Source organism: Ammospiza nelsoni, chromosome 7 (genome assembly GCF_027579445.1).
Source record: "Ammospiza nelsoni isolate bAmmNel1 chromosome 7, bAmmNel1.pri, whole genome shotgun sequence".
In the NCBI taxonomy this organism is placed as follows: domain Eukaryota; kingdom Metazoa; phylum Chordata; class Aves; order Passeriformes; family Passerellidae; genus Ammospiza; species Ammospiza nelsoni.
In genome coordinates, this window is record NC_080639.1 from 38,490,405 (window position 1) to 38,776,603 (window position 286,199).

The 286,199-nt window shown below is 44.4% G+C and overlaps 6 protein-coding genes across 35 annotated transcripts in view; 2 read left to right on the forward strand and 4 right to left on the reverse strand.

Moving 5' to 3' along the window:
- NMI (N-myc and STAT interactor) overlaps nt 1-6,806 on the reverse strand; it is a 9,804-nt gene extending 2,998 nt beyond the window's left edge. Inside the window, exons 1-10 of one of the 2 annotated variants that reach the window (XM_059476353.1) lie at nt 6,617-6,806; nt 6,399-6,520; nt 5,493-5,543; nt 4,090-4,167; nt 3,680-3,826; nt 2,555-2,650; nt 1,903-2,077; nt 1,341-1,447; nt 1,031-1,226; nt 298-404 (exon numbers count right to left, since the gene is read on the reverse strand). In XM_059476353.1, the coding sequence (XP_059332336.1) occupies nt 298-404; nt 1,031-1,226; nt 1,341-1,447; nt 1,903-2,077; nt 2,555-2,650; nt 3,680-3,826; nt 4,090-4,167; nt 5,493-5,537 (951 nt within the window). In that variant the 5' untranslated portion in view covers nt 5,538-5,543; nt 6,399-6,520; nt 6,617-6,806. Of the gene's footprint in view, nt 1-297; nt 405-1,030; nt 1,227-1,340; nt 1,448-1,902; nt 2,078-2,554; nt 2,654-3,679; nt 3,827-4,089; nt 4,168-5,492; nt 5,544-6,398; nt 6,521-6,616 lie in introns of both variants that reach the window. The other variant, XM_059476352.1, reaches the window with a different exon arrangement.
- Nucleotides 6,807-22,403: 15,597 nt separating this feature from the next.
- Nucleotides 22,404-40,540, forward strand: TNFAIP6 (TNF alpha induced protein 6). The gene is made up of 6 exons (XM_059476070.1): nt 22,404-22,545; nt 32,888-33,025; nt 34,268-34,429; nt 38,131-38,359; nt 39,330-39,370; nt 39,665-40,540. The coding sequence occupies exons 1-6, from the start codon at nt 22,449-22,451 to the stop codon at nt 39,817-39,819; spliced, it is 822 nt and encodes a 273-aa protein (XP_059332053.1). The 5' UTR covers nt 22,404-22,448; the 3' UTR covers nt 39,820-40,540.
- Nucleotides 40,541-42,898: 2,358 nt separating this feature from the next.
- On the forward strand, nt 42,899-80,749 carry RIF1 (replication timing regulatory factor 1). Its single transcript, XM_059476519.1, has 35 exons — nt 42,899-43,071; nt 44,216-44,294; nt 45,046-45,142; nt 47,429-47,559; nt 47,993-48,087; nt 50,150-50,339; nt 51,343-51,435; nt 51,519-51,657; nt 52,580-52,731; nt 53,871-53,988; nt 55,978-56,124; nt 57,818-57,928; nt 58,165-58,227; nt 60,799-60,899; nt 62,269-62,355; nt 63,863-63,936; nt 64,027-64,207; nt 66,668-66,775; nt 67,037-67,186; nt 68,535-68,634; nt 69,354-69,618; nt 70,975-71,017; nt 72,393-72,595; nt 72,765-72,864; nt 73,252-73,395; nt 73,686-73,828; nt 74,429-74,518; nt 74,596-74,650; nt 75,242-78,103; nt 78,474-78,605; nt 78,896-78,973; nt 79,068-79,183; nt 79,462-79,615; nt 79,900-80,008; nt 80,243-80,749. The coding sequence occupies exons 1-35, from the start codon at nt 42,899-42,901 to the stop codon at nt 80,518-80,520; spliced, it is 7,161 nt and encodes a 2,386-aa protein (XP_059332502.1). The 3' UTR covers nt 80,521-80,749.
- Nucleotides 80,750-83,516: 2,767 nt separating this feature from the next.
- Nucleotides 83,517-183,451, reverse strand: NEB (nebulin). Of its 25 annotated transcripts, XM_059476296.1 has the most exons (150): nt 183,394-183,451; nt 182,577-182,685; nt 182,023-182,088; nt 178,175-178,219; nt 176,817-177,029; nt 176,345-176,452; nt 176,104-176,208; nt 175,684-175,788; nt 175,481-175,585; nt 174,758-174,862; nt 173,610-173,714; nt 173,325-173,432; nt 172,818-172,934; nt 172,080-172,181; nt 171,890-171,997; nt 171,691-171,795; nt 171,210-171,308; nt 170,874-170,978; nt 170,213-170,320; nt 169,400-169,711; nt 168,713-168,919; nt 167,942-168,046; nt 167,711-167,818; nt 167,246-167,557; nt 166,662-166,868; nt 166,275-166,379; nt 165,573-165,680; nt 165,055-165,366; nt 164,656-164,862; nt 164,106-164,210; nt 163,193-163,300; nt 161,909-162,220; nt 161,511-161,714; nt 160,949-161,053; nt 160,500-160,607; nt 159,757-160,068; nt 159,237-159,440; nt 158,810-158,914; nt 158,610-158,717; nt 157,377-157,688; nt 156,839-157,042; nt 156,387-156,491; nt 156,187-156,294; nt 155,711-156,022; nt 154,848-155,051; nt 154,400-154,504; nt 154,200-154,307; nt 153,724-154,035; nt 153,039-153,242; nt 152,589-152,693; nt 152,389-152,496; nt 151,912-152,223; nt 151,441-151,644; nt 151,071-151,175; nt 150,286-150,393; nt 149,423-149,734; nt 148,804-149,007; nt 148,382-148,486; nt 147,813-147,920; nt 146,657-146,968; nt 146,038-146,241; nt 145,368-145,472; nt 144,793-144,900; nt 143,851-144,162; nt 143,201-143,404; nt 142,490-142,594; nt 142,205-142,312; nt 141,770-142,081; nt 140,952-141,155; nt 140,695-140,799; nt 140,086-140,193; nt 139,649-139,960; nt 138,577-138,780; nt 138,250-138,354; nt 137,678-137,782; nt 137,285-137,596; nt 136,876-136,980; nt 136,487-136,585; nt 136,210-136,311; nt 135,921-136,028; nt 134,769-135,080; nt 134,541-134,645; nt 134,354-134,458; nt 133,717-133,821; nt 132,761-132,868; nt 132,559-132,672; nt 131,517-131,714; nt 130,750-130,854; nt 130,215-130,319; nt 130,031-130,135; nt 129,469-129,576; nt 128,667-128,780; nt 128,027-128,224; nt 127,107-127,211; nt 126,719-126,823; nt 126,352-126,459; nt 125,971-126,078; nt 125,510-125,617; nt 124,856-124,960; nt 124,662-124,766; nt 124,397-124,495; nt 124,090-124,200; nt 123,830-123,934; nt 123,508-123,612; nt 123,136-123,240; nt 121,956-122,060; nt 121,568-121,672; nt 120,979-121,083; nt 120,664-120,768; nt 118,984-119,088; nt 116,678-116,782; nt 116,469-116,576; nt 115,800-115,904; nt 115,010-115,114; nt 114,785-114,889; nt 114,136-114,240; nt 113,937-114,047; nt 113,622-113,732; nt 113,081-113,182; nt 112,869-112,967; nt 110,357-110,467; nt 110,107-110,211; nt 109,168-109,272; nt 107,946-108,050; nt 107,051-107,161; nt 106,516-106,626; nt 105,351-105,464; nt 105,140-105,244; nt 104,632-104,736; nt 104,410-104,514; nt 103,543-103,635; nt 102,468-102,560; nt 101,040-101,132; nt 100,476-100,568; nt 99,346-99,438; nt 98,778-98,870; nt 97,265-97,357; nt 96,031-96,123; nt 94,666-94,758; nt 93,344-93,436; nt 92,412-92,504; nt 90,423-90,515; nt 89,866-89,958; nt 87,751-87,843; nt 87,343-87,450; nt 86,896-87,079; nt 86,280-86,372; nt 85,460-85,612; nt 84,994-85,103; nt 83,517-83,778 (listed from the first exon to the last, which is right to left on the reverse strand). In XM_059476296.1, exons 3-150 carry the CDS (start codon nt 182,053-182,055, stop codon nt 83,605-83,607), a joined length of 20,547 nt encoding a protein of 6,848 aa, XP_059332279.1. In that variant the 5' UTR covers nt 182,056-182,088; nt 182,577-182,685; nt 183,394-183,451; the 3' UTR covers nt 83,517-83,604. The 25 variants fall into 25 exon arrangements, with proteins under 25 accessions (XP_059332279.1, XP_059332256.1, XP_059332257.1 ...); XM_059476273.1 differs by lacking the exons at nt 93,344-93,436; nt 94,666-94,758; nt 96,031-96,123; ... (3 more) ...; nt 100,476-100,568; nt 118,984-119,088 and adding exons at nt 88,115-88,207; nt 88,648-88,740; nt 91,046-91,138; nt 112,284-112,382; nt 118,310-118,414; XM_059476274.1 differs by lacking the exons at nt 93,344-93,436; nt 96,031-96,123; nt 97,265-97,357; ... (2 more) ...; nt 100,476-100,568; nt 118,984-119,088 and adding exons at nt 88,115-88,207; nt 88,648-88,740; nt 112,284-112,382; nt 118,310-118,414 and having other exon boundaries at nt 183,394-183,450.
- A 12,638-nt stretch (nt 183,452-196,089) lies between these two features.
- Nucleotides 196,090-209,962, reverse strand: ARL5A (ADP ribosylation factor like GTPase 5A). The gene is made up of 6 exons (XM_059475643.1): nt 209,732-209,962; nt 207,926-207,986; nt 205,643-205,790; nt 204,549-204,632; nt 202,237-202,388; nt 196,090-201,581 (listed from the first exon to the last, which is right to left on the reverse strand). Exons 1-6 carry the CDS (start codon nt 209,775-209,777, stop codon nt 201,533-201,535), a joined length of 540 nt encoding a protein of 179 aa, XP_059331626.1. The 5' UTR covers nt 209,778-209,962; the 3' UTR covers nt 196,090-201,532.
- A 7,028-nt stretch (nt 209,963-216,990) lies between these two features.
- On the reverse strand, nt 216,991-263,877 carry CACNB4 (calcium voltage-gated channel auxiliary subunit beta 4). Of its 5 annotated transcripts, XR_009418764.1 has the most exons (15): nt 263,722-263,877; nt 239,924-240,043; nt 239,550-239,672; nt 235,546-235,676; nt 234,312-234,388; nt 233,483-233,502; nt 233,294-233,374; nt 231,841-231,899; nt 229,753-229,862; nt 228,731-228,882; nt 228,215-228,310; nt 222,830-223,015; nt 222,454-222,519; nt 221,748-221,800; nt 218,821-219,006 (listed from the first exon to the last, which is right to left on the reverse strand). XR_009418764.1 is itself a non-coding variant. In XM_059475640.1 (14 exons), exons 1-13 carry the CDS (start codon nt 263,764-263,766, stop codon nt 221,750-221,752), a joined length of 1,251 nt encoding a protein of 416 aa, XP_059331623.1. In that variant the 5' UTR covers nt 263,767-263,877; the 3' UTR covers nt 218,771-219,006; nt 221,748-221,749. The 5 variants fall into 5 exon arrangements, 3 of the variants coding, with proteins under 3 accessions (XP_059331622.1, XP_059331625.1, XP_059331623.1); XM_059475640.1 differs by lacking the exon at nt 222,454-222,519 and having other exon boundaries at nt 218,771-219,006; XR_009418763.1 differs by having other exon boundaries at nt 218,852-219,006; nt 221,748-222,519.
- Nucleotides 263,878-286,199: the final 22,322 nt, after the last annotated feature.

Below are 286,199 nucleotides of genomic sequence, written 5' to 3' on the forward strand. Positions count from 1 at the left end.
GAAATCAAGGAATGGATGAGCAAATGTTGCATTTGCTGGGACTCTGGGATCCTGGCAGAGCTTTGTGCTTTAGCTCCTTCCCAAACAGCCCAGCACAGCCATGGGGGAGTGCTGAGGTAATTCCATCAAGGAAACACAAGCACACCCTTTAAAAATAAATTGCAGCTTCACATGAACTCAACAGCCCATTTCACACCCACTGTGAAGTTGTGAAGTTCACACAAAGGGAGTGAAAATTCCGCCCCTCCTCCTATTTCCCACCTCTCTGTTCTATCAGCCTGGAGTAGATTCCTTTACCTGAAACTTCATCAAGTGGAAATCAAAATGTGGTGAGACAGAAATGATGAACCACCTTTCCTCTGCACAGAAAGGGTATTTAGTACATCCCACAAAGTTGTAGCTTGCTGTAAGAGAATTAAAAAAAAAAAAAAACAAAAACCAACAGTTAATTATTTAATATAATTTAACCACTATTTTATAAACATTTCAATGACCAAGCTCATCCAACTAATGTAGGATGGCACACCTGTAGATTCTTTATGGGCATTCTGCAAAAAGTTTATTTGGCACTTCCAAAACAAAAAGCAAAATCATGAAATGCCCACAAAGCTCCGAAATAAATCTGAAGCAGCTGCTCCAAGTGGATGTGGAATTGATCATGGAATTCCATCCAGCTGGGCAACAGGAATGCCTGTCCAACTGCACTGTCCTGCAGCAGAGCTAAAATCAAACTCATCTTCCTGATTTGCTGTTTGCAGAATGAGTGCCTGGCAAGGCAGAGGGAAAAAATCAGGTTTTTTTTGGGAAAAGTTGTGAAAGAAAGCTCATGAACTGTGAGCAGGTTGTGTTTGCTCCAAAAGGATGTGATGAAAAACTGCTTTATTTCCCCACATCTCTGGGGGATCCATCAGCTCCCTGTGGGAAGAGTTTGCAACACTCAGTGGTGACCCCAGAATGGAACCCAGGATGGATTTGATGGATTTGTACAAGAAAATATTGGATTTGGATAAGAAAATATTCCAGACTCTACCTCCAGGCTTGAGGAATGTGATGACACCCGTCCCAGACCCCCTGTTGTAGGTCACTTCTTCTACTTCTCCTCCTCCTTCTGCCTGCTCAGTTTTGTAGAAATGCAGCTCAAGTTTGTCTCTCATCCATTCTTCAGGAATGGGAAGCTCAGGTATGTCTGAAATGTTGATCTTCTTTCCAGAGACAGTGACGTGGAGCTAAAAACATCAAATTTTTGTGCAGTTTGTGACTGAAAACACTGAAAAGTAAAAAAAGACCCTAAAGTTTTTAAAGAGCTCAGATTTTGAGAGTTGCATATTTCAGCTGTTTACCTCAAACTGGAATCCCATGTCGAGTTCAAAAGGCTTCACTGTCACATTTGCTGTTCTGTTGTCCAGGTTCACACAGTGCTTGCTCATCTTTGTCAGCCTCTGGGCAACTGGGGGAAATCAGATATGGAAAGCTTTGTTTAATCATTATAAACCCCAAATTATTCCCCAGTCTCTTAAAAAATCTCCTTTTGCACCAGTAAAGCAGAAATAAATAATAATTAGGCAACCAGATCCCAAGCATCCATGCCTACTTCCATAAAACCTCTGCGGTTTTATGTAGTCCAAATAATATAATAACAAAATATTATACCGACTTTATTAATAACAAACAATGTTACTAAAATAATACAATAAATATAGCAAATATATTATTAATTATACATATAAAATAGATTTTGAGTGGGACTAGTAGAACTTAAGCTGATGAAAGATGCTTTTATTGTATAAAATATTATAAGATTTTTTTCCTGTTCCATTCAAAACACCCTTGGGGGAAAACCCCACCACTACCAGGTGAAATACATCAGAGACATAAATTTTATAATTAAAATACACATCCTACCTTCCTCATCTTCAAAAGTCAGCAGTGCCTGGTTCTGGCTGAGTCTGAAGGGGGTTTTTGTGGCCACCCCAAACACACAGTGGGTGTCCATATCCTCATCTGCCCCATCATCCTTCATCTCTTCCAGGTGAGTGAACTTCAATTGCATTTCTGCCACCTTCTTTTTAACCTCCAACTTTAGAATTGACACAAGAAAAAGAAAACTTGAATATTACCAATGCTATGAATATTTTTTGATTCCACTGCCTTCCATTGAATCAATGTCTGCTTGCTTCCATTCCTCTCACACTTCCAGTACCTCTTGGATTTATTTCCATATCCTCTCCCTGCTTCAAACTGGCTTGCCAGGAAAAATAAGAAACTTTCAGGTTTATTTCATATTGAAATTAGTAGAGGTTCAAATGCTGAACAAGTGGCCCCAGCAGCCTTTCAGAGGGACAGATTCAGTGGGGAGGCTCAGGTTTCCCACAGCAGCTGCCCCTGGGTCCCTGGAAGTGTCCCAGGCCAGGCCAGATGGGGCTTGGGGACACTGGGAGGTGTCCCTGAGGTTGGAATGGGATGGGATTTAAGGTCCCTTCCAACCCAAACCATTCTCTGAAAATAAAAATCTGCCCTCCTAAAAGACCAATTTCCAAATATTCCCCTCCTTTACCGGATTATCCTGGGAACTGTGTTCTTCCAGGTCTTCTTTGAGCTTTTCCATCTCCTTTTTCAGCTCAGTGTTTTCTTGCTTTAGCATCAAGAGTTCCTGCTACAGGCCAAAAAGATGAAATGCAGAGTTAAACACTTAAATAAAGACAGAAATATATTTCAGCAACATCTGGGCAGTTTCTGCTATGCTGCTGCTCTTCCTTCCTCATGTCCTCCTCCTTCCTCCTGTCTGCTCCATAATTCCTCCAGAACAAGGAATCCTGCTTGGACACAAAGCTCTGGGAGCAAATCCAGGATTTCCTGGACAGGGAATGTGAGAGGATGAGAAGGAAGCAGAGCAGATGTTGTCAGATGTTGTCACCTTCTTCCACCATCACAAGGTGGCTCCTGGGAAGTCACCAACCACTGCAGACACTTGGAGCACTTCCCATCAGCTGAAGGCCAAAGCCACATGGTCATCATGACCTTTCCTGGGTACAAATCCAAACTTTTGTGATTAAAGAACCAAAAATCAGCTTTCAGAAAATCTCCCCACAACCTGAGCGTGTTTAAGCTATTAATTATATTGTAATGGCTTAAAGCTGTAATTTCTCATGAGTGATCCACCAAAGCTCACTGGAAGCACCTCCTTGGCAGCCTGTGGGACCTTCTGCTGTTCCTGCCCATGGAATATTGAGGGAATGAACCAAGGGGTTCTGGAACCAGCAGTTCTAGAAGGAAAATCCCTCTTCAGACAGGCCCTGGCTCTTGCCCAGCTCACTGGCACCTAAGAAATGCTGATCCTTTGGGTGCTGTGACCTCTGACAGAGCAGGGAGCTGGCAAAGCAGTGCAATCACCCCACTGGGCTTCATCCCCTTCACCCAGACCTCAAACTCATCCACAGGGGAGAACCTTGGAAGAGCAAGGCTGCTTTTGGCAGCTTTCACCCCAAAACAGATTCAGTTTATTGCAGTCTCTTTGCCTGCTAGAGAAAAACCGAAGTGCAGCAAAAAACATGTGGAACATCCGACCAGCACAGCTGCACACTGGTAAAGCCAGTGAAACTGGTGAAACTGGGAATGTTCTCCCATTTTGCCAGCCCCAGCTCCCTCCCAGCCCTGCAAACACCTCCAGCCCCCTGCACACCTCACAGCTGGTGATCCTGTCCTTCCTCTGCTTCTCCTGCTCCTTTAGCTCTGCCAGCTGCTTCTCTGCTCTGCCACACTCTGCCTCTGCTGCTAGTTTGGAGTAAAGCAGGTCAGCTTTTACCTTCCCAGCATCTTCAAGTCTTATCTGGAGAGCAAAAGGAAGATTTTAAGTTTTATTTCTAGAGGAACAAACAAAACCTTGAGTAAGCCCTTTGTACTTATTAATTTTTAACACTTTGGGTAAATATTCAACTCACAAGAGTGCCATCAACACAAGCACAAAGCATGGAAGAGCAGAACAAATTAAAGGTGTTATAAATGTGGGGGGTTTGATCTGATTTCAGAAGGATGCACCAATTTTTGTATTTTAGCAAATTTCCATGACTCCATGTGCTTTACAGAACTTGCCTTCCATATCCTCAGCTCTTCCTTGAGTTTTTCAATCTCTTCCAGGGGTGTCCCAAGCGGATCAGTGGGTACCATACTCTGCAGAGAGAAGAGGAACACGTTGGTTTTCTCCTCTGTTGGCCAACAGCTGAGACACCCCAAACAATTCTAAAACAATCTTTAAAAAATTAAAAAGTTTAACCAAAAAAAATTTAAAACATCATTCACTTAGGTCAAATTGTTGAATTATTTTAATGGCTGGCCAGGAAAAAATCTGTGAAATTGTGAATTACTGGCCAGCCATTATTATTTGCTAATTATCTAACTGCTAAAATGCACAGGTGAATTTATTATTTAGCTAAATAATAAATCAAGTTTTCTCCATGTTCTTCCACACAGATCTAAGCCCCTCAAACCCATAAATGTTTAGCTCTGTGCTTTCTCAGCAGTGCCTCCAGGAGGAGGTGTCAATAAAAAAAAAAAAAAAAAGCGAAAATGGGATTTTGATCTTCCAAGCTCAGGGAGATTGGATAATAAAAGGTAGCATCAAGGAAGGTGATAAAAGAACCATTTCAGAATTGAAATTCAGGGCACAAGTTCACAGGGGCAGGGAAACTACAAAGCCCAAAGAGAGGGAAAATCTCTGTTCTGATTTATTTCTACGGCTGCAACATTCTGCAGGAAAAAAAAAATCCAAAAAGATCTGCTGAAATATTCTCTCCCTTTTTACTCAAGACTACATAAAGCTTGAATGGGAACCATGAAATTTAGAAATAGCAAAAGGTCTAAATTAGATAATCCATGGAAAAGATCTGAATTAGATGATCTTGTCAGTTCTCTTGATAATGCTGGGTATTTCCTAAAAATAATAAAACAGAAAGTATTTCTTCCAGTTTCAAATTAAGCAAGAGGGAAATATCCATCTGTGTCTTAGTTACAATGGGAAAAATATTCCTTCACTCCAGGGATTGAGTGCAGAGAATAAAAAGGATGCACGTGCCAACAGCTGGAAGATAATAAGAAAAATGATTTTTTACTAAAAAAATGGTTTCACACATCCTGAAAGAAGGAAAAAAAATACTCAAGAAAAAACAAGAAAGGCCAGGGAAAGTCCCATCCAAACCATTTGTGCACTGCTGGAGCTGAATCCCAGGAAAAGGGAAATTCCCCTAGAATCCTCCACAAAGGCAGATGAGCAAGAGAGGCAGGACAGAAAGTTCTGGGAAAATCTGTGATGCAGAACCTTGGGAATGGGATTCTCCCCATGGAAACAGGAGGTGGAGATGGGGAATGCCCCAAGTGTTAAAGGGTGGAAGAAGGTGAGACAAGCAGTAGCAGTGGGAGCACAAACCTTCAGAGTCAGTCAGAGATACGAAAGTCAAATACCGATTTCACTCCCAGGCAGCACATCAGGAAATACTTACAAAACCATTGTCTTGGAGAGATAATGGAGGGCTGGTAAAATCCATGGAAACCTGAGGGACCAGGAAAAAAAATTAAAACATTGTGCATATTTTTTATGCAACTGATATCAGGAATACCAGAAGCTGTGCTAAGCTGAAAAAATTTTTAAACATAAATGTATAATTCCATATGCAAAAGTGACAGATACTGCATATCTGAAGCCTCCTTTTTCACAAATATTTTCACAATAATTTTCACAGATATCAAAATGAATATTACATGTGTTGTGTTAGAAAGTAATGCTGGATTAATTCATGTAAGTAGTGTGTTAAATATAGTTTCAGGGTATAACAAAATGTTAAAATAGAAACTATGCGCTGTAGGATACTTTTTTCTAAAGAAAGGATTTGTAGTGAGATAGCAGCCACAGGACACCTGAATCTTTTAGAGAAAGAGAATTTATTGCTCCATTATCAGGAGAAAAACTTCCTGCCTCGCTCGGGCAGGATGATGCCTTTAGGATTCAGAGGAAGAAGCTGACACTGCCCAGACAGAATCCTGTGTTTGAATGGAATTTATGCATCATGGATGAGGCATATGAACATGCAACAGGTTATTGTTTTTAAGCGTTAATCCTTTGTTAACCTGTGTCCTTTTTCAGGCTTATGCTGCCCAGAAAAAGGTACCCGGCCATCCATAACTCTTTGTTTCTATTGTCTCATATTGTCCTAATTCAAATTGTCCAAATTAGTATTACTCTAACTGTATTACTGTTTTTATAACCATTTTACTACTATTAAACTTCTAAAATTTTAAAAACAAGCGACTGGCGTTTTTCACAGTTGGATACTCCACGGCCTGACCTTGAAATCCCAGCGGGAGCAGCCCAAATTCCCGATTCATCCCGGCAGTTCTGACCCTCTCACCTGGGAATCCTCGCCTTGATTCTGAGCCGCACCGCCCTGCCTTGAAACTGGGGTTTTGGAGCCCGGAATCCCTTTCTGGTTTGGACCGGGCAGCGACAATTCAGAGACTGCTGTACAGTTTTCTGTGGAGGAAAAAAAGGAAAGTGAAAGCAGAAATGAACAACAGTTGTTCTTTGGTTTATCTGCGACTCCTCCAAGGGACGTGAGGCCTCCCTCACCGCTCGGCTCCCGGCGGGCACGGCCGGGACGGGCTATGGGGCACGGCCGGGACGGGCTGGGGGGACGGGCTGGGGGCACGGCCGGGGCTGCTGCAGCTGCCGGCGGCTCCTCAGACACCTCCGGAGCCGGCTCGGGGCCGCCTTTCGCTTTCGCTTCCCGGCCCGGGGGAGGGAGGGGCTGGAGCCCGGCCGGCCCCCTCACACACCGGGGAGCCGCCGGGGTATCGGGGTGTGTCTGGCTCTGTCCGAGCGGGCTGAGGGAGGAGCCGCTCCTCAGCCGAGCCCTGATGAGGCTAACAGGCACAAATGTGGAGAAAACGGGGAAATCCCTGTTTTTTCCCCGGGAAGAGGCGGGGAAAGGGCGCTGGGGCAGCGCCCTGAGGGCGGGCGTGAGGGCGGTCATCGCCTGACGGCGGAGCCGCTGCTCGCCCGTCCCGGCTGCGAAATCAAATAACACAAACTTAGCGGACTCCGCTGAGTTTGTCTGTGTGTTTATTTATTTATTTACTCGTAATTCTCTGGGATTACGTGGTGTATTATAAGGAATATGGCTTATTTCGGTGGCAAAAAGCATCCGGGACAGAAAGAGCCCTTGCGCATGGAGATGCTGCATTCCAAGAAATTACCGTGTAGAATTCTGGATAACCGAGTGTCGGCTTGACACCGAAATGTGACCTCTAAAGAGGTTTCTGGGGAAAAACCTGGATTTCAGTGGCGTTGAGGAAGTGGTGTTCAGTCGTGTTGAGGAAGAGAAAGCCCTGAGTTCTCATCCAAGGGAGGGTAAAAGGCTGCAGAGGGACTGGGGACAAGGAATGGAGGGACAGGAGCCAGGGAATCCCAGAGGGCAGGGATGGATGGGACATTGGGAATTGGGAATTCCTGGCTGGGCTGGAATTCCCAGAATTTTGGCTGCCTCTGGATCCCTGGCAGTGTCCAAAGCCAGGCTGGATGGGGCTTGGAGCAGCCTGGGACAGTGGGAGGTGTCCCTGCCCATGGCAGGGATGGAATGGGATCTTTAAGTCCCCTCTAATCCAACCCATTCCATGATTCCACACAGATAACTAAAAGAAAGAGTCCATATCCTAGACTGAGAAGAAAAATGAAGTATATTACTTTCAGGTTTCCTTTCAAACTAAGCTGACGGATCTTTTAGTGTGTTCCCCTCAAAATTGCAAACAGACTTGTATTCATAGGCCGAAGGATTTTGTCTGCGTTGCAGCCAAACAGCGCTGACTGTTCACGAAATTAATCCTCAAAAATTCAAAATATGCCAAATAGTTGGGGCAAGTGTAAACGCTGACTTTGTCACTTTGCAGATGTGGACTCTGCTTTCGGAGGAAAAGCAGACGGAGCTGGATAACCACGGAGCTCTGTGGTGGAACTGCTTGGGCTCTGTGAGCACACTCGAGGAGGTCTGGCTGGAGCAGCCAGATTAAGGGCTTCTGAATTTTTGTTTTCACTGGCTCCACAAAGGGGATCTTGGATTGCCCCCTGCTTGGATAGTGATCACCTCTTGCCACCAGATTCACTGGGAGTTTTACCCACAGCATGATTGTTATGGCAACTTCAAAAGTCCTTATCTGTTTTTCCAGATAAGTGGATGAAACTCTGACCCTGCTTTTAAGATTTCTTATTATTGTTTTTGTTATTATTTTCTGCCTTGACAATGGCTAACAATGTTTACTATTGCTTTATAAACACAAAGCTGGTTACCAATGAGTAAAAGGGAGAGGTTTGCTGGAGTAGCCAGGGAGGAGGAGGTGTTTCTCTTATGACCTAAGCCCCGCAGATTTTCAGATTCAAATGTCACAGTGGTGGGCTGCTCTCCAGTGACCGTGCTCATGTTGGGATCTGAAGGAGCTTTATTCCCCTGAACTCCAGGGAACGAGCAGCGTCAGCCTGGTTACACGGCCAGCTTTGGGATTTGAGCTGAACAATGTGTTTGTGCTTGTTTGGTAAAGGAAATTTATTGGAGATGCTGACCTGGGCCAAGTTCCTGAACTGAAATGGGGTTGCCTTGGAGTTGAGATCTTAGTGCGTTTCTGGGTGTTGTGGATTTATGGTGTTAATCACATGTGAAGCAGAGTAGAGGGAAAAGTGTGGATTTCATAACTCTGAGGAGTTTTGCTAAAGGGGAAAATCGGGCAGTAAAATACAGCATGGAGTATAAGAAGCTTTACAACTCTCTGAGCTGCCTGCATTGATTCCAAACTTGCTCTTCAGGAGCCTGAAAAACTCTGGATGAGCCAAGGAAGCTGAACTGGAAACTTGAAAAGAAAATAATGATCAGGACTCATCTGCAGCAAGAAATACTCTGATTAACCTGGAGGAAGTTTCACAGCCATATGGTGCCTTTTGTTGGTACCAAAACTATTTCACCGTAGCTCAGTTAAGAATCTCATGGAGTTACCTTCAGAGGGAGAAAATTTGGGTTCTTCTACAGTTACAACAGATTCAAAGAGGAAATTAGATGCCTGGGGATTAGTGGTGTCTTCCCTGACATCTCCAGGATTTTCAGAGTCTGGAAAATGGGCCTTTTGTAGTTTGTGGTGCTTTTATATTTTATTAGACTTGGGAAAAAAGAAATAAATTTCCAGGTTCTTCTTTAAGGAGCTGCACGTTGTCACACAGGCAGGACAACAGTGGTGACTGCTGTACCACCTCCCATCCTCAGGAATCCCAACTAAATTACTGAGAAAAACCCCACAGACCTCAGGGAAGCAAAGAAATCTTTCTGTCCTTGGTGCTGTGCCAGTGTTGAGGAGCAGATTGGGGTCTTCCATTTATTGTGTTCTGAGGTGATAATTTAGGCTTCAGAAAGCAGCATGAAAATCCACCAGGGTGTGAGTTTGCTGAGGAACCAAAATCTGGAGTTATCACGCCTTGATGTCAACGAGACTCCAAAGCCACGTGGATCCCTCAAGAAGTTCCCAATCCTTCAACTCCCTGTTTGTCCTGAGTACTCATGCAGCCAGTCCAGGCTGGGAAATGAACCAGGCTCAAAGTTAACCCAGAACCAAGCTGGGTTTAGCTGATTCCTTTCTTCACTCCTGCTCATGACCTGGTGGTGTGCAGCAGGGTCAGCTCAGTGAGGGTGAAGGATCACTTAGTTCAGGGTGACAGGGCTTCAGTCTCCTCTGAGGAGGGACAGGTTCCAGATTGTGTTTTATGGGGCCAACATTGTAGGCAGCACAAACCCAAACCTTTTCTCAACCCTTTTTTTCCTAGCAAGGCAAAGGAGAAAAATAGACCTGACAAGGAACACCCTGAGTTTAGATGAATTTCTTCTGCCTCATAAATTGCAATTGCCTTCCCCACACGAGCAGGAGGATGAAATGAACACTCTTTACCAATCTCTGTGGTTCCCAGGAAGGGTTCCAGCAGGAGTTTGGGGAGTTCCAGCTTTTCTGGGCTGTGTGCTTCCAGGGAAGCAGCGCTGTGAGGCAAAGTGAATCCCAGCTCGGCTGCTGAAAGCAAACAGTGCAGGAGGAATCCTCTGAGATGCACGTTGGCACGCCTGAATCCCATTCCTGTTCTTTGGAAAATCACTGCATGTTAATGAAATAACGAATTAAACTCGCTGCAAATGGCACTGCTGGTGCTGCAGGGAGGATTAGTGGTTTATTGAGGCAGAATAAATTCCAAGTGCAGCCTGCTTTGTGCTGAGAAGATGGAAATGAGAGGGCAGGGAAAGCAGGAGAGCAGGTGTGGAGATGTGCCTGACAAAATTATCATTGTGTGGGACACAGGGAATGGCTTCCCACTGGCAGAGGGCAGGGATGGGTGGGATATTGGGAAGGAATTCTTCCCTGGGATGGAATTCCCAGATTTGCTGTGGCTGCCCCTGGATCCCTGGCAGTGCCCAAGGCCAGGCTGGACAGGGTTTGGAGCAGTCTGGGATAGTTGAAGGTGTCTTTGCCCCTGGTCTTCAATATCCCTTCCAACTCAAATCCCTCTGGAATTCCATGATCCTATTAAAAAAACCCACACCTTTTCTGTTTGTTGCCGAACTTTATAGTCAGCAGGATCTCTGAAAGATTATAACTCCGAATGAAAACTACCAAGATAATCTTTTTGGTAATATTTAAATAAGTGCCTCAGTCTCTAGAAATGATTTTTGAAAGCAGTTGTGACATTTCCATCCCCTTTTTATTCCCCCAAAAATTATTTTACACAATCCATTCTTCTTGAAAGAAACATTCAGAGTGTCAAGCAAAGGGAAAGTCCTAAATAGAAAGCCATGGTGCAGCTGAGATGAATTAAAAGTGAATATGTGCAAGTTAAAACATGGGAATTGCTCGTGTACATATTTCTAGGAAGGAGAGTAATCCCAGTGATCCAGAGCTTTGTCCTTGACACGTTCCTGGGAAAACTCTTTGAGTGGTGAGGAAAGGTCATTTCTGAGAAGCTGCTAATGGGAGCTGGGGGTGCTGGGGTGGGTTCATTGGCACCCCTGCTGTAGTTCAGCCCCTCCCCAGCCTGACAAACCTGGGATCTCAGGCTGACATTGCAGACTCATCTCCCACCTCACCGACCCTCACCGGGAGCACTGGCAGCGAGAGGCTCCCGAGCTCAGGGCAGGCAGCTCCTCCTCGCACCTTCCCCTTTTCCTCTTTTCTTCTTTCCTTTTTCTCTTTTCCTTTTCCCTTTTGATTTTTTCCATTTTTTCCCAAAATAACCCAGAGCTGAACTGTTTTGGATGCACTCATATTTCACTTTCTCCCCTTCACTCATGTACATAAAGCACCAACAGCTCTCAGCCCAGTTCATTTCCAAGTGTTACCAACTCCTAAAAACTGTTTCATTTTTACAAGACTTGTTTAAACTCTGGTTTTTTATGGCACTGATTCTGGCTGAAGATACTTTCCCGTGTCCAGCTCTTAAAGTGGCTCCTAATCCTTAATTTTCTGGTTTAGATCTGACAATTTTCACCTTAATTCAACATTAAGTATCTACTCTGATGTTATTCACAGCCTTTAAATTCTCTGAATGAATTTGTGTTTTTATTATTTCACCACAGGAAACTGATTAAGTTTTAGGGAGGAGAAAACTTTTTTAAAAGTTGTGTTAAAAGGAGTTATGGAAAGAAAGAAAATATATTGAAATATATTGAATTCCTCAGGAATTACCTTCCCCAGGATGAGTGTGCTGGCAGGAGAAATCCTGCATCAAAGCCTCGGATATTCCACAGGCAGGAAATTTTGGTAAATTTGTATCACCAGCTTTTGGGGAAAGATGATTCACTGTGTTCTCATCACCCTGCTCTAAATTTGGGAGATTGATTTATTTAATGGGATGCAGCTGCTGCTATCCAGGGAAGAGAGAGAATGAATGGAGTTCCTGGGGTGACACTGCCAGCTGGGGAGCTTTGGAAATCTGCTCCAGTTGGGCTGGGATTCCTGGAAAAAACCTGGATCTGGTCAGCAAACCCCTGGATATCAAACTCCACACGTGTTCCAGGATGGAAGCACGGACATGAAAAAAACTAGGAAAGCTGGAATAAAATAGAAGGAAGCAAAAATTAATCTGATTTTTATTCGGGTAGTCCATTGTAGCAATGATATCAAGGAAAGCTTTGATGGTCAGTTTTTCTGTGGCTGAATTTGAATATTTTGAGGTCATGGGGTCATGGAAGGACTTAGGTTGGAAGGGACCTTAAAGATCCTCTGGTTCCAAGATCCTGAATTCTGGCTGAATTTCCATCCTGCTTTTGGCCTGGATGCAAGCCCCAGTTTGTCACTTGAGCCAGCCACACTGGGTTTGTGACAGTGCAAAATTCGCCTAAAATTGTAAACTCATGAATATCCATCTTTAAATGCAGTAATTCATATCCCACTGGGGCACTTTGGTGCTGCTTAAAAACTCCTCACACTGAGAAAAGAAATCCTTTTCACTTATTTTGTGAGAGCTGCAAGAATTCTTGTTTTACCTTTTCATCTTCAAGTGGCAAGAAACATAATTTTCCATTTATTACCCCACTGATATTTTTTTTTCCACAGTGCCTGGAGTGGTGTTTAATAATATTTACTCCTGGGCCAGATAAATATCAGAGGAATATTAATCAATTCTATTGTAAATAATAGGGATTTTTTTTTCCATTCACAAATGAAGCCTCAGAATGACTGGGAATGTTTAAGAGCAATTAGCTGGGTTATTTTGATCCATTTTGGACACTTTGGATGTGGTGTTGATTTAAAGGTTCATGGATGTGTTTGTACAATGGAATTAATCTCACTGAAGGGGATTGGTTTGCCTTTGGAATTGTTATTTAGGAGTGAAGTGTTCTAATGGCTCTCAAGCTGGCAGATGAAGAGAAGCACAGGCAGAGCATGAAAAATAAAGGCAAATTAATGTTATAAAAATAAAATGTGATCAGTCACAGCCTGCCAAGTGTGTGAACAAAACAAAGGGGGATTTTCATAAATGTGTAAAGAGGAGCTTGAGGCCACAGTCATGTAAAAATGACTTTAATGGAGTGATGTTACCATGGGATAGGCTATTCAATTTTATTTCATACTCAGAAAGATAGGAGAGAAAATGGACTTTGAAAAAGAAGTAAAGAAGGGGAATTCCAACTCCATGAAAAACCCACGCAGCCAGGATAATCTGGGAAGGAGACAGTGGCTCACAGGCACAGGAAATAGAGAAATATCTGAAGCACAGGAGGATGAGGAGAGGAGAGTGTGAGTCACCCACAGCAGATAATTTACCCAGTAAATCATCAGGAAAGATGGGATTGCCCCCTTTGGAAGCCCAGACCTCCAGCAGGGCATTCCCTAGGGAAGATGCTACGTGGGACCACCTGGAGGAGAAACTCCAAGCATTGTTTCAGAAGAAAATTGAATAATCCATACATCACAAACCCATTTCCAGCTAAGCTGTGCAAGCAGCAATTTCCAGGATTGGGAAGCAACGTCAGGAGCATGAGTTGGCACGGCTGGGTGCTGCAATGGTGCAATTACGTGTGTGAGGCCGTGCAGAGACAGCAGCTGGCTCCTCCCAAAGCCACCGGGTGGGCGCCGTGCCCACGGCTATGGGAAACCCACAGCCCAGCCCTTCACGGACGTTGGGCAATGCTGACTGAGATCTCACACATCGCACTGAAAGATGGCTGTAGGAAACCCACAGCCCAGCCCTTCACACACTTTGGGCAATGCTGACTGACATCTGTCGCAGACATTTCTCCACAGAAATCCTTCCTTTCAGATTTCTGTGTCTTCTGGAAGGCAGAGGCCTCAGAAGAGAAGGTAAACAATTGTTATCAGCTGCTGTGGAATGCAACAGGATTCACCTTGATTGGCTCATTTTCTATGTTTATAATTAAGAGCCAATCATCAGTTCAAGCCAGGGGACTGAGTCCTTGGCCACAACTTTGTTGTGGGTTCTTTTCTATCTATTCTTAGCTTAGCTAGCTGCTCTGCAAACCTCTCTTTATATTCTATTTAGTATAACTATAATGTATTACATCATATATTAATAAATTCAGCCTTCTGATCAAGATACAAGATTCACCGTCTCTCTCTCACCAACTGCGACCCACGCAGGTCGCAGTAATAGACATCTCACACATCGCACTGAAAGAAATGAAATAAGAGTACCCCAAAAACGCTGATAAAGCCTTGAGTCATTAGACAGAAAGTTCATTTCCTCTGCAGCTGGAGCGCACAGCTGGAGGGAGGAGAGAAAATGCAGGGGCAGGGGGTGGGAAATGAGTGTGCGGACATGAAGGGACATCCCGGGCAATGCTGCTGAGAGCGGTCCCAGCGCGGCATCCCCACCTCCATCTCGCTGGCATTCAGGGGCAATTTGACCTGCAAACGCATCAATCACTGTGTGGGCTTGAGTTTTGTGGCGCTGGAGGTTCTGCCCTTGTGCAAGGACAGATTCCACTAGCACCATAGCAGTGTCCAGGTGATATCTGATAAGGTAGTATCTGGATTATCCCCGTGGAGGATCCCAGGATTCAGCCACAAACTTTGGAATACCACACAAAGTGGTATTCCACACAAACTTCCATCCTGGGGCTATAAATTCCTTTTTTAATCCATCTACCGGGAATATTGATCAGGAACATCAAGAATACAGAGCAGGGGACATTTGGATGATGGTTAAAAAGACCAGTTTTTCCAAAGTGTTGATAGACCTGTCTAAATTTTCTCAATTATCATTCCCAAAAATATCATTTTCTCAATTCCTCATTCCCAAACTCATGGCAATATTTTGCTTCTGAAAACTCCCGACCTGCCTATGCACAGCTTAGAGGATGAAAGTAATTATTAATATTCCTTTCTCAGAAGTAATTATTCCTTGCAGTTTATTTATGCCTTTGTTGGCACAAATAATTATCTCTACTATTTCACACATGGGAGGATTTCTTAGAATTCCTTATTTTTAAAGCTTGGGAGCTTACAGGAATATTGATTCCCCCAAACTCCTTGAATAGAGAGTATTTTTCCCAAAAATTGTCTCCACAAGCTTGAATGCTCACCAGTGCTTCAACTCCAACCTTCCTTTCAGCACTGTGAAAATAATTAATATAAAATGCTTTAAAAATTCCTGCAATGGAAATCCCAGATGTTTCACGTACGTCTGCCAGGCAGGAATATTTTTATTTGTGTATATATATATATAAAAACATATGTTATATAAATATAAATTACATTAGGCCTGCCAAATCCCATTGGGTGCTTTCATTTTGGATGCATTTTCCTGCTTAAGGCATCTCCTTCTCAAAGTCATTTTAAGTGAAAGAGGTGCTTTCAAAACCTGACTTATTCCTAAAGGACATTTCTCCAGCAGCAAATAAATATTTATAATATTAGATATTTATAGATAGATGATATATAAAGAAAGAAATAATATATAATACATTCTGTGAAAGGCCATAATTTTTAAACCTCTGATTCTTTGGTGTCTATTTAATACCCAAGGGACAAATCTCTCATCTCCTACCTGTGCTGCCAAAGGCCTAAGTTCTGTACATCTGACCCTCTGCATACATTAATTTTGCACTTGAACATTCATATTTTCATAAACCCCCCAAGCTGTTGCACTTGGCTTTGCCCTGGCTGGAGCTGTGAGTTGTTTTTAATTTTCAGAGTTTCTTGGCAATCCTTGGAGCCTGTTTGTCTTGGCACCCCCCTGCCCCATTACCTATTCCTCAGTACCACAGGCTCTGTTTACAGCATTTTGTCCTTTTAGACTGGATTTCTGCACTTTTAAAATGGAATCATAGCAGGGCATCCCTGAGCCATTTGTTAAACTTATATCTATTTTATATCAATCCAGTATATACATTTTAAATGTTGATAGGTTCATCTCTTTTCTTGAGAGCAACTGTCACTATAGGACTTCAAATATTTGCACTTGGCAAAATTTCAGGTTTTTTATGAGTGAATCCATTCTTCTCTGCTCACATCTGCTCTTAATAATCCCAAATGTTTGGGGTTTGTTCAGCTTTCACATGAAGGTTTTTGTTTGCTTTTTCCAAACCAAAGCACCACTACACACAATGCTCCATTCTTGTCTCTCATTGATGTTGCTGATAAAAATGGGAGCCGGTTTCATGGAGAATTCGGCTACAAGACAAAGGAGAGAAGGTTTAAAAATATTTAGTTCTAAGAGAAAAACCTCCCTGAAAGATTAACTTAACCCTGGGCCAGTAAATAGCAACATCATTGGCCAAGAAGTTCTCACGTTATCAAATTCTTCTGAGATTGCATCATCTGGAGCCTATAAGGGACAGAAAAAGTTGGGAAATATCATTAAAAATTCTCCTGTCTTTCCTTAAGTGCAACAAATGTGTGAAAAATTTGGAAATCTTGTGTCTAAAACAACAAGATATCCATAAATATCCATCAACAGGGCCCAGCCTTGCTTGGAGGTCTGTGCTCCCTTCTTGGTGAGGCCCTGCCAGAAGTGTTGGAATCTGAAATGCAGGGAATTCTCAGAACTTTGGGGTCTGTGAGCTAAAGTTCAGAATTAAACACAAAATTTGATCTGAAACTTTAGAAAAGGGCTTCTAAACTTAGGTGTTAGAAGTGAGAACGTGGATTTATGGTTTAAAACAAAACCACGTTAAGTTAAGAAGGAGAAAGTTTAGAGTTTAAGATACAGAAAAAATAAAAGTAGTTGTAAATGTAAAAAAGAAGTTTAGAATGCAGTACTGTAGGTTTGTGTGTTATAACATGATCAACTAAGAAAACTTACACTGTAGTATGAGTCTTTAGGATGAAATATTTAAACAATAAGTCAAAAACATAAATATCTTTCTTAGCAGTGGTTTACTGGTCAATGAATTTTCAAAAGGTCTTGTAACTAAGGGTCTTGTGACTTTCTGAGCTACGTGATAAAAATGTGAGTTGAACTTACTGTTCCTAGCTGTATAAAAGATTAAAAAATAAATTGCATCATCTAAAAAGTCAAAAGTGCTGTCTCTAACTTATTCAAAATTTCTTTTAAAATCGCCACCCAGAAGGAGGCAGGACACCTGGGAAAGGAGCAGGGACAGGAATGAGAATGACCCCAGAGTCTGGAAAATATGAGCTGCAGGAAGGATGGAAAGGGCAGCCCGGTGGTTTTTAAGGAGATCTAAAACAAGAGACAATTAAAGTTGCAACATAATTTTCCTGCCATGAAGAGGCACGAAAAAATGTGTTAAATTGCACAAGGAAAAAAGAAGAAATAAGCTGAGGCTGCAGCAGGACAGATTGAGTTAATACCAGATGTTGTGGGGAAGGAAGGTTTCAGTGTCCAGCAGCAATAATTCATTATTTTTTCTGCCATTGATATATATCATGATCACCAATAATGATCATTATTAATAATGATAATATCATTATGAATGAATTATGAATCGTTATTAATAATGATAATGATTAATAATCATCATCAGCCCTATCAATAATGCTGATTATTTCTGCCACTTGATTGGGATCTGAGGGTTCTGAAGTTCTCCATGGAGGTCCTGGAATAACCCTTGGACTTGAAACTCAGTTTATGGAAAAAAGTTTAAAATAAAATGAAATTGGTTTAAAATGGGATAAAGAGAGGTGGATGTGGCCTCGATGTTTAAAGAACAGCAAGTCCAAGTTCCTCCTCAAATATCCAGAGTAAACCAGGTGTTCTTCTTGTTTGGCTGTTCTAAAATTTATCCCAACTTCTGGTTTGAAATTATCTTCAGCTTTTCAGCCTAAATTTAACTGGGATGGGATGGGATAGGCTGGGATGGGATGGGATGGGAATGTTTGTGTTGTCTTTTTCTCTTTTTTGGTTCAATAGTTCTTCCTCCATTCCCAGGTTTCCCCCCAGATAAATTCAAATAGTAAATTCAATTCACAGCAGCTATTTTTTTTTTTAGCTTTCTCCCACTCCCTCTTTCCCTACACTTCCCTCCAAGTAATTTTTTCTGAATGAGATTACAGTTTTAAAAAAATAAATAAATAATTCCCCATGGAATGCTTTTCACTGCATTCCTTCAATTTAAATCCATCATTTTTGAGATTGTTCTTGGGATCATTCTCAAGGCCATAAACAATGTAATTGCAATATATTCTATACCACCAACAATAAGATATGAATACAAAACCTAAAAGCCAAACTTTGTCTATAAATATTCTCCCTGTGTATATAAACAGAAGAAGAAAGAAAAGTTTAGGTGCTCGATATTTAAATTAATGCAAAGACATTCATGACCCACATACATTTATTTTTTAAAAATTCTTTCTTCCTCAGTGGATGAAGGAATTAAACTTCATTCATTAAACTCCTGCGTGGCTTTTTTCTCTCTTTTATCACTGTGAGTGTCACACCAGTTTGGGAATCATCAAGGTGATTCCCAAAGGTGGTTTAGGGTGGTTTAGGATGGTTTAGGGTGGTTTAGGGTGGTTTAGGGTGGTTTAGGTTATTCCCAAAGGTGGTTTAGGGTGGTTTAGGGTGGTTTAAGGTGGTTTAGGTTATTCCCAAAGGTGGTTTAGGGTGGTTTAGGTGGTTTAGGGTGGTTTAGGTTATTCCCAAAGGTGGTTTAGGGTGGTTTAGGTTATTCCCAAAGGTGGTTTAGGGTGGTTTAGGATGGTTTAGGGTGGTTTAGGTGGTTTAGGCTGGTTTAGGTTATTCCCAAAGGTGGTTTAGGATGGTTTAGGGTGGTTTAGGTGGTTTAGGCTGGTTTAGGTTATCCCCAAAGGTGGTTTAGGGTGGTTTAGGATGGTTTAGGGTGGTTTGGGTGGTTTAGTTGGTTTAGGTGGTTTAGGCTGGTTTAGGTTATTCCCAAAGGTGCTTTAGGATGGTTTAGGGTGGTTTAGGATGGTTTAGGTGATTCCCAAATATGATTCAGGGTTTACTTTCAGTGCTGGTGAAACCCAGAGAAAAACTTCCCAACTATTTCTTAATGAGGAAAGAGTTAAGGAAAAAGTTAAGGAAAGAGTTAACAAATCCCACTGCAGTTTCTGTAAGATTTGTCTGGGATATATTTAAATGTGGGAAACTTGGAAGAGAGCTGAAGAATGTCAGCTGGATGCTGTGTCCAGCTGTGGAATGTCTTCCTGGTGGTGAGAGGCTCTGCTGGGGTTTGCAGGTAGAAAATTTCCTTTGCAGCTCCCTGGAGGTGCAGAGCTCCTCCAGAACTTTACACCAATATTTACACAAAAAATTTTGGAAAGCAAATCAAAACAAATTTGATCCCATACCTTCCTGAAACACCCTTGGGACCTCAAGAATTAGAGCTCCTGGGTTCTGTGAAAATGCATTTTTGTGTTAATTTTAAATAAATCAGTCTAAAGCTTGGGATGTTTCTCCCTATAACCCTGTGTATAAAAATCAAACCTTTTGGTACAATTCTACTCCTGGCAGATTTTCTAAATCCAGCAATGCCCCCCTGCAGCTGCCATCAGGAATGGTTTTAGTTTATAAAGATCAAGCCTGAGCCTGTAGTGGGTAAGGTTTTTTAACTAAAAGATTCTTTTTAGGTTAGGGATGTATGTGGCAATTTTGATAATCATTGTCTTAATCATGATACCTTTCAATGTGTGCAGAGATTATTTATTAAGGCCATTAAACAAGGGGATTTGGTGGAAAAGAGAATCCCCAAGGCTTTTCCCAGAGGGAATATCCATCAATCCAACCCCAGCACAGAGGTGTCCCTGCCCCAGCCCCTTCTGGCAGGGAATATTTTGTGTTCCCCCACAGCCCCAAAACCCTCACATTGACAACAGAAAAGGAGTCCTGGAAGTCCTTAAAGTCCCATTTTTGCATCCTGGGGGGAAATTCTTCCAGGCAAGGGTGGTCAGGGAGGTTTGCAGTGCCCATCCCTGGAGGTGTCCCAGGAATTCTGGAGGAACTCAGTGCTCTGGGCTGGGATCAAGGTGGGGATGGGCACAGCTGGGACTTTGGGACCTTGGAGCTGTTTTCCCACCTCATTTCTGGGATCCTAAACACCAAGGCTTTTCCCAGAGGGAATATTCATTAATCCAACCCCCAGCAGCAGAGGTGTCCCTGCCCCAGCCCCTTCTGGCAGGGAACATTTTGTGTTCCCCCACAGCTCCAAACCCTTCAGCAGAAAGGAGCCTGAAAATGAGCCCCACTTTTGCATTTTGGGGGAAAAATTCTTCCTGGCAAGGGTGCCCAGGCCAACAACAGAAAAGGAGTCCTGGAAGCCCTTAAAGTCCCATATTTGCATCTTGGGGGAAAATTCTTCCTGGCAAGGGTGCTCAGGCCTTGGCAGGAGCTGCCCAGGGAGGTTTGCAGGGCCCATCCCTGGAGGTGTCCCAGGAATTCTGGAGGTGGCACTCAGGACAAGGTGGGGATGGGCACAGCTGGGACTCTGACCTTGGAGGGTTTTCCCAACCTCAGAGATCCTGGGATTGTGTAGAGCAGAAAACAAGCACAGATAAAGCACCAGGCCTGGAAGTTCAGCATCCACCACGTGAGGGCTGGGGTGGTGAGGAACCTTGCTCAGTGGCACTACTCATTTGAGTGGGCACAGACACCTCCACCCTTCCCTTCCCTTCCCTTCCCTTCCCTTCCCTTCCCTTCCCTTCCCTTCCCTTCCCTTCCCTTCCCTTCCCTTCCCTTCCCTTCCCTTCCCTTCCCTTCCCTTCCCTTCCCTTCCCTTCCCTTCCCTTCCCTTCCCTTCCCTTCCCTTCCCTTCCCTTCCCTTCCCTTCCCTTCCCTTCCCTTCCCTTTCCATCCATCCCATCCTGCTGAGTGTTTGCCTGGTGACGAGCACAGCTCTGTGCACAGCCCCTGACTCAGGAGCTGTTATCACAAGTGCAGGGCAGACTTTTCCAGGGGCAGAGCTTTCCAAGGGCTGCTCATGAGCGTGGAGCCCAGAGCATTTTCCACTCCCGTCCCTCTCCCAGGCTGCAGGAGCAGCTGCGGGAGGCAGGGGCAGCCAGGAGGAAGGCAGGCAGCTGTCAGCCTGTGAATCAGCCCCGGCTCCCTGCTCTGGAGGGGAGCTCTGGGCTCCCACTGCAGAACAAAGAGCAGCTGCTTCTGACACTGGCAGCTTCACTATGGTGAGGGAGCGGGATCTGCAATTACAGATCCTGTGTAGGGAAACCGAACTCAAACAATCCGTGGAAAATATTCTCTCCTGCCTCCTTTCGTTGATCAGGTCGCTGTGAAAATAGACCCACTGAGAAAATGAGTCCTCTAGGAAAATAAACCCTAATTTTCTGTAAAAGGACAGCGAAACCCTTCCTGATGGCAGCTGCAGGGGGGGCATTGCTGGATTTAGAAAGGCTGCCAGGAGTAGAATTGTACCAAAAGGTTTGGTTCTTTTACACGGGGTGATAGGGGAGAAACATCCCAAACTTTAGACTGATTTATTTAAAATTAACACAAAAATGCATTTTCACAGAACCCAGGAGCTCTAATTCTTGGGGTTCCAAGGGTGTTTCAGGAAGGTATGGGATTAAATGAGGATGAGAGGGAGTGTGTGGAATCTCTTAAATGAGAGAATGTTGAAATGGAGATGAGGGGGAGTGTGTGGGATCCCTTGAAGGACAGAATGTTGAAATGAGGATGAGGGGGAGTGGGTGAATGTGTGTGATCCCCTGAAGGAGGGAATATTTCAGTGGGGATTAGAGGGATGTGTGGGATCCCTTGAAGGAGGGAATGTTTCAGTGGGGATTAGAGGGATGTGTGGGATCCCTTGAAGGAGGGAATGTTTCAGTGGGGATTAGAGGGATGTGTGGGATCCCTTGAAGGAGGGAATGTTTCAGTGGGGATTAGAGGGATGTGTGGGATCCCTTGAAGGAGGGAATGTTTCAGTGGGGATTAGAGGGATGTGTGGGATCCCCTGAAGGAGGGAATGTTTCAGTGGGGATTAGAGGGATGTGTGGGATCCCCTGAAGGAGGGAATGTTTCAGTGGGGATTAGAGGGATGTGTGGGATCTCCTGAAGGAGGGAATGTTGAAACAAGGACGAGGGGGAGCGTGTGGGATCCCGCGGCTGCTGTAACCGTGGGAGTGGAGCACTCCCAGCAGAACAGGCTGGCTCCTGCTTTCATTGCGCGGGATTTGAAGGCAGCGAGCGCTGGGGAAGGAGCAGAGCTCGGCTGGGGCCGTGTCTGTGTGTGCCGCAGCACTGAGGGACGGCATGGGACGGGACGGGACGGGACGGGAAGGATTCTTGGCCAGGCTGGGAAGGAGCAGAGCCAGCCGTGAGTCACCGCAGCCACCGCAGAGGTTGGGTAAGAAGCGCAGCAGCACAATTGGAGCAGCCCCGTGACCTCAGAGCCGAGCTGTGTATTTAAGATCTGGCTCGCAGATGTTGCGGGAGGCTGGGGCAGCGCAGAGCAGCCGGCACAGGCACAGAGGACACCGCCAGCCCCGGGATGCTCGCACTGCTGCTGCTCTCTGCCCTGCTCTGGCACCGGGCTGCAGCCTGGGGCCTCGGGAAGGATGGCGTGCTGCACAACTCCATCTGGCTGGGTAAGAAACCATCCCTTCATCGCCCATCCCGGGCTGCAGCATCGCTGTGTCTGCCCTGCAGGGCAGGGAGGATGGGTGCTGCACAACTCCATCTGGCTGGGTAAGGAACCATACCTTCACTGCCCAGCCTGGGCTGCAGCATCGCTGTGTCTGTCCTGCAGGGCAGACAGGGGAGGATGGGTGCTGCACAGCTCCATCTGGCTGGGTAAGGAACCATCCCTTCATCACCCATTCTGGGCTGCAGCATCGCTGTGTCTGCCCTGCAGGGCAGGAGGGGAGGATGGGTGCTGCACAGCTCCATCTGGCTGGGTAAGGAACCATCCCTTCACTGCCCATCCTGGCTGCAGCATCGCTGGGTCTGCCCTGCAGGGCAGGGATGAGCACCCAGCAGCACAGACCTCAGCTGGCCATTGCCACCAGTGTTCATCCGCACTGAAATTCATTGAAATCGCTTTATCTGAACAGCAGCTGTCACCTTCCACAAGCTTACTATGCGTACATTGTCACTGTACTGCAGGAAAAGTATTTATTTATTTATTTCGTCTGAATGCATTTTCCCGCAGGAAAATTATTTATTTATTTATTTATTTATTTATTTATTTATTTATTTATTTATTTATATATTTACTTATTTATTTATTTATTTATTTTGAAAGGTAATTATAGAACACATAACCTGAAAAGTTATTTATTTATTTATTTATTTATTTATTTATTTATTTATTTATTTATTTTGAAAGGTAGTTATAGAACACATAACCTGAATGTATGTTCTTGCAAGAAAAGTTATTTATTTCTTTTGAAAGGTAATTATAGAACATTTCATCTGAATGTATGTTCCTGCAGGAAAAGTTATTTATTTATTTATTTTAAAAAATAATTATTAAATATATAATCTGAATGCATTTTCCTGCAGGAAAAGTTATTTATTTATTTATTTATTTATTTATTTATTTTAAAAGGTAATTATAGAGCATTTCATCTGAATGTATGTTCCTGCAGGAAGAGTTATTTATTTATTTTAAAAAGTAATTATAAAATATATAATCTGAATGCATTTTCCTGAAGGAAAAGTTATTTATTTATTTATTTATTTATTTATTTATTTATTCTAAAAGGTAATTCTAAAACGTTTCATCTGAATGTATGTTTCTGCAGGAAAAGTTATTTATTTCTTTAAAAAGGTAATTACAGAGCATTTCATCTGAATGTAAGTTCCTGTAGAAAAAGTTTTTTATTTATTTTAAAAGGTAATTATAAAATATATAATCTGAATGCATTTTCCTGCAGGAAAAGTTATTTATTTATTTTAAAAGGTAATTATAGAGCATTTCATCTGAATGTATGTTCCTGCAGCAAAAGTTATTTATTTATTTAAAAAAGTAATTATAAAATATATAATCTGAATGTATTTTCCTGCAGGAAAAGTTATCTATTTATTTAAAAAGGTAATTATAGAACGTTTCATCTGAATGCATTTTCCTGCAGTGGGAGGTAAAGTGAAAACTGCATTCATTAAATAACAGTGGCTTTGTTCTGAGGGAAAAGGAGCCTGAAAAGAAACATTTGCCAAAGGAATGAATTGCTTTGTGCATGAACATACTTCCCATGCCCGGGTCCTGCATGTGAAGCTAAATGCTGTGGAAATATCAGTGAGAACATTTCCTGGCTCTCAGAAAGCGCAGAAACGGGGATGTTCGGGCTGTTCACGTCCTTTGGGGAAGGTTTCAAAAGGGAAGACAAAAATGCTGTGGGAAGGTTTGTGGTGCCTCCGGAGGGTCTCCAGAGCTCTGAGGGCTCTTTTACAGCTCACTGTAATTATCCACTGCAGCAGAGAGCTAACTCAGCCCGGAGCCTGCCAGGGATGCCACAATCAAGGCGCGCACCGAGCGCTGTTTTCCAGACAAATGCTTCCAAATCCCCCATCCCCACCGAGCGCTGTGGATTTCCCTGAGGATTCCCAGGAATCCCTGGAGCTCACAGCGCTCAGGTGTCTCATGAGCCACCACCACGTGGCTCCAGCCCCTCTCAGAGGAGCCTGCAAAGCACCAGGAGCACAAACAAGGCACAGAAAGGATCCTTTCCCATTTGGCTGCTGTCTCGGTTTGGAAAGACAGGTGCTTGCTAAGGAAGGCAGGAGCCTGCCCTGAAATGGAGAATGTAAACCCCCTCCCTCTGAACTGCTATAAATTTTAAATTTAGGGGTTCTCAGGCAAAAAATATGGGAGCAGGAAATAACAATAAGTTATATAAGTTTTATGTGTGTGTGTATATAAAAAACATATATGGTTATATAAGTTATATATCATATATATGTTATATAGAACTAATATAAGTTATTAAGGAATAACAAATAAGCTCTTTAATAGGGAAGAAAATAAAAGGTAAAGAAACAAATATATATATAAATTATATATATAAAAGTTATATATATATATATATGTGTATATATATATGTGTGTGTGTGTGTGTGTGTGTGTGTGTATATGTATATATGCATATATGCTAAGGGTTTGTGGAGGAAAAAGATAAAATGTAAATTTTCCTGAATTTTGGGTTTGGTTCTTTATCAGAAGAGCAGAAAAGCAAAGCTCAGATGTCGCTGTGCATCCCCAGCTTCTATTCCACTGATGCTCGAGCACAGTGAGGCTGAGGTTGGGGTGACTTCCTTTACTATTCAAGTTATTTTATTTTAAATGCAAAGAAGCATGAACTGGATGGCTGCAAATTTGCCAATTTTATCTTCATTTATATAGAGAGTCACTGAATTCCAGTGCTGATTGAATTAACTGCACTCTGAGGTTCATTTCATTTAGTAACCTAAACCAACATTGACAGAGTCAGAACAAAACCTGACACCCAGTGGGTCAGGGTGCTGGCAGCAGCCCCACGGGAACTGTGGCTGCAGAGCTCCTGCAGGGTCAGGGGTGGCTCTGCTGGAGCAGGGATCCTGGAGAAAGGTGCAGTGTCCCTCTGAAGATCCAGGGGCAGAGGCAGCTGCTGTTCCTCTGGGGAATCCAGTGCAGAAGCCGTGCTGGTGTTCCAGAATCTCCAGATTATATCCAGGCAGGAATGTTTGGCTCCTCCCCCTGGGCTCACATCTCCCAATGGGATGCTGCAGTTGTTATCAGCCATGCAGTGACATTCAATGGACTCTTATCAGCAGATGTCTCCCCAGAAGGAGGAGTGATTATAGAGGAGATAAGAAAATTGCTCTTTTAGTGGCTCCTCTTTCCCCCCAAAGCTCAGGCCCTGCCTGTTGTGCCTCACAATTCCTGAGGCTGCTCAGGTGGGGAGGCTCCAGGAAAGAGCAGCCTGGCAGCTCCAGGCTCCACCTCTGCTGGTCAGAGATTTGGGATAACAGCCATCATTTGAGCAGTTTCATGAACTGAAGGCAAATCTTAAAATGCTTTAAAATGGAGCAACTGTGTGCTAATTGGAATGCATCATAAAATTCTGTTTGGCTACACCCCCAAGCATTTAGCAGGAGAGTAAATAAAAATAATCCAGGGGGTAAAAAACCTGATGGCTTTTGCTAAGTAAACAAACCGAAATAGAAATTCACCGTCTTGTGTAAGTGCAGCAATAACGTTACTGAAATGAACCTCAGAGTGCAGTTAATTCAATCAGCAGTGGAATTCAGTGACTCTCTATATAAATGAAGATAAAATTGGCAAATTCACAGCCGTCCAGTTCATGCTTCTTTGCATTTAAAATAAAATAACTTGAATAGTAAAAGGAGTCACCCCAATCTCAGCCTCACTGTGCTCGAGCATCAGTGGAATAAAAGCTGGGGATGCACAGTGACATCTGAGCTTTGCTTTTCTCCTCTTCTGATAAAGAACCAAACCCAAAATTCAGGAAAATTTCCCTTTTACCTTTTTTTTTCCTCCATAAGCCCATAGCATTCCTATATATATATATATATATAATATAAAATATATAATATTCATATATATATAATATAAAATATATAATAATTTATATATATTATTTTATATATTTTATATATACACATAATTATATATTATATATTATCTATACATGAGTATATATTAATATATAATTATGTATATTTATATATCTAATATAAAATATATATAACATGATGTATATAATAGCCATTATAAATATACAAAGATATTAAAATATTTTAATATATATAATGCTTTTTTATTTATGTTTTTATAAATATATATATATATAAAATCATATAAAATCTTGAATTGCCATGACTCTGGAAATGCTCCTTTCACCTTTTCCTTTTACCTTTTTCCTTGTCCCAAAGCCCCTCTTGCTCCTCAGGCAGAGCTGCTGCCCCTGTCACCTCCTTGGGGATGTGCTCCTGGTGCCCCTGGAACTTTGGTGCTGCTCCTTTTTGCCACCAGCCCGTTGTGAGAGGGGTTCATTGCCCAGCCTTGCCCAGATTTGCTCCTGGGCTCATCCCAGTGCCAGTTCTCAGCTCTGTGGGATTTTCCAGGGCGGCTGCTGCCCTCTGTTCACAATTCCAATTCCTTTCCCACTCCCTGTCTCAGAGGGGTTTGGGAGCTGCACCAGCCCCGTTTGGTGAAGCTCTCTGAGCAGCAGAGGCCCCTGCCAGGAGTTCTGCGTGGCCACCCTCTGCTTAAAAGTGAAATATTCCTCTTTATTTAGCATTTAGCGTGGGTCTCATGCACATTTCAGGTCGTTTATTGGCCAAATTTCGTGCTGCCTGTGTTTGTGCAGCAGAGGCTGGCAGCACTTCACCCTTTCCTGCTGCTGTGGGTGAGCTGAGGGTCCCTGTCCTGGCAGGGTCCAGCTGTCCCTGGGCTCCTTGGAGGCTTTTGGCAAAGTGGAACCCATGGCCCTGTGGCACGTGCTTGTGCTTGCCAGAAAAATCAACATTTCCTGCAGGTTCATCCTCAGGGCCCACCTCCATGAACAGCAATTCCTGTCAGTGTGGGCATGGAGCACAGCCAGAGGCACAAACATGGGAATGCGGAGTTAACCCTGCTCTGACCCAGCTCCGTGGCTGATGCTGAGTTTATCTCCCTGCACAGTGGAATTAAGGAGGGAAGGGGGGAATATTGCCAGAGCAAGATCCCACCAATTAATTGGGATTTGCTGTCAGTGTCACTGACTGGGACACCCAGAGCTGGGGCAGGATGTGTGTGCTCTGTTTTCCCAAGGCTGTTTTGCCATTTTGCAGAGGAATAAAAGGGATGGAGGCTGGTTACTCCTCACAGGGTGGAGCTGCTGCTGCTGCTTTCAGCCTTGCAGACTCCTGAAGGACTGACCCTCCCCAGCAATGTGTCCATTGTTTGCTTATTTTCTGCCAGGGTCAGGATTAAATGTGTGAGATGGGATTTCTTGTTGGGACTCAGGTGTTTATCGGTTCTTATCTCTGTCACAGGCTCACAAACCCTGAGTTCTGCAGCACTTCACTCTGACACACTAAAAATGGAGCCCCATCTCCCTCTGCAAGGCCTTTTAAGGATAAACTGTCCAATTAAGAAATGACACCTCAATTATTTTCAATTGAACCCAATAACCAATCACTCATGTCCTGCAATGGGGACTTTTTATCCAATTACACAAAACCACCCAAACCCATGGAGGAGGAGGAGAACCAGCCTCCACCCCAAACCCTCCATCCTGCTCTATATACATTGCTATATTCTAAACCCTTAAACTTTGAGTTTCCCACCCTGTGCTATCACACACTTCTATCCAAACCCCACACCCACAATCCCAGTTCCATCATTCCATTCTGGAAGCTTCTCCACAGCCTCAGGTCAGTGCAGTGTTCTCCTGGGGGTCAGTGCCTGCCAGCACAGAAAGTCTGGATTTCCCAGCACAGAAATCTGAAATTCCTAGCACAGAAATCTGAAATTCCCAGCACAGAAAGTCTGAAATTCTCAGCAGCCAACAGCAATATTCTGGAAAACCTGAAAAAATTCCAGCAGTAAGTGTGGGGAGATACCTTTAGAGTGAAGATCTGAAAATAACACTGCCAGGTGAAAAAAAACCAACTAAAAATGGTGAGATCTCAGTGGCAGCCCTGAGAGCTCAGGGAATACAATCTGTGGTTTCCAATCCCCTTCCCTGGGCTCTGCAAGGATCAATAATGGACATTTCAGGCTTCCAGGCCACTGATTGATGTTTTCATGCCCAGAACTAAGAACAAACTCTTGCAAAATTTAAAACTTTAAAAAAGTTTAAAAAAAAATTGAAAACTTTCAGAAATTCTTCAGAACTTTTGTCCCCAGTCCTTGTCCCTCACACTGTGCTTTAAAATCTTCAATGTGTTGAATTCTCTAAGAAAATCAACACAATTTTCTGTGCCTCAGACATTTCCAGGACCAGGCCTCTTGCTGCCTTCTGCAGATCCTTCCCCAGTCTGATAAACACAGAAAACATGGGAAAAAAATCATCCCAACTCTTTAAATTGTCATCTGAGAAATGTGGGAAATGGATTTATAGAAAATTTAATTATGCTTATAGTGTATTGTAATCAAAAATTTGCTAGCTTGTAATTATAATAACGTGAGTTATAACATCTGTGTTGTCTCACCCTTCTCATGAGACTAAAAAGAGAATGAAAGTTTTTAAAATGCCTCTGAGTCAGAAAATGAGAAAAGGGCATAATCCAACAAGAAAGAGTAAAACCATAATTTATACATCGAGCAAACTATCAGCTTTTTGTCATCTGCACCTGTAAATACAAATTTACAATAAAAATAAAAATGAAAATATTTGCAGAGCCTGCAGGCAGGCCCAGCTCTGGGCTGGCTCCTGGGGGACTCAGGGATTCCCAACCCCACATTCCCAGCCCTGCACACACACCCTGAGCTGATTTATCTTGATTTCTCATGGGCTCAGCCATGACAGACTGCTGAGTGACTGAAAACTAATACTTCCCGTGAATAAATCAAAAGTTATGCTTCTGCTTTTCTGCTTTGCTTGCTGTTAGCCATGCAGATTTCCCAATTTACCAACCTAAACCAAATGTTTGGGTGACTTTGGCTAATGCTTCAGGTTTAGATACCAAATGTTTGTCCAACACAGCCCCCAAAAAACCATTTTCCACCTGTTTAAATGGAGTGCCAGTGGGTGTTTGGCCAATCCCAAAAGATAATTTAAAGCTGCAGCAGGCACATTTATGGGGTCATCCCAAATCATCTTTGGATTGTGGTGGAGGCATGGGAACAGTGGCTTCCTCACCTTCCCAAGGCATCTTCTGAGCCTCAAGCACTGGAGATCCTTGGCTCCATGTCCATGACCTGTTGTGTAAAATTGAATTATCCAGGCAAAGATCCATCTTTAGTTAAGGACGCTACTCCCTGTCACAGCATATTTAAAAATCAGGCCTCATGAATGAATTCCTATGAAAAAATTCTTAATTAAAAAGGAGTTTTAGTAGCAGAACATGCCACAATCCCCCAGCTGTGGGTTGTTAGGCTCCTTCAGGAAGGTTTTTCCATGGAGGAGCAGTTATCCCATGGCAGTGATATTCCCAGGGATGCTGCAGAGGGAGGCTCTCCCTCTCCTCAGACTGCTATCAGCAACATAATTTATTTTTTTGGGCACAAAACCCACCCTGGCAAACACCATTCTGTGTCTATTAAGGGCTCTCACCATTCCCAACCACAATTCAGAGGCTTTTTTAAAACCCTCCCCTAACCCAGCCAAAATCACCGACCCCAAGCGTGTCCCTAGAAAATACATTCTTTATTTTTATGCTGCAAATAACTGCTGTAAAAATCCTGCTTTCCTTATTTCCTCAGCCACATTGCAAACAGCCATTCCCCTCAGATTCTGCTAAATAGAAGTGAGACCTAAACAAAAAACCCCTCAGATGAGACATGCAGATTGCTGCTGAGACAGATTTCCATACATATGGCACCAGACAAGCTCAACATGCAAAGACTGTAAAACTTGCAGCAGCCCTGGCAGTTTCTAGGTTTCCTTGGAAAGCTGTTTTGTCTTGGGATTGCCGTGGCAAAGTAAAAAATAATGAAGAAATTGCTTTAATTTTCCGTGCAGCAGAAATGTCAGCCAGCAATTGTTCTGGTCCTGCCCTCTGTGACACACGCTCAGATATTTTTATTTGACATTTTCCCCCCTTTCATTCCTGCCTCTCCTCTCTCCAAGTAGCTGTGATTTCACTTCTCTGGAGATTCCAAACAAAGCTCTGATTCATCTTGCAGAGGCTCTGGGAGCTGCAGCCAGGAGGATGCTGTGAGAGGGATCCAGGAGGATTCCCCTGAGCACACAGGGCTGGGGTGCTGGCCCCAAACTGTCCCCAAACCTCTGCCCCTGCAGCATCCCAGGGGAGCTCTTGTTGACTTTCTGTTCTTCACAAACCCTCCATGCACTCACTGGCTCTGGCATAAACTTCTTCCACCCCAAATCCTGACTTTGGGCGTCACACATCCCTCTGGGGGTCACACACGTCCCTTGGGATGTCACACACATCCCTGTGGGGTCACCAGGTCTGAGCTTTCCTGATGCTCCCTGCGTGACACAGCTGAACATTTCCTCTTCACCTGTGCTATAGATACAGGAGAAATTAAAATATTGGCTTTAAAATATTAAAATACTGGCTTTTTGCAAATATTAAAATGGATTGTGTATGTGTAATGGTAAAGTAACTTTGTTCTAAAGATTTAGTTTTTATTTCTGTTGTTGATTAAGCTTACACATGGTAGTAAAGTTCTCAGAAGGTTGATATATTATATTATATTATATTATATTATATTATATTATATTATATTATATTATATTATATTATATTATATTATATTATATTATATTATATTATATTATATTATATTATATTATATTATATTATATTATATTATATTATATTATATTATATTATATTATATTATATTATATTATATTATATTATATTACTAGACTAAAACTACACTAAAGAGCAAGGATGCACCAGAAGGTTAGAAAAGAATAAATAATAAAAAAACCCGTGACTCCTCAGAGAGTCACTCACAGCTGGCCATGATTGGCCATTAAGTTAAAACAATTCACATGGAACCAATCAAACATTCACCTGTTGGTAAACAGTGTCCAAGCCACATTACAAAGCAGCAAAACACAGGAGCAGCAATCAGAGAATTATTGTTTTCATTCCTCTCTGAGGCTTCTCAGCTTCCCAGGAGAAAATCCTGGGCAAAGAAGATGTCTTGGTTTCAAAAGCCAGGTGTCTGCTAAGGAAGGCAGGAGCCTCCCCTGAAATGGAGAATGTAAACACCCCCTGTCCCCTTTTCCAACTTGCTATAAATTTTAAATTAAGGGGCTCTCAGGCAAAAAATACGGGAGCAGGGAATAACAGTTCTTTAATGGGGAAGAAAATAAAAAGATAAAATAAACAATGCAGTGAACCAAACCAACACTGACAGAGTCAGAACCCAACCTGACACCCTGTGGGTCAGGGTGCTGGCAGCAGCCCCATGGGAATTGTGGCTGCAGAGCTCCTGCAGGGTCAGGGGTGTTTCTGCTGGAGCAGGGATCCTGGAAAATCCCATGGGAATTGTGGCTGCAGAGCTCCTGCAGGGTCAGGGGTGGTTCTGCTGGAGCAGGGATCCTGGAGAATCCCATGGGAATTGTGGCTGCAGAGCTCCTGCAGTGTCAGGGGTGGCTCTGCTGGAGCAGGGATCCTGTAGAAAGGGTGTAATGTATATACATTATATATACTACATATTATATGATATATGATATATGATATATGATATTATATATTATATATTATATTGCATATATACTATAGTATGCTATATACACTATAGTATAGTACATAATATATACTATATGTAATATGTCGTATAGTATATTATATACTATATACTATACCATATTACATATTATATATTATATATATTATATATACTATAGTATATATAATATATATGCTCCCTCTGGAGATCCAGGGGCAGAGGCAGCTGCTGTTCCTCTGGGGAATCCAGTGCAGAAGCTGTGCTGGTGTTCCAGAATCTCCAGATTATATCCAGGCAGGAATGCTTGGCTGGTGTTCCAGAATCCCCAGATTATATCCAGGCAGGAATGCTTGGCTCCTCCCCCTGGGCTCACATCTCCCAATGGGATGCTGCCGTTCTTATCAGCCCTGCAGTGACATTCAATGGCTGTTATCAGCAGATGTCCCCCCAGAGGGAGGATTGGTTGTGGAAGAGATAAGGAAAATGCCCACTTGACAGAAGACAGCTGCCATACAGATGGCAATAGAATACAATTTGCTTGACCACCCAGTTCAGAGGATTTTTCAGGAACCATGATGGTGGCAGAGGTGAGAGCTGACGCTGTGTCCCCGTCCCTGTCCCCGCAGAGCGGGCGGCCGGCGTGTACCACCGCGAGGCGCGCTCCGGCAAGTACCGGCTGACGTTCGCCGAGGCCAAGGCCGTGTGCGAGTACGAGGGAGGACACCTGGCCACGCTGCAGCAGCTGGAGGCAGCCCGGAAAATAGGTCTGGAAAACACAGGGCTCCTCACAGGGCTCCTTCTGAGGGGGCTGGGTGGGTGTTGTCCTTTCTGTCCGGAGCTCTGGGGCTCTTTGGAAACTCCGTGGGTTTTTGATAAGGAGCAGGAGGAGTGCCAGGGTGTCCCCACGCTCCCAGCCAGGAATTCCCAGTTCCCAATGTCCCACCCATCCCTGCCCTCTGGCACTGGGAGCCATTCCCTGGCTCCTGTCCCTCCATCCCTTGTCCCCAGCCCCTCTCAGCTCTCCTGGAGCCCCTTCAGGCCCTGCCAGGGGCTCTGAGCTCTGCCTGGAGCCTTCCCTTCTCCAGGGAACATTCCCAGCTCTCCCAGCCTGGCTCCAGCCCTGGGAGCACCTCCCTGACCTCCTCTGGACTTGCTCCAACCACTTTTATTTCCATCAGGGTATTTTGTCTGCAAGGGAATGAGTTCTGTGCTTGAAGTGAAAAGTGAGAGCTCCCCTGCACTTCCAGCGGATTCCTAAGAAGTTCTTCATTCATTCAGAGCACTGGGAAAACAATGGAAAATATCCTCCACTCCAGACATTTTTTCACTCTGCTGTTGAGTCAGGAGCTGGCTCCCAGCAGCAGCACATGTGAAAAGGGCACTTTTGTTTCTTCTGAGGAGCTCTGAGCCCTGAGATGCCACAAATATGTTCCAGCTCCTCTCCATGAAAACATTGGATGGGTGTCTACAACATTGCATTCTTTGGCTATCGGTGCTGAGTTCTCAGCCACAAAATGCATTAAGGGGATCTTTTTGTTTGGCAAGAAATCCCCGAGGCATTTCAGGTATTTAAATTTAAATTGAAAGTGTTTTAAGCAAATGCTTGGGGATTTTAGCCGTCTGTAGTATTTTATTTATTTTTAGAACTTCATGCTGAGAACCCTTGAGATGGGATTGAGTAAATTTGTCTGACTTCAAAAGGGAAACAGAGAATACCCTTGGAAAACTCATCCAATGGCTAATTTGATTACAAGTGCTGGTGGAGCACTTAAACCTAACTGTGCAGTCCATCTGCATTTGATTTGGGGCTTCAGATGAGGAACCAGTAATCACATTGTGGAGAACACCGTTCAGTTTTACCCTCTGCATTTAAAATTATCCTCTCAAAGTCCCGTTCTCCCCTTTAGCTCAATTTCTATCAGGTCAATCACAGCCAAGCCATTGAGTGAGACTTGGTGCAATAAGAGCAGCCCAGTTCTGACCATTTTCTGCCTCCTTTGCTGCAGGTTTCCACGTGTGTGCTGCTGGCTGGATGGCCAAGGGCAGAGTTGGTTATCCCATAGTGAAAGCTGGAGCCAACTGTGGCTTTGGCAAGACTGGGATTGTTGATTATGGGATTCGCCTCAACAGGAGCGAGAGGTGGGACGCCTACTGCTACAACCCCAACGGTGAGGAGAACCACAGGGCTGTCCTGTCCTCTTCTGTCCTCTTTTGCATTTAGTCCAAAATTTATCTGAATAATCTGAGGGCTTTCTGCCCGTAATCTGAGGATTCTGCCCAAAACAGGGTAAATTTAGGGTAAAACCTTCTTTTTTTTTGGTCTGAGATGGAACAGCTCTGAAAGTGAATGCCCTGCCTGGGACTGGCATTCTTAGGAGGATTGAGCAACCACGGGGCTGTCCTTCTGTCCTCTTCTGTCTTTTTCTGTCCTCTTTTGCATTTAGCCGCAATTTATCTGTATAATCTGAGGGCTTTCTGCCCATAATCTGAGGTATTCTGCCTGCAACAGGGTAAATTTAGGGTTAAACCTTCTTTTTTTTGGTCTGAGATGTAACAGCTCTGAAAATGGATGCCCTGCCTGGGACTGGCATTCTTAGGAGGGCTGAGCAACCATGGGGCTGTCCTTTTGTCCTCTTCTGCCCTCTTTTCTCCTCCGTCCTCTTTTGCCTCTAGCCCAAAATTTATCTGAACAATCTAAGGGCTTTCTGCCCGTAATCTGAGGTATTCTTCCTGCAACAGGGTAAGTTTAGGGTTAAACCTTCTTTATTATGTCTGAGATGGAACAGCTCTGAAAATGAATGCCCTGTCTGGGACTGGCATTCTTAGGAGGATTGTCCTGGGGGGAACTGGGAGGAATTGCTAAGGAGGAATTGTTCCCTGGGAGGGTGGAAAGGAGGGCCTGGCACAGGGTGCCCCTGGATCCCTGGCAGTGCCCAGGCCAGGTTGGACACTGGGGCTTGGAGCAGCCTGGCACAGTGGGAGATGTCCCTGCCATGGCAGGGGTGGGATGGGATGAGTTTTAACGTCCCTTTCCATCCAAACCATCCTGTAACTCTGTGATTCTCTGAGAGAAACTCCCACCAGATCAGAGTTGCAGCAGGACCGACAAGAACCCACCAGAGCACTCCTGGTGTCCCTCCAGCCACCAGGGACAGGCAGAGGTGGCACAGGCAGGGCAGCAAAGCTCAGCCTGGCCCTGCTGCTCCCCATGGCAGGTTCTCAGGCCGGGCCATGACATCTGCACAGCTGTGCACATTTTGTTTGTGCTCCCAGGGCTGGGGCTTGTTTGTGTTCATCAAATAGCTCTGTGGGGTGGGGGCCCTGCCAGATGTTCCACACAGAGCTGCAGGGACGCTCCTGCCCTCGGAATTTTGGCGTGGGACCGTTCCTTTGTCCGCTCTGGGCCACGGGGAATTGCTGTCCAGTTTGGTCAGAGCTCCAAAGGAAAGCAGAGCTGCCAAAAGTGCAGAGCCACGAGCCTGCAGCCCTGCAGGGATCGGTGTGCAGGGGCTGTGGAGCTGGCTGGGCTGTCAGCAGGCAGGACACGAGCAGCTGAGGGGACAGGGACAAATCCCTGACAGAACTGAGCCTGTGCTCTGCTCCAGGAGGCCAAAGAGGGTAAGAGGAACTTGGGGAAGTGTTGGGGTGTTGGAAGTGTTCATCTCACCTAGCAGTGATCATGGAATCATGGAATGGGCTGGGTTGGAAGGACATTAAAGCCCATCCAGTGCCACCCCTGCTATGGCAGGGACACAGGGACACCTCCCACTGTCCCAGGCTGCTCCAGCCTGGCCTTGGGCACTGCCAGGGATCCAGGGGCAGCCCCAGCTGCTCTGGCAATCCCAGCCCAGCCAGGAATTCCCAGTTCCCAGTGTCCCACCCATCCCTGCCCTCTGGCAGTGGGAGCCATTCCCTGGCTCCTGTCCCTCCAGCCCTTGTCCCCAGTCCCTCTCAGCTCTCCTGGAGCCCCTTCAGGCCCTGCCAGGGGCTCTGAGCTCTGCCTGGAGCCTTCCCTTCTCCAGGGAACATTCCCAGCTCTCCCAGCCTGGCTCCAGAGGGGCTCCAGCCCTGCAGCAGCTCCTGGCTCCTCTGGACTCTCCAGCAGTTTCACGTCTTTCTTGTGTTGCAGCCCCTGAGCGCTCCAAGAGCTGAGCTGAGAAGTTCATGGACAATGTACAAACTCAGAGGGTTAATGGGAATAATCCATTTTATTGCTCCTAATTCCTGTGCCCTGAATGCCCTGACACAGCACCGCCCTCTCCCCAGCTCTAAACTGGGATAAATCCTAAATTCAGGCAGGAATTCCCAGTTGGGTCAGCCCCACTGCCAGGGAGCTGGCAAAGTCCAAATGGCCACTGGATCAAAGCAGGAGTGGTGTTATCGCAAATGGAATGAGGAGCAGCAGGAACAGCAGCAGTACAACAGCAGGGCTGTGATCACGAGCTGGTTTTTGTTTGAGATGCACTTGCAAGGGGTTTTTGAAGAAGAAAGGATGAACGTGAGTGTCAGTGTGACGTGCAAGTACAGCTGTAAAGCTGGAGAGAGCCAGAAATCCCAAATGCCTCTCACATAAAACACAGCTCTGGCCCCAAACCCACTGAAGGCAATGAAAGCTTTTCCTGTGAGTTCAGTGAGGTTTGGATCACGCCTCTTGCTTCCAAAATATCTCCTTCCAAAATCTGGGTGTCTATGTTTGAAAAGCCAGGTGTCAGCTAAGGAAGGCAGGAGCCTCCCCTGAAATGGGAATTTTAAACCCCCTCTCTCTGAATTATTGTAATTTTGAAATTAAGGGGGGCTCTCAGTCAATGATATGGGAATAGGAATAACAGCTCTTTACTAGGAAAATTAAAAATACAAATATAATAGTACAAATAAAGAAAACAAAACATTGTCAGAGTCAGAGCATGCCCTGGCCCCTGTGTGTCAGGGTGGTGTCCCAGCCCCACCCCATGGGGGCTCAGCCCTCCTGCAGTGCCAGCTGTGGCTCTGCTGCAGCAGGGATCCTGCACAAGGGGGGAGTTTTCCTCTGCAGCTCCAGGGCTGCTGGAGATGGGCCTGGGCTCCTCTGGGAGTGCAGGGAGCACAAAGCTGCTCCTCTGGGAGTGCAGGGCAGCACAAAGCTGCTCCTCTGGGAGTGCAGGGAGCACAAAGCTGCTCCTCTGGCAATGCAGGGGGCAGAGGCTGCTGTGCTGTCCCAAACCTCAGATTGTATCCAGGCAGGAATGCTTGGCTCCTCCCCTGGGCACAGCATCTCCCCATGGGATGATGGAATTGGATCAGCCATGCAGGGACACTCACTGGCCATGGACAGAAGATAATTAATAATTAATGGCCCATGAAGAGAAGAGATCTCCTGGAGGGAGGATTGGCTGTGGAACAGATAAAGAAAAACTGTCCCATGAACAGAAGAGAACTGCCCCACCTCTGACAGATGGTGATAGGATAAACCAAGTCATTAGTTATATTAAATAGCTCATTATATTTAATGGACAAAGCAATAGCTTATGGTGTTTTATTGGTACAAAATTAATGTCAATAATTAATTGGCAGGACTTTGTAACAAATTTTTAAGGCAAGAATGCTGCTCACTAAGGCTGCAAATGTCTCTTATGTGTGTGTTTTATCAGTTTCCATGCTAACAGCCTTGCTTTCTTCCTTGCTGTAGATAAATTAATATTTTATCAATTTCTTCTTCTGCTAATTCAGTTGTTTGGCCTGCAGAGCACTGCTAAGCCCATCCACAAGAATCTTTGTCACTCTGGATGTCCCTGTGTGATGTCCCTGCAGATCTCTAGCTCCAAGTGCCCAAAGATTCAAACCACAGCCAGAATTAAAACTCCAAATATCTCTGCTTTTACCTCCCCCTTAGGAAAAGAGTGTGGAGGAGTCTTCACAGATTCCAAACACATTTTCAAGTCGCCGGGCTACCCGAACGAGTACGAGAACAACCAGGTGTGCTACTGGCACATCCGGGTCAGGTACGGGCAGAGGATCCACCTGCAGTTCCTGGAGTTTGATGTGGAGGATGACATCGCCTGCCAGGGTGACTTCCTGGAGGTCTACGACAGCTACGATGATGTCAATGGATTTGTGGGCAGGTAAAGCCTATTTAATATGCAAATTAATGGTAGATTTGTCCCCCCTTCAGAAGAATGCTGTTTATTAAATATAAATTTTGACATTTATGTGATAAATGTAAAATATAGGATATAGAATATAGAATATAGAATATAGAATATAGAATATAGAATATAGAATATAGAATATAGAATATAGAATATAGAATGTATTATATATTGTCTATTATATATATAGTATGAAGTATATAGTATATATATAGTATATTATAATATATAGTATATTATAATATATAGTATATTATTATATATACTATATTATATATAGTATATACTATATGTACTATACATTCCAATATACAATTATTAATACTATATTAGTAGTATAATATAATTATTATTATATTATTACTATATTATTATTAATAATAATAAAATACAATAATATATTATAATATACTATATATTATAATCTATATTATATAGTATAATAAATATACTATATATAGTATTTCTATAATATATACTATATATTACAATATACAATAATTATTAATACTATATCTATAGCATATTATTATTACTATATTATTAGTAATTATACAATATATTATAGAATACTATACATTATATATAATACATAATACATAATACATAATATATAATATATAATATATAATATATATTATATAATGTATAATATATACTATATAATATATAGTATAATATATTTAATATATTATATATTATATTTAATATATTATATATTATATTGCATATATACTATAGTATACTATATTCACTATAGCATATTACATAACATATACTATATATAATACATAGTATAGTACATTATATAGTATATACTATAGCATATTACATACTATATATTATATAAATTATATATACTACAGTATATGATATACTATATACGATATATATACTATGGTATGTCACATGCTTCAATCATCAGCATTTCCTATTTTTCCAGGTTTTGTGGAGATGAGTTGCCAGATGACATCATTAGCACAGGTAAATTATTTGCACTCTTTGTGGGAACTGAAAAAAAACTTAAAACCCAAAATATATGTGACAAAAATTAAATACCCAAAATATATCTGGAAAAAAACCCTGAAATCAATTACATTTTTTAAAATGGTAAAAATTAAAATTAATTAATTAAATGAAGGAAATTAAAACTGCCCAAAAATATTTCTGAAAAAAAAACAAAATCGATGTGAAAACAATTTCAAAACCCCCAAAATGCATGTGAAACCCCCCATTTTTCTGCCCCTAAGCCCATGAAATTTGATTTTTCCTGCACAGGGAACGTGATGACGCTGAAGTTCCTGACGGACGGCTCGGTGACTGCAGGGGGGTTCCAGATCCGCTATTCCGCCCTGGACACGCCTGCCCCGGCCAAAAACGCCTCTGCCCAGGGCAAAAACACCTTCCAGGCTGGGAAATTTGGGATTATGTGAGCAGAACTCCAGGCACAGAAAGGGGCTCTGGACTGAACACTGAAAAAAAATCAGATTTTTTTCTGACTTTTTTTTCATCTCTTTCTGAGATTTTTTCATTTCTCTTTCTGAATTTTTCTCCTTGCCTTTTCTATGTTTTGTAATAAACTACACTAGGGAATAAATTATAAAATATACTTACATGGATAATAGAGAATTATTTTTAGAATACAAGTACTGTAAAAATCAAAGAATTCATTGCTACCAAAGACTTTAAATTTATTTTTTTCTATATAAACTGCTCCTTCTCCTCATTTCTTGCACCACTTGAACAAACTTTTTGTGTGTCTGTCCTGATTATTTTAAAACTTAACAGGCTCTTCTCTCCTTATTTCCCTTGATTTCCACCTATTTATATTTTAGACTGTTGCTTTTTTTCCTGTTCTCTACACATTATTATTTTTTTTTTAATTAACTGGTCTTCTTGAACTGGAAGGGCCTTCAGTGTAAGGTTATTTTTAAGACAAAAATTAATCTTGTGGATGGCCTGGCAGCCACCAGGTGAAGATTGGGAAGCAGCACAGAGAGCACAGGATCAGCTGCATCCACATTTCCATTTTCCTGTCAGATACATGGGTTCTGTCAGGGTTTCCTCATCCAGAGAATGAAGTCCTTTCAAAAGAATTAAAGGAATGACTTGGTAAAGAGAATAAAAGTGCTGAGAGGAAGCAGCAGGAGGAACTTCTCACCAAGCACGTTCAGAAGACCCCACCGAGGTGCTGGACCTTGTTTACATGGGTTTGAGACTGTTCTAGTTTAAATTACTGGATTTAAAATAATTTCAGACTGTTCTAGTTTAAATTACTGAATTTAAAATCCTTTCAGACTCTTCTAGTTGAATCTGTTGAACTTAAATCCTTTCAGACTGTTCTAGTTTAAATGACTGGATTTAAAATCCTTTCAGACTGTTCTATGAATTTAAAATCCTTTCAGACTGTTCTAGTTGAAATTGCTGAATTTAAAATCCTTTAAGACTGTTGAAATTGCTGATTTTAAATCCTTCCCCAAATGTTTTTACCTGAAGCAGCATTAAAGCTACCTCTGGTCTAATCCCACCAAGATTGCAGTCAGTTATTTTTGTTTCTTGCAAATGTAATTAATTGTGTTAATTTAAAGGAGTAAATAAGTTTTGTTTCTGAGTGTTTTCTTGACTCCAGCTCTGCTGAAATCTAATGCCCACTAAGAATTTTCCTGTGAATTCCATTTCCATTTCCAACAGCATTTGTATTCCTCATCACCTGAATTCAGGAATGGTTTTGTGTTGGAATGTGAAATGCAGGGAACTCTCAGAACTTTGGGCCTGGAAGCCAAAGTTCAGAATTAAACACAGGATTTGATCTGAGACCTCGGAAAAGGCTCCCAAACTCAGGTGCTAGAAGTGAGAATGTGGATTTATAGTTTAAAGCAGAGACACATTAAGGTAGGAAGAGGAAAGTTTAGAGTTTTTGAGTTTAGGATATAGAAAAAATAAAAGCAGTTCCAGAGGTGAACAAGGAGTTCAGGATGCAGCACTGTGGGTTTGTGTGCCATAACATGAGTGGGTAAGAAAGCTCACACACGAGTCCATAAGATGAAATATTTAAGGATTGGGTGAAAACCATAAATATCCTTGTTGGCAGTGCTTTATTGGTCAATAGATCCTTAGAAATTCCTGTAACTGAGGGTCTTGGGACCTTCTGAGCCCTGCAGTGAAGATGTGAGCCCAACTCACCCTGCCTGCCTATGTAGAATTAAAATAAACCACAACATTTAAAGCAACTCAGAGGTCCCATCTCTAACTCATTTGGAATTCCTTCACCAATCCCCGTAGTTTTGCACATGGAAGATCTTAGGCTAATCAGCCCCATTTTTGCTTTATTTCTTTTAATTTATTTAATTTCTGAGCTTCTATTGTCATTTCACTGGGGATATAATTTGGCTGTACTGAAGAACAACATTGCAGCTCCTCTCCTGGTTATTTCCAATACTTTATTCGCGCTCCACGAAACGAGTTTGGTATCACCCCATTTCTGGGATGCAACTATTTAAAATGTGCTTTTTAATCCTGCCACCTTGTGTTCACGGCGCCTGTTGTACAACAGCATTCCCATTTTCCAGGATCAGCCACAGTGCTCGTCCATAGGGAAGAGAATAAGGAAAAGCATCGGGAGAATGTCAATATTTTATTTATGACCTCGGCGTGGGGTTTTTGTTGTTGTCTCTTTAACTGGGAAGAGACAGGTCTTGGATGGATAGGGATGAGAACCAGGGAACATTTGGAATCCCCATGGGATAATTTTTGGGGAAGAAAGCCAGGCGAGCCAGTCCCGCTCGGCATGTCTGGTGGCACAGGGAAGCCCTGGAGGTGACAGAGCCCCAGCCATGGCCCGGCTCTGTCCCGGAGCTCCAGGGCTTTCCAATTTGGGGTTCGGGATTTCCCATTTCACCCCAGAGAACTCGGGGAATTCCGGCTTGTGCTCCCACGGAGCTGGACCTCATTTGCAGTCATTAATTAGGGATTTGACCTCACGTGCTTCATCCCGCGGGTCACCTCCGGCCTCGTGACCGGGGACGGGAGCCCGGGAACGGCCGGGGCGTGTTTAGGTGGGAAATTAGGGAAAGGCTCTCCCAGCACAGCGTGGGCTGGCCCTGACCGGGCTCTCCGCGGAACGCTCACGGCCCCGAGGCCGCCAGAGCTCCGGGAGCGTTTGGACAGCGCTCTCAGGGTGGATTATCGGGCAGGGCCGGGAGGCGGCCATGGATGATCGCCCTTTTCCGCCGCTATTCCCGGATCCCGGCACCCGCGGGCCGCGCCGCCCGCTCCGCCCTCAGCGCCGGGCCGGGCCCGCCCCCCGCGCGGCCTCGCCCTTCCCGCCGCGCCTCCTCCAATCAGCGACGAGGGGCGGGGCTGCCGCTGGGCGCGGGAACCTCCGGGCCGCGCTCCCATTGGCCGCAGCCCGCGCGCCGCCGGGCCCGCGCGCGCCGCCATCTTAGCGCGGGAGGCGCGCGGCGCTGAGGGGCGGCCGCGCCGGGGGGAGGCGGCGGTGGTGGCGGTGTCGCCATGAGCGCTCCCGGCCCCCATCCCGAGCCCGCCGCGCCCGGCCCCGAGCCCGAGCCCGAACCCGCCGCTCCCCAGCCCGCCGCCAGCTCCAGCCTCGGCCCGCTGCTCCGCACGCTGGAGGACCCCGGCGCGCCGCCGGGAGAGCTGACGGACGCGCACCTCACCATCGTCAGGTGGGCGCGGGGGACGCGCACGCTGCCCGAGGGGAGCGGGCGGCCCTGAGGGATCGGGGCGGGCGTGCGGAGCGGGAGAGCCGGGAGCGCCATCGGAGCGGGACCTGCCGGCGTGGCTGGGGCAGCGTGGCCGAGGGGAGACATGCGGGGCTGGGGGGAGGGAAAGGAGGAGCAGGAGGGAAGGGAGAGAGGGAGGAGTGACGGGTGGAAGAGGAGGAGGAAGGAGCGCATCTCAGCAGGATCTGCGCATTCCAGAGCCTCCCTGCCCCTTGGATTCCTGGGGGATCGTCAGAGGCGCATTAGGAAATAAAAACTTTATTGTAGCGATAAAGCTTTGCCGCTTTACGACTGTAAGGGTGAAGTTTTTAGTTGGCAGTTGCCGTGTTTTCATTGCATTTCTTTCTGGAAGTTGCATCTTGCCATGTGTTTGTGCCTTTACCCGCATGTGGCCGCTTCTACCATGTGCAAAGGCACGATCCCTTTCTCTCAGCGTTTCCCTTCGGTCCTGCGGTGAATTTAAAACTGTAGCTACTCACATAGCAGATTTGCAGGTTTCTAGAAATAACTGACAGCAAAAAACCCCTCCTAATGTAAATATTAAACATCAACAGGTTTCTCAGGCTGTCCCTGCATGACTGAACTCAGCACTGTTTGGGTTTTGCAGTGAGAAGCTGATGATTAACGTTGTATGGGATAATTGCAGCTTTTCTGCAAGAATGTTCCTCACATATGAGCAAAGTCATCCTTGCTGCTGGTCAGACCAGGATTTTCCTGCATTCTGGGACTGCTCGTGAGGAAGGTGCTTTTTCAGCTCCTGTATTTCTGGTTTTTCTAATGTGCAGCAAGTAATTTAAAGTTTGCGTGCTGACTTTTAATGTTTTTATAGGAGCTGACCAAAAAATGAAAGCCCTTAATGTTTTTATGAGTGTTTTTTAGGCAGAAAAGGAAGCATTACTCACTTTGTGCTATAACACAGAATTTTGCTGCTCGATCAGACCTTGTGCTGGCATTTCTGCTCTTTAGGGTCCTTCAGTGTTCTGTTGATTCCCTTCAAGAAAATGTGCTGCTGTGTGTCAGAAGATAAAGGTTGAGTCAGTTACAAAGTATTTAACCTGGAAATATTGTTTGTTTTCCCTCCTTGCAGTCGCTTGAGTGGTGAAGGAGGCAAAGCATTCACTGCAGACTTCAGGAAACACTTCCCTCAACTCTGCAAGGTGTTCAAGGTATGGTTTTTTTACACTCAGTTCTCTTCCACTTCAGTGAACAAAGATTTATTTTGGTGAGCAAGGTCAGTGGGCATTGAAAGACTCAAATTTCAGTTCATTTATAGAGTCACAATCATTAAGGTTGGCAAAAACCTCTGAGTCATGGAGTCCAACCTTTAATAGGAATGCAGAGCAGGAAAGGGTTTTTTTTTTTTTTGCAAAATAGATCATTCTTGTGATGAGGAATTACTGCATTAAAAACCAAAATGCTGGGTCTTGGATGTGGTCAGGCAGCATCCCACAGTCAAATCTAATCTTCCAGCCAGGAGAGACAGTGTGTCCTGAGTGCCTTAGAAACATTTCAGAGTTCGGAATATGCAGAAAATGTCAGGGTTTTTAAGCAGTAATGTAAAGGTTGTTCTTAGCCATTTTCACCTTCTGTTTCAGAAGCCTAAAACCAGTTGGAGAGTCAGGTGAGAGAGCATAACATACACAGCCAAAGTGGAAAACTTGGGATGTTTGGGATTTATTTCGTTAAAGGTGTTTTTATTACAGAAAGCAAAAATGCCTTCAGCACCTCAAGTTGCTTTACTGATTTGGTGTGTCCAGAATTCAGGAGGGTTTCCTGCCTGGGTGGGTTTTTCACCAAGTGTTTGCTTTTCCCAGCTTCCCAGCAGTGTTGGTATTCAGACAATAAACTCAGTATTTCTCAGTTACTTTTCTGACCTGACATTCTGTGGATTTGGGTTTTTTTATTGTTTTTTTCCAGGCACACATTTCCAGTCCAAACTTGGAGCTCAGTAATGCAGCATTGCAGGCCTTGGGCTTCTGCACTTTTAATTCAAACAACACAGCTGAATTATCTGGTGAGCAAACGAACTGTGACTATAAATATATCATCAGAGCTCTTTCTTTATGTTTTTCTTTGCATTTGTTTTCATTTTGACCAGGATTTGTCTGCAATGTGAGCAGTGTGATCAGTTCATTAATTACATCTTGTACACAAGCGTGGTGATGATTTTTCATGCTGTTACACCAATTCTGTTTTACAAACTTCTAGTTTCATTAAATGCTTTGGTAGCAATTAGTACAGTAATTAGTTGTGTGGAATTAGTGATCAAAAAAAGATATTCTTGTGGGAAAAGAGTGAAGAAGCTGTTTGTAGGATCTGGGAGTGCACAGTAGAGCTTTTCCAGCTTTTTTCTTGGAGGTTTCTTTGTTCCATCAAATCATGGAGTGGTTTGGGTTGGAAGAGACCCTTAAAGGTCATCTAGTCCAGCCCCAGCTATTTCAAATTAATCCAAAATCTTAGGATCTGCATTCCTAGAAAGTGCTAAATCCCTTCCACAAAAGGTTTTGCTTTTGAGAACTTGAGGTTTTGCCTCAAGGTAAAACCACAGGTTTTTGGTACCAGGGGAGAGGGCATTTCTCCTGTTTGAAATTGGGTTTTTTGGTTCTTCTCCATTTTTTTGCAGTGCCTTCTGCTTTCCTATTGTGCAGAATTCCCCCTGATTTCCTGTGAGAACAAGGCATTTCTGATAATGTCTGTGTGGTATCTTTCTTTGCTCTCATTTTTCTAGCCAGCTGATAAATAACAATTTTATTACAGAATGTCAGGCTCCAGAAGTCACAAAGCCCTGGAAACAATGGGGAGTTGGGAAGGGAGGGAGGACAAGCAGCTCCTGTACCTCTGAGTGTACTTTTGATCGGGGAGAGGAGTGAAAGTGTCCTTCCATTCCTCTCACTCTGGGGTCAGCCACCACAAAGTGCACATTTGCCAAAAATCTCACTTTTTACCCCTGAATTTTAAAGGAACACATTTCTCCATCTGTGTTCTTAGTTGGGTCTAAGTCCTGTATTAACTTTATTAATTTTTATGTAATGGGCTACAATTTATCACCTTCAGTAACAAAAAGCTCTTGTAGGCTCTAAAAACAATTTATGCCAAGTTATGACCAAAGTGCTGCTAAATTCACTTAAAATCCAAGAAGTTTTGAATAATTAAATATTCATCTTTAGCTCAGGTGTATTTAACTAAAACTAGCTTCTAATTCTATGGATTCTTATAACGGTAATACAGATACGCTGCATTATTAAATTTATTATTATTTTGTTTTTTCTATTTTTATATTATTTATATGAAATACTTTTATATATCTACGTGTACATTTTTAATATATTTTAATATACTTTTATATCTATATTTTATTATATTCTATATAGCTATATTGTATCAATGTAGATGTTATATATATGAATATACATTTAATATATTCTATGATATTCTATGATATTCTATGATATTCTATGATATTCTATGATATTCTATGATATTCTATGATATGATAGTATATTATAGTATATTATAGTATATTATAGTATATTATAGTATATTATAGTATATTATAGTATATTATAGTATATTATAGATGTATATAATATACAATATATTTATATAATGTATATTATATATAATATATACTATTATATTATATATCACATATAATATGATATAATGCTTATATAATATTATGTTATATATATAATATATATTATACATACACATATATTATACATATTATATAAAATATAATATATTGTTAATAAAATATAATAATTTTATTATAATTAATACATGATAGTATATTATAGTATATTATAGTATATTATAGTATATTATATATGTATATAATATACAATATATTTATATAATGTATATTATATATAATATATACTATTATATTATATATCACATATAATATGATATAATGCTTATATAATATTATGTTATATATTTAATATATATTATACACATATATTATACATATTATATAAAATATAATATATTGTTAATAAAATATAATAATTTTATTATAATTAATACTATGATAGAATATTATAATGTTTATATATTAGTATTGTAATAATATTTTAATATTAATAAACGATAGTTGTATATTGCTTTTTATATCATTAATGTTAATAACATTTCCAGCTTTCTGGCTGCTTTGGTGGGAGGGGAGCTGCTCCAAGGTGATGTTTAGGCAGTAAATCACTGGGGCTTGCAGCTGGATGGGTGCTGGGCACGTTGCAGTGAGCAGAGTGACCCGAACGCCTGGCACGGGCTGTGGGTTGTGTGTGCTCTGTCTCAGGCACGGACGTGCAGGGGCTGCTGGCAGCAGTGAACAGCGTGGCTCTGAAATGCTCCGACAAGAACACTCGCACTCGGGCACTTTGGGTCATCTCCAAGCAGGCGTTTCCTCCTGAAATTGTTAGGAAGGAGGTGAGTTTCACACTGTTCTTCTGGTGGCCTCGTTTCTCACAGAGAGGAGCCTTCAGAAATTGTTGAAAACATAAGTTTCTTCATTCCTCATTTTCTGTCCTTTCCCGGGGAGAGGAGGCAAATTATTTCTCACTCTCCGCTCAGTTGCTTTTGAATCCAAAGGTTATTTCCCATCAAATCTGACACCCGAGTATCAATTCTTGGAAAACCTGAGCCACAAATGACTGCTCTCCTTGAGGGGAAAGCTGCAATGTGAGCAGTACTATCAGAAAGCAATGAACTATCACAGGGCAGAAAATTATGAATATTCCAGTTTAAAATGATACCTGGCATAATCCAGACACAATCCTGGAAAATGAAATGTCCCAATTCCAGCTCCTCCTGGAATGATTTGTGTCCAGGTGCTCACTGTGCTGTTCTCTTGTTTCCTCAGGTGTCCAATATTCTCTCTACCCTGGAAACAATCCTGACTAAAGGAGAAGTTCAGTCTGTTGTGGTTGAGTATGAAGCACTTAATGTCATTATCCGGTGAGTGCTCTGCAATATTCCACTGTCAGCGTGCATTTTAGGGGGGAAGCTTTTTATACAAAACCCAGGTGGCACTAAATGTTCTAAAGGAAAAACTCCAAAGCTGCTTGAGTTGTTTATTGTGTTTAGGATTGTTTGTCTCCAGGGATGCCTGGTTTTCACTGGGCTGGAGGTGGTTGCTGGGTGCTGTGGGTGGCTTTGGGATGGGAATGGTGCTGATAACAGCAGGGCTGTTGGAGTTAGTGCTGAGCAGAGTTTGCTCTGAGTCAAGGACAAGGGGACACAGCTGATCCCAGGGGATATTCCATGCAATTGTGCCCAGGGTGAGCTGGGGAGCTGCTGGGCTGTGCACCACTTGTTTTGTGTATTATAATAATTAAAATATTGCCTTAATAATAACATCATCATGCTGAGGCAGAAATTGGACAATATTGCTTTCATTTTTAGTGGCTCTTTAGGAATTACTTCCCACCTCTCACCAGTGCTTCCCAAGTCATGTTCTTACTTTTTGTTTGCCTGCTTGAGAAATACAAATTCTCTGCCATTATTTGGGGGTTTATTTAAAAATATCTTATTTAGAAATATCCCCTTGGCAACACATTTTAGTGCAATGTTTCCCATCACACTGTTGAAATTCCTGTCTAATTCCAAAAGTGACTTTTTAGGACCATCACTGTGAGCATGTTGTTCTGGTCAGCAGGACTGAAATATTAAAAGTTGACCTTTATTTAGTGCTCATTTAATTTCTGTTTTAGTTTAGTAAATACATAGAGCTTCTATATTTACTCCTTTTTAAGTTTTCTCTTTAACTTTTGGCATCTGGTTTGAGCTGCAAATCCATTTTAAATAGTTCTTTTAAACAGTTCTTGTCCTCTGGCTTTAATAAAATGACTTGAAAGGCAGAACTTTTCTTTAGTGCAGCAAGTTCTCCTTAAACTGTAGAGATGGGGATTTGACTTTCCTGGGGAAAAGGGGACTTAAAAAAATCCTAGGATTTCTAGATTCAGGCTAACTTGAATATATTCCAGATATTCCCATTTTTGCACATTTTTTGGTGTGAGTGGGCTGGTGGAAATGTGGGAATCTGAGGATAAAATCGGAGCTCTGAGCAGCCAGTGTTGATGGAGTGTGTCCAGACCTGGTTTGGATTTGCCCAGAGTCTGCTGGAGTTGTTCCCAGCTGTGTGGGAGCTCTGGGGACCCCAGGGATGCTTCATGGCCACACCTGCCCTGGCCAGTGTGCATTCCTTCAGGGTAAAATGGACAGCACAGCTCTCAGTCAGGCTGCTGTGCTTCTGGAGAGGTTTGTCTGAAATTACACCTGAACTTTGCACTTTTACTGCAATCTCAAAATACAACTGGTTAAAAACGTTTGGGATGGTTTCCTAAAATCCTGGATTGAATTACGGTATTTATTGATTATTATCTTTGTATCAAAGATTGATACAAAGATAACTTGAGTGCCTGAGCTGCTGTTGGAGATCTGTAATCTCTAACTTTTTTTTGGGATTAAAAATTGATTTAAAATTTTTGGGATGGTTTCTTATAAATCCTGGATTGAATTAGAACATTTATTGATGATACACAGATAACTTGAGTGCCTGCTGTTGGAGATCTGTAATCTCTATTTTTTGGGATTAAAAATTGATTTAAGAAATTTGGGATGGTTTCCTATAAATCCTGGACTGAATTAGAGCATTTATTGATGATACACAGATAACTTGAGTGCCTGCTGTTGGAGATCTGTAATCTCTATTTTTTGGGATTCAAAATTGATTTAAGAAATTTGGGATGGTTTCCTATAAATCCTGGATTGAATTAGAACATTTATTGATGATACACAGATAACTTGAGTGCCTGAGCTGCTGTTGGAGATCTGTAATCCGTATTTTTTTCATCCCTATTTTTTTGGGATTAAAAATTGATTTAAAAAATTAGGGATGGTTTCCTATAAATCCTGGACTGAATTAGAGCGTTTCCTGATGATACACAGATAACCTGAGTTCCTGAGCTGCTGTTGGAGATCTGTAATCCCTATTTCTTTGGGGTTTTTTTTGATCCAGCTTAATGGAGCAAGCTCCAGCGCAGATGGGAGAAGAGGCTGTGAGGTGGGCCAAGCTGATCATCCCCCTGGTGGTGCACTCGTCTCACAAAGTGCAGCTCAGAGGTGCCACTGCCCTGGAGATGGGAATGCCCCTGCTCCTGCAGAGGCAGCAGGAGGTGGCAGCTGTCACCGAGCACCTGATGACCACGGTGAGTGACACTGCTTGGGGAGCATTAATTCCATTTTCTGTGCATTGACAGCAACTTCTTGATGCCAGTGGTTTTAATGGAAAAAATAGCAATGTAAATATTCACTGCCAAAAAGTGCCCAGCATCAAAGGGGATGGGAGGCAGAATTTGGAGAGGGAGGCAGGAAAGCAGAGCCTGCTCAGCATTTTCCATGTCCTTTGAGTCCCCTCCTGTGCAGCAGCAGCAGCCCCTGCGTGTCCTTGATGGAGCTTTTCATGTTCCCCTTCACTTCCAGGACTGGCCTCACTTGGCTCATTTGTTTTGCTTTATTTTCTGCTGAAAAACCCAAAACCCAGCCAAACAAGGGGGTGTTTGGTGTGAGGGCGTGTTTTGACTTCAGAGTTGGAGGAAACGCAAATATTTGAAGACATGAATTTTGCTTTGTTTGAATGAATTTGCCATTGTCAATAAGAGCCATGAATTTCAACTAAAAAGAGAATCAGGTGGTAGCAGATGCTGTGTGGTACAGAATGAAATCCTGATGTGGAAATATCAGAAATGCTGCTCCACTTCCTCTTGGCACCAAAAGCTGTGGATTGTGCTGAGCAAAACAAACTTGTGCTTAGTTTAGGTATATAAGTTATATATATATTTCATTGTAAAAAATGCATATTATAGATATAATTATATATAATTATATATTGTAATATATAATGATATATATAATATAAATAATATATATTATGATATAAGAGATATATTACATAATATATACAATATATATTATATATTATATATATTATATAATATATATAATATTAGATTGTATATTATATATATTATATATTACAATATAATATTTATATATAATATATATAATGTATTAATATATATAATATATATATATTTGCATAATCTCAAATCTTGTCTGTTGGTTGTGTCCCCAGACATTGGCATGAGTGTGTAGTTTTTAGAACATTTAAAATCCGTTTCTTGTAGAAATTCTGTTTCTTTCTGCCTGCAGAAATTAATTTCCGAACTTCAGAAATTGTTTTCTTCCAAAAACGAGACCTTCGTGTTAAAGCTGTGGCCCCTGTTTGTCAGATTGCTTGGAAAGGTGAGCAGAAAAGCAAGAAATCTTTAGGAGAGGAGTTTGGAGGAGCAGAAATCTCTTTTAACTGTGAATTTCCTCCTGCTCAGACCCTGCACCGCAGTGGCAGCTTCATCAACTCCCTGCTGCAGCTGGAGGAGCTGGGCTTCCGCAGCAGCTCCCCTGTGGTGAAGAAAATTGCCTTCATTGCATGGAAGAGCCTCATTGATAACTTTGCTCTAAATCCAGGTGGGTCGAAACAAAATATTTAGCCTGATTTGTTTTCATACAGGTCATACCTAGCTGGAAAAATCTGCATAACTTTAATGCATAACTGGAAGAAAATACGGCTGTTAGTGGTCAATGCATTATTTGTATATCACTGGATAGCCACGTAATCTTGCAGAAAAATTAATTGTGCAGAGCTAAAATTCAAGCTTTTGTTGGTTTTTCCCTTGTTCTCTTTTCTTTTTGAGGCAGGGTGATAGTTTGATCATTTGTTCTATCCTAGTTTTTGTGCTGGGAATGCTAGAAATAGAATAAAATTAGTAAATTGTGTTTTGTAGTGCTATAAATGATCCAAAGAGCAGGGAAATAGAGTTTAAAACATTCTGTGTATTCTATTTTGAATGGTGTGGTATAACTGGAGAAAGGCAACACTTCAGGATTCCAGAAAAAAATTTTAAAAAGTTTAAAAAAAGTTGTTCTAAAGGTGTAACCTGAATCTGGACAAGTTTTTATTCTACCTTCTGTTAAAATACAATATTTTTACCTTGATTGTGCTTCTCTGTGTTCTGAAGAAAAACTCAGTGTTTGATTTTGCCGTCCCTGGAGCAGATGGAACCTAACAGAGCAGGCAAGAGGGAGTTTCTTCTGTTTATCCCAGAATCCCAACATGGATGGTTGGGTCCAACCTCCCTTCTCAAGTGGGGCAGGTTGGAATGCAGAAAATTTAATTTCAGTCTTTGTATTGAAAAGAAATTCTTGATTTTTGCGGAGTTGTTTTAAGCAATAATTAGAGCAGTAAGAGAATTTGGAAGGTTGGTGTGGTTGAGTTTTGCAGATAACTGTTAATTGAATTTGAAACTATAAGATATTGGGAAAAAACCAATGGTTTAATCAGATTTTGCTGAGCTGTGCTTGTTTAAAATGCACCTTTTGGATCCCCCAGACATCCTGTGCAGTGCCAAGAGGCTGAAGCTGCTGATGCAGCCCCTGAGCTCCATCCATGTGAGGACAGAGGCTCTGGCCCTGACCAAGCTGGAGGTCTGGTGGTATTTGCTGATGAGGCTGGGGCCTCACCTGCCCTCCAACTTTGAGCAGGTAACTCAGGGGACAGGAATCCCTGTGCAGCAGAGTGTAAAATATTCCTGTTCCATCCCTGTCTGCTGTGCTACTGAAATCAAATCCCTCAGGGAACCGATTTGTGCTTGTGTGTGGTTACAGATTGTGTAAAAGGAATATTTGGGACTCACAGCCCCAGAATATTGGAGAGTCAGTGGGAATGCCCTGTGAGCATCTCTGAAAACTGCCCTGAGTGCAGCCATGGATTATAGATGTGTTAAATAAAGGCTCTCTGCTCCTTTCACCAAGGAAGTGTGGGCTTGGAAAAGGCTGCCACAGGAAAACTGGTGAAAGACCATAAATATTTGGGAAGATAAAAAGAAAAGTGATGGAGGTGTTGCATTTCTAGTCACACTCTGGAATGGACCTGTTTCTGTTCAACACCTGGATTCCATTAAATTAATCCTAATAAATTAGGCTTGTTAAAATATACTGCATCCACCAGGAATTTTTGTTTGATTAGACACTCTAATTCATTCTGAATACCCAGAAACTTTGATTTGGGAGCAGCAGCCGAGTCTGTGCAGCAGAATGTAAAATATTCCTGCTTCATCCCTTTCTGCTGTGCTACTGAAATCAAACTCCCTCAAGGAACCAATTTGTGCTTGTGTGTGGTTACAGATTGTGTAAAAGGGATATTTGGGACTCACAGCCCCAGAATATTGGAGAGTCAGTGGGAATGCCCTGTGAGCATCTTTGAAAACTGCCCTGAGTGCAGCCATGGATTATAGATGTGTTAAATAAAGGCTCTCTGCTCCTTTCACCAAGGAAGTGTGGGCTTGGAAAAGGCTGCCACAGGAAAACTGGTGAAAGACCATAAATATTTGGGAAGATAGAAATAATGCAGGTGTTGCATTTCTAGTCACACTGTAAGTGGAATGGACCTGTTTCTGTTCAACACCTGGATTCCATTAAATTCATCTTCAAGATTAAGGGAGGGAAGAGTATTTTCTTAGCATTATTAAAACACACTGCATCCACCAGGAATTTTTGTATGATTGGATACTCTAATTCATTCTGAATCCCCAGATTTGTGAGCAGCAGCCCAGTCTGTGCTGACTGAAATGAGTTTTTTGTGGCTTGCATGTGTTGTAGCTGTTGCTGGGGTCCCTTTGCAGGTTTGTGTCCCTCTAATCCAAAGCACCCTGAGTGTGGATCCTGCTGCTGCCTTCCCAGGGACGCCCTCACGGCCCAACAACCCCAGCCTGGGCTCAGCAACCCCTGGGCAGAAACCAGGTACTGAAACATCAACCTGTGGCAATTTCCAGCTCTATTTCATGTGCAGAGAATCATCTCTTCTGTTTGTCATTTTCTGCTGTTCCATTTATAATTCTCCAGAAGTTTCCTGCATGGTCACTGCATGGTTTATTTGGGCAAAGTGAGGTTGTTGCTGTCATTATTTAAAGTTTCAAAAGTTGTGCCCATCACAGTTGAGGGCTCGGCAACTCCTGGGCAGAAACCAGGTACTGAAACATCAACCTGTGAAAACTTCCAGCTCCATTTCACATGCAGAGAATCATCTCTTCTCTTTGTCATGTTCTACTTTTCCATTTCTAATTCTTTTTCTTCACCACATTTGAGTTTTCTGCATGGCCACTGCATGATTTATATGGGGAAAGTGAGGTTGTTGCAGTCACTATTCAAAGTTTTAAAAGTTGTGCCCATCACAGTTTGAGGACCAATGCCTGAATTTAATGCTTGAATTGTTTTCTCTCTTGCAAGGGAGCTCTGCTTTGAAATCTTATTTTTCATCTATATGTGCTATTTATATGTGCCCTTTTATTTCTGTAGCATTTTTAGTTTCTGCCTGAGTAGTAAAGAACCTTGGAATGGTTTGGGTTGGAAAGGACCTTAAAGCTCATCCAGGGACACCTCCCCCTATCCCAGGCCCTGGCCAGCCTGGCCTTGGGCACTCCAGGGATGGAGATCCCACCCTGCCAGCCAGGAATTCCCTCCCAAATCCCAAAATCCCACCAAACCCTGCCCAGGGATGATGATCCAGCAGGAATTTTTAATGCTTTAACCACATGTAAAACCACCTCTAGTTTGCATTATTAAGTATATTCTGGACTTTCCTTGGATAAAGGACATTATCCTAGAAAAGTCTAGAATATACTTAATAATACAAACTTTTTTATTGAAAATCAAAATACCACCTCTAAATATCGAGTGAGGAACTCCTGGTTTTCCTTCCCTTTCTGGAAGCCTGGCACCCATGGCTTGTGCCATTGTGTTCTGCTGTAATCAGGAGCCTCAGAGATCCTGCATTTGGGGAGTTTCCTGTTTTCCCCTTCTTAAAAAAGTTCATCTTAGTCCTGGGAGATCACAGCTGAGTTGGTCAAAGTATTCTGCCAAAACCTCTTAAATTTGTGTTCCAGGTGACAGAGTTGGCCAAAATATTTTGCCAAAACCTGTTAAATTTGCGTTCCAGGTGACAATTTCCAAAGGAAACTTTTTTTGAAGCAGCAGATTTATACAGGTGTTCAGTGGCTGTGCAGGCACAGCTTCCATGGAGATTTGTGTGGCCAAAATAAAATTTGGTGTCCTAGAACTGACAATTTTGGGGCATGTTGAAGTGAGGGGGAGAACGACCATCCTATAATGCATCGAACTCCGAATTTATTGATCGATCAGTCACTTTAAATAACAGTGTTAATTAACTTCATGCATATTCCAAAATCCAGGTTTACGATAGGCTAACAGAGAAAACTCTAACCACTCCTTTTGTTTTACAATACCGTTGATTGTTTACATAAAATAAAACCAGTGTTCCCACTGTGATATGAACAGTTCCCAAAACTTCCACATCTGTTCCCAGGGTGCCATCTTTTCCCAGAGAGGGTGTTTCGCTTGTTATGGGAAGACTGCCTGAGAACCTTATTGTTTATACAAGGATGCCTGAGAGAGACTAATTGTTTATAGAAGTCAGGCTGGGAACTGCTTTGGAACTGCTTCACAGCTACCTGTTACTTTTCTCTCAGTTGCATGGCTTCGTGGCCTTTTTCTTTAAGCCATGCTTGAACTAAACTCCCGACATGGGCAGATATTTAAAATCCTGGGGAAAATTCAGCTGTGATAGCAAACCCTGCTCGCCTGAGAAGGCTGGCCGTCAGAGGTGCCCTTCAGCCGGCAGCACTCCGTGATTTGCCCTTTCCCCGGGATTTCTGTGGTGTTCCCGTCCGTGTGCCCTCGCTCAGGTCCTTCCTTCGGTGTTTGTGATCCCAGGTACCCCCAGGACAGCCCTGGGCAGCCCAGCGGGGGCGCAGCTCTTCCCCTCCATCCAGCTCCTGGCCGTGGAGATGCTGCTCCACTTCCTCATGGGCCCGCGCGTGCTCGAGTTCGCCAAGCGCAACAAGCTCGGCCTCAGTTTAGGTAGGAGTTTTAGAGTTCTGTTTTATATATAGTATAAAATTTTATATACAATATAATATTTCAATATCAGAATATTTCAATAATTATAATAATATTGAATTACTTTAATTGTTAAATAATTCTAGTATTATTAAATGACTATATATTAATTAATTGATAAATATTATAATAGTCTAATAATTTTAATAATATCATATAATGTAATGATTATATATGATATGATATAATATATAATGTAGTATGATATAATATAATATTCTATAATATAATATTATATAAATTTTATATCATATAATATATTTTATATATCTTGTATAATATATATCATATATCTTATATATCATATATCATATAATTTTTAATATAATTTTATATATAACATAATGTAATGTATTATAATGTAATGTATTATAATGTAATGTATTATAATGTAATGTATTATAATGTAATGTATTATAATGTAATGTATTGTATTATAATGTAGTGTATTATAATGTAATGTATTATAATGTAATATGATATATGATATTATATAATATTATATAAATTTTATATAATATCACATATCTTTATCACATATCTTTATCACATATCTTTATCACATATCTTTATCACATATCTTTATCACATATCTTTATCACATATCTTTATCACATATCTTTATCACATATCTTTATCACATATCTTTATCACATATCTTTATCACATATCTTTATCACATATCTTTATCACATATCTTTATCACATATCTTTATCACATATCTTTATCACATATCTTTATCACATATCTTTATCACATATCTTTATCACATATCTTTATCACATATCTTTATCACATATCTTTATCACATATCTTTATCACATATCTTTATCACATATCTTTATCACATATCTTTATCACATATCTTTATCACATATCTTTATCACATATCTTTATCACATATCTTTATCACATATCTTTATCACATATCTAATATAGCATATCATATATATCATATATCATATATATCATATATCATATCATATATCATATCATATATCATATCATATATATCATATCATATATATCATATCATATATATCATATCATATATATCATATATATCATATCATATATATCATATCATATATATCATATCATATATATCATATCATATATATCATATATCTTATCATATATCTTATCATATATCTTATCATATATCTTATCATATATCTTATCATATATTGTATCATTGTAATATAATTTTATATATAATATATAATTTTATATATTATTTAATATAATACATAATTTTACATAATAATATATAATTTTATATATAATATGATGTTTATATATATAATATGATGTTTTTATATTTTTACGTATGATTTATAATTATATATATTTTTATATAGTTTAATAATTTTACATTTTTAAATATATACCTTATATTTTTATATATTTATATTTCTACTTATACAGTTTATATTTTTATATATATATTTTTAACTGTAAAAATATATTCGTGTCATCTCAAATCTTGTCTGTTAGACTGAAATGATTTAAACTCGTAACTGTTGTCAGTTTTAAGATATCCTTGTGTTGAAAATGCTGTAAATACACAAAGACTTGGTTATTTTTAAGGTTTCTTTTCCCAGCCAACTGCGGAGTAAGAGGTTTATGGAATGTGTTTTTTTGTTCTTGTAGAGCCTCTGCAGTACCCACTGATCAGTAGCCCTTCTTTTTTTTGCAAGCATGCCAGCACTCTGATAAATGCTGTTCAGGATGGCTTTGTGGCAATTGGCAAAGAAGTTCCTGGTGAGAATTCAGTGGGGAAATTTCAATATTTTCTGGGAAATCAAGTGGGCGAGGGGAACATGAGAAATCAACACTTTGTGTGATGTCCTGATGTTGTGAAAAGTAGAACTGCTCTGATTGCTTCGAAATTTGGGTTCTGTTCAACCCAAGCCTGTCCTTTAGCACCATTTGTGCTTCAGCTGGGCTTTGTGCAATGTTTTCATTTCAAACTGAAGGAAGGCACTGTTCCCTTGCAGACTGCGTGCTGAACGTTATCTGGAAGGACATCAATGGATACGTGAGAGCGGCGATTGAAGCAGGTAAAAAAGGTCCTGGGCTTCAGTTTGCATTGCTGCCACTCACAGCTGGTTTATTTTAAACCAGAAATTGCTCATTGTTCATTGCTGGGGTCCAGTCTGAATCAATAATTCTGTTCTAGTTTAAAGCAGTTTCAAAAGAAAAACAACTTCCCCTCAAGTCTTCAGTATTGAGGAATGGAGACAGAAATTGAAGTGTTTGACTCTTTTCTTCATTGAAATTCTGTTCCACAGTAAACTGTAGAGTTTACAGATGTATAAAAGTTGTTTCTCATTTTAAAAATAGGAAAAAGTTTGTATTATTAAGTATATTCTGGACTTTCCTTGGATAAAGAACATCATCCAAGAAATAAACATACTTAATAATGCAAACTTTTAATTGAAAATCAATCAGAACACGACGAATTCATCCATTCTTTGCATGAATACAAAATTCCACAACTTAAATGTACCAAAAATCAAATCCTTAATGAAACAAAGATGTTTCCATTTCCTAATTACACTTGAAGGTTTTTATTTAAAATTTGGAGTTTCATTTCTGTTATGAGCAGAACATACCTGAATCTCTGAAGGATTTGGTGAATTTTTACAGATTTACACAGAATTTTTTTGTTTTTGCACGGGAAGTTTGGTTGATGCTGAGAGTGATCATTCTGTTCTGATGGAAATGTTTTTTATTTCAGGAAATAAGAAATGTTTTTTATTCCAGGAAATTGCTCATTGTTCATTGCTGGGGTTCAGTCTGAATCAATAATTCTGTTCTATTTTAATGCAGTTTCAAAAGAAAAACAACTTCCCCTCAAGTCTTCAGTATTGAGGAATGGAGACAGAAATTGAAGTGTTTGACTCTTTTTTCTTCATTGAAATTCTGTTCCACAGTAAACTGTAGAGTTTACAGATGTATAAAAGTTGTTTCTCATTTTAAAAATAGGAAAAAGTTTGTATTATTAAGTATATTCTGGACTTTCCTTGGATAAAGAACATCATCCAAGAAATAAACATACTTAATAATGCAAACTTTTAATTGAAAATCAATCAGAACACGACGAATTCATCCATTCTTTGCATGAATACAAAATTCCACAACTTAAATGTACCAAAAATCAAATCCTTAATGAAACAAAGATGTTTCCATTTCCTAATTACACTTGAAGGTTTTTATTTAAAATTTGGAGTTTCATTTCTGTTATGAGCAGAACATACCTGAATCTCTGAAGGGTTTGGTGAATTTTTACAGATTTACACAGAATTTTTTTGTTTTTCCGCGGGAAGTTTGGTTGATGCTGAGAGTGATCATTCTGTTCTGACTGGAAATGTTTTTTATTTCAGGAAATAAATGTTTTTTATTTCAGGAAATTGTTCATTGCTCGGGTCCAGTCTGAATCAATAATTCTGTTCTAGTTTAAAGCAGTTTCAAAAGAAAAACAACTTCCCCTCAAGTCTTCAGTATTGAGGAATGGAGACAGAAATTGAAGTGTTTGACTCTTTTCTTCATTGAAATTCTGTTCCACAGTAGAGTTTACAGATGTATAACAGTTGTTTCTCATTTTAAAAATAGGAAAAAGTTTGTATTATTAAGTATATTCTGGACTTTCCTTGGATAAAGAACATCATCCAAGAAATAAACATACTTAATAATGCAAACTTTTAATTGAAAATCAATCAGAACACGACGAATTCATCCATTCTTTGCATGAATACAAAATTCCACAACTTTAATGTACCAAAAATCAAATCCTTAATGAAACAGAGATTTCCTAATTACACTTGAAGGTTTTTATTTAAAATTTGGAGTTTCATTTCTGTTATGAGCAGAACATACCTGAATCTCTGAAGGGTTTGGTGAATTTTTACAGATTTACACAGAATTTTTTTGTTTTTCCACGGGAAGTTTGGTTGATGCTGAGAGAGATCATTCTGTTCTGATAGAAATGTTTTTTATTTCAGGAAATAAGAAATGTTTTTTATTCCAGGAAATTGTTCATTGTTCATTGCTGGGGTTCAGTCTGAATCAATAATTCTGTTCTATTTTAATGCAGTTTCAAAAGAAAAACAACTTCCCCTCAAGTCTTCAGTATTGAGGAATGGAGACAGAAATTGAAGTGTTTGACTCTTTTCTTCATTGAAATTCTGTTCCACAGTAGAGTTTACAGATGTATAAAAGTTGTTTCTCATTTTAAAAATAGGAAAAAGTTTGTATTATTAAGTATATTCTGGATTTTCCTTGGATAAAGAACATCATCCAAGAAATAAACATACTTAATAATGCAAACTTTTAATTGAAAATCAATCAGAACACGACGAATTCATCCATTCTTTGCATGAATACAAAATTCCACAACTTTAATGTACCAAAAATCAAATCCTTAATGAAACAGAGATTTCCTAATTACACTTGAAGGTTTTTATTTAAAATTTGGAGTTTCATTTCTGTTATGAGCAGAACATACCTGAATCTCTGAAGGGTTTGGTGAATTTTTACAGATTTACACAGAATTTTTTTGTTTTTCCGCGGGCAGTTTGCTTGGTGCTCGGAGTGCTCATTGTGTTGTGACAGGAATGTTTGTATTTCAGGGAATAAGAAGGAGAAGGGGGGCTCAGAGGTGCTGCCCACGCTGCTGCAGGCGCTCCGGAGCATCGTGAGCAGCCGGGCGGTGCCCGCGCACAAGGCCCTGGTGAGTTCTGTGCCCAAGGCCGGGAACGCCCGGCGGGGGCTGGGGCTGGGGAATGGCGGCGGCTCCGCTTTCTGCTGCGCTTCGGCCAGTTGGGGTTTGGAATTTTATTGGGATTTTTTATGGATTTTTTGGTATTTTTTTATAAATTTTTGGGGGTTTTTTTGTAATTTTTCTATATTTTTTGTAAATTTTTTGTTATTTTTTTGGTATTTTTTTGTAAATTTTTGGATTTTTTTTTTGTAATTTTTTTGTATTTTTTGTAAATTTTTGGATATTTTTTTGTAAATTTTTTTCTAAATTTTTAGGGTTTTTTGTAAATTTTGGTATTTTTTGTAAATTTTTTGTATTTTTTTGTAAAATTTTTTTTATTTTATTTTTTTTGGTTTTTTTGTAAACTTTTTGGTATTTTTGTGTAAATTTTGGGGGGTTTTTTTTGTAAATTTTTTGGGGGTTTTTTTGTAAATTTTTTGGGGTTTTTTTGTAATTTTTTTGTATTTTTTGTAAATTTTTTGGTATTTTTTTGTAAATTTTTTTGGTTTTTTTGTAAATTTTTTGGTATTTTTTAAATTTTTGGGGGTTTTTTTGTAATTTTTTTTATATTTTTTGTAAATTTTTTGGTATTTTTTTGTAAACTTTTGGGGATTTTTTGTAAATTTTTTGGTAGTTTTTGGAAATTTTGGGGGTGGTTTTTTTGTAATTTTTTTTATATTTTTTGCAATTTTTTTGGTATTTGTAAACTTTTTGTTATTTTTGTAAATTTTGGGGGGGTTTTTTGTAAATTTTTGGGGGGGTTTTTTTGTATTTTTTTGGGGTTTTTTTTTGTATTTTTTGGTATTTTGAGTTTTTTTGTTTGGGGTTTTTTTTTGTAATTTTTTTCTATTTTTTGCTATTTTGTTTTTTTTTTTGTTTTGGGGTTTTTTTGTAATTTTGTATTTTTTGGTATTTTGAGTTTTTTTGTTTTGGGGCTTTTTTGTAATTTTTTTGTATTTTTTGGTATTTTGTTTTTTTTGTTTTGGGGTTTTTTTTGTAATTTTGTATTTTTTGGTTTTTTTTTTGGGGGGGGGTTATTTTGTAAATTTTGGGGTTTTGTTTGTTTTTTGGCTTTTTTGTAATTTTTGTATTTTGGGGGCTTTGCTGGGTTTATGTAGCATTTGGTTGGTTTTGTACTTTATCTATATTTGTATCTTTTTGCATTTTATCTGTATTTTTGTGGTTTTTTTGTATTTTTTTGTCTATTTTTTGTGTTTTTTATAATTTGGGGGGATTGTGGTTTTTGTATTTTATTTCTATTTACCATATTTTCCTTAAAACACTTCAGCCCTCAGCAAAAATACATTTCAATTTTATTTTTTAATTTCCTCCTGCCCAGTCTCTCATTGACATCACTGCCAGGGAGCTGCCCCCCAAAGCTCTGGGGTCCCCAGCGTACCAGGTCGCTGACATGGATCTTCTGCATGTGAGTTCATTCATTAGTTTAGTTCATTCATCCGTTCATTCATCCGTTCATTCATCCGTTCATTCATCCGTTCATTCATCCGTTCATTCATTCATTCGGGGACTTCATTGATGCTGCGAAGTTTTGGAAAATGAAATGATTTCGTGTTGCGCATGACTTTGTTTGAGGCCTCACTAATTGAAATGTGTCGTTAATGAAATTACTGCACAAGAAGGGCTGATATTGGCAACTTCTAATGACTGAATTTCTGGCTAATAATAATAATAATAGTAACAATAATAGTGAAATTCTGGGTAATAATAATTTTGAATTTCTGGGTAATATTAATAATAATAATAGTGAAAATCTGGGTAATAATAATTGGGAATTTCTGGCAAATAATAATAATAATAATAGTGAAATTCTGGGTAATAATAATTGGGAATTTCTGGCTAATATTAATAATAATATTAATAATAATAATATTAACAATAGTGAAATTCTGGGTAATAATAATTGGGAATTTCTGGCTAATAATAATAATAGTGAAATTCTGGGTAATAATAATTGGGAATTTCTGGCTAATATAAATAATAATAATAGTGAAATTCTGGGTAATAATAATTGTGAATTTCTGGCAAATAATAATAATAATAGTGAAATTCTGGGTAATAATAATTGGGAATTACTGGCTAATAAGAATAATAATAGTGAAATTCTGGGTAATAATTGTGAATTTCTGGCTAATATTAATAATAATAGTGAAATTCTGGGTAATAATAATTGTGAAATTCTGGTTAACAATAACAATTGTGAATTTCTGGTTGATAATAACAATTGTGAATTTCTGGCTAATAATAATAACAATAATAATTGTGACTTTCTGGCTAATAAGAATAACAATAATAATTGTGATTTTTCTGGCTGACAATAGTAACAATAATTGTGATTTTTCTGGCTAACAATAGTGACAATAATTGGGAATTTGTGGCTAACAATAGTGACAATAATTGGGAATTTCTGGCTAACAATAGTGGCAATAATTGTGACTTTCTGGCTAACAATAGTGACAATAATTGGGAATTTCTGGCTAACAGTAGTGACAATAATTGGGAATTTCTGGCTAACAATAGTAACAATAATTGGGAATTTCTGGCTAACAATAGTGACAATAATTGGGAATTTCTGGCTAACAATAGTGACAATAATTGGGAATTTCTGGCTAACAATAGTGACAATAATTGGGAATTTCTGGCTAATAATAGTGACAATAATTGGGAATTTCTGGCTAATAATAGTGACAATAATTGGGAATTTCTGGCTAATAATAGTGACAATAGTTGTGACTTTCTGGCTAACAATAGTAACAATAATTGGGGATTTGTGGCTAATAGTGACAGTGAATTTGTGGCTGATGACCCTGACTGTGCTCTGTGGCTCAGTGGGATGCAGCCCAGAGCTCCTGCTGGACGTGGGGCTGCCCCTCCATTCCCCAGTGCTGTTTAACCTCTCCCATCTCCGTTCCCAGGGCACCCCGGCTCTGTTCCTGATCCAGCTGCCCTTCCACGACAGCCTGCTGGAGTGCTGCGTGACAGACGAGAGGTACTGCAGCTCTGAGCCCCCCAGGAACTGCATTTCACCATTTCTGGTTCAGCTGGGAAACCCAGACTCTGACTGTGCCCTTTCCCCCAGGTTCTTTGGGATCCTGCAGGCCCTGGTGGGGTTTGCCCTGTCCGGGCCCACCTCTGCCCTGGCCTTCAGTGAGTCCGTGCTGGGCATCATCGAGCAGAGTGCGGGGCAGGTGGGCAACAAGGAGCACCTGTGCAGGATGTGGAGCATCGTGGTGAATCCTCTCACCGAGTGGATCAATCAGGTAATCCATTCATTGTGGTGAATCCTCTGAGAGGATCAATCAGGTAATTCATTGATTGTGGTGAATCCTCTCACTGAGTGATCAATCAGGTAATCCATTCATTGTGGTGAATCCTCTTACTGAGTGGATCAATCAGGTAATCCATTCATTCATTGTGAATCCTCTGAGTGGATCAATCAGGTAATCCATTCATTCATTGTGGTGAATCCTCTCACTGAGTGGATCAATCAGGTAATCCATTCATTGTGGTGAATCCTCTCACTGAGTGATCAATCAGGTAATCCATTCATTCATTGTGGTGAATCCTCTGAGTGGATCAATCAGGTAATCCATTCATTCATTGTGGTGAATCCTCTGAGTGGATCAATCAGGTAATCCATTCATTCATTGTGGTGAATCCTCTCACTGAGTGGATCAATCAGGTAATCCATTCATTGTGAATCCTCTCACTGAGTGATCAATCAGGTAACTCATTCATTCATTGTGGTGAATCCTCTCACTGAGTGGATCAATCAGGTAATCCATTCATTCATTGTGGTGAATCCTCTCACTGAGTGATCAATCAGGTAATCCATTCATTGTGGTGAATCCTCTGAGTGGATCAATCAGGTAATCCATTCATTGTGGTGAATCGTGATCAATCAGGTAATCCATTCATTGTGGTGAATCCTCTTACTGAGTGGATCAATCAGGTAATCCATTCATTGAATCATTGTGAATCCTCTGAGTGGATCAATCAGGTAATCCATTCATTCATTGTGGTGAATCCTCTGAGTGGATCAATCAGGTAATCCATTCATTCATTGTGGTGAATCCTCTGAGTGGATCAATCAGGTAATTCATTCATTCATCATGGTGAATCCTCTCACTGAGTGGATCAATCAGGTAATCCATTCATTGTGAATCCTCTGAGTGGATCAATCAGGTAATCCATTCATTCATTGTGGTGAATCCTCTCGCTGAGTGGATCAATCAGGTAATTCATTCATTGTGGTGAATCCTCTGAGTGGATCAATCAGGTAACTCATTCATTCATTGTGGTGAATCCTCTCGCTGAGTGGATCAATCAGGTAATCCATTCATTGTGGTGAATCCTCTCACTGAGTGATCAATCAGGTAATTCATTCATTGTGGTGAATCCTCTCACTGAGTGGATCAATCAGGTAACTCATTCATTCATCATGGTGAATCCTCTCACTGAGTGATCAATCAGGTAATCCATTCATTGTGGTGAATCCTCTCGCTGAGTGGATCAATCAGGTAATTCATTCATTCATTGTGGTGAATCCTCTCACTGAGTGATCAATCAGGTAATCCATTCATTGTGAATCCTCTGAGTGGATCAATCAGGTAATCCATTCATTGTGGTGAATCCTCTCACTGAGTGATCAATCAGGTAATCCATTCATTGTGAATCCTCTGAGTGATCAATCAGGTAATCCATTCATTCATTGTGGTGAATCCTCTCTGAGTGATCAATCAGGTAATTCATTCATTAACTCAGCAGTGAGTGAGTTCATTCATTAATTCAGCAGTGAATGAATTCATTCATTGATTCATTCATTGTGAATAAATCATTCCGCAGTGAATTCGGTTCTCTTCCCCACACCCACACCGCCACAGGAGAGCTTTAATGACCATTTATGTGACTTTTTAAAGGAATTTTGCTGAGCATTTGTCTGAATTTTTTAAGAAAATTTGCTGAGCATTTATCTGATTTCTAAAGGAATTTTGCTGAGCATTTATGTGACTTTTTAAAGGAATTTTGCTGAGCATTTATGTGAATTTTTAAAGGAATTCCATGTCTTGAAGTGATGCTGGAATTGCATAGCTTGGCATAATCCTGCTGGTGAAAACCATGGAAAGCTTCCCCCAGGAACTGTTAACTCTTTAATACCATGAACTGTTAACTCTTTAATAGCATGTATTCATGTATACCATGAATTAGTATTCATTAATTCATTCAGCATGAATAAATCAATTAGCAGTGAATTCAGTTCTCTTCCCCACACCCACACCCCCACGGGAGAGCTTTGCTGAGCATTTATCTGATTTTTTTTAAGGAATTTTGCTGAGCATTTATCTGAATTTTTTAAGGAAATTTGCTGAGCGTTTATCTGATTTTTTTAAGCAATTTTACTGAGCATTTATCTGATTTCTAAAGGAATTTTGCTGACTGGAGTTGGTAGAGAAATGGAAAAAGAGAGTAAAATGAGTATAAAGGTTAAATATTCAAATGTCCCAGTTTGAGATAAAATTTAAGTGGTGACTTCCCAAAGGGGTCTCATTGAAAAAAGCAGATTGTAGCAGCTCTTCCCCAGAAGATAATCTGGAGATAATGGTGTTTGGGAGATAGTCTCCTTGGAGAAGAGTGGAAAAAACTGTTTATTTAACAAGAAAAGTATTCATAAGTCTGAGGAAATGAATGATATTAAACCAAAAACTCTTTTCTTGTTGCAGAATAATGAGGTGAACCAGGGGGATGCCCTGGAGCACAACTTCAGTGCTGTGTACAGTGCTTTGTTGCTGCCAGTATCCCACATTTTCCCCACTCAGGGATTCCCACAGGTAACAGCAAATCAATCTAATTAATCAAATTAATTCAAAACAATGTTGGGTTTATCAAATCTGTGAACTCTCAGAGCTGACTTTGGGTTCAGTCAGCCGGGTTTGGGTTCAGTGTAACACCACGGATCTAAAACCCTAAACTTCCAACTTCCAACCCTAAACCTCCAGCTTAAAACCCCCGGTTTTGACAGCAGAACGAAACCCAAAGCAAGATTTTCTGTGCACAGGAATTGAGATTTCCCACGTTTCTCTCTGTCCAAGGCCACTCTGAAGTCCTTGCTGCGCTCCTGGTCCGAGCTGTACCGCGCCTTTGCTCGCTGCGCTGCCCTGGTGGCAACAGCAGAAGAAAACGTGTGCTGTGAGGAGCTGTGTGCCAAAATCGTGGCTGGGCTCGAAGGTGAAACTCCAGTAGTGAGTATAAAATGATCATTTAGCAGATCTCTTTTTCACTGAACCTAAAAACGTGTGTGTAAATCCTGATGTGGTGATTTCTGCAGTGTGGGGCGGCTTGGGGGAGATTGAAGCTTTAGGAATTCTTTTTGCTGGCAGGAGTTGGTAGAGAAATGAGGAAAGGGAGTGAAAATAAGTATAAAGGTTAAATATTCAAATAGTTAAGCAGATTTTAGATTTGTCTTCTAATTAATAATAATGGCTAATGAGTGTCGTGGTGGTGGTAAATGGAATTTGTCCAGGTGAAATGTATTTATAAGTACCACAAACCCAGGCACTACAGTTAGGAAGGAGAAAATGGAACCATCAGCCTTGTAGACTAAAATTTAAGGATTTTACTCCTAAAGCTGTGTAAAAAAGAAAGATTTTGAAAGAATCAGTGGTTTTGTTGCCTAAATTGTCTATTCCCAAATTCACACCACGTTTAGTTTGGGATCTAAAATCCCTCATGCATAAAGTTCACTTTGGAAAAAACACTGTGAAAAACACAACAAAATGGAATTAAAAAACCTGGAATTGAGAGGATTGCATCATTGCAACCTACCTTGGATGCTGCTGTATCCTGATAAATAAATGAATACCACTTTTAAAAATCAGTAATTACTAAACAAGACAAACAACTTAAAAGTTCAGTGGGAAGTTATATTGAGACTTCTTCTAGCTCACAATATCAGTGTTCCTTTTAAAGCAAGTTTGGCCTTATTTAGGAAAATTTGGATTAAGAGAGTGGGGAAAAAAGCAACTTTGCACATCTTTTTATGCACTAAAAATTATTTGTGATTTGTGGTTTGACTTAATTGTTGTGCCTGTAATGACTTTTCTGGCATCCAGGCTTTATCCTTGAGTACACAGTGAGCTTTGAACCTTAATTTTATTGATTGATCCTAAATGTGGATAAATGATTTAATTGATAAATGATAAATTAGAAAAATTGGTAAAATTGATAAATGGTTTTTAATTGATTTATCCTACATGTGATTCCTTCTCCCAGCTTCCTGCCACTGCTGGCTGCTTTAGACACTGTTTATCTTAATTATTAGAATTAATAAGCCCATCCTCACTGGAAATGTGTATTTAAAATGGAATTTTATCAGTTTCACTGATCATGCAAAGCAACTTCACCCACCTTTAATTAAAAGTTGTTTCTTTGCTGTCCTGAACACCAAGAGTGGTTTTTTCTGTCATTGTTGCTCTTTTGAGGATTGACTTCTAGTTCTGGTGGTTGGTTTCTGATTTTGCTGCTTGATTTTTGTTTTTTCTGATTGATTTCTGTTTCTGCTGATTGATTTTTGTTCCTGTTTCCTCTCAGGTGTTCTCCATGCTGGAAGGTCTCACCCACCTTGTGTCAGTCATGGTTGACTGCATCAACTTTGCCCCCTATGGCACTAAATTCCAGCCCAAAACCAGATGTAAGGAAATACTTTCATTTTGGGGGTTTTGTGACTTCAGGAGTTGGTTAAAAATTAGAGTTTAACAGAAGACAAAGGGTCATTGTGTATAAAATATTCTTTGCTTTGTTTCCTTTTCCCACTTAAAGTGTTAAAGCTGAAGAGGTAATTCCCAAAAAAGCACAATTCAGTAAAAAATGAGTTAAAATTTACCAGTCTGATGGGAATTTGTTAAAGTGGTAAAATGCAGTGTGGGGCTGCTGAGGGGATGAAATGCTGTAATTGGAAATTTTGATGAGGAAGAACATAATGTAAACTTGACTTCCAAACAGATAAAATAATAAGGGATTGTATTTCTCCTTCCCTCCTGTTCACTGTTCCACAATTTGTGTGTCAGCTGCTATCTGAGGAATGGATTTTTATTTTCAAGTAGGCATTCAAACCTTAAAAATTTCAAGTAAAAAATTTCAAGTTCATTAAAACCTTAAAAATTTCAGGTAGGCATTAAAACCTGCAGAGTCTGAGCAGCCAGAAATAGAAATAAGAAGACTGGAAATCAGATAAAATTACACATTAAAATTGTGGTTAAGTTGTTAAATCACTTTTTAAACTATTTATGTGTAGATCTGGTTTGGGAATTGAAGCGAAGTGGTTCTTCCTCTGCAGACTCAACGTTCAGCTGTCTTTTCATGTCGGTTAAGGGGAAAAAATCCAATTTTTAATGAGTTTTTGGACCTCAGCTCCGCAGACCCCCACGGACTGGGCCAAGAAGAAGAAGGAGCCCCTTGGCAAGCTGAGCTCTCTGCTGAAGCTGCTGCTGCTGCTGCTCAAGTGGTTCCACGAGCTGAGCCGCGGGGAGCAGCAGGCAGAGCCCCTGCTGGCGCCGGGGCTGGCCCTGCTGGCTGCCCTGCACAGCATCATCAGCCACATCTCCCTGCCCTCCCTGCTGGGCACCACCCTGGGCACCTTCTCCCAGCCCCTGGCGCTGTTCTACGAGAAAAACAGGTCAGGATTGAGGGGATCTGGGCTGGGGGAACACAAAAGATTGGAGTTGGGTGGGATGGAGTGTGGTGTTCCCGGGGAGAGACGAGGACCCGACTCCGTGTTTCACAAGGCTGATTTGTTATTTTATGATAGATAGTACATTAAAACTGTGCTAAAAGAATAGAAGAAAGGATTTCATCAGAAGGCTGGTAAGGAATAGGAATGGAATGATAATAAAATCTTGTGACTGAGCAGAGAGTCTGGACTGCCATAAATTATAAAGAACCCCATGAGCCCAATCCCAGATGCCCCTGTTGCACCCCAAAATGCAGCAGCAGATAACCATTGCTGCATTTTGTTCCTGAGGCCTCCCAGCTCCTCAGGAGAAATAATCCTACAAAAGCATTTTCATAAAACATCTCCCTGACAGTGGAGCTCAGGGTCTGCAGGGCTCCAGAAAAGCTCCGTATCTCAAATTGTGATCTCTCCAGAGTGACTCTGTTGGCATCTCTGCAAGGCTCAGAAGTTTGCTTTCCACACCCTGCAGTAAGGATATTTATTGATAGAAATAAAGAAGCATTTTTAAGAAAAAATAAGAATTTTACATTAAATTTTCTAGGAAATTATTGATGATTTCTTGAGGTGCACCAAAATCCTTCAAGTTTTGAAGCAGAAGAAAATACTGGGAAAAACTTTGCTTGGTGCTTTTTTCCTGAGCATTGTTTTCCCTGTATTTATTCATAAAAATTAAAAAGATTTTTTTCTGAGTATCATTTTTTAAAAAAGATTTATTCCTGAAAAAGGAAAAGTTGGATAAATATTTTTGAAGAAAGACATGTGGAAGCAAATAAAAATTTGGGAACCTCTTCAACTTGGAGATCACAGGCTTAGAAAATGAGTTTAAAAATGGAGATTGCTCACGTTTTCCTGGCTAATTGTACCTAAAGTTTTTTTTGTACATGGAATATATTTACATGGAATATATTTATTTATGTGAAATCTCTTTATTTATATGGAATTGTTTAGTTTATGGAATTGCTTAGTGGTACTTCAGCTTTTTAATGCAAATGTGTTTAAGGAGAGCATTTAGAGTGCAATTAGAAGTTCATTTATAAGAAAAGCTTTAATTTTAAATTTGTACTGATTACCACTGACTTTTCCATTAATTCCTCCTGAAGTCAGCATATCGTGGAATTTAAAGGATGATCTGGGAAACTCCATCAGGAAATTGTTTAATCCCCAACTGAGGCTCATTTCACAAAATTATTCCATCAAGTTACTCACTGAAACCAGTGTGCAGTGCTGGAATTAGTTAATTTTTTATGCTTGGGATAAATGAGACAGCAAAATAGAAATAAATTGAATTTGTTTTGGCAGGCTCCCTGAGGTGCCCAAAGTGTACAGCAGTCTGAACAACAAGGTAAATCTGCATAAATCACCGTGGGCTTGGCGAGATGCAACAGCAGAGTTCTCCAGGCTGTTTCTCCTGTAATAAAAAAAAACTTTTAAATTAAAAACAATTAAAATTTAGAAGTAAGGATTTGGGGGGCATGTGGAACAGCAGAATTCTGCTATTTCTTCTGTGTTATAAAAAGATAATGAAAAATGTGATGAGGATAGAGATCTAATTTTAAAATTCTTTTAAATTAAAAAAATATAGAATTTAAATTTTAGACGTAAGGATTTGGGGGAGATAGGGAACCACAGAGTTCTTCAGGCTATTTCTCCTGTAATTATAAAAATACTTTTAAATTAAAAAAAAAAAAAATTTAGAAGTAAGGATTTGGGGGAGATGTGGAACAGCAGAGTTCTGCCATTTCTTCTGTGATAAAATAAAAAATGGGATGAGGGTAGAGATTTAATTTTAAAATTCTTTTAAATTTAAAATTTAAATTCTAGAAGTAAGGACTTGGGGGTGATGGGGAACAGCAGAATTCTGCCATTTCTTCTGTAATAAAATAAAAGATAAAAATGTGATGAGGGTAGAGATTTAATTTTAAAATTCTTTTGAATTTAAAATCTAAATTCTAGAAGTAAGGATTGGGGGGAGATGTGGAACAGCAGAATTCTGCGATTTCGTCTGTAATAAAATAAAAAATGGGATGAGGGTAGAGATTTAATTTTAAAATCCTTTTGAATTTAAAATCTAAATTCTAGAAGTAAGGATTGGGGGCAGATGCGGAACTGCCGAATTCTGCCATTTCTTCTGTATTAAAAAAAGATAATAAAAATGTGATGATGGTGGAGATTTAATTTTTAAATTCATTTAAATTTCTTTTAAATTAAAAAAAATCAAAATTGAAATTCTAGAAGTGAGGAGCACTCAGCCCTGGGACTTTAATGCGATGTGACATTTCGGGCTGTAAAAATAATGTCGAAAATGAACTCGTAACTGAAATATTTTGAATTTTTGTTGGAAATTTTTATTAACCCCGCTGTGTTTTGTCCTCCCCAGCTGGAGAAGCTGCTGGCAGAGATCCTGCAGTGCCTGCAGTGCCACTGCCCGGGCTCGTGCGACTCGGAGCTGCTGCAGCAGCTGAGCCCGGTGCTGTGTTAGGAAAAGATAATGTGATGAGGATAGAGATTTAATTTTAAAATTATTTTAAATTTAAATTATGTTAAATTAAAGAAAATCAAAATTGAATTTCTAGAAGTCAGGAGCACTCAGCCCTGGGATTTTAATTGGATGTGACATTTCGGGCTGTTATTTAATGTCGAAAATGAACTCGTAACTGAAATATTTTGAATTTTTGTTGGAAATTTTTATTAACCCCGCTGTGTTTTGTTCTCCCCAGCTGGAGAAGCTGCTGGCAGAGATCCTGCAGTGCCTGCAGTGCCACTGCCCGGGCTCGTGCGACTCGGAGCTGCTGCAGCAGCTGAGCCCGGTGCTGTGCGCGGCCTTCCAGCACAGGAGCCGGCAGATCCGGCAGCAGAGCGCCCAGCTCTGGAACTGCACCTTCGCCAAGGCCTCCTCCCTCACCTACCCCCAGCAGCTCAAGTAAGGAACAGCTTCTTCTTCTTCTTCTTCCATCCTCTCATGAATGGTGCTGTGCCATTCTGGTGCCTGGGCGAGCTGGGCGTGGTTGCGTTGTGAGCTGCCGCTCTTTTCCTGCACCTTTCCCCTCCCATAAATCTAAAATAATTTTCTGTTTTTTGCTGTTGAGCAGGTCTGTGTTAAGCCAAGCCAAAAAGAAAATCCCTCTGCTGCTGCCTGGTTTTGAGAGCATTGAGGTGTCTGAGGAGTGCAGTGGCCCCTTCTCTGACCTGGTAAATGTTTTGTTGGGAGTTGTTCAGCAGGGAGTGAAAGGTCAGCTGGGGTTTTTAATCTGATTGACCTGCACTGGTTTCATATTAAGGATGATAAACTCTGCTGGGTTAGCACTATCAAAAGACTCAGCTTGTTTTTGCCACTTCCTGCATTGTAAATTTAGAGTTCTAGGAATTTCTTTGAAATAATTAATTTTTTAAGTTGATATCTAGGAATTTGAGTTCTAGGACTTTCTTTGAAATAAATAATTTTTTAAGTTGACCTCTACATAATTCAAAAGAAATCCATGGGTGTGGGTTGGTTTTATTCTAGAAATTACCACAGGGTGGGTTTGTGAGCTTGGAGTTCCTTCCCACAGCGCATTCAGTGTGGGTTTGTGTGGACAGATGGAGAATTCCCAGCTGGATGCAAAGATCAGTGGAATGGAGGTGAAGGTGGGACAGAAACGAGATTCAGCCTGGGCGCAGACGAGCGAAGCCAGAAGTGATGGCAAGGACAAGCCCAGCAACGTGCAAGCAACACCTGCAAAGGTAAAGTGATCCCAGAGAGGGGCCCTGCAATCAAATCCAGGCTCTTCAGGGCAAAATCAGCACTTTGGGGATGCTGAAATATTTTTCTTTCCTGCTTGGGCTGCCTAGCAGAGTCAGAGTTAATGTTCCCGTCAGAATTTTCTGTGGAGGTTGTGACAGATTTGGGTTTTGGTGGGCTCTGTGTTTGGCAGATCCCTCACAGAGATAGGCCATGCCCTTCAGAAATTCCTGGTTTTCAATTCCTCTCTTGTTCCTAACCCAGGATTTGGTGGTTTTTTATCTCTTTGCAGTTAAAACTAGAATTTCCATCTCCTAAGACAACAAGTGAGACGCTTCTGGAAGAGGAGAAATCTGTTGATTTTGTGTTTATTCCTCCAGAAACAAAACCAAGAATATTGACAGAACATCAGAAGGAAGTGCTTAGGTCAAAGAGGTCTGTCATTTATTGTTTTAACTTCATGTGAAATGTCATTCCTTGAGTAGCTGAGCTTGACTTAACTTCAGTTCCTGTTTCTCACACCTCCCCAGGCCACTGAGTCTTGTTCTTCCATACCAGTTATGGAGTTTAAAGCTAAGAGAGTTCCTTGCTTTGCTGTATTAAAGCAACCAAATTATTCTTGCAGTGGCATTTCCTCTTCTGATTAATTACACTCTCTCTAGTCTGTTTGGAGTTCAGATTTTCACTTTGTGACTCAGAGTGTGAATTGTGTAAAACAAGCTGAGGATGGGATTTCTTTAGTCAGCAGCAGGTCAGGAATTAGGATATTCCCAAGACTCACCTTGATTGCAGAAGAACCTTTAGAATGATCTCTTTTAATGAGAGAAGTTAATATTGGTGTGTTTCTGTGCTTAGGCAGCAGCAGCAGTGTAAGCAGGGCTTGAGGCAGGAACTCCTCTGGGCTGTGGTGAATTCTTTGCAGAGAGGGAATCCCAATCAAAGCTTTTATTCCCCAAAAATAAAGATTTAATGCAGCTGATAAGAATGGCCTTGAAATAAGGAGATAATAAATTCCCATTCCTGGTGTTGTTGCAGAGCTGACATTCCTGCCATGTACAACAACTTGGATGCTTCCCAGGACACCAGCTCGTTCTCCCAGTGCAGCCAGAGCCAGGAGGATTCTTTGTGAGTACCAGTGCCCAGCTGTGGTGATTTAAGGGTTCTCCTTTGGAGCAGCACTGACTTCAGTCATTCTCTTCTAGGGAAATGCCACCTGCAGTAGAAACTGCCAAAGAAGACCCTGCAAACCAACCTCAGGTAATTTCCCATTGTCTGATGGTCACTAAAATCAGAATTTTTACCAAGCATGAGAGGTTTTGTGATTTGTTCTCCATTCTCAACACCAAGTGAGAGAAAATTTAACACCATTGCAGTGTTCTGCTTTATATCATTTATTCCTTTAGGATTAATTAGAATGTCATTTAGGCCAAATCACTGGTTGTTTGATGTTAGGATGGGAGGATTTATGTGAGCAGTTTCTGATCACCCACATGCCTGTGCTGCCCCAGTATTTTATTGGGATAAACATTGTAATTCCTGAATTCCTTTTGGGGAGGACTTGCCTGAACAGCTGCTGTGCTAACAGCCAGTCAGAGCAGGTGAAATACAGCAAAACTTCAAGCATTTTTGTGGTTATTTGTTTTGGGATTAAATGGTTTTAAAAGGCATCTTTTATAGCTATCAAAGCACAGATAATAAATCATTTGGTGGTTAGAAAAACCTTGTGGGTGTGTTGTTTTCTATTGCACCAGAACTGCAGTTGGCTGTTGTATAATATTCATTGGGCAAGTACAACTGATCCATTTGATTCCTGGGACAAACCTTTTGCTGTTGATGTTTTTGGGACAGGAGGAGAACGTGGGGAGTGAAGGATCTCACTCAGAGGAGAGCCCAGCCTGCACCAGCGAGGAGGAGGCCAAAAATGAGACAGCTGAGATGATCCCAGAGGAAACCTCCATTGGAGAAGATATGGAGACAAGCTCTGTGGAAGCAGCTCCTCAGGAGGCCTCAGCAGGGAAGGAGGACACCTCAGATGGACACCTGGATGCCAGCAGCTCAGCAGGGAAGGAGGACACTTTAGATGTCACCAGCAGCTCAGCAGGGAAGGAGGACACTTTAGATGTCACCAGCAGCTCAGCAGGGAAGGAGGACACTTTAGATGTCACCAGCAGCTCAGCAGGGAAGGAGGACACCTCAGATGTCACCAGCAGCTCAGCAGGGAAGGAGGACACCTCAGATGTCACCAGCAGCTCAGCAGAGAAGGAGGACACCTCAGATGTCACGAGCAGCTCAGCCTCCAGTGACGTGGTCTCTGGCACGCCCCAGCCCGTGAGCCGGCGCCAGTCCTTCATCACGCTGGAGAAGTTCGGGGCTGCAGAGAGCAGGCCCTTCAGCCCAGCCCCTCTGGGCTCTGTGGCAGAGCTGCCTGGGAGCCCTCCTGAGGCAGGCACACGGGAGAGCAGCAGTGACAGCAGGGCTGGGGCTAAGGCAGAGAAATCTGGGGAGGAGGGCAGAAACGCCCCAAAAGCCGAGGCCGCCGTGCCTGCCCGCAGGGTGACGCGCCGGCAGAGCAGGATGGAGCTGCAGGGCAGCAAACCCAAACTGCAGGGCAGGCCTGAGGAGCCCCTGGCCCCTGAGAGCCGCCTGCAGAGCAGTGCTGAGCTGGGCTCTGCAGGGCAGGACGTGCAGCACATCCTGCTCAGCCACTCGCAGGCGCTGCTCTCCACCGAGGCAGACATCCAGAGCGCCCAGGGTGCCATCGCTGAGATGGACAAGGCCCGGGGGCAGGACTCGAAGGAGAACACGGACTCGAAGGAGAACACGGACTCGAAGGAGAACACCCCCCCAGAGAGCAGCAGCTGCCCCGAGCAGCCCCCGGGGGAGGACAGCCAGGTGCCACAGGCGTCCCCGCAGCAGAAGCAGCTCAGACGCTCCTCCAGGAGACGCTCGGAGCCCCTGGAGAGCTCCTCGGGCAGCCAGGACAGGGAGGATGGGCCCCCAAAGAGAGACAGGAGGAAAGAGGAGGAGAAAGCTGGCCAGAAGAAGCTGTCCCAGGGCAAAGGCGACGGATCCCAAAAGCAGAAAGGAATTCCTGGGAAAACCGCGGAGAGCGCAAAAGAGAGCAGCCAGCCCGAGAGAGTGGCAGAGGAGTGGGGCTCCAGGGACTCCCCTGCTCTCAGGGGGCTGCAGGAGGAGGCTGGCAGGGCTGGCAGGAGGGCAGAGGAGGCCCCCAGGGCAGAGGGGGAAGGCACAGCAGGGCCAAAGGTGGAGCGGCCGCGCTACCACACCAGGAGATCCTCCCAAGGGCTGCTGGCCAGCATAGAAAACTCTGAGGCTGACACCTCTGAGGGCAAGGAGGAAAGCACAAAGAAGAAAAAACCCGTGAAAGTGAGGAGTAGAAGCAATTCTCTGGAAGGGAAATTGAAAGAGGGACAGGCAGGCAGCCAGAGCCCTGAGGGACCTGCCCAGGGAAGTGAAACCAAGAGTGCACTGGAGGCCAGTAAAGGTGAGCCTGAGCTTGGCACAGGGGCTGCAGTGCCAGCTGAGCCTGGTGGCCTGGAAGAGCAGGAAATTGCTGCAGAGGCTGAGGGCTCTGGCAGCTCTGAGAGTCCAGGAGCTCTGCAGGACACCAGCGTGGAGCCCAGCAAGGCTGATGCGTCCGTGGAGTCTCTGGGCAGCCCCTGTGAGCCTGAGCAGGATGGGAGAGCAGCAGAGGAGAGGCAGAGCAGCACAGGGGACTGTGCCCCAGCTGCACACACTCCAGGGGCTGAGCCCTCCTCTGTGCAGAGCCCCGAGTGCCACAACAAGAGAAGCAAAAGGGTGAAAAAAATCAAGAGCTGCGATTGCTGCTTCAAAAAGCCAAAGCAGCAGGTGCCTGAGTCAAAGCTCTCTGAGTCTAAAATGGAGAAAGCTGAGCTGGAGGAGCCTGAGGGCACCCAGGCCCAGACCCCAGCCCAGACCCCAGCCCAGAATGTTTCTGGTCCCTCAGACCTGGAGGAGAGCTTGGCCCTGGCTCCCTGTGGAATGAGCACTCCATTGCACCCTCCTGAGGAACCCAGCACCTTCAGCCTGGACAGGCAGGAGATGGATGTGGAGAACCTGCAGGGAAGCACTGTGGGGGTGGAGGAGCAGAATCCAGAGGATCCAGAGGCTTCAGCAGCTGAAACCACCGAGTCCATGGAGGAAATGCAGGAACCTGCTGAGCAGAAGGAGCAAACAGAGCAGGTTCTGCCTGAGAGTGTTCCTGAGGAGCCCAGGGAGAGCTGCCTGGACTCAGGGGAGCAGGGGGAAGAACCAGCAGCTGCAGAAAAGGAGGAAATAAAGGAAAATGGAGAGCTGGAGGAGGTGCCTGAGGAGCTGAGTGTCGACAGCAAACCTGAGGAGAAAGAGGTGAAGGAGCTGGAAGGAAATCGGGAGGATAAAGGAGAAGCTGAGAACTGCGCTGGGGAAACTCATGTTGGTGCAGATCAGGAGATGAAGGAGGAACTGGAGGAGAATGAAATCAAAGTGCCTGAGAGCGGGGCCGTGGCAGAGCAGAGCGTGGATTCCCCCCTGAAGGGGGCAGGGGATGCCCCAGGGCAGGTGGCTGAGAGCCCCACCAGCCTCCAGGCCCGCTGCACATGGTCCCCCTCAGCCTCCCCCTCCACCAGCATCCTCAAGAGAGGGGTCAAGAGGAGCCAGGAGGACGATTCCCTGTCGCCTGCCAACAAGGTACCCCTGGGAATTGGGTGCTGCTCCGTGGGGAACTGAAATCACTCCGGATCTGTTAAATAACTGGCGACTGTGGTGAATAATCTCACAGGAATGGTGAGGTTTGGGTTTAGAATGTGCCGGATTTGCATTGTGAGGGTTTTATTTTGAAGCAGAGCACCCTGGATCGCTGCACATCCAGGAGCAGCACGCTCAGGGTTGTACACAGAGATTGCTGAGGGAATCCTCAGTCTGTCCTTGGCTGAAACATTCCCTGGGTCGTTCAAGAACTTCAATGATGCCAAACTGAATTTCTTTGTCTCCTCAGAGTGACCTCCCCAGGCTGTGCTGGGCTGAGTTCCCGCTCTGAAACCTCCCTCTCTCTCCTCAGATCCGTCGAGTCTCTTTTGCAAACCCCATTTTCCAGGAGGGCCTGGCAGACGACATCGACAGGAGGAGTCCTGTCATCAGATCCCATTCCTCACCCTCCTCCAGGAGCCTTAAAATCCTCTCCAGCATGCAGGTCAGGGTAAAGCCTGTACAATACTCTGTGTGTCCCAGGTATTTGTGTATTTATCAGAAACAGCATGGCTTTGGTGCATGTTTGTAGTCACTTACACACAGTTGTAAGGGCTGAGGAGCAAAAGTGTAAGAAACAAAACTGCCTTAGCCTGACTCATTCTGTTACTGTGAACTCTGAGGTTTCAGGGGCTAAAATCTCACTATTAACTGAATTCCTGCTGTTAACTGAATTCCTACCATTGACTCAATTCCTACCACCCTGAGATGTTTTTTTCCTCTTTTTCTATCCAGCACATTACCACTCCAACCAAAGGATTTCTGTCCCCAGGATCTCGTACCCTTAAATTTAAGAGCTCAAAGAAGTGTTTAGTAAGAAGTGCTTTGGTTCATGTTTCCCTTCTATTTTTTTTCCCTGTTTTCAGTGGGTGACAGTGAATTTAATGCTCTGCCTGTGTTGTCCCAGATCACAGAGATGTCCAAGGAGTCCCTGCCGTGCCTCTCGGAGTTTGTGTACCCTGCCTTGGCCGGCTGCAAAGCCCCTGTGGATGTCATTTTACCTCAGATCACATCCAACATCTGGTCAGTGGCTCCTTGCTTTTGGAGGTGATTTCAGTAAAGACTGAGCTCTTACTGAGCCCAAGTTTTAGCCAGAATTCTTTAAAGGGAATGGGGTTGGTTGGGTGAGGAAGAAACTTGAATATTTTGGCATTTTTCAACTTTTTTGGTGACGGAAAAGCTCCCCAGGGTTGGGGAGTTCGTGCAGGGCCAGGAGTTGGATTGATGATCCTGCGGCTCCCTCCAGCTGGGGATATTCCCTGATTGTGCACCAATAACCCATTTTGCCTCCCCTGCTGCAGTGCCAGGGGCCTGGGGCAGCTCATCCGAGCCAAGAACATCAAGACCGTGGGAGACCTGAGCACTCTGACAGCCCTGGAGATCAAAACCCTCCCCATCCGCTCCCCCAAGGTCTCCAATGTCAAACGAGCTCTGAGGGGATTCCATGAGCAGCAGGTAAAGTGGGATTTCAGCACCCTGGAAGCCAAAATTGATCCCATTTTCTGCAGCAGGAATGGTGCCTTTTTCCTTCATTAACAACAGCACTTTAAAATTTAATCCCTGCCTGCCTCAGTACCATGAATTCAAGATACAGATGGCTTGGTTAAACTGTTATTATTAACAGGAAAAGTGATTTGATTTATTATAATATTTATAATTTATTATGATTTATAGTTTATTTATTACTCACCTTTTTTTTTCCAATCTAAAAATGTTTTCTCTCCCCCAAACACGCCCAGGTGAAATCTCGGGTGTTGGAGGAAAGCACAGTGCTTGAAGATGCTGAGAAGCCTGGGAATGATGTGGAGGAGAAATCTCTGAGTGGAGATGAGGAAAAACTTGCAGCAGGTACCTTGCTGGTGGCTTTTTGCTTTGGATTTGGAGGGTTCTGCTGTGCTGGTGGAGAGAATTATTTTGGGTTTAGGTTTCTTCTAACCCTGAGGAAGGGCAGGGTGCAGTGCCTTTCTGGGAACGTTTCCCCTGGAATAATTGCATTGCAGGCTGCTCAGAGATGTGATTTTGTACAAACCAGCTGGAATTGTGCTCGGATTTCCCTGCATTGTCTCCTTTGCCTCCCTGCAGATCTGGTGGACGCAGGCAGCAGCACCAGCGGCAGCAGCAGCAGCAGTGGCAGTGGCAGTGGCAGTGGCGGCAGCACCAGCGGCCCTGAGCCGCCCGCCGTGGATCTGCTGGGGCAGGTGCAGGCTCTGGCAGCCCAGCTGAGCTCCGAGGGGCTCGGGGCCTACTCGGGCCGGCAGCTGCTGGAGATGCAGGAGAAGCTGCTGGGGATGGCCTCGAGCATCGCCCGGAGCCTGCAGGGCCGCTGGCTCTGCCCTCCCCACGCGGGCACCCCCGAGTAGCCGCGCCCGCCCGGGAGGGCTCCTCACTGCTCACCTGCTCTGCAGCCTGCTTGGGGCTGCAGCAGAGTTTCTTAACATCTTCATGGATTTTTTTCCTTTTTTTTTTCCCCTCTTTTATTTCTTTTCTTTTCCTTTTTTTTTTCCTTTTTTTTCTTTTTTTTTTTTCCCATATTTTCCTTTTTTTTTTCCTTTTTTTTTCCTTTTTTTCTTTTTTTTTTCCTTTCTTTTTCCCTTTTTCCTTTTTTCCCTTTTGTTTCCTTTTTGTTTCCTATTTTTTTCTTTTTTTCCCCTCCTTTTTCCCCTCCTTTTTCCCCTCCTTTTTCCCCTCCTTTTTTCCCCTCCTTTTTTCCCCTCCTTTTTTCCCCTCCTTTTTTCCCCTCCTTTTTTCCCCTCCTTTTTTCCCTCCTTTTTTTTTGCCTTTTTCTTTGCCCTTTATTTCTTTGCCTTTCTTTCTTTGCCCTTTATTTCTTTGCCTTTATTTTCTGCTGGTTCCTCCCCCCTCCCAGAGCCGTGGGCCGTTCCCTCCCTGGCAGAGCTGTTCCTGTGGGATTGCTATGCATCTTTCTTTCGGGCCGTGAAAGAAAACCTGACAAAGCTGTGCAATAGCAGAGACTGTGAAAAACCAAACCAACAGAGTAATTAAATTATTTTTTTCCAACCCAAAGTGTTCTTACTGCTGCAAACTCCTGCTGAGAGCGGGCTGAGGGCTGCAGCTGCCAGCTCTGCCCCCTCCTGGCCCAGCTGCCTCCTCCGGAGCTCTGGCAGCCCGTGTGAGGTGAGCTGGGCTTGATTCCCTCCAGCAGGAGCCTGGGATTTGTACTGGATCTATTTTTCCACGTATTTTTGTACGACTCAAGCTCAGAGGAAATGTGCTTGCACAGGAGAGACTCTGCAGAGCCCCCCAGGCTGTGCCCCTGGCCTTTGCTGGCAGCAGCTCTCCTGGTGGGAAGACTTTTCCGCGAGGAAAGGATGGATTTGGACAAGAGCTCTTTGTATATTGTGTACAGACTCACAGCAGATGTTGGGTAATAATTTATGGAGTTTTAATTGCATGGATTGCATTGCTGCTGCTTGGAGACCTTCAGCCAGAACTCCCAGGTTTTCCCTGTGGGATTCTGATCTGTATATATTGTACTGTAGCTATCCAGATGGGTGTTTATTGAGAGGAACTGCTGCAGGTGCTTTTCCAACTTTTACGTGGGCAAATAAAAGAGCTGATAGTTCCCAGACTTGTCGTGGCCTCGTGGTTTGGTGGCTTCTGGGCTTTGTCCCTCTCCAGCTTCCCCTCAGGTCGGGATTCCCAGGGCTGGGAGGGACCTTGGAGTGTCACCAGTGCTGGTGGAAGGTGGGAGCAGATCCTCCAGGACAGGGTGGGGTCTGGGCTGCAAAACTCTCAGGATTTTTTACCCTGTTTGTGTCTCATGGAGAAAAGGGATGGGACAAACAGCTGAGCTGCAAGGGGAAGCTCTGTGGGTTTTCTTGTTCTGGTTCCAGATGTGCCTCTTTAGGAGAGCTCAGCTTTCCAGGTCAGGATGTTCCTGAGCCATGGGAAGGGTTTTGATCCCAGCTCCCAGTGCTGGCAGTCCTGGACCTGCCCTGGGGAAGGACATTTCCCTCCCATGCCCCTGCTGGGAATTCTCTGACTCTGAACTCCTCAGCGGTGATGCTACAACCCCTGCTGTTAACTGGGATTTAATCTCTGGGAGACACAATACCCAGGGGTTTTTATTCCCTTCTTCCCTGTGGAGTGGCCGCTGCCAGGTGCTGCAGCAGATGAAGCAAAATCTGATGTTCAAGTGTGGAATAACCCCAGATCTGGGTCCTTGCTCAGTACAGTTTGTGGGGTGAATTCCCTTTCCCAGCACCACAGCACCCATCCATCCATACTGCAGAAACCTCAGCTTTATTCATCACTAATTTACAAGAAATCACAGCTTTTGCCCCCAGAACAGTTGCAGGAGAACATTCATGAGAGCTCAGCAAGCAGGAGAGGGGTGCTTGCTTTTCCCTCCCCAAATAAATCGGGTTGAAATCCAAAGCTTAAATGGAAAACGAAATTAAAGAGATTGAAACATTTTAGAACAGCCCATAAAAATTCTCTTTGTTGGATAATGAATCTTATAATGTGTGTGTTAATCTTTAGCAATGGAATTTTGGAGATGTTGTGTAGTATCTTAGTATGTAGATATATTAGATATCTACATCTGATCTAATATATTAGATGAAATGTTTGAAATGCCAGAAAAAATTAGGACTGTTTGGCAGGATGTGCTTAGAGGTACTTTTGGAAACATGGTGTGAAATATTCCAGGTGTGTTTTGCTCTGCAGTTATTCCTGTTGGGGCTGAGGGGGCCAGGAGGGCTTGGGGACGGTGTCCCACTCCCCAGGGAGGTGTCCCATCCCCAGGGTGAGCTGTCCCATCCCAGGATGAGCTGTCCCATCCCAGGCAGGTGTCCCATCCCAGGATGAGCTGTCCCATCCCAGTGTGAGCTGTCCCATCCCAGGATGATCTGTCCCATCCCAGGGTGAGCTGTCCCATCCCCAGGATGAGCTGTCCCATCCCCAGGATGATCTGTCCCATCCCAGGGTGATCTGTCCCATCCCAGGATGATCTGTCCCATCCCAGGATGAGCTGTCCCATCCCAGGCAGGTGTCCCATCCCAGGATGAGCTGTCCCATCCCAGTGTGAGCTGTCCCATCCCAGGATGATCTGTCCCATCCCAGGATGAGCTGTCCCATCCCAGGATGATCTGTCCCATCCCAGGATGAGCTGTCCCATCCCAGGGTGAGCTGTCCTATCCCAGGGTGAGCTGTCCCATCCCAGGATGATCTGTCCCATCCCAGGATGAGCTGTCCTATCCCAGGGTGAGCTGTCCCATCCCAGGATGATCTGTCCCATCCCAGGATGAGCTGTCCCATCCCAGGATGAGCTGTCCCATCCCAGGGAGCTGTCCCATCCCAGGGTGAGCTGTCCCATCCAGGATGAGCTGTCCCATCCCAGGGTGAGCTGTCCCATCCCCAGGATGAGCTGTCCCATCCCAGGATGAGCTGTCCCATCCCCAGGGCGCCGTCCCAGGCCGGGCTCACACGGCCTCCACGTAGTTGGCGGGCAGCATGCCGGTTTTGCCGGTTCTCTGCACGGTGCCGTACATCCAGCCCTCGTCGATGGCCTGCACGTTGACAATGGTGTCCCCGTCCTTGAAGGACACCTCGTCCGCGTCCGCCGCCGTGTAGTCGTACATGGCCCGGAACGTCTTCTGCAGGGACACGGGGGACACAAGGGACAAGGTCAGAGCCTTACGTAGCTCAGAACTTCTGAAGGGACACAAAGGACATGGCCACATCCTGACATGGCCTGGAATGTCTTCTGCAGGGACACAGGGGACACAAAGGGACGTGGTCACGCTCTGCCATGGCCTGGAACGTCTGCAGGGACGTGGTGACACCCTGACATAGCTCAGAAGGGATGTGGTCACACCCTGACATGACTCAGAACCTCTTCTGAAGGGACAGAACGGACATGGTCACACCCTGATGTGGCCTGGAACGTCTTCTGCAGGGACACAGGACAGAAGGGACGTAGCCAAAGCCTTACAGGGGACACAAGGGACATGACCACACCCTGACGTGGCCCAGACCCTCTTCAGAAGGGACGCAAGGGACATGGTCAGAGCCTTACAGGGGACAGTATGTCTTCAGGGACACAAAAGGACAGAAGGGACATGGTCACACCTTGGCATGGGACAAAAGGGACACAGTCAAACTCTGACATAGCCTGGAATGTCTTCTGCAAGGACAGAAGGGACATAGGGATGGGACTGGTGTCACAGCAGGGTGTGGCTGCTCATTCAAACCTGGCTGTGGATTCTCCTCCCTCCCTGAGCCCCTGGGGTACCTGAGTGCCACAACCCCGGGGCTGCTGGTGACACTGAGCCTGAGCAGTGTCCCCACAGTGGCCTTAGGCACCAGCAGCTCCAAGTGTCACTCAGAAGTTGTTGCCTCCCAGCAGTTCCTGGGGGCGATGCCATTCCCAGTGTCCTTTACTCCAGAGGCAATTTCTGACCAAGCACTTCCTCCCAGCCCTCAGTTTGCAAGGGCTGAGTAGGAAGAAGAGCCCATGCCAGGGTTCCAAATGCCCATGCCAGGGTTCCAAATGCCCATGCCAGGTTTCCAAATGCCCATGCCAGGTTTCCAAATGCCCATGCCAGGGTTCCAAATGCCCATTCCAGGTTTCCAAATGCCCATGCCAGGTTTCCAAATGCCCATGCCAGGGTTCCAAATGCTCATTCCAATTTCCAGCCACAGGGGAGGCTCTGTCCCCCTTAAGTCCCTGTCACACCTGGTTTCATACAGACTCTCAGCCCCACAGACTGGGATGTCACCAACTTGGTCTCGCATTAACACTATTAATTAGTGTTAATTAACAATTAATCAGTGGCTGTGACCCCTCCAGGTGCCCCAGGGTTACTCACCCCAGCAGTGGAGGGGTGGGAAGGCACTGAGGACACCGTGGTTTGCTGGGTGGCCACTGAGGAGGAGCGTTGCTGTGGCAGCTCAATGGTCTTGACCTGCTTGTAGCCCACTGCAGAGAGAGGGTGGGGTTATTATGGGATGGAGAAAGATCATTGTGAGGGGTTATTTATTATGGGATTGTGATGGAGCTGGTCTGGATAGAGATGATTGTGTGGGGTTATGGGATTGTGATAGAGGCGGTCTGGAGAAGGATCATTGTGTGTGGATTATGGGATTGTGGTGGAGCTGGTTGGGATAAAGATCAGGGATGGGCCCCAGGGTGGGTTAAGGTCAGTTTAAATGCACATTTACAGCTGTGGCTTGTGCACAACTCGGCATTTTGGAGATGTTTTCCCTGGCTGTGGGGGCTGCTGCACACACTGGCACGAGCAGCGAGGATCCTGTGTGTCCCCAGGGGGGCTGTACCTGTGGCCGTGGTGGTGAAGAAGCCCCCGTTGCTGTAGTAGGACAGGCGCTGGTCGGTGCCCTCCGAGGGCTCGGATTTCTCGTCGGCCGCGCCGCTGATGCTCAGGGCGCTGGCGGAGCGCGAGTGCTCGCGGCTGCGGCGCTGCGCCTGGACTGGGGGCACACGGGGACTGTCACCACCCGGGGGGCTCGGAGCCACCAACCCTGGGGCTCTTGGAGCCACCAAACCCAGGGCTCTCAGAGTTCCCAACCCTAGAGCTGAGACCTCATAGAACCCCAGCCCTGCTAAGCTCAACTTTTCCACAATCCCAGTGTACCGTAGTGGGATTTCCCAGTGCTTTTTTAAGTATTCCATGCTGAAGTCCAGCTCGTCAATATTCACGGTATTTTATCCTTTCTCCAGACTCTTTACCCTTAGTCCTCATTGCTTACAAATTTTTTATTCTAATTATCCTGTGATTTTCTTCCTGACACAGCACTGGACTGTCCCCACGATTTTCTACCATCCAGGTATTTTTCCTCTCAGACAGGAGTTAAATAAAAAGGTCACTGAGAACAGCCTGTTCAGTAATTCCAAGAGGAACCACAGGTTGTACCATGGCAGCTGTGGATCATATAAACAATCCTCCTCCTGCCTCTGTTGGATCCTTTTACAATAGGAAAATTAATAATGTATTTTTGGCCATTAGTTACACTGGTGAGGAGCAGCTACAGCCAATTTCTCCCCTGTGTCCCTTGGGGTGTCTCAGCTCTGTTTGGCACCCAGACCCCCCCTTGCAGGAGTTCAATCCCATTTCCCCCTGCAGCCCCTGGGACGCACCTGAGATCATGTGCAGGCTCCGGGACTGGATGTTGTCCTCGGCGGGGTCGTAGTCGAAGACGGAGCCGGGGTTGGTTCTCCACACCCGGAGCCCTGCAGGACAAAGGACATTTCCTGAGGAGAGGCCGAGCAGCACAGCCTGGCAGGACAGCAGGACAGGAGCTGTGCCCTCCCAGCACTGGGAATGGCCAAGGCCGGGCTGGATGGGGCTGGGAGCACCCTGGGATAGTGGAAGGTGTCCTGCTCATGGCAGGGTGGGACTGGATGGGCTTTAATGTCCCTGCACTCCAAACCAGTCTGGAATTCTTTGAAAAATCACCGTTATTTTATAAATTAATGCTTCTCAATTCTGCAGCAGAGATTAGGCTTTTTTACAATCAATCTACAGCACGGTATTTCTCTAATAGATAGAGATGGAGTTCAGAATAGAACCATAAATGCAGTGTGACATCATCAAGGTGGGGAAAGCAGGTTACAGGTGATTTGCAGCTGTTGGGGCAGAATATTTCCAAAAAGGATTTGGATGAGAACATCCCCAAATAATGTTGAATTGGAATTGATGTGGCTGAGCTTAAATTGAACCCCTCCTGCAGCAGATGTGCCCAGGGCTCCTGACCTGTGATGTTCTCCTGGTCCTGGTCCACGCGTTTCCGCTCCATCTCCACCACCCTCCTCTGGATGCCCCTGTAGCTGATGTCACTGAAGTCCTGCATGTTCTTCTTCACGCGCTCCGTGATGGGGTCGGTCACCACGGGCGTGAAGCTCCCCTTGCTCTTCTCAAAGTCCTCGTGGTACTTCACCTGCAATTCCAAAGGATTGTCATTCCTGCTTCCCTCAGGGCATTGCCAGCTCCTGAACTTGGCCTTTCCCAGTCCTAACCCCAGACTTGCTTTAGCATTAAAGCCTTGGGGTACCTAAACCTGGTTGGACACGTCGTCCTTGCTGCCAGGCAGGGTTATTTTTATATTGAACTCCTTTTATATTGAACTTTATATTGAAATTTTACATTGAACTCCTTTTATGTTGACCTCCCAGGGGAAGGCCATGCTGGCAGAGCTCTTACAGTGGAGATGTGTTTCTGGGTCTCCCGCACGCGCCGCATCTCCGGCGTGTCCAGGACGTAGGCAGCTTTTCCTTGGACTTGCTTGCGGAAACTGTCCGAGTAAAGAACCTGCCAGGGGAGGAGGAGCACAGGAATCACCTCTGGAGCACCAGGCTGCCAAAGAAGGGCCAGCCCCAGATTTTTATACCATTTTTTATAAGTGATCTTACTGAAGAACCACAATTTTATACGTCACAGAGTATCGTATAATACTCTGTAATTTGAAATTTAAGTGTTTAAAAACTCCCCAAGAGAACCCAATTCAGTGCAGAAATACTTGATTGCACCAGGACATTTTGAAGAATTCCATATCCTTCCAAGCCTCTCCTGCCTGAGAGAGGGTTTCAGGGATTCCTGTGTTTCACCCACCGAGCTGATGTTCTCCTGGTTGCGTTTGGCTCTCTCCATCTCCGGGGTCAGCGGGGTCGGGGTTCCCTTGGCCATGTGCTCCTTGTACAGCACCTGCAGGGCACAGACACAGCTCAGGCTGGAAGGATCCCAGCTTCTCCTGGGAATGGGGTTAATGGTCAAGCAAACTCAGCCCCGCAGAGTGGAAAAGATCTCGGGAAACAAAGCAGCTGAAACGTTACTGGCAAAAGGTAAGAAAAATAATTTAAAACATCAAAGGGAAAATAGGCAAAAATAAGGAAAACTGGGAAAATAAGGCTGATTAGGTGGAGTTTGGCTGAGGATGGTTATTTTGACACAAGGTGCTTGGCTGAGCTTTCAGTACCGAGCTGATTTGTTCTTGGTTCCGCTTGACTCTCTCCATCTCCGGAGTGACCGGGCTGGGAGTGGCCTTCCCTAAACCTTCCCTGTATGCAACCTACAGACCACAGAGGAGCTGTCACAGGGCAGAACTCCACACCACACCCGGGCTGTTACTGCGTTTGCACTCAACACCACCCGTTAGGATAAAACAAAATAAATTAAGGAAAAATCGTATTAACAAGTTAAACAACAAAAAAATCCTTTAAAATTAGGAAAGGGGGGGGGGAGGGAGAATCAGGAAAAATTGTATTAACAAGTTAAACAACAAAAAAATCCTTTAAAATTAGGAAAGGGGGGAAAAAGTCAGGAAAAATCGTATTAACAAGTTAAATGACCAAAAAAAATCCTTTAGAATTCCAGTACTTAAGAGGTGACTTTTGAAAGGAAAAATTAGCGGGTTAAATAAAACCGGGCAGAGTGAGGTTATTCAGAAGAGCTCTGTGCCCTCCTGGGTGTTAACACGGGAGCTCTGGCAGGGTTTTCCTGCGGGAATACCGAGCTAATCTGCTCCTGGTTGCGTCTCACTCGCTCCATCTCGGGAGTGACGGGCGTGGGGGTCGCCTGCCCCACGTTCTCTTTGTACAACACCTGCGGGACAAACGCGAGCCGGGCTCTCAAACAGCCCAAAACACCAGGGCTCAACACAAATTATCCCTTTGTTACCACATCTCAAAATCTCAAAGGTTTAGTGAGGAACAGGAATGGGAAAACTGGGATTTGGGGTTAAGGGCTTTATCCAGGTGGCTCCAGAGGTTCAGGAAGTGCCTCTGGCTCTAAAAAGCTGTGTAAGAAATTATTTATCTGCTTTTTTAAAATCTATATTTGAAGCAATTTCTCAACATAAATTATCACTTTGTTACCACATCTCAAAATCTCAAATGTTTAGTGAGGAACATGAGGAGGAAATGTGGGATTTGGGGTTAAGGGCTCTATCCAGGGGCTCCGGAGGCTCAGGGAGTGCCTCTGCCTCTAAGAAGCCGTGTAAGAAATGCTTTATGTGCTTTTTTAATCTGTATTTGATACAATTCCTGATCTTTTTTAAATCTATATTTGAAGCAATTTCTCAACACAAATTATTACTTTCTTACCAGATTTCAAAACCTCAAACGTTTAGTGAGGAACAGGGAAGGGAGAACTGGGATTTGGGGTTAAGGGCTCTATCCAGGTGGCTCCAGAGGCTCAGGAAGTGCCTCTGGCTCTAAAAAGCTGTGTAAGAAATGCTTTATGTGCTTTTTAAAGTCTACATTTGAAGCAATTGCTGATCTTTTGGGGAGGGAGGTGGAAGTTTTTTTGCCACACTGCCCCAGTAATGATGTCAGGGATCCTGAAGTCAAATCCACCTGAAAATCCAATGGAAGGTGAAACACTGAACACAGAGAGAAGCCTGAAAACCTGGGCTAGTGAGAGGTAAGGGAATGAAATGATCTCTGTGTCCCTTCCAACCCAAACATTCCCTGATCCCCACCAAGGGATCTGAACTCCTGAGAGGGTCTGGATAGAACCCACAAATTTACAAACCAAGTTGTAAAAAAGGCCTAAAACTCTGGATCACACTGTTAACACCAAAGTAATTTGGGTTTAGAAGGAGCAATTAATGTGCAGAAAAAAAAGAAATACATCTCTTTTTAAATTAAAACCAGCTCTGAGTGGGAGTTAGGCTGTTACTTGATTAAGTTGAAGCACAAAGGAAAGCAGAAATTCCTGGGAAGGTACCGAGCTAATGATCTCTTGATTGCGTTTGACTCTCTCCATCTCGGGGGTGATGGGGGTCGGGGTAACCTTCCCCACATTTTCCTTGTACAAAACCTACAAGGGAGTACCCAAATGTCATTGAAAAGGAAAGGAAAAAGAAAGAAAAAAAAAAAAAAAAAAAAAAAAAAAAAAAAAAAAAGCCAAAAAGCAGAACAAAGAGCTTTGGAGCCGTCCCACCGAGTTAGGTCTGGGCATGGGGAGGAGTTGGAGCTTTGCCATTAATTAATCTGGGATGCAAGAACGACGGCAAAGCACAGGGGGAGTAAGAAAGGGTTTAAAAATTCAATCAAGACAACACCATCCCTCCCAAAAAGGGATTGTTTTTCCCCATTAAAAGCCTGCCTTGGGTTTTGGTTTTTAGTTTTCCCATTAAAGAGAAGCCGGCGCGGTTTGTGTGCGAGCACGGGCAGGGCCTCGGGGCAGAGGCGTTTCAGGGGTTAATAAGCACAGGCTGCTGAGGCTCCAGCCGGGTTAAACACCCCACTGCGGCTTTTAGGGACTTCTCCTGCCGTAAGTACCGAGCTAATGATCTCCTGGTTGCGTTTGACTCTCTCCATCTCGGGGGTGACGGGCGTGGGGGTGGCTTTCCCTATGTTCTCCTTGTACAACACCTGCGGGATGAGAGAGCCCACAAAGGCACGGTCAGCACCAGCTCTCCCCGCACGTCCCCTTTCCCTCGGATTCAGCCCACAGGTGCTTTTAGAGCAGGTCCTGGGCACCGGTTTAGTACAGGAGTAGTTTGGCAGCCTGGCTTGAACTGCTGCTGATAACGGGGTAAGTACCAAAAAGCACAAAATCCCCCTGGAGAGGCTGAGCACGGCAGAAAACCCAATCAACTGCTAAAAGAAATTAGCAATTAAACCCGATTAAAATAAATGGCAGCACTGCAGAGAAAAGGAGAGGAGTTTGAGAGGGTTTAGGATTAGAAGAGGACATTAAAATCACTCTTGAAACCAAGATCAACTGACCCGAGTTAACATTTCAACCGGAGAAAGCCACGCGTGAGGAGCGAGCCCTGCGCTGAGCTGCGTTATTTTGGGACAAATCCTTCTCCAAACGGTTAAAAAGGGCTTGGAAAGAGTTAAAAGGTTCCAACTCTGGGTTTAGAGAGTTAAAGGAAGTTTTGCTCTTGGCAAAGTACCGAGCTGCAAATCTCCTGGTTGCGTTTGACCCTCTCCATCTCGGGGGTGACAGCAGTGGGGGTCCCTGTCCCCACGCTCTCTTTGTACAACACCTGCACAACAAGAAACCATCCAAAGCCATCAGCACTCATCAAATCCAAATTTTCCTGCGGAATGGGAGCTTCTAACCTCCCACTGCAGCCACCTGAGAAATCACTCCCTCCCTCTTCCATGGTTAAAGCAATGCACAAAGAATTTTAGATATAAAACATATAAAGGGAAGATGGAACAGGGAATAAAACGGTTTAAAACGTTAAGAATAAAATAAATATTTGTAAATAACTCCAAAAAATGTAAATATTTGTAAATAATTCCATCAGTGAAGAAGTCAGAGGTCAGTAACACAGTGAGAAAGTGAGAATTGATTATGAGGATGTGTTTGTGGGGATGTGTTTGTGGTGTTTGTGAAGATGTGTTTGTGGTGTTTGTAGGGATGTGTTTATGGGGGATATGTTTGTGGAGATGTATTTGTGGTGTTTGTTAGGGAGTGTTTGTGGTGTTTGTGGGAATGTGTTTATGAGGATGTGTTTGTGGAGATGTATTGGTGGAGTTTGTGAGGATGTGTTTGTGGGGATGTGTTTATGGTGTTTGTGGGAATGTATTTATGAGGATATGTTTGTGGTGTTTGTGAGGATGTACGTGTGAGGATGTGTTTGTGGGGATGTGTTTGTGAGGATTGCTTGTGGTGTTTATGAGGATGTGTTTGTGGAGTTTGTTGGGATGTGTTTGTGGTGTTTATGAGGATGTGTTTGTGGGGATGTTTATGGGGATGTGTTTGTGCAGATTGTTTATGGTGTTTGTGGGGATGTGTTTGTGGAGTTTGTAGGGACGTGATGGTGGGGATGTATTTATGAGGAATGTGTTTGTGGTGTTTGTGGGGATGTTTATGGGGATGTGTTCGTGGTGTTTGTGGGGATGTTTATGGGGATGTGTTTGTGGTGCTTATGGGGATGTGTTCGTGGTGTTTGTGGGGATGTTTATGAGGATGTGTTTGTGGTGTTTATGGGGATGTGTTTGTGGTGTTTGTGGGGATGTTTATGGGGATCTGTTTGTGGTGTTTGTGGGGATGTTTATGGGGATGTGTTTGTGGTGTTTGTGGGGATGTTTATGGGGATGTGTTTGTGAGGATGTGTTTGTGGTGTTTGTGGGGATATTTGTGAGGATGTGTTTGTGGGGATGTGTTTGTGGTGTTTGTGGGGATATTTGTGAGGATGTGTTTGTGTGGATGTGTTTGTGAGTGTATTAAGCAGAAGGAGGGAGGAGCTGTGTATTTTCAGGGATGTTAGTGAGCACAGTCACGGGGAGAGCTCCTGCTGCCCACGGTACCGAGCTGAGGTGCTCCTGGTTGCGCCTGACCCGCTCCAGCTCGGGGGTGACCGGGATGGGGGTGCCCGTGCCCAGCTCCTCCCGGTACAGAACCTGCGGGAAAACGGGACACAGACCCGGGATGGGAGGGAGGAAAGGCAGAATCCAGCTGCAAACAGCAGCGCTGCTCACGCCCGGACACAAACCCGGGCGGGAAAAGCTGTGACAGCACCAAACAACCCCGAATAAAGCGGCTCCGCATCCTCTCCCAGCCCAGCGCATCCCACCCAGGCACGGTTTAGTTCTCCAGGGTAAAATCAGGAAAATCGGGAAAATTCACAGAACAAAACTGGATGGGGATTACATAACGAAAACAGGGTGGGTTTTTAAGAGTTAAAAAAAAAAAAGTGTTGGGACTAACTAAGGAAAGGCAGCGGGGTTTTAAGAGTTAAAAAAAGAATTGTGGAGAATAAATTAGGAAAACATGGGGTTTTAGAGTTAAAAAAAATATTCTTGAGACTAAATTGAGAAAACGGTGGATTTTTAGTTGAAACAACAGGATTGTTTGGGCTAAATAAAGAAAATAGAGTGGGTTTTAAGAGGTTAAAAAAGGTATTCTTGGGACTAAAAAAGGAAATAGAGTGGGTTTTTAAGAGTTAATAAAAGGATTTCTGAGACTAATTAAGGAAAAAATGGTGGGATTTTGATAGTTAAAAAAAGGCAATCACACTCCAAAAGATGGGATGCAATTACTAAAATGATGTAATGAAACATCAAGGGAATAAGAAAAAATGTTAGTAATAATTATAAAGGAAAAAAAATTCTGAGAGGGACCAGGACAATATTTTTTTGGGTAAGTCAATTATAAGAAAAAAGAATATTGTTTTATTGGTTAAAAAGTCTTTAAGAATTGATTAAAGGGGAATTTTTTGGCTTTTAGAATTGCAAGCTACCGAGCTAATGTGTTCTTGATTGCGTTTGACCCTCTCAATCTCGGGGGTGACAGGGGTGGGGGTTCCTCTCCCCAGCTCCTCCTTGTACAACACCTGTGGGATGAGGGGCAAAAAACAGAATCAAAGCAGCACCAAAACCACCCAGAGCACCAGAGAGGGGCTGCTGACACATCCTGGGGGGAAAAATCCTTGGGATAAAAAACTCATCTAAAACTCTGCTAGGGCTGAGGCTGAAGGAGGCTGGATTTAAGTGGGATATTGGGGAAAAAAAATTTATATAGAAATAATATTCTATATAATAGAAATAATTATATATTATATATAAAATGAATATTAATCAATTAATATAGAATAATATAATTTATATATTCAAAAATATGTATTAACTACATATTATTTCTAGTGCTCTCCTGGTTTTAGTGGCCCTTTCCTCACCTTTCCACACATTCCAACCCCCCAGAACACTTCCAGTGCATACCTGCCACATTTGCTAAAGGATAAGGCACCAAACCCAAAGGAAAAGGCACCAAACCCAAAGGAAAAGGCACCAATCCCAAAGGAAAAGGCTCAAACGCAAAGGAAAAGGCTCAAACCCAAAGGAAAAGGTTCAATCCCAAAGGAAAAGGCTCAATCCCAAAGGAAAGGCTCAAACCCAAAGGAAAAGGCACCAAACCCAAAGGAAAAGGCTCAAACCCAAAGGAAAATGCACCAATCCCAAAGGAAAAGGCACCAAACCCAAAGGAAAAGGCTCAAACCCAAAGGAAAATGCACCAATCCCAAAGGAAAAGGCACCAAACCCAAAGGAAAAGGTTCTATCCCAAAGGAAAGGCTCAATCCCAAAGGAAAAGGCTCAAACCCAGAGGAAAAGGCTCAAACCCAAAGGAAAAGGCTCAATCCCAAAGGAAAAGGCTCAATCCCAAAGGAAAGGCTCAGTCCCAAGGCAGGAGCAATGCAGGCACCAATCCCAGCTGATTTCCCATCCCACCCCATCACTGCAGCCTCAGGGATCACAGGTTTGAGTAAGGCAAGGAATAGTTTGGATTTTTTACATGGGAAATCAGGGGAAATCAAAAATAATCAAGGATTGAAGTGATTAATGAAAGGAAAAGCAGATCATAAAAATATGGCAGGAAAAATATGGGAAGAAGGGATCTAAACTCATTAGTGATGGGTCCAATCAAAATAAGTCAGGGATTGCCAAAGGGAAAATGGCAGAACTCAAGGAATGGGATGTTCTTGTGTCAATCAATTATTCTGCGGTTAAGATTATTTTAAAATTGATTAAGAGGGATTTTTTTTTTGCTTTTGGAATTGCAAGCTACCGAGCTAATGTGTTCTTGATTGCGTTTGACCCTCTCAATCTCGGGGGTGACAGGGGTGGGGGTTCCTCTCCCCAGCTCCTCCTTGTACAACACCTGTGGGATGAGGGGCAAAAAACAGAATCAAAGCAGCACCAAAACCACCCAGAGCACCAGAGAGGGGCTGCTGACACATCCTGGGGGGAAAAATCCTTGCGATAAAAAACTCATCTAAAACTCTGCTAGGGCTGAGGCTGAAGGAGGCTGGATTTAAGTGGGATATTGGGGAAAAAAAATTATATAGAAATAATAGTCTATATAATAGAAATAATTATATATTATATATAAAATGAATATTAATCAATTAATATAGAATACTATAATTTATATATTCAAAAATATATTATGTATTAACTACATATTATTTCTAGTGCTCTCCTGGTTTTAGTGGCCCTTTCCTAACCTTTCCACACATTCCAACCCCCCAGAACACTTCCAGTGCATCCCTGCCACATTTGCTAAAGGAAAAGGCACCAAACCCAAAGGAAAAGGCACCAAACCCAAAGGAAAAGGCACCAAACCCAAAGGAAAAGGCTCAATCCCAAAGGAAAAGGCTCAATCCCAAAGGAAAAGGCACCAAACCCAAAGGAAAAGGCACCAATCCCAAAGGAAAAGGCTCAAACGCAAAGGAAAAGGCTCAAACCCAAAGGAAAAGGTTCAATCCCAAAGGAAAAGGCTCAATCCCAAAGGAAAGGCTCAAACCCAAAGGAAAAGGCTCAATCCCAAAGGAAAAGGCTCAAACCCAAAGGAAAATGCACCAATCCCAAAGGAAAAGGCACCAAACCCAAAGGAAAAGGTTCTATCCCAAAGGAAAAGGCTCAATCCCAAAGGAAAAGGCTCAAACGCAGAGGAAAAGGCTCAAACCCAAAGGAAAAGGCTCAATCCCAAAGGAAAAGGCTCAAACCCAAAGGAAAAGGCTCAATCCCAAAGGAAAAGGCTCAGTCCCAAGGCAGGAGCAATGCAGGCACCAATCCCAGCTGATTTCCCATCCCACCCCATCACTGCAGCCTCAGGGATCACAGGTTTGAGTAAGGCAAGGAATAGTTTGGATTTTTTACATGGGAAATCAGGGGAAATCAAAAATACTCAAGGATTGAAGTGATTAATGAAAGGAAAAGCAGATCATAAAAATATGGCAGGAAAAATATGGGAAGAAGGGATCTAAACTCATTAGTGATGGGTCTAATAAAAATAAATCAGGAATTACAGAGGGAAAAATGGCAGAACTCAAGGAATGGGATGCTCTTGTGTCAATCAATTATTCTGCGGTTAAGATTATTTTAAATTGATTAGGAGGGATCGTTTTTTGCATTTGGATTTCCAAGCTACCGAGCTAATGTGTTCTTGATTGCGTTTGACCCTCTCAATCTCGGGGGTGACAGGGGTGGGGGTTCCTCTCCCCAGCTCCTCCTTGTACAACACCTGTGGGATGAGGGGCAAAAAACAGAATCAAAGCAGCACCAAAACCACCCAGAGCACCAGAGAGGGGCTGCTGACACATCCTGGGGGGAAAAATCCTTGCGATAAAAAACTCATCTAAAACTCTGCTAGGGCTGAGGCTGAAGGAGGCTGAATTTAAGTGGGATATTGGGGAAAAAAAAATTATATAGAAATAATAGTCTATATAATAGAAATAATTATATATTATATATAAAATGAATATTAATCAATTAATATAGAATACTATAATTTATATATTCAAAAATATATTATGTATTAACTACATATTATTTCTAGTGCTCTCCTGGCTTTAGTGGCACTTCCCTCACCTTTCCACACATTCCAACCCCCCCCAACCCTTCCAGTGCATCCCTGCCACATTTCCTAAAGGAAAAGGCCCCAAATCCAAAGGAAAAGGCCCCAAACCCAAAGGAAAAGGCTCAATCCCAAAGGAAAAGGCTCAAACCCAAAGGAAAAGGCTCAAACCCAAAGGAAAAGGCACCAAACCTAAAGTAAAAGTGACCAAACCCAAAAGAAAAGACTCAAACCCAACGGAAAAGACTCAAACCCAAAGGAAAAGGTCAATCCCAAAGGAAAAGGCTCAAACCCAAAGGAAAAGGCTCAATCCCAAAGGAAAAGGCTCAATCCCAAAGGAAAAGGCTCAAACCCAAAGGAAAAGGCTCAATCCCAAAGGAAAAGGCTCAATCCCAAAGGAAAAGGCTCAAATCCAAAGGAAAAGGCTCAGTCCCAAGGCAGGAGGAACGCAGGCACCAATCCCAGCTGATTTCCCATCCCACACCCATCACAGCCACTGATATGAGTAAGGCAAGGAACAGTTTGGGTTTTATACACGGCAAAACCAGGGCAAATCAAAAATAATCAAGGATTGAAGTGATTAATGAAAGGAAAAGCAGATCATAAAAATATGGCAGGAAAAATATGGGAAGAAGGGATCTAAACTCATTAGTGATGGGTCCAATCAAAATAAGTCAGGGATTGCCAAAGGGAAAATGGCAGAACTCAAGGAATGGGATGTTCTTGTGTCAATCAATTATTCTGCGGTTAAGATTATTTTAAAATTAATTAAGAGGGATTTTTTTTTGCTTTTGGAATTGCAAGCTACCGAGCTAATGTGTTCTTGATTGCGTTTGACCCTCTCAATCTCGGGGGTGACAGGGGTGGGGGTTCCTCTCCCCAGCTCCTCCTTGTACAACACCTGTGGGATGAGGGGCAAAAAACAGAATCAAAGCAGCACCAAAACCACCCAGAGCACCAGAGAGGGGCTGCTGACACATCCTGGGGGGAAAAATCCTTGCGATAAAAAACTCATCTAAAACTCTGCTAGGGCTGAGGCTGAAGGAGGCTGGATTTAAGTGGGATATTGAGGAAAAAAATCTATATTTATATATCAATAATATTCTATATAAAATATTATAAATAATTATATACAATATATAAAATGCATATTAATCAACTAATATAGACTGCTATAATTTATATATTCAAAAATATATTATGTATTAACTACATATTATTTCTAGTGCTCTCCTGGTTTTAGTGGCCCTTCCCTCACCTTTCCACACATTCCAACCCCCCCAACACTTCCAGTGCACCCCTGCCACATTTGCTAAAGGAAAAGGCACCAAACCCAAAGGAAAAGGCACCAAACCCAGAGGAAAAGGCTCAATCCCAAAGGAAAAGGTTCAATCCCAAAGGAAAAGGCACCAAACCCAAAGGAAAAGGCTCAAACCCAAAGGAAAATGCTCAATCCCAAAGGAAAGGCTCAAACCCAAAGGAAAAGGCTCAATCCCAAAGGAAAGGCTCAAACCCAAAGGAAAAGGCTCAGTCCCAAAGGAAAAGGTTCAATCCCAAATGAAAAGGCTCAATCCCAAAGGAAAAGGCTCAATCCCAAAGGAAAAGGCTCAATCCCAAAGGAAAGGCTCAAACCCAAAAGAGAAGACTCAAACCCAAAGGAAAAGGCTCAAACCCAAAGGAAAATGCACCAATCCCAAAGGAAAAGGCACCAAACCCAAAGGAAAAGGCTCAAACCCAAAGGAAAATGCACCAATCCCAAAGGAAAAGGCACCAAACCCAAAGGAAAAGGTTCAATCCCAAAGGAAAAGGCTCAATCCCAAAGGAAAAGGCTCAAACCCAGAGGAAAAGGCTCAAACGCAGAGGAAAAGGCTCAAACCCAGAGGAAAAGGCTCAAACCCAAAGGAAAAGGCTCAATCCCAAAGGAAAAGGCTCAGTCCCAAGGCAGGAGCAATGCAGGCACCAATCCCAGCTGATTTCCCATCCCACCCCATCACTGCAGCCTCAGGGATCACAGGTTTGAGTAAGGCAAGGAATAGTTTGGATTTTTTACATGGGAAATCAGGGGAAATCAAAAATACTCAAGGATTGAAGTGATTAATGAAAGGAAAAGCAGATCCTAAAAAATATGGCAGGAAAAAGATGGGAAGAAGGGATCTGAACTCATTAATGATGGATCCAATCAAAATGAGTCAGGGATTGCCGAGGGAAAAAGGCGAACACAAGGAATGGGATGTTCTGGTGTCAATCAATTATTTTGGGGTTAAGATTACTTTAAAATTGATTAGGAGGGATCATTTTTGGCTTTTGGAATTGCAAGCTACCGAGCTAATGTGTTCTTGATTGCGTTTGACCCTCTCAATCTCGGGGGTGACAGGGGTGGGGGTTCCTCTCCCCAGCTCCTCCTTGTACAACACCTGTGGGGCAACAGGGCAGTCAAAAAGAGGTAAAAACAAAAAATAAATCTGCATTTCATGGTGGGAATTACTGGAATTTTATGTCCACTAAATGTACTAGAAAGCAGGAAAAATTAGGGAGCATAAGTCAGTTATTAATTGTGATAAATTCAGCTGGGAATAGAAATCCAACTGCCTGGGTAGGCTCCAGCAGAGGAACAAAGTATTACAGGTAGGGAATTCAGCAAATTATTTTTAAAAATAGGTTTAAAAATGCAAAATAGCTTAAACTTCAGGATAAAAATTAATGCACATGAAATATCCAGTGTTAAATTAAAAAGAAAAATATTTTTAAAAACAAGTACATAAAATATGGTGTCAAAAACATAGAACAGAAAGGGGATATTTTTATGAGTTAATTTGAGGGGATTTAAAGCTTGGAGGTGTTAAATAGTTACACAAAATGGAGATTTTTCCTGTAATGATAAAAAGATACCGAGCTAAAATTCTCCTGGTTGCGTTTGACCCTCTCCATCTCAGGAGTGACAGGAACTGGGGTGCCAACCCCCAGCCCCTCCTTGTACAACACCTGTGGGCAGCAGGAGTGTGGAAATTAAAATAAAATATAAAATAAAATGAAATAAAATAATTTTTTTTAAAAATGGAAGGATGGAAGGAAAGGGGAGGACAGGGAGGTTAGGGAAGAGAGAGAGAGAGAGAGAGAGAAGAGAAATAATATTGTGAAATTGCAAAGTGCGAGAAAAACAGAGTTTTGCTTTGGTCAAAGCTCAGCACAAAAGCCTCAAGGAAAAGAACCAGGTGATGATGCTGTCACCTCAGCCAGGGGTGACAGCTGCTGGAATGTTCCAAGGCACCTGGAAATTCCCTGGCAAAGGCTTTTCCCTCCTGCAGCTCCAGATGTTCTGCCAGGACTGCAGCCAGGCTGAGATGCCTCTCCCTGTGCAAGGGATCTCTGCCAGGACTGAACTCCAGGTGGGATTTGGGCAGAGTGACCCCAAAAGGTCACAAATTCAACCAGAACTGCAGAACAAAGTGGTGGCACAGTGCTCTTGGAAGTGGATGTGTGAGGAGGGGGAATTCCAGACAGGAATTCACTCCTGCAGCACTTTTTTCATCTCCACTGGATGCTCCTGGTGTTCCTTCACTGCCATGAGCTGGGAATGCCACCTGAGCTCCTCAAAAGCCCTGGGGATACAGCAGAGCCCCAGCAGGACAGGGACAGGGACAGGGACAGACCTCTCACTGCTTCCAACCCAAACCATTCCCTGTCCTGTGACTCAGGAAGGGCTGAGAGTCCATTTCCCTTTGGCAGGAGGCGCTGGAAGGGTGGGCTCTGCTCCTGGGGAGCAGTGACACCATTCCCACAAGGAATATTTCCTTGGGAAGCAAAGGAAGGTCCTGCTCCAGGGCTTTAATTCCTGAGCTTAAAATCTTCCATCTGGAACAACGGCATGGGTTAACTCGAGGGGAAAATGAAAACTTGAGGATCCTGCCAGGGCTTCAGGGGGTTGGTAAGGAAGGATTGCTCCCAGCACACCCAAGGGTGGGGTTACAGGGGCTGGGTGTGGGTTTGCAAGGGGAGCAGGGGTGCAGATCCCTCAGTACCGAGCTGATGTGCTCCTGGTTCCGTCGGACCCGCTCCATCTCCGGCGTCACCGGCGTGGCAGTGCCAGCCCCTAAACCCTCCTTGTACAACACCTGTGAGGGACAACAGCAGGGCCACAAAAGCCCCACTCAGCACAGGCCAGAGCCACCAGATCCCACTGTTATGGGATTGTGTTCAGAGTTAGGATCACTTGGGTTCATCGCACGCTCGTTCCAGAGGCAGGGATTAAGGAAGAGGCTGTGGGGGATTATTCTGTGAATGGGTCACTGCAGAGAGGAGATAAAGGCTCAGGGAAAAACAAACGTGGGGAGAAACACCACAACTCCACAGGGAAGTTCTGCTGCCCAGTTTAGCCCAGGAAATGCCAGGATTATTTTCAGGCAGGTTTGTTCTCAGAAGAAAAGCGTGTGAAGGTGTAAATCCCCCGAAAGCACAAACAGTGGAAGATCAATGAGTTAAAACCCAGCCAGGACTACACCCCTGAGGAAGGACAAGGTTAGGGTGTTAGGAGCACAGGATTATAACAACAGCCCGTTGTTATAAGTCCTGCAGGGTGGAAATACCGAGCTAATCTGCTCCTGGTTGCGTTTGACCCGCTCCATTTCTGGGGTCACGGGCGTGGGGGTGCCTGTGCCCAGCTCCTCCTTGTACAACACCTGTGGGACACAAGCAGGGTCAGAGCAGCCCTGGGACACCCCTGACCTGCCCACTGCCATTGCAAACTGGGACTGTACGCAAGTGAAAACACAGCTCACACTCCTCAGGATCCTTATCAGCACCAGCTCAGAGTAATTTCCCTTCAGTTCTTCATTTAAAGGACACAAATTCAAATATTCTGCTGACCCCACCCTGAGAGGGATATTTTACTTCTCATCTTAGTTCAGGAAATATGATAGAATTACTTTTCAGGCAGTCAGCATTTTTTATGGGATTAAGAAACAGCTTAACCTTTTCTGGAATCGTTCAGTGTACAAAGACTTCATTGTGGGCTTTATTCATTTTCACTTCTGTTTGTTTGCACCACTATTTTACTTTGTGTTAAACCTCTAGGAAACAAAAACAACTGAGTGCCAGCACTCAGGTTATGAGGTTTAATTTAACCTGTAGTTATTTGATTTTTTAAAAGGATATTTTTCATGAAAGGAGATGTTTGTGGAATAATCCCGACCATGTGGGAATACCTGACAAGTGTATTGCTACCTTTTGACTCACAGCTGTTTTTGCAAGTAGGAAAATCCTTGCACCAAAACAAAACTTGCACCAAAACAAACCAACAAAAATATTTTCACTGCTTGGTGTCATTGAAAGTAATAAATCAATTATAGCAAGGGAAAACAACTTGTGATGAAGGTTAGAAAGAATGAGGAATCATTTGGAAAAACAACTCAGTTGTCCATAGTCAGCTGTGAAATTTACACTTGACTGGATATGGGAAGATTTTGTTTTCCCTTATAGTTATAAGGGAATATATATATTATATATTTATCACACAAAAAGGCTTCAAATGGGTCTTTCCCTCAAAGTTCTGTGTTCCTGCTCCCTTTGTTCGCAGTCAAACTTCAACACACAACCTGGGTCATTTTTGTTCCCAGCTCTGTGTTCAGAAAAGGCAACAGAAGAAACACAGGCAGCGACTGATGGGGATAATTCCTGTAAAACTCAGGTATTGCAATTTCCTGCTGCTGGCCATGGGGATTTGGGAGAGCTGGAGCTTTCCCAAGGGGAAAAGGCCCTGGAGAAGGCAGGGAGCAGGGAATTCCTGGGCTGATGTGCAGGGAACAGGGACATTTCGGGAACAGGGACATTCCGGGGAACAGGGACATTCCCCAGATGATGTGAGGGAACAGGGACATTCCCCAGATGATGTGAGGGAACAGGGACATTTCAGGAACAGGGACATTCCCCAGATGATGTGAGGGAACAGGGACATTCCCGAGATGATGGGCAGGAACAGGGACATTCCAGGGAACAGGGACAGGGACATTAATTACCGAGCTGATGTGCTTCTGGGTCTCCTTGACGCGCTTCACCTCGGGCAGGTCGGGAATGGGAGTCCCTTTGCCAATGCTCTCCTTGTACTTCACCTGCCAAGGAACAGGAGTTAGGGGAGGGAAGAGGATCTGCAGGACAGCTTTCAAGGGTTCATAAAGAGATTTATCCTGATCTGTGCAGAGGGGAAGTTTAAAGGACTTCACCACCTTCCCAAGGGATCCGTGCCAAGGCAATTCAGCTGTTGAGTCACTGGGAATGGCACTGAAAGGGTTTTATAAAACCAGATAAATTCCTTTGAACCTGACACGATGTGTAAGAATTCCTCCAGTTTAACAAAGGTGAGAATCATCACACAGTGTTTCAGCAGTGACGGTGCCATTGCATTTCTGCTTTGCTAACAACAAAAGAAGCCTTTCACAAGAACATTTTTAACATTTTTAACACATTCTGCATGAACAAACTGGCTGCAGTGTTAGTGCATGACACTAAATGACACCACCAGTCAAAAAAACATGAAGGAGGTTTAGCTTTGAAATAAAATTAATAGGTAAAATAGAGGGCTGTGACCTTTTAGGTAACATCTAAGTTTGCCAGGACTAAACAAACAAAAAAATTCACCACCAGAAAATTCAGTCTGAGCAGAGCAAAACAGATTTTCCTGGGAGATGGTCCCAACCTGGAAGAGGATGTGGAATCTTCATCCTGTGGGATACTCAAAACTCAACTCATCCTAAAGCTGAGGCACAGGGTTGGAATAGATGATTTCAACACATCCCTTCCCACCTAAATATTTTTTTTCTGTCCAAACTATATCTCGGATGAGATCAAATTGACAGCAAGAGCTTTTGTGGTTGAGAAATGGGTTGTGAGTAAGAAATAGAATGTTAATCATTAGAGAGGTTACTGTTAAAATAACAAGAATGGGCAAAAACTTCAAGAAAGTCACCCTTGACTGGGTGGGTTATTGCCAAACCACTGTTAGCAAGATGTAAAGAAAAGAAAAATAGAAAAAAATATTATTTCAAGTTGAATTAGCAGCAGTAGAGTGAGTATTAAAAACCAATCCTTGTATACCGAGCTGATATTATCCTGGGTTCGTTTAACTCTCTGCATCTCTGGGGTCTTTTCAATTGTGGTTCCAGTTCCAATATCTTCTTTATACAAAATCTTAACATTTAGAATGAAGACAAGAAGGTTAAGCATCCAAAACACAACATTCTTGCTCCCAGACACTGAATTTGGACACAACAGAGAGCTGAAAGCCCAGAAGATCCACTCTGGTCACTGCCTCTCTGAAGGTGTCCAAAGTGAGCACCATTTAGGGAAAAAAAGAACTGATTTTTTATATTTAATGCTTTTTAAGTAGGAGATAATTTGTACAATAAATCAAAATATCAAATATATTTCAGTGGAATATTCCTGGGCTAGTGGAAGGAGTCCCTGCCCATGCCAGTATGGAAGAAGATGAGCTTTAGGTCTCTTCCACCCATTCCATAATTCCATAATTAAAACATCTGTGGGCTAATTTTAGGATTGAAGATCACTATTTGCTCTTATTTGAATTTGATTTATACAAATATTTTCCACTTTGTTAATGGTGCTGGAGGCAAAATGCCACAGGAGACTTGATGGCAACAGGAACTGGGCAACAACTCAGGCACACAGAGCACAAGGGGCAGCAGGACAGGAGGGACTGGCATGGGAACAGCACAAAGGAAAGGGACAATAATTATATTCATTTCATGAGGGATTGTTTAACTCCATCACAGCTGGGCCTGTGAAAGAGGCCAAATCACCTCACAAAAACAGCAGGGGAAACACTTTATAATGCCCAGCTAAACCTACTGTACCTGTAGGAGAAGCACAAAAAGGTTATAATTTTAATAAAGACATGAAACTGTATTTTTTTGGGCTGAGGAGTGAAGACAGAGGTGACCATACCGAGCTGAAATTCTTCTGGTTTTCCTTCACCCTCAGGATTTCTGGGGTGTCCTGAACCACTGTGACTTTTCCTTTGCTGTTCTGTAGGTCTGACTGGTACTGAAGCTGTGAAAATGGAAAATGGGAAATGTTAACTCTATGCTGTACAAATTCCCTCACAGTTTTCTTCAAAAATGAGATAAATATGGGTTTGGGTTTTTTTAAACTTATTTCTGGACTTACATTGCTAAAGTTCTTCTGATTCTCTCGGACCCTCTGCATTTCTGGTGTGTCAGCCACAGGCACATAGTAGGGCATGCTTTTCTCTGCATCTTCTTTGTATTTTTTCTGATGGAAAACCCCAAATGGATTAAAATAGGAAACACAGAAGCAGCAAGAAACAAACTGGAGTTATTGATTGTTGAGTACTGCCCATCTTTGTGGAGATGTGAGTTCTTCTCTGTCTGGCAGAAACTGAGATTATGCCTCTGTGCAAGATTTATTTTAGACAGCAGGTTATTGAGGAGTAGAAAATTAAGAAGAATCTGCTTAAAGAAGAATTAGCTTTGCAAAGCATGAGAAATTATTGTGTCACTTGACACAGCAGTAAAATTAATTTGATTATTGCCGTAGAATTCCAGAGCTCTGGAAAGATTTGTTCTGAAGGTTGTGGGAGGTGGTTATTTGGGTGTTTCATTAGTATTTCCTGGAGTTCCCACATGAGCAGGATTAATGGCTGCACTCAAGATACCTGGCTGGAAAGGTTCTTGACCTGCTGGGCATGAATAATCTCTGGAGTATCAACAACACTGGTGTAGTTGGCTTTCTCCATTTCTGCCAATTGTTTGTATTTGATCTGTTGGGCAAAGCTCACGTTTAGGGGTCTCTGCACAACAGCTCACGCTGGGTTTACCCAGTAAAATCTGAATTTTTCTTCCTGAGGAGCTCAGGGTGGCACAGACCTGGCTGGCGATGTCGGTGGCGTTCCGGGCGCGCACGAAATCCGGCGTCTCCAGCGCCAGCTCGGTCAGGCCCTTCCCGCGGATCTCCTGCTCCAGGGCCCGCTTGTACTCCTTCTGCAGGGACACAGGGATGGCGAGGGAAAAGGGCTCAGCTCCAGACACACTCCAGAAACAGGGCCAGCCCCAGCCAGGAACAGAGCCCATCCCAATCAGGAACATGGCAGGCATCCCAACAGGGCATGGCAAAGGGCTCAGATCCACAGACACACTCCAGGAACAGGGCCAGCCCCAGCCAGGAACAGTACCCGTCACAACCAGGAACAGTGCTCATCCCAAACCAGGAACAGAGCCCATCCCAAACCAGGAACAGTACCCATCCCAACCAGGAACAGTGCCCATCCCAAACCAGGAACAGTGCCCATCCCAACCAGGAACAATGTTCATCCCAGACCAGGAACAGTGCCCATCCCAACCAGGAACAGTGCTCATCCCAAACCAGGAACAATGTTCATCCCAGACCAGGAACAGTGCTCATCCCAAACCAGGAACAGAGCCAATCCCAAACCAGGAACAATGTTCATCCCAGACCAGGAACAGAGCCAATCCCAAAGAGGAATAGCACAAATCCCAAACCAGGAATAGTGCCAGTCCCAAACCAGGAACAGTGCCAATCATAAACCAGGAATACCTCTAATATCAGTTCATAATTATGCACACAAATTTTGTAGTTTCAGACTGTTACAGTTTGTGCTTTCATTACTTAAATCTTGATTTAGTCCCTTGATTGATTAACTAATGAGTCCCTTGAGTGACTGTTGATCCCAGCTCCTGTTTCCCACCTGAATTCCTGACAGTGACTGTGCACCCAGGAAAGAGCTCCCTTAAAAGTCCACTTTGATCCTTGTTCTTTCCTGGCCTCTACTTAAGAGTTTCCAGGGAATGGTGAAGTTCACTCCAGTTGAAAGGCAGGGATGGATTGGAGACTGGGGCAGAATTCCAGGCTGGGATGAATTCCCAGAGCAGCTGTGGCTGCCCCTGGATCCCTGGAAGTGCCCCAGGCCAGGCTGGACAGGGCTTGGAACAGCCTGGGATGGCACAAGGTGTCGATCCCAGGGCAGTTGGACATTCCATGCACTCAGGCATTTTCCAAGCAGCTCTCCCATACCTCGTTCAGGATTTGAGTGGCATTCTTGGCTCTCAGCATGTCTGGAGTCTCCTCCAAGGCTGTCAGTCCTTTCCCTTTGACTCCCTCCTCCAGATCCTTCCTGTACTCTTTCTGCAGGAGGAGAAGGAAAAACACTGCAAAGCCAGACCAAAGGGAGTTTTATGCTACCAATTTTGTTGCAAAAAACTTAAAGAAAATTAAAGAAAAAAGAGTTCCAAAAGCTCCAAAAGAAAAGAAGAAAAAAAAAAGAAATTTGAAAAACAAGAAAGAATATTGTAGAGGGTTATGGAAGAAGTAGTCCAACAAAAGATAGGGATTATTGTGGAAGATAAATTGCCAAGGCACACACATATGGACGAGTTAGGCTGAGGGAAGTAGAGAGGGGCAGCACATGGGAATAGGGTTAAGGGACAAGGAAGAAATGTCCACGGCAAATTAGCTGACAGCACAAAATGGATGTGAACATGCTCAGTGTGGGTGGGAGTGCTGGAAGTGCTGCAGGAGGCACAGGAAGGAAGCCCAGAGGAGCTGGTACCTCGCTCGCTATTTTGGTGGCATATTTGACATGCAAGAGGGATGGTGTGACCTCCAGGCCAGTGAGGTTCCTGCCCTTCATGGACTCTTCAAAGTCCTTCTTATATTCTTTCTAATGAGAGCAAGAAGAAGAAGAAGAAGGAAAAAAAAAAAAAAAAAAGAGAAAAAAAAGGCAAAACAGCAAATATTTATTACAGTATTTTCATTATGTGCAAAGCTGGGGGGTGTCAAAATCACTGGGTACAGCTGATGCTAAATCCTCTTCCTACTAAAACTTGTGAATCAGATCATTGCTTACTATGGAAACAGGATCTGATCCTGCCTTTATTTTTTATATTTCTACTAATTTATCTATGCAGAGAAAGCATTCAAAGGTACCACGAGGAGTAATGGCCTTACACAGCTGCTTTGCAGCCTCTGTCTGGGCCAGAAGAGGAATAAACATCAAATAAACACAAAAAAACTGCTCAAGAAAAGAAAATGACAGGTCAGGGGAGAACCTGTGACAGCAGAGACAGGCAAGGAATAAAAGAGTTTCTCAAAAATGGAGTTTTGAGGTGAAAAAAAGAAACAGAACACTTTCTGTGTCCTGTGATAACACACAAACACCATGTTGTGTTGTAAAAGTGAAATTTATTTTGTACCACATTTCTTATTCAAAGACTTGTTTAAGCTTCATTTACCAATAAAAAATTATAGATAAACTCATTTCATGACAGGAAAGTGCCATGAATGTTCAATGCAGCATTTAACAACCATCATAAAGAAATATGAAATTACTATAATTTTCAGTCTATCAGCCTGCACAAGGTGCAAGCAGAATTGCCTGTTAAAACCCTAAGTTTAATATAAAAAAGAAATTTTGAAGCTTTTCAGCCTATCAGTACTGATTTTACCTCACTCTGCATGAGCTGAGACTCCTTTGCAGTCAGGTATGTGGGAGTTTCAAAGTCCAACATGGGCTTTCCTTTTTCCTTCTCATACTTTTCTCTGTATTTCACCTGAGAAGAAAAGACAGAAAGTCACCTTCCTAAATAATCAAAGACCTAATTAATTGAGTAGTATGTGCCTACACTCAACAGTTCTGGGATAAAACCTGAATGTCTAATGCAGATTCCTGAAATCTGTGTTATTGACCAACAAATGTAAAATTTGGTGTCCAGGAGGTAAAATGTCCATGGGGATGATTCCTGCTTCAAGTTTTGTTATTCAGATTTTCAGAGTGCTCAGTGAGGGAATGCTGTGGCTGAGTCAGAGCCTGATCCCAAACTGGAACAACAAGGACTGACTTAAAAATCAATTACAGCCTCATTAACAGCAGCCTGATTAACAACCATTTCCTCATGGTCCTTGGCTGTGGGACCTTTTTGCCTTTCCATGCCTTGAACACCCCTGGGAGTGCCCAAGGCCAGGCTGGGATGGTGGGAAGTGTCCCTATCCAAGGCAGGGGTGGCTGTGATAATCCTAAATGTCCCACACCCATCTGGAATTCTGTGCCAAGCACCAGAACAATCAGCTGAGGCCCTTGGTGTTCCTGCAGTAATTCCTCTCTTGCTTTACAGCCAATAAATACTGGGAACAGAGAGATCAGAGACCAAATCAGACTGCAAATTTGTCTGGAGTGATCCACTGTTTTATTCCAGAGGAGAAAACTCCAAACATGTTGATAGTTTTGGTTAAAGGCATTTTGGTGCAGGAGAGGACAGCAGAGCTCTCCTTTGGATCATGGAATGGATGAAGCAGCTGGAAATCCACTGTCAGCAACAACCCTAATTCCTTCAGTTCCCAGTTTCTGTGATTCCCAGGTCCTTTTTTCTCCAGAGATAAATCCCCCTGATAAATGTATTATCCTGTGTAAAAAGATCCATGCACAGCAGAGGTGAGCAGCAGCTTTGGCTCTGGAATGAAGGAATCACAGGGAGATTTTATCTGTGTGTTTTGTGTGTTCTGCCCTTGGAAATGGGCAAGTTCTGCTCCCTGGATCCTTCCCCAGGGGTGCAGGGCTGGTGGGGCAGAGAGGCACAGGGAGTGTCCCAGCCTGGAGGATTCACTGGGAGGATTTTGATGGAATTTGGAGCTCAGTGAGTTGGGATAAGGACAAACACACGTCCAACTTACGTGGCTCTGGAGCTCTGAGGCCTCCCTGAGATGAACCTGTTCAAGATTATCTGGCACCACATGGTAGTGACCCTTACTCTTCTCATACTGCTTCTTGTACTGGTACTGAAGGGAAGGTGTCAAAAATCATCTCAATCAAAAAAAAAAAACCCTCAGCAAATTTACTTCTTAGGTCCAATCAAAGCAACATTTCAACGGAATATCAGAGAGAAATTAGAAATGCAAGAAGTAAAACAAAAACCAAGAAGTTTAGATTTGATATTGGGGGTTAAAATGTGAGGGAATAGTTATTTTTTTTATGGTCATTTGGATTGCAACAAAGGTTTTGTCCAAATCAGGATTAAAAGAAGAAAAAGAAAGAGGAGAAAACACAGTGGGTAAGAAAAGGCTGTACCAGGCAATAAAGGTTTTGCCTTTTCTCATTATCAATTATTTTGTTAGGCATTATTATGTGATTTACAATAGGGGAGTGTTAAACAAACATCCAGTAAAAGTAAAAAAAGTAAAGTAAAAAACAAATCCAGATAAAAATAAAAAAATTAAATATAATAATAAGCAAGGAAAAAAGGAAAAATAAAAAAGGTATTTGTTAGTGTGGTGCAATCAGTTAAAAATGGGATCAAGAACCAATGCAGTAAAAATGATCAGAGGATTTAAAAGATGAGCAGTTCTGCAGTCAGTTAAAATGGGATCAAGAACCAATCCAGTAAAGATGATCATGTTTACAGAATTAGCAGTGCTACAGGGATGAGGATTTCCCTTCCCAGGGCACACGCGGGGCAGCCGCCGCTTAAGGAGGCACCGTTGGGAAGCAGAGGAAGAGATCACTACCAGGTGATGCCCATGGAGGTGCCCAGGGAGCAGCTGTTACAGAGGAGTTAGCAGGGGATTCCCAAGGGAATTGGCACCCTGGGAGCTGTGGGATCACCCCGAGCTTACAGCACTGGCGAGCTGGCTCGTGCTCAGCACGTGGTTCATCAGCAGCGACTCCTTCATGTCCGTCACGGGCTTGTGCAGCTTCTTCAGGTCTGCCTTGTACTTCACCTGCAGGCAACAAGGGGCAAACCCATCAGGAGAGGGCCCTGCCGCTCCAGCCTGGCCTGGGGAGGTTCCAACCACACAAAGGAGGGATTTGGGAAAGCAGGATGGGATCTCCTCCCAGGAAAAGCCAAAGTGAGCACAAACATACCTCACTGGCCATGTTGTGGGCATCCTTCAGGGTCTTGTAGATTTTGGCCTCCTTCAAGTCGTATTTTGGCTTTTTACCCAACTCTTTGGCAAAGTTCTCCTTGTATTTCACCTAAACAGAGAACAACCAGGTGTCACAGCTGCTCTGCAGGACTCACTCTGCAGAGGGGCCCTGTTTTGGTGGGGCTGGCGGGCAGAGGAAGGAAAGTGCAGGAACTTGAAGGTGTCCACTGGAAAAAAGATTATTTCAAAAATGACTTGACATGGAAAGAAAATCTACATCTATCTGACATTTACAAGAGACCACTTGCAATTTTTCATCCAGTGTAATGGTCACACTTCCTCATTGTAGAAATGAAAGAGCCAAGAGAACTGTGTTGCCAAAATTCTAACCCTTGGATGTGAAGAGTTCTTCACTTGATGGGAACAGTCCATTGATTTAAGATGTTTCACAGAGACAGATATAATAAGAGTAAAATACAAGAAAATTATATATTATATAGCATTTATATATAATATATAAAATATAATAAAGCAAGAGTGTATGAAAGAGTGTTAAGAAGAAATTTTATGCCCTTCTTGGAGAAATAAGAGCTTTAAAAACCTCAAGAATTTAGAGCACTGAAGATGTCAATATATCAAATATTTTTCTATCTATTGTTATGCACACAGTGTGCTCTGTCTGGGATTAAAGGAGGGCATTAATCACAAACAGAGCAGTGACACAATTAATTACTAATGATAAATAATTAATTAGATTCTACAGGAGTTTTAGTAACACTTCCAAACCACATCAGCTGTAGCCAGGTCAAACACAGCACTGTGAGCCATCAGAATCCAGCAGATCCATCCTAAAGGCACAGGAATATCGACAGGAATGAGAGTTTTTTAAACCCAAAAGGAGAGTTGCTGGGAGATCAATGCAAAATCAAAAGCAAGCAAGCCAAACAGACAAAATCCCACTAAAAAACTCAACTGGACACACAAAGTGGACATGATGCTTTACAAAGTTTATGAGAAGAGATGTCCAAGACAAAAAACAATTGCTAAAGATGATGCCAACCATTTTTTGCTCCCTCACTGCTCCTCCAGCAGCTCACTTTCCCTCAGAACCAAAATTATCTCAGCAAAGAGTATTTTAAAGACCAAGAGTGGAAAAAGAATGGAAAACCAGGATCTCATCACTGAATGGAACAAACAGAACTTCTTCTTTTTCTTGTAGATCAGTGTAGAATCCTCGGTTCTCCTGAGGAGATCCTTGGTTCTCCTGCAGACACTGTAGTGGACATTCCAACATCCAAACATGGCAGCAGACTCAGACAGACATGGAAAACACAAAATCCCTTTTTTTTACTTGGAAATACATGTGTAAAACTGAAATGGCACAAACCTGGCAATCCAGGCTCTGGTTTTCTGTTTTCCAAAGGTTTTGATGTTGGAAAAAGTCTAAGAAACAATGAGCCTTCACACCAGTACAGGCTGCACTTCTCAGTGGGACTGATTCAGCCATTGAGACTGCTCTTCCATTAGGAAATTCCACCCAATAAAATAATTTAATTAAAGCTTAAATTAAGTTTTAATAGAAGTTTGAAAAGTTAAAACGAATTTCTGGTGTCTATTCACTGAAAATTACCAGCACTGTTGTTCAGGTTGGTCATAAATACATCTCTACACATGTATTTCCCTGTGGGTTTTTTTTTTTTCATTTTTGGACAATAATAGCTCAAACTTTAGATTTTTGGGTGAAAAAGGTAAGTTTTCACATTATGAAACCTTCCATAAAACAACCTGGAAGCTCCAAAACCATTATGAAGGGCAGAATAACATGTAAAGCTTCACAGGGCGTGCAGAATTGCAAGATAGTTATGCCAGCAAGAGACAGATGCACAACAATGGCATTAAATGGCAGTTAATTAAAATTATCTTACATGACTACTTAGCATATTTGCTTTCTTAAAGGTTCTCATCCAGGGGGTGTCATAGGAAGCAGCTCCGTGGCCTCTCATGTGTTGTTTGAGGTACTCTGCCTACAACCAGCAGCAAGAAAGCAAGGTCAGACAGGCAAAAAAGTCCAGAATTCAAACACAAAGAGGTGACAAAGAACCAAGAGGGACTGAGGTCCTGGCACAAGATTCTTTTAAGGACTCAAAGTAAAAAGAGAGTGGCTGAAAGAAACCAAGGGTCTGTTCAAACGATGGAAAATAAGAGTTGGGTAAAGGTTGGTTCTGGTAAAGCCAATACCCAAAAGAGCTAAAAAAGAACAGGGCAAACACTTCAGCATTTATGTCACAGCATCACCTTAAGAAGGTTTTATATCTCCATTAATAACAGTAGAAAAGTTTAACAAAGAAATACTTTGTACTGGTATTTACTTCCCCACATTCCCTTCCTTTCCCTTTCCCCCACATTTGGAAATAATTTCAATTATAATCATGACATGGCTCTGTAAATTAATTTAAAGCCTCATTTCTCTCAGTGCTTTGAGTTTCACCAAGGTTCCATTTTGCCCTTACCTGGCTGGTCAGTTTGGACACCTCCTTGGCCAGCTCAATGTCTGGACGTCCCAGCATGGTCACACCCACACCAGCTGCTCCACGCTTCTTATATTCAATCTAATCAAAGAAATAAATCCTTTAGGACTCAGGAAACCCCTTTTAATTATTCTGCTGGATTTTCTAATTAAATTAATGCTAAAGGATTATACAGAAGGCCTAAAACCACTCACATTGCTGATTAATTTGGCAGCCTGAGTTGCTTTCTTAATATCTGGTCGATCTGCTATAGGTGTGTAGTGGAGTTTGGACTTGGCATCTTTCTTGTATTCAATCTAATCCATGGAAGAAGACAGAGGAGAGAAAATTAATGACAAAATTAAATTTATTCATTGGGAATACACCAATTAAGGGCACAGCAACATTGCTGAGAAAGCTCATGGGTTTGTTTTGGGAATCAATTCACAAGGCATGCATCTGAAAATCTGGTTTTGCAAGTTGTCTACAAGTGAGGAAATAAATATGGGAAATTCTGTCTGTATTTGAAAGGATGAAAAAATTATTAGATGTGATTTCCACCAGATTACTTGAAATCCTACAATAGGATGTAAATACAAATCCCTTTCAGTGCAATTTTACATTTGTACATTTATCTTTTAAAATCACACATGAACATGGAAGCTGGGAGGAAATTCAGAAATCCACAAACTTGGGTTTTTCCAGATGAATTTGCTGCATAACCTACTAAATTAATGGAAAAAGAGGCAAACTTACTGTGCTCTGGTTTTTAGCCACTTCCATGGCATGTTTCACCTCAGGAGGCTCCAGCATGACAGAATAATTGGATTTGCCCTTCTCCTTCACAAACTTCTTCTTGTAGTTTGTCTGTCAAGAACAACAAGGGCCATGTGTGAGTTTTTAATGTCACACAGAGAGAAATGCAACAGAAACTTGGGAAAAAAGCACCTTGAAAGTGCTGTAGGTGGATAAAGAGGAATCACCTCAGTCCCAAAATGTGTTGGCTGCAGCTTTTGGAGCTGGGATTAGAAAAGCTGAGCTTTGGAGATGCTGGGCTGAGTGTGAACTCACCTCGCTGACGTTCTTGGTCACCTCCTTGACGTGGACGGTGTCCCTGGTCTCGGGCAGGGTGGTGAAGGAGCCATGGGGCAGCTGCTTCTTGCTCTGCTCCTTGTACTTGTTCTGCCAGCACAGGGAAAGCCAGGTCAAACCCAGCAGCTCCAGGGGGGAACTCAATTCCATTAAATGCAGGAGTAAATGAATGTTTTACCTCGGACACCAGAGAGCTGACGTTCTTAGCCAGCAGGATCTGAGGGGTGTCTGGAACAACGTGGTAGGTCCCACGGGCTTTGTTGTGCTTCTCTTTGTATTTTATCTAGCAGGAAGGAAAGACAGCAATTTAAATAATGTGCATCTGTCAGAATAAAAAGTAATTAGTACAGTCATGTTTGCTTGTTAGTGCAAAATTTTGCAGAAAATCCCATATTTTGATATTTTACAGCCTAATCCATACATTCCTATGGCTCTCACTTGGATTTTTTTAATATACTGAATACTAACATACTGTAAGTAATTATTAAAGATATTTTGTGTTGTTATTATTAAAGGTATTTTGTGCTATTTTCTCCAGACACTTCCATTTAAATATCAGGAATGCAGAGATGCACCTGAGTTTAAAGTCTATAGGGTGTTCATGCAACGTTAACTTTGAAAATTAATTTAATCCATGAACAGTGGCTTCTACAAAACCAAATTTATTCAGTCAATTTGTTAATTAAATAAATCAAATAATGAAGTGAGACTGAGAATAACTGTCCAAAGCTTCATTACTAATCCAATTATATTTGCAATAGAACAGTTTGGTAGTGAGTAAAGTGGTAGTAGTGAACTTGGAGAGGAAAGGTGAGTTCAGTGCTTACATCACTGGCCAGGATGGCATTATTGAGGGCCAGCACTGTGTTTTTATCATCTGTGACAGAGAGTTTGCACCCCTTGAGGAATTCCCGGTCCAGTTTGTATTCGTACTGCAGGAAGAAAAAGGAAAAGATAAAGTAAGAGAGTCTCTGATCTTCTCCAATTTAAAAAAATATTCTGAATAGGAGAGATGGGGAAATGGAATATTGAGTGTATTTTGATTTTCTTACATCACTCTGCTGCAGAGAGGACTTGGCTGCCTGGATGAAGTCAGGCCTGTCAGCAATCAGGTGCCAATGGGCTTTGGCTGCTTCGTATTTCTTCTTATAATCCAGCTGTGTCCAGGGGAAAACAAACAGGGAGAGTTCATGGCAAACTGGGGGCTTTGCACACAACATACAGAGGCCAATTCTCTTTTGGCCTGTGAGAGGAGGTAAGAAAATGTATCTACACCAGATCAGGGCTTTTCTCTGGGTCAGGCACAGCCCAGCCCAGCAGTTTTTCCACTGCTGGGTGGAGAAAGGGAACAGGAAGGTGGAGAAAGGGATATGAAGGTGGAGAAAGGAATAACAAGGTGGAGAAAGGAATAAGAAGGACTGAAATGATATCCTGACTTTGGAGAGGGGAAGAGCTTTCAGATCCCTCCTACTGAAATGGGTGTCGGGCACCAATAACAGCAAACACAGGTAAGTTTTCCATGAAGTTTTGTGTCCAAGAGCATCATCCCATGGAATTCCTGGGACATTTGTGTCTCTGCCAGGAACACAGGGGACAACTGGAAGAATGGGATGTGTGACATAAAAGAACCTCAAGGACAACTCACTTCAGTGAGCACTTCAGTATGAAATAAATTAAAACACATTTTCTTCCAGCAGCATAAGGATATTTTCCACCAAAAAATTCAGTGGAATTTAATTTCTTGTGGAATAATTTCTTGTGGAAATAATTCCTTGTGGCTTCCACTGCCAGTTCCCAACACCCTCCAGAGTAAAATTAAGCCATGATCAGGACAGAACTCACGTTGCTGTTCAGTTTGTAGGCGTGCCTGGGAGTTTTGATGTGAACCGAATCTGCCACGACGTTGCAGCGAGATTTGCTCCTCTCATACATTTCTTTGTATTTCAGCTGAAGAAAGACAAAGACGTAAAAATGTTTGCAAAGATTATATGAGCATCAACAAGAAAAGCATCCAAACATTTAATTAAATTTCATTAAAACTGCTCCTGGATAAAATCTTAATAGGAGAAAATGACTGGAGGTGGCACTCAGGGCTCTGGGCTGGTGATGAGGGGGGAGTTGGGCACAACTTTAATTTGATGGTCTTGAATTCTAACCTAAATAATTCTGGGATTCCATGAAAAATAAATTCTGTTGATACAACTTGATATCTAGCACCTGCCTGAAGGAGGGTGTTCTCCAGCAGCACTTCTCTTTATAGAGAAAATGTGGCAGTTTTAACTCACCACGAGGCACAAAAATGTTCCAAGAGCTCCAAAAGAAAATTCTATGAAAGACTTCCCAAAAAATTGGGTTTTGAAAGAGCACTGAATGCCGATAGAGCTTTCCAGGCCAATATGGTCTAAGAAAGTGATGATTTTCCTTGACAGAGTCTCACAGGAGTTACAAACATGGGCTGCCAAGTTAAAAAGTGAATTTTGGTGTTTTTGATGGCACAGAGGATTCACTCACATCACTGATCCTGTCCTTGACCTTGCGCACATGCAGCAGCATCGGCGTGTCCTGGATGGTGGTGTAGCCCTTGGGCTTGGCTTTGTTGTACTCCAGCTTGTAAATAATCTGAAGGGACAAATTGGGGCTTGGGTTATTTCTTGGGATCCTTGGTGTCAGCTGGGAATTCCCTGGAGGTGCCTGTCCCATCCCAAAGGACCCACACTTACGTCACTGATCTGCTTGTTGACCTTTGTGGTCCGTAAATACTCTGGAGTATCCAGAACTGTGGTGTATTTGTCTTTCTTCTTCTCATAGTCCTTCTTGTACTGAATCTGGAGGTGGGGACAGGCTCTAAGTTAATACAGAGCAGGATAAATCCTCTTCCAGAGGTGGGATTATATACATGGGTAAAATTGCAAAACCCTCCCACAAAACAAAGAAAGCAGAGCATGCACCATGAGCTGAACTGCAGATCTCTTCCTTGCCCAGGAGGCTGCCTGTTTGTTTGTCTGATTCATTTTATGGTTATTTCAAGCTAAAATCTCCAGGACTGAGCCAAAAAAATCAATCCTTGCAGACCAGAGACTTTCAAATTTCATAATGGACAAAAATCTTATTTTTAAATATTCATATCCAGTTGAAATTTGGACTTGGTGATTTTGGAGGTCTTTTCCAACCTTAATGATTCTGTGATCAGAGTGAAGAGAAATTTAAATCATCTCACACAGCAGGAGATAAAAACATTACCAAATATATCCCAATGCTAGGATATTTTCAAGGCTTTGGCAGTAGGATTTGTGCCTTGGTAATGATTTTCTTAAAGATCAGCTTGCCCTGCTCAGGTTTCTAAACCTTTCTTCACAGAGTTCACCAAGTGAGAACAGGTTCACCAAGGATGGAAATTCATCGTAGGCAGCCTCAAGGCAGCTGGAAAAGGTTAGAGTGCATTTTTTTAAAAAATAATTTTCATGCTCTACCCTTCATCAGAAAATAAACCCATGCATTTGAAATGGGACTGTGACAGACAAAATATGAAAAATGATAAACAAGTAATCAATGATAACATGGAGTGAACTCAGGGGCACATGCAGGTCAGACACTTCTTTTTTGAATTCAAACATACTCAAAGTTACCTGCAAGGAGTTTTTAGTGGAAGAATATAAATCCACAGAAAAATGGAACACAAATGTCTGAAAAACCTTCAGTATTTATTACTGAAGAATGTCGCTATTGGCACAGGCAATAACAAAGAATTACAATTCCCTCTGACAGAATTGTTTTCCACTGCTGCATTTCCAGTCTATCATTTACATTCCAATTCGTGATCATGATTTTTCCCCTGCAAAGGGTGAGCTGACTGCCAGCAGCTGTGATTTCAGAGCAGAAATAACTGTTCTGTGTCTGACACCACTCTGGGCACAGTGGGAGATAAATGTTGGAATCTCCCTGGCAAATCCATCATGTCCTTCCTGATTTAAGGAACTGGGGTTATCAAAGGTGGCCAGGCCAAGAAATGGTGCCAGAATGAGAACTGGGTTAGGGAAATACCAGGAAGAGCTAACATCCAATATCTGAAATGAATGGAAAAATGCTTTTTTATACAAATAAATGAAATTCATACCAACTCTTTATAATGAAAGGAGAAAACGGGGACAAGCTCAGCCTGAGCTGAGCCACGCCCAAGTGACAGCAAATATTGTTTCAGATATTCTGTTTTATTTTACCACAGCCAGCATTAAGCACATGGAGGAAGCTCTGGGGTCTGAAGTCCATGGAAATAGAGGGAGCAGTAAAATTGCCAAGTCCAAGCAGCTACAGTGGGATCTAAGGTGTCCTAGAGCAGCAGCCCTGCAGATTACCTGGCTCCACAGGTATGTGTTGTAGAGTGCTGTCAGCATATCTGGCCTCAGAATTTCATTGCATCCGTGCTGCAGGAGCATCTTGGCAAGGGATTTATAGCTTTTCTGTCCATGCAAATGGCAACCAAGGACAAGAGAGACACATGAACAACATGAACAATGACACAGCCCTAGATCCCAGGCACTTGGAGAGTGGAGAGATTTAGGCAAGGTGCTGTATGTATTCAGCCACATGTGCATACAATTCACATCTGGGTAATTAACACTGCCAAGGGGAAATATTAACAAGTTTTCCTGCTCTCACTTTAAGGAAGTTATGAATTTTTGGGGGGAGATGAGAGTAAATTAGAGATTAAGGCAAATATGTCCCTGTTGCTTTATCTAGAAATGAGTAAGAAGAAAAGAGAGGTAATAAAACTATAAATGCTTGATCCTGCATTTTTAAGGCCTCTCCAGTGGCTTCAGGAGGGATGGGATTCCTGATGTCCATTGATGCACAATGATGGAAGTACATACAGGACAGATGGACAGAGCAGCTCACACAAAAAGTGCCTCCTTTTTGGGTGGCAGGATGGAGATGGAATGAAGAGTGAAGAAACATGACAAAATCACAGGGCTGTGACACTGCTGGGAGTGAGGGGGGCACACAGAGGTGTGCTGTGCCCCCACAGTACCTGACTGCTCAGGGTGCTGCCCCACTTGGCCAGCAGGCTCCTGGGATCATCCACAATAACGCTGTACCTATCTTTGAGCTTCTCATAGGCTGCTTTATATAATTTCTGCTCAGAATAGCACATACAGTGTAACAAGAGAGGGTTAAGATACAGAGAGATCACTGGTATAACCTCTTTACAGGCTGGGGTTGAAGGTCATGTTCAAAAGAGAAAAATACATTTTAAAAAACCAAACCAAACCAAACAAAAAAAAAAAGGCAAAAAACCCCCACAACTAACCAAACAAAACAATAAAAAAAAAATCAAAAAAACTCAAAAAAAACCAAAACAAAAAAAAACCAAACGAAAAAACCACAAAAACCCAAAAACAAAACAAAAAAAAAAAAAATCCCAAAAATAAACAAACAGAAAAACCAACAAAAACCCCCAACAAACAAAAACCCCCAAACAAACAAAAAACTGAAACAAAAACCCCCAAAACAAATATCAAACCAAAACAAAAAACCACCAACCAACAACAACAAAAAAAAAAAAGACAAGAGAGAGAATATTTCCAAATGGTAATGGCATTTCTACATTGCCTCTGGAAGGCCCACAGTTTAAGGATGTCTCTATTCCACCCCTTCACTAAGCAATTTTATGACTGATTTGATTTTCTCCATGAAAAGTAACTGCAGAAGCAACTCTGTGTTGTGGATTCCTGAGTTGAGTCCAAAGAGAACACAATGAGATGTTATTAAAAAAAAATCACTTATATAACAGAAGATATATGGGTAAGCATTTCAATATATGGAGCTCCTATTGATAAAATTTCTCCTGTTTATGCTTCTGATAGTAATTTTTCCTTATTTACACAATGAACAATTATAAGACTGAACAATCTTCATAAAAATTCTGATATTTGTTGTGAAACTGCTTCTCTTACCTAGAACAGGTAATGCAGTAATAAACTTACTGACAGGTAATGATATAACACAATGGCTGGAAAAAGAATGAAATACTAAGATATAAACCTAAATATTTGCTTCTTTACTGAAAAGCATCAGATTTTGATGGGCTATTCCAAATTTAAACTGACTGGAATCACTCTGAACATGATGTTTTCCATGGAATTTGTCCTGGGGTGTAGAGCACTAATCACAAACTCCAGGAGAGAACTGAATTTTAAACCCAGGGGCGTTCATTAATTATTAGGTTGTGACAACGGTTTCTTTAGCACTACAAGAGGAAAATAAGAAAAAGTTGATTGGTAGAGTTGAAAAATTCCAGGCAAAATCACTGAAATTAAGTAAGTTGTGGAAACTTTAGACATAATTCTGTCATCCTAACACAAATAAAGATTTTATCAATGCTTCAGGAAAGCAATTGGAATTCTGTCCACATCTTTTTGAGGTGGAAACCAACACTCAGTATTACTGTACCAGCAGCATTATTTAAGTCAGCAAAGGAAAAGTTCCTTTGCCATGAAAAATAATGAACAGGGGTGGGGATTTCACTTTCTAGGCTCTGCAAACCTGTTCTGTCCTAATACTCAGAGAAACAACAACCTTGTCTTTCATGACGTTTTCAGTCTGATCTTAAAGCATCTTTAAGCCTGATTATAAGGAAGGACAACCTTCAGCTCTGTATTTACTCACAGGGCAACTCCTTAAGGCCAAGCCTACAGAAATCTTTACTTACCATATCTGTCAGCTGAGTTGCATATTTAAAATGTTCATTGCTTGGAGAGTCAGCCACGTACTTGAACTTGGACTTGGTCTTCTCAAAGTTCTCCTTGTACTTACACTGCAGCCAAAGAAAATCAAACACACAAAACCCAGCCCATGTTAGCCCAAACAAGGGTAAGGCAATGAAAATGTGATTTTAGAGAGAACCTGTGGCAAACAAATTGGTGAAATTACTGCATTTCTGAGTTAACTTTTCTACCTACAACAAATAGTGGTAAATGGACAGAAAATGTCCAAAACCACCAACGAATCAGAGTGTGTTACTCACCCCACTGTAGAGCACTTTATTCTGCTCTGCCAGGACAAAAGCTGGAGTGTCCCACACATAGCAGCCAGTGCCTTTGAGCCATTCCAGGTCTTCCTTGTATTTAACCTTTAGAAAAGAAGTAAACAACCCTCAGTTTTAAGCAGATAATCAGTGCTGAAATGAACCTCAGCACAAGGTGTGGCAAAGAGAGTTACATCCATTATTAAATAAATTCGTTTCTCCTATTTTTGTGATGGACTCAGTTTATTCACACACATAATCTATCATTAGCTGGTGCAGTTTCTGTGTGAATTAAAAATAAGGTACAGGTAAGGGGTTATTGTGTATGTACAGAAATTGTGTATGTACAGGGTTTTATAAGGCTAAACAAATCTAAGCAAATATAAATGTAATTAATTAAGACTGTCTGTTAATTTGACAAGGGCTGTGCTGCAGTTTTGGCCATCAGATTCTGTCAGTTCCCAGGGCAAATTTTAAATCACTGAAAACCTTCAGCTGCTTTCCCTTTGTTGGGATAGAAGGTTTGGGCTCATTTTGGAGACCACTTTGAACTTTCATTCTGGGCCATGCAGGAGCTGCTGGAACTCACATCACTGATGGCATCCGTGACCAGGCGGTGGTGGAAGTGCTCGGGCCTGTCTGGGATGGATCTCCAGATCCCCAGCTGGCTCATGTAATTCTCCTTATACTTCACCTACAGAGAAAGTTGAAGGATGAAGTAAAACAATTGAAGAGAACACTCCAGACAGCACAAAAGTTTCATTTTATTCCCTCCTGAAACAGCAGAATTAAAAGAGTGGAAATGAGATTAACCTGTAACACCAAAGTGATCAATATTCCATAGAAAGAGAGAAATCAACACTGATAATGCTGATTTTTTCCTAATTATTTGACATACTGAAATGGAACAAAAGGCTAAGTGGCCTATTTTGGGTTATTAAGTGTCAAACACTAATTAGGAATGAAGATGTACATACACTGCTGATGTCATCAGTGACCTTCCTGTGGTAGACAATGTCCAGAGCATCCTTCACAGTGTGGTATTTGCCCTTGGTGTTCTCAAAGGTTTCTTTGTAGCGCAGCTGGGAAGGAAAAAAAACACAAAAGAAGGGATTAATGTACCAGGGACTGTTTCAGTTACATTCCTCACTTCTCAGGAATGATACCCCAGGGATTTGTTGCTGTCAGATATCCCAGTGCAAGCCCTGAGGAATTTTAGGAGGCTTCAATTGCCTACAAACAGCTGTAATTTCATTGAGACTTGTGGTGAAAATTACAGGGAATTTCACCCAATTCCCTTCCAGACTGAGGAACAAACATCCCTGCATCACAGGAGTGCTCTCTAGAATAGCCCAGGTGCCACTTCTGGCATAAAAGTCTTCCCTGCCCTCCTCTAGAAGAAAGCAGGAAGATCATCCCAGACTTTCTCAGAGGAGAACTTCCCATGTGCAGAAGAGCTGGGATGCTCCTTGGCAGTATTTAAAATATATAAAAATCACTCTTAGAGATAAAAATCACTCCTAGAAAAAGCACCAGCCCTGCACATGTCCTTTCACATCCTGCTGGTTCTGAAATATATGGAAAAGCTCTCATAAATGAGCATTTTTAAATTGCCTTAAATCACAAATAACTACTCCACGCTTGAAAAAATCAGTTTCACCTTAACAACCTCCTGTGCAGCACCTCAGGTAATTTTTCTCTCTAATCTACTTCTGAATTTAAAAAATGAACACATTCCCAGTGACAGGGCAGTTTACTTCTAACACAAAACTGAGATGAAAAAGCTGATAAAAGTTATTTTATCCTGGCCCCAGCATCAATCACTTCACTTCAGCCTGCTCTATTTGGAGACTTGATGTGTAAACAAATTATTTTAAATCTGGTTTTACTTTGCTGTACAGCCATACTTCAGTGCAATGGGAAATGAAAATTAATTCTACAAACTGGAAGAGAGAAAAAGGTATTGCAGTAGAATCAAATTAAAACTTAATAATGCTCCTAATTTCAAATGGAAATGGACATGCAAATAATGGGACTTCCTAGATTGGGAACACTGAGTTATTCTGTGCTTTGGATGTTTGTTCCCCACTGACTTTTCCAGTTCTTTCCATGGAGAAGGCAAGGAAAGCAGCAGGGGGGTGTTCCTGGAGCACTCACATCACTGGCATTCAGGTAGGCTCTCTTGGCTCTGATCAGCACTGGCGTGTCAGGGACAGGGGTGTATTTGTCCTTCATCTTCTCATACTGGGTTTTGTACTTTTTCTAAGAGAGGCAGCAAGAGCAAAGAGTCATCATTGCAATTTTAGGAGTATTTGCCAACCTGCAAAAAAGTCTTGTCTTATAAAATCCTAAAACACGTTTTCAGAATGTTTTATTTCGCCAGAACTTACAAAGGAAATGTGGAATTTAAGTATAAGAAAGCAAAAACTAAATGAAGGCACAGGTTTGAACCTTGAAATTACCACTAAAATTAGAAATAAAACTTCCGAAGAGTTCAGCAGAGTGGCAGCAAATTAGAAAAGATTTTACCTCACTGATCATGTCCTTGACACTCCTGGCATGTGCAAAGGCTTGAGTCTGACCATCAGCATGATGGTGGGGTCTCTCCTTTGTGGCAAGTTCCACGTACAAGTACTGCAGCAAGAAGAAAATAATCAAAAAACCCACACTTCTACTAAATTCTACCTTATGTCTCTGAAAAACAGCTATAAATTCACAATATAAATATAACCACCAATTTCTAGGAATTCTACATTGCTTGGAAAAGGCCTGGAAAGCTTTTGCTCTACTTTTTAACAATATTTTAAGAAGGACCCCCCGATGGATTTATATATCAGCACAATTTTTTCACCTGGCTCTGTATTTTCTGTCCTGTCTTGGCTCTTATGAGGTCAGGTGTATCAAGGATGGAAGTGTATTTTGTCTTCAGCTCATTGCCTGCAGCTCTGTAAACCAGCTGGAAAAAGACAGGACCAGGAATTATTTCTTCTGCAATTGTTTAGAAGCTGCACAATCACAGCTTTGCATTTATAACACCTCATCTATTACAGTAAAAAACACTGGGAGGGGTTAATTACAGCTACACAATTGTGCAGAAATAACAGAATTTACCTCGCTCAGATGGGTTTTTAGTTCCTGCACTGCTCTGTATCCAGGAGTATCCAACACCACCTGGACTTTAGGCCACATTTTCTTGGCAGTACTTGTGTAGATATAATTAGACTGGAAAGGAAAAGCAGTATTAATAAAGGAAATTTAGAAAAGAAGTGCTCTGAAACCCAACAGTGCTCTGAAACAACAAATTGGCTACACAGCAAAAAATTCTCTCATTCTTTGCTCATTTTCATCTGTTTGACTTCCTGCATGCACAGCAATAAATCCATTGCTGTCCTGCTCAGGTCCAGGGGAAAACTCTTACCCAGAGCTTGCGGAGCTCGCGGGCACGGACCATGTCAGGAGTGTCATAGAGGAAGCAGCCCAGGCCCTGCAGCCACCTCAGGTCCTCTTTGTATTTAATCTAGGAGAGAAATGAAAACCAACGGTCAACCTCTGGGGACATTTCAACCTCCAGTCCTTCAAGGCAGTGAGAAAGCATTTTTTTGTTACAGAAGAGAAAGGAAGAGAGAAAAACCCAACCCCACTGCCAGCAGAGAGGTTTGGACCTCACTGCAGGTGCTGCTTACATCACTGGTGATGTCCCCAGCATAGCGACAGTGCAGCACGTGAGGGGTGTAGGGCAGGGAGATCAGGTGGCCCTGCATCTTGAAGAAATCTGACTTGTAGATCAGCTGGAAAACAAGGAACAAAGCGCCATTTCAACTGTTTGGTCAGGGGATAATGTCATTTGCTTCAGTTGTTCTGTTAGGAAGGCACCTACATCGCTGACAGCCTCCTGGGTGGCTCTGACTTGGCGGATTTCAGGTGTGTCAGGGGTGGTGTGAATCTTGTCCTTGTTCTTGTGGTAGGTTGCTCTGTACAGCCTCTGTCACAAGAGACAACATTCTGCATTTAAACACAGCTCAAAACCTTGAAATGGCAAAGAAGTTCAGCACAGCGCAAGCACTTCTTACACAAATTACTGTTTTCTCCCCAGGCAAAGATTTCCCATTAATTTTCCCATTAAAATTCCCATTTTCTCATTTTAGTTTTCAATAAATCCTGGAAATCTCAGACTGTAATCCTAAAAGCATATAAATACATATACCTAATTTTCATACTATTAAAATCAACGATCAAAGAAGTGAATAAATATATATAGAACCTAAAACTATTGTGACCCAATTTTATACAGATACAATAACTTCTGTTCAACTTTAATCACAGCTAATAAAATCAGGCTGCAGTTTTATATTATGGTAACAGTTTCAGCCTGGATCAATGATCCCTCACCATTCTTGATGGATACTTCTCTAAATAATTAAAAAAGCCTCAAAGAAGAGGGATCCTACAGCTCAGCAGTCAATGTACTCTCATTATGAATATTTTGGGCACTGCAAATACAACTGAAAGCAAACACATATATTTACTGTACCTCATTAATGGCTTGATTGACTTTCCTCACATTTTCAAAGCCAACATCTTTAGGTCCCAGAGTGTAGCCCTTGGCTTTCATGTGTTCATAGGCTTCTTTATACTTCAGCTATAAGAAGTACAAAAACACACAGAAACTAAATTTGATTATGATTCTGGCTACACTGCAGCTCTGACAGAAATTTATGCTGTATAAAGACACAGATTTTTAGAGTTAAACAAGTGAGATGTAGCTGTATCACAGTTAAATACACCACACATGATAATTACTTCTCCCTTTATCATATGGCTGCAAATTAATAATATAATAAATTTTTCTTGCATCTAATAAGGTATTTGCCTAATGCTGAGGAAATTTCTATTTTGATAGTAAAGGCCCAAGCTGAGAGTCCCTTATCTGGGGCTGCTGATCACTGCCATGGTGTAGAAGGATGACTTGGAGGGATCTAGACCCTGACTTACATCGCTGCTGATGTGCTTGACGTGTTTGGCATGCTGGAAGTTGGGAGTGTCCGTGGGAAGGCTGTACCCCGTGGGCAGAGCATTCACACCAGCCCAGCGATACAAATTCTGCAAGAGCAGAGAGAAAGACTTTGTGCAACTGTCAGCAATACTTGAGAGCAAAATCCCTCCATCCCAGAAACCTCTCCATCACAACTGGCAAAATATTTCCCCCATGCCTGGGAGGAAAACGCATTAAAATGCATTTTTATAGCTTGAATGAAGATATTTTCCCACTTTCATTTCAGAGCAGTGAGATGCAGCTTCACCTGAAAAGCCAAAAGCAGACAATTTGGTTTTTTAGTATCACAAACTCTGGGAAGCCCCAAGTTTTGTACTTACCTCACTCTGTATTTTGTTTGCATTGTATGCCCGCTCCAGATCCACTGTTTTATCAGTGGGGATCATCTTGCCTTGGACATTCTTCTTGTAATCACCACGATAGACAGCCTGGGAAAGAGAAAAAGTCATGATTGTCACATTCTCTCACAGTGTGTTTTGTTTGCATACGATGGGAATTGTTCCTAAAAAAACAGGATTAAAGTTTTTTGGCTTCAGGCAATGAATGATTTTAGTGAATGTGTCTACAATGAGGTGTAGATAACAACAATGATTGAAATTAAATTATTAGAAACGTATTTAAAGTCCCATTTCTAAAGCTGGTGAGGTAACAGTATTTGTAATATTGGCTGGAAGGTGAAACACTTACTTCACTTAAATTCAAGGCACTGATCACATTCTGGACATAGACAGGAGTGTCCGTGACCACAGTGAAGTCCTTCTTCATTTTTTCTGCCTTAGATTTGTACTTAATCTGCAGAGAGAAAGCAAGAGCTCTAATTACTAGGGCTAGTAATTGTTAATTTAATTCATTGTACTATCATATTTACTATACTTGCTATTCATTTCATCACTGAGCTATTTTATTAGAGAGCCAGCATTGAAACAGAAATTATATTGGAACTATGGTTTGTTATTTAATGAATCCTTCCATCAAGAAGGATAAATAACATTTTCCAGACTCCACCTGGAGTGGAATAAAGCTACAGTGGAGTTAAAAAGAAGACTAAGAAGCAAATGCAGGATTATCCACTCACATCACTGCGAAGGTCATAGGCTTGCTTGGCATGGAGGATTTCAGGAGTGTCCCAGACAAAGCAGCCAATGCCTTTCAGCCAGTTCAGATCATCCTTGTAGATCACCTAAGGAAGCAGAGAAGGAACCTGTAAGAATTCCATCAGGATCTAATCCCTTACTTCTAAAATCATCCCAAAACACAATTGTTAAGTGCTGGCAAGGAAGGTTTCTACTACTTTTGTGTGTTTGTTTGTTTGTTTGCTTATTTGTTTGTTTGTGGAAAATCAAAACAATTCCTTCAGGAATTCAAATAATTTTTTGTTCAATTTGCTTCAATTTGGGCAATAAATTAAAAATCCAATGATTTAAAAAACCCAAAACACCTGCTCATCCTACTGGGCTCTGATTTACTGCCAGATCCTACTCCTGGGCTGACCTGCTCAAGGCAAGTGTGTAGAAGCTTTGCCCAACCAGGATTTTCCCAGACTTCCAAAGTTCCCACGCCTCATGCAACCAAATAAAGGACAATTTACAGACAGGGTAGAACTATAATGTTATGACCCAAATGCCTGCACCATTAACATTGAAATTATTGAAATTGTTGCACAGAAGTTGTGGACTCCCCATCCCTGGAAGTGTCCAAGACCAGGTTGGACAGGGCTTGGAGCAACCTGGGCTAGTGGAAGGTATCCCATGGCAGAGAGTGGAACTGGATGAGCTTTAAGGTCCTTTCCAACCCAAACCACTCAGTGATTTTCTGATTCTATTCAAATAAGCCCCATCTCAACGACCCATTTATTGCCAAGTGTCACAAAAATGAAGCCAAGTGGCAACTTCAGAGTGCTCCAGCAAAGTTATTGCTAAAGAATTTCCTCCAACAGAGCACAAATGAAGGAATGTTCTCAAAAGTGAGCCAGGAACAGGTGATCTGGGGACTTACATCGCTGACTTGGTCTGTGACTTGTCTCACGTGGGTGTTGACCTGCAGGTCTGGCAGACACAGCCAGTCGTGGAGCCGCGTGCGGTAATCGACCTCGCTGATCTTCTTCTGGGCATCCTTGGCTGAGATGATGTCCATCATGTCTGGCACAATGTGCACCTTGGCTTTGGTCTTCTCATAGGCTTCTTTGTACAGGCGCTGTGGAGTTAAAGCAATGCTCAATAAAGCTGTGTTGATAAATTTGGAGGAAATCATTGCTACTTTCATGGGATGTCAGTGGGAGAGGGATCACTTTTGCCCTGACTAAAATTTACACCTGTCCTGCTCTAAAAATAATTTGCATAACTTCAACAAGGGAGGTAAAATGTGATTTGTTCAATTTTCATTGTGCTGAGGAGGTAAAAGAAGGCAGATGATGATTTTACCCATATTACACTAAAGGTTTGGCCATGCATACAATGCAGTAATTGAGTTAAAACTTACATTTATGGTTGTATTCTAGAATTTAGCAAATACTGCACACAGCCAAATGCACATGGGAATGGGATGTGTGAATCAAGGCATGGGGATTCCTTGAGTTCCTGTTTCTGAGATGAGCATGGCTTTACCAGGAAAACACACATCCAGAACCAGGACTTACATCAATGTTGAGCTTCCCAACTCTGAGGCACCTTTCTGTGTTGGGATCATCCTCAACACCTCTGGGGAGGGTGTACAGGGCTTTGAACTTGTCATATTCCTCACGGTATTTGACCTGAGCACAAGCAAAGGAATGCAACAATTAACTGACTCCCATGAGTCACTTGTGGGTTTGGAACAAAATTCATCAGCATTAAGCAAAAAGTTGAGTCCAACAAGTAGAGAAAGGCTTTAAAGCAGGATTTTAGTTTTCTGTTTTGTCTTAGATGGAGAAGAAAGCACATCATAACAATCACATTGTGAAACAACAGCTGACTAGAGGATTTAAAAATAAATATATGTAGAATAAGGCACTTATTTATTATTCCAGCTGTTTCATTTAAAGTGATCTGTGGAGTGCTCTCTCATAATTCTAACTTTAGTAAAGCATAGGGTGTTTTCTATACTTAGTAAGCATAATTTAAAGATTTTTGGTGTTTTTCTGACCTGGATGATCATGAAACTTAACTAGAGAAAAAAACCTAGAAAAAAACTTAGATCATAAAAACCCTAACATTTTCAGTTTGGATTACTATAAAAATTAACTTTTTTTTCCATGACAAGAAGCCACAAAGGACTGTTACCCAAATGACTATCAGAGAAAAATCATTATCTACAGATACATATCATATCTCAAAAGGGGAAGGAAAATTAAAGTTTAAAAAATATTTATATCGATAGTAGATGCAAGGCATGAAGGATTGAATTATTAGATTTTTTTAATCACTGCAGTGATTAAAAAATGAAGAATTTAATTCACTTACAATGCTTGCATTGTGCTTCAGTTCTTTAGCACGTGCCAAGGCTACAGAATCTGAGGGCAGTGCATAGCTGGTGGCCTTCACTTTATCCCAGGCCTTCTTGTAGAGATTCTGTGGGGAAATAGAAAGTTTGTGTGAGTGGAAAAATAGTTCTTGTAAATAATTACCAGCAACCAATAGAAACCAAAAGCCCTTCTCCTTTTATTTAGACACCATATGGTAAAGCATTGTAAAGATATTAAGTGATACTTAATATCAAGTGCATGTAAAGGGTGATAAAAATCCTTTCTAACTATTATTGTCTGTTGTCAGAGATTTTAATTTTGTTCAGGTGTAATTTTATTCAGGAAATCTATTTATGAATCCAGGTGTTTTGCCAAGACTGGCATTACAATTGGAAAATATGGCCCTTGCCTGAAATACAACATCTCCCCCAAGCTCAAGTAGTGCAGAGGGACAGCACTGGCTTTGAGAAGCTCCTGGTTTGGATGTTTGTCTTCAAACAGTGAACAAACATCCAGATTAAAGGTCCTTAAGAGAAAGAAAACTGTGCATAAACACTTACATCACTATAGAGGTGTTTCAAACTCTGAACTCTTTCTGAATCCACAGTCTCAGTCACAGTTGTGTACTTGTCCTTAGTTTTGTGGAATTCCTCCTTGTACTTCACCTGGGGGATGAAAGCTGGGTTTAGTGAATTGTTTCAATGCTCAGCAGGACAATCCTGAGCAGAAAAGGTGGGGATTCACCTCGCTGGCGTTGGCAGCACTTTGCAGAGCAGTCACATAGACAGGGGTGTCTGTAACCACACTGAAGTTCTGGAAGTTCTCCTTCCCTGCAGAGGTGTATTTTATCTAAGGACACAAAATCAACAAAACACTCATAAGTGCTGGAAATGACCTGGGAATCCCCTGCCAGCTTCCTTTAAAATCACATCTGGACAGCTGAAATCAAAGATTACAGCTCAGTTAAGATCAACTCTGAAAGTGACAGGTCATAAAATAGAAATACTTAATATACAGCCAGTATGGACTAAGGAATAATGAAATTTAAAGCCACAGCTGTCTTTACATTCTCCTAAGTTTTCTGCCCCTCCAATAACACAAGTGATGTCTCCACAGAATCAACTCCAAGACTGTATTTTCACAGTTTAAACAAAATCTTTGTGATTTAACAGGAATTACTTCATTCAGCTCTAGACTAGGACATGTCAACTCCAGTGAATCATGAATGGAAGGAAAAAAACTACATAAGTATTTATTAATTTATTTAAGGAAGACTTACCTGGCTCTGCAGGTCATAGGATTTCTTAGCCTGTAGGATTTGTGGAGTATCCCAGACGTAACATCCAAGTCCCTTCAGCCAGTTTAAGTCATCTTTATACACAGACTACATGGAAGTGAATAGAACATTAGGTTAGGATGAAATTTGCCTTCTGCAAATTAAACCAAGGAATTCTGCATCCTACTAAGCCAGGCAATTCACACACCCTTAGGTTTTATTGGGAAGGTTGGTTGGCCCAAGCTGAGACAATACTGCCTGCAGAATATGAGCACCATTCTCTCACCTGTGGGCTGATACAACCCCAACAAACAAGGGGAATTCTTTTCCAGACCCACTGGATCCAGAAGGATTCTGGATGCTGTCCTGGCCCCTGTGCTAATTCCAGCATTCCCAATTACAATAGATAGGGATCACTGCTGTGATTGGTACTAGGAATCCAAGGCCACGGTTATTAATTCATATTAATGAATCAATATTAATAAATCAATTAATAATAGTTTAATATGTAAATATGAAATTTCATGTTTAATTGATATTAAATTTAGTATTTAATTTAATATTTAAATATTATGGAAGATACTTGGGAAGAATGATGGGAAAGCCTGCTATAATATCAAACAAATGGGCTCAGTAAGCTCACATAAATTTGGAAGAGTTTGGGCAATGCCCTCAGGCTCCTGGTGGGATTTTTGGGGTGTGCTGGATGACCTTGATGGGTCCCTTCCAAGCCAGCCTAATCCATGGCTCTGAATAAATGACAGACATACATCACTCAGGATCTCCTGGGCTCTCCTGGCGTGAATGACATCGTTCTCCTCAGGGGAGCAGCTCCACTGGTGGAAGTAGTGGCGGTACTCCAGGTCACTGAGGATGTGCTGGCACTTCTTGGCCAGGACGTGGTTCATCATGTCAGTGGGGATATGGACATTCTTCTTGGTGTCTTCATAGTTCTTTCTGTAGGCCAGCTGAAAAGCAAAGAGTGGGGAAAAGGTGAGAGGAAATCAGAGTGGTTTTCTGTACAACTTTGGATTCTGGACTAAAAGGTCACAGCATTATCTGAGATGTGGTACCTGGATTAAGTAACTAAGTTGCCATGGGATTCAACAGGATAGAAATCTTAACTTGGATATTAGTCACCTTTTATTTTGTCAAATTTCTGGAAGGGCAACAATTACCTTCACTGGCAGTTTTAACACCTGATGAGAAAACTAACAAGTCTTCAGGATTAAAAAACTCATGCTCCACACATGGTTTTCATCTGATTAAAGATAGAATATTTGGGATTACACTGATTTTAGGCCCTGCGTGACACGTTGTATGTGCACTGCTGACAACAGCAACACACCAAATGTGCTTTCAACTTTTCCAGCTCTTAAATACCTATTTCAACTCAAAATCTACACTTTTATTTGTAAAGGAAATTAATCCCACATGGTATTTTTTACTACTCAGATCCTTAGACTGAAACAGAAAAGGGGTTTTTTTCCTTGCTGTAGTATTCCTAACAGCTGAACAAATCCCTTCTCAATCTCCTAAATAATTTTAAATTCAATTATTCAACCCACATATAAAAATAAGCATTCAGGTAACATAAGCATGTTGAACTAATTTTTACTGATATTATTGTGGATTTACTTAAGGTTGGACTTGATCTTGGAAGTCTTTTCCAACCTTAATGATCCTGTGATTCTAGAGTTCCATTAAACTTTGCACTATTTATGTTTGAGCAATAAAATAGTGAATTTCATCTGTGAAACAAATGGTGAAATAAATGAAATGGAAAATATTCCAGACTTGTGCATTCCTTACCACGCTCCTCATTTTCTGGAATTCCAGGGAGTGAATGACACTGGGGAAATCACCAATATCCTTCCCAGCCAGGTAGTGGCCTTTCAGCTTCTCATATATTTCCTTGTATTTACGCTGAAAAAATATTCATGTGGAAATTTTAATGTTCATTCTAACAACATATTGGGGAGGAAAAGGGAAAGAATGGGAAATCCCTCCTGACCTCACTGTTGATTTGGTTTGCATGTTTGGCTCCCACAAGTGGAACATATTTCTCATCCAGAGAGTATCCAATGGGCTTGCTCAGTTCCCAAGCCTTCTTGTAATGTTTCTAGACAAGAAAAAGCACACACAGGTTTAATGAAAAAATCAATTATATTTCCCATTTATATACACATGGGATATAACATGGAATACAGAATATTTTTACAGAATGGTTCCCAATAAATTAAATGGAGAATGTAAATTTTGAACAGTCATTCAGTACAAGGTAAACAGGACAAGTGTTCACTTCAGGAAGTTACCTGAGCACAAATTTGAGCTGATTTCTGCTTGCTTTATTACATTTATACCAGAAGTGTAATAAAAGTATCCAAAATATAGAAATGAGCTCTGGTATAAAAGTGTAGTATAGAATTAAGATTGATAATTTTATAGATTATCAAAATTGTGAAAAATCTTCAAGAAATATTGGTGTTTATTAAAGAAACATTAGTGTCAATGGCACTTTCCTAAACTTTTTGTTAGATATTAAATATATTCACCTTCAGATTAAATTATAAAGTGTGTACTCATATGAATAAGTAATCACTTATAATTTTAAAAAATTAAGGTTTCTCATTAAAATCAGTGAGACTACTCAAAAGTAACTGCTTAATAATGTAAATCATCTACAGTCTTCATTTCTTGCACAAAAAGTAAATGTAAAATTTATCAGTAGTCTCCAAAGATATTATTGGATGGAATTATATTTGGTTTTGTCACACTATTTTGACTTCTAAGCACCACACAGCTGTCCTTTGAGATCACTTCAATAAAAAATCATCCTGATTGCACTGATCCAAAGAGGAAAGCTGAAGAAAAAAGGGTTTAAATAATCTCCCTAGTGACACTACTGAGAGTAGAACAGCTCCTCAGGTCCACTCCACATTTCAAAGTTTGATATTTATGGGATCTCACCTCACTGTGGAGCAAGGCCATGTCTTTGGCATGGTGCAGAGCAGGAGTATCATCAGACCCAATGTACTGGCCTTTCTCCTGGTTAAATGTTTCTTTGTATTTTAGCTACAAAAGAAATCAAATACAGTGTTAATTCCACTGGAGAAATACATCACTGCCAACAGTCCATCTATTAGTAGTAGACATTAATTTTCTCTTGTGTCTCAATGCAATAATGTTGTGCAGGACATTTCAACCATTGTAATACACAGGCAAATGTTACTGTGTCACCTCAAAATACACATGGTATTCTTGAAACATTCAAGATACTGCTCAGCAAATACAGTTTAGCAACACCAGGGATTCCATGAACTGTTCATCAAGAACAGGAGTCAGTTTTCTGTTAGAAAAATCTATGCAAACTCTAAATCAGGGACATGCCATATTCTTCTACAGCAAAATGTTAAATTATTTGGACAGCAGTATTGCGTTGTTCTTTTATATCACTTCTTACTAAACTTGTTCACCCCAGGCAAGCCTGTTATTAATGAGGTGCACACACAAATATATAAGGCTAAAACTAGTATAATTAGCAAAAGCAATTTAATCATCTCCTAATTCTTCTATATGAAATTTATTTTTAAAAAATGGTACATACATCACTCTGATTGACAGAGTTCATCTTTGCCAAAGTGATCTCAGGAGTGTCAACCACGCTGGTGTATTTGGAAAAGTTATCCAGGGCTTCTTTGGTGTATGCTCTCTGCAAAGAGGTGAAATAATGTCTTAAACACTGCATGAGAAAGAAGTGCCAATTGTGGAACTGCTGAAATATTTTCTCTTACCTTGTTTATCAGTTCTTGTGCATTCTTAACCTTCTTATGCTCCACTGAATCGAGAGGGATCCAACCAATGCCACGGAGCCACTCCAAATCAGCTTTGTAGACATTCTAAACCAGAAAGACAATGCAAAAGAACAGAAATTACTGAGCTCAGGATAGATGATGTGCTGTGGGCAATATCCATGGCCAGACCATGTAGAAAGGATCACATAGGGCTGCACCATCACTCACATCACTCTGCAGGTCGTAGGCCTGCCGTGCGTGGATCACATCATTCTGGTCAGGAAGGCAGGTCCACTGGTGCAGGTACTGCCTGTAGTCAACATCACTGACCAAGTTCTGGCCCTCCTTTGCTGCCACAACTGCCATGGCATCTGAAGGTATGTGGATTTTGGACTTGGTTTTGTTGTAGTCTGATTTGTACAGCCTGTCGTTCTGGATCTCGCCCGCGTGCTCGTACCACACCAGCTTGGGGTCATCCCTCATCTTGGGAACTCCCACATAGTGACCTCTCTGCTTGACATACTCAGCTTTGTATTTCAGCTGGTGGGAGAGGGGAGAAACACAGAGAAAATCAGCACTGGCTGTACCCACTCTGGTTCTAACCTGGGAACAGCTTCAGCTTTGTCAAAACAAAGAACACACGAGACAGGGAGTTGTCAAATGCAGTCTTAGGTTTTCAGTACATCACCAGATAAAAATCTGGTCACAAACAATAATATTACCTTGTGTAAGCCTTCCTGTTCAAAATATAGCATTTTCTAGTCTAATATACTCCCCATTTTCAGTAAAAGGTATTGTTAACAGAAGAGGAAAGACTTGCTAGAAAATGTTTTCTAATAAGCGTATTTAGTCTCATTTTGGCAACAAATTATTTGAGATTGTCTGAAGAGTGAATGCTTATTTAGGATATTTACATCACACTGTTTTGACAAAATGTTTATTCCAAATAAGAGTCATGTAATAATATCAAGATCAATTATGTAAATGTTAAAAATGAAAAGTGTGTACTGGCCTAGAGATTTTGATATGCCAAAAAAGTGAAGTTAGAGCCATATATGTTATAATCATAGTATCACTTCAAATTTTACACTTTTTTTAATTTAACACTTACAAAATATGGAAGTCCAGCTCAGCTGATTTTGAAAGGACTGTTTCCAGAGAGAGGGAATGTAGAAGGAATCTGACCTTCAGCACTAATACCTCCAAACCCCATAATCACAAAGATAGCTGAATTATTTGGAGGACAGTAGAATTCACAGGCCATGAAAAGTCTGGATGTTATTCCAGATGGAAAGCTTTTTAAGTCTGTTTGGGAATTTTCAAGGCCTTTAACATTTCAGGCTTCCAAGCACTTATCTTCCTAATGAGAAGAATCATTACCTCACTTTGGACATCACTCGAGTGCTTGGCATGAGAGATCTGCACCGTGTCAGGAGGCAGGAGGTAACCAGTGGCTTTTTCTTTCTCCCAGCTTTCCTTGTACAAATTCTGTGGGAAATAAAATTGATGAGGAAATCAACACTACGACAGTGATAACAATTACTGTATGTATGCAATTTATTTAGAGGCATAAGGATAACAAATCCTTCCTTCAAGTTGTTATCAGTAAGGCAGGTTTTTTAAATACCTAAAAAAAGTGAGTAGAAGCTGTCAAGGAGAGACCACGCACCTGATTTAGAATTCTGGCTGCCTCTCGGGCCATGTCCAGCTGTGGTGTATCTGTGAGAGTATAATTTGTCTTGGCCTCATTCCATTCTTTGTGGTATTTAATCTAGGACACAGAAAGAAATCACTGCCTTGTAGCACCCCCAAAGAACTGGGAAAACACCATAATCTACACACAAAATAAAAAACCAACCCCTGAACTGGCAAGGCTAGTAGACAAAGCACATTAAATACAGAATCACAGAAGTCAAATGTAGCCCAGACACTGAGAGCAAACTTACATCACTGAGGATTTCAGTGCTATTCTTTGCTGTGACATAATCAACTCTGTCAGCCACGGGAGTGAACGGGAGAGTTTCAGCTTTTGTGCGGTATTTCCTCTGTACAGAAAAGAGAAGAACAGATTATCCTGGAATATTTGATGCCTAATACAGCAATTGTGAATAAGATACACGAGACAAGGAAGTTCTCATGGAGAAAAATCTCTCCATACACAATGAATGTTGTGAAAATACTGCAGTATGCTCCAGTTGCAGCATTTTTTTCAAATTTCAAAAATTTTTTTCAAATTTTTCATTTGAAAAAAACCCTCATTGTTTAAACCATTTAAAGTACTTTGAGTGACAAATACCCCTGCAGAAAATTTTAGTATTGAAAAACATTTGGTTACCTCACTCAGGAGATCTCCAGCATATTTGACATGCTTGACTCCAAGGGAATCATTTGGCAACCATCCGATTCCCCGCAGCCATTCCAGATCAGCTTTATAAACAGCCTGGGAAAACAAAAGAGGGTCCATGCTCTTAGCAACACTTCCCTGGACAATCCAGCATGACTCAAAAAATAACAGAATTGAATGCAGTGGTTAAAAAGGGAGCAGCAGTTCCAACATGAGCACTACATCTGAATTTATCACCCTTCAACCATGGCAATTTATAAGTGGCCTAGACTTAGCAACTCTAACAAAGAGCAAGGTGAGCTCCCTGAATTCAGGAACAGATTCCCACCCCTTAGAGCTGAAGCAGGATGAGAAGAGGCAATACAGGACTAAGTTAGGGGGTGTTTTCAGGTGGACTTACATCACTCTGGAGGTCGTAGGCTTGCCTGGCATGGATCACATCGTTCTGGTCCGGGAGGCAGATCCACTGGTGCAGGTAGTGCCGGTAGTCGGCGTCGCTCACCAGGGCCTGCCCGTGCTTGGCTGATACGATGGACACCATATCCACTGGCAGGTGGCACTGGGTCTTCTGCTTGGCAAAGTGCTTCTTGTACTCTCGTTCGCTCTGAACTTTGGCCACGTCCAGGGCAAACTGGATTTTGGAATCTCCCTTTGCGTTCGGCACTCCCACGTAGTGTCCTTTCTGCTTCTCGTGCTCCAGCTTGTATTTGTACTGGGGGAAGAGCAGAGGTCACCATCAGTAACAGCTAGAAAGAGCTCTTGGAGCATGGGAGATGCCTCTTTTGGCACTTACATCACTGGCAATCTCTCTAGAAGCCTTGGCTGTCTTGATTGGAATGGCATCTGCTCTCAAATCGCAGCTCATCTTCAGCTCGTCCCAAGCTCCTTTATATTGTTTCTGAAGAGACAGATAAAACATCACACACATGCTGAATGCTCTGGCATTTGCCATTACAGAAACAGAGTTTCCAGCCATTTATTTGCTGAAATATAATGAAATTTTTTGAGCAGTACTCCTGCTCCAAACCATAAATGCAGCTGCCTCTGAAACATGCAACATAAGTTATACAACATATATAGCACAGAAGGGTGTTTGTAAAAGTGTAGAAAATATTTTTATGCCTTGGATTGTCATCCATTTTAATAAAATATTCCCTCAGTGGGGCATGATATTAATAATTTTTAAGTAGCTGAACACAAATGTTTATTTTTAAATGGCTGAATACTTTAAGGACACTCAGTAGAAGGAAGGGAATGCCACAAGCCCTGTATGAGGATAGATTTCAATGAGGTTCACAGAGATTCAATATCATAGAATGATATAATCCACATACTATTTTAGAGAAAACAGAATGATAAACATACCTGGCTGTAATTAACAGCATTAGCCTTGGCAAGGTTGATTTCAGGAGTGTCTGGCATGATGTGGATCATAGTCTTGTCCTTTTCCCAGGCTTCTTTATATTTTTGCTGTTAAAACAGTCATTTAATAATCATCAGACTTATGGAATTTCACTTATCAATAACATAAAATCCCATCAATCTCTCCTGAACTATTATCTCTAAAGAGTAAAATGTTTGGAAAAGCTTTGAACTTAAAACACCACTGATCAGTTTTATGTTTTAGCAGTGAGATTTCTCTTTAGCTGTAGTTTCTAGTGTGGAAGCAGCTTTGAGGAGGTTGGAACGTACAGCGCTGATCTGTTCAGCGTTGGTTTTGGCCAGAACAACATCTGGGGAATCCACAACACTGGTGTACTTCACGCTGTCAATGGGGGTCCGATACACATTGTCACTCAGGAGATCCTGGGCATTCTTCACCCTCTTAATTTCTGGAGAGTCATTGGGCAACCACCCAATTCCACGGAGCCACTCTAGGTCTGACCTGTACACAGCCTGGGTGAGATGGTCAGAAAAGGAAAACATTGTTTAAAATGATTGTCTTAATTATTTTAAGCTATGCAAAGCAGATTATGTTTTATAAACCTAGCTAGAGTCAGATAAATCCTTTCTATAGACAGGAGATGTTCAGTGTCATAAGTAAAATTAAATCTGGCCACAAGTTTTTAAGTAGTTCAGTTCTTAAACAACATATTCTAAACCTTGTAAGGAAAAACAACTGAAAGGACCTACAGTTAATGATGATGAATATTAAAAGCTTAGAAGACTGCTCCTGTCTCCTCCAAAACACTTCTTCCTCTAGTAATTTCAACAAAAGCCCAAGCTGCCTACCAGGAAAACTGACAAACAGCAAGGAACAGGAACCTCACATCCAAAGTTTGTAATTGAAACAGTGGAAGAGGAACTGATAAGCAGCAAAGCCAGGTCAGAAAATCAGCTGCACTGGTCCTGCTTTGCATTCAGCTACTAAAACCTCTCACTGGCTACCTCATAGAGTTTTCTTCCAATTAAAGAAATTTCCAAGCTTGCTCAAGCAAACAGAAGTAACAAAAGCCACCTGATTCCAAGTCAGCCAACAGCTCTTACTCCTAAGTCCCATCAAAGCAAGAAAGACAAATCCTTCAGCCTCTCCAAATCAGATGTGTCCAAAAGCATTATGTAACACATTATGAACTAAAGTTTTACAATATTCAGAGATAAAACCAATGCTTTTTAAGGGTGCAAAAGAACACATAATAGCAGTAACAAACAATTGAAGAAAACAGTCTCAACGTAAATCTGTTGTGACTGCATAGCATTGAACAATCAGAATAAGGCTATAATCTATTGAATAATAAAACTACACATCTCTGTGGGTACTCACATCGCTCTGCAGGTCATAGGCCTGCCGTGCGTGGATCACGTCGTTCTGGTCAGGAAGGCAGGTCCACTGGTGCAGGTACTGCCTGTAGTCAACATCACTGACCAAGTTCTGGCACTCCTTGGCTGCCTGCACTGACAGGGCATCCACAGGGATGTGGATCTGGGTCTTGGAATCATTGTAGGCCTTCTTGTAGAGGCGGTCGTTCTGCAGGGCCATGGCGCGCGCGGCCTGCGCCAGCTTGGGGTCATCCTTGGCACTGGGGCACCCGATGTAGTGGCCTTTCTGCTTCTCGTGGGTTTCTTTGTACTTGTACTGGAAATGCAGAGAGAACAGAAGGTGTGTTGCTCACCTGGACGCAGCCACCAGACTCAGGCTGCCAGCCTGAGCTGCACTCAGCCCTGCTGAGACACAGGCAGTGCATGAAGAGAAGGCTGTACCTCACTGGCAATGTCTCTGGAGGCCTTGGCTTGTTTGATGGGAATGGCATCTGCTCTTAGGTCGTAGCCTTTTGCCTTGACCTCATCCCAGGCCTTCTGATAATGTTTCTGCAAAGAAAATTAATCACCTTTGTTAAACATAGTGAAATGCCTTCTCTAAAAACCTGCTTGCTGGGAATTACCAGCTTGGGAGCCCTGTTTGCTTCCTGTAACTGACAGTGACAATAATGATCCTGGCAAGCATCTCAACAGAAAACTCATTACTTAAAGTAGGTGCAAGATTAAAACTCAAAGAGGCAGCAGAAATATTCCTTAAGACAGACCACTATGTCTGCAGACTTTAACAACTCCTCCATGGAATGTATTTGGCAGGTTTTGCCAAAGGGAGCAGAAGTTGTGTGGAATTGCACACTGAGCTTGGGAGTTTGTTCATGAACACACAACCTGTTTATAGGCTGAGAGGTGATAAAAAGCCTCTAGATGCAATTTCCTGTTTACAAGCACATTAGAAGGTGAGTTTGTGCACCACCATTTACAGCAAAAACTGGAAGAACAATTGCCAGCCTTCACTTTCTAACACTTCACAAATATTTCATTTTATTCTCTTACACTGCTGATGTTGAGAGCATTGACTTTGGACTGCAGCATGACAGGAGTGTCTGAAGGGAGGGAAATCTGGGTCTTGTCTTTATCCCAGGCCTCACGATACAGACGCTGAGGAGAAAGGAAGAACAATGGCAATTCAGCATGGTGAGAAAAACACCAAGAGGAATTCTTCGGTAATTCCAATTTGCAAAACTTCATCATTGTCACCATAGAAATTCTACTCTCCACCAGAAAGAAATGAAATGTGAAGGGGAGCTTACATCACTGAGCTGCATGGCGTTCATCTTTGCCAGGACAACGTCTGGGGAGTCAGTGATGCTGGTGAACTTCAGCTGCTCTGGCCGCGTGCGGTACAGGCGGTCGTTGAGGATCTCCTGGGCCTTCTTGGCTTTGACCACATCCACAGACCCTTCTGTCAGCCAGCCAATGCCTCGCAGCCATTCCAGGTCGGACTTGTACACGTTCTACAAACAAACCAAGGGTTACTGGCACTGCAGAGGTAACTCTTAGCCCAGAGAGCTGGTGCACTCTCAGTTCCTGGAGATGTTCAAGACCAGTCTGGATGAGGCTCTGAATAACCAGGCCTACAGGAAGATGTCCCTTGCCCATGGCAGAGGGTTGGAATAACATGGTCTTTCCCAACCCACACCATTTTGGGATTCTGCAGCTGTAACTCTAAGTACAAGATTTTTTATAAGCCTTTCCCAAAATTATTCTACTCTTTACGCAACAAGCAGCCAGTGATGCTCTGTTGTATCAGGTCCCTTCTAGACACAGCACTCCTGATTTGCACAGAAACAAAGTTACTTTTAAGACACTGCATTCAAACTGGCGGCATGACCTGCAAGGAGTTTGAAAGCAAACATTTTCTAGAGCAGACCAAGAAAACATGACTTCCTTATGAACTGCCCCAAATATTTCTGGCACCCAGGCTGAAATCCATTGGACAGGATAAAATAAACATACCAGGACTGACTGCAGGCCCATGAACATGCATTTGAAAGTGTATCTTCCAGTCACTAACAAACAGAGCCTCACAGATCTGCCCTAAAGCTTTCCTACAGTGATTGTCACTCACGTCACTCTGCAGGTCATAGGCCTGCCGTGCGTGGATCACATCGTTCTGGTCAGGAAGGCAGGTCCACTGGTGCAGGTACTGCCTGTAGTCAATGTCACTGACCAGGGTCTGGCACTCCTTTGCTGCCTGCACTGACAGGGCATCCACAGGGATGTGGATCTGGGTCTTGGAATCATTGTAGGCCTTCTTGTAGAGGCGGTCGTTCTGCAGGGCCATGGCGTGCGCGGCCTGCGCCAGCTTGGGGTCATCCTTGGCACTGGGGCACCCGATGTAGTGGCCTTTCTGCTTCTCGTGGGTTTCTTTGTACTTGTACTGCAAACACAAAAAGAAGTGAACCTGGGATGGAGGTCCCATAATTTCCTATTGCTACTGATCACAAAAATGCATATCCTTGTTTTAAAGGGAACTGAAAATAAATGTAGAGGAAGAACATACATCACTCGCAATATCTCTTGATGCTTTTGCAGTTTTGATTGGAATTGCATCAGCTCTCATGTCATAACCCTTCTTTTTGGCATCTTCCCAGGCTTGTATATAAAGTTTCTACACAAGAGAAGACAGAAAATGGCATATCAATATTCTGAAAGATGGGAGTTCTACATTTCATAATTGTCTCTTGAATTTTTCATGAATGTGTATTTCAGAACATCTTTATGATTAAAGAAATGCTGACTTAACTCTGAATTTCCACTAGTTCAGTAAATTTTTGAATGTCCTTACTTTGCTAACGTTTGCTGCGTTGGCCTTTGCTAACAGAATGTCTGGTGTGTCAGGCATGACATGGATGGACTTCTTGTCTGCATCCCAGGCTTCCGTGTACAAGCGCTGCGAGAGAGGAAAACAGCCCTTAACAAAAAGTTCTTTATGAAAATATTTTACAATTACAATTATTTTACTAACTGCTGGGGGTAGTTCCAATAAGCTCTAATACCCTGACACAGCAAAGTTTCTCTCTGAACAGTTCAACAAGGAAAACTTTGTCCTTCCTCATTATTTCTCAGGTTAAGCTGGTGCAGCAAATGATAGATTTTGGACTGTGGAGAAACAGCCATAGGAGGAAAAGTGTATTAATTATTCTGTATAAGTTGTTTGATCATGTTTGTTATAAAGGAGGAGGTACTTAGTGACTTTCACCCTCCAGATCTGAGATATGTTGCACAATTTTCACATCCAGAGAACTTCAGGTATTTCCTCATCACTTGTTCATCATGAAGTATTATTCTTGGAAAAATCTGTGATTTCAGGGACTTTTGTCAGTAGATTTTTGCCAACTGCTCACTTCAGACTGAGCCCTGAGATAACAGCTTTCCTGTACAATGGCTGAATTTGGACATTAATTTTCTCTTAAATCCATAAGTTTTTGGTTTTACTTTGTATTTTGAATTTTTCACCTCATGAACAAGTTCTACTAACTGGCAGTACCACCCTTACCTTGTTCATGATCTCAGCATTTTGCTTGGCTAAGACCATGGCCAAGGAATCGGTCACGCTGGTGAATTTGATTTTGTCCGCAGGCTGCCGATACTTCCTGTCACTGAGGATTTCTCCAGCTTTCTTGGCTTTCTCAACCTCCAAGGAGCCAATAGGAACCCATCCAATGCCTCTCAGCCATTCCAGGTCTGATTTGTAAACAGCCTGAAAAAATTTGAAAGTTTGTTATATATGGGCAAGCGGGATCAAATATTAAAATTAATATAAACAAGCACATACAATATGAACAACTTGGTATGTTTCTGAGGAAATGGTTCTGAAAACAATTGTTTTTGAAGATTTAGTAAAATAATTATTAAATAAGAGAAATAAAAGAGGTATTGGAGCACAATGCTAGTATCAGAGTAACACACAAATTATACCTCAGGTTAAGGACTGAAAAAATAGGATAAAACATGAATTTGAAGAAAGAACTGAAAGAATGAAAGAATGAAAACATTTCAACAAGTCTGATGCAAGCGACTGGAGGCTTATTATCCATATTCTAAAAATTAGATTGTGCAAGACTTAATTCCGTATTACAGAATTATTGTATTACAGAATTACTGAGTTACAGAAATGCTGTATTACAAATTTAAGGATTTGCTCACATCACTCTGCAGGTCGTAGGCTTGCTTGGCGTGGATCACGTCGTTCTGGTCGGGCAGACAGATCCACTGGTGCAGGTAGTGCCGGTAGTCGGCGTCGCTCACCAGCTGCTGGCATTTCTTGGCCAACACAATTCCCAGCATGTCCACGGGGCTGCTGAACCTTGTCTTGGACTTCTCAAAGTCCTTCTTGTACTCCCTGTCACTCTGGATCTTGGCCACGTGCATTGACCACATCATCTTGGGATCATCCTCAATGTTCCTGGCCCCAATGTGGTGGCCCAGCTGCTTCCGATACCCTTCCTTGTACTTGTACTGCAGGAAAAAAAATCCATATGTATATTTATATATTTTATCCTTTTGTAAGACAAAGCATTTAAACAGATTTCTTGGTAGAAAAACAAAGAGCACTAAAATCTGTTATCCTCTGTCTCTTAGTGATATTGCCTAATCCTTGAAGCAAAACCTGTCCCAGTTATTGCAGAGTTTTTTCCAGCTTTTATGTTTTGCATTTCAATGTGACACTGAAACAGAATTACTTCTTTCCTCCAGAAAAGATAAGCATTTAAACTTTTAAAATTTATTTACTTACATATCTCTTTTGGGGACAGATTTTAAAGGACTTCCTATTTTGAATCAGAAATTATCTTAAACTCTAGCATAAACTCCTACATCTTTTTGTTCATCCTACTTTAACATCCATGAAGAGCAATGGGGGGCATATAAATAATCTTCATATTATTATATTTATTCATTACTGTGATACATAACTCATACAAAAATTACTGGGTATCCATTTTTTTGTGCACTTAAGGCATGTGGTAGAATCACTACGAAAACAGATTTCTATATTTTGTGAAATGTGACATTAGCAAATAAGTGAACAAAGATTCTGATTCTCTTCCATTACCAAATCCATAGAGAATGAGAACAAAGCCTGCTCACCTCACTGGCAATCTCCCTGGAGGCTTTGGCAGACTGAATGGGAATGGCATCAAATCGCAAATCATAGCCCTTCTTCTTTGACTCCTCCAAGGCCAGCTTGTACATTTTCTGTGAGAAAGAGTCACATGTGATTTTAAAAAAACAAAATTCAAAATTGCATTTCAGTTCAGCACAGCTAGGCAGTAGAACAAATGGAGTCTCTAAACAATATTGTTCATCTTCAGACAATTTAAATACTGTTCTGTAGGAAAAAAAATTTCAAAGACCTTGGAATTTTATTGTAGACGTTTGGAAAATGGAAATCATTTAGGGAAGGCAAAGATGGGAACATTTAAAAAGCTAAACTACCTGTTTCCACAACTTGCTTTAGAAATGATTTCTCATTTATGGGGGATAATATATTCTAAAAGAAAAATTTTTTTTTGTGGAAGAATAACTCTGATTTCAGCTCTGGAAATGGCCATGTATGAAAATAAACAACTTGACAATATTTTACCATTAACACAAAATCAAAGGTGATGAAAATTGTACTTATGAGAAACCCTTTAACTGCCTCAGATTTCAGCTGCACTCACCTCACTGTAGTTCACTCGGTTCTGTTTGGCCAGCAGGATTTCTGGGGTGTCAGGCATGACATGAATCGAGGTCTTGTCTTTGTTCCAAGCTTCAGTGTACAAACGCTAAAAAATAAAAGAGGAAGAGATTTATATGACATTCCAAACTAGGTTAATACCTCAATAAACATGGAAAACACATTAACTAAAATGATAGGGAACTGGTCTAGGGGAAATTGTCCCATCCCATGGCAGAAGGTTAGAACAAAATGATCTTTAATGTACCTTCTAACCCAAACCTTATTATGACGCTATGAAATATAGCATGGATATTCAGTTATGTGTTAATATGGTAAAAGTAACATAAAAAAATGAGAATTAATATGAGGGAGTTCAAAAACATTAAGGAAACTGCCACATTGCTTCAGAATAATGAATAAACCAAAGAACTATTAGTACCCAATGCACACACACCCCAAGGAAAATATTTAAATGTAAAATGCAGAATATTACACAAATTTGAGTCTTCCATGAGCTCATCTTAGAGTTTTGAGTGAAATACCAAGAGCACAAGGATTAAAATGCATCATGCTTGAACTGTAGCATGGCTTGTGGTCAGATGATTCACAGTCCTGCCTCCAGGGCTGAGGCAGACACCTCTGCTGTGTCACCCAGAGGGATCAGGACTCACCTTGTTCATGATGTCTGCATTCTGCTTGGCCAACACCATCTCCAGGGAATCCGTGACACTGGTGAACTTGATGGTGTCCGGATGCTGGCGATAAATTTTGTCACTCAGGATCTCCCCTGCTCTCTTGGCTTTCTCAACTTCCAAAGAACCAATTGGGACCCAGCCAACACCCCGTAGCCATTCCAGGTCAGATTTGTAGCAGTTCTGTTACAATAAAAAAAAAAATTACACAATTTAATAAAATAACCATCATAATGTATGTCACACAGTGCATCTTTTCAAAGGGAAAACACCTTCCTATCAGCTCTTCATTCAAACAAATTCAAAGCTGTAAAGAAAATTGTGGAAAAAATAACAGCATTTCATCTACATTAAGGGTGAAACCATTATCCAGCATTCACAGAACGGTAAATGATAAATAGTCCAAATCCTTGCAAAATTTCATTTAAATATCAGTTAGTTGGTATAACCTCTAGGAGATCTGAGCACCAATTAATTGTGAAACTTAAAAAGAAATCTCAAAATGTTGGTTCTATCACATCAGAACAAGATGGCCTGATACAATTATGCAAAATATCAAATACATTCCTCAGCAAAACTTAAATGTCAGAGAACTCACATCACTCTGGAGCTCATAGGCTTGCTTGGCGTGGATCACGTCGTTCTGGTCGGGCAGACAGATCCACTGGTGCAGGTAGTGCCGGTAGTCGGCGTCGCTCACCAGCTGCTGGCATTTCTTGGCCAACACAATTCCCAGCATGTCCACAGGGCTGCTGAACCTTGTCTTGGACTTCTCAAAGTCCTTCTTGTACTCCCTGTCACTCTGGATCTTGGCCACGTGCATTGACCACATCATCTTGGGGTCATCCTCAATGTTCCTGGCCCCAATGTGGTGGCCCAGCTGCTTCCGATACCCTTCCTTGTACTTGTACTGAAACAGAAAAGATTTAAAGTTACTTGGTGTATTGAAAAATTAATAAATAGTTCTAGCAGTTTAACATACTCATTAGTTTGTGAAGATAAAAATATTAGATAAGCCTTTCTACTCTGGGATTAATTTTCATTTAAGAAACTTTTTGATTAGATATAATTACCTGAGACCTTTTATATAAAACGCTTTCAATTCACTAAATATTTAATGCCACATTCTAACAAGTTTGGTACTTCACATTCTTTTACTACTAAGATGAAATTGTAAATATTAACTTACTTAAATCTTTTTGAAAACTCCTTGACTAAGACCATATGATTTTCTCTGTATACAAAGGGATGAAATATCAAACTTGAGAGAAAACAGAGCATAAAAATCTGTTATCCTTCATCTCAAGTGATGCTGCCTTACCTGAAGCACAAGCTATCATAGTCATCATATAGTTTAATCCAGTTTTTATGTTCAGACATCTTGAATTTCCTTATGACACTTGAACAGCAATATTGTTTGAATCAGAAATTAACCTGACAATCTCTATCATTGGTTCATACACCTTTTTGATCATGCTGCTTGAATATCCATGGGCATCAACAGAAGTATTGCAGGGGGCATATTAATAATCTTCACATTATTATATTTCTTTATTTTTGTGATATATTCCTCATGATAAAAATACTGGCTCCCCCTTTCTTCCATACACTAAAGGCAATGTAGTGGAATCATTACAAAGAATCATTATGAAAATATATTTCTATATTATCTATTCTATGAAGTATGACAGTAGAAAACCTTATGATTATTTCCACTCCCAGAACCATAGAGAAATGAGAACAAGGCCTCTCACCTCACTGGCAATCTCCCTGGAGGCTTTGGCAGACTGAATGGGAATGGCATCAAAACGCAAATCATAGCCCTTCTTCTTTGACTCCTCCAAGGCCAGTTTGTACATTTTCTGAGAGAAAAAAAAACCACAATCTAGTTTCAAAAACAAAATTGCATTTCAGTTGAGCACATCGGAGTATTCAAGTCCCTAAAGAATAATGTTGATTTTCAGGCATCTTAAACATCTTCAGCCCAGCTCTACATTCACTGGAAAATAAAAAACTGCAGATTTCAAAGACCTTGTAATTTCACTGTAGATGCTTGGAAAATAGAAATCATTTAGGGAAGGCAAAGCAAAACTAGTTATTTTCATACATTGCTGTAGAAATTATTTCTACTTTATGTGGGATAATATATTTCAATAGCCCAGTTAGAGATCCAGGAGTTCAATTTCTGGAACAACTCTGATTTCAAACCATTTGTGAAAAGAAAAAACCTGGCAATATTTTACCATTAACTAAAAGTCAGGGATGACAACAGCATACTTGTCAGAAGTACAAGTTAATTGTCTCAGATTTCAGCTGCACTCACCTCACTGTAGTTCACTCGGTTCTGTTTGGCCAGCAGGATTTCTGGGGTGTCAGGCATGACATGAATCGAGGTCTTGTCTTTGTTCCAAGCTTCAGTGTACAATCGCTAGAAAAGAAAACAGGAACAGATTGATACGGCATTCAAAATCAGATTAATATCTCAATAATCAGGGAAAACATAGACCATAGCAGATAAAAATATAGGAAATGTAACAGGGATAATCAGTTAGGTCATTAGGAAGAGATAGTATTAACAAAAGGAGGATTGACTTGTGGAAATGTAACAACACTTAAACAACACCACATTGATTAAGGAGAAGGAATAAACCAATGACCATTGCCTGTGGTCAGATCATTCCCAGTCCTGTCTCCAGGGCTGAGCCAGACACCTCTGATGTGCCACCCAGAGGGATCAGGACTCACCTTGTTCATGATGTCTGCATTCTGCTTGGCCAACACCATCTCCAGGGAATCCGTGACACTGGTGAACTTGATGGTGTCTGGATGCTGGCGGTAAATTTTGTCACTCAGGATCTCCCCTGCTCTCTTGGCTTTCTCAACTTCCAAAGAACCAATTGGGACCCAGCCAACGCCCCGTAGCCATTCCAGATCAGATTTGTAGCAGTTCTTTTAAAAAATAGGAAAAAAATCACCCACACAGGTTATTCTATCAATAACAATAATGCAACTTATAGTGAATAGTTCACCAATAAGTAACCTCACTATCAACAATTAATTGAAATAAATTCAAAGCACAAGATAAAATATAAAAAAAATAAGTGCATTTCCACTGCATTAAGGGTGAAACCATTATCCAATTTTCACAGAATGGTAAATGATAGATAGCAATTCTGGAGGTAGAGGATTTCATTGAAGCACCAATTAGTTAACACATCCTGTTGGAGAGCTCAGTTTCAGCCAAAAAAATTTAAAAAGAAATCTCAAAATGTTGGTTCTATCACATCAGAACAAGATGGCCTGATACAATTATGCAAAATATCAAATACATTCCTCAGCAAAACTTAAATATCAGAGAACTCACATCACTCTGGAGCTCATAGGCTTGCTTGGCGTGGATCACGTCGTTCTGGTCGGGCAGACAGATCCACTGGTGCAGGTAGTGCCGGTAGTCGGCGTCGCTCACCAGCTGCTGGCATTTCTTGGCCAACACAATTCCCAGCATGTCCACGGGGCTGCTGAACCTTGTCTTGGACTTCTCAAAGTCCTTCTTGTACTCCCTGTCACTCTGGATCTTGGCCACGTGCATTGACCACATCATCTTGGGGTCATCCTCAATGTTCCTGGCCCCAATGTGGTGGCCCAGCTGTTTGCGATATCCTTCCTTGTACTTGTACTGAAACACAAACCAAAATATTACATTTCTGTATCACCTATAAATATCAGTTACTCATAGTAAATATTTCTAACAATAACCTTTCCAAATTTATCTATAACCTACCATTAAACCCCCCCCAAACATTCAAATCAATTCTCATGCTAATAATATTCTAGGACTAAAATTTTTTGCTATTTGAGTTAGAACCCTAAACCAAAATTTTTTATCATTTTCCTTTTTGAGAAATGTGCTTTACTAATATTAGTAAGAAATAATCCTGGTCTTATTAAATGCACTTAATCCTTACTACGTATAATGATATACATACTGCAAATATTTATCTACACATATAGGGTTATTAGCTATACAACTATCATAAAAGCAGCATTATATTGTTTTTATAATTATCAACATTTATTTTTTAAAACATACATGATAATTTACTTGTAAAAATCTATTACTTAAGGCCACAGCTTAACTGCAGTGCCTTTTCCAGGATCCAGCTGATAATTTTCAGGTTTCAGAGGAGAGATGTCAACATAGAAAGAAACAAAAAGTTAGATTCTTACATCACTGGCAATTTGCCTGGATGCTTTGGCTGCTTGGATGGGGATGGCATCAGCTCTCAAATCATAGCCTTTCTTCTTTGAATCTTCCATGGCCTGCCTGTATTGTTTCTAGATGAAGAATTAATGGGACTCAGGTAAGTTCCATATGTTATATTCTATGCAAAACAAATTGCTTGGAAGTAGATCTAATAATTGTATTTAGATTTATTACACCCAGTTTTATCTACCTTTAACTCAAAATCTCATATCAGTAGCTGATACAAATTCATGTCAAAGGAAGACCTTTGCTAAATATACTTGTTAATTAATTTTTATTTTACTGTTTTAAATAATGTAACACTGACTGCAATTTAGAGCTAAACTTTTCTTCCATACAAATGGAGTAAAACTTTTTAAAACCACTGACATGGCTTACTGATGTGAACATGTTTGCCTAAAATAATGTTGAACACTGGCATCACACCTTTTCAGAATTACACTAATAATTACCTTTCTGGTATTAATTTTTGCATTCCCAACATTATGCACACTGGCTGAAATGACTCCCCAAAAATTCAGGGGAAACACACAACTTGTGGGGAATTTATAGAATTTCTTCTCACCAGTGCTCACTGTTCTATGTATGCACTACTACAAATACACAAACAATATTTTTAAATTACAATTTTTTTGATAAATACGAGAGTTACTTAAGGAAACTGATAGTGCCACCTCTAGGAGGTTTCCCAGAACATTCCTGATCCAGCCATTTGGAGCAGTTACATTTAAAGAGCTCCCACACTCACCAGACTGTAGTTCTTCTTATTCTCTCTTGCCAGTGTGATTTCAGGCGTGTCAGGCATGATGTGGATTTGTGTCTTGTCTTTATCCCAGGCCTCAGTGTACAAACGCTGCAGGACAAACACAGCAGAGTATTTGGAGACATTCACAACTGATAATTGTGACAAATTAACTTAGTAATTCTCAAGGAAGATATTATTAAATCAGCTCTTGATGAAAACAAGTTTCCCACTGATTACCAAAAATTGAACTTATATTTTTACAGCCTTACAGTGGTGAAATCTCACAGCACAGACACAGGTCTGTGGCCCCAGTCCTGTCTCAGGGGTTTAGGCAGACATTGTTGATGAGTTACCTGATTAAATCCAGACTCACCTTGTTCATGGTGTCTGCATTCTGCTTGGCCAACACCATTGGGAGAGAATCTGGGATGCTGGTGAACTTGATGGTGTCCGGGTGCTGGCGGTAAATTTTGTCACTCAGGATCTCTCCTGCCTTCTTGGCCTTCTCAACTTCCAAGGAACCAATTGGGACCCAGCCAATGCCCCGCAGCCACTCAAGGTCAGATTTGTAGCAGTTCTGTTACAAAATATAAAGGCAGCACTTAAAAATTTCCCACTTTATATGTTAATCAGCATTTAAATATATTCAAGTTCCCTACTATGAAGGTTGATATGGAGCTAATTCTGATGTTTAGCTGTACATAAACCTTCATAATGCCCTTACATTCAGATTACTTCACTCCGCAAAAGTGAAAAGATACTGTATGAGAGCAACTACTCTAGTTTATATTCCAAGGAAATTACAAACATTTCAGTAGACCAGAGCTTATCAGCAAGTACTCACATCACTCTGGAGCTCATAGGCTTGCTTAGCATGGATGACATCATTCTGGTCTGGCAGACAAGTCCACTGGTGCAGGTAGTGCCGATAATCGGCATCACTGACCAGCTCCTGGCACTTCTTGGCCAACACCACTCCCAGCATGTCCACGGGGCTGCTGAACCTTGTCTTGGACTTCTCAAAGTCCTTCTTGTACTCCCTGTCACTCTGGATCTTGGCCACGTGCATCGACCACATCATCTTAGGGTCATCCTCAATGTTCCTGGCCCCAATGTGGTGGCCCAGCTGTTTGCGATATCCTTCCTTGTACTTGTACTGTGGACAAAAACATTGTTCACTGAGTGTTAGTTTTGGGTTTTTATATGACCCCGGAAGCCCCTGGGACCACCTCCAGAAAACATAGCAGCTGAAGCCACAGAGAATTTAAAGTGAGAAAAGAATCACTCCCAGTGTGTGCCACAAGGGCTGCTGTGCACTCACATCACTAGCAATGTCCCGGGAAGCTTTGGCAGACTTGATGGGAATGGCATCTGCCCGCATGTCGTAGCCCTTCTTCTTCTCCTCCTCCATCGCCTGCTTGTACAGTTTCTGCAACAGACACCACCAGGCCCTCAGACAACGCTGCTGCCCAGACACAGCAGCACCCAGGGACACACACTGCACCACCAACAACCACCCACCTCGCTGAAGTTCACTTTGTTCTGCTGGGCCAGCAGGATCCCAGGGGTGTCTGGCATGATGTGAATGCTGGTTTTGTCCTTCTCCCAGGCTGAGATGTACGAGCGCTGCAAACGAGGAGCACAGAGGGAGATAAGGTCAGTCAGGTTTAGGGAAACAAACTCAATGAGAAAATCAGCCCTGTGAACCAAAGCAAAAGGCCTCTACTTTGAACTGATCCCAGAACCCCTGCCCATTCCCTAAAACTTTCTAATGCTTCACCCTTTTCCACACTGTGCCCCATTACAGCTCCAACCAGGGAAAAAATATTTAATCTCATACAAGGAATACAAATCCATGGCAAGAGGGATTGCCTCCCCTTGCACAACCTGGGTGTTGGGAGGACATAAAACAGCACGCTGACAAGGTAAGGTGCTCATTGTCTTCAGGATGCAAACACAAGGAAATCTCACTTGGTCCATGATTTGAGAGTTGTGCTTTGCCAGCACCATGGGCATTGAGTCAGGAAGGCTGGTGAATTTGATGGTGTCTGGGTGCTGACGATACTTCTTGTCACTCAGGATCTCGCTTGCCCTCTTGTTCTTCTCAGCATCCAATGATCCAATTGGGGACCAGCCAATGCCCCTCAGCCACTGCAGGTCAGATTTGTACACGTTCTGGAAGGACAGGAGAGGACACAAAGCAACTTAGCAAATTCCTTACTCCAAGCAACCTCATCTCCTACCATGGGAAGCTCCACTTAATGGAACATGTTCCACTAGGTCAACCCACCAGCTTGCACCACAAAAGTGACTCTGGATAAGCTCAGGTCCCAAAACCCTGTCTCTCTGCCCCTGCAACATCACAAGAGGCTTACAAGCAATCCACAAATCTTCTACCTATACCTTCTAGGTATTGCCAGTAAAGTCCTACACCATTTCTAAATCTGCATCTGGTAGAGACATTGGAGGAGCCTTTTATATCATATCCTAAGGCACTTCACACCACTCTCAGCTGCATAATTTTTTACCTCTGCAAACTCTTGGTTCTCCAGAAAATAAAGGATTTTAATTCCTTTGACCTTCCTACACCACACAGACTTCCGCAAAAAGAATAGACAAAGCAAGGCTGTGACACAGACAATAAGGAACAACTCACATCACTCTGCAGGTCATACACTGTCTTGGCATGGACAACATCGTTCTGGTCCGGCAGGCACGTCCAGCGGTGCAGAGGGTGCCGGTAGTCGGCATCACTGACCAGCTCCTGGCACTTCTTGGCCAACACCACTCCCAGCATGTCCACGGGGCTGCTGAAGTGGGTTTTGGACTTCTCAAAGGCCTTCTTGTACTCCCTGTCACTCTGGATCTTGGCCACATGCATCGACCACATCATCTTGGGATCATCCTCAATGTTCCTGGCCCCAATGTGGTGGCCCAGCTGTTTGCGATACCCTTCCTTGTACTTGTACTGTGGACAAAAAAATTGTTCACTGAGTGTTAGTTTTGGGTTTTTTATGTGGCCAAGACCCCTGAAGCACCACCTCCAGAAAACACAGAGGTGAAACCACAGAGACTTTAAAGTGAGAAAATACTCAGCCCCAGTGTGTGCCACAAGGGCTGCTGTGCACTCACATCACTGGCAATGTCCCGGGAAGCTTTGGCAGACTTGATGGGAATGGCATCTGCCCGCATGTCGTAGCCCTTCTTCTTCTCCTCCTCCATCGCCTGCTTGTACAGTTTCTGCAACAGACACCACCAGGCCCTCAGACAACGCTGCTGCCCAGACACAGCAGCACCCAGGGACACACACTGCACCACCAACAACCACCCACCTCGCTGAAGTTCACTTTGTTCTGCTGGGCCAGCAGGATCCCAGGGGTGTCTGGCATGATGTGAATGCTGGTTTTGTCCTTCTCCCAGGCTGAGATGTACGAGCGCTGCAAACGACAGGAAACAAGAGCACACAGGGTTAGGAAACAAACTCAATGAGAAAATCAGCTCTGTGAACCATATGAAGAGGCCTCTACTTTGAACTGACTCAGGAACCCCTGCCCGTTTCCCCAAAACTTTCTAATGCTTCACCCTTTTCTTTTCCACACTGTACCTCTTTACTGCTTCAACCACACAAAAAAAGAGTTTTATCTCAAACAAGGAATATAAATCCCTAAGGCAAGAGGGATTTTCCCCTTGCATAACCTGGGCCTTGGAAGGACAGAGAACAACATCCTAAGAAAGGAACCTGCTCATTCCCTTCAGAATGCAAACAGAAAGAAATCTTACTTGGTCCATGATTTGGGAGTTGTGCTTTGCCAGCACCATGGGCATCGAGTCAGGAAGACTGGTGAATTTGATGGTGTCTGGGTGCTGACGATACTTCTTGTCACTCAGGATCTCACTTGCCCTCTTGTTCTTCTCAGCATCCAATGATCCAATTGGGGACCAGCCAATGCCCCTCAGCCACTGCAGGTCAGACTTGTAGACGTTCTGGAAGGACAGGAAAGGACACAAGCAACTTAGCAAATTCTTCACTCCAGCCAACCTCATCTCCTACCACAGTACGCTCTACCAAATGGAACATGTTTCCCTGGGTCAACCCACCAGACACCAAGACTGGGACTCCCATGAAGATCAGCGCCCTACACCTGGCTCCCCACTCCTGCAACAGCACAATTACCCACCAAAGAATTCACCACCCACCCTCTCTATCGTCTCAGTATCCCAGCAAAAACCTTCTCTATTTGACATTCTATAGGTGGCAGAGGCATGAGGGGTGCGTTACATCACCCCGGACCCTCTGTACCATGTACCTTCACACAGAGCTTGCCATTGCCACTCTTGGTCCTCCAAAGGCAAATATTTTACCCTGCTGGCCTTCCCCTGCCTTACTGTACTAAAGGTCTCAGCCACAACACTCCCCATAAAATGTTCATGGCAAGAAAGGATTCTTCTGTGGTCATGAAGCATGACCCCACACAAACATCATCACTGAATGCCCACGTCAAGAAGTGCCACAACACAATATCAGTTCCTCAGAATCAGTCAAGAATTATTATTCCAACAAGAACCTCTTCCAGCAGAGGAACAGAATACAAGAAGACAAGAGAGAGTTGCGTTTGCAACACAGCCAGCAAAGAACAACTCACATCACTCTGCAGGTCGTACACTGTCTTGGCATGGACAACATCGTTCTGGTCCGGCAGGCACGTCCAGCGGTGCAGAGGGTGCCGGTAGTCGGCATCACTGACCAGCTCCTGGCACTTCTTGGCCAACACCACTCCCAGCATGTCCACAGGGCTGCTGAACCTTGTCTTGGACTTCTCAAAGTCCTTCTTGTACTCCCTGTCACTCTGGATCTTGGCCACATGCATCGACCACATCATCTTGGGATCATCCTCAATGTTCCTGGCCCCAATGTGGTGGCCCAGCTGTTTGCGATACCCTTCCTTGTATTTGTACTATGGACAAAAAAATGTTCACTGAGTGTTAGTTTAGGGTTTTTTGTGTGAACAAGACCCCACCAGTACCACCTCCAGAAAACATAGCAGCTGAAGCCACAGAGAATTTAAAGTGAGAAAAGAATCACTCCCAGTGTGTGCCACAAGGGCTGCTGTGCACTCACATCACTGGCGATGTCCCGGGAAGCTTTGGCAGACTTGATGGGAATGGCATCTGCCCGCATGTCGTAGCCCTTCTTCTTCTCCTCCTCCATCGCCTGCTTGTACAGTTTCTGCAACAGACACCACCAGGCCCTCAGACAACGCTGCTGCCCAGACACAGCAGCACCCAGGCACACGCACTGCACCACCAACAACCACCCACCTCGCTGAAGTTCACTTTGTTCTGCTGGGCCAGCAGGATCCCAGGGGTGTCTGGCATGATGTGAATGCTGGTTTTGTCCTTCTCCCAGGCTGAGATGTACGAGCGCTGGAAACGAGGAGCACAGAGGGAGATAAGGTCAGTCAGGTTTAGGGAAACAAACTCAATGAGAAAATCAGGTCCACAAACCAAAGGAAGGAGCCTGTAATTTGCACTGACCCAGTAAGACCTTTGCTATCCCCAAACCTTTCTAATAGTTCAACCATTTTTTTCCACACTGTAGTTCATTACATCTCCAAAAGAGGGTTTTATCTCAAACAAGAAACACAAATCCCCGAGACAAGTGGATGCAGTATCCCCCCCTGAATAACCCAGGCCATGGAAAGACAGATAACAACATCCTGAGAAAGGAAGGTGCTCATTGCCTTCAGGATGTAAACACAAGGAAATCTCACTTGGTCCATGATTTGGGAGTTGTGCTTTGCCAGCACCATGGGCATTGAGTCAGGAAGGCTGGTGAATTTGATGGTGTCTGGGTGCTGACGATACTTCTTGTCACTCAGGATCTCACTCGCCCTCTTGTTCTTCTCAACGTCCAGTGATCCAATTGGGGACCAGCCAATGCCCCTCAGCCACTGCAGGTCAGACTTGTAGACGTTCTGGAAGGAGAGGAGAGGAAAAAACCAGCTTAGCAACTTCCTCACTCCAAGCAACCTCATCTCCTACCATGGAAAGCTCCTCTTAATGGAGCACATTCCACTGGGTCAACCCACCAGCCACCCATTCAGTGGCTGTACCCATCTCCTACCCATCATCATGGCTCTTCATACCATTTTCATCTGCACCCAAGATTTGCCAACACTTGGTTCTCCAGAAGATAAGGGTTTCAATCTGTTGCCCATCCCCTGCCACACAGACCCCTCCTTCAAAACTAGAACAGAACCCAGGACAGACAACCCAAGGCTGTCACTCAGCCAGTAAAGAACAACTCACATCACTCTGCAGGTCGTACACTGTCTTGGCATGGACAACATCGTTCTGGTCCGGCAGGCACGTCCAGCGGTGCAGAGGGTGCCGGTAGTCGGCATCACTGACCAGCTCCTGGCATTTCTTGGCCAACACCACTCCCAGCATGTCCACGGGGCTGCTGAAGTTGGTCTTGGACTTCTCAAAGGCTTTCTTGTACTCCCTGTCACTCTGGATCTTGGCCACATGCATTGACCACATCATCTTAGGGTCATCCTCGATGTTCCTGGCCCCAATGTGGTGGCCCAGTTGTTTGCGATACCCTTCCTTGTACTTGTACTGCAGGAAAAAACAGTATGCACTGACTATTATTTTAATTTTTTCCACATTCCTAGCAACCCTTGTGGCATCACCTCCAGCCAATTTATCAGCTGAAACCACAGAGAATTTAGAGTGTGAAAGTGTTCAGCTGATGACCCACAGTGTACAGCTAGAAAAGGATCCACACAATATCCTTCTGATAAAACCCACATTTTCCAAGATTCTCCCTGGCCTATATATTTAGAGCTACTGGTCTGTAACTGAGACGAAGAAAAGTCACTAAATCATTAAAGCTATACCTAAGACCTGAAGTTCAATACCCCTACATAAAAATAATTTACCAATCTTCAGCACAATGGCCAAATCAACTCTTACTGAAACTACTGAGGGAATAAAATATAACTACATAGAGACTTCTGGGAAAATTAAATAAAGACAGCGAACACATACAACAATGCAATTTTGTATTAATAACTAAGAATAAAAAAATTGGGCTTTTTTATGCAGCTTTCATCTTTAAATGAAAACTGGGTTTGGGTTTTCTTTCCTCATGCACAGCTCAGCTGTATAGCTGCAGAGTCAGGGCCATGCAGAAGGGCAGTGCTGAGGGCAGCCCAACACCTCAGAACTCCAGGCTGTTGACAAGGAGATGCACTCACAACCCCAGGAGGGACCCTGCTTTGAGCTCCAGCAATCACCCAACTCCCACAGCTACCCTTCCACAACATCTAGGCCTTCCCTGGCAACAGTGCACATTCATAACTTGCAGGGACAGGTACAAGTGGACAGTATGAACAAAAACTTTGATGAACAACTGAAGGGCAGTGACAGCTAATGGATTTGTCGCCTCCATTTGGATCAGTTGCAAACCCTGAGTTCAGGTGCCAGCACGTGGCATCCGTGTGAAAGTGTGTGCCACAAGGGCTGCTGTGCACTCACATCACTGGCAATGTCCCGGGAAGCTTTGGCAGACTTGATGGGAATGGCATCTGCCCGCATGTCGTAGCCCTTCTTCTTCTCCTCCTCCATCGCCTGCTTGTACAGTTTCTGCAACAGACACCACCAGGCCCTCAGACAACGCTGCTGCCCAGACACAGCAGCACCCAGGGACACACACTGCACCACCAACAACCACCCACCTCGCTGAAGTTCACTTTGTTCTGCTGGGCCAGCAGGATCCCAGGGGTGTCTGGCATGATGTGAATGCTGGTTTTGTCCTTCTCCCAGGCTGAGATGTACGAGCGCTGCAAACGACAGGAAACAAGAGCACACAGGGTTAGGAAACAAACTCACCGAGAACATCAGCTCCACGAACCAAAGTGTCACTTTGCACTGACTCAGAAACTCATGTCCTTTCTCAAGCTTCACCCTTTTACACACTGTACCCCACAACTGCTCCAACCACAAAAAAAGAGTGCTTTATCTCAAACAAGGAACATAAATCCCTGAGACAAGAGGATGCAATATCTCCCCCTGAATCACCCAGGCCATGGAAGGACAGAGAACAACATCCTGAGAAAGGAAGGTGCTCATTGCCTTCAAGGTGCAAACAAAAGGAAATCTCACTTGGTCCATGATTTTGGAGTTGTGCTTTGCCAGCACCATGGGCATTGAGTCAGGAAGGCTGGTGAATTTGATGGTGTCTGGGTGCTGACGATACTTCTTGTCACTCAGGATCTCACTCGCCCTCTTGTTCTTCTCAACGTCCAGTGATCCAATTGGGGACCAGCCAATGCCCCTCAGCCACTGCAGGTCAGACTTGTACACATTCTGGAAGGAGCAGAGAGGAAAAATCCACCTCAGCAACTTCCTCACTCCAAGAAATCCCAACTGCTACCAATGGATGTTCTCCTGAATGGAACATGTTCCACTGGGTCAACCCACCAGCCACCCATTCAGTGGCTGTACCCATCTCCTAAGGTCTCCCCTGCCCTCAGCGTTTGTCTTTCCCAACTGCTGGTTCTCCAGAAGAAAAAACTTCATTCCATTGCCCTTTCCCGCCCACACCGACCCCTCCTTCAAAACTAGAACAGAACCCAGGACAGACAACCCAAGGCTGTCACTCAGCCAGTAAAGAACAACTCACATCACTCTGCAGATCGTACACTGTCTTGGCATGGACAACATCGTTCTGGTCCGGCAGGCACGTCCAGCGGTGCAGAGGGTGCCGGTAGTCGGCATCACTGACCAGCTCCTGGCATTTCTTGGCCAACACCACTCCCAGCATGTCCACGGGGCTGCTGAAGTTGGTCTTGGACTTCTCAAAGTCCTTCTTGTACTCCCTGTCACTCTGGATCTTGGCCACGTGCATTGACCACATCATCTTGGGGTCATCCTCAATGTTCCTGGCCCCAATGTGGTGGCCCAGCTGTTTTCTGTATGCAGTTTTGTATTTGTACTAATTGAACACAGAAACAACAATTAACACTTCTTTCCAAGCTGCCATTTCAGTTTCTCTCTTGTTAATACAGTAGTTAATAATTTTGAATCTAACGTATTTTAACTTGCTTCTGTTTTTCCCCAAAGTTTTTTGCATTTGTTATAACATCCAGGAGATATTATGGGATTCTTCATGGTTATATACCATCATCTTTATATTGTATTTCATTTTTATTACATTTAATTATATCTAATTTTTATTATATTTATTTTTTATTGTATTTAATTTAATTAGCTTTACATCATTAAGAATTATACAAACTTTTAGGTGGGCAGCAACACAACAGTGTTAAAATTTTACATATCTCCTCCTGTTAAATAGAAGCTATTTTTCTCCAAGATTAAGTGCCCCCTCTGTGCCTCATTCTGATTTTCCTTCTGCAGACCCACCTCGCTGGCTATGTCTCGGGATGCCTTGGCTGCCTGGAGAGGGATGGCATCAGGAGGGAGGTCGTAGCCTTTCTTCTTCAGCTCTTCATATCCTACCTTGTAACGTTTCTGTTAGAGAAAGATTCAAAGGAATTAATGAAGATAAAACTCTCTAGAGTTTTTCAATGCTACAACTTTCCACCTCTGACTATTGAAGAGAAAGCATGGGTTTCCAAACACAGTTTACTTAATTAAATTAAACTCCATACCTTTCTATTAATGACAGGTGTTTTGTGCCCTTGGATATACAATATTTTAAAATTACAATTTAAATGTTTTCAAATTGTTTCATTAACGATCAAAATTTTCTTTTAGCAAATACACTAATGTGAATTATTCCCAGAACTTTCTGTAGAGGTGAGTAATACAACCCTGCAATTCTCTATACTCAGCTTGAAATGCAAACTTACATCACTTGTGTTAATCAAGTTTGATTTAGCCAACAAAATTTCAGGAGTATCAGGCATGATGTGAACCTTAGTCTTGTCCTTGTTCCAAGCTTCCCTGTAGAGTATCTGAAAGAGACACAAGCAAAAACCTAGTTTGATCCAAGATTCACCTGCACAGCAGTAATTTCAGTGCACCTTTTCTCTAAATTAGCAAAGAAAAGATATACTAAGCAAGAATTAGGGATGTAAACGAAATAAGATATTAAAATCAAATAATACAATGACATCTTACTGAAATACAACCTTTTTTCTTCTTTACATCCATGTAATGCCATGGAAACAGCATTAAAACAATACATTTACATACTGTCTATTAAAGGTCTTATTTGCAGTTATACTGAGTAAATAATCAGCATTCAAGATCTTCATCTTCTGAACAAGGCACAAAGAGCAGTGAGGACTGAATATAAACACCTGCTATCTGGATATATAAGAGCATGTTCTGAACCAGGGATTCTTTGTAAAATGTATGTGAACATATTCATTTATTGAATCACACGTTCTGTCTCTAGAAGAAACTTACATCACTCCTATTTTTGGCATTAGATTTTGCCAAAACAACATCCATGGCATCTGGGATACTTGTGAACTTAATTGTGTCTGGGTGCTGCCTGTACTTCTTGTCACTCAGTATTTCAGAAGCTTTCTTGTTCTTTTCAGCTTCCAGAGATCCCAAAGGACTCCATCCAATGCCTCTGAGCCACTGCAGATCTGACTTATACAGGTTCTGTTAAGGGTGAAAATCAAAACCATAGCAGATTATTTCACTGTTCATTGATTAAACTCCACGAAAAGTCAAACTGGCAGTTTAGCTCCAATCTGATCTATACTGATATCCAAAGAGAGCCATCAAAGATGCTTTCCAATCAGCAGTAATTATTTTACATGGAAATAAGTGAATTAAACCCCAAGGGAGCTTACATCACTCTGCAGCTCGTTGACCCTCCTTGCCTCGGTGACATCGACCTGGTCTGGCAGACAAGTCCAGCGGTGCAGTATGTGTTTGTAGTCCACATCACTGACCAGCTCCTGACACTTCTTGGCCAGAAGGAAGCCCAGCATATCCACAGGCATATTAAACTTGGTCTTCCACTTTTCAAAGTCTTTCTTGTACTCCCTCTCACTCTGCATTTTAGCTACTTGCATGGACCACAACATCTTGGGGTCATCCTGCAGGCTGCGGAACCCGATGTGATGTCCCTGCTGCTTGCGGTATCCTTCTTTGTACTTGAACTGCAACGGCAAAGGTGGCACCACTCAAACCACAGGGACAAACATGTAAGTGACAAAACACCAATGTATTCCCTCATCTTAATGTTCCTCATGAAATTACCCCTGGAAGTGTCCAAGGCCAGGTTGGGTGAGGCTTGGAGCAACCTGAGATAGCGGAGTGTAGCCCTGCCCACAGAAAGGGTGGAAATGAATAATCCTTAACAACCCTTCCAACCCAAACAATTTTGTCATTCTATGATTCTATAAATAAGCAACTTGTTATGGGCTCTCATGTAAAATTTTAGCAGCCCCTTGACCAATGTGCATGACTTGGTGTCAGTGAATGCTCTCCCTGGGAAAGAAAGAGTCCTTGCAAAGGGAGAGAGCATGGCGATAGGAATGGTCTCCAGTGCCATCTGATTCAGAACCCCCTAATACTGACACACTGAAATATTTTGATGCGTAACATCATCAACAATGAAAAATTATGAAATACAAAGATACTGAAGCATGGGAAACATTTCCCAATGATTAATAAAATCTCTTCTTTAGTATATAGAGAATTAATAAATTCTCTATCCATAAAAATAAAACAAATGTAGGAGTTGCATTTGTACCAAGCTATGGTAACAGCAGTCTGTATGTCACCACATCTGTTTCAGAGACGTAATGAGGATTTCTCTGGATAGGCACTGGGCTCAGCTAACTGTACCAAATTTGCTGCTGCTCTGAAAACGAAGCAGCCCAAAGACATGAAAACTCCTCCCTTTTTATGACCAGCCATGAATGGACCAAACTTTGGACTTGTTAAGATGCCATTAGCCCTTGCTAAACAGGACAAAAACGGCTCAGGAAGGAGTTTTGTCAGTAATGTTGGTTTTGACTCCAAGCCACAGATACACTTAGCACAGAAGTGTATCTCAATTTACTGTGACTCTGTAGGTTATAATCACCAGGTCAGTGCATGTCACATTGAGTTTAAATGCTGCTTACATCACTTGCAATGTCTCTTGAAGCTTTGGCAGCTTTCACTGACATGGCTTCAGGTGTGAGGTCATAGCCTTTCTTTATCATTTCCTCCCAGCCAAGCTTGTAGAGTTTCTAAAATTGAAAACAATATTAATTAAAACCAGTAATATGTATGTCACCTGCTATTTAGATACACTAATGATCCAAACTCTGGTCACCTCACAGGCTTCAGTTATGAGAGAAGGGCTGCTAGAATAGAAATTGAGAAATGAGAAACTGATAAACAAGAAATGCTGGTCTTCCAAAGCTTAGGAGAGGGACTAAATAGTTTTTCACTATTCAGCAGGTTCCTACTATAGCTTATCTTGATTTGAAACATATCTGGAAATTTGAAACACATACATCTGAGATAACTGAACACTTTTTGATTCCTTGGCAAAATTTTAATAAGGTTTTCATGACGTCATTTAACAGTCAAGTCCATTTGTGCACAGTTGATTTTAAATACAGGCATTCTTAAGTCAAAGATTTGCCTCTGAGCAATGATGCAAAGCAAAACTTGAGTGTTTTCTACTGGCACAACTGTCACTTTCTCCTATCTGAAAGCTGAAAGAGAAGCTGGAATCACTGCATCTACTTCTTCCCATAGGTTAGGTTAAAAATATACACAATTAACTTGTAATTTTACAGTAAGGAATTTTTAACATGACTGAATTCTATGCAAAGCATAGAATATGGACTATGTACTCACAGACTTCAAAAGCAGGACTTATATTTTCCATACATTATAATGCAATTTAGTTTGTTAGTTTGCTAGCCTGAAGCTCGTACTTATTTAACCCTGAAAATATTACCCACATAAAATTCTCGCCTGCGTTCTTAAATCTCCAGTAGATGTTAATTTAAAATGTTGATAAGATGTATCAAAATACTCTACCTGGCTGTAGTTTGTCTTGTTCTGTTTGGCTTGTAGAATATCTGGTGTGTCTGGCATCACGTGGACCTGAGTTTTATCCTTCTCCCAGGCTTCGGTATAAGCATGCTATCGACAAAAAGTTACATCAGATGTGTCAATATAAATGACAAAATATGGTTCTTGCAGGGTTTTCACCTTTCCATTTGGATATGGATGAGTAAAAAGGTGAAGGTGCTGACTCAGATTTATTTTACGAATTAATGATCTAATTCAAAATCAGCTGAATTCTTGTCCAGTCTTTCTTCTAATGAAACCAAACTATCAAGATTTTCAGGACCAGTCATTTCTATGTAAGAATGGGATGAATAGAGGTTGGAGAAAAATGAGAAAAGATTTCTTTCTTTAAGCAAAGCTGTTTCATTGAGAAAAAGAAGATGAAAAAAGAGGAGCCTGAGACAGTTGTTTTTCCCAGGGGAACACCACCACTTAAAGGTGCGACAGAGATTTACAGACTGGTTATTGGAATGGATGAGATGTGAATGCCTGCCTGGCTTTTCCCCTAAATACTCACTTTGTTCATGATATTTGCATTCTGCTTGGCAAGGACCAGGTCCATGGCATCGTTCTGTTTGGTGAAGCGGAACATGCTGGGGTGCTGGCGGTACTTCCGATCGCTCGCAATCTCCGTGGCTTTCTTCGATTTCTCCACATCCAGAGAACCAATGGGGCTCCAGCCAATGCCCCTGAACCACTCCTTGTAATCCTGCTTGTACTCATTCTGCCAAACAGGACACAAAAGCAAAGCTGACAATGTACAAACAGCTCATACAGAATAAACCAGCTCTTTCCAAAACACTGCCGTGATGGAAAAACAAAAGCCACAAAAAGAAGACAGCTCATAAAACATAATCCTGTCCTTTCCAAACTGCAGCCACGATGTGAAAACAAAAGTCACAAGTAGAAAACTTACATCGCTTTGGATCTGATTCATGTTTCTGTACAGCTCCAGACTCATTGCATCTGGCAGGAGCATGTACTGGTGGATCAGGCGTTTGTAGTTGGTGTTGGTGACACGGTCCTGGGCCTCCTTGGCTGCCACCACGCTGAGGGCATCAGAAGGTGTCTGGTAATGAGTCTTGCTCGCCTCATAGGCCTTCTTGTACTCCCTGTCCGACTGCATCTTGGCCACTTGCATGCAATGGACAAGTTTGGGATCATCCTGGAGGCTGCGGAAGCCGACGAGTTTCCCTTTGTCTTTTTCATACCCTATTTTGTATTTATACTGGAAGAGAACAGAAATGGAGAATTTGATCCATTTAGATTTGAAATTAAGGAAAAAATTCTTCCTTATGAGGGTGCTGAGGCCCTGGCACAGGTGCCCAGAGAAGCTGTGGCTGCCCCCTGGATCCCTGGAAGTGACCAAGGTCAGTTGGAGCACCCTGGGATAGTGGAAGCTGTCCTTGCCCATGTTTTCTCCCAAGAACTTACATCACTGGCAATATCCCTGGAAGCTTTGGCAGCTTTGACAGGAATAGCATCAGCCCTGAGATCATATCCTTTCTTCCTGGTTTCTTCAAATGAAGATCTGTACATTTTCTGCAAAAGGAAAAAGAAACATCTTTTTAAAAAGCAAAAATTGACGTGTTTTCCACATGCACAAATATTGGTGAAAAGTAACACCTATGAGGATGCCATCTTAAAAAATAAAAAGAGATAAAAATGTCTATTTCTGCCCACATTGCAGATGTGCATGATTACAAGCAATACTTTATTTAGCATATACAAATTTAACAAGTGTTTACCAAAACCTGTCTATAATGTCATCTTTTACCAAATGCTACCTACATTTTGAACCTAGTACAAAATTTTGTGCATGGAGAAATAAAATAATCAATAATAAAATAATAAATACAGTTACAAACATGAACAATACTCAACGTCTACTGTATTTTGTTAGCAACTGTTACATTTTAATGGTCTTCATGAACACCTCATAACCTGACTATAAACATGGCTTTTTCTTGGCAATTCTGGGTATCTAACTTTGGGAAAGGAAGCAGGGAAAAGGAAAATTAATAGGTTTTGTAAAATTACTACAGGTTAACAAGGTGAGACTTTTGCATGCTCTCATCTCACTTATTCCTAATAAAAAAATAAGAGCAAGGTCACAGCCCTACAAACAATACTCACTTCACTTAAATTGAATGCATTTGCTTTTGCTAAAACAATCTGTGGAATATCTGGGGTGATATGAATTTTCTTTTTGTCTTCTTCCCAGGCTTGTTTGTACTTGTGCTGGAAGGATAAAAATAAATTAGAGACCTCAACATCTGTTGTTATTATTAAATAAAACAATTTAAAATACTATTTTCCACTTGAAATCCAAACTGCCTTGACAATGATGTGTTACTGCCACCAGAGCAACATTTGTCTTTTTATTTTAGCACTTAAAACACATTAATTAGCTACAAAATAAAATCATGTTTTCTAAAGTTCTGCATACAATAAGGTTGACTATTAAATCAGATGTAGATTGTTGCCCACTTCTGAAATGAATTCTGATGAGCACTTTCTTACCTCATCCATGATTTTGGCATTATTTAAAGCCAAGACCATGTTCATGGAATCCATAGGAACAGAGTACTTCAACTTGTCTGGATGCTGGCGATATTTCTTCTCACTCACGATTTCCATGGCTTTTTTGTTCTTCTCAGCTTCCAGGGAGCCCAGTGGGAGCCACCCAACACCCTTCATCGTTTCATCATACTCTGCTTTGTATTGATTCTGCAGGCAGAAAGTAGATAAAAAACAAAATGAAGCATAAAATAGTTCATAAATTTGGAAGTAGAAAATAAAATGTATTATGGAAAAGTGAAGTTTTTCCTGTCTTGGTCTGCACATAACTATTGCTCCTGAAGAGCCTGATGGCGTAAATATTTATAAAATTGTTTATTTCTAAGCTCAAATTTATTAATGAAATATTTCAGAGTCTAGGAAAAATAAAACTGCAGTAATTGTTGAAAAATTTGTATAATTTACTACATTTTTGAAGACACCTGGCCTAATTCCACTAACAAAATAATACTATTTATCTTACAGTTTTTTCATAAACTAAGCACCTTTGTATTCACAATGCAGAGGCTGAAGAACCTCTCACTTACATCACTTTGTAACTGCATCATGTTTTTGGCCAGTTCAATGCTCATAGCATCCGGCAGGACGTTGTAGGTGTGGATTAAGTTCTTGTAGTTTGCATTTGTAGCCACTTCCTGGGCTTTCTTGGCTGCCACCACACTGACCATGTCAACTGGAGTGTGGAAGTTAGTCTTGGCCTTCTCATAACCCTTTTTGTACTCCCTGTCAGATTGCATCTTTGCCACCTGCATGAAGTGCACCAGCTTGGGGTCATCCTCCAGGCTGCGGAAGCCGATGTGCTTCCCTTTGGCCTTCTCGTAGGCCAGTTTGTATTTATACTGAGAGACGAAAGAGAAAGAACAGTAAAAAACTCAATTAAAAAATGAAATATTAAGTTCTACTTTATCACTGAAAAAACAGATCACAAGATCTCAGGTTTAATAATTTAATTTAAATAAAGTAATGGAATGATATCACACAACCAGACTCACATCGCTGGCGATGTCCCTGGAGCTCTTGGCTGCTTTTATTGGAATTGCATCTGGCTGCAAGTCATAACCCTTCTTCTTGTCCTCCTCCCATCCAGCTTTGTAAAGTTTCTAAGTTCAGATGTGAAAGAGAACAGGTGTCATGAAGGCAGAACCCTGAAGTTAAGCATTTTCAAACAAGGCATTAAAATGGCAGCAAGGCACTGGAGGCCCACGGTGAGCACAGCAACTCACATCACTCATGGTCATCTGGTTCACTTTGCACTGCAGGATTTCTGGGGTGTCTGGCATCACATGAATGCTGGTCTTCTCTTTGTTCCACTTATCTGTGTACAGCCTCTGCAATTACAAAGGAATTGTCAGCATTGAAAAGGTACTGAACTCATAAAATAAGAGTTTGCTTTTGTTCTGCTCGTTTGCAATAAATAATATTTCCCAGAAATATTATTAGCACCAGAAATAGCCTTCATAGAGCTGCTGAGGAGCAACGTTATCTTCCTCCTTTCTTCAGTATTGTAAGAAATTTGCGAAGTGTGTTTTGATAACTAACAAATATTGAAACTGGAAGTTTCCAATCTGTGTTCTTCCCTGCGTTAATGGAAAGCAGAATTTATTTTCACAGACATTCTTTCCATGGAAAACAAAGAATAAGGATCGGTGGTGTCCTGAATAACTAGAGACAAGTGTAAAGAACTCCGCTTTCCAGGACATTTGTACAAAACTGACAGAATTCCAGTTTTCTGCAGTTCACTTATTGTGAATACGTCCTACAGAAAAAGGATTGTCAAAGCACTATAAATCTGAAGAATTCTTTAATCTTTAGAAACAGAAAATGGAACTCCCTTAATTATGAGGAGTCATAGGCTTACCATAAACTCTCAGTGCCCAGTCTTAAAGAACTACCACACTCACTGGAAATTTTAATAATTCCAGTGGGAATGCACCTTGCCACACAACTTTGCAAGACAAAGACCCAAGTTTTGGGTCAATCCAACCACTTCCCACCTTGTTCATGGTCTTGGCATTTTGCTTTGCCAGTACTTGCTCCATGGCATCCATGGGGATGGAGAACTTGAGCTGGTCGGGATGCTGGCGGTATTTCTTCTCACTGAGAATCTCCGTGGCTTTCTTGGCCTTTTCTACATCCAGTGACTGAATTGGGACCCAGCCAACTCCTCTCAGCCAGTTATTGAAGTCAGATTTGTACAGATTCTTTTCAAAAATAAACAAGAAAAACACAGTGAAGCAAGAAAAATTAGTGTCTCTACACATAAAACAGGTAAAGCCTTAAAACTTACCCTGGACATTCATTTTTGAGGGGCAATTTACATTTAATTATAATTTAAGTATGATAGAGTCAGTGTTTAAGAGAAATAAAATCACAGTAATTAAAATCTTACTACAAAAATACATAAGTTAGGAAAACAGGCTCGTTTTCTGGGAATATGCCAAATATGGAGAGATATAAAAAAAGTCATTACTTGCTAGGTAAGTTTCCTAGAACTTAACACCTGCACATAATTCTGATAATGTTTGGAAAATAAATGGCTGCAGACCAGTCACATCCTAACCTACTGTTAATCCAATATAATATATATTGGATTATATAAATTAATTGTTTAGCATTAATTATTAATGATGTCATGAAGTCATGACAAGAATTAAAAATGGAGCTGATTCTTGATGACATACATCACTCTGAAGCTGCATCACATTTTTGGAGAGCTCCAGGTTCACAGCATCAGGCAGGAGGGTGTAATGGTGAATTGGCTGCTTGTAGCCAGTGTTTGTCACCACTTCCTGGGCTTTCTTGGCAGCTGTCACACTGAACATATCCAGAGGAGCGTGATATTTGGTCTTGGTGACTTCATAATCCTTCTTGTATTCCCGATCTGACTGGATTTTGGCCACGTTCATGTAGTGCACAAGTTTGGGATCATCTTGCAGGCTCCGGTACCCGACCTGTTTGCCTTTGTCTTTCTCATAGGATTCCTTGTATTTGTACTAGAGACAAAGGGAAAACAGCTTTACCTACTTGGGAAAGGGAAAACACACTCTGGGTAGGTTTACAACAAGAGTTTCAAAGTACTAATGCTGCAGTTTGTTCTGGAACCTCATAGATGGTTTTTACTACAGCACAGGATTATTTTTTTAGATCAAAAACGAAGAGGATTATTGCATTTTTCAGCCTGTCTTGACACCTGGTACAAATCTCAACCCGCACCTGCAGCTGCAAGCTCTCCCTCACCATTGTCATTGATGTAGGCTTGCAGCTCCCAGGGACATTCAGCTTTCAATTAAGACTATGCTAATAATAAATTACTGAACAGTCTCACAAAATAATCCAATATCCCAATATTCAATTGGGGATGTTTAAGAGAGGAATGAAGAGTCACTTGTAACATTTTGCTAAAGCAGGAGTACAGGTCTCCAGCACAGGTAAATAATAATAAATAATGAAATGCAGGAGGGGTATGTGCTCCACTGGATGTAAATCCTACTTACATCACTTGCAATATTCCGAGAAGCTTTAGCAGCAATAATTGGAATGGCATCTGGCTTCAGATCATAGCCTTTGGCAAGGGTTTTCTTCCAGTCTGCTTTGTAGTTAGCCTTGGAGGGGAAAAAGGGAAGAGTTTGCAGCGTCAGGAATAGCAATTCTAAGAAAGAGTTTAAGCCCATGTTCTTATTACAGGAGATTTTATTACAGGAATTAAACTACCCAGTTTTGTTCATGTAATCTCATGGAAAAATGTTAACCTGTACACAAACTACAGTTCTATTATAATAAATAAATCTACTACAAAGATGATCATGAATGCCACAAGCATTTTTACGCTTTTTATCTAGAACAACTCTATCATGGAATTTTTGGCCCTTCTTATGCAAAACCCTTTTTCATTTGACTGAACCTTTAGAAATTTTTTCCTGTTAGCTTCAAACTCAGCCTTTGTGCTCTAAAGGAACTAGAGAAAACAGCCTGGCTGGATTTTTTTTATCAGTCTGGCCAGACTATTAAAATTCTAAGGCTGTTAAGGGAGATGTCCATTTTTATCTCATTCCTGGAAAGCTGATAATGCCACCAAAAAAATTAACATCACAAAGGCAATAAAAGTGATACTATCAGAGGAGAGCTTCATGGTGTTGCAATTCAAAATGTACTCACATCACTGATGTTGTAGGCATTGACTCTAGCCTGGATGAACTGGGGCACATCAGGAGGGAGGTGGTACTTGTGAATAATTTCTTCCCCTTTAGATTTATACAAAATCTGCAAAGAAAAATAAAGGAAGATATTTAGCAGCCCAATTTATAGACTCTGAATTTAAAAAACTATTTTAAAAAATCTGTTTTCCAGGTGATGTTCTGCTGGAATAAAAATGTGAATACACACAGCCACCTACACAATTATTTCAGGAGTGCTCTTAAAGCTGGAGGATGAAGTGAAGGTGGGCACAGGGCAGAAACAGGGAATGTCAGAGTGTTTCCAAGGTTTACTTACATCACTCAGCTGTTTGCTGTTGATCTCTGCTTGTTTCTGTACTGGAGAGTCAGTCACTGAAGTGAATTTGGTTTGATCAGGATGCTTTTTGTAGGTGTACTGAAAGAAGAGAAAAAAATGTTTGTAGAAAATGCATATGAAGTATTTTCCAAGTGTTGATAAAATAAACAAAATCATTAATAAATTAAGTACTTCTAAAGTATTAATTTGAAAAAAATATTGATTTAAGCAGGTGAATGCTTGAGGCTCATTCTTCATTTTGGTACTGCTGCTTTCATTTTATGGGTTTACTTGTTATAAAAAGGATTGTGCTATATCTGCTTTGATCACTAGATGTCACAAAAGGCCCTAAAATAGAGAAGAAAATGTTTGGGTTTTTTTAAGTCACATATGGCAATGAGGCCAAACTCAGAATCATTGATGCTACCAGGGATCACTCAGTTAATTTTTCTGTGGTGAACAACTGCTGCCCTGTACTCACATCTTTACATTGCTCCAACTTCTTGATTGCTTCATACTCTTGAGTTATGGTCTGAGGGAAGTAGCACTTTGTCTTTTCCTCCTCATAATCTGCTTTGTAATTTTTCTAGGAACAAGAGCAACATTCAGTAAGGAACCACAACTGAGCTTTGTCTGAACTGCTAGAGTGATGGGGAAAACAGAACGATTGCCACACTTACATCACTTTTCATAGCTTCAACCTTCATGCAGTGGATTTGATGTGGGTCCTCAAAGCTGCCCAAGTAGTGCCCCAAAATATTCTTCTGATATGCATCTTTATACTTAACCTGCCAAAATAACCATGAGTTGAGAGGCAAAAGGAACCAAGAGGGCCAGTACTAAAGGATAAGCCCCAAGTGGAATACCTACATCACTAAAGTTCTTCAGAGCAGCATCAGTCTGGAACTTGGGTGTCTCACAGTAATTCATCTTGTTTCCTCTGGACTGTTCATAGGCTTCTTTGTATAATTTCTGCAAATCAAATATTACCAGGTCATGCAGGAGATTTCACTGCAAGTCACCCCCACCATGTTAAAAATGACAAGAGTAAAACAGAGAAACGGTTCCAAAGAAAAGCTTTCTCACAGGACTGGGAAACAGATGGCACTGTTTTCCCAACGGTTTTTAAAAATCACTTTTTTTAGGTTTGTAAGGGAAGACAGAAAGGTCTGGCTAATGGTTTTTGGACTTCTGACACTGAGAAATATTCAATCTCTTCTCATACAAATAAAAGAGTAATTGAGAAGACCATTACAGTGAATAAGCAAAATATAATACAAAAATATTATATAAAAGCACCACTTATATTACCATTATTAGCTGAAATTCCTCAAACAGTAAGGAAAGAACTGTCCTCTTGTGATTCATTATCCACAAGGATCTAAATGAACTATCCACTAATTAGCCACCCATGTGCCACTGCTGTTGCTACACCCATCTGTGGAGAATTCCTTCTTTACCTGAATTATTCTGGCTGGTGCTATCTTATTACAAATATGGGTCCACAAAACTAAAAATACTACAAAGGAGAAGCCTTGTGGAGAAATGGTGAGAGTGGTTGCTGGTACACGACTGAAAATGATGTAGCTGCACATAGATAATACTCACATCACTCAGAATATTTGCTGCAGTTTTTAATTGCTTCAGCAATGGGTTCTCTGTAGCAGGGAGCACATTATAATCTGCAACAGCTTTCTTCTTTTCATAGTCTGCTCTGTATTTGAACTTGAAAGAATAAAAATTAAAAAAGAGGTTTTAAAAATCAGTATTGAAAGCCAAATGCTCACTAACCTGTGTGATAGCCCAGAGCAGCTGTGGCTGCCCCATCCCTGGAACTGTCCCAGGCCAGGTTGGATGGGACTTGGAGCACCCTGGGACAGTGGGAGGTGGCCCTGGCCATGCCAGGGTGGTCTTTAAGGTCTCATCCCACCCAAACCATCCTGTGATATGAATCTATTCTACGATATAATCTTCAACTTTCCATGAAAAATGCCCCTGTTATTTCACTTACGGTGGCCAAGGACCATGAAAGGTCTTGCCAAAAGAATGTCAGCACAACCTTGTGCGAGTTCAGGACTGTCCCCAGGCTGAGCAGGTGGCACTCAGCTCCCTCACCTTGCTGACGTTTTCTGAAGCTCGTTTGTTGGCTTCGTATTCTGGTGTTTCAGTCTGCATGAAGTAGATTTGGTCTTTCATGTTTTCAAAGTCTTCCTGGTATTTCCTCTGTTAGGAACAGAGACAGACAGAAAAGAACACATTCATTACATCTAATTGTAAATTAGACACCTACAACAGGGATTATTTAGGAAATAAGAAATGCCACAAATGGAGCCTCAGTATTTTCCAAATGAACATCAACAGGGATAAAGCTGTTGAAGATTTTCTGCAGGATTCACTCACCATACTTAGATTTTCTGCATTCATTTTTGCAACTGCCACGTCATAGCACGGAGTTTGACTCCACTTGCCTTTGATTTTGTTTTTATAGTCCTCATGGTAAATAACCTATAAGGAAACAAAACAATAAAATTGAATTTCCAAGACACAGTTCCATTTTCGCCTGACAGATTCATTTTCCAAAGCTGTCTTTTTAAAGCTGCTTCATATTTGATGCCTGCCTTATAACTACTTTAGCAGATATAGTAAAAAACACCTTAAATATGATTTGGCCAAATCATTCCAGTGTTATTTCCCTTAGTACCTTCCCTGACCTAAAAAGGATAAATAAATCATCTCTACCATATTCCTTCAGCTCTGTTTTCTCTCTGGTCACATAATATCAGGATATTGCCCATTAAGTCAGAATTTACTGGGATTGCTGCTGGAACTGGTTATAAGCAAACCCTTTTAATTATCTGGATTTGTGATTTCCATTATTTATCCAAGCTCACAGAAAGCAATTATTAAAGGTTTAAAGAGTTTTTCTAACAACAAAACACCCGCCTGAGTTTTTACTCAGTGTTCCAGGAGCATTTTCAGTCACAAGTGCATTACTTTCCATAAAAAATAAAACCCCTCCAATGCTTTTTTAACATTGCTGAAGAACAAATATGCCATAAATAATCTTTTTTTAAAAATCTGTATTTTATAGTTCTGGAGATACATACAAAGCTTATTATTCTATTAATTTCAAAGAATTACGGTACTGATCTTTTTTTTTACATGTTATAAAATTTTCTTGATGACAATTTACTTTTAAGCTATGGAAATATAAGATTAGAGAAATTTTCTCTAAATAAATTATTTTACCTTACAAAGAGGTTCAGTGTAATTTTCTTAATGGTTTCTCCACCATGAGTGAATACTGCAATTCTCTAATCTTAAAATGTAGATAATTTTCAATACATAATAAAATTATTTTTTAAAAAGTAGAATAATAGTTAAATTCTGAATGGAATTAAAACCTGACATCTGCATGACAAGATTATGCAACTTGGTGCCAATTTCTCCAGAAAAAAATTGGTTTTTCTCTGTGTTTTTCCTTTTCCTTAGGTCCCTTTTTGTCTCTCTCTCTGCAGGAGTGGGGTTTGGGCAGAGGTTCTACTCACATCACTCAGCTGCCGTGACACCTTCTTGGCTTGTTCCACATCAGGGGGGTCTGGCAGAGAGGTGAATTTTGCTTTCCTTTCATCATGCCCCTTTTTGTAGACAATCTGACAGGATGGAAGAAATAAACATTTATTTGAGGATCACAGCATTGAACTGTGCTACCACCACATTAATAAAAGTTCTGCCCACGGCCCCTGCAGCAGGAATTCTTTAATCTGTGTGTTACCAGGGAACTTCTGAACCTCTGCAAAATTCTCTGAAATCTTCATGTGAGAGCTGCAATCCCCTGTTGAGTTCTGTGTATCTAAATATCAGCAAATCCCAGTCCAACCAATCCCTGACTTTTCTTATCACAGTTTTAGAGGCACATTTGCACACCCACAAGAGTGAACTGGACTTAGAGACAGCCCTGAGAGTTTCTGCATTTGGGGAGTTACTCGAGGTCTTCTTGCTGATTTAACAAATTGATTATTTCATTCATTCCTAAACCAGCATCAAATTACCAATGGATTTATACTCCAATATGCTCTACTTTGTACTCTAGTACCAAGTACACATTTTTCTATGAAGTACCACTACTATCAGAGCTTACTTAACACACTTTTATTTTCTGCTCCACTGTGAAGCTTTTATATCTAATCAAAGTCCGTGGCATGTCCCAGGTTACACCACAACCCAACAGCCTTTGGTGCCCACATGCAAATCCCTGCTTTGATACTCACATCACTCAGAGTCTTCTGAGCCTGTGCCACCCTTCTGAGCTCTGGACTGTCATTGTAGGGATAAAACAACGTTTTGTCTGCATCCCAGTCTTCAGTATAGAGTTTCTACAAGAAAAATGCCAGAATGCTCATTATTAATTAATTTCTGGTTTTGAAAGCTCATTTTACTTCAGCTGCTTAGATCTGTGGTTAGCTTTTTTTACCTTGCTGAACATTGCTGTGTTTTTTATTGCGTTCACAAGCTCTGGAGCATCAGGGGGAAGCAGGTACTTGTCCTTATTCTCCTCCCAGTTCTGTTTATATAATACCTGGAAGGAAAGATCAGCAAATTAGTCACTCTATCAAAAAAAAAAAATTTACTTCTGAATATTTATTACTGGATAAACTGCCTGCTTTAAAGTTTCGGGTTTTTTTTGAAATCAAAGTCTCAGATCAGTAACATCTGAAGAGAGCAACTGGAAATATTTACCACTATATTTATATTTGCCTTACCAACTTCTCTGCTATCCCTCCTGTGCTTCTAAACTGTTGCGTAAGTGCTGCTTTGGCACCCTGAGCTCAAAACTTTGTTCTTGTCAGTAACCTCAGGATTCACCAGTGTAGGAAAGTCAGCAGTCACTCACCTTGCTCACTTGCTGTGACACTTTCTTTGCATGTTCTATATCCATGGCCTTTTCATCCACGTGGCAAATGGTTCTGGCAACTCCCCCAGCCATGCGGTATTTAACCTGGAGCACAACAAAACTCACTGATTCCACAGCAAAATCAACTGATTTCTTTTTTTAAATCCAGAATAATGACATTTTCAGTCTTCATATAAACACCCAGAACCTGGATGAACCTAGAAATGCAGTTGTCACCCACCTCACTGAGCTGGTCCTGCACTTTCTTGATCCTCCGGATTTCTGGGGTATCGACTGTGGAAGCATATGGCTTTCCTTTTTCTTTTCTGAATTTTTCCTTGTACTTGTTCTGGAAGAAAATAATGATAAAAAATAATTAAGACATATCCCAAAGCTCTGGCAGAACTGTATTAGCAATTGCTGCCATATTTATCTGGTTAGGACAGGAATTTGGGACAGATTATTCAATAATATAAACTGAAATTATTCAACTACATTTGCACTTCTGCTTATTTTAGCCAACTGAGTTTATTCCATCTGACACAACAGGAAAAAATCCATCTCTAACTTGGGTCACATCTAATTTACTATATTATCCCCATGAGTTTAGTATTAATAAATCCAGATATTTGCAAAATAACTATCCAGCAGCCTCTGTAAAACATTTTTAAAGCTGGTGTTTCTCAAGAAATAAGAGACATGGGACAACCTACCTCACTGAATAAGTCCTTCATTTTATTGCTGTGTTCCAGGTAAGGTGTCAGAAACTTGGATGGGTCCACTTTTGTCCGGATTGTTTTCTTCCTGATGGGAGGAGCTGCATCCTCCACGGAGGGCTGGGTGTGCTCAGCTGTGTACGTGGTGGTTGTGGTGGTCTCAGGGACTGAGTACTCTGTGCTGATGGTCTCAGTGATCTCTGTGACCACCTGGAGATGAAGAAAATTCAATAATCACTTGTTTTATAGCTGTAAAAGTTTGTTATCTTAAGTGTTTTTCACTGCCCTGAGCTGGGTGTGCTCAGCTGTGCAGGTGATGGTTGTGGTGGTCTCAAGGCCTGAGTATCATTGTGCTGATGGTCTCAGTGACAACTTGGACATTTAAAAAATTTAATAACACTTGTTTTATAGCTGCAAAAGTTCACTAGGATGAGTGTTTTTCACCCCCCTGAGATGGTGAAAGGGTGCTCTGCTCTCATCCAGATCCACAAGGAGACAGAAAATCAGGGACACTTTTCCTACTGGGATTGCCATTGTGCTCCCTATATATCACCCACCCTGAAAAAAAACCCCACAAGGAATGAACTCCCTGGCTGGCTCCTGCATCAAACTCATGGAATTATTCTCCAGAGGGTCTGGGAGAGTGGGGCTCCAGCTGCCTCTGCTCTACCTGCATGAATTTCCAATCACTTTAAATGTTTTATACACTTTCTTACCAACATAGTCATGCTGCCAGCTGTAATTTTAATACTAAGATTCTAATGAAAAGCATCTAAAAATAATTAGCACAACCAAAAAAGGTGCTCCAAAACCACCCAAATAAGTGTCAGGTTTTATTTTGTATCAATTAGCTTTATAAAGAATTGCCTTTATAAAGGAATTCATGAAGGTCAGAGGTCTGAGAGTTATTTGCATCAATGAGACAGAGCTGAAAATGCACCAAGAATTAATAACTTCTGTTTCTGTAGAAGCCCATGCCATAAAGAATATTCATGATAACACAGCAGAGAGTTGGGTTATAGCTGTTTTAGAGGTAGAATTTCAAATTATGGCAATCACTCCTTGATGACCCAAATATTAGTTACCAGTGACATGATGAAAAATCTGCAAAAGTGTAATTTCTCAGTGAAATTACACAAGGTGAAGGGAACAGAACTAATAAATGTAAACTGATCTTAGATCATCACACAGCAGGGACTTGAGGCAAAAATAAAGCATTAAGCAGCAACTGTTCACTGATATTTGTGTGTTTAATGTGAAAAATTAAACCTCAGGATACAAAAGGCTGCTAATTTAGTGTTTCATGTTAATTACATGCATTTATGTGCTACATGCAGCATGACAGGGACCTTTACCTCGTGCGGCTCACCCTCCTCAATAACTGTCTCCTCAATGTAGTACTTTGGAAAAAAAAGAGAAAAAAACATCATTGTTAGGCCAGATCAGCAAACTGTAGCTTCTGTGAAGCTGTTTTAAAACACATTTCTGGAGAAACAGGGTTTTAGTTCACAGCTGCTTATGGAGTAATTCGGTAACTCTGGGTATCTGTTCAAGTTTTGCATTAATGACTGGATTTTCACTCCATACAGTCCCCAACTAATAATCATCCAAATAATCAATGAAAGATTGTTATCTAATTTTACCCACAAGAGGGAAGACATTGATGACCACATTAAAAGAATCAGCATTTAAACCCCAGGATTTTCCTGGTTTTTATTTGGTGACACTCATGACTGTTGTCCTCAGGGCTGCTCCTACAAGGACACCAATAATTTCTGGCTGCCAGTTAAACTTTGTTGCTGATCACAACTCTGAGCCTGCTGATTTTCCACCCATTTTACTTCCCATTATCCCCTCATAATTTATAATTTCATAAATTTGGGGATAAAACCACAACAAGTGGAGTCCCTAAAGCAGACCAGGTACACAACCTCCTCTGGTCTCCCCTAGTCCAGCAGCTGTGGACTCATTATAAAAATTAATGAGGTTCATCAGCCATAGATTGCTCTTGATAACTTCTACACATGACCTTCATGTGTTTAAAAATAGCTTCTGAAGGGATTTGATCCACAGCCTTCCCAAAGAACAAAGTGAGGTTGACCAGCCTGTAGCTCGCTGGATCTTCCTTCTTGCCTTTCTTGAAGAGCAAATCCAGCTGAACATTGCCCATGGATGTAGGAATGGAGTTTGTAAGGTTTTAAATCTTTAAGTTTCTGCCAAGTTTTATGCTCCTGCTTCCACCTTCAGTATATATATATATTTTTTTTTGTGTCATTTTCCTCAGTCAGGAGCTCTGTGTTCCTCCACTCCACCCTTCTGCTGTTTGATTTCTGCACTTTGGGCTGAGCTGTGTGCTCAGGGGAAATCATGCTGGAGGATCACCCAACGACCCTGGCTGCCTTTGCTGTTTCCCACGGGATTTTCCCCAGTTCTGCTCTTCCAAACTCTGGGATCATTCCATTTATTTTGCTCACTGCTCCCTGTATCTTCAGCTCCATTGTCCCGTGGTCACTGCAGCCCTTGATCTTTGCATTTTCCACCAGTTCTGGCTTTTTTGTGAGCACCATGTCAAGTGGAGCATCTTTTCCAGCCAGGACAACAGAGCTGGGGAAAGATCAGGAGTGTCTGAGGGAGCTGGGAATGGGCTCAGCAGGGAGAAAAGGAGGCTCAGGGGGCCCCTCTGGCTCTGCACAACTCCTGACAGGAGGTGCAGCCAGATCGGGCTTTGCTGCCAGGGAATAATTGGCAGGACAATAGGAAACAGCGGCAGGTTGTGCCAGGGGAGGTTTTTGTTGAAAACTTTTTTAAAAATTTATTTCCCGTCCGCCACTTCCCAGCTGCGGCCGCACGGTGGCGCCGTCTCTCGAAAATGGCGGCCGCGCTGAGGGGACCGCCGGGGCCTGCGCCTCCCGCACGTGCCCCGGTCAAAAATGACGGAAAAAAGCTTTAAAAAACATTGCTGCACGAACAGCACCCGCTGTCTGCGGGGTGTGCTTCAACTGCACTAAGATAAAATGGAAAAATGCGGGGTTTATGTTGGAAAATCTCCGAGTAGTAATTGCTTGGGGTCGCTTGCCGCAGCTGCGGGAACGGAAAATCCTTTGAACCTAAAAAAATTGTTGGTGAAATTTAAGCCCCTTTCTGAGAGCTTTTCCTCAAAGTTAGTTCAAGGGACCAAGCTGTACTTGCCAAGCTGTGACATACTGGGCTGTTCTGAGGTGATTTCTACGCTGGACCACCTCGACAACACCTTCCACAAACCTCCCACAAAACCTTCCACAAAACATTCCTCAAACTTTCTACAAAACTGTCCACAAACTTCCTACAAAATCTTCCACAAAAAGCCTCCCACAAACTTTCTACAAAACCTTCCACCAAATCCTCTGCAAAACCTTCCACAAGCTTTCCACAAAGCCCCCTGCGAAATCTTCCACTAACTTTCTACAAAACCTTCCAAAAAAACCTCAAGTAACTCAGCAGCAAATGTTTTTAGCACTCACTGTGGATTTTTGCACATCCTAAGACAGCTACAACATCAAGTAATGGCTCGTAATTCCAGAGAAAGTTTAAAGATAGCATTTTAAAATCCTTGGTGATGCCTCAGCCACTCAATATTCAATGATCATGTCCTTCTCTTTCAGAAGGTGAATTTCTGATAGGTTTAAAATCTCGGATTGATGCAGGAATTAAGAAAATTCTAGAAAGGCTTAAAATGGTACCAGATGCTGTTGTTCCTGTTTTATTTAGCATCTCACCACGAGTATCCCAAGGGAAGTGACTGAAGCAGTGTCTCCTCAGCCCAAGGGATGTGGTTACAGCAAGGTGGTCATTGAAAATTAAAAAGAAAGGATGAAATGGGGCTGTGTGAACAAAAAGCCCAAAATACCATAACTCCTGCTGGAATAAATAAACAATGAGAGCAAATAAATATCCATTGCAGAGAGCACACAATGCACAGGAAACATAAAGGCGATTACAAGTAACGTGGGAATAAGGAATTTAATGAAGGGCTGATGTCATTGTAGCTAGGTAGTAAAATGACTTTAAAATCGACTTTATGAGTGCTGACACCTATTTTGCAAAATGCATTTAACTACTCAGATGGGCAAATCAATTGGCTTCACTTCATTCACCATTTGAAATATATAAAGCTGGCAGTGCCCTCACACCACCTGAAATCAACAGTCCACCGAACACAGTGTGGTGGCGATGAGTTGTAGGATGTTTACATTTATACCCTTCTTCTTTTCCTCAAACACTGAGTGATTTTTACAAGACTTTGTATATTTCATAACACAGGTTAATTTCAGAGTAGTAGCAATGCAACAAGTAAAAGCACACTGTTACTTTTGTGTACTGTTTCAATAACAGAGTCGTTCCCGTGGTCCCAGCTGTAGGTTGCCCAGTTCCTGGGGAATTTTTTTATTCAGTTTCCTGAGTTTTAATGACCTACTGGCAAATTAATGGAGATAGAATAATGGAATCACAGAATGCCCTGGGCTGGAAGGGACCTTAAAGATCCTCTATTCCACCCTCTGTCACGGTCAGGGACAGCTTCCACTATCCCAGATTGCTCCAGCCTGGCCTTGGACATTTCCAGGGATTCAGAGGCAGCCACAGCTTCTCTGGGCACCCTGTGCCAGGGCCTGCCCACCTTCACAGGGAAGGATTTCTTCCTGATACCTAATTTAAATCTACCCTCTGTCAGTTTAAAATCCTCCCCCTTGTCCTGTCACCTAAATCTGACTCCATCTCTGCAGTGTCTCAGGCTAAATTGGTTTGTGGTGGCACAAAGGTGCTGCATTTCTGCAGAGGCAGGGCTAGAAAGGGGCTTCCAAAGCCAACTTCACCCATGGATTGGGTGACAGAGGGCAAGCCAGCAGGGAAGAGAGCTTGCCCAGTGCGTCTATAATTACACAGGGAGTAATCAGAAAACCTTGCACTGTGAGTGTGGGATGGTTCCAGTCCTTATTTAAACTGAGAAACTATGACAGGAACCAGGAGACTTTGCTCCTCCGAGAGCAACTGCTGTTGTTGTTGTTGTTGTTTTAGTGATGAAACCATTTAATCGATATCTAATCATCCCTAATCTTCAGAGAGCAAACAGAAACCTCTGTTCCTGAGCAGCATCTCAGTAAGATGATTAATGCATTCAGTCACAAGGCAGGAAACAAACATTTCTGCTCTCACATTTTCTTCTTACCTCCACAACTTCCTCATATTCTTCTTCCTCCATTCTGAGGGTTTGCTTCTGTCTCTCCCCCACTCACTGGTCACACAGCAGGTAAAAATGTGAATAAACAGTATTAGCCCATGACTGAAAGCACCATGAGAAGGTAGAAGTCAAGCTCATAAAGCTCTTGGGGTCATGGTTAGTAACTAGTCAGACCCTAAATAAAGCTGGGATCTGGCATTACTTGGACTGTTATGGAAAAACATTGGATTAAGTTTCAAACATACTGATATAATTTACAATTCTGGACAAATAACTCATTCCAGTCATAACATCAACTCTGGATCCAATTAAAATAAAATAAAAGTGATAAAAGAGACGAAGAAGAGATCTCTTGAAACATGATGTGATATTTTCATTACAACAGAATTATTTGAAGCATTTTTCTTCCCTCTGTGACTATTCTACACAATTTCATTATATCATTCAAGCTCCTGTTTGAGTGGGAGATTTACATTCTACTAATTTCATTCATAAGTAAGAGCATAATGTAGAAAAATATTGTAAATATTTTTTTCAGTGACCTTAGGTTAATGAGGCAATTTCTGTCTTCCCAGCATCAGCCTACAGAGATGCTCTGGGGTTGGGTTTTTTTTAAGCTCTTGTGGGCTTTTTCTCTCTGTTTCTTCAGACCTGGAAAAGATGAAAATCCATGGAGTTGGCTGAAGTACAAAGCACAGATTAGTGGCAGACCCTTTGAACTAATTAATTACCACACTGATTTCACTGTGAGGCAAAGCTACAATTTTCCACCAGAGTCTGCAGCCCTGTTTCTAATGTTGGGAGGGGATGAGGCTTTGGAACAGCTGCTCCTGAGTCCAGGGATATTTGCCGTGTAAGCTAATCCGGCCAACTGACGGGGCACTTGGGTTGAGCTGGCTAAACTGCAATTCCTTCTGAGGCAAGGGAAGTCAAGTCATGCAGGTTAAATATAGGAACACCGAATACTGGCCCTTTTTAGTCCCAACAGGCTGAGAAAAATGGCCAAAAATTAATTGGGAAAACCATGTTGTATTCCATTAAAATAAGTTAAGAATAAATCAAATAACGGGGACAAGTCATGTGAAGCAGTAGGCAGAGGTGTATGAATAAACTCAAGAAGTGGGGTTTGCATATAAACACAACCTCTTCAACCTGACACTGTTACAACCTCCAGCCACACTTCCAAACCCCATTCCAGGTCTTTTCCTCCTCCTCTAACCCACAGCCAGTTACTCAGACAGAAAACCTGACTTCCATGGGCCAAACACAACAAGTATTCCCAAAAAACTACAGGATGGGGAAACAGCTCAAGATCCTCTTGTAAGGAAAAGAAGTGAAATGCATTTAAAATGTCCTTACCAGCGACATCCAGTAAATATCCTTTGGAGCAAAGGCTCTCCAGTCTTCCCTCCTGAGCAGCACTGGGTGAGAGCGAGGGGCTTTGGTGGCTCCTGGTGACGTGTGTGGCCCACGCAGCCAATCTGGCTCCAGCCCGCTCGAGTTTCAGCCCTAAATATACCCGGTGACCCCGAGGGAGGGCACCTGTTCTCAGCTGCAGCATCAGGGACAGCAAGCTGGGCACCTCCGTGCCCCTCAGGAAACACAGAACACACCAGAGCTGGGCTGGAGCTCGGTGAGATGCAGCCCAGGCAAACCCAAGGGACTGTTCCAATGGAATAAAACGTAATTAGCAGAGTTGATAATAACATTGAATTTCAGTTGATGGAGGCAATTTAATTCCTGTGATGTGCCTGAATAAATATCATCCAAATTCAAGGATCTCTGAGCTTGAGAAGTCCACACTGCAAACCAAACTTTAGTCAAAACACATCTTTAATTTCACCCCATAAGGATACCTGAAGTGCTTTTTCACCTTGATGCAAATGTTTTTTATCACTTATGAAATGTTTTCTAGCTGATCACACAGACCCAGGAACAGTGAAAAGCAACAGTTTGCAGGGAAGGAGCCCAACAAAGAGCCAGCATCCCTGGTGAAGGAAGTCCAAGAAGAGTTGATAAACAGATGAAGTGACAGGGGAGCAACCCTGGTATTTTGGAAGGTCAGGAATGCTGTGATGTATGGAGCAGAAGCAGGGTGATGATAACAGACGTGACTTCTTAGGGGATGACTCGGCTGACAAATAGAGTTGACTTTGGTTCTTCAAGGAGGTGCATTCAAAAGCCAACATCAACAATGATCCCTTTCCACGTGCTAGATCACATTATTCAGTAAATGGTTCTCAGGAGCCCTTGAGAGACATCGTTTTCTTTAACTCTTTCCAGAAGTTCATATTTATATCCAGATGAAATATCATATCTCATTCACTTCTGCCAAGTATTTTAGACTCAGCCCAGAGCTGCAGACCCCTCCCTGTCTCCTTTGGCCAAGCCATTTTCAATTACTCTGCATTTTGCTTTACTAGGCAGCCCTTCCCCTTTTAATCTGATTTCTGTTTATTTAACTTTCTTAACCTCTTTTGAAATTGTCTAGAAATTAGCACAGCGTGTTGTTGGAGCCTCTGGAGAGCACCCTCAGCGTAACCTGCTGCTCTCTGCTCCTGATCCTCCGTGTGTGCACTCCAGAAATAACTCACAGGCCCCTTCTCCTCCCAAGAGCTGCTTCTCAATAGACTGGATGGCAAACATAACATCTTCATCATCAATAACAAACCTTAATGGAGTGAGGGGCCAGCTTTCCTTATCAAACATGTAATTCATTATTGTCATTCCTGCTCAATCCTGGAAGTTCCTGAAAAGAATTTCTCCCTCAGTGGTCCTGTGCAAGTCCTGTGTTACTGGAGCACACCTTCAGATTTTACACTGCTGTTTGACATCTTGCTCAGAAAGACCCTAAACAAGGCTGAAATTGCATGCAGGACAGCAGCACCACTTTTTCTGCCACTGAAATGCAGCTGTCTTTAGCATGGCACATCTTCAGCAGCACAGCTCAGGGCTGGAGAAAAGCATGGAAGAACCCATGGAAATTACAGAAGGAGTCTGAGAACAAAAGAATTATTGGTGAAATGAAAAGTTAGGCTGAATGTAGGATTTTTGTTCTGCCATCAGAGCAGGAAGAGGGGAGGAGGGTGCTCTTGGGTCGCTTGAGAAAATATTTCAGTTCCTGCATTTTGTGGCTTTGCTCCTTCAGTTCCAAATCCCAAGGAACAGCTGTGAGAACACTGTGGCCATTGTGTGGGCAAGGAGAATCCCAGGATCCCTGAGGCTGGAAAAGCCCTCCCAGCCCACGGAGTCCCAGCTGTGCCCAATGCCCACCTTGCCACCAGCCCAGAGCTCTGAGTGACACATCCAGGAATTCCTGGGACACCTCCAGGGATGGGCACTGCAAACCTCCCTGTTCCTAACATGTATGAGTAAAGGGAATACCAATGGTTAATATTTTGATATTAACCTTTTCTTTTGAATTGTTTTGTTGTGAAAATTTATGTCTGACTCTGATTTCTGCTGGAATAGTCACAAAACCATAGAATCCCTAATGCTGGAAAAGACCTCCAAGATCATCAAGTCCAGCTTTTGACTTGGTTATGGAAATACTTGACTTTCTGGGGGACACATATTTCAAAAGCATTAACTGAGCCCTAGGTGGGGCCTGGCAGCTCTGCCCCAGGTTAACACCCCCGGCCAGATTTACCCATGGCGCATAAATGAGCACGGGCTCAGCACTTCTGAGCTAAAGACAGCAAACTGCAAAACTACTTGGGCAGAAAAAAAGGTTGTTTTGCATTTCAATCACAAAGATTTAAAGCAAAAATATTTTCTTTACTTAACATATTTAAATATTGAGTTCAGTCAGTCCTGCTTATCCAACAGGAGCCACTCAGGGCATGATGGATCAATGTCCTGACATCCCAGGTGCTATATTTCACCTCCTGACATACCTGGGCTTAACAAGCACTGTATCATTGGAAAAGGACAAATTTAAGTACATATTTATGCCACTGTGTCTATTTTTAACCTACCACCAGTGAGTTCCTTCTCATTCTTTTCACCATTCCCCACAGCAAGGCTCCTCTACCCCAACACCTTTTGGTTTAATGCATGGAAATACTGTGGAGAGCACTTTTACAAAAAAAGAAAAAAAAAACCAACAAATTAAGGGTTTGGTTGGACAAATGCAAAGGATTGTCTCCAAATTAAATACACATCTATTTCTCCAACCCCTCCATTTTTACAGCTGGCCAATCCTTTTTCTTCTGGATGAAACCAGGCTGGGAGCACAGGCCTTGTCAGATATTGGCTCTTGCCTTACAAACAAACTGCTTTTTAGGAAAACCATATTCTAACAAGAATTCCACCTTTACTTCAGAGCTGCTCATCCTGTTTCTCAGAGTATTAATAGAAAGCATTAGATCATACCGAATAATATTCTTGGGGGCAGTGAATCAAGGTGCTGTGAGTATCTCCTCAGTGTCTTGTCTTCAGGTTTATTTTTTGATGCTGATGGGCTGCTGTGACTCAAAAAGACTTGGCTGGAAGAGGGGGAATAAAGGAATATTGATATGGTTGATATGGAACCAAAATTCATTTAATGCTTCCCAACATTCCTGGACAGAGAAGGAACTGTGGCCTCACCCATCCCATTGTTTGGGTATAGGCCCAACTTTTTAGTGTTGAAAGTGTCCCACCAGAATGTTTCAAAATCAAAAGACGATTTAAAGTGGGGAAAAAATACAAATAAACTCAAACTTAAAAGAAGAAGAACAAGGTGCCAAATATTGGTTTACTTTTTTCATGGTAAGATTTGATAAAGCAAAGAGAAATGACATGAACAAATGCTCCTCCAGCTGGTTGTAGAAACATAAAAATTAGGTTAATATTTAAACCCCCAGCACTGAGGATATAAAATCAGAGTGTAAAAGATCCTGTGTATCGACACAAGATATTCACTGGGGCCATTGGCACAAGGAGAGTTCTCCTCACATGACAGCATCTGTCACAGCCTCCCCTGTTCTTTACTTGGGGCCTTTGAGAATCCGAAAAGAAAATATTTATCCACAAGATGATGTCAAACAGCCCAATTTATCTCCCCTGCTAATGTTCCCAAGACAGCCACAGGGCCTTAGACACGGGTGCTCATCAGAAAGAAGATACAGCAAAGGCAAAGGTCCTCAGGAATTCACAGCCAGCTCTGATTGTATTGATCAGATTTCCTGGTGAGAGAAACTGAGATTCAGCACCCAACTCAACATATTCAGGTTTTGGAATATTAATATCAGTTCCTAGAAACTAGGAAAGGAAGGTGAGGTTCTTCTCCAGCCTTTTGTTCTTCCTGCTGTTTCTAAGGCAAATAAACTTTTGTATTTTTAGAACAGAGGTACAAATATCAGCTGTAAATGCCAGTGAAAAGCCCTGATTGGCAGCCAGAGTTTCAGCTCTTACCCTGCCTCCCACACTTGTCCTTTGGACAAGCCTCTGCCTCACTACCCTTTGTCGCTTTCTCGGCTGTTTAGGTGGCCTGGAAAGGCTCAGGGATGGCCTTGAAGAGCTCGCGCTTCAAAGGACGAGAAGAGGCTCCAGATCTTGTCTCGGTCTTGGTGTTTATTAATTGTTTATCTAAAAGATTTTCTCTCGACCCGACAGAGGTCTGCACAGCCAGCCAGCCATGGGCACACTGCGAGCCCCCGGGGCGGTCACCTATCTTTATACCCGAAGTTACGTGTACAATATTTATCATTTTTCCCCAATACCTTTTACCCTTATTGACCAGTGCACTTTTAGTAATAACCAATCCCAAAGTGCCAACATCACCACAGAAGATGGAGGCCAAGAAGAAGAAGAAGAAGAACAGGACACGCCCCAATTCCACCATCTTACTTCTTTAGACCCCCCTGTACAGAAATCCTAAACCCTGTGTCTTACACTCTAATTAACTTATCCCTTCACCATTCACCCAGTGAAATCCTCCCATCCTCATACAGGCGTCGTCTCCCGTGCAGGATCAAAGTGCAGCCACCAGACACTTCTGGCAACATTCCAGGACTCCCGAGCCCCCCGAGGGTGGTCTCGGCCTCTCTGCACCTCCATCCTGAGGTGCTGAGATCCCACAACCCTTCAATAAAATAACACAGCTCTTTTATCTTTTAAAGAAAAACTTTTTCATTATTAGCACCGTTTTGCAAATCATTACAGAACCGCAGTGAGAGTTGTTACTGTATAAGCAGATTGATGTGTTTAGAGCTGTCCCATCCATGGGGTGTCAAGGCCAGCTTGGATGGGGCCGGGAGCAGCCTGGTTTGCTGCTCTGATGGTGCTTTCCCCTCCCCAGGGTGGGTTATTGCTGAGGAAATACAATTCCTTCCTGGAGCATTCCTCCTTGGAAGAAATCCCTTCTGGGAGCTCCCCCCAGGTGCCCGCACACGGCTGTCCCACCCCAGCCCCGAGTGCTGCTGCCATGAGGGCACATCCCAGTTTGCTCACTCAGTGCCAGCCTCAGATTTCAAACCCACCGGTTTCCATCTCCTGCCTCCTTCCCCTGGCTCCTCACTGAACTCCCTGCACTGAATTTAGAGCAGAGTTGGTGTTGCTCACAGAACCAAGCTGAAACAATTTATGGAGAACCATAACCCACGCCAGGTTCATTTCTATCCCAGATAAATCTTCATAAGTCTTCACATTTCTACCAAAGCAGGAAGGTTTCACATGGGGTTCTACAGCCCTGCCAACTTTCCACATCACCAACAAAGGGGTGGATTAACACAGAGGCATTTCCTGCTGTAAATCCTCTGGGTGGAAAGACAGGGCTGAGCACTCCCTTTGAAACCATGAGCAGAGCATCACCTTCATCCTGCAATCCCCTCTGCTGCTTTTGCAGTTCAACATTGCCCTGATGCTGCTGGCAGATGTTCATGCCCTGTGTGAGAACAGAGGGAAGAAATCCAGTATTTACTCCCCAGGCCTCCATGCCTTTTTTCACCCAGGACATGCTTTCATTCCTAGAGGGAACAGACTGAACACAAAGGTGCGATTGAGGTAAAATTGTGACTGAGTCCCGTGCACCTTTTTTCTCCTTGGGCAAAAGAAGGAAAAGTGTTACTATCCCCCTTGCCCATTCCAAGGGTTTTCCAACTAGCGCAGGGTTCCTTTGTGGAGTTCGCAGTGAAAAGGCCTCACAACCTCCCTGCCCGGATCCCTCTCCCTCCGAGCCCCTCTGACTCCCCCACGCTGCAGAGCAGCTCCCACAGCTATGGAAAATCAAACGTGCCATTCATGGGCTGTGACAGGAATTGTCCCCAGATCACAGAAGCTGCTGCAAGAGAAGGTCAAGACTTAGATCAAAGCTCAATGAATCTACTCAAGAAGTCCCAGAATAACCAAACCTTCCCACTGACAGACAATCCATGCACCTTGAGTCTCCTCAGTCTGCAGGATGCTGAACCAGAGCTCACATGTCCAATGTCACAGCCTTTAGCAAACTGCAACCCATGTCTGAGACTTATTTTTAAAATATTCTCTCTCACTGTGCTGATTTAAAAGGGACATATTTCTGTGAAAGGTTCAAACACCTCTGACTGTAAAACGAGGGGGAAAAGCAATGTGCTTCACATTCCTGGGGTGGTATCTCATACCCTGAAATACAACCTGCAGCAGTCCATAAAATATTAAGACTGCTCGCTGGCCGTGGCCAGGAATACTCTGCAGCAGCAGCTCCCAGGGGCAGAATGCTCTGTGAAAGGTCACTCACACAGCACTGAGGTCACCAGCACAACAGCCACCAGGAGTAATTCTTCTCTGCACTATTATTAACAGCACTGAGCAGCCACCAGGAATCTGCTGGGCTCCCACTGCCCTGCAGCAGCTCCAGACAATACAACCCAGGAAATACAACTTTGTTACTGCACCAATAAAGGGACATTTAATGTCAGTAAGGAATGATAACATCACAAATTACCTCCCCTCACTCACTTGGCACTGGGCCATGCTCTCCTAGGGGACATCTCCTCAGTGGGGCACCCTGCAGGAGCTCCTGAGCCAGCAGAGACTTCTGCAAACTGAGCTGACCCCTCTGACACCCCAGCAGTGACATGAACGGGGATCTCACCTGGAAAACTCACACAGGACAGCTGGAGCCAGGCTGGGAGAGCTGGGAATGTTCCCTGGAGAAGGGAAGGCTCCAGGCAGAGCTCAGAGCCCCTGGCAGGGCCTGAAGGGGCTCCAGGAGAGCTGAGAGGGACTGGGGACAAGGGATGGAGGGACAGGAGCCAGGGAATGGCTCCCAGTGCCAGAGGGCAGCGATGGGTGGGACACTGGGAACTGGGAACTCCTGCCTGGGAGGGTGGGCAGGCCTGGCACAGGTGCCCAGAGCAGCTGGGGCTGCCCCTGGATCCCTGGCAGTGCCCAAGGCCAGGCTGGAGCAGCCTGGGGCAGTGGGAGTGTCCCTGCCTGTGGATGTTGGAGCTGGGAATCTTTAGGTCCCTGTGGACCATTCTGTGGTTCCATGGTTCTGAGATGAGCCCCAGACCCTTGCTAAGCAAAGCTGTGGAATTGAATTGTGCTGCTGCCCTCCCCCTGCCAGCAGAAAGGTTGGAGGTGCCCCCACCCTGCCCATCCCTCACCTCTGTCCCTCCCCAGTGCCACACACAGCTGCTCACCTTGGTCTCCCTCACCTGTCCAAAGTGATCCAGGCTTCTTAATGCACTTTTTCTCTGCAGTGAGGGGTCAGGGGGAGAAACCTTTATTCATGGAATAGTTTTCATTTCCAAGGGTCTGGCAGACTTTCAGCTCTTTGAAAGCCATTCCTGATGACTTCATGGGGCTTTTTATAAAGTGAGATAATGGCAGTGGAGGGACAGAAGCAGCTGCACAATTCCCTGGCTGGGGCAGGGGTGGCCCAAGCACCACAGCCTCAGCAAATCCATCATCCCATGGGTGCCAGGAGCGAGATGCTCATGGACAGGCTGGTCCCCAGGGCAGGAGCCCACTCACCTTCCATGTGGGAATGCCTTGTGACACATCTCCAGCACATCCCCTGTGTCTGCTCATCGGGGCTGCTGAAGGTTTAACGCAACATTTCCCTTCACAGCCTGAAAATTCAGTGTTCATCTAACACAGGTTACACCACGCTGAGCCTTTTCAGCGCTGGAGATTCCCTGGCAAGAATAGCTTTGCTGAAAAGCACAATAAAGATTAAAACACAATCTAACTCTTGCAGAAGTGTTGTCAGTCCACAGATTTCTGAGCCGCAAACATGGAACAAATATTTTTGTGTACTGAAATTTTTTGGCTGTGACACTGCAAATCAAGTAAATAATTTTCAGGTTTGAATGGAGTTGTTCCTACAATGACACAATTTTCCTGCTGTTGACAGCCAGCAAAACAATATGTGCAAAAACAAAAAACAACCCATCCCTTCACCATGGAGAAATACCAGAAAACACAAAAATGTCAAATTTACAGAAGGAGGATTTTTTAAAAAAGCAGAAACAGGATAGACTACGGCGAGACTAAAGCTAGATTGTCCCAGGCACGGCAGGAGCCCAGTGAAACAGCACAAAATTGCTGTGACTGTCTGTGATAGAAGCTCATCCTGAGAGATAAAAACGAACTTCAGGGGTTTACTGGTCTGTGAAACAGCTCATTAAATCCGGGCTCAGAGGTGGTTGGGGTTTAGCAGCACGTTCAGCTGATGGGGCAGAGGAAGGATGGATGATGCTCACAAAACCACCAGGGCACAGCAGGGCAGCAGCGAGATGGGGAAATGGCCTCGAGCTGTGCCCCAGGAGGGTCAGGCTGGAGACTGGGGAAAATTTCTTCATTGCAATTCCTGTCCAGCCCAGGCAGTGATGGAGTCCCCATCCCGGGAGGGATTTCACAGCCCTGTGGATGTGGCACTGGGGACATGGGGCAGAGTGGCCTGGGGATGGTTGGACTCCATGACCTTGGAGGGTTTTCCCAAGCCAGTGATTCTGTGATTCCTTGCTCCACATTTCCCTTGTGTGACAGCAGTTCTATGACAATTAATTCTCCAAGCCCCACCCAAGTGATTTGGTACTACAGGGAAGGAGGGGGGCAGGGGATTTCTTTTGGTGGCTGCACTGGCCTAAAGAATTTCATTCCCTTGGATAAAGCACAACAAAACTCTTCCTTTGAAGTTTTGCTATAAAAAGGAGGATCCTGCCCCCGTCTGGCCTCCCTGGAAGGGAACAGCTGGAGCAAGAAATCCCAGATTCACAGAGCTGCAAATCCTGCTTTGGAAGGGACTCACAGGGATGACCCAATCCAGCTCCTGCCCTGCACAGGACAGCCCCAGGAATCCTTCCCAGCGTCTCTGGGGAGTGCTGGATGGGAGCACTGAGTGCCCAGCCACCCTCTGAGCTCAGAAACAAACACTAACTCCAGCTTGGGGTGTCCCAGCCACCCTCTGAGCTCAGAAACAAACAGTAACTCCAGCTTGGGGTGTCCCAGCCACCCTCTGAGCTCAGAAACAAACAGTAACTCAGCTTTGGGTGTCCCAGCCACCCTCTGAGCTCAGAAACAAACAGTAACTCAGCTTGGGGTGTCCCAGCCACTCTCTGAGCTCAGAACAAACAGTAACTCCAGCTTTGGGTGTCCCAGCCACCCTCTGAGCTCAGAAACAAACAGTAACTCCAGCTTGGGGTGTCCCAGCCACCCTCTGAGCTCAGAAACAAACAGTAACTCAGCTTGGGGTGTCCCAACCACCCTCTGAGCTCAGAAACAAACAGTAACTCAGCTTTGGGTGTCCCAGCCACCCTCTGAGCTCAGAAACAAACAGTAACTCAGCTTTGGGTGTCCCAGCCACCCTCTGAGCTCAGAACAGCCAGTAACTCCAGCTTGGGGTGCAGGTGGATGGCAGGCAAGTGGAGATCATTAGAACCCTCCTGGAGCAGCTCCAGCCCTGCCAGCGCTTGTTTGGGGTGCAGGTGGGTCCCACTGTGGGAATATCCATCCTGCCATCTGCCAGGGCGTGCCAAGGGAGCACAGTGCCCTCAGCAAAGCTGTGCCCACCCCCAGGAAACACAACAACGATGGTTTAACTCCCTTTGCCTCCCTAAATCCCTGCCACCCCACAGGCTCCCTGTCACTGCCAGGCAGAGACCCCTTCTGGCAAAGTGACCCAGCCTCAGAGCTGGGTCATTCTTCTCTTGTTCACAGAGAAGCAGAAATAAGGTTCCATTTTAAATCTCTGAAGCCCAGATATCCCCCAAACCCTTCCCCCTGTCCCTGCTCCAGCCACCCTGTCATTCCTTCACTGGGCTCAGCCTGGAACAGTGCTGCTGCTGCTCCGAGCAGGAAAACCCTGCAAAAATGGGATTTTCCCACCTTATCTCAGTTAAAAGAGACCTCACTTACCAATATGCACAATTCATGCATTATCCCAGTGTTCTCTTGGAAACACCAGGAATGAATGGTCTCAGCACATGGTGGGAAAATTGTTGTGCCTGGATTCAGGCTGCCCCTGCCCACAGGATGGCAAAGAGGGGCTGCTCTCCCTGTCCTGTCCCCAAGGAACAGCCCACGCTGCTGAGCTCTGTCAGCACTGCAGGATTTTATCCTGGAGAAAAGGAAGCTCGGGGGAACCTTATTTTTATCTACAACTTACCTGAAAGGAGGGTGCAGCCAGGTGGGGCTCAGCACCTGCTCCCAGGGAATGAGAGGGAACAGCATCAAAACAGCCAGGGAAGGGTTAAACTGGATATTAGGGAAAACTTCCTCCTGAAAGGGTTGTGCCCATCCCTGCAGGACAATGCAGACTTTGGGATTTCTCAGGAAGATTTGCACATCAAGGAAAATCCAGGATTTCCTCCTTTCATCCCCTAAACCTTTGCAGCACCTTGGGCCTCCCAGGCACGGTGGATCTCCAAGAAATTCCCTGGCCAGCTCCACAGAGACACTTTGGTTTATTTGTTGCTCACACAGCTCTGATTTCCCCCATTAACCCAGGTTTCAAAGCCAAACACACAAAAATGACACAACATCCGTGAGCATCCCACAGCACGAGGCCCTCCCTCAGAACTCTTCAACATTTACACTGAATCTTTATTTCTGTACAAAAATTTAGACCATTTTCATTTCATTTCCTTCATTTCCCAAGGAAATTTGCATGACCTTTTTGCATGACCCCACAAGTTGCCTACATATATATACACACATATATTTGAAACAGAAAAAAACCCTTCCAGTTCTGAAGAATGAAGGTAAAACCCATCAGAACTGAAAAATTAATGACAAGAATTCAACTGTATTTATTGTATTTATTGTCGGTATTGTTGACTATTCTGTAGCTTTACATGTAGTTCATCCCCATATTATAATAAAAACATTCAGAATAACTCAATACAGACTGTGCAACAAGAGAGGAGCAACACAACCTGTAATTTAAAAAGTGGTAATAGCATCAAGAAAATATTAATTATTAAATTAATTAAAAAGTATTATTAAAAAATAACAATGAAGGAGAAGTCAGCAGTCTTAACTTTTTTATACACTCAAAAAAAAGAGCCAAAAAGTAACAGTTTCTGTTCAAAAGCCTATTCACAGTTCCATACATCAGGCACAAAGGCCCAAGGAATGCACAGTTGGGCTAAACCAGACAAAAATAAAGTGTGAGAACGGTGGTTTCTCTTTCAATCACCTAATATTCAACTGGATTCCAAGAAAACTAAAAGCAGTTTTCAGAAGTTCTATCAAAGCCAAGGAATGATGGAGTTAAGAGGGACAGGCAGGAAAGGACCTGGCTTTAAGGCAGCTCAGCATTCCTTCACTGCCACAGAAACGTCCCAGGAGAACCACGGAATCCCAGACTGGTTTGGGTTGGAAGGGGCCCTAAAGATCATTTAATTCCAACTCCCTGCCATGGCAGGGACAGCTCCCACTGCCCCGGGTGCTCCCAGTGTCCAGCCCGGCCTGGGGCACTGCAGGGATCCAGGGCAGCCCCAGCCTCTCTGGGCAGGCAGAGCAGCAGCTCCAGGGAGGAACTGCAGAGCCCAGCCTGTCCCAAAGGAAACAGCTCCAGCACAGCCAAGCGGAGGTGGGAGGATAAGGAATGTGCAAAGGCATTTTGGCATCTCCTGCACCGTCCCAACAGGGGGGGTTTGCTGCAATTCCTCATTCCCCAGAACTCCGAGAACTCTGTGCGTTATTTACAGGGAGGTCGTGCCATGGGATCACCCCATGGACGCAGCTGGAAAGGATCTAAAGAGGTCATCCTGTGGGATCATTCCATGGATGCAGCTGGAAAGGATCTAAGGAGGTCATTCCATGGGAACACCCCATGGATACAGCTGGAAAGGATCCAAAGAGCTCATTCCATGGGATCACCCATGGATGCAGCTGGAAGGGACCCAAGGAGGTCATTCCATGGGATCACCCCATGGATGCAGCTGGAAAGGATCTAAGGGGATCATTCCATGGGAACACCCCACAGTTACAGCTGGAAGGGACCCAAGGAGGTCATTCCATGGGATCACCCATGGATGCAGCTGGAAGGGACCCAAGGAGGTCATTCCATGGGGTCATTCCACGGGATCACCCCATGGATGCAGCTGCTGCAGCTGGAAGGGGCCCAAGGAGCCCCAAATGCCCACCCAGGGCTGGTGGGGCTGCAGAGCTGTTCAGGAACTCCCTTTACAAACCCAGGGATCACCAAGGCTGGAAAAGCCCTCCAAGGTCACCAAGTCCAACCTGTGCCCGACCCCCCCTTGGCACCCAGCCCCGAGCGCTGAGTGCCACATCCAGCCCACAGACACAAATCTGGGAATTTGATCTCCCAACTCAGCTTTGGCTCCATCTCTTTTGCTTTTTGAGAAGTTTCCTGCAGCCCCCAGCGCTCACAGGTACCTGTGTGGGATATGTGGGTATGGAAGAGGGGCACATCCCTGGGATTCAGCATTTCTGACAGGAGAACAACATTTCACACTCATTTTAATTCCCATTCTTGACACCAACCAGCACAGACTTATCACCAAACTTGCCCCAAACAAACCGTCTCCATCACAGGCTGGGCAGAACAGCACATTTCACCCCAAAAACACCTAAACAGCCCCAAAAAGCAGATCAGAAATCATGTATTTGCTTGAAAACTTTCACTGCAACTCCCACACACAAAGTTTAATGCAAACAGGCACATTTTTACAAGTGTTTTCAACTTAAAATCATAAATACTGGTAGGTTTTAAAGAATTAGCAATTGACATAATCTATAAATGCATAAATATGATGGTACAGAGCTCCCCAGCCCAAATCTGTATTTGCTCCACTTCAACAAGAATTAAGAGAATGGAATGAGTTCCCTTCAGCTGCATGAAAAACAGAGTCTGAAAGTGGCAAAGGGGAAAAAATTCAAGGAATGCTCTGATCAAATTTCAGGGGGGGAAAAAAAAGTTGCTTAATAGAATCCTGGGTTTCCTTTACTATAATAAACAGCTCTATGAAATGTTTGGGCTAAATGACTTTAATACCCATGCGTGAGTGCAGCCCCAGGGGTGCTCCAGCTGGGAGCTGCCAGCCCTCCCGAGGCTCGGGATTGATGTGAAGCCATCACTTTAAACATTCTGAACTCATCATTTTGTACATTCTGAACTCATCACTTTATACATTCTGAACTCATCATTTTGTACATTCTGAACTCATCATTTTGTACGTTCTGAACTCGTCATTTATACGTTCTGAACTCATCACTTTATACATTCTGAACTCATCATTTTATACGTTCTGAACTCGTCATTTATACATTCTGAACTCATCATTTCATACGTTCTGAACTCGTCATTTATACATTCTGAACTCATCACTTTATACGTTCTGAACTCGTCATTTATACGTTCTGAACTCATCATTTTATACGTTCTGAACTGGCTTTCCCTGCAGCCTCAGCGTTGGCCAGGGCCTGGCTGCGTTTCCTGGGGAAGATGGCACAGTCTGGAGGGAGAGAGGCACGAAGGAGATGAGAGGAAAGCCGACCCTGCTGTGGGCACACGGGGCTGTTCCTGCCCTCTGCAAGCACGGCCAGGACACAGCAGCACCTGCCTGGAGCACCTCTGGCCATAAACCTGCCCCGAGCCCAGCCCTGCACCCTGAGGCAGCCCCGAGGGCTGGGGCAGAGAGCCGAGGGTGCTGAAACAGGCAGGGACACGGCAGGGACACGGTGACACCGGGGCTGTCCCCATTCCTGGTCACACACCCCCGTCCCACAGCCTGAGCTGCTTTATTTTTTACCCTCTCCACAGCATCCAGCTTTTCTTGGCCCCCTCCCCAGTCAGACAAGGAGAGCACGGAGCTGAAGATGTCCAAGGAAGGATTCCCAGCCTCCCAGGCAGAGCAGCATTTTCTGCTTCATCCGGTCTGAGTTTTGTACATTTACAAATAGGAAAAGCTTAAAAACCCCGCCCAGCTCTGTCCTCACCCAAAGTCTGGCTTAAAAGGCTCAGGGTGGCAAAGTGACTCCACTGTGGATAAAGCTACAATAGAAAAATTTCACTGGTAAGGTAAGGAGTGATTCTCACACATGAAATAAAAAGCTACAGAGGCAATCCCTTATAATTCATTATTTTTGGCCATTGAATGTATTCACCACTACAATATATTCAAGTCAATCTGGATTTATAACCAGGCCACATCTGCATTATCCACATCTGGATTATCACATTTTCCTCCCTCAGTGCCACTCCTGGTGCCACGGGATCAGCCCTGCCCTGCCCAGCACATTCATCTCAATTAGCTGAAAATTCCTTTTCAGACCTAATTAATCTGACAGTGACAAACTTCAGTGTTGCACCAGGCAGCACGGAAGGAAGCACAGCCACCAGGAGCTTCCCAAGGCCAAGGATTCCTGGATTGAGTTATTTAAACAGTCCCTCAACAGGAATGCCAGTCAACCACCCTGACACAAGGACAAATTCAGTATTTCCTGTCCCCAACTCAGTGATGCCTGATAAATGGAAAAGTGCTTGGAATGGCAGGGATAGGAGAACTGGAACAAATTTATCACAAATCCTGTTAAAACTTGGGTGTGGGGAGGGAAAAATGGGAAAAACCCACTCACTTCCACACACTGGGAGGCTTTCATAGATCTGTATCTCTGTTCTAAGGGAATGGGAAATAAAGCTGATTATGGAATTAGATTTAGGCACCTGAGCTGCAGAGATGTGGAAGGTGCTGGTCAGGTGCATTTACCATCCCACACCTACACAGTGCTCAGCACAGCAGCTGCTCAGCCTCCCAAAAAGAAGAGATATTAAAAAACGAAGCTGTTCACATTCCCCAAGTTTATTTTCTACCTCTCCTCACAATTAAAGACCTGTATAATTCCCAGATGCCAGAAGCAGCATATCCAGAGATGATTTACCAAATTGATGATCTTCTGAACCAAAAGAAACATCAGATTATTGAAATACGACCTTTTTCTTTTTTTTGCTACTAAAATGCCATTTTGCAGCATTACTTCAATAACCATTTTTAAGGCCCCTCCCTTTTGCTAAGAATGAATTTCATGGAGAACAAAGGCAAAGCTCGAGCTGCAGCTGGAAGCCAAGGCAGCAGAACCCCGAGGGTGGAACAGCAGCATCACACACCAGGTCCCAGCCAGGGTGAGGAGCCCTGCCCAGCAATCCCCAGCGGGAGCAGCACTGAGGCCAAGCTCCCTGCACTGGGCTGGGAGAAAAACGGGAATTCCCCTGCAGGGAAAAGAAAAAAGCTGTCAATAAGGAGCACTTACACACAACACAAAGGGCTTGAGAGATCAGAAGTTTGGCTGCTCCTCTCAGTGAGTAAATTTAGAACATTTCTGAGTTCACACACGTGCACTTCAAAGCACCATCACAGCAAATATTCCAGGTGAGAGTCTGGAAATGATCACACAGGCTGGAATTGATCACAGACACCACTCCAGGTGAGTCTGGAACTGATCACAGCAAATATTCCAGGTGAGAGTCTGGAAATGATCACACAGGCTGGGATTGATCACAGACACCACTCCAGGTAAATCTGGAATTGTCACCTCTGCTGACCATCCCCACAGACTGAACATCAGCATTTACACCCCAAAAGCCCTGGACAACACTACTCTGTGTCAGGAAACATCAGCCACCACTGAATTCTGGCTACATTTGCCCTGAAGAACACAGAATACACAGAGAGCTCACAGTGACCCAGGAGATGTCTGCAGTCAGGCTAACACTGAGTTGTTCACTGACCAACACCCAGAACAATTGAATGTTGGCATGCTAAACCCCTGAGGGCACAGAAAACCCTGTGTGACAGCCAGCCCTGAGGTGTGCAGGCACTCCCAGGCCCTGCTGTGGCCACTGGGGAAACCAAGACAAGGTGAACCTCAGAGGCCACAGCAAGGGAAGCGGCACGGGGAGGGACAGAGGAAAACCAACCTAAGGGCTGTGTAAACACAGAGTATCTGCTTGTAACACAACCCACACCTGCAGCATCTGACAGAGCTCCTGCAAATGCACAGGCAAGCAGCAGAAACCCAGCACTGCTCCACCAACAGCAGCAGCTCCTTCTCTCACCAGCCAGCCCCCAGCTCACCCACCCTGCGTGGATTCAGCCCAGGGAAGACATAAGACTCAAAAACCAAACACTTGGGTTTAGAAGCAAGTCTGCTTTTTCTTTTTTTAGACTAGAAAATGTACAATTCCGTTTCATATGCAAGTGTGCACAGAGCTCGTTGCTTGTAGATACTGTCAGAGAAACTGAGAGAGTCTTTGCATTAAATTGTTAATTCTTCAAACATTGATACATTTTGCAATACACCAGTTAAATACCAAGATCTATGTGCATGCACTAGAGATATATGCATGTACACCTTAATGTTTAACAAAGACAGCAGATCCCCCAGCCAGGGAGCGTTGGAGATACCAAAAATAGATTAAAAAGTTAAATTCTTTACCTGCCTTTGTTAAATACAGACTTAGAGACTGCCTCCCCTCCTTTCCCCAGGATTCCCATGCTCCCAGGGAGGCAGGTGGGCAGCAAGGCAGGAGCTGACCAGATTATCCCAGAACCAAAGAGAAGCACCTTAAAAAGTTCAAACTAAGCTTTAAAATGTCTTTAAAACACCTTTTCCATCCTTACCAGGCACAGGGCTGAGAAAGGGAAGAACACTTTAAACATAGTTTTGTTTCATTTTGCTGAACTCCCAATGCATCTCCCACAGAAGAGCCTGACATTTCCAGCCATCCCATTGCCTCCCCAACTGCCTGGGTCCTCTAAAGTGGGAACTGTGACCCCCTTCTGCCTGGGACAGCCGTCCCAGCAGGAGCTGCAGCAGGGAGAGGTGATCCCAGTGGTCTCACACTGCCTGGGCACCATGCAAGGGGGCTCTGCTCTCAAGAGTTCTGCCCTGGAACTCGTGTGGGTCACCTGGAGCTTTTCAAGTAGTGTCATCTGCTTTGTCCCTATCCAGTCCCCTCCACTGCATATTGATACATCTGCACATTTTAGTATCTGCACATTTTATGTAGCAAAAAGAGTTTTTCCTCTGAAAAACACTTCATTAGAGTCTGACTTGTACGATTCCAGTGACACTTTCAAACATACTTTTGTGCCTCTTCTTTGGTTAAGAAAAAGAAAAGATACTTTTCCCTTTTTGACAGCCAAAGGTATTTCTGCCAGACCTGAATCAACCAGCATAGCAGAGAAGGAAAGCAGTGGACAGGACCTGCAGCATCACCCAATCCAGTGATGACCACAATGAAAAAGGAAAACCCATTTCATCTGCAACTCTTTGGCAAATTTGTTCTGTTTGCCAACCCTGGAATATGAAGCTCAAACTGTGTGCCTCAATCCATTCCAGCCTCCTCCCTAATCCAAGAATCATGTGGAAAAACAAGCAATGGGCTAAGAGAGAGTTTGTCGATCAGGTGTGATTGACGTTACAGCCGTACGGACACGCGGGGACGGGCGACACGGGGACGTGGCCGTGCCACAGATTAGCACTACTGCCAACATACTGATTTACACTGGGCTGAGCAGATTGCAATTAACCTAGGATTGAGGTATAAATATACACAAATATGTACAGTACACATACAGGAAAAGAGTTCTGCCTTTGTAACGTCGGCCACCTCAGAAACGCTGGAGAGTCGATCCCTGCGCCAGTGATTCGCTCGCTGATTTCCTGGGACAATGAACCAGCACCTCCCACTGGAGAGGGCCACAATGGGACCAGAAAACTCTGCATTAAAAGCTCCTTCCCCTCTCTCCATCCTCCCCAGGCCCGAGGCCGGGCTGTTCCGAGGGGCAGCTTGGAAAGAAGGTTGGTCACAGCTCTGAGCACGTCCTCGAGGAGCCCGACCCAACCTGGAGCCCCGAGAGCTCCTGTGCTCTGTGCCTGCTCCCAGCTCCTGTCCGTGTGTCTGTGTCTGTGTGTCTGTCTGTGTGTGTGTGTGTGTGTGTGTGTGCAGCTATGCAGAAAATACAGTTGCCATCAGTTCAGTATAAATACATCCACCCCACCAATCTGCCACTGGAACAGCTCTGCTGCAGCAATGTCTGTGCAAAGAGGTCATTAAAAATCATCTGATCTTCAGGCGGGACATCATCCACTCCAGTCCTTGGCACAGCCTGGGGACACAGGAGACAACAGTTAGGGGATGCTGGCACTTCTCAGGATAACTCCAAAGGTAACTGCACACCAACAATTTAAACTCTTCCCAAGAACTCTCAATCATTTCTGGAAACTCCTCACTCTCTGCATGGCACTTGCTCAATCTTATTACATCATCCATGGCCAGAGAATTCAGATCCCAGATCTTCAAGACATTAAGTTCTCCCTAATTAGGATTATTCTTAATAAACCACATTTCAGTTTGCCCCCACCTCATCCCACCCTCATTAAACCAAAATCATATCAAGTCTTATTGCTGTGAGGTGCCACTGTGGATTTGATGTAGATTTGGTGTTCTGAGCCTAAAAATCTTCTAAGTATCAAGATTATGAAGCCATGATGCCCTGGCACAGGTGCCCAGAGCAGCTGTGGCTGCCCCTGGATCCCTGGAATGTCCCAGGCCAAGCTGGACAGGGCTTGGAGCAAGCTGGGACAGTGGGAGGTGTCCCTGCCATGCCAGGGCTGGGATGATTTTAAGGTCCTTTCCAACCCAAACCATTCTGGGATTCTGGGATTATGGACAGGGCAGGAATGTGTGTTAAACCCAAACACCACGATACAACCCCCAGAATAATTCCAGCTTCCCCTCCTGAGGACACAAATCCCTCTTACCCCTCTCCAGTGAGAGCACAGCAGGCCTGAATGTGCCACTGGTGATCCTTAATTGAAGTCAGCTTCAGGAACTGGGAGATCTCAGCTACTGTCATGCACTCCTTCACATCCTGCTTGTTAGCAAAGATCAGCAGCCCTGCTTTCTTCAAGTCCTGGGGAGAAAGGAGAGGGGGCCATGAGAGAGCAGAGCAGCCCCAGGAGGCAGAGGAGGGGACACAGAGCCCCAGCCAACAGTGCTCCAGAGCAAAGTGCTGCAGGCTGGCAGGAGCTGCAGGAAATCCCCTGATCCAGCTCAGCAAACAGCCAATTCTTGCCATGGATGAGGGGTAAAATCTCAGCACAACGTTGTGCTGTGCTCCATGAGGTCAGAGCCCTGTGCACCCTGTACCTGAGTGTCACAGACATGTTTTATGGAAAATCCTTTCCTTAGGATTGTTCCTCCCAAGAAGCTGGGAGGCCTCAGGAACAAAATGCAAGCAGTGGTTATCTGCTGCTGTGGGATGCAACAGGTGCATCTGGGATTGGGCTCGTGTGGTTGTTTCTAATTAATGGCCAATCACAGCCAGCTGGCTCTGACAGAGAGCTGAGACACAAACCTTTGTTATCATTCCTTCCTATTCTATTCTTAGCCAGCCTTCTGATGAAATTCTTTCCTCTATTCTTTTAGTATAGTTTTAATGTAATATATATCATAAAACAATAAATCAGCCTTCTAAAACATGGAGTCAAAGCCTTATCTCTTCCCTCATCCTGGGACCCCTGCACCACATCTGAGCAGCACTGACAATCTGGCACAGTGACTCCAGGGATGAGCTTATTTCACCTCAAATTGCCTGGGATTACACGAAGGCTTGGGAATATTATTGAAAATCTTTCCTTTGGAAAGCAAAAAGGTGTTCCCAGAAGCCAGGCCAGCTCAAGCACTGAGCTGCCTATCAGGCACACTCCTGTTTGCAAGCAGCCAAATTAATTCCCTAATAATCAACTGCTCCAGAAAATAGATGGAACTGAGCTGGACAACTAATTCTGCCTTAACAGCAAGTCCATGGAACCGTCTAGGAGAAAAAAAAAGGTTTTCAAGGAGCAAAGAAAAGCGATTTAAAATCAATATTTGACTTTCATTGCTCTCTCCCCCAACGTCACAGGCACGTCTGGAGAGGGAGCCTGGGAACATCCTGCAGGACACAAAGGGCACATTCACTGCTCCCAAATCGGCTCCACTCTGCCCGAATTCCAGACCTTCCCTGCGGCAAAATCAGCTCGTTAGCAACTTCATCTTCCTTGAGAGAGCAGCAAACAGAAGATGCAGGTTTTTGCAACAGCCTGAGGAGCCCAGCTCTGAAATCCCAATCCTGGGCAGCAGCACCAAACCCCCCGTGCCACATTTAACATCCCACAGCCTGACCTGCTCTATTAGAATTTACTTTATTAAAAACAACTTAAATGAAACATCCAAAATTAAAAAAAAAAAAAAAACAAAAAAAAAACCAAACCACCAAAACCAACAAAGAACCCAAACAAAACCAAAATAAAACAAAACCCACAAAAAATTAAAACTCGAAAGATCCTCAGCAAAGCCCTTGTTTTTCCTCAAAGGAAATCCATAGGAGGCTGTGCCCTTCCTGCATGCTCCCAAACCGTGGCTATAGGTTAAATATAGATTGAATATTTTAGGCTATAATTCCATCATTTTTATGCATATTTTTTTATCCTGACACTTAAATTTGGAAGCTTGGTGTCAGCTCACACACCCTGATCCAGTTTGCATTCAGGTCATGCCACAGATGCTGCCTGGCTTGTACATCAGCCCAGCTCAGGTTTAGAGCTGACCCAGGGCTCAGATTTAAGGAGGGTCTGTACAATTTAGGAATTCCCACTCTGGAATTCCAGATACCCCCAGAGCAGTGGCTGCTGCAGCCACGGGCTGGAGTTCCTTCGGTTTCAGAGCTGGGTGCTCTAACACACACTGTAAAGGCTCTAAAACCTCAGGCAACCATGAAGATATCAAAATAATTATTAACTTATAGCAGGATTTTTTTTTATTATTTAAAGTCTCTAATTCAGATATTAGCATGGATTGAAGTACAAAACCCACAGATGTCCCTGACAGGTCCCAGCTGCTGTTTCACTGGAGCAATGTGACAGGCTACTCCTGTAATTCAGTATTAATTAACAGCTTTGCTGGGAGTGTCACAGAACACAGTGCAGCAGGGACAAGGCAGTTCAGGGTGTAAATCTGCTTCCCTTGGTGTGTATCAGCCAGATCATTAAAATAAATATTAAAACAAATATTAAAGACACGGTGCACTCACCTCGTGTGCTAACATTTTATACAGCTCTTCTTTAGTCACAGAAATTCTCTCTCTGTCTGTGCTGTCCACCACAACTATCACAAACTGCAAAAAGGGAGATTATTAGGCAGAGAAACTCCTGCTGTTCCCACTCCCAGCCCATTATCCAGCTGGATTATCAGACCCCATCCCTGTTCCCAAACCTCCCTCCAGCCCCAGTAATCCCACAGTTATTCACTCTTGTGCTGTGCTTTGGGGACAAGGCAGCTCTGACACAACTTTTCACTTTCTGTTCTCCATTTTTCAGTGAAAAATTCATATTGAAATCAAGAAAATTCTCTGTAATCCCAGATCTGGTTTTGTTCTCTGCTTGGTGTAGCTGAGGCATCACAGAGATCCCTCAAATCATTTGTTGCAGTTTTTTAAAACAAAATTAATAATTTTTCTTTGTCTAGGTCAAGAACTAACATGCAAACAGATATCTGTATGGGATTTAAAAAGTCCCGAAGCTCCAAACTCCAAGAACACCCTCCCAGCTTCATTTAGGCTGGAAAAGAACTTTAAGGAATCCCAGCACCTCATGGGGACGAACTGGAGAACAAAGGTAATCATTGTAATAATTGTATTTAACCGTACAAAATGTCATTTGTATAATATAAATATTTAAATATAAATCAAATACTTAAATATTTGTATTATTTATATTTATATTTATATTATTTATGAATATAAGAAATATGTTGTTTGATAACATATAGGAAAGCTTGACTTAAAGCATTATTTTATGAAGTTGTGTGGTTGATAAAATTTATATACTGTTTTTTTTTTTTTTTTTTTAATATACACACACACGTGTGTGTACTGCAACCGCACCTCTTAAGAGTTCTGAGAACTCATTGAAGCTGGTGATGACAGGAGCTTGTGAGGCAGAGCTGCCAAGGGTTTGGAGGGAACTTTGGGGCTGCCAGGCAGGTTTTGGAGCACCCACTGCAGGGAGAGTGAGCGTGCACAAGGGGATTGTGCCATTCCCAGACACAGCAAGTGCCATTCCCAGAGAAGTGAGAGCACAAGGCCAGCCCCACAGGGCAGGAAAGTGGCAGTGGCAGGGCTGTCACCTCGGTGTTGGTGTAGTAGGTGTTCCAGGAGGAGCGCAGGGACTCCTGCCCCCCGATGTCCCACATCAGGAAGCGCGTGTTGTTCACCACGATCTCCTCCACGTTGCTGCCGATGGTGGGAGAGGTGTGAACCACCTCGTTCATGGAGCTGCACAGGGAACAGGGACAGGGACAGGGACAGGACAGTCACCCAGAGGCACCCCTGGAGCTGCAGCCCAGGGACAGAACCTCAGCAACACTCCCTGGGCGGCCAAGGCAAGGGGTGGTGGTGGAAGGGGCAGAAATGTAAATAAAAACAGCAATGAAAAGGACTCGGTGAACTACGGAATAATCAAATTATAGAGCTGAGAGAGCACTTGTGAACAAAATGTGTTATAATTAATTAAACCATGGAGCTGAGAGCATTTTTGCTTCAGAAGCTTTTGGGAGCACTCAGCTCTTCTTTCTCCAGGCCCATTTTGGCTGACATGGGACAGAGCAGTTGTTTTGCTTCAAGAATGTGGTTAAGCCACAAGATTTCCAAGGTTTCAGAAAAACAACAGCTCATCCTCCAGCTCCACCAGAAGCACTTCACCCACTCCATCCCTCTCTCCTTCCAGGGCAGGCCACTAAAACCAGACTCTCTTCACAATGCTTCTGTCCTTACTTCCTCCTCTTCTCCCCTCAGCACAGCCAATACACAACTTTCTGGAGACAAATGCAGCCATTAAACATTTCAAATGTACTGTTTAGTGATACTGAGTGTGACTTTGTCACTAAGAACACCAGTTTCACATCAAACACCAAATGTGTGCTCTGGATTCTCCAAAAGTTCAGACTATTTAAACTCTACTGTAACAGGCAAAAAAATTAACAGTAGCTCCAAGGCAAACCATGTGTTCAAAAGAACTTAATTATTTTTTCTTCTGATCATCTTGATATAGCTTTTCGTTTTGTATGAACCTTTTTGAAGTTCCAGCAGAGCTTTTAGTTACAGTGACAGCAATTTGAGACTTGTAATGGTGCTGGGATATTTCCTGAAGAGGATACAGAGAGCCAAGGAGATAAAGGGATGGTGCAGTGCTCTGAAAAACAATCCCAGCTACCCTGGGCCAGTGCAAGGAGAGCTGAGTGTGAGAATGGGAGACAAGGAAGTGTCTGCAAGAGGAAAAATGGGATCTGCAAAGATGGGGCAGGGTTAAGGAGGAGTAAGGCAGGAGAATAAGGAAGCTGGGAAAGTCCTGTGGAGTCAGAGTGGGTACAAAGAAAAAGGAGACAGACAGAGATCTGTATGAGAGGGAAAAGAAAGCACTGAAACTGCAGAAATAAAGGGAAGAACAGCGAGACATTTGTGGAGGAAGTGGATTAAAAACCACCAAGGATGGCCCTCAGCTGCAGCACTTTCCAGACTTAAGAAATACCCTTCACTCTGTTTGTGCTTTTGAACATCTCTCACTCCCTCTATAAATCACCATCACCTTCACCTTGCACTCTCCCTGCAGCGTGGCAGGGCACCACCAGCAGCCAGAAATGTCTGGGGAAAAGCAGAGCAGGTTGGGATGTGACAAACCCCAACCATTCCACAAAGCCAATTTTACATGTGGGCTTGGAGCAGCACGGCCACATCATTTATCAGGAATTATTTCTGACTCAGGAACACTCCCCTGTGCCACACACTGCATGTGGGAAAGGCCAATCTGTCCCCAGCACAAACAGACCTTGAGCTGCTTCTGAGCCTGTGGACAGATTGGTGTCCTCTATCAAACTGCAGCTGGGAACTGAGATATGAAACTCATTTGAGCTCCATGTAAACCAGGAGCAAGGTTAATGCAGAGCAAACACAAATCAATGCTGCTGTGGAAGGCAGAAGGTGCACGACAGCGCGGGGGTGTTGTCCTGGGCTTGTGCTGGTCCAGCCTTCCTCCTTCATGCCATCCACAAACAAACTGATCTCAGCGCTGGGGACACAAGTCAGGGCAGGCAGAGGTGCTTTGCCACTCACAGAGTGATCTGTGTGCTGTTCAAGTCCGGGCCGTGGATCAGTTTTGCAACAGTGTCCCGCAGCCAGCACTCACTCCAATCACATTTTATGGGGCTGGCAGAGAGCCAGCCAGGGCTGTGACACCAAGGGTGCTGGGAGGGCATGGTAACAGCAGGTGATGTATCCAAACCCCCTGAACAAACCCTCATTCATCCAGCAGAGCCCTTCCCAACTCCAGGCACCCTGTGGCACCTGGAAAGCTCAGAGTGAAGCGCCCAGAGCCACGGAGCACACCTGGAAATGCCCCCGCAGGTGCTACTTACAATTGGTACAGAATGGTCGTTTTCCCCGCATTGTCCAGGCCCACAATGATCACCTTGTGCTCTGCAATGAAAACAGCACTGGTAAGTCACAGCTGTGGGGCTGGATCAGAGTCGGTGCCACGTTTGCCTCTGGTTTCCTGAGCCAACAGTGCCCAGCTCCAGGTGCCGTGGCCAGGTGTGTTTGTGGGCCAGCCCAGGAAGTTTGTGTGGGCAGGGAAGGGACTGGCAGCTCTCCCCCTGCACAGAACCGTTCCTGAGAGATCTCAGAAGGATGTTTTCCATCCCTGACTGCCAGGGTCACGCTGGGATCATCTCCCAAGCTCCTGCAGGCTTGTGCAGCCTGTGTCACGCTGCACCCCCCCAGCCACAACAGCTCTCAACTCCACTGCGAACTTTTCAGCTCTCAACTCCACCTTCCCTTCACCCAGGCAATCTCCTGATGCCTCTGCAAAGAACAGGTAAAACCCAACCAGGCTGGGGTGATCCCTGTGCCCCCAACATTCCACAGGACACATTCACCCAGCCTGGCCTTGGACAAGTCACCAGGTGCTCCACACCCCACCTCTGACATTGTGGAGCTCAATGTCCCATCAATTCTTGCTTCCCTTCAGCACCTGCTCTCCTGTGCATCACAGAAGTGGCTCGGAACTACAACCGGTGGTGTCAAGCACATCCAAACGGATGATTCCCAGTTTGGGAGAGCACAGCCAGCTCACAGCTCTCTTACACAACTTTCACTTGCACAACCAAGCAGGAGCAGTCAAGTAAAAGCTTGGTGAGAAGGGGGTTTCTCCCCTCCTTACCCGTGTTCCTCAAGGGCAACAAAAAGCATTAAGAACATGCCCAAGCTTCAGACACCGAGATCAATCCCTGCCAGCAAACTGATTTATCCCACAGGAGAAGGAGGGGACAGGGGTCAGGTAAGTGGGGCCATCTGGGGTTTGATTTTACCAATATTGTGTGGTTTTGCAGAGTTGTCTTTCATGCCCTCCAATACAAATTCCAGCTTTAATAACTTTGCACAACTGCACAATATTGTAAAAGTGTCTGCTTACCTGACCCCACATAACTAGGAACTTTTGTTTCAGGTGGGATGCTGCCAGCATAGTGGATGTTAGAAAATCAGTTGGAACAGAAGCTCTGAGGTGGGGCTGGACGCTACAAGACAAAAATATTTTGCTGTATTTGCACTACACGGTAACGGGGACATAACTGGGACATTCAACCAGCAGGTGTGAGAGTACTGAGCTTCACTCTAAATCAAATCCCAAGGACTTCAGGAACATGGAAAGAGCATCGGGAGGTGTTTTGTAGTTAAAGTTACAACTCTCGTGAACACCTTGCTGTAAGGAGACAGGTGTTAAAAATCCCAGAACCCCAGCATGGTTTGGGTTGGAAAAGAAATCAAGGATTATCCAGTGCCATCTCCCTGCCATGGGCAGGGACACCTTCCATGTCCCAGGCTGCTCCAAGCCCTGTCCAACCTGGCCTGGGACACTGGCAGGGATCCAGGGGCAGCCACAACCGAAGCTATAAATAACATTTACTCCGTGAAGGAACCACTTATCCAGCACTGCCACTTAAACCCGTACTCTGCCGACAGCAGGACGAACCCACCCGCCGCGCCACGGCTGTGCTTCTCTGAGGAGCACACATTAATAATTGAACAGGCGGCTGTCAGGAAATGAGCACTTCAGTAATTGAAAGAAGGTGGGAAAAAAAAAGGTTAAAGCCCCCGACTTCCAGGAGCCCGTGCGGCCGCCCCGGAGCGGCTGTGGGTCCCTCCCGGATCCCCCCGGGCCTCACCCTGGTGGTTGAAGAGCCTCCATATCCTGGTGAAGAGGATCCCCATCCTCGGCCGGGCGCTCCGGGCCTCGCCGGCCGCGGCTCTGCGGGGCCGCGGGCGCTCAGGGCCCGGCGCAGCGCCCCGAGTGCCGTCTGGGGCCGCGCCGGGGCCGCTGCCGCTCGGACATCGCCGCGGGGTCGGGACGGGGCTCGGGACGGGGCTCGGCAGCGGCAGCGGGGCGGCAGCGGCGGCGGAGGCGGCACCGGGAGCGGAGCAGCGCCCGCGGCCGCCTCACGGACGGGCCGGGCCGGGCCGGGCCGGGCGCGCTGCGCTGACGCGCGGGGGCGGCACCGCGGCCGCCATTACACGGCACCGCCTCAGCGCGCCCGGCGGAGCGGGGCCACAGCGCCGGGCTCCGCTCACCCACTGCCCGCGGTGCCACAGCGCCGGGCTCCGCACACCCACTGCCCTCGGTGCAAGAGCGCCGGGCTCCGCACACCCACTGCCCGCGGTGCCAGAGCGCCGGGCTCCGCTCACCCACTGCCCTCGGTGCAAGAGCGCCGGGCTCCGCACACCCACTGCCCTCGGTGCAAGAGCGCCGGGCTCCGTCAGACCCGCTGCCCTCGGTGCCACAGCGCTGGGCTCCGCTCACCCACTGCCCGCGGTGCCTCTGCGGGACCCGCAGCCCATCCCGGCCCTGCCACGGGCACCTCCCGCTTCACAGCTGATCCCGCCGCCCTCACAGCCAGGAATTTCTCTTCGGTACCGCATCGAAATCACCCCGTCCCTTCAGGTTTAAGCCGTTCCTGTGTGTGCTCCCCCTCCGTGCCTGGTCCCCAGTCCCTCTGCAGCTCTCCTGGAGCCCCTTCAGGCCCTGCCAGGGGCTCTGAGCTCTGTCTGGAGCCTTCCCTTCTCCAGGGGAACATTCCCAGCTCTCCCAGCCTGGCTGCAGTTTATGAAGACCCCACATTCACTTTGCCCCACTAAAACTTGGTGCTCTGCGGAAAACTCGGGAATAAAGTGGGTGAAGCTGCTCCCCAGTAGCTGGGGGTGAGTTTGCACAAGGGTACTTTTGGCACTGGAGTGGGTTCCAAGATCTGCCAAGAGCCTTCTCTTCCCTGAGATAAATTTCTCTCTGTCTAAACCCTCCACTGAGTTTAAACCCTCATGGATTTGAAAATCCCGGGCAATAATAATTAGGTTGTGCACAGCTGTGCTGCTGCCTTAGACAAGACATGGAGTATTTGCCCTCTCACTTGTCCTGGCCCTGACTATAATAATTTGTGATGTGGGTAATGCATAGAATAAGTTTTACATCTCTTGTGTCTCACTAATAATAGAATAAAATCTTTTAAAACCTCTCAGTTACCGCATCTCCGTAAAAACTAAGAAAACCAACATCTGACTCCTTTCCCTGCCATGGCAGGAACACCTTTCACTGTGCCAGGCTGCTGCAAGCCCCAGTGTCCAGCCTGGCATGGGACAGGAAATCGCCTTTCTTATTCCAGAGGTTTTCCACCTTTCCTCCAAGCAGTTTTTATTCCCACAGCAGCTTCTTGTGTTTAATTTTCCCTGCTGGTCCGGAACCAAAGCAGCAAGTCCAGAGTAATCTCCAGTCTTCTGTGTCCAGATATTTTGTGTTTCCTGTTGCTCTGGAGGGGAATTCATGGCCCTGAATAGTTTAAGAAGAGAAATATCGTGGTAGCCCACTGTGCCAGTCCATCCCGCACCACGGGTGAGTTCCTCCGGTGTAAAACATTCCACAGGTTCAGCATCCAGCCTGCAATGGCGTTAATTATTCATTAGCTGGCAATTATGCCCCTTTCTGCCGGTCCTCAGCTTGGAATTTCAGAAGCACTCGGCGTTCTTCTCTGTTTTCAGCTCTCGCAGGCTTCGGTGGCTGCACAGCTGTGGGAGAGCTACCAAAGTTCAATTAAACCGTTTATTCTGATTATTTAAATAAAAAACTCAGAGGATTCCCCCCCGTGCCATTTGTTTGGGTTTTTCCCTAGGGCAGCCTGGCTGAACCTGGATCGTACTGCTGGTTTTTATGGCTTCCCAGTGCTGCTGGAAGCTTTCTAGGAAAGCATTCCAGTGGGCAGGGCTGGTACAGCCTCGCAATTCCCTCCTGGAAGTCTGGGAGGGATTTTTCGGGTCGTGTACTGCAATTCCCTTCTGGAAGTCTGGGAGGGATTTTTCGGGTCGTGTACTGCAATTCCCTCCTGGAAGTCTGGGAGGGATTTTTCGGGTCGTGTACTGCAATTCCCTCCTGGAAGTCTGGGAGGGATTTTTCGGGTCGTGTACGTTTTGTTCCAGCTGTAGCACAGACAGGGTCAGGGAGTCTGTGCTGGGGAAGTGCTTGGAATGCCGGCAGAAGGATTTCATCATGGAAATGCTTCTGTGCAGGAAAAAAACCAAACGGAGGGAATATGGGATGGCTGAGGCTGGAAAAGGCCTCTAAGATATTTGAGTCCAGCCATTCCCAGCACTGCCCCGTGTCCCCAAGTGCCACATCCACTTTGAAATCCCTGCAGGGATAAGGACTCCACCTGAGCACCTTTTCCTGATGGAATTTCCCCAAAATCCACCCTGAGCTGTTCCTGGGGCTCCAGCCCCTTCCCCAGGACACAGGCAACTTAAGCAGCTTAAGAAATTTTAACCCCTAGGATCATACAAAAACACACAAAAGGCATTTTTTGCTCAGTTACATTTATTTGAAGACCCTCCTGCTTTTCATTAACAGCTTGGATGAAAACTCATGCCTTAAGATCTGATTTTGAAGCCACAGCCAAGCAAGTCCTATTACACAGAATTTTAAGAGCTTTAGATCTGCCTGAGGGCGCAGCTCACCTGGCCACCGTGCTCCTGTCCCTCCAAGGCAAGGTGTGGCTGCTCACAGCATCTCCGGAGGTTGCTGGTTCCTGTTTCTCCTTTTTGGGAAGCAGAGGCTGCAATCTTCCAATGCTTCTTCAAGATTCCAATGGAATCTTCCAGAGGCAGCATCTTCCAGTGCTTTCAGTTTTCCAAGACACCATAAGGGGCTGGAGGTGGCACTCAGGTGGGGATCAGTCACAGTTGGACTCAATGGCCTTGGAGTCTTTTCCAACCTTCATCATCCTGTGATAAACTATTAATTACCTTTTAATTATCTAATCCTTAATCCCTCCCATCATTCTGCCCCTGTTCCTGCCTAGGAACCAGGAGATCCCACCAAGGACCAGCTCCAGACCCCTGAACGTTCCTGAGAATCCTTCAAAGGAGCAGTTGGCTGCCAGTACCTCGTTCCCTGCTGGATCAGCAGGAATTATCTGGATTTCTGTACTTCTGGGTCACAGCTATTTAAGCTCGTTACAAAAATAAACATCATTTATTTCGCAGAGCAGATGCATCTCCTTCTTCAGAACCTCATTAAATTTTCCTAAAAACGCAACACGTGAGGCTGCTGCCAAAATCTATTGGCAAACGGCAGAAATGCCACAGGACTCCGGGTTCCTCCTGAGCATCCTCCCAATCTTAGTGCAGGACACAAAGACACTGGACAGACTTTTAAACGCTTGGTAGTTTTTTTCATTTATTGTAGAAAAGTTATTGTAATGCAGTTCATCTTTGTACATCTAAATTCCAGAAAACGAATCCATAGAAATGAGGATACTATGGGCATGCAGTCTGCATGATCCTGGTCACAAAAATAACACCACTTTTTTTTAAATTCTTTTTTTTTTTTCCAATTTTTGTAGTTTTCTTTGAAAGCCACTAAAAGCAGAGGGAGAGCAGAGCATGCACCACTGTACACATTGCATAGTATATGGTACCCACATGCCTGGTCAGGTGCTACACACACGGGGTCTAGAGGGCAAAACAAAGGGAAAATCAGCAGAAAACACAAATTTGGGGTGGCTCTGTCCCAGTAAAGGCAGTAATGTCTTCACCAGTGTGGCTCTGAACTGGCTCCCAGCGAGGCAGCGCTGCCAGGCTCTCCCTGGGAGCCAGTTTGGCTGAGAAACAGAGATCTGCCAGGATGTGACAAGCCCAAGGTCTGGAGTGTGCAGCTGGAATGGCAGATCCCAGCGTTCTCCCCGCTCTGCCTGCACACAGTCTGCATCTGCTGGCCTGACTCTCCTGTCTGCCCCAGGAGGGAATCACTCAGGTGTGTCCCAACCCAAACACGCCTGGGCCCACACACAGTTCCTCAAACTCACCTCCCTTCGCAGGGAATTCTTGGAATTTGGGGTGCTGTGACTCTTCCCACCCCCTCCAAGCTCTGTATCCCCACAAACATTTCCTGGGAGCGTTTCATTCCTGACCTTGGGCTGCTGCTGGGTTCACCAGTCCCATCCCAGATCTACACATTGGCCAAAATTAAAGTTACTCATGTGATTTCAGCTTCCAGGAGGAAATCAGCAGAAATGAATGCAGTGGGCTTTGTGATTTGGAAAGGTTCTTTTTGTTGTCATTAATTAATTCATATGGAAGGGATACAAGTTATTGAAAAATCAATCCCATGTGCAAAATGCCAAAATCAACTGCTGAAGTATCAGGCAGCGAGTAAACAGATCAAAAATGCAATAAATCCACTGAAGCTGGATCAGAAATCTCCCCCCTGGTTCCAAACCCACGATGCCAGATGCAGGAGTGGAATTATGGTAAATTTGTGCTATTACAAATGTGCTTCTTTTCCCTGGCTGTTTTCACACCGCTGGCAGAAGGAGAACTCTGAGCTCTGTGGGTTCCCTGCTGCAGAGCAGATCCACCACGGGCATGTCCCAGTTAATTACAGCTCAATATTTCAATATTTTCAATACTGAGTATTTTCAGGCAATATTGGTGAGGCAGGGGAGGATCAGGAGGTGCAGACCTTGCCCTGGGACCAGACAGGAGTTGGTGCCACTGCCAAGGGATTTGGGTTCCCCAATTCCTGAGGCAGGTCCATAAACGCTCCTGGGACCAAGGCAAGGCTGCTCCTTCCAGAGGAGTAAAGGAGTGACACTGGGTAGCATCTGAAATGATCCCACCTCCTCCCCAAGTTCTCTGATGGATCTAATCACAATATTTCTCCTGACTTCTTGAGTGGATTCCACACACACTGAAAGAAATCTGAACTTTCACTCCTAAATAGCATTTTCACCTCTTTCTCTGAGTTAACTCCTTACATGTATTTTACAACTTTATTAAAATTTCTGAGTTTTTTAAAGATAAGCCTTTATTTTTCTATATAAAATAAACTGGGCTTGGTAACATCCTCACCAAGGTTATTAAAATGCCTCTTAAAATGACACCACACTCTCTTTTAGGATCATTTAAACTCCATTTCCCCAGAGTTAAGCTTGGCTGCATTACAGGATCCTGCAGCCTTTGTAGGACTAATATTTGAAGGAATAAGAGGCAACTCCAACAAAATACATGATGGCAGCAGAATCCCATGGATCCAAACCTGGACTGGCACCAACAAGGGTAACAGAACCTGATGTTAAAATGCACATTTTTAGGAGCAAACCCAGGTTTGTATAAATGGCATTTTATAAAATATACATCTGATTTTGTCATGTGTAGTCGCCAATTATTTTGCCTTAAAAAAAAATCAGGAATGTGGGATCAAGGGCAAGTTTCAGAAGTTCTGAACCTGTGAAAGAAAATACAGCAGAGGACACATTTAATGGATTATTAAAGAAAAAAGGAGTGTCAGAACCCCTGACTTACCCAACTCAGTGTGCTGTGAACAACAGGAATAACAATATTGTTTTAGAATGGTCAGGTCAGTAAAGACAGGAGAGTCTGGAAGCTCCAGGGAATTCTGTGGTGTTGAGACCAAACTGAATTCAGAAGATTTGGCATCAAACTGAAGTTACAAATATCAGCAGTTGTGAGTTGCACATCCCATGGGAGAAGTGTTTGGCATCAGGAAAAGAATCTGTACATGTTAAATACAACTCCAGGGAGAAAGTATTTGAAGGTTAACAATTAGAATAATTGATTCCCAAACATAAGAATGTGCTGAATTTTCTCTGTAGAGATTGTTGTTATCACCTTGATTGGTTAAATCCTTGTTAATCCCAAAGTGTGTGAATGAGAAATTCAGATAACAACACAACTTAAAAAAACTCCCTGTTTTATAAACATTTGTAAACCCTCTGTCCCTGCCAGAGCTCCCAACAGAGCTCTGGTCTTCAGTACTATTTTAACAAGAAATGATGTGAGGACTGGAGAATGAGGCTGGATTGCTTCACTCAGGAACACATGAACTCCTCAACTTCAGCTAAACCACAAGAGAGCTGCTGAGCAGTGCTGGAATCCCACCAGCAATCACCAATCCTGATCCCCAGCACAGCTTTCACTCCTGACTGTGTCCTGAACAGAAATCCCCTCTTCAAACAAACCCTGCCCACAGGATCTGCAATGAATGGAGAGTCTGCCAGCCTGGCTGCTGTTTCTGTACTTCAGGAGTATCTCTCTTCACAGAATTCAGCACCGCAGCAAGGAGGGAGACCTGCAGGGCCCCTTTGGTGACAATGGAATGGGCTCTGGGAGAAACTCAGGACAGCCAGGAGCCAAGGCAGCTTAACCCCAGGGCATGAAGGAGCTCAGGCCATCCCTGGCTTCCCTCACAAGTTTGTTTTTGTCAAACCCAAGCAGTTTTGGCACTTGAGATGTTCAGGTGATGGACTGTGCCGAGTGCGGTGGCTGGGGATCCTTCCCTGGCCTGGGGTGACATGGAAGACTGAAAACAAGGCTCCAAAAGGCTCTAGGAAGTATCTGACTGCAAATATGCAAATCTCCTCAAGCAGTTAACGAGCTGATCCCTAATCTAGTGCAGAATAAAGAGAAGCAGCTGCTGCCCAGGGTTCTACAGCTGCCCTGCAGCCAGGACTTCAATGCACAAACAAGGAAAGCTCAGAGAAGAAGGGGCTGCCAAGGCCTCCTTTGTCCTTTCTGTGTGCTGGACATGCAAAAGGGGCTGGAGAAGCTGCTGGAGGATGCTGCCCTGTGCTGCAGCACAGAATCCTGCAGGAGCTGCCACAGCCAGGTCCTGCCACGTCCCCTCAGCCTCAGAGCTGCAGCCAGAGGGAATGGGCAGGATCAGGTCTGGCAGATCCATCCACAACTCTGTGGATGCACAGATTTCCACATTTCCCTTGGTAACTGCTCCATTGGGATCACCCAGTGGTGCTGCAGCTGCCTGTTGGGCAGTGGGGTCATTAAAATGATTAATTAATCAGGTGTCTGCCACCTCTTAATGCTGCTGGGGATGGTTTGGGTTTGGGTGCTCCACAAAGGACATGGATTGCTTTTCCCAGCAACTTCAAGAGGATAATCTGACTCCAGGATGCTGGAAACACCAGTGGTCTTTGCCAGCTGGTCCAGGATGTAGAATGAACCAGAATATTCCAGAAATTCCTGTAGTGCTACATGCTTTCAAAGCCTGGGTTCAGCAGGCTTTGGGAGGAAAACAAGCAAATAAAACAGTTAATGATCCTTATTTTGGGGAAAACATAGTTGTGACGTGAACCTGCACAAACGAATGCACGTTCAGCATCATAACTGTGAATTCCAGGGAATGTGTGCGGTGGGAATTTCGTGAGGCTCTGCTGGAAGATGTCAGTGGTTGTACAAAATGGGCAATGGGGCTCAATTTTCAATCCCATGGGATCTAAGGCTTCACAGATGATGTAAAACACAAGGTCCAACCACAGAAATTCATCTCTTGGAAGGAACTCAAGACTCAGCAGGTGACAGAAATGATTGGTAGGAAGTAAGGCAGCAGTATCTCCAAGGATTTATCATAGCTCTTGGAATGCAAAGCTTGGAATCAGCTCCACGACTTCCCTGGGAGCAGATTTTTGTCTGATGTTCCCTTTTTATTGCAATTCTGACCGAGATGTTGTTTGAAATGTTTGTCAGTGATGGCCGGTGAAGCCCACTCCCTCCCCTTGGGTTTCATGGCTGGAATGGATTTTCTGGAGGGTTCTTGTGCGCTGCTGGAACGGTCAGACATGGTCAGGCATCCCCAGGTGGGCTCGGGAAGATGGAACATGTGGGCAGCTACTGGGGGTGCTGGGATGTAGGGACCTCAACACAGGGTCAGAGGAGGGGATTGCTTTCCATTTAAAAAGCAGGATAAAAATGGGAGAAAAATCTGATGTCTCTATACTCCTGTTCCATTATGGGACTTCTAGCTGTATTCAGGTAAAAGAGTGGGAAAAAATAAAGACTGTTCCCGACCCCCAAGCACACAAAGGATGGAGTTTGTTCCTTTTCCTGTCCCTACTTCCCGTCTCCTGTCGCAGCTCCTCCCTGCTGGTCCCAACAAAGCTGTCAGGACTGGCTGAACTCAAGAATCATTTGGCTGCAACATTCATGCCAGGTCTAAAAATAATTTGGAACTGGAAAGTGTTTTGTAACTGCTGCAATAATTTGGGATATTTGGCACTCTCGAGAGTTTACATTTGGTTTGTCCGAAAAAGCCATTCTGGAAAGAAATCGTTAGAATAAATCCTTTTACTCCAACCTGAAATGGAAATTGAGCTCCCAGCAAAAGAAATACTGGAGCTGACTTTCTGACTTGCAGTGGTTTGTAATTTTCAGATTTTTCTTCGTGTTTGGTTTTTTTTTCTCAACATGCTCACATCGACTTTCCAGTCAATTCACCCAAATTCCAACAGGAATTGGTTTATAAATTGGTTCCAACTGGAACTGGTCATTTGGAATTTCCAGCACAGGAAATTATTTTATAAGTGCCTCGATAAGTACCCAAAATTACAAACGGATGTGTCTAATACCTAAGGACGAGAAAAAAATATGGCTATAAATGCGAACGCTGTATGAAACCCAAAAATAATCCCAAAAACAACTTCTATGATCGGGCAGAAACGGAAGGGCCGGGCTGGGTTTTGCTGCCCCCTAATTAAACATCAATGACAGCAGGGTGCGACTGCGGTGTCACGGTCACACCTGCCAAATGAACGTGGTGTAATTGTTACTCCTAGCTACTTATGGCGAGGTACCAGCGGGGGATGCCGCTCCGCCCCAGTCCCAGCGCTCAGAGCCGGTGCCGTGAGTCGTGGCTGTAGCCGCCGGGGGAGCCGCGGCTGCGGTGGGGTTTGTACGAGTCCTGGTAGGGGTCGGGGAACTCCTCTTCCACCAGGGGATAGTGCTCTCGGCTGTGCTGGGAACTGGAAGACAGGCGGTTCCTGCTCTTGCGAGCCCTCTCGTTGTGGTAGTTCTCGTCGGAGCTCATGAGGCTGCGCCGCTCGAGGGGAGAGCTCTCGGCGGAGTGCGCGCCGTGCCTCCCGCGCTGGCTCTGCGGGGCCAGAGAACGCAGTTAGTGAGGGCCCGGCCCGGCCCGGCTCTGCCCGGCCCGGCTCTGCCCGGCCCGGCCCCGCAGCAGCTCCCGGCTCTGCCCGGCCCGGCCCCGCAGCAGCTCCCGGCTCTGCCCGGCCCGGCCCGGCCCGGCCCCGCAGCAGCTCCCGGCTCTCCCGTTCCAGCAGGGCCCGGCTGCTGCAGGGCCGGCCTCGGGCAGCTCTGCTTGCTGCAGCTCCTCGCCCTGCTGAGTGTTACACCGAGCATGAAAAGTGAGCTGATGTAGTCAGCATTTATCACTTTTCTCTGATCAGGAACAGAACATCCACGCTGCTACTCTGCTTAGGGAATGGCTAAGCATCCATTTCTGTGGTTCTGGAAAACATCTGAAGATGTTCGGGCTGTTTTTAAAGGTGCAGCTCTGGGCCTCATTTAAAACCCTTCCTATGACCAAACCATTGATGGTTGGCCAAGGAGAGGCTAAAATCATTGGATAATAAATTCTTTCAACTGAAGCACAGTATTTAAATATGGGGACAGAAAATCCCTTCCTGAGATAATTTATTAATTAGAAGCCTTAGCTCTCCTCACGTTCCCATAATGACAATGCCCCTCACTTGTCACATGAACAAAATTAGTTCATGGTTTTTTTGCCAGTTAATGGCACAGTGAAGAAACAGCCTAAAACAAGCATTTTGTTTGCTTTCACCACACATTAAACCTCTGAGGAGCATCAGCACCCATCTCTCAGGACAAACTCTGTGCTGAAACTCCAGCCCCTGCTCTCTGGGATATAAAACCTTCCTCCTGCTGCTACAGCCTCTGCCTGGCGACTGTTTCCTGAATAATTGATGTCCAAGGCTGCCGGGGCCAGGGCAGGGATGGAGCAGGGCTGTGTGCTCACAGCTCGGGGCTGCTGCTGCCAGGGAGGCTCCTGGAGAGGGGCCCTGAGCCAGGGACCCCTCTGCAACCTCAGCCCAGATCCGGGGAGAGCTCCTGCAGGGGATCCCCATTCACAGCACCAGGCTTTGGTGGGGATTATGGCAAAGGGCTTCAGAAATGGAAGGCAGGCTGGGACAGAGCCTTCATCTGGGGAAGGCTCCAGGCAGAGCTCAGAGCCCCTGGCAGGGCCTGAAGGGGCTCCAGGAGAGCTGAGAGGGACTGGGGACAAGGGATGGAGGGACAGGAGCCAGGGAATGGCTCCCAGAGCCAGAGGGCAGGGATGGATGGGACACTGGGAACTGGGAATTCCTGGCTGGGCTGGGATTGCCAGAGCAGCTGGGGCTGCCCCTGGATCCCTGGCAGTGCCCAAGGCCAGGCTGGAGCAGCCTGGGGCAGTGGGAGGTGTCCCTGCCCATGGATGGGCTTTAAGGTCCTGTCCAACCCAAACCATTCTGGGGTTCCTTGATTCCACGATGAATTATCCTCATGTTTATCTGACACAAAAGCAGTTTGGATGTACAATCCCCTCATCAATTGTAGCTTTATCTCTGTGCTCACCCCTCTGCCTCCCCTGTGGGAATTCACCTTTGGGGCTGCATCCTGGTGCTTTCCTGGAACCTTCCTGCTTCCCTGGCTGTGTGCTCATCCCAGGGCCTGCTGAGCTCCTGGGGTGTCAGCATGGGACACACCTGGCCTGGGTACACCTGGCTCTGATGGCCCAGGTAACTTCTGATCTGCTGTGAGACTGGGATGACTGCCTGCAGGAATGGACCTGAAACCCCAATCCCCTGGAGCCTAAGGAACACATCTCCCCAAAACCTGAGCGACAGGAGTTGAATCCAGGCACTGAAACGAGGCTAGATGTGTTTAGAGCCAACCAGTCAGAGGGAAACGACTGGTGCCAAGGAGTTAGAGAATCCCAGGATGGTTTGGGTTGGAAGAGAAACTGAGGATAACCTAATTCCTTCCCCTGCCATGGGCAGGGACACCTTCCACTGTCCCAGGCTGCTCCAAGCCCCATCCAGCCTGGCCTGGGACACTTCCAGGGATCCAGGGGCAGCCTCAGCTTCTCAGAGCAATACATATTTTTCTGGCAAAGACCAAATTTACTGTTCGCCCTCAGCTCAGCATCGAGCTCTTCCTTTAAGGAAGGCAGTTCCCTAGGATCAGGTGTGGCAGAGCCAGCAGTGCCACCTGTGCCCTCTCTGACTGCTCTGGATCTGTGCCACAGACTGTGACCCTCGTGACGTCCCTGAGTCAGGAGCTCAGGCAGAACTTTCAGTTCTCAGCAAGCCAAAGTCCAGGCCACGGCCAGGTGGAAATGGGAGTCTCCCAAAGTGGAATTGGTGAAGCAGGGACAGCCTGTCCCAGCACACCTCTATCAGGCTCACTGCTATGTAGCCTTTGGGCTTTTGCTTTTCAGTCCCCAAGGTACCAAGGGCAGAAGGAATATAAAATCTTCCTGCAATCTTCCTGCACCACAAGCACCTTTGCTAGTTTAATTAGCCTGAGTGCCTTTTAATTACCACACACATCATCACAGTGAAAGCTGATGCAAATCCTTCACAGGTTTGAATGGGCATAAAACCTCCTGGTGGGCAGCAGGGATGCTGGAGGTCCTTACTGTGAGATACCCATGGAAAACAGCAGGGCCTGAGCCCTGGTGGCACAGAAAACCTGCAGCTCTGGTTGGGCATGGATCACTCCGGGAGAAATTTACCCCTCTGCAGAGCACCAGCACCATTGATCCCACCGAAACCCTTTGGAATTCGGGTGAAGTGGGGATTAAGTGATGCATACCTTCAGCCAGCCCACTGCACAGGGGTGATTTTCATCTTCAGTGTGAGTTTTCCCTAAGTAAATGGAGCAACATTTCACAGTTATTGCTGGTGTCCATTGATCAGAGAGAAATAAATGCCTGAAAAAAATTCTGTGGATACACCCAGTTCTCAAAATGAAACTGAAGAGGTGAAAGTTCTGCAGATGGTATTTTATTGGCATGAAGGGATGGAAAACTGAAATTTTAAGGCAAGTGGAAAATGAAAACAACAGTTTACATGTGCATGTTATTATTAGTAACAGAACAGTGCTTGTGCATTCAGCCACTCAGGAGACAGTGACTTGCTGGTCCCAATAAAACCAAGCAGGGCTTTAGAAAGGTGAGTGCAGGAATTAAGCACCTTCAGGGAAGTGCAGCTCACTCACAGCAAAGGCAGCTGGATGTCAACTGAAAACACCAAACAACAGTCATTTCCTCCCAAGCTGTTACCTGCTTCCAGACACTCCACAAGCAGAGCAGACATTTGTTACATTTGTCAGGTGAATTATTCATTAAACGTCATTTGTTCAGTTCTATTTCTGACGTACATTAGCAAGTGACACTCCTGGAGTCCCACACACCCTGAAACTTGCAGGACTTAAAGCTCCCTGCAACTCCTGAGCCCCTCAAGCATCCCCAGTTATCAGCCCCAAACGTTTCTGGTTTCAAACTTAATAAAGCACGTACTTCTCATTAAGGACTATTTACATGCCACGATTGAAGTGTCAAAGTTCAGCCGAGTCTGAGCTATCCCTGTGGAAAAAAAGGGTCACAATTTTTTTCAATGGGTAAAAAAAAAAAAAAAAAAAAAAAAAAAAAAAAAAGCCTTTTATTCACACTCAAAGAACAAGCTTTTCCACCCATAAGCCAAGGTTTGGTGAAGTTACGAGGGTAGAATAAAAGGGATCACAACAGAGCTGCCTGCCGGCTAGGAAATGGCGTGGTTCCCACTAAAGGCAGAGCACCGATTCCCAGAGGAGCTGCCTCCTCCCCGGGGCCCGGCAGAGCCCCCGGCAGCCCGGGCAGCCCCAGGCGCTGCTGCCGGCCCGGGGCCCGTTCCTACCTGCAGGCCGGAGATGGCGGCGGGGTACGGGGACAGCGCGGCCGGGGCCAGGCTCCTGCCCAGCAGGGGCGTCATGGGCGCGGCGCTCGACGTGTGCGTGGCTCTCCAGTACGCCTCCAGGTACTCGGCCAGGTGCTCGCACGCGTCCTCCAGCTGGTTCTCGTCCAGGATCACGTCAAACATGTCCTGGGCACAGGGACACAGCGTGGTCACGGCCGGGGACACGGGGGTGGCACACACGGGGGTGGCACACACTGGGGGTGGCACACACGGGGGTGGCACACACTGGGGTGGCACACATTGGGGGGGGCACACACCGGGGGGGGCACACATTGGGGGGGGCACACACCGGGGGATGGCACACACGGGTGTGGCACACATTGGGGGGGGCACACACGGGGGGTGGCACACATTGGGGGGGGCACACACCGGGGGGGGCACACATTGGGGGGGGCACACACCGGGGGATGGCACACACGGGTGTGGCACACATTGGGGGGGGCACACACGGGGGGTGGCACACACTGGGGGTGGCACACAATGGGGGTGGCACACACGGGGGTGGCACACACTGGGGTGGCACACACTGGGGTGGCACACACTGGGGGGGGGCACACACTGGGGGGGGCACACACTGGGGTGGCACACACTGGGGTGGCACACACTTGGGTGGCACACACTGGGGGGTGGCACACATTGGGGTGGCACACACCGGGGGTGGCACACACTGGGGGGTGGCACACACCGGGGGATGGCACACACGGGGGTGGCACACATTGGGGGGGGCACACACTGGGGTGGCACACACTGCCCGTCACAGCCTTGGAGCTGGCCAGTGAAGGGGAATCAGGGCAGGGCAGAGGGGAGGGTGCTGGAGGCATGGAGGGGGATTCCTGTAAGAGCAGGCAGGGACAGGGGGCACGGATGGAACACTGGAACGCAGCAGGGAGGGATGGGACACTGCAAAGCAATTCCTGCCTGGGAGGGAGGTGAGCCCCTGAGCAGCTGGGGCTGCCCCTGGATCCCTGGCAGTGTCCCAGGCCAGGCTGGATGGGGCTTGGAGCAGCCTGGGACAGTGGAAGGTGTCCCTGCCCATGGCAGGGGAAGGAATTAGGTGATCCTCAACTTCCTTTCCAACCCAAACCATCCCATGATTCTGTGTCTAGTACAGAAAATGGTACAAGTATTTCTAGAAGGTGACCAAGAGCCAAAGCCCTCAAGAGTTGTCTCCCTGGGTTTTGCATGAGCCCTGGCACTGTCCCTGGGTGTTGCATGAGCCCTGTTTTGCTCCAGGGCACAAAACTCTTCAATTTATTTATTCATTTCCAGTGCTGATGCCCCTAAAGCCATTCCCCCAGCAGAGAAGACAGCAGGCAGTCCTGACAGCAGCAGCATTCCTGCCTCAGGGAACTCTCCAGACACCTCCTCCGTGTGCTGGCTGAAACCACCTCCATCCCTGCCTGTCCTCCAGCCTGCCAGAACCAGCAGAGCCCCTCGAGAGAAACACAACCCTATTTTCAGCAGTTCAACTTCCTATCTCATCTCTAATCTTAACTTTGCAAAATACTGTGAGAACAGCACAGGAAATGGCAAATAAGTGCAGGTGCTGTGGGTGTAAAGGGCAACCAGCACCAACCACAGGCTGCTCTCTTCCACCTGTTTTTGCAGCTCTCAGAATAAGATTTAAAATGATAAAGCAGTTTTTCTTCATTTTTTCATTTATTCTCTCCTCCCAGCACAGCAGAGAAAAGTTTCCTCCTCTGCCAGCAAGGAGGAGTTTCCTTGTAATCAGAATATTCCTAACACTGCATCCCTTGGTGCAGTTCACTGTTTATTGCTCTTCTTTTGCTCCTCTCTTTATTTACTGCTTTTACTCTTTTGCTATTCACCCACATGTTGAGGCACCACACATTCCAGTCCATCACTCACTTGTGGAAGAAGTTATCAATTAAAACACTTAAATTAGAAATTTAAAAAAATGTGGTTGGCTTATGTATATTTTGCTTTGGAAAATATTTAAATTAAACACTGCGATATTCCTGTGCCCTGCAATGTTCCTGTGCCCTGCAATATTCCTGTGCCCTGCAATGTTCCTGTGTCCTGCAATATTCCTGTGCCCTGCAATGTTCCTGTGCCCTGCAATATTCCTGTGCCCTGCAATGTTCCTGTATCCTGCAATGTTCCTGTGCCCTGCAATGTTCCTGGTGCCCTGCAATGTTCCTGTGCCCTGCAATGTTCCTGTGCCCTGCAATGTTCATGGAGCCCTGCAATGTTCCTGTGCCCTGCAATGTTCATGGAGCCCTGCAATGTTCCTGTGCCCTGCAATGTTCCTGTGCCCTGCAATATTCCTGTGCCCTGCAATATTCCTGTGCCCTGCAATGTTCCTGTGCCCTGCAATGTTCCTGTGCCCTGCAATGTTCCTGTGCCCTGCAATGTTCCTGTGCCCTGCAATATTCCTGTGCCCTGCAATATTCCTGTATCCTGCAATGTTCCTGTGCCCTGCAATGTTCCTGTGCCCTGCAATGTTCCTGTATCCTGCAATGTTCCTGTGCCCTGCAATATTCCTGTGCCCTGCAATGTTCCTGTGCCCTGCAATATTCCTGTGCCCTGCAATGTTCCTGTATCCTGCAATGTTCCTGTGCCCTGCAATGTTCCTGTGCCCTGCAATGTTCATGGAGCCCTGCAATGTTCCTGTGCCCTGCAATATTCCTGTGCCCTGCAATATTCCTGTATCCTGCAATGTTCCTGTATCCTGCAATATTCCTGTGCCCTGCAATATTCCTGTGCCCTGCAATGTTCCTGTATCCTGCAATATTCCTGTGCCCTGCAATGTTCCTGTGCCCTGCAATGTTCCTGTATCCTGCAATGTTCCTGTGCCCTGCAATGTTCCTGTGCCCTGCAATGTTCCTGTATCCTGCAATGTTCCTGTGCCCTGCAATGTTCCTGGTGCCCTGCAATGTTCTTGGTGCCCTGCAATGTTCCTGTGCCCTGCAATGTTCCTGTGCCCTGCAATGTTCATGGAGCCCTGCAATGTTCATGGAGCCCTGCAATGTTCCTGGTGCCCTGCAATGTTCATGGAGCCCTGCAATGTTCCTGGTGCCCTGCAATATTCCTGTATCCTGCAATGTTCCTGTGCCCTGCAATATTCCTGCTGTCCTGCAATGTTCCTGTGCCCTGCAATGTTCCTGTGCCCTGCAATGTTCATGGAGCCCTGCAATGTTCCTGTGCCCTGCAATATTCCTGTGCCCTGCAATATTCCTCCTGTCCTGCAATGTTCCTGTGTCCTGCAGTGCCCAAGGCTGGCTACAGCAGCAATCAGGGGCAGATTAGCAAGGAATTAATAATGAAAGCAGTTCCTGAGCTCAAATATGCCCAGCTATTTTTACAGTGTCTAGACAAGCAGCCCCAGCTCATTCCTTATGGCTGGCTCTCAGCAGAGGAACAGAGTGAGGAGTGCATCCTGAGCAAGGACCTTCCCTTTAAACCAACACTCCAAATTCTCCTCTTGCAGGAATCTGAGCTGCAGAAGGGATGAGCAGGAGAGGGAGTAGTGCCTTTGCTTTCAGCAATGAACTTCTGCTTAATTAAACCCTGGGCCAAGTTTAATTTCAAGCCAGGCCAGACTGTCAGCTCCCTGGGAGAGCTCGAAGTCAGCACTGCCCCCGTTTCCTGCCCATCACCAGCGCAAAGTGCTGAGCTCTCTGTGAGCAGCTCCTGGGCAGGGCAGGCTGCAGACAGCCTCAGAGCAGGGCTGGGCTCAAGGCTGGAACCTGGCACTGACATTTGGAGAGGCTTTTCTGGTCCAGGTGAGGCCTCCAGCACTGCAGTGCAATTCCAGGCCCAGTGTTGAGGCAGAGTTCAGTAATCTGGGGATGGACAATCCCAGTGCCCCAGTGCACCCCACATGGATTATGTAATGGAATTTAGGAATCCCACGGGTTGGAAGGGACCTAAAACCATCTCATCCACCCCCTGCCATGGGCAGGGACACCTTCCACTGTCCCAGGGTGCTTCAAGCCCTGTCCAGGGACACCTCCAGGGGATGGGGCAGCCACAGCTGCTCTGGTGACTTCTCTCATTTCAGCTGATGTGAGCAAAGTGAAGCTGAGTGAGAGGAAATCACCGAAGAAAGGGCAAAAAAAGGCTGTGAAACTCCCAGGGTTCTGTGTGCAGGTGCCAGAGGAAACACCTTTCACACAGGACAGTGTGCAGAGGGCTCTTCTGTGTGTGAGCTCAGGGCAAACACCACAAACAGGGGCAGCTGCACTCCAGTTCCACAGCTCAGCTTGGGAAGAGATGTGTGTTACAGGGATCAGGAGTTGGGAAGAGATGTGTGTTACAGGGATCAGGAGTTGGGAAGAGATGTGTGTTACAGGGATCAGGAGTTGGGAAGAGATGTGTGTTACAGGGATCAGGAGTTGGGAAGGGATGTGTGTTACAGGGATCAGGAGTTGGGAAGGGATGTGTGTTACAGGGATCAGGAGTTGGGAAGGGATGTGTGTTACAGGGATCAGGAGTTGGGAAGGGATGTGTGTTACAGGATCAGTTTGCTCTCCAGGACAGTTCCAGTTCTGGCTGGGTTAGTGGGACCTGGATGGCTCACAGGAATAACCCAGCAGCATTTTAGGAGATCACAACTCAGTAACAAATTCCAAGTGAGAAATGTAACCCAGCTGAGCTCTGCAGAAGAACAGGCTGCCCAGAGGGGCTGTCACTGCCCTGGCACCGCTGCACTCTGCACTCCCATCCCAACATCCCAGAGATCCCACACAAAGCCACATCCAAGGCCATTTCCACTGCCTCTGTCCCAGAAACCAGGTGTGCCTTTCAAAACTAAAAGTTTGAGCTGCCCTGTCCAAGCCCCTGCAGAGCCTCTCCCCCAGCCCTGCCCATGGGCCCTGCAGGCTCTGCTCCATCAGCAGGAATGAATTCAGCACTCCAGGAGAGGGGCAGGAGCTCTGATCAGGAGCTGGCAGAGCAGTGGCTGTGCTCTGCTGAGGGGACTGGATGGCCTGCAGGGTCAGGAGCAGGGCTCACATGCCTGCTCACTCCCCTTCCCTTTCCACACACTCCTGTGCAGGGAGAGGAGGCCTCTCCAAAGCCAGACTTTGTCCCTCTGGGAGCTGCAGCTCCACAGATGATGTAATTTGCTAATGAGCAGATTTGTTGTCCCCTCCACGTCACTCCTGCCCTGTCACCCTGCCAAAGACCAAAACAAACCCAGGGCAGGAGATAGGCAGGATGAAAGTCTGCAGCCCTTTGTGCCTCACGAGTGCAGGGCCGTGTGAGCAGCACCAGGGAGTGGTAATGGATGGAGCCAGCTCTGCACAGGGATCAGCAGAATTCCACCAAGCAGGAGCCCTTCAGCCTCTGCTCTGTACTTACTGGGGGGCATTGTGCAAGTTTATCAGCTGCCACCAACTGGACGTTGAGGTGTTTGCTCTGGGACTTCCCCCTGGACTTGATCAGTCGCTGCAGGACCTGCCAGCAGGAAAGGGCAGAAGGTGAATTTCAGGATCATTGATCTCCCTAGAGCTCAGCCTGACATCCCCCTGAGGGATTACCAAGGGCAGAAACTCTCCATAAAACGCTGCCCTTGAACATCCCAAACCTTTGTGATAACCCTTGTGACAACTGGGAACATTTCCCTCTGGATCATGTTTGAGCCCTTGAAAAACTTCAATTGCATTTCTGCTTTATCCCACTTTAAGTCCTAAGTTATTTGTGACAATAGAGAAGTGTGGAAATTATATTTATAGAGAATTATCTGGATTGCTGGATGGACTGTAGCACACCAGCAGTGCTTTATGTCACTTTTTCTCCTTTTCAGGTACAGATTCCACACTGCCCATTCCCACCCTGCCCTCCAGCTCCCTCCTGGATCTTCAGGTGAGGAATTACCTTTGGAGAGGACACCTTCACATGGACAATAATTGGTGCTAGAGATGTCTTGATAAGCTGTGCAGGGTGATTTATAGTGTCTGCATCCAGGACAACCAGCTGTAGGGACCTGGCCAGCTCAAAGATTCTTTCAATCTCACTCTGCACTTCAGCTGCAAAGGAAAACAAAGCAGCTGAAACCACTGGGATGAAAACCCTCACCCTCTTACTGTCACAGACTCATGAAATAACCTGTTACCTGTACCTCTAGGGCAAGCACTCACTCAGGATGGCAGAGATTTGGAATTTGGGGTTTTTTTTTACCAAACCCAACTCCTCTCAGATCCTGGGAAGGTGTCCCAGAGAGCAGGATGTTGGAATGCAAATGATACACAGATTTCCACCCTTGTGGAAGGAAGAATCACACAATCACAGAACCATCAAGGCTGGAAAAGACCTCGAGGATCATGGAGTCCAAATAAAAATTCCTCGGGCTACTGTTCCCCAGCAGTCCTGACACTGAGGAGAGGAGCAGGACCCAAAGCCTCACAGCCAGACAGCAAAATTCAGCTGTGACTGCTCAAAATTAAACACACAACTGGTCCCAGGGTCAGGAATGACATTTCCTTGGCTGGACAAGTGAAAGCTCTTTGGCTGCTCGTATGTGGAATTAAAAGCAGAGGAAGGAGGAGGAGCCGAGAGGCCAGCTCAGGATTGTGCAGTAAAATGCTGCAGACACATTTAAATCTGCACCTCTGCTGAGATCTGATCTTGGGAATGGCTGGAGCTGAGCCAGGGCAGGGTCAGGCTGGATTTCAGGGCAAGGCTCTTCCCCAGAGGGTGCTGGGCACTGCACATTCCCAACAGCTCTAGGAGAGCTTGGAGAGCGCTCAGGGATGCCAGGGTGGGGTTCTGGGGTGTCTGTGAGGGCCAGCAGCTGATCCATGATGCTGTGGGTCCCTCCCAGCTCAGACTGGAAGGCTGGCATGCTGTCCTGCCCCCTGTGCAAGCCCAGCCCAGTCCCAGCTGTGGCAGGGCCTTACCTAGGCTGGACCTGGTGTTGGAGCGCTCGATGATGGCTCTCTTGCTGGGGTTATTGAGCACTGACCTCTTGGCCAGGGAGATGTCAGCTGTCACCCTGGTTATGGATATCCTGCCAGGAGAGCACAGCACACACAAACACACGAGTGGGATTTCCACAGGCACAGCCCATTGCAAAGGGCAAACACAACCAAACACGCTCAGGCACGTTTCCAGATGAGTTCTGGCACCATTAAAGAACAAATGAACAGAAGTGCTGGGTGGCTGGGATGTGTTTCCTATCCCCTGAGCCCTGGCATGGAGTTCCTGCCATTCTCCTTAGTGCATTAATGAACTTTCCTCCTCCCAGCTCACTCATCTCCCGCATGAATTTACACAGTGCCATAAATGCTGGGAGTTATGTGAGGCTTGGGGCACCCAGAACAAGGGAGCTGCAGTGAGGCAGCACTTCCTCTTCCCCAGAGTTACACCAGGAGTAAACCCAGCCCAGCTGACAGGGAGCTGTGCCAGGGGCTGGCATGAGCAGGAGAAAAGGAACTGGAGCTCTCTGGGCTGCCTGAACTCAAGTTTAACTTCACTGCACCTCTTTAACGTATGGACAATTTATTTACTTCATCTGTCAGTGAGTGAGAAAGACACAAAATGTTACAAAGCAAAGACCACACAATCCCTTCATGTAAAATCCAATTAGGAGGCCTGGGATGGGCCAAGGAGGCAGGAAAAATGGAAACAAAGCAAGCTGGGAATGACCAGCAGCTTTTGCAGAGAATCCAAGATTTATGCAGCTCTAAGTGAAATTTTCAGCTGCAGGGTTAAAAAGAAGTGCAGTTATTTTTCTGCATAATATATAAATAAATGCACACAGTGGAGGCCAAAGGTAAAAATGAGTTTAAAACAGAAATGAATGGACTGTGGGTCTGGGCTCAGTGGCCAGCAGGGGAGGTTGCAGTTACAGAGGAAGGAGCTGGCAAAGCCAAGGGAATTCAGGGGCAGGGAAGGAGTCAGGGCTCTCTGATGCCTCTGGAAAGGCTCTTCCTTGGACACCCAGCTCCTTCCTTGGTAACGTGGACCTCTCCCAGAACTGCAGAGGAGATGGAAAGAAAGAAAGAAGAAAGAAAAGGGAGGGAGGGGGAAGACCACAAAGCCATAGAAGTTGGCAGAAGGACCAAGAAGCAGCTTTTTCCTGAGTTCCTCAGAGCTAAAATCAATGGTGCCAGGCTGCTGGTGGCACTGAGCTCTCCTCTGCTGGAATTTCACACTCCCACCTGATCCAGCTGCCAATACTGCTAAGGGAATCAGCACTTCCAGAAAATCACTTGAGCTGAGCAGCTCAGGACAGGCCAGGAGAGGAGAGGCTTTGCACAGAGGTTGATCATTAAATGTTCTCTGTGAGCTGCTCATGGACCGGCTCAGCACTGCCACCTCCTCACTCCTAAAATCCATAAATCCTGCTGCAGCTCTTCCACAGAACATCCTTTTCCCTGCCCTGGTGGTTTGGGCATTTCAAACCTGACTCAGTGTTAGGTGTTACCAGAACCTCTTTTCCCAGCTGGAATATCTGAACTGACTGGGAAGGGCAGAACACCCCAAAGATGCAGCAGGCACCTCCAAGGACTGAGGGGATGCCATGACCAAACCTGTGCTCCCAGCAAGGGAATCCCAAATATCCCCTACAGCTCACCAGGAAATGCTCCAGATGAAGATGAACCCTCCTTACAATTCTTTTTCTGGGCTTTATTCCTCAGCATTTCCTTCTTCCAACCACCCTTTTCAGTATTTTTGCCTACTTAATGCAGTCAAAATAAAATCTCATAAAAGGAATATTTTAGAGCTGATTTTTCTTAGGGAAGACACTGAGACAGAATTCTTGTGTTGAACTAAGAAATCCTAGCCCAGCCATGGCAGAAATGCAGACATGTGCACCCCTAGTAACACATGAGCTGTGTCCCACTCTTCAGTGGTGACACAAAGCCAGAAAATCAGCTCTGATCATGCAGCAAACCCTCTGGCATTAAAAAAAAAATAAAATAATTGACTGAAATGTTAGTAACACATAGGCAAAGCAGCATGAGAAGGACAGAGTTTCTCACCTCCCATCAAACCTGTGCTTCAGGAAGTCAAAGAGAGCTTTCTGCATCATGTCTGTCACCTTGGCAGAGGGGAGCAGATTGAGCAGGGGGATGGACAGGGAGAGAAAGAAGCCAAAAGGAAGGAAAGAGGTGAGTAGAAGGCAGGCACACAGCCAACAATCCACACCCTTGCTGGGCAGAACCATCCCAGTGCCACATCCTGCCACCACAGCACTCAGCAATAAATCCCTGGAGTTTCCTCTGATTTACTGAGCAGCTCCTTGTCCTTTGCAGGACAGCTCAGGCTGACAATTTTTATCTGCCAGGCCAGGCAGCAGCTTCATCAAAGCCCCCAGGCCTCTCTGCCAGTTTATTTTCCTCCTTCCAACTGATTTCTTCAGCATTTAGCCAGGAAAAAACAGCCAAAATAAATTCCCCCAAGTAAGATCAAGTATTTTTATTATTGAAATTAATATTCTGTGTTACCATTTCCACACATTTATATGTCCAAGGTGTTGTGTTTGGTGTTGTTTTATTCAAAAAAAGAGACAGGGTGGCAGATTTGAAGAGGTTTTTGTGAACGAACAGCCTCTCTCCCCTCCAAACTCGAGAGGTAAATTGATCTGTGGTGCAGCACAGAGGGAATTTACTCCTGTCAGAAAACTTCCCCATCAAGTGAAAAGGCAGAGAGCAGAACATGAAGTACCTGCTCTGCTGAGCTGCACCTCCAGCCACTCTCACATATAAACAAAGCCAGAACACTGCAATATGCCAGGGCTGCCACCTCCCCAAAAGAACCATTCCAATATGTTTAATAATATCCTATCAATTACTGACAACATTAATTAAGCTTAATGAAGTGTATCTTTGATTTTATGTTCATTTAGCTCCCGGTTCAGCACTTCCCAGATGGCTGAGCTCCCTGAATTGCCCTGCTAAAGTCTCTGCTTGTTTTAGCACGAGGTAAATGCTCACTTGAACCTGCAGCAGCCCAAAAAAGGCTGTCCTGGTTATCTGGGCACGTTATCCTGCCCACTCCCACCTGGGCAATCTTTTAGGAGGGTTAAAGGTTCCTTTGCAAAATATCTGAATTTATTAATAAAGTGAAAAAAGGAGATCAACAAGGAAGCTCCTTCAAATGTTTTGCTAATTAAGTTCAAAGCATGGGCTGGTTTGATGAACATTTTTCATGTGTAGAGTCTAGCTCATTAATTTGACTTCTTGTAGCAGACACAAATTCTCTTTTTTACTAGATTTAATCAGGAATGAGTGCACTGAAAAGAATGGATTTGCACTGTGTTTAAAACAGCACAAGTCACAAGTAACCCTCAGCTCTTACAGAACATTTTGGCAATTATTTAAGCTAAATCACTTGAAATTATCATAAACCAGTTGCACTGAGCCACACACAGAACTACTGAGGATGATCAGAGATAATGAAAGTTGAATTAATTGCAAACACCTCAGTCCATACCTCATAGCCTTTGAGTGATGGGCCCACCAACACCACAGGTCTCATTGATGGCACTACGTCATAGGGGGGAATATGTTCTGTCTAGAGGGAAAAAACAACCCTTCAGATCATCAGGCAAACAAACCCACAGGGAAATCCTGGCAATGATGAATTTGGAGGAAATAAAATGCAAACAAAAGCATTACTTACCACTTTTTGTTTCTGTTTTGCTAGAAGACCAAATGAGAACTTGGTTAAAACACACCCAGGCAAGCAGAAATCCCTTTGCCAAAGCACTTTGATTTCTGTCTGAGCACCTCCCTCTGCTCAGGCTTGACTACACTGGGAAATCTGTGCATTTAACTGGGCATTCTATACATTACACTGGGAAATCTGTGCATTTAACTGGGCATTATATATGTTAAACTGGGCATTATATATACTAAACTGGGCAATCTGTGCATTTAACTGGGCATTATATATGTTAAACTAGGCAATCTGCATTAAATTGGGCAATCTGGGCATTAAACTGGGCATTCTTTACATTAAGGTGGGAAATCTGTGCATTAAACTGGGCAATCTGCATTAAACTGGGCAATCTGTGAATTTAACTGGGCATTATATATATTAAACTGGACATTATATATATTAAACTGGGCAATCTGTGCATTAAACTGGGCACTGGGCAGTCTGCATTAAACTGGGCATTATATATATTAAACTGGGCATTCTATACATTAAACTGGACAATCTGTGCATTAAACTGGGCAATCCATGCATTAAACTGGGCATTCTATATAATATATTAAACTGGACAATCTGTGCATTACACTGGGGCAGCTGCCACTGTTCCCAAGGATTTTTCTCAGCCCTCAGCAACTCCTGCAGGCTGGGAATAGCTGTCCTCCTGCCCTGTGCATACAAGCACTTTGTTAGAAAACACCTCAGTAACTCAGCAAAGGGGATAACCTGCATTTCTCATGTAGGGTTTTTAGACAGAATTATTAGCAAGGGTTTCCTTGAATAAATCCTGCCTTACCTGTGGCTGTAGGTGTGGCTCGAAATGTGCCAGAGACCATCTCTCCAAGGCTGGAAGAAGAATTCCCACTGGATTTCCTGCAGCAGCAGAAAGACCCCATTAACAGCAGGCACCCCAAAATGTGGGGGGTTTTGGGGAGCAATTGTCCCATGAGGAATCACAGGATCATACCAATATAAATGACTCTAACTAAAAAAGCTAAATATTAACTGTTTTATCATTATAATATGGAATTTTATCATACAAATCCAGGAGCATGTCACTGAACTCAGTAATTTCTCTGTATATTGAGACCCACTGGCTGCCTCTGAAGTTGTGTCAAAAGTTATAGAAGAAATTTGGATGCTGTTCAACTATTCTTAAAACATTTCCCAGGTTTAAATCCCAGACCTTTTTCCAGGGATTTGCAATCTCCAGGTCTGGCAGGGTGGAGACTCAAAAACCTCAGGCTGGAAGCTGAAGAATAAAGGATGGCAAAGCTGATCTTACAAAGTCTGGTTTGGGCCAAAGTAGCCATGATATTTTCTGAAAAATCCTTTCCTTAGGTTTTTTCTCCTGAGAAGCTGAGAGGCCTCAGGAACAAAATGTAAACAATGGTTATCTGCTGCTGTGGGATGCAACAGGTGCATCTGGGATTGGTCAATGTTGGTTGTTTTTAATTAATGGCCAATCACAGTCAGCTGGCTCAGACTCGCTGGTCAGTCACAAGATTTTATTATCATTCCTTCCTTTCCTTGCCAGCCTTCTGATAAAATCCTTCCTTCTATTCTTTTAGTATAGTTTTAATATATAATTTTATTTTAATATAATGTATATCATAAAATAATCAATCAGCCTTCTGGAACATGGAGTCAAGATTCTCATCTCTTCCCTCATCCTGGGATCCCTGTGAACACCACCACAGGCCAAAATGGAGAAAAAAGGAAAAATGGAAGAAAAAAGAAGAAAAGCTGGGAAAAATCTGGGAGACTTTGAGCCCAAGCTGACTTAAGGCCACGAGCACACAGAACTCTCAGAAATTCCTGTCATTATCCCTCACTGCTCTTTCCTGAGTCAAACCCATTTTGTTTCTCATCACCAACATCTCCCGCTCCCCACAAATCCGCACGTGCAGCGGGGATCCCAGACCCAACACTGCAAATGCCCTGCAGTCAGCAGCAGCAGGTGACCTTTGGAAGTACTGCCTGGCCTGAGGGAGGACTTGGGGTGCTTGGCAAGGGCAGGCTGTGCTCACCCCCCGTGGAAGCGGCCCCTCTTCTGCTCCTGCTGGATGCGGATGTTCTCCAGGCGCAGCGGGCTCGGGATGAAGCCGATCTCGCAGCCCTCCTTCACCAGCCTCCCTATCCACCAGTCGTTGTTGTATTTCTGCAACACAGCAAGGCTCCTGCCCACTCAGCTCCCCAGTTCCCTCCCTTTGTCACCTCCAAGAGGAGGTAACGAACTGTTACAGCTGGTACAGCAGCCCAGGGTCACGGGTGACAGAGCCTGTCAGCCCCAGCTGCAGCCAAGCCTGAAAACCCTTTAATTTTGGCTCCATTGCATTATACCCTTTTCTTTGCTGAGCATCTTAACACATAAGAACCAATCTATACCTTTACTTTTCCCTACAGCCTATCATGATTACTGTCATTAACATATTATGGTCAGTACTATCAATCACATGAGTTAGTGTGGCACAGTTTAAGCTTAAAGTTGTTTTTCAGTTTTCTTGCAGTGGAAAATTCTTAAACCTTTTTTCTACTTGCCACATGGACATGTCTTGTTTGCCTGTGGCATCTTTCTGCTTGGTAAAAACATCTTTTTGTTTGTGGTCAGCTTATCAAAGACTCTTTCCAACTTGACATAACCTTTCCCTTCTTAGCTATCCAGCAAGACAGGCTCAGCAATCCTCAATTTACACATCTGTTATTCTTCTACATCAGAACTTGCTTCCATCTCTATTTCGTTCTCAGGTTCTACATTCAGAGATCTTTCTGCCAAGCACATATATCTGGTGAGGCTTTCCTGTCCAACTTCCATCCTTCCCAACAGTTACCCACACTCCTTAACTCCACTCTGGATAATGAACCAGCCTCAAGTGTGAGAGCAGAGCACCGAGGCCATTTCCCCTTGTCCTGGCCCTTGCTGATTTAATTTCAAGGTTGATTTAATGAGCAGAACTCATTTCTTTGGGCTGAGGCCACCAAACAACCTCCCAGCAGCAAACACAAAAATAACACCTCCAGCTTCCCATCAAATATTGCTTGTCACATTTAATGGTCTAGACAAAAGATCACCACTTTCTCTTCCTCCTCTCCAGGTATTTGTAGGAATATTATTAACAGGTTATGACAGATGAAGAGAAATTCACCTTTAGGAAGAAACTTCAATATATACCTAAAGCACAGCATTTTATCATTGACCTTTAGTAACATAAATTCTTCTGCTTTATTGAAAGTCTGGTCTGTCCCTAATGATGGCAAAATGAAAAGCAGGATCCTGGTAGATATTGGAGTGGAAAAGGATTTGTTGTAGCTGCTGCCAGCAGAGCTTTTGAAGAAAAGTATCTGAAAAGCCTCTCCTCTGTTCTGCTTCATTAGGCAGCTCGGTGTTCAAAAGAAACATTGCTTTTCACAACTGGCTCTGGAGTCATTAAGAGCAGCACGAGTGAATGGGTTTTGTTTGCTGCCTCGAGGAAAAAGCCATCACAGAGATCTCATCTTCGAGATATCCCTGCTCCTGGCTCCACATTTGCAGGCACTTCAGCTCCTGCAGGAACACAGAAACACCCAGGCCCTGCTGTCAAAGGTGCAGCAGTGCCTGGGGATGGCTCTGCAACACAGAGACCCAGCCCTGAAAAATAAATGGGTTTTTATCAACCTAGATTTCTGAGCATGAACCCAATCATAAATATGAACATGTAATAAAAACTAAGGGAATGCAACTCTCATACCTTGAAAAACCTCTTTATCCTCTTTTATATATTTAGGCAAGAGGTTCCAGTTGATCATTCCAACTAAGTATTTATTCCTCCTGCTGTTCTGACCTTGATTCACACAGTGGCAGTGAGCAAAGCTTCATTTGAAGTATGTTAAGTTACAGAACTACTTCCAGTCTGTGAACCAGACAAATCCTTCAGCATTCAGCATCCTGCTGCTGGAAATCGGTGAACTGAGAGGCTGTGGGACATCAATAGGGACAGACCTGGCAGTGTCCCAGGCCAGGCTGGAGCACCCTGGGACAGTGGGAGGTGTCCCTGCCATGGCAGGGGTGGCACTGGGTGGGCTTTAAGGTCCCTTCCAACCCAAACCAGTCTGACTCTACAAAAGCCGAGTTCCAAGGGCACTGCCTGCTCCATTTTGGCTCCAAAGGCACAGCCTGACCATGAGAATCTTTCTTCATGGACCTCTGAGTGATGCCTCCAGACATGGGATCAGAATCAGCCCTCTGGAGAGGGACTTGGGACAAAGGATGGAGGGACAGCACACAGGGAATGGCTTCCACTGCCAGAGGGCAGAGATGGATGGGATTCTGGGGAGGAATTCCTGCCTGTGAGGAAGGGCAGGCCCTGGCACAGGTGCCCAGAGCAGCTGGGGCTGCCCCTGCATCCCTGGCAGTGCCCAAGGCCAGGCTGGACAGGGCTTGGAGCACCTGGGACAGTGGAAATGTCCCTGCCCATTCAAGGTCCCTTCCATCCCAAAGCAGTCTGGGCTGTGCTGAGAGCACCTGAACACACAAATGCCAAGGCTGCAGTGAGGAACTCGGATTTATCTGCATTAGGTCATCCCCTCCCCTCTGTTAGTCTGTGTGTGGGAGGAGCACGTTCCCTCCCCTGGCTGCCATGCCCATGGTTCCTTCTGCTCTGTCAGGAATTGTTGCCATTTCATCCTTTAGACAGGCACACAATGTATAGTTTGGAGGAGACAGATGAGACATACAGGACACAGCCTGAAAATAGCAGCTCCTCACTCACTGCCAGAGGGTGACCTGACTCTGTACCCAGCTCAGCAACATTCCAAACCCTGGAATCACTGAAAAAACAAATCCTGCCAAGCCTCTCTGCAGCATGGGGAGCCATTCCCCAAATCCTGCTGAGCTCCAGCTCCAGGCAGGCTGAGCTGACAAACACCAGCACCCAGATGGTTTCCAGCTCATGTGGCAGTGTGATCCTGGGATTTTAGACCTTGGGACACAACTCATGGAATGCCAAGGCATGGATTTGGGACACTTGTCTGCAAAAATGTACAGGGCAGCATGACAGGAGCTTGGAGTGTGCAACTCAATCAGTGCCCTGACAATAAAGGTGGCCACGTCCAGGAAAAGCAAGATTAAAAACTGGAAAAAGGGAATTTACTGCCTTTCCCTGTCAGGGAGAGGGGGTGTGAAGCAATTCCCTGCTCCAGCACCAGAGGAGGGGCAGCAGCAGGTGTTTTCCTCCTGAATGTGCTCTGTCTGAGGGAGATCAGTGCTCTGGAGTGATGATGAACACGTGTTCAAAGAAAGACACAGATGAGCACTGAACACCCCAAAATAAACCCAAAATGCAGAGATGAAAAAGTGCTTTTGCAAGCTGCAAGCCTCTGTACCAATCCACAGCACAACAGGGGGTTATGCAAATGTGGAGGGCTCACTTCAGATAAAAAATTGCATAAAATATGCTCAGCATGCAATAAAATGCAATTTTCTCTACCAAAGCCCATACTCAGGGCTCATTTATTCCATTTTTTCCCTTATTTTTGCATCTGTCGTCTTCAGGATTTTCTTTGCTTACTGCATTATCCTAAGTGTTACTTCCTCTCTGGAAGGGAGCCTATCTGGTGTTTTTCTGAAGACCTGGCATGACCTGGTGCTGCTCCATGGAATCCCTTTCTCCTGCACCATCTCTGATCCACCACAAACTGTCTCTGATGAAAAGAATCTGAACCCACCACTGTAATAAAGGGTGGGATGTACTTCCTATTCCCTGAGCCCTGGGATGGAGTTCCTGCTATTCTCCTCAGTGCAATAATTAACTTTCCTCCTCCCAGCTCACTCCAATAATAAAGGGCATTATTTCCTTCCTGTGTGATGAACTTCCAACATGTTGGTAACACCAAGTGTTGCAAAAGGGCAGGATAAGCACCCCAGGGTGCAGGAACTCCAGGAGGGATGAAGAACCAGCTCATCCTCACTGTGCCCTCCTGGATAAGGCTCAGCTGTTCAAATCAAAGCCCTTGGCCTGTAGAAAGCCCTTTCCCATCCCCTTTTCCTGGGTTTTACCTCTTTAATGTGGAGGAAGTCCTTGGCATCGAAGGAGATGGCAGTGCTTGGGACAGGAACATCTTCATCCAGAGCCCCACAGTAACTCACGTTTGTCTTGACAGCAAACGCTACTGGTTTGGACTACAAACAGAAAAAAAACCCATCAAAAACACTGGGAACTTCTCATCCATAAAAATGCAGCCCTAATAATTTCACCCAGGCCAGCAGAGCTCAGCTCCCTGGAGAACATCCCCATTTAGAGGAGGATTTACACCAAGTTCCCCAAACACCTTCTCTGCAGATACTCTGACTGAACTGCCCAGGCATTTCAGAAGAAGTGTGGATGTCACCAGCAGGCAGAAGATCCTCCATGATCAGTGAGCAGCACACACCTTGGCCCTCTCCAGCTGGATGGCTGCTTGCTGCTCCCTTTCCTGGCGGATTGCTTCCCTGTCCTCTTCCAGAGACACATCAGAGTCTGAGGGTCTGCTCGTGTACGAATCTGCTGAGCCCTGAAAGGAAAGCCAGCTCACTGAGAAAACACTGAGGTAACAAGCAGAAACCCCCTCCCAGTCAAATTCTGAAAATACTTTACATGTAATTGGTTTCTTTGTATTTTTGGAGTGATTTTTACATAGACAAAAATGCTGAGAAAACCTCTCTCCTTCACTTTCTTACTGACACAGTAAAAATCCAGCTCAGCTCTGGGCACTGTCCAAAAGTCTTTATAATGTTCACATCCTGTTTGACAGCCTCAGACTCAGGATTGTCAAGGGTTAGGTCACATCAAATATAATTAAGGAATTATAAAGCTTGGTTTGAATCATCCCTCCCCACGAATATGCTCTGTTGTGTAAGAGCTTGTTCCCATTCACACAGAGGTTTCTTCTGGGCTTCCAGGGGGGAAAAGTGGCAAAAATGACATTATTAAAGCTGCTCAACAGCTCTGTATTGATATGACATGAAAGCAGCATGTTCAGGCAGCAGCAGAGAGCTGCTGGGGGAAAAGAAGGTGCTGCCACAGTTGGATTTTTGCCATTTTTTGGACATTTTCAGGAAACCTGGCAAGCCCTGAAGTGTGGAGTGGCTCTTCTCTTTGTAGAGACCAGCCTGACTCCAGCATCCCACTGGGGCCAGTGGAAAAACAGAGCTTTAACCTTGCAAAACAAAGAATATTTACTCCTGATCAGTCTGTGACTCTGTGTGTTCCAACAGAGTCACTCTACAGCATTATATCCTTATTCTTTTTTTCTTTTTTTCTTACATTGATTTATATCCTGCAGCACAGACACTGTAGAATTCAATATTCTTACTGTCCATGTAAGGTCACATATTCTTAAATACTGCTGTGAATACATGGCCACTGCTGTGGATCCACATCCACCCAGATTCTGCTGGCTCAGAACCACTGGTGACCCTGTGCTCTTTCCTTGTTCCATACTCATTCGGGGAAAGGCAGATTTGCTCCAGGCCAAGAACAGGATTTGCCAACAGGAGCTTCACCCCCAGCTGTGATTTTAAACACAGCAGAAATTTCCTTCTGGGACAGCCCACACCCAGGGAGAGCTGGGAAGGGCTGGGAAGATGCAGAGTTCAAGATCCTGAGCTGGAACAAGCTCAGCATGCCCAGGCTGAGCAGTGGCATCAGGAGCTGGCAGCAGCTCAGCTCTTCCCAGCTGGGAAGCTGCACATCCTGCTCTTCCTTCTGCCTCCTCGGGGATGGAGCAGAGAGCAGGGAACTCACAGCGCTGGGCCAGGCCTCACCCAGACACCTCCCAGTCCCTGAGCCCCTTTCCATGGGGAAATTCCTGCTGTGCCCCCCCTGAGCTGCCCTGGGCCAGCCTGAGGCCGTTCCCTCTGCTCCTGTCCCTGTTCCCTGGAGCAGAGCCCGACCCCCCGGCTGTGCCCTCCTGGCAGGGAATTCCAGAGAGGGAAAAGATCCCTGGGGATCCTCCTGTGCTCCAGGTGAGCCCTGCCCGGCTCCCCCAGGGATTCTGCAGCCCCGGCCCGGCTCCCTCAGGGATTCTGCAGCCCCGGCCCGGCTCCCTCAGGGATTCTGCAGCCCCTGCCCGGCTCCCCCAGGGATTCTGCAGCCCCTCAGGGTCCCTCAGGGATTCTGCAGCCCCTGCCCGGCTCCCTCAGGGATTCTGCAGCCCCTGCCCGGCTCCCTCAGGGATTCTGTAGCCCCGGCCCGGCTCCCTCAGGGATTCTGCAGCCGTTCCCTGCTCCGTTCCCTTCCCTGGCCCCGCTGCAGCTCCCTCAGGGTCCCTCCTGTCCCAGAGCTGTCCCCAGCCCGGGAGGTGCCCCAGCAGTGCCCTGGGGCTGTGTCACACGGGGCTGGCACAGCCCAGGCACCTCCTACCCACCTGGGCACCCCTGGGGCATTGCTGGCTTTTTAGTCACTCGGGTCTGCTGTGCTCCAGCCCAGCTCAGTGAGGGAATTTGAGCAGAACAGACCCCTGTGCTGGGCACCCAGTGCCCACACTGGTTTGTACTGGTGTGTGCTGAGCAGTGCCTCATTTGCTGCTGTCAGAGAGCTCAGGCTGAGGCAGAGCAGCTGCTGCTGCCAGGCCACCCCCGGCTGCTCTGGGTGCCAGGCTGAGCGGTGCCCGTGTGCCAAGTGCCAGCACTGGTACATCCCAGCCGCATGATCCCGCTCTCCCGAGGCTCTCCCGGCAGCCAGCGCCTTATCTGGAAGCTGCAGCCCCAGGACTGTGACTCACAGGGTGCTGAGCTGCAGCATCACACTCAAAATCAGGCACCCTTCTGCAAATAGCAGCGAGAGGGGCAGAAAAGGAGCCAAACTCGTACTGAATTTTGGGTTCTGTTTGAAATGTTTGATTGGAGACAGGATTATTGCCAGAAATATTGTGGAATATTGACAGAATATTGCCCAACAATCCAACACAAACACTGCTGTCTGCTCAGCACCAAGAGCAGTGAGTTCTGCTCTGACAGCTCCTACTTGCTGAAACTGCAAGAGGGAATGAGAGATACAGAAAGAGGAAAGCCATTTCCTATCTTTTTTTGTACACCAAGATGTTCCTAAAGGGAGAATATGTTAATGGAAAGGGTGTCACAGACATATTTTCTGAAAAATCCTTTCCTTAAGATTTTTTCTCCTGAGAAGCTAAAAAACCTCAAAAACAAAATATAAACAGTGATTGTCTGCTGCTGTAAAATACAAGTAGAGCTTTGATTGGTCTCATGTGGTTGTTTCTAATTAATGGCCAATCACAGCCCAGCTGTCCAGACTGTCTCAGTCAGTCACAAACCTTTGTTATCATTCTTTTTCTATTCTTTGCCAGCCTTGTGATGAAATCCTTTCTTCTATTCTTTTAGTATAATTTTAATATAATATATATAATAAAATAATAAATCAAACCTTCTAAAACAAAGTCAACATTCTCATCTCTTCCCTCATCCTAAACCCCCTGCAAACACCACACAAAGGGAGGTCAGACACTGGCAGGGCTGCCCAGGGAATGGTGGGGTCTCCATCCCCGGAGGTGTCCAGGGCAGGACTGGATGTGGCACGCTCTGCTCTGGGCTGGGGACAAGGGGAGGCTTTGGGCACAGCTGGGACTCGATCTTGGAGGGCTTTTCCAGCCTTGGTGATTCTGGGATTCTCTAAAAAGATCCTTTGATTTCTTTGTTTTCCCACTGCTTAGAGCAGCAGCCTGGTCATTTGGGGCCTGTGCCCACAGTTTCACATATGTAACATTTGAGGACAAATCACCAATCCCACCCTTATCTAACCCAAATCCCTTTGGAAGACAGAGGAACCTTGTGGGGCTTCAGTGAGTTCAGCTGACACCAGATTTGGCAATTTGAAAGAAACAGGCTTTTCCAGATAATTACATTATTCAAGGCAATTGAAGACTTGTTGCTTACTTCACAGCCCTTATACTTTGGGCTCCTGTGAATTCATTTTTTGCGCAATTTATTATTTATTTCTCCCTCTCTCATCAACTAATGTAATTCAGCTTAGCTAAAAACAATCCCAAAACCACCAGGGAGAAGGGTAAAGCAGAAGGAACAGTGGCTCTGCTCATTTTTATTCTCCTGCTCACTGACTGCTCTTGCACATGAGGCTGCTGGAGATGTGCTGAGGTGGAAAGGGTCACACAATATTCCTGGTGAAGGGGGATATCCCAGCATTTTAGGGTGGAGGAGGAGACTGAATCCTCTTTCTGGACACTACAACACCCAGCCACATCCAGCCTTTGTGCCCACTGAAGGAATAATCAAGCTTTAGCTGTTACAGCTGAAAAATAAAGACTTACTGAGCTTGCAAATCATTTTCCCCCAAGTGCCATAAATCCACAGCTCTCCCTCCATCCCTGAGGAATGCTCTGTCACACTGCTAGTGCAATTAGTGCAGCAATCCATTAGCAGCTCCAATCAGCCAGATGACAGGCAGCCTCTCCTGAAAAGATTTAGGGTGCTGCGGGTCCATCCCAACCCAGAGAGGCTTTGGGGACACATCCCTGCTCACAGAGAGCTCCTGCCCTCCCTGGCACTGCTGCGCTGTGGAATGAGCAGGCACTGGGCATGCAGGGGCTGTGCCAGCTCTGTGCCCAGCCTGCTCTGCTGGGAACAGGGGGGACGGCAGGGCACAGCTCAGAGCTCCCCAGGCACCCAATGAGTGGAATGTGGAGTTGGGATAATGTCCCAGCTGGGGACAGCCTGCACGGCCTCACCCTCTGTCCCACCCTCTCCCTTCCTCCCCAGCACCAGCCCCAGCTGGCACCTCCCAGCTTCCCCACAGCTGCTGGATACTCGGGCAGTCTCATCCTGCAAGACCCAGGGAGCCAAATAAATTCCCAGAGATCCCAAAGGTCCTGTCCTGATGCCAAACTCACAGATCACCCAAGCTGAACCAGAGTTCACTCTAAAGCTTTGAAACTGGTCAGGAGCTCAACTAAACATATCTGAGCAGACATGGGATCATGGAATCCCAGACTGGTTTGGGGTGGAAGGGACCTTACAGCTCATCTCCTTCCAGGCCAGGGACACCTTCCACAGGCCCAGGGGGGCTCCAAGGCCCAAAGCCCAACCTGGCTGTGGGCACTTCAGGGATCCAGGGGCAGCCACAGCTGCTCTGGGAAACCTGGGCCAGAACCTCAGCACCTTCCCAGAACACAGGTCCTTCCCAATGTTCCATCCATCCATCCATCCATCCATCCATCCATCCATCCATCCATCCATCCATCCATCCCTGCCCTCTGGCACTGGGAGCCATTCCCTGGCTCCTGTCCCTCCATGCCTTGTCCCCAGTCCCTCTGCAGCTCTCCTGGAGCCCCTTCAGGCCCTGCCAGGGGCTCTCCAGAGCTTTCCCTTCCCCAGGCTGAACACCCCCAGCCCTCCCAGGGGTTCCATCAGCCCATCCTCCCTTTCTCCCAAGACAATTCCATCACCAACTGGAGCCTGAGCTCAGAAGCAGCCCAGGAGTGCTCAGCCCTGTGCAAGCTCCTGGGAGAATGGAGGCCACGTCCCTCCCTGCCGAGGTCCCAGAGCTCCTGACACAGCACAAGGAGAGCAGGCAGGCACAGGCATGGCTGCAGGGCCATGTGCTGCCATATGCCAGGGATGTTCCAGAAACCACCCAAAACACCCCACAAAACCCACAGCAGAGTTAGGAGGCTCACTCCAAGCCCCAACACAAAGATCTCCCTGGTCCAGGTGCACAAAGCAGGTTTAACTCACAGGTTACTACCAGAAGTATGTCATGGAGATGGGGGCCACAGAAAAAAAGCATTAATTAATTTTCACCTGAAAACAAGAACCAGAAGTTGAGGACTTAAGAACCCCCCACATTTTAAATACCAGTGGCCACCACAGTTGGCGTTCACCTCACCCCAGCACTCAGGGTGGGCAGCTAAATTTAATTACTGGCCAGGTGATGTAATTAATTAAAAGGCAAACACAAACCAGTGGGGATCTCTTCCTTTGGCATGAAAACCTCGCTGTGCTGCAATGGAAACCAGGGCCAGGAAAATCTGTGTGTGCCCAGCAAAACACTGCAGAGCCCTGCCCAGGCTGGGGGAGCTTCCATGGGAGCTGCAGCAGGGAGAGCACAGCCCCATTGCCATGGAAAGGGGGGCACAGATCACACCTGCAGCACAGCCCCTGTTCCTGCAATTATTCACATCCCCCTCCAACCACAAAATCCATCCCAGCCACTGCGGTGTTAAACAGGGAGCTCCAGGAGCAGAGAGTTCAGTGGGACTTTTCCACAAATTCAAAATTATTGCCAGAAATAATGGCAGTATTTCCACGTGGATGTGGCACTGGGAGTCCAACCAGGACAAGGTTCAGTCCCCAAGGAAATGATTTTCCTGCTGAATCCCCAGCACACACACACAAGGCAGCTGCACAACCGCTTGGCACCGAGTTGGGATTTCAGAATCAAATGCTCAGCAATTATTTCCTTCTATATGTTTGGTAAATTTATTTAAGACAACTCATTAGGTGTCTCAGCAATTTGGAAATTACTAGGTAGTTAGAACATGTTTTTCTTCTTTGGGAATACTAATTGTTAGAAAATAGGGCAATTCTTCCAGCATTTCCTGATCTCTTTTTTCTCCCCTGGATTTCAAATCTTGCAGTCTATCTCCTTTCTCCAGCTGCCTTCAGTTGGGCACAGATTGTGTTGCTACATTTAAGAAATAGAGTTTAAAAAAATACTGGTAATATAGATCTCTATTTACTGCCAAAACACTCCCATCTCTTTTGGTAATGTTCAAATGAACATGCAAGGCACAGGATTTTGCTTAGCAGGCACTGCAGGTACACACAAAGCCTGAGGGAGTGGTTAGAGAATACATGAGCTGCTCTGAACTTTTCCTTTTCACAGGTGAAAAATCCAGATCTTCCCCCACAAAACAACACCCAAAGCTCTTTTCCTGCAGCCTCAGAGCCAAGGGACAGGTGAGGATCACAGCCAGAGGGACAGCCACAGGCTCAGGTGGTTCTCACCCCACAAAGTGATCCAAATTTGAACACACAAACCTTTCAAATTCCTCGGTTTTGTTCAGCCACAAAGCAGCACAGACCTGCCTGGGAACGCTCTGATCTGTGCCTCATTCCAAATGCAGCTTGTGAGACCTGGGACTGAATCCACACCTGAACACCTCCAGCCTGAATTCTGCCTCACCCTCTGCAGCTGGTGCCTCTTTTTCAGGAAAGCTATTCAGCAGTCCCAGGAGAGGAAAAAAGGTGCTGCTTTTCCATGATAAAAGGCTCCAAACTGAAGCTGACACGGCACAGAGACACTGCTTTATTTTGTCTAATTACTTCAGCTCTTGAAAGCATTGAATGATCTTCCCAAGGCTCTGGGGAAGCTGCTGCTGCTGGGTTTGATGAAACCTGATAATAAAAGTGCACCTGGTATCCTAAATCAGCTCTGCTGTGAGGAGGATGCTCTGCGTCTGTCCCACATAACACGTTGGGAAGGCAAGAACGTTCCATAAGTCTCCAGGAACAAAAAATAAATTACAAATACTGCCCCCAAACGAAACTCAATCATCCTCCCAAGTACACAGGCATCTGTGGCTGCCATATGTGGTCTGCCACAGCATTCCCTCAGACATGCAGCCTTCAGCCAGTGCTGGGATATCGTGGTGTGTTCCTAAACCACCCTCCAGCCACCCTCCTGTGCTGCATGGAGAGCTCCTGATCACAGGGTGGATCACTAACAAAAATGAATCACACCTCCAGCCAGCTCCTTGTTGCTGCACCGGGGATGTTTGACTTGGGATCTGCAGGAGGATCAGCTCCCATTTCTCCTCTTATTTCACTCTGTTCCAGTTTATCTCTATTTCCCTCTTTATTTCATGTAGCTTGGCTTGGTTTGCTCTGCCCAGGGCTCTCCTGTCACCAGGTCACCTTTGGGAGAACCGGGATGGGCTGGAATCTGAAATGCAGGGAACTTTCAGAACTTTGGGCTTGGAAGCCAAAGCTGAGAATTAAACACAGGATTTGGTGTGAGACCTTGGCAAAGGTTTCTAAACTTAGATGTTAGAAGTGAGAATGTGGATTTATAGTTTAAAGCAGAGTCAACTTGAGAAGAGGAAAGTTTAGAGTTTTAGAGTTTTAAAATATAGAAAAAATGAAAGTAGTTGCAGAGGTGAACAAGGAGTTCAGGATGCAGCACTGTGGGTTTGTGTGCCATAACATGATGGCTAAGAAAGCTCACACATAAGTCCGTAAGACAAAATATTTAAGGATTGAGTCAAAAGAATAAATATCCTTGATATTTATTGATATCCTTGCAGTATTTTATTGGTCAATAGATCCTTAACAAGTCTTGTGACTGAGGGCCTTGGGACCCTCTGAGCCCTGCAGGGAAGATGTGAGCCCAACTCACCCCTCCTACCTGTGAAAAAGAAAAATAAACCACAACATCGAAAAAACTCAGAGGTCCCATCTGTAACTAATTTGGAATTCCTTCACAAATCCCCGTAAGGATGACCTGTGCCAAGCTGGGACTGCTCTCAGGCCCCACAGAATCCCAGAATCCCAGCCTGGGTTGGGTTGGGAGAGACCTTAAAGCTCATCCAGGGCCACCCCTGCCATGGCAGGGACACTCCCACTGTCCCAGGGTGCTCCAGCCCCGAATCCCAGCCCAGCCAGGAATTCCCAGTTCCCAGTGTCCCACCCATCCCTGCCCTCTGGCTCTGGGAGCCATTCCCTGGCTCCCGTCCCTCCATGCCTTGTCCCCAGTCCCTCTCCCTCACTTTACAATCCCTTTGGGATTGTGTCCCTTTAGGACACAGAGAGGTGTCCCCAAAGCCTTTTCTTCTCCAGGCTGAACAAAGGAAAAATTTCAGTTTATTCTCCTGCAGCACTGGGAGAATAAACTGAAATTTTTCAGTTTATTAGCTGAAAACGATTTTTCATTTTCATTAGCTGAAATGGTTTTTCAACTTCCCAACAAATAAAACCAGCCCATCACTTTCAAGCACACAGAACACTTCAGTTCCCCAAGCAGGGATGTGCAGCACAAGAACCCTCAGGGTATTATACATGTGAGGAGTGAAGTGGAATTTTCCTCAGTGCTGAGAAGATCCTTGCCACCTGTCTGCTTTCAGTGCATGCTCTTCCTAATTCCAACAGCTAATTTAAAGAATATACATCTTTTTTTAAGGATTTTGATGATTACAGTGTCCTGGTTTTCTTCTAGAGTGGTGTCACCACTTCCCACACCATCAGGCTTTACACAACCAAAATAACCCTGAATATTTATTTTACTTTTTTCAACAGAAGTGGTTTAGAACGTCACAGAATCAGACAGAACCAGACTCCCATCCTCAACAGAATCACAGGAAAATGACTTTGTTTCAAATGTTCACACTGGGTAGTGAAAGGGAAGGAATTGTGACATGCTGGGAGGGCATTGTTGAAATGAATTTCATGCTGCTTAATTTAAGCCAAGCAACTGATGGAGTTTGGGCCTAAGCTGGGTATGTTGTGTTATGTTATGGTTTTAATTAGCTCCTTCCTTCCAAAAGCTTCCAAAGCAGGAGGCTTAGAAGCTGCTTTAAACACTGATAAATGAGGCTTACAAACAGAGAATTTGAATTTTTATTTTTTAACATTTTGTACATTTTTTTTTTTCCCATGATCTCTGATTACTTTTCTTGCAGCCAATCCTGAAATCACTTGACTGCTGAACGTACAAGAAGCTCTTCTGGACTGCTAGGGATGTCTCAGGAAGGAAAAGCCCTGATTTCCCACGGGCTGTGCAGGCTGCAAATGGCAGCTCCTTCCCCCAGCCCTTGCAATCCAAAAACTCGACGTGCCCAGAGCCCGGTACCAGAGAAAGGACATTCTGCTGTCACCTGCTGAGCTCATATTTGAGTGACACTTAACTGCTGTAATCCACCAGGGAGCCCAAGGACTTTCTGGGACTTTGCTGCCCACTGGGAATGCACAGGGATGGGGCTGGGAATTCAGTGGGGCCAATTCCAGCAGCCCTGGGAGCACTCTGAGCTCCCCCAAACTGGTTGGTTTTTATCATTGCTGCACAAAATGGGGGAAATATCCCCCACTGATAATTCTGTTGTTCCCATGTCTGCTCATACTCTGATATTGCTCCACACACTGAAAACAAAACACTGCTGTGAGAGGATTTGTTGTTATCAGTATTCCCAGGAGGTTTGTGAGGACCAGCAGAACACAGGACAAACAACCAAGCACCTGTTATTTTGGGAAATGAGAAGCAGCAACAAATAAATACCCAAGGTTTTCAAAAAACCTGGGGATGCCACTGGCAAAATAGTCTCTCCATGTATTCCCTGCTGAGATAAATGGGAAGGTGGTAATGATAGGTGGAAACACAAACCCACAAGGAGGGAACAGCCAGAACTCTGTGCTACATCTCAACTCCAGCCACTAGAAACCTTTTTTTTACATAGTGTGAAGATATTTTCCCAAATTCTTGTGACTTTCTGGTCATCAGGGCCCTCAAACCCAACCCATTCTGATGACTGACAGTAATTTAGAGAATTAAACATTAAAAATTCAAAGACAATTTTAAAATTTTTAATAACTGCCTCCAGTTTTATCTACAAAATGGATTCTTAATGAAATATCTTAGGAGAAACAATAGTTTAATATTCCTTCCTGCCAGCAACCAACAAGCATTCCCATCAAGAAAAACTCCTTTAGGAATCACTATGTTACTCACAACCCTTTTGATTTGGCATAAGCAATAACTGAGAAGGACCCTGGTGGTCTCATTCTGTGCAAAATCTCCTTCTCCATCACAGTTCTCATATGCACCAGCACACACAAATCTGCAGGAGCAAACAGGACAGCTTTAATCACCTGGATATTGTTTTTTGCTGAAAGAAGGTAAAAAAAGCCTTGTCAGGAGAGGAATCTGTCAATCTTGACAAGATTTAAACCTTTAAAAAAGCTTTGCCATTATTGTGGGATACTGTAGCAGAGCTATATCCGCTCCAAAAGAAAATGTCAAAGGTTCTGCTGGTGCCCTGTAAATCTGCACTGAAATGCAATCCAAAAGGCAGGGAATGGGGATGATGAGTGAAGGCAGAGCCTGGGCAAAGGTACAGCAAAACATCCAGCAGGAAGAAGGAAAACGTTCCAGGCAGAGCAGAAAAGGCCCAAGGAAGGAACCCATCCCAAAACGGAAGGTGCTGGCTGACATTACCCCAGGCGAGCTCCCCTGCACAGGGCAGTGCCTCAGTGCCAAAGCCATTCCTTGCATTTCCTAAGGAAGGGAAGGGGGAAGGATGTCAGTCACAAACCGGGCTGAACTTCAGGAGCTTCCAAATTCCCTTTCTGCCCTGAACAAGGCAAATCCCAGTGCCAAGCTGCTGGTGCTGGCCAGAGCCCTCCCCTGGCACTGCATGCTGGAGCAGAGATGTCCCGTGTGACCGTGTGACACGGAGCAGAGATGTCCCGTGTGACACGGAGCAGAGATGTCCTGTGTGACAATGTGACACGGAGCAGAGATGTCCCGTGTGACACGGAGCAGAGATGTCCCGTGTGACACGGAGCAGAGATGTCCTGTGTGACACGGAGCAGAGATGTCCTGTGTGACACGGAGCAGAGATGTCCCGTGTAACACGGAGCAGAGATGTCCTGTGTGACCGTGTGACACGAAGCAGAGATGTCCTGTGTGACCGTGTGACATGGAGCAGAGATGTCCCGTGTGACACGGAGCAGAGATGTCCTGTGTGACACGGAGCAGAGATGTCCTGTGTGACACGGAGCAGAGATGTCCCGTGTAACACGGAGCAGAGATGTCCTGTGTGACCGTGTGACACGAAGCAGAGATGTCCTATGTGACACGGAGCAGAGATGTCCCGTGTGACACGGAGCAGAGATGTCCTGTGTGACACAGAGCAGAGATGTCCTATGTGACACGGAGCAGAGATGTCCTGTGTGACCGTGTGACACGGAGCAGAGATGTCCTGTGTGACACGGAGCAGAGATGTCCCGTGTGACACAGAGCAGAGATGTCCTGTGTGACACGGAGCAGAGATGTCCCGTGTGACACGGAGCAGAGATGTCCTGTGTGACACAGAGCAGAGATGTCCTGTGTGACCGTGTGACACGGAGCAGAGATGTCCTGTGTGACACGGAGCAGAGATGTCCCGTGTGACACGGAGCAGAGATGTCCCGTGTGACAGTGTGACACGGAGCAGAGATGTCCTGTGTGACACGGAGCAGAGATGTCCCGTGTGCCAGTGTGACATGGAGCAGAGATGTCCTGTGTGACAATGTGACACGGAGCAGAGATGTCCTGTGTGACACGGAGCAGAGATGTCCCGTGTGCCAGTGTGCCAGGGATCCAGGCACACACACAGCAGGGCCTGGGGGTGCAGCAGGCACGGGTTATGTGCCAGTGGCTCCCTGGCACTCCCTGCAGGACACAGCTCACGGGAGCTCCGAGCTCCACAGTCATTCCCTGCGAGCTCCGGTGCCCTGGCTGCCGGCAGAAGGAGAGGCTCCTGCCCAGCTCGCCTTTCTCTGCCTTTGAGCATGAACTGTTCGTTATTTCCTCCTTTCCGCGCGTTGCCCGTGCCAGGAGCTCTCCCTGGGAGCCCTGTGGGATCGGGGCTGTTCAGCCGCAGTGGCTGCTGCGCGCATCCCGCTTCCCCCGGCACAGAGCCGCAGGATGATCCGGTTCCTGCCGCCCTGGAGCTGCTCCAGCGTGAGCAGGGCACAGCTCCTGGTGCTCCCCTGCCGCAGCATCCCCTCCTGCGCCCGGCAGGCGGGAACGCCGCGGACACCGCGGGCAGCAGCGGCAGCAATGCCGGGGAGGAGGAGGAGGAGGTGCCACAGCGCCGTCCCGCAGGGATGAGCATCCCCAGGGCTCCCCGCAAGGGATGGGGCACCGCCTCCCCCTCGGGAACAGCCAGACCTTCCTGGGACACGGCAAGGGAGGGGACGGTGCCCCCGTCACATTCCGTGGATGTGAGGACGAGGTCTGGTCTGGGCACCCAGACTCAGCTTCCAGCCCCAAAGGAGGATTTTCCCCGGCCCCACAGTGACGCACAGCACAGTGAGGGTACAAAATCCTGTGTCTCCTCTCCCTGGAGGCAGAGCTCATGTGCCCCCTCCCCAGGAGCACTGCCCAGAGGAGCTGTGCTGCCCCATCCCTTGACAGTGGAAGGTGACCCTGCCCATGGCATGGGGTGGAAGGAGAAGAGCTCTGAGGTCCCTTCCAAGCCAGGCCGTTCTGTGATTCCTATGAAGCTCCTGTCCCCTGCACATCTTTCCCAGCAGGGAAGGGCAGGGTGAGCACAGAGCACCACAGGCACAGCCAGGGTTCGAGCTGGCTCCTGCCAGACACATTTGTGTCTGCATCTCTCTGGAGCTGCCCTGACACAGCCCCTTCCCCACCTCCATCCCAACACGTGCACAGAGCTGCAGAAGGCACGCTGCTGACACCCCCAAATTAGTGGAATAAATGAGAGAAAAACGCGCTGAGCCCTGGGGAGGAGGGGCTGCTCCTCCTGTCCGTGCAGCCTGGCCAGCTCCCTTGGATCTGGAAAGCGGGAGAGGAGCAGGACGTGGCTCATTGCTGCCCTGCAGCCCCTCTCAGCCAGGCTCTGGGGCAGCAGCACCATCGCAGTGCTGGGCACAGGCACACAGGGACTGGCTCTTGGAGAAAGGGGTGAAAACAAAATGAACACAACCCCCCCAAGTCCCTCAGCTCCCCAGAGATTGCAGCAGGACCCAGGCAGGCAGGCAGCAGCCCCTTGGGAAAGCACTTTGCTGGCTGCCCTCCTCAAGTGCTGCCATGGGAGAGAGCTGCTTCAGCTCCAGCTGCTGCCAAGTGCCTCCTTCTCCTTTCTTTATTTTTGCAAGTAATGCAGCAACTGCACTTGGGTGAAAAGGCAAAGGGAGGAATTATTTAGCAGCTGAAAGGAACGTGCAGCCATCAGGACTTTTGGGCTGCACTTCATTGAAATACATCAGTGCAGCTCCTCTGAAAGCTACATTTGGTTTTATCCCTCTGTTCAGTTCTGGCCCCAAATTCCAGATTTAAAGGCACACGTATTTCTGTTTTAGATTGGTTTGAAAATGTTCAGCAAAACCAGCCTGAAAAGCTGTGATGCCTTCGGAGAGATGTGTTCACTGACAGTTCTCAGCAAAACAACACTGCAGTGTTTGTATTTATTTGCACTGTTGTGGTTGTTACTCTGAGAACACAGCTGGGATTGCTTTACCTGTATGAGATCAGAACATCCAGAAGAAAGGCAGACAAGCTTTATGAATAATTATATGTTGTTGTGGAATGTAAAACATCCAATTCTGATACCAAAGAGATCTCATACATCTTTTATAAATTAAATTCTCGCTTGTGAAGGAAGACACAAAATATCTGTGCAAAGCCACATCCCTTTGAAGGCATGCTCCCCCTCAGCAGGTACAGGCTGCATGCAGAGCAGCTGAATAAGAAATCACAGGACAGAGCCTCCTCCTGCAGACAGCACAGAGTCTGTGGAATCTGATGGGTTTGTGTGTTACATGCAGAGGCTGCTGAGAGAAACTGGGGCCGTCCTGTCTCTGGAGGTGTCCAAGGCCAGGTTGGACAGGGCTCTGGGATGGTGGAAGGTGTCCCTGCCCAAGGAACTGGGTGGGCTTCAAGGTCCCTTTCAACCCAAACCAATCTGGGGTTCTGAGAAAGCCAACAAAAAGGAAAGATTCCTGTGTGGTATATTCAGTACAGAGCAGGGAGGCTGAACATGCAACAAGGCTCTTAAATATTCTAACAGACAGAGCATCTTCAGCATCAGCACTCAAAGGACATCCAATGGCAGGTCTGAAGGCCCAAGCCAACTTCTCAAAACAACCTGTACATGTATCCAGCAGCAGTGCATGAATTTTGAATGTGGAAGGGGAAACATTGCAGTGCGTGACTCCTCTCCTCCCAGCTCCCACTCCCACTGGGTGTTTACATTGATCTATTCAAGGGAAATACCACTTAATGCATTCCTGGAATCAATCTGCTCCAGGCACAACACAGCAGCTACTCAGCAATGTACTCCTGCACTTACTACCACTCTGCTCCTTGGGGCAGCAAGAAAAACCAACAAATAGCTGTAATGGAAAAATGGAGGGGGGCAAAGTGTAACTCATATGTCTGTTTTTCCAGCTGTCAATACCCCTTCATTTTCCAATAAGAGACCAATAACACGTGCAGAGCTCCAACATTCCTGGTTTATGGCGTGCAAAAACATCTGGAGAACATTTCAACCAGAACAAGCACCACAGTGGGGATAAAGCTACTTCTCTTACTTGTCAGAAACTTTGGAAATAGATATCCTTTGAAGCAGTTTTGCTGTTCCAACAGACACTTCAGTGGCACATTTTAGTTCAGGTAACACCGCTCACAGAACATGAGCTGGCAGCCTGGCTGTGTCCCACACTGGAGAAACCCACCCTGAACGCAGCTGGACCTCGTGGGCAGGGGAGCACAGCCACAGAATCCCAGGCAGCTCCTCTGTGCTGGCCCTTGGACACTGATTTCTGTGGATCTGTCACTCCTGGCAGCTTTGCTCCTGAGCTTTATCACAGAGGCCTCTCACAGCTGCCAGGGGCTGGGCCAAGCTGCCACTGGCTTTTTTCCCTTGCTGAGATTTTCCAGTTATTGGTCAGAATTGAAACATCCCTGCCCAAGGGTGATGCTGGGGCTTGTTTTGTCAGGACCTGATGAGCTCAGCACTAATTGTCCTGGAACATAAACTTTTATCACGGTGTCTCATGACCTATATATCACAGATTAACTGGTGATTTGTCAGAACACATTGTTTTCCCAAGCAAGAGAGAGACATTCTCCAGGGAATCCACCAACCACAGTGGAATGGGGGTCACAATATTGCCAAGAAATCGTGCATGGACACAGCCCCTGGGAGGAAGCACAGAGCACAAATGAGCTGAGCAGAGTCCATCTGCAGGGAAATGTCCCAGCACATTGGGGAAAAACCAAGGGAGGATTCACAGGGAAAATATGGCGTATAATCTGGTATTTGGTATAAGCAGAATTCTCCTAACAGTTCAAACTGAACTCTCCCAGAACAGAAAGGCTTGTGAAGTTTTATATGAAGCACACTTCACTCCTCCAGTACTCAGCATGATGATAGGAAGTGGTTTTTCCTCATGATTTCTGCCTTGTTGCTGTAATAAATCAAATCCCTGCCAGGCTGCATTCCCCGTGCTGGTGCAGCAGCACAGCCAAATGGCTCCATTTCTGTAACTTATGGAGCCTTTGTCCTGTGGGACTGTTTAGGGAGAGAAAACCCAAACAAACCAAATCAGAAGAGCAGCCCTTTGTCCTCCTCTCCCCTGCCCTGGTGAAAGTTAAAACCCTCCTGAGGAGCAGAGCAGAGCCTGTGGCCATCACTGCCCTTTCTGAGTCCTTTCCTCAGGACACTTCAATCCCCTTCAGACAAGGCTTTAGAGAGCAACAGAAAAAGCAGATTTACATCCTGTGTTGTGCATTCACAAATTCAGGCACTGCTGCCTTCTTCCAGCTCTCCATGGCTGGCTCTGGACAGTGGAATATCCTCCAAATCCAAAATCCAGCTCACTTGATCAGTACCGTGGGGCAGACAAAGCTGTGCTCCACACACTGCACCTGAATGGGTATTTATGCTGAGATATGAAAAGGAGAAAGAGCATGGCAAAAGCAGACACTCTAGAGCTGAAACCAGTTCACTGTTGGCATGAAAAGCAGTGACAAAGCACTGTGGAAAAATACAAAGCAGGAGCTGAGGAGAGGCTGCAAGCAAACCCTGACACCACCTGTGATCCCTACGGAACTCAGCACCCCGCCAGCTCAGTGACATTTTGGAATTCAGCACTGGATTCCAAATGACCATGAGCACTTGTCCTGTTTGTAAAGCAATCTGCATTTGGGTAAAGTGCTGATTGGGAAAATCAGCCTCTCCTATCTTTATTAATGCATGCTCCAAGGGAAAGCCTCCAACAGCTCAGGGTCTCCCAGGCAGAGCATGTTTTTGGGAGATAGGGAAGCGAGCCATGGCATCAACAAATCCTGGGTTAAGCTCCTTCCCCTGTTATTTATCATTTCTGTGATGTGCTCCTTCAGCACCAAGAGCCACACTGCTCCCCCCGATGGCCCTGAGCCCGGGGAGAGCTGCTCCACTCCCCAGAGCAGCATTTCCCAAAGGCCCGGGCAGTTTGCAGTCAATCTGCAGCCCAGGAGCAGCCGGGGCTGAGGGCCCGGTGGCTTTGGCTGCACCCACAGCCAGCCAGGAGCTCAGCACGAGCAATCCAAACCAGGATAAAGCCACAGCTCATCACACACCTTGTGCTCCATGTGAACTCACAGTTTTAGCAACCACACCCTGGACCAGCAGCTTTCTTGATTGATCCTTGAAGCTTTTCTCTTTTTTTTTTTTTCCCATTTAATTTCCATGTGTTTCTGGTATTCCAATATAAAAGAAGCAAGCACCTCTATGGAAACAGCAAGCAGCAATTTATAAAAATGACTTATGAATCTTCCTGAGTGTTTTATTTGACTACTATACTATCAAATCACAATGTGGCATTTAAGGAACAGAAGATCTGAGTCACACAGAAAACCATCCTCACAAGAGCACAGAGCAAGGCAGGCATACCTAATGCTGTAGTAGTAGAACTTTGGGTATTTTAGGAGGAAAATCTGAGCAAAACCACCCCAGCAAACCCCCAAACAAAGCACCTTGCAGCCTCTCAGGCAGCCCTTTCCACAAGATAAATATCAGGCAGCTGATGATTCATTAGCCAAGGCAGTCTATTAGGGGCTAATAGACACGAAAACAGATTTGGAACTGTCAAAAACACACAGAAGCTCTGACCATGTAAAAGCCAGATTGCAATGAGAATCCAGGAGACATAATGGGCAGAGGATGATCTCTTTTTGTTGGAAAATATTGATTGTTGTCCCAATCAAGGCAGAGCTTAGCACACATTTGAAAGGAAAAATCCTACATAAACAAGCAGCAAGCAGATAAGTGCTTAGGGAAAAGATGCTGCATGCCTGGGTCCTGACATCCCTCAGCCCATTTGGATTCAACATCAGGAACTGCACTAATTGGAAGGGGCAAATCCAGAACAGTCAAGCCCAAAGAGAAGCAAGAGAAGGCTGTCCAGCAAACCAACAGCACTGCCAACTCCTCCCAGTTCACATTCCTATCCGTGGCAAAAATCCTTCCCTGGGAGGGTGGGCAGGCCCTGGCACAGGGTGCAGAGAAACTGTGGCTGCCAAATCCCTGGAAATGTTCAAAGCCAGGCTGGGCAGGCCTTGGAGCAACCAGGGATACAGGAAGGTGTCCCTGCCTGCAAAATCCATCAAGACATATAAATAAACCATCAGATCTCAAGTACCAACCTTCACCTTGACAATCTCGGAGGTGCCCTGTGGACATGACAGACCCAATAACCACTGACACCTTTCTAACCAACCCCCTGAAGTCCCAGGATTTATCTGGCAGCTGGATAAAGCCTCTGCTTGCTCTCAGCTGCCTGTTGTACAAAGATGTTCTACAGAATGAACTGGGTGCTGCAGAACCCCGCACATGATCACTGAAGAGACAGCATGAAAACCATTTTTAAATACACATTTTGATTGTTACTCAACCCACAACAACTGAGGCATACAGAGCAAGCAAAGCCCACCTTTCCTCCCCCTTCAGCAATCACAGAGGCACCAGACACAAATCCAATCAATATTTGGATATGAACTTCCCTACCAAGGTTTGTTTTCCTATAATCACTTTTTCTGCTTGAGCAGCACACAGAGATGTTCCTGTCTCAGGTGCCATGAGAAAAGTGTGCACTGGCAGCAGAAGAAATGGCAGTTTGGGGAGCAATGTCTCTGAAAAAGCAGGGGAACACTTTTGTGTCCTCAAAATGCTGTGCTGACCACTCACACAGTGAACAGAATGTGTTTCCCCACTATTCCCATCACCTTTTTCCTAAAAATTCCCAGCAATGCTCTCAAGAACTGTATGGAGCAACTGGAGACAAACCCTGTTATAATGCAGCACCACTCACTGTCCTGCTCAGGGCAAACTGGGACCAGTAATTACCTGGGTTGATCTCACTGGTGCTTAGTCCCTATAAACAGCAGAGGAAAGAGGAAAGACCCCTTTCAGAATGTCAAACACTTTTGTGGGCATGAATCCCACCCCAGGGGTTTGTCTAACCCTTGGTGACAGTCTGAGCTTGCACAGAAGGGCATCACCCCGGCTCACAGCCCCACAGCAAAGCCCTGCTTCCCCGAGAGCCTGCTCTGGTACCAGCAGGGGCAGGGAGCTGTGGATGCAGGGATGGGAATGGCCAAGGGAAGCCAGGCAGGGGTAGATGCACATAAAAGAGGTCGAGGAGAGAAGGAGCTCCTATGGCTCAGGAGAGGAGGATTTGTTGGGGAAAGAGCAAGCGAGTCAAAGCAGTTACTGAAAACATCTACTACAAAAGGGATACACAGGGCAAGCAAAGCCACCTCTCCATCTGAAGGGTCACAGACACCACGTGGACACCCAATCAATAGAACTTCCCGTCCTAAATCCCCGATGGAAGAGGAAGACATGAGAGAAATGCTTTTGTGAATGGCTGGGACAGGAGGGGGCAGAGCTGCCCCGCCTGGGGAGCGCGGGATGACCAGGGGAAAGGCACGGGGCTGGCACCGGCCGGCTGCTGGGGCTGGCACCGGTGCCCGGGGCTGGCACCGCCTGTGTGCAGCTCTGGCACCGTGCCCTCCCTCCATTCCCGGCCCCTCCCAGCGCCGCCCTGCTCCTGGCTCACCCCACAGCAGCTCCTCACTGACCCCACACTGGCAGCCCCAAGCTGAGAATCCCCATGGCCGCAGCTCCCCCCAGCCGCCCCATAAGGAGTGAAGCAGCCCAGATAAGGCAGTGAAGTATCCCCAATAAACCAGTGAGTATCCCCAATAAAGCAGTGAAGTATCCCCAATAAAGCAGTGAAGTATCCCCAATAAAGCAGTGAAGTATCCCCAATAAAGCAGTGAAGCAGCCCAGATAAGGCAGTGAAGTATCCCCAATAAAGCAGTGAAGCAGCCCAGATAAGGCAGTGAAGTATCCCCAATAAAGCAGTAAAGTATCCCCAATAAAGCAGTGAAGTACCCCAATAAAGCAGTGAAGTATCCCCAATAAAGCAGTGAGTATCCCCAATAATGCAGTGAAGTATCCCCAATAAAGCAGTGAAGCAGCCCAGATAAGGCAGTGAAGTATCCCCAATAAAGCAGTGAAGTATCCCCAATAAAGCAGTGAAGTACCCCAATAAAGCAGTGAAGTATCCCCAATAAAGCAGTGAGTATCCCCAATAATGCAGTGAAGTATCCCCAATAAAGCAGTGAAGTATCCCCAATAAAGCAGTGAGTATCCCCAATAAAGCAGTGAAGTATCCCCAATAAAGCAGTGAAGCAGCCCAGATAACGCAGTGAGGTATCCCCAATAAAGCAGTGAAGCAGCCCAGATAAGGAGTGAGGCAGCCCAGATAAAGCCTCTCACGTGCTGCCAAGCCTGCACCTGACACCCCCAGATCGAGGAAAGGTGTTTCACATGCCCAGGTGTTGTTCAAGGGATAAATAGAAGCAAACGACCCAAAAGGGGCTGTTCTGACAGTTCTGCAGGTGCAAACACGGAGCCCAGCCAGGTTTTGTTCCTGGGGAAGAGGAGTTGTTGCTAACTCCTGCAGAGAATTTTTTCATGAAATGCTGCCTTAATGGAAGGGTAATTTTACAGAAGAAAAAAGTTATTTCTTATGGGAAGGTTTCATTGAAGTTTGTTTCTGAAAAAGGTGGAGTCTTCCCCGAAATCCAAGAGAAACTCTGGACTGGCTATGGAGCAGCATTCCATTCTCTCCCCACCACAGACACACAACAGTGAGTTCCCAGCTGTGAGAGGTAAAACAAAATTCATTTATTATTTGCTTGCCCAGGGGATCTCCCTGCCTTAAGCGCCTGTGCTAACGGGCATTTATATCCTCTTGTGATCAAGAATGTGAAATGCTTCCCTACAAGCTTTAATTCCCAAAAGGATGACCCTGATTAGAGCTACCCAAAGAATTTTTAAAAAGGCCTAAAAATCAAAAAATCACAAGGCAGGACAACAAGCAAGGAGAAACCTTCAGAGGGAAGATGTTTCTCCCTGGGGTGATGCCTTCTCCATCCTTCTGTGCTCCTGACAAGGACACCTGTCTCTGCAGAACTTGTTCACTTCCATATCCCTGCACCTCTTTTCCTAAACCTGGAAATTACTTTTTGTCTACAGTCACTAGAGTTTTCCTCAGCTTCAGCAATGTAATTTTCCTCCTCCAAAAAGCCTCACACCAGCTACTGCATCATCCACTTCACGTTAATCATCACAGCTGGTAATGGACTAATACCGTGCACACGCTCATTTCTTTATATATCCATCAATAAAAATGGTATTTTTGCTTGTTTTATATATATATGTACACACACAAACACATCATGATAAGAGATGCTGTTACAGAAATCACAGAAATATCTGTTCACTGTTAAGAAATGTTTGTTGCTGAGCAGTGAATCAGGAGAGATTAGGTACAAATTTCACAGCACCTTTGCAGAAGTGAGCATGTTTAGTGGGGATCAGTGGCACTCACTGCCCATCACTCCTGCCTTTAATGCAGAGCCAGGACTGGGTGGGTTCAGGGCAAATGCCCACTCCAGGCTGAGCTCTGCACACAGGGCTGGGTGGGTTCAGGGCAAATGCCCACTCCAGGCTGAGCTCTGCACACAGGGCTGGGTGGGTTTAGGAGGACAAATGCCCACTCCAGGCTGAGCTCTGCACACAGGGCTGGGTGGGTTTAGGACAAATGCCCACTCCAGGCTGAGCTCTGCACACAGGGCTGGGTGGGCTCAGGAGGGCAAATGCCCACTCCAGGCAGCCGTTCCCGTGCCAGTGACTCATGGCTGTGCTTTATTCCCGGCTGCAGTCAGCAGAGCCCTCCCTGCCGGCTCCCAGTGCTCCAGGGGATCCCAGCCGGGGCTGCTCCAGCTCTCCAGCTGCAGGATGAGCCTCCAGGTCCTAACCCAGCAATGCAGAGCCCTGCTGGCATCTCCCTGCTCGCAGTTACTCGCTCTGCACCAGAATTCCAGCACCACAATTCCTTTGCCACCGTCTCCATCCTCTCCCTGGCTCCTCTCTGGCCTCCTCTCCTCTCTCTCATGTGACCCATCCCCAGTACCTGTTTGCCAGGCTGTTGTCTCAGCAGGCATTCCCAGGCCCTGAGTCAGGAGCTAAAATAATAAGGTTTCATGTTTTAAGCAGTGGTTCGGGAGCACAAAGCAAACAGACACTTGGGGAATTTTAACTGCTTGGTGCCTGAGCCTTTGGGGTTTATTGCCTCCAGTTTCTCCATACAACTGGGAGATCCACATTGCTTTTAAGGTTTGGGGTGTTTTTATTCAGAAAAGGGAGGTTCTCACATATTCCTGTGACTCTGGAAATTAGGTCTATTAAAAGCATTCTCAATTGCAGAGAGGCTGTAAAACTGAACCAGCTGTAAAACTGCATTATCATAAACTGCTTAACAGAGTATTAGGGAATCTGGAAATGACTTCTTCATCCCAGTCCTTCCAATGGACATCTAAAGACCAAGTTCCTCTCATCCATGAACACAGTTCTTCCAGCACACACCCTAACCCAGATGTTTGTGCAACAGGTGCCATTAAAACTGCTTTTCCCAAATAACGTTTTTGGAAGAGATCACCGGGGTTCACTGAAATATGAACTAAACCACAAGAAATTCCCCCTCCCCATGAGAAAGAACTTCTTCCCATGGAGGGAGGCCAAGCACTGGAACTCTGTCCAGGGAGGGTGTGGGGTCTCCACAGACATTCCAGACCCCCTGGATATGTTCCTGTGTCACCAACTCCAGGTGACTCTGTCTTGGGAGGGGGTTGGAATGGGAGATCCCCAGAGGTCCTTTCCAATCCCCTGGGATTCTGGGAATGCACAGAGTTGAGCATCTCAAAAGCACCTTTAAATCCAGCACAAATTTACCTGCATTCTCTGATGAACTTTTATAAATTACACATTTCTTCTACACCAACCACTACCCAGCAGCTCAGTTTTCTCAGCCCTAATTCTGCACATCTAAGTTGTCTTCTTAAGAGCATAGTCAGACTTTGCTGAGAGACATTAAACCAGCACCAGGCAGACTCGGGATGGAGAACAGCTCCCAGGGACTCACAATCTGCCTGGTTTACCAAAACATCCACCTGGATCCCAAACCACATCCCTAAAGGAACCGACACACTCATCTGCACAAGCCTGGCAGCTTGTGAGCAGCAGCGAGAGAGAACCCAAGGAAGAGTTAACACACACATACCAACAGGGCAGGGATTTCTAAACTGACCCAAAGCTTTCCTCATCCCTGCAAGTGTCCAAGGCCAGGCTGGACAGGGCTTGGAGCAGCCTGGGATTGTGGAAGGTCTCCCTGCCCATGAGATGAGCTTTAAACCCTCCCAACCCAAACCAGTCCAGGCTTCTAAGCAGCAGAGTTTTAAAATAATTGCAATACCCAGTTCGGAAGGATTGCAATACACAGTATTTCCTCTCAACATGGTGCACTGCATTAATGACAATTTTGCCCGGTTGTTGATCCTCTCTGCCTGCAATAAAGGGATGCTAAAACAAGCGAGGTAACACTTAAGAGGGATCGCACTTCCAGACCAACACTGACACAGGCAGGAAAAAATTCCTCATCCGAAGCCCTCCAGGACCCATCCATTCTCCTGAGGACACCACATCATACCATACATACGTCTGCATTGACGTACACTCTATATTATGTTGTTATCTATGTATTTTACGAGCTGTCCACACCGCCTTATGTAACGGATCCCTGCTTAATATGGAGCAGCGTGTCCATGGCCGCGGCAATCCCGGCAATGCCCAAAAACCCCCAAAAACCCCACTCGGGCACCGCCGGGGAACGCTCCCGAACGGCGGCGTCCGCCCGCGGCACCGGGGACTCCGTGCAGCCACAGACCCGTTGTGTGAGGGGTGCCGGGAGGGAGAATTCCCCAGGGAACCACGGCAGCCAGTGCCGGCATCTCCGGGGCAGCGCAGGGTCACCCCCGGCACCGCGCCCGCACACGGACACCCAGCCCGCCCGTGCGGGCTGCCCGCCCCGCGCCCGCCGCACTCACCGCCTCCGAGTCTTCAAACCCATGCAGGTACAAGTTGTCGTACATGGAGAGCCGGTGCGGGGCCGGAGGGCCGGGGAGCGCGGCGGCGGAGCGCGGTGAGGCGGCGGGGCCGAGCTCCCTGAGCGCTGCGGCGGCGCCGCCTCCCGCCGGCGCACCCCCGCCTGCCCCGCTGCTTCCCGCCCGCCGCGCCGCCGCCGCCCATTGGCTGAGCCGCGCCGCCGCCGCCGCGCCATTGGCTGGGACGCGCCGGTGCCGCCACGCCATTGGCTGGGACGCGCCGGCCGCGAGCAGCTCTGCGCGCTGGCGCCGCCTCACGGCGCCTCACGGGCTGATGGCGGCGGCCGCTGTGCCCCGCGGGCGGCCGACACGGCGGCGGACACTTGCTTATTTGTAATAAATCTGGTTTACAATAAAACAATATCGTATAGTCTAGAGAAGACTGAGGTAGGATCTCATTATTGGATACAAATATCTCCAAAATACGCTGGCGCCAGGCTCCGTTCAGTGGCGTCAGTGACAGGTGGAGGAGCAATGGCCATAAAATAAAACACGAGTTCCAGCTCAACATGAGGAAAATCATCTTTCCATGAGGGGGGCAGGGCACAGGAACTGCTGCCCAGGGAGGGCTGGAGTCTCCAGGTCATTCCCAACACCTGGACACATTCCTGTGCCACCTGCTCCAGGTCACCCTGGATGGTCTCCAGAGGTCCCTTCCAGCCCAATCCTGTGATTTATTTACAATAAACATAAGATTTAATAAAATAATAAAATAATAAATGCAGAAGTTAAATACAGCCTTTCTTCTTCAAGACTCCAGAGAACAGCAGGTGGTTTCCAAAAAAACCATCCCTCCACCCTCCAACAATATTTGGAAACCCCGAAGCCACTAAGACTAAATACTAAGAATTGACAGAAAACACACACACATAATGTCTGGAAACAAGAAAACCAAATCCTAACCACCCAGAATTAGAAGAACAGAAGTGTGAACCTGATTTACAACTAAATTAAGAAACAAAATCTCTAAACAGGTTCCTCCTGGAGCTCTACAAATTAAACTGCTGGTGTAACACTACGTGATTAAAAAGTCAATAAATAATTAAACAGTAATGACAGAACTAGTTTACAATTTACTTCCTACTCTTATTAAAACAATTACTTAAAATCTCATCTTCAGTGCAATTTGATCCACCACTGCAGTTTCACAAACGCTTCCTATTTGTGTTTTCCATTTGCTTCATCCACTTTTCCTCCCAAAAGCTTCCATCAATTCTGCAAAATTAACACTAATCCCATGGGAAGTGTCCAACAGGCACCCGAAACAAAGCCAAAGGTGTTATTCTTGTGAATATTCCCATATTCACAGTTTCTTACAAATTCAATGGAATATCCCCCAAAGTTACACTAAATCTTATTCCCAATTTACTAATTCTGATCAAAGAGGTTCTCAGTTTCTAAAATGGTCTTTAAAATGTTTATAAAACTCTCAATTCAGGAGTTAATTTTTGCAGCCTGTTCTACAGACTTCTTGAAGATTTGTGCTGTTCCAGAGTGAAAGGATGAACTATAAGAATAATTTGGTCAAGATGAAGGGAAAGAAGTGAACTTCACATAGATTTGTAATAAAGCAATTCAGAAATCAGGGGAATCACATTTGATTTCCAGTCCTTACATTTCACACTGTCCTTTTTAAGACACAGAAGTTATTAAAAATACGTATTTAATGACTGAACTCCAAAGGCTCCTAAAAGATGCTATAAAAATACAATCCCCTGTAACAGAGAGGAATTCTAAATCAAAGGCTGTTTTGAATATTATGAGGTAATTTATCCAAGAAACACACACCGAGGTGAGGGAGGAAGACACCCAGCTCTTTCAAGTTGACTGGGAAGTAATATAAATATAATAAATGTGCTGAGGGAACGGGGGGCTGAGTGGAGCTGATATTATCCTGCAGGGAATTCCACTGTTCAGCACTACAGGAATGACCTGCTGAAAACATACAATGGCTAAAGAACTGAAATGAGCCTTGGTAAAGTATAGCCTTTAAAAAATGTCGTTTTTTGAACGGCTTCAGTTGCTGCATTATTCCTTTTTTTTTAATAGGATTCACTGATGGTGTTAATTGGAGCCCACAACTCCACATTTCCAAGGGTACAGGAGATTTTGAAAGAGATGTAAACAAAGACCACGAGTCATCCAAAACTTCTAATGCCCAACAAATCACTGAGGATATAACCCAAACTAAAATATCTTCAGGTTGGAGGTGGGGGAAAGAGAAGAGCTCGAAAGTCAGAATACTTTGAGTATCCACAATCCTCCAAAAATACGTGGCTTCCTCCAAATACTCTGCTGCCATTAGAGATTATTCACATCCTCTTTATTTTTAATTAGAGTACAAAGGAAATCTCTCTGAGACGTGCATCCATCTATCCCAAAATACCATTATTTAGTCAGTCCTGAGCTACCCAAATGTGGGAGCACTGGGGTGGTTTTTTCCGAGGGCGTGAATACAGAACCAGAGAAAATTTTATTTCCAGCCCGATCTAATGATTCCTCAATCAAATGACAGCACTTGTGTGGTTCTTTCAGGAGCTGGAGCAATGAACTATTTGCATAAACACACTGAAGAGCTGCTGGAATAAATAAATGTGCAGGATCCAGATTGCCGAGGCGAGGGAACGCCTCGGCACCGCACTGCGCCAACCGGGATGGGAGTCAGCAACTTCTGCTGCTCCCCACTCCAGCAAATCCCCCTTCCACCTCACCTGGGATGTCACCGAGGGCAGCAGCAGCACTGCCTCCCTTCCTGCTGCTCTGGGGAGCCACAGGAATGTTAAACCTGAAGCAGCAAAACCCCAACACAGCCACGTTCTTGATGGCCTCTCCCTGCTCTCGCACGGTCCTGGATTCCTGACATGACTCAGGGATAATGAGGCAAAACCCCCCAGAAGGCAAAGGCACATTAGCAAACAGCATTAGTGGTTGCATTAGGAGCAGCCTTGGATGTGGATCTGCTCCTTCCAGCACACAGAGGGCTCCAAAACCCACAGTCCCCATCAGCATCCTCCCCATCAAACACAAACTTTGGGTTTCATCTTGCCCTGCCTGGATTCTGGCGCCTCCTGGGGAAAATTGCTCTCCCCTATGGAAAGCTGCTCTTGTTGCCATCAGCAGAAGAGCCCAGGGATGGATTTCAGTGATAGAAAGAAAAAGGACCATCCAAAACCAATCAGCATCCTCCCAATCAAACACAAACTCTGGGTTTCATCTTGCCCTGCCTGGATTCCAGGCCCTGCTAAAGGAAAATTGCTCTCCCCTATGGAAAGCTGCTCTTGTTGCCATCAGCAGAAGAACCTGGGCATGGATTTCAGTGATGGAAAGGGAAAGGACCATCAGCAATCTCCAGCAATCCACCTTGCCTCCATCCGTGGGAAGGAGGCCAGTTCCTCACTCTCCTAAATTACTTGGCACAGCCCCACTCCTTGCCCTTCTCCCTCTAAAGCAATTTCCCTGCCTCTCTCCCTCCTCCTCTATTTTATAATAGAGATTAGATAAGAAGCTGGTGCAGTGACAGCAGCTTCTACCCTGGGAGGAGGCACAGCCAGGAGAACCTCCTGAGATCCCCTCTAACCCTGTTTTCCAGCAGAATGGGATCCCTGGCACTTGGAAGTCCTTGAAGCCAGCAGAGGAATAGGGATTTATTTCCAAAAGGTTGTGCTGTTTGGGATATGTCCTGGCACAGAGGATTCGGTGAATTTCAGGGTTTTATTCAAACAGACTGGGTGGACGGCGTGCTTTAATCCTTGGAATTTCAAGTAATAAATTAGTCCGGTCTAATTTGACAGTTCTTCTGGAGGAAGCGAGGTGCCACCTATCCTAAAACACATTTATCTGACACTGTTATGTAAAGGCTGCTATAATTAAAGAGTGTGAAGACTGGGTTGTCACTTCCTCTTGGTTGGAAGCACCTCCAGTGAGAGGTAACTGGGCTACATTTGTAGGTACCCTCTATATTTAACGAGCTGTGAAATGCCTCTTTCCCTGGCACTGTGAGACCTGCAGGAAGCCAAGGCCTTCCAGAGGGCTTTTCACAGGGAACGGGGGGATGATCCCAGCTCCTGGGGCAGGCAGGGTGTGCTCCAGGGGTTTAACAGCTCCAGCCAGCTCCAAATGTGGCTTCCACTGGAGCACAGGATTGAGTGGAGCAAATCCCAAATGGCCTCAAGAACTGCCCTGTGTGAGCACAGGGATCCCTCTGGAAGATGGGGAGCTTGGAATGAAGGATCCATGGGCACTCACAGGGATATCCATGGCCACTGAGCCCTCTGGAGGATGGAGAGCTTGGAATGAAGGATCTGCAGGACCCATGGGCAACTCACAGGGATATCCATGGCCACTGAGCCCTCTGGAAGATGGGGAGCACAGAATGAAGGATCTGCAGGATCCATGGGCAGTCACAGGGATATCCATGGACACTGAGCCCTCTGGAAGATGGGGAGCACAGAATGAAGGATCTGCAGGATCCATGGGCAGTCACAGGGATATCCATGGACAGTGACCCCTCTGGAAGATGGGGAGCTTGGAATGAAGGATCTGCAGGATCCATGGGCACTCACAGGGATATCCATGGCCACCCACCCCTCTGGAAGATGGGGAGCTTGGAATGAAGGATCTGCAGGATCCATGGGCAGTCACAGGGATATCCATGGACAGTGACCCCTCTGGAAGATGGGGAGCACGGAATGAAGGGTCTGCAGGATCCATGGGCAGTCACAGGGATATCCATGGACACTGAGCCCTCCAGCAGCTCCCAGGCTGCTGAGAAGGTCCAAAACATCGAGTCACACCCCAAAAAGCCAGAGTGGATTTGTGGCTGGAATTGTGTCAGATTTCCTTGCTGGAATGGAGATGGGAGGGGTTCTGTTTTTAGGGAAGATCCACGTTTTCATCTGCCCTGCCAAAAACCATCTGGGCCAAAGGATTAAGCACTTGTTTTATTCCTTATTTTCAGCTCCTCTGCTTCCCTTATGAATGCTAATCAATCTCCTTAGCTGCCATAAGTGCTGATGCTGAGTTTCTGTGCAACACCTCAGCCTGCAACTGTTGGGATGATGGGAAACGCTCTCTAAAAGCCAATTACAAACGTTATGGGAAGCTGCTGCTGCTTTACCCGAGCAGGGAAAGGCACCAGGGCATGCTGGAAACCCCAGCAATAGTGGAACAGACCCACCAGGGCTGCAGCCATCCCCCTGGGACTGGGGACAGCCAAGCTGCAGGCAGAAGGGGCTCTGGAAGTGTGCTGGGAATGCCAGGACATCCCATCACTGAAGATCCAACCTCTACAGAGCAAGAACTGAAAGGTTTTCCAGTCTCAGAACAGGCAAACAGCCCAGAGAGCTCCTGGTCGGGGTTAATTTCCCAGATGCATTTAAATATTTGCAGTTTTATCGGTGCACACTCATGAAAAGGTTGCTTTAAATGTATTTTTGGTAAATTACAATTATCATGTAATAGTTCTTTGGAGAAAACAAAGTGAGCAAAAAGACAACCCTGCAAACTACAGTGAAACTCCAGCTTCTGTAAAATACAGGATCTCATGCAGATTTTTTTTTCTTCACCTAAACTAGTAAAACTACACATTTTATTTTGTTTTTAGGCTCAAGGAGTAGGGCAAGGAGCGTCTTTAAGAGAGTCAGACACAGAGCTTTTAATTTCAGCGCCAAGAAGAATTTGCTGTTCTTGTTAAGAGGTTAAAAGAATAAAAGAATAAATAAATAAATAAATAAATAAATACTAGGCAGACACAGCTCAACTTCATTCCCATTTGCTGCTTCCCCTTGGGACTTTACAGGGATGCCTTGATGAGGGATGCTGATTTTATTGCCTCTCCCTCTGCTTTATAATCCAATTACCACAGGCTGCAACACAGCACTTGGAATTCCATGGCAGGGGATGGCAGGAAACTCCTCAGCTCCCTGCAGTAGATTTCCATGACTCCTGTCCAAGTGGAGAAACTGATCCAGAAATAACAGATCAATGAAGGAGGAACCACTTGTCCAACCTGATTTCTTGAAATATGTAGCCAGAGTACTTGGGAGCTGAGCTGAGAAAAACAAATATTCCTGGCTTTAGCTCTGCATATTTAAGTGAGCTGTGCTCCTTCCTGCAAAGTCTCTGGGAGACCTCTCCTTTTGTACCTGCTGAAACGATGACTCTGGGATGTTCTCACCACCCAGGAGCACAACACACAATCTGTGGAAAAATCCTCAAAATGATGACTCCTCATCTTCCTTACAGGACTGCCTGGAACATGTAAAAACTCCTTTTGCTGCTTTTCCCAGCTGTCACAGAGATGGGCTAACTGAGAGGTGTTTTTAAAGATTTTATTCCCTTATCAGTCTCGATGAAGGGTGAGACACGAGATGTAAAACTCAGCACCATTCCATCAGAAGCCACCCTATTTCCTGGTCACAATCCCTTAGAAATGTTTTTCAGCCTGGTAGCTTTTGCCACACAATACTGCTGTTAATCACCTATATTTTTTCTAACACCAATCACCTATATTTTTACCCCACATGGTCCTGCTACAATGCATCTTTCACAGTTCTAATTCTCTAAAATATCTAGTCTTTTTGCAAAGCCATAGTTTGAAACTTGTTAAAACTTGTAAAAACCCCTATTTCTGTATTTCTGATGTATCCCCATTGGAGAGGTTCATTCCCTTCCACTGGCAATTCCTGAAGGAAGATTTCCAGGAGAAGGACTCAGTGTCACTCTGATTTTTTAAGTTTTTCTGAGCCTTCAGATGTTTCCATTCTTGTAACAAACTTTCTCACACACTTTATGTAGATAACTTATTGTTTTGCATTCTTTTATGGAGGAGGAGAAATGTGATGGACTGTTGGTTTGTCCAGTGTCACTGGAGAGGTGGCACTGTCACCCTCCAATCCACTGCCACTTTTGGAAATCTGTAAATGTTGGAGTCAGGAATTTACCTTGAAAAGAGCAGCATGTCCATGGTGTGTTATTTCATGTCCTAGAGTGACAGACTCAGGGTTTTGCCAGCGAGCTGGGATGGCTCAAAACAAACACCCCAAAGCCAAAACATCCCCCTGGTGCTCCCTCTGCAGGGACACCTGAGCCAGGTCTGCCCCAGGGACAGCAGTGACCTGGGACAGGACGAGAATTTGGGGATCCCTGGGCTCTGCCATCCCCCCAGAGCCAGGAGGGAATTTGGGATGAATGGAGCCATCCCTGTGCTGCTCAGGGTGAGCAACACCTGCAGTCCCCACTTTGTTCATTCAGCACCTCCCAGGACCCACAGCTCTGTGTGAGTCCTTTACAAAGCCCAGGCACTCAGAAAGGACTGGAAATACCTCCTGCCTTTGCCTTGAAAAGAAAAAAAATATCATTCAAAAAGTCCTGCAGCAGCAGAGCCCATCCTTGTGCTACAGACCTGTGGAATCAGATCTGGTTTCATAGAAATCCCAAAATCATAGAATCCCAGAATAGTTTGGGATGGAAGTTCATGGAATCCCAAAATCCCAGAATCCCAGCCTGGTTTGGGTTGGAAGGGACCTTAAAGCCCATCCCATCCCATCCCATCCCATCCCATCCCACCCCACCCCTGCCATGGGCACAGACACCTTCCACAGCCCAGGGTGCTCCAAGCCCCAGAAACTTGATTAAATCAGGTCATTTCTGATGCTCTGAACGCTTATAAAATGTTAATATTAACACTTATAAAATGTTAATATTTCCCCTCTGACTCTTCCATGCAGGTTCAGACCTGAATTTTTCCTTAATCTCTCAAACCCTGCATTACAAAAAGACCAGAATCATTAGTTTATTCCAGTCTTCTACAACATCCCTACAGAGATTACTTAAAAATCCCCAAACTCTAAATGAACTACTAAAAGTTCTGTCCTAGATCTAAAACTACCTATGAGACAGGAAGGAAAAATTAGGAGTAAATAGGAAAGCAAAGAAAGGCCCCCAAATAATTAATATTTTAATTAGGAAAATAATATGAAGTATCAATATTTTATGTGACAAATTAATATTTTATTAAGAAATTAATTAATTTCCTAATTAATGTTTTAATTAGGAAAGCATTAATATTTTCTGTGGCCCCAAAAAAGTTTGGGGACTTTTATTTCCACTGTATTTCAAGTGAAATGAGAGCAAAAAATGGAAAAATTCAGCCTGAGCAGCTCAGCCTGAGAGAGTTACAAGCAGAAAACAGAATATTCTAATTGTGGAGAATAATAACTAATGGCAGCTCTGCCATCCCTGCCTATAATCATGATGAGCAATAGAGGAGCAGATCAGAACCTCATGTTCTCAGCATTTAATTCAGTGTCCAGATGAGGGAGCACGGAATTAAAAGGTGATAGAACTCCAAATTCATAAAAGGACTTATTTATCCCAAATGGAGAAAAAGGCCAGGCTCTGTTGGAATGAAGAACTTGGAAGCTCATCCTGAAAAAAGATTGGCCCTGAATTGGAATATTACACCTGCTGCAGATCTGCACATTGTGCTTAGCAAAATTTAGGGATAAAGGCAAAGCTTTGACTTCAGCCTGGATCCCTTGGAGGAACAGGTTTAGCAAGGGACCTAAAGTTGATTTTTTTTTTCTTAATATCTGTTTTGCACTTAATTTTATTCTCTGAAAATATCTGCTGTGATGGGCAGAATAACAGCTTAGACACACAATAATTCACTGAATTCTGGGAGTTTCTGCTTTGCCCAGCATCCTGTGCAGCCAAGGGAAACCCAAACTTTTTGGGCTACACCAGAAATTTAGAAGCAGAATTTTCAGATACATCGATGCTGTGATGAAAAATTGGGTTTGTTCCAGTTCAGGCTAGAAATAAAATGGCTCATTATGGCAATGAAATATTATATTCATGTAAAACACATGAAATGTCTTAGCAGGGAATATTGCTGCCACCTCTTGGTTCAGCAGGATGAAAGTAGCAGGGTAAGATGAACCAGAGAGCTGCAGGTGGAGCTTTCCTGGGTGCTTTCTCCACTCAGAAATGTGGCTTTTGGAAACCTGTGGGTTTGGGATGGCTTTTCAAACCCAGCTGGGAATGCGATACTCTGAAATCACCCCTGTTGATTTTGCGTGAAGGAAAATTGGCTGGGCATGGAGGAGTTTGGAGGGGAAAAAAGCCATAATTTGACTTTACTGTTCAAATCCTCCTTGGAGCTGCACCAATGGCCACAACAACAAAGATCAAATTCCCAATAAATGGAAATCCAGCAGGCACCACCAGTGTCCCTTGCTCCCACCCATGTCCCACTGGGACTGATTTCACCAGGATGTGCCCAGGCTCCAAGGCTCCTTGTGGCCTGGCAGAGTCAGGAATTGTCATTGTTGCTTTAGAAATGAAGGGATGGGATTATTTTCAAGCTAAAAATGATTTATTACTCAGATAAGCATCAATCTCAGGGGCTGTGAGATTTTAGAGGAGCAAGCAGTCAGCCATAGCTCAAGAGTAATCACAAGTTCTTCATTACAAGACAATATAAAACTTTCTAAATTAACAGACAGCTGCCACAGAATTCATTTTACTTTTCTGACCTATCACCTTTACTTCTGCTGCACTGTGGATTCTTTTGTCCAATGGCTTCTGCCTCACATACACACAGATGCTTCAATTATAACTTCTAAAATCTGTTTCTATTATAATTTCTAAACTCTGTTTCTGTTATAACTTCTTAACTCTCATCTTTTACTCTATACAACCCCACCCCTACCCTATAAACCCTTCACCATCTTACCCATACAGTTTCTCACTTACTTATTTCTCACTTATTTATAATATTTATAATAATTAGTTTCTCACTTATTTAATTATTAAGCACATTCTTACCTACAATTATAGAAGCAGAAGTTTATGATGTTTCTGCTCAATGTCTGTGTGCTGTATTTTTACATCAAATCTCCCAAGGCTGCAGATGAACCCCTCCCGTGTCTGTGGGAGTTTCTGTTTTCCTGATCCCCACAAGGAATACCTGACCCAAACCCTTCCTGTCTAGCACCAGCAAAGCCCCCTGCCCTTTCTCACTCACTCCACACTGAGTTTCTGGCAAAACTGTTCCAGTGGAGGATTCTGAGCCTTTGGTTTGCCTCCTCTCCACAGCTGAGTCAGATTTTGGGTACCCCCGGCAGCAGGGGAGGGAGCCATCCCACCCCTCTGGAGTGTTCCACCCCTTCCCAAGCATCCAGAGCCCTCCCCAACTCCAGCTGGGCTCCCTTTGCTCCCCCTGGATCCCAGCCCAGCCCAGGGATGGAAGGAGGGCAGGCGCAGGGAAAGCTGCAGCTCCATCCCACCCCAAAGCACCCAGAGCCATCACTGCAAACCTGCAGGGAAACTGGAACCCCACAGCCACACGTGGAATGGGCTGAGCAAAAGGAGCTGGGGCAAGTCCACTGTTAAAATCCACAAATAGCCCTGATGCTGCCTAATGGAGGGGCCAAAAGCTCTGAATCAGAGGTGAGGTGACCCCCCAAAGGCTGGATATCCTTCAGGCTGCGCTCACACACTCCCAGAGCCACAGGATTTAACCACAGCAGCTTTACAGACTTAGTCATGGGGAAAAAAAAAAAATAAATAAATGGGTTTTTATTAAACGTCTTTGGTACTTTTCATAGTAGCAGGAAGCAGGCATGAAGGATTTCACAGGTTCCTTTGTCCCTGGGCTCATTCCTGCCCACACACTTGCGTGCCCACTCTCCCCACGGAGCTGGAGAGCCCTGAGCTCCTCCTCGTGCAGATAATTTGGGTTTATTCATCTTCTGCAGAGCCCACCTAAACCCTGGGGGTGTGAGTGGGTGGGGAGGGCAGAGGGGACTGAATTGTGCTCACAACTGGGAATATCCAGCTCCTGACAGGGCTGATACATCCAGGAAAGCATTTCCTTAAAATACCAAATGGCTCTAATTGAAAGCAGACTCTTAAATGCCTTTATCTTCAATGAGCAGGTACGAAGGGTAATGAGAATATTCCTTCTGCTGCAGACAATTCCTCCCCTCCCTGCTGAGCACTGACAGACAACAGCTCCAAAATTCCTTCCCAACATCCAGAATGCAGATTAAAGCTCAGCTTTAGGAATCTGAGGAGCCATTTCCAGACAAAGCTCTTGTGTTGCAAGACTCACAGGAATCGTTTTCCTACCACAAAAAAAACCCAGCAAACAACCCAAAAGCAATGTCTGATTCCAGAATCCTCCTCACAGGTAATTCACAGTAATTTCCAGTGCAGCCAATCAATTCATAAATCCCAAAAATACATGTAATGAATGGAATAAGCACGTTATGGCCATTTGGGGCCCAGGAATGCTTCACACACAGTGGTATTTCCTTCATTCAAATGAGCTGGTTGAAGTCCAACACCTGAAAGAAGTGCCAATTAATGGAGGTGCATTAATTAGCAGCTCTGGAGACCTGGACTCTGATTTGCAGCACTCCTGCACAGACACGTGGGCAGGACAAACAGGCTGGTGAGCCCAGGCTGGACGGGGGCCAGAAACCCAAAAACTGAACCCCAAACACGACAAGCTGTGCTCTGGGTGACAACACAGACCTGCCACCCTGCTTTGTTCTTACAAAGCACCACAAATCCCACAAAGTAAACTCCCAGGAGGAGGAAATGGCACACACAAAGTGGGGAAAGCCAGTCCTGGGCTCCCCTGTGTCCTGCACTGAGCCAGGCTGTGCAGGTGTTCACAGGGGTCCCAGGGCGAGGGAAGAGATGAGAATGTTGACTCCATGTTTCAAAAGGCTGATTGATTACTTTATTATATATATTAATATGATTCTATTCTATTCTATTGCTATACTAAAACTATACTAAAAGAATAGAAGAAAGGATTTCATCAGAAGGCTGGCAAGGAAGGAAAAGGAATTATAATAAAATCTTGTGACTGACCAGACAGTCTGAGCCAGTTGACTGTGACTGGCCATTAATTAAAAACAACCACATGAGACCAATCACAGATGCACCTCTTGCATTCCACAGCAGCAGATAATTATTCTTTTTATTTTCCTCTGAGGCTTCTCAGGAGAAAAAAATCCTGCTAATCCTACCATATTTTTCAGAAAATATGTCTGTGACACCAGTCCAGACATATTGGGTCCCTTCCAACCCAAACTATTCTGGGATTCTGGGATTCCCAGGCATTGGGATTGTTGGGGTGTCTGTGCAGGAGGCAGATCAATGATCCTAGGGGTCCCTGTTGGAATCTGAAATGCAGGGAACTCTCAGAACTTTGGGCCTGGAAGCCAAAGTTCAGAATTAAACCTAGGATTTGATCTGAAACCTTGGAAAAGGCTCCTAAACTCAGGTGCTAGAAGTGAGAATGTGGATTTATAGTTTAAAGCAGAGACATATTAAGGTAGGAAGAGGAAAGTTTAGAGTTTTAGACTTTAAGATACAGAAAAAATAAAAATAGTTCCAGAGGTGAACAAGGAGTTTAGGATGCAGCACTGTGGATTTGTGTGTCAGAACATGATGGCTAAGAAAGCTCACACATGAATCCATACGGCAAAATATTTAAGGATTGGGTCAAATCCATAAATATCCTTGTTGGCAGTGTTTTATTGGTCAACAGATCCTTAAAAAGTCTTATGACTCAGGGTCTTGTGACCTTCTGAGCCATGCAGTGAAGGTGTGAGCCCAACTCACCCTTCCTACCTATGCAGGAATGAATCACATAATCTAAAAAACTCAGAGCTCTTGTCTCTAATTCATTCAAAATTCCCACAGGTCCCTTCCCACTGTGGATATTCTGTGGTTCCCTGCCTGCCTCTCCTGCATCACTCCCTGCTGGCCCTGCTCAGATCAGAGCTCCCTGGGCAGCCAGACAGTGGCAGAGCATTTTCCCAACTCCTGTGGTTCCCTGCCTGCCTCTCCTGCATCACTCCCTGCTGGCCCTGCTCAGATCAGAGCTCCCTGGGCAGCCAGACAGTGGCAGAGCATTTTCCCAACTCCCGTGGTTCCATGGACAGCCAGGACTGCCAGCACTGCCTTCCCCTGCAGCTCCCAGAGTGACTCAGAGCACAGAGCTCACATTTATGCTCATATTTATACACCACTGATGTGCAAATCTGCACAGCATGACAAAGTCCTTCAGCTTTAGCACCAGGGTAACACTGAATGCTTTCCTCAACACTTCCATTTCTGGAGGCAGAGGAACATCAGATATCAATCAGTCAATCAATCAATCAATCTCAGCTTTCACTTGGAAGCTTCTCCAGCACAGTTGAGGAAAACAAAATTCTCTTTGATTTCAATAAAATCACAGCTACAAGTTTCAACAATCATAGCTAAATCATTAAAAAATGAATATACACAGGGAGAAAGTGGCTCCAAAGCAGCTGGTTTGGGAACAAATTAGGGCAGCTTTTACTGCTGAGGGTTGGAACATGTCCAGGGAAGGGAATGGAGCTGGGCAGGGGCTGGAGAATCCCTGAGGGAACTGGGAAGGGAATGGAGAATCCCTGAGGGAGCTGGGAAGGGGCTCGGCCTGGAGAAAAGGACGATTCAGAAGGGAAACGCTCTGCAGCAGAACCTCCTTCAGACTCCCCTCACTTCTTTTTTCCCTCACAATTTCTCCCACTTTTTGATTTTCCCCTCATGGCAGGAGAGACCCTGAAGGGAACCCAGCTGGGGAAGAGGCTGGACAATTCCTGAGGGAGCTGGGAAGGGCTTGGCCTAGAGAAAAAGAGAATCCAAGAGGGAAAAGCTCTGCATCAAAGCCTTCCTCAGACTCCCCTCATTTCTTCCCCCCCTCATGTTTTCTCCCACTTTTTGAGTTTTCCCTCACAGCAAGGGGCTGAGGGGCTGGAGCGTGTCCAGGGAAGGGAATGGAGCCGGGCAGGGGCCTGGAGAATCCCTGAGGGAGCCGGGCAGGGGCCTGGAGAATCCCTGAGGGAGCCGGGCCGGGGCTGCAGAATCCCTGAGGGAGCCGGGCCGGGGCTGCAGAATCCCTGAGGGAGCCGGGCAGGGGCTGCAGAATCCCTGAGGGAGCCGGGCAGGGCTCACCTGGAGCACAGGAGGATCCCCAGGGATCTTTTCCCTCTCTGGAATTCCCTGCCAGGAGGGCACAGCCGGGGGGTCGGGCTCTGCTCGCAGGGAACAGGGACAGGAGCAGAGGGAACGGCCTCAGGCTGGCCCAGGGCAGCTCAGGGGGGATTTTGGGGCAATTCCTGCAGGAAAAGGTGCTCAGGTGGAGCCCCCATCCCTGCAGGGATTTCACAGCCCTGTGGATGTGACACCTGGGGACAGGGCAGTGCTGAGGGAATGGTTGGAGTTGGTGATCTCCGAGAACTTTTCCAACCCTAATGATTCCAGGGTAATCCCTAAATCCATTCCCAAATTCCATCACACCCTCCCAGCTCCCCCCATCCCAGAGGGTCCCAGAGCCCCACGCTGCAGCTCCAGCACAGCACTGATGGCTCTGCCTTCCAGAAACACCCAAAACCATCCTGCGCTTCCCACCTGGGAATTCTGCCTGGCACAGCCACTTGTCCTCCCTCACTGACTGCTGCTGGAAAAGTCCAAACCCTGTGGCACAGTTGTGCAATCAGAGGGTTGGGTGTCCCAGGAGAGACTCCCTGCGCCAGAGCATCTCCTGCCTTCCCTGGAGGATTCCCCCTGTCCCACCAGAGCTGTCACTAACCAGGGCAATGTCTCCATTTTAGGGGTTTCTCTCCCCAAATCTCTAGCATGAATCAGTTAATCAGGGATGAGCCCTCTGGATGTCTCTTGCTAAGTGGCCTTGCACTGCTATTTTCCATGTGGGTTTCCATGGCAATCGGCAGAACCCAGAATAAATTTGTTTTGTCATAATTGCTGCACAATTCTGGGCAAAGGGAATAAATAAATATTCTCTTACTATTTCTCCCAGCTTGACTCAGGAGCTGGAGCTTTCCTGAAGCTCCTGATTTAGTGAACAAACCCAAAAATCACCAAATATGACGAATTTCAGCAATTATGGTTATTTAGGATAACCAAACCCGAGCTGTGCCAGCATGTGGGAGTGTTTATTAGAGTCTCAGTGACTCAGAATTATTCCATCTTTAGAGCTTTTCCCAGATTTTCCCGTGCTCCACGACGTGAGGGGGAGAGAGCAGAGATTTGACATCAGCAGAACATTTTTAGGGCTCTGAGAAGACAAACCAAAGGCTGAGCCAGCTCTGAAATCTCCCCCAGCACTCCCAGTTCCACCAGTCTGGGACAAGGAGAGTAGACAGCCTAGCCCACATTCCCAGGAGATTTATTAGAAATCATGAATTAATTTTAAAAATTATTTATTTCATTTATTTATTAAATTTTATTTATTTTATTTTATTTTATTTTATTTTATTTTATTTATTTTTATTTGAATTTTATTTTATTTACTTAATTATTAATCTATAAAGTCACCCTAGAGAAGACCTTGGAAGACCTTTTCCTCTGCTGGCTTCCATGTGAACATTTCCAAACAAACTTGGATTAAAAAAAAATTGAATATATAAAGATAAATAATATAAAATAGAATATAAAAATTATATGAGTATAAATATATGATTTATAAGTATAAAATATAATATTATGGAGTAGATAGCTGGAGATGGAAGATGTTTTTTGGGGAAAAGCTGTGATTCAGACACAGCCACATGCTCTTATTGCAGCTCTCAGGGAGACAATAGGGCAGGGGCCTCTCCCCAGAGAAATCCTAAGGGCAGGGTGGGGGAATAACTTCATTTTCCCAATTAAAGACCTTTCCCTATGGAACATCAAGGGATGGGCCAGTCAGCTGGGAAAACTGCACCTCCTGAGTGCTCTTTTTATTTTATCACATTTCTCACAGTTTTATGGTGTCAAAGCAGCACAAATGGGGTCATTTGCATTACCAAATCTGGCTGCCTTGCCCAGTTATTTTCTATAAGTTTAATCTGTAAGAAAATCCAAGATCTTATCATTAAAAAGCCAAAATTTTTAATTTACATCACCCCAAATCTCAGCAGTGCCACCGGGCACCCACCACAACCCCAGTGGGGATTTATAGTTATTTCTGGGCTGACAACATGGAACCTTCTTCCTGGAAAAAAAAGTGCTGGAATTCCCATCCTCTACTCTCAGGACAAAATATTTCTATGCAACTTAAACCAACTTTTTATGCAACTTATAAACCAACAGCTCTGTGAGGAGATGAGAGAAATTAATGAGTGCTTTGTGCCAATCACAACAAAACGATGGTGGTTTGTGGGGTAAATAGAAGGACAAAAAAGGGAATAAGGGATCAGAAAATCATGGAATATTTTGGGTTGGAAGGGAGCTTCAATCCCATCCCAATCCACTCATTCCATGACAGGGACACTCCCACTGTCCCAGGGTGCTCCAGCCTGGCCCTGGGCACTGCCAGGGATCCAGGGGCAGCCCCAGCTGCTCTGGCAATGCCAGCCCAGCCAGGAATTCCTTCCCAATGTCCCAATATCCCATCCAGTCCTGCCTAACAGAAAGTGTCAATGAGAGAAATGAAAATACCCACCCACCCAACCAAAAAAAAAACCAACAAAAAAATCCAACCTGCCTCTGGTATTGATAAGTTACCAGTTATTGATAAGTTACAAGTTATTGGAGCACCTGGGACAGTGGGAGGTGTCCCTGCCCACGGAATGGGTGGATTGGGATGGGCTTTAAGCTCCCTTCCAACTCAAATTATCCTGGAATTCTACAAATTTACATTTAAGGCAAGAGAGAGCATCATGGTTGTCTTAGCATGGCTAAAAAAATTCAGGAATTCCTGGAAGCAGCATTCCTTGTACCTCCAACTCATCTCTCCTGGGATAACCCAGGCTTCTCACAGACATCCAGCAATGCAAATTATTCCCCAGAAACCAGCAGGAGCAACCCTGGAAATCAGTCACATTGTGTTTGTGGTATTTGTACCTGAGCTGAGGTGCTCAGGACTTCGAAAAATAGAAAACATAAAGATATAAAAATATCAAACCCACATTTAAATTGTGAAAAGGACTTACAGTGGTGAGGAGTCGGTGCTGAACACTGGGATGCTCCAGCGAGCCTCAATCCAACATCCCCATCCTGTGGCTTGGACCAGAACTGCAGAGTTCCATCCCAGAAACAGCTCCTGCTGCCACCTAAGCCGAGATGCACACCGGGCACGGGATTCTTCTTTTTAATTGCTTTCCTGCCTGGAATTCTCTTGGAAAAGGATTTTCCTATGGATCTGAGCTTGTACAGAAATGGGAATTGTGTGTTTGACAGCCATGAAACTCCTTGTAGTAAATCAAGAGGATCTTCATCCTGACACTGCACCAGAACCAAGGAGCAGACTCCCACAAATTCTTCTTAAAACCTGGGCTCACCACCTGAGCCAGGATTTGCCAGGTTCCTCCTGCCTGAAGGAAAACTAAGGGATAAGGAAGAATCTTGTAAAAATGGGCGTTTAGAAGGTAACTAGTGACTTTCTGTGTAAGTGAATACATGTCCCAGTGGTCTGACATTCTTATAAACATATTTCCTATTTTTTCTAGGACCAGATATTTAATTCCCATGAAATTTAGTGTTGTGTGTCCCTACAAAATGCTTCACTTGATGGCACGAGGGTGGAAGGACTCACAAAACAAGCAAGACAGCAGCAACACAAGCAAACTGCAGCAATCTGCTGTTCATGGGACCCAGCACCACCTCTGGGGCCCCAGGAGACAAAAAGCAGCAAAACCCACCAAACCCAGCACCTCTGGAGCCCAAACCAGCATTTGGGGGGTCAGACTGCAGCTCAGGGGTTTGTGCTTGAATCCTGCATTAAATCTGAGAGGCTGAGGGAGGGAACACAACCAGGGAAGGGCTGGGGGCAAGATCCAAAGCAGGAGCTGATCCAAACCAGAACCAGGATCCAAACTAGGATCTTGATTCAAACCAGGACTGAGATCCAAACTAGGATCCAAACCAGGATCTTGATCCAAACCAGAACCAGGATCCAAACCAGGGCAGGATCCAGACCAGAACCAGGATCCAAACCAGGGCAGGATCCAGACCAGGGGCAGGATCCAAACCAGGACCGGGGTCCAAACCAGGACCAGGACCATCCCCCATGGTTGTGCTCCCACAGCCCAAATGGTCCCAGCCATCATTCCAGGGAAGACACATGATTTATTTTGGTCAAAACTTTACATTTTGGAAGATTGCTATTACTGCTGGGTGCCTGCTGGAAACACAGGGACATTTGTGCCTGCTCTCCTGGATGTGGGGAGGAGAGCTGAGAGGGACTGGGGACAAGGGATGGAGGGACAGGCGCCAGGGAATGGCTCCCAGTGCCAGAGGGCAGGGATGGGTGGGACACTGGGAATTGGGAATTCCTGGGCTGGGGCTGCCCCTGGATCCCTGGCAGTGCCCAAGGCCAGGCTGGAGCAGCCTGGGACAGTGGGAGGTGTCCCTGCCCATGGCAGAGGGATGGATGAGGATGGGTTTTAACCCTTCCAAGCCAACCCATTCTGGGATTCTGGGACGCCCAGGGCAAACTGGAGATGTGCCAGATGCTCTCCAAGCCCAGCTGAACCCCCTCAAGCTCAAACCAAGCCACAGCTGCCAGGGCCAGGGTGGAAGCCAGGGAGGCAGATCCCTGGGATCCCTTGGGATCTGCTGTGCCAGGAGTGGTGATGAACATCTGCGATGGACACATGGACACCTCCCTGCAGGCTTCTCCCTCCAGATGGTCACGGATTTCCAGTCATGCTCCGAAATTTGGGGTTTTTTTCTCTGCACAGTATTTTGCTTCCATAGGAATAGTGCAAGCTCATCCCACTGCAAAGTGTTGCATTTTGGGTCCAACCCAAAAAGGGCTTTTCCAGGAACAAAGGGTTTGACCCCCTCCAAGGCAGTAACATGTGGGTGGACACAGCAGGACCAGTTCAGGGGCACAGTCCTGCCAGGGGAGCCAGAAACCATCAGCACAGTGCATTTTGATTTGGGCTTGTATTAAAATATACCCTACCAAGAAAGTGTTCTAAGAATAGAACTGAATAGGAAAAAACCCAGGGATTTTATTAAAATACATTGTACCAAGGAAAGGTTCTAATAATAGACCTGAATGGGAGAAAGGCACAGCTTGGAACTGCTGTGGATGGCAGAGCCACCCCTCTCCCAGCCAGACTTAGCTGAAATTCCCCAAACCCCGGGGAAATGATGCTGGAATTCAGGCAGAGCATCCTCCCCGCTCGCTCATTAGCTGCTCATTAGCATATTTTACATTAGCATGTGGCCAGGGTCTGAACCCAAGTGCTCTGGTATTTGCCAAGCAGGGAGTGCATGTGGCACTGAGTCACACCCCAGCCTGGTCGGGACTGCAAGGACCTTGAAGCTCATCCTGTTCCATGCTGCCACGGGCAGCGACACCTTCCACCAGAACAGAATGACTGTGCTTAAAAGATGACATAAACCGGGGGAAACAGCACAGATTCCTCATGAAAGCACACATGAGATGGGTTAAATATAGCCCAGGCAGGCTCCACACACAAGACAATAAAAGGTTCCCAGTGTCTCTCTTTAGCATCTCGAAATGCTGCCTGCTGCATCCATGGCAAAATCCAAATGGTTTTCCAGGACTGGGTTTGATTTCCACGATCCTTCCCCCTGCATCTCCTCATTCCACCCCTCTCCGTGGTGCCTACGCCGCTCCACCCGCTCCTTTATTACCATGAGAATCACACTTCCACTCCTCCTTTCCACCACGTTCTGTATCCTTGGAGCAGGCTCATTTTAGGTCCAAAGCTGTTCCCTCTTCTCCTGTTCCAAACCCCTTCTCTTCACCTTCCACTCCCTCCCCAAAGCCCTTCCCCAGCAGCTCCTGGATGTTCCCTCTGCTGCAGGGGAGGAGGTCAGATCCCAGCCCAGATATTCCTCATGGATAATTCCTAGGCATTCCTCTAAATCCCCCCTCAGCTTGCAGAAATATCAATATCAATATCAATATCATATCTGTATTTTGTACCCCCAAACGGAGGGTGAACAGCAGCATCCTTCACTTTCTTCAGCAATATCTTCCAATGATATTCCAGTATCTTCCCCAGATATTCCTCATGGACAATTCCTAGGGCTGCACTCAGCATTCCTCTAAATCCCCCCTCAGCTTGCAGAAATATCAATATCAATATCAATATCAATATCAATATCAATATCAATATTATATCTGTATTCTACACCCCCAAATACAGGGGGAGCAGCAGCATCCTTCAGCAATATCTTCCAATGATATTCCAGTATCTTCCCCAGATATTCCTCATGGGCAATTCCTAGGGCTGTACACAGCATTCCTCTAAATCCCCCCTCAGCTTGCAGAAATATCAATATTATTTCTGTATTTTACACCCCCAAATGCAGGGTGAGCAGCAGCATCCTTCACCTCCTTCAGGAATATCTTCCCAATTCCTTTATTTCCCTGCTCAGTTCCAAAGGTTTCCTGTTGCCCAAGGCCTTGGCTTGAAGGCCACATCTCCAAAGGCTCTAAATCCATGAATGTATGCACACAAGAGCAGACTGCACCTTCCTAAACCCTAATTTATTCCCTTCAAAACCAGCTGAGGGATCTCTTCAGAGATCTCCAAAGCACAAGATGGAAAGTCCATAAGATGGAAGGCTCTGGGAGCAAACTCAGGAGCCCCTTTTCCAAAGGGGGAAATTCTTCAGAATTCTCCAAGGAAGGGGGAAATTCTCCAGAATTCCTCAAGGAAGGGGGAAATTCTCCAGAATTCCTCAAGGAAGGGGTCTGTTGTGAGGAAAATAAAGAAGCATCCGGAGCTGGGAGTTCAGCCAAAGTTTAGAGATGATGTAAAAAGAAAGGTGGGGCCAAAAGGAGACATTTGAGTCAATGTAGATACTGTAGAAATTCAGGGCATGATTCATTAGCCAAAAAAACCCTGAACCCCCTCCGTAGCTATTTCCAAGGAAGTACATCCATAATTTATGTGGAACAGGAGTGGGCTGCAATTTCCCCCACACTGCTCCTGCATAAATTACACCAGCTTGTGATTCCCCAGCTCCTGGTGTTCCTGCCTCTCATTTTCCCATCACAGGAACCAGAGGCATCTGTGAAAAAAGGAAGAGGAAAGGTTTGCAGGTGAAAGTTTCCAAGTTGGACTTGTGGTGCCAGGAACTGGGGAAGCTGAGAGGCTGTGGGGGATTCTCAGTTATTTATCAGCATAGGTTACAGAAACCCACAAAAATCTCCTAAATCACCTGCACTGAGCACAGAGAGGAGCCAGGGCATGGAGAAGTTTAAAATATCAAGAGATTTATCATGAGAGCTGCTCCACCACTTGTGGATGGTTTGGAGCAGGAGAGTCCTTGAGTGCATGAAATAAATCCAGAGAACATTTTTCTCTCCTGGGAGAGCCCAAGGCCAGGTTGGATGGGCTTTGGGGCCAAGGAAATTTCCTTTGTGAAGGTTTGGCCACTGAGAGAACAGGGAAAATCAAAACAATCTCAGTGTCTTGCAGAAACCCTATAAACTACATCCCTGAAAAAATCCCTTGGAAAAAGGAGAGGGGCAGAGGCTGGATGTGCAGAGTGCCATGGAGAGGGCATGGTGTGGCAGGAGGCAGCAGGTGACTCCTGGTGGCCTTTCTGCTGTCCCCCTGGGGCCACTTTCTGTACCAATCCTCACCCAAACTCTGCAGGGACAAAGGAAATGGAAAAAAAGGAAAAGGAAAAGGAAAAGGAAAAGGAAAAGGAAAAGGAAAAGGAAAAGGAAAAGGAAAAGGAAAAGGAAAAGGAAAAGGAAAAGGAAAAGGAAAAGGAAAAGGAAAAGGAAAAGGACCAAACCAGAAAGAAAAGAGAAAGGAAAAAAAAAGAGATGGAAGGAGAGGAAGCTGCTCCAGGAGCAGTGAGTGTGGCTAGGACACATCCAACTGCTCCCTAAAGGAAAAGGGACAATTTTCCTTCCAGAACACCCAAGAATGGGGGAATGAAGTGACAGAAGATGAGTTATGAAAGAGTCACCCACTTTTTAGGGCCACTACCCACATTTTGTGCTCACAGACTCTGCACACCAACCAGAGACAGATTCCACCTCCCCTTTCTTGGTCTTTTTCCCCCTCCTCCTTCCTCCCACTTTTTTCCCTGCCCCTGTTTTTTGTCAGGTTTTGGGGAGCTCTTTTTTTTATCCCTCAATCTGTTCCCATCACTGGGCTGATGTGCCACCCTGTCCACTGGGCAGCTCTCATGGTCTGGGGAGGGAGTGTCCCAACACTGTCACCTCTAAGGGACAAACACAAGCTGTGGCACACACAATGGGAAACAAAAGAGAGTAACAACATTCCCGGGAAAAACAGAAACAAACAACAACAACAATAACAAAAAAAAAAAACCAAAACAAGACAAAAAACCCCCAACAAAACAACAAAAAACCCCACACGCCGTCCTTATCCGAATTTAACCAGTTACTATAGTAAAAATTTGGG

Bases quoted from the DNA above. Each gene is read 5' to 3' on its own strand.
- TNFAIP6 (XM_059476070.1), top strand. From the start codon at position 22,449: ATGCTCGCACTGCTGCTGCTCTCTGCCCTGCTCTGGCACCGGGCTGCA. The intron at 22,546-32,887 runs GTAAGAAACCAT...CTGTCCCCGCAG, and splicing joins GCACAACTCCATCTGGCTGG to AGCGGGCGGCCGGCGTGTAC. The intron at 33,026-34,267 runs GTCTGGAAAACA...CCTTTGCTGCAG, and splicing joins GGAGGCAGCCCGGAAAATAG to GTTTCCACGTGTGTGCTGCT.
- RIF1 (XM_059476519.1), top strand. From the start codon at position 42,899: ATGAGCGCTCCCGGCCCCCATCCCGAGCCCGCCGCGCCCGGCCCCGAG. The intron at 58,228-60,798 runs GTAAAAAAGGTC...TTTGTATTTCAG, and splicing joins GAGAGCGGCGATTGAAGCAG to GGAATAAGAAGGAGAAGGGG. The intron at 74,519-74,595 runs GTGAGTACCAGT...ATTCTCTTCTAG, and splicing joins CAGAGCCAGGAGGATTCTTT to GGAAATGCCACCTGCAGTAG.
- NEB (XM_059476296.1), bottom strand. From the start codon at position 182,055: ATGGAGGAAGAAGAATATGAGGAAGTTGTGGAG. The intron at 103,636-104,409 runs GTATGGTCACCT...CTAAATGTTAAG, and splicing joins ACCAGAAGAATTTCAGCTCG to ATTTTGTATAAAGAAGATAT. The intron at 94,759-96,030 runs GTAGCTTGGAAA...CTCATCCCACAG, and splicing joins ATCAAGAACACATTAGCTCG to GTGTTGTACAAGGAGGAGCT.
- ARL5A (XM_059475643.1), bottom strand. From the start codon at position 209,777: ATGGGGATCCTCTTCACCAGGATATGGAGGCTCTTCAACCACCAGG. The intron at 207,987-209,731 runs GTGAGGCCCGGG...TTTTCATTGCAG, and splicing joins GAGGCTCTTCAACCACCAGG to AGCACAAGGTGATCATTGTG. The intron at 204,633-205,642 runs GTGACAGCCCTG...CCCTTTTTGCAG, and splicing joins CCTACTACACCAACACCGAG to TTTGTGATAGTTGTGGTGGA.
- CACNB4 (XM_059475639.1), bottom strand. From the start codon at position 263,766: ATGTACGACAACTTGTACCTGCATGGGTTTGAAGACTCGGAGGCG. The intron at 233,503-234,311 runs GTAAGGCAGGAT...TTGGTCTTCTAG, and splicing joins AGCCACACCTACAGCCACAG to CAAAACAGAAACAAAAAGTG. The intron at 228,311-228,730 runs GTAATTCCTCAC...TCCTGCTGGCAG, and splicing joins TGAAGGTGTCCTCTCCAAAG to GTCCTGCAGCGACTGATCAA.